Source organism: Delphinus delphis, chromosome 19, assembly GCF_949987515.2.
Source record: "Delphinus delphis chromosome 19, mDelDel1.2, whole genome shotgun sequence".
Classification (NCBI taxonomy): Eukaryota; Metazoa; Chordata; class Mammalia; order Artiodactyla; family Delphinidae; genus Delphinus; species Delphinus delphis.
Genome location: NC_082701.1, coordinates 42,036,936 through 42,325,293, shown reverse-complemented (window position 1 = coordinate 42,325,293; position 288,358 = coordinate 42,036,936). Strand labels below are relative to the sequence as shown.

General features: G+C 41.6%; 8 protein-coding genes, 1 long non-coding RNA gene and 1 other non-coding gene across 14 annotated transcripts; 5 read left to right on the top strand and 5 right to left on the bottom strand.

Annotated features, from left to right (window-relative positions):
- Positions 1 to 55,434: 55,434 nt before the first annotated feature.
- COPRS (coordinator of PRMT5 and differentiation stimulator) lies at positions 55,435 to 59,371 on the bottom strand. Its single transcript, XM_059998359.1, has 4 exons — positions 59,217 to 59,371; positions 57,036 to 57,102; positions 56,420 to 56,641; positions 55,435 to 55,858 (listed from the first exon to the last, which is right to left on the bottom strand). The coding sequence occupies exons 1-4, from the start codon at positions 59,313 to 59,315 to the stop codon at positions 55,689 to 55,691; spliced, it is 558 nt and encodes a 185-aa protein (XP_059854342.1). The 5' UTR covers positions 59,316 to 59,371; the 3' UTR covers positions 55,435 to 55,688.
- Positions 59,372 to 62,828: 3,457 nt separating this feature from the next.
- UTP6 (UTP6 small subunit processome component) lies at positions 62,829 to 87,918 on the bottom strand. 3 transcript variants are annotated; one of them, XM_059998142.1, is made up of 19 exons: positions 87,727 to 87,918; positions 86,070 to 86,154; positions 81,739 to 81,780; positions 81,408 to 81,500; positions 80,660 to 80,707; positions 80,156 to 80,219; positions 78,357 to 78,475; positions 75,647 to 75,724; positions 74,655 to 74,736; positions 74,126 to 74,207; positions 72,709 to 72,893; positions 72,083 to 72,162; positions 71,636 to 71,713; positions 69,455 to 69,634; positions 68,555 to 68,635; positions 68,240 to 68,349; positions 67,395 to 67,461; positions 64,732 to 64,804; positions 62,829 to 63,692 (listed from the first exon to the last, which is right to left on the bottom strand). In XM_059998142.1, the coding sequence occupies exons 1-19, from the start codon at positions 87,816 to 87,818 to the stop codon at positions 63,511 to 63,513; spliced, it is 1,821 nt and encodes a 606-aa protein (XP_059854125.1). In that variant the 5' UTR covers positions 87,819 to 87,918; the 3' UTR covers positions 62,829 to 63,510. The 3 variants fall into 3 exon arrangements, 2 of the variants coding, with proteins under 2 accessions (XP_059854125.1, XP_059854126.1); XM_059998143.1 differs by having other exon boundaries at positions 62,829 to 63,668; XR_009517080.1 differs by lacking the exon at positions 62,829 to 63,692 and adding an exon at positions 67,145 to 67,254 and having other exon boundaries at positions 64,733 to 64,804.
- LOC132415634 (small nucleolar RNA SNORA54) lies at positions 75,446 to 75,568 on the bottom strand. The gene has a single exon (XR_009517354.1). It is a non-coding gene; the product is annotated as a small nucleolar RNA SNORA54 (small nucleolar RNA).
- A 25,994-nt stretch (positions 87,919 to 113,912) lies between the features above and the next one.
- SUZ12 (SUZ12 polycomb repressive complex 2 subunit) lies at positions 113,913 to 155,229 on the top strand. Its single transcript, XM_059997095.1, has 16 exons — positions 113,913 to 114,390; positions 116,713 to 116,759; positions 116,844 to 116,908; positions 121,457 to 121,525; positions 130,475 to 130,524; positions 134,184 to 134,269; positions 136,039 to 136,270; positions 137,414 to 137,507; positions 141,717 to 141,822; positions 145,224 to 145,401; positions 146,884 to 146,975; positions 147,199 to 147,342; positions 147,828 to 147,985; positions 148,368 to 148,566; positions 149,053 to 149,132; positions 150,770 to 155,229. The coding sequence occupies exons 1-16, from the start codon at positions 114,117 to 114,119 to the stop codon at positions 151,113 to 151,115; spliced, it is 2,220 nt and encodes a 739-aa protein (XP_059853078.1). The 5' UTR covers positions 113,913 to 114,116; the 3' UTR covers positions 151,116 to 155,229.
- Positions 155,230 to 159,673: 4,444 nt separating this feature from the next.
- Positions 159,674 to 196,048, bottom strand: CRLF3 (cytokine receptor like factor 3). The gene is made up of 8 exons (XM_059997096.1): positions 195,854 to 196,048; positions 183,273 to 183,480; positions 179,771 to 179,858; positions 178,684 to 178,861; positions 177,333 to 177,555; positions 176,511 to 176,643; positions 161,637 to 161,749; positions 159,674 to 160,765 (listed from the first exon to the last, which is right to left on the bottom strand). Exons 1-8 carry the CDS (start codon positions 195,968 to 195,970, stop codon positions 160,509 to 160,511), a joined length of 1,317 nt encoding a protein of 438 aa, XP_059853079.1. The 5' UTR covers positions 195,971 to 196,048; the 3' UTR covers positions 159,674 to 160,508.
- LOC132415144 (small ribosomal subunit protein eS27-like) lies at positions 174,713 to 175,078 on the top strand. Its single transcript, XM_059998299.1, has one exon. The coding sequence runs from the start codon at positions 174,755 to 174,757 to the stop codon at positions 175,007 to 175,009; it is 255 nt and encodes an 84-aa protein (XP_059854282.1). The 5' UTR covers positions 174,713 to 174,754; the 3' UTR covers positions 175,010 to 175,078.
- Positions 196,049 to 203,679: 7,631 nt separating the features above from the next.
- ATAD5 (ATPase family AAA domain containing 5) lies at positions 203,680 to 239,672 on the top strand. Its single transcript, XM_059998097.1, has 23 exons — positions 203,680 to 204,094; positions 206,333 to 208,254; positions 208,968 to 209,076; positions 213,824 to 213,979; positions 215,906 to 216,029; positions 216,573 to 216,654; positions 219,868 to 220,052; positions 222,117 to 222,274; positions 222,990 to 223,149; positions 223,597 to 223,923; positions 226,542 to 226,638; positions 227,847 to 227,926; positions 228,154 to 228,296; positions 228,384 to 228,534; positions 230,737 to 230,913; positions 231,145 to 231,278; positions 231,769 to 231,862; positions 232,541 to 232,605; positions 235,149 to 235,329; positions 237,268 to 237,449; positions 237,956 to 238,806; positions 239,258 to 239,416; positions 239,523 to 239,672. Exons 1-23 carry the CDS (start codon positions 204,029 to 204,031, stop codon positions 239,599 to 239,601), a joined length of 5,682 nt encoding a protein of 1,893 aa, XP_059854080.1. The 5' UTR covers positions 203,680 to 204,028; the 3' UTR covers positions 239,602 to 239,672.
- Positions 239,673 to 242,742: 3,070 nt separating this feature from the next.
- Positions 242,743 to 247,562, bottom strand: TEFM (transcription elongation factor, mitochondrial). 2 transcript variants are annotated; one of them, XM_059998099.1, is made up of 4 exons: positions 247,503 to 247,562; positions 245,805 to 246,268; positions 244,526 to 244,675; positions 242,743 to 243,702 (listed from the first exon to the last, which is right to left on the bottom strand). In XM_059998099.1, the coding sequence occupies exons 1-4, from the start codon at positions 247,531 to 247,533 to the stop codon at positions 243,265 to 243,267; spliced, it is 1,083 nt and encodes a 360-aa protein (XP_059854082.1). In that variant the 5' UTR covers positions 247,534 to 247,562; the 3' UTR covers positions 242,743 to 243,264. The 2 variants fall into 2 exon arrangements, with proteins under 2 accessions (XP_059854082.1, XP_059854081.1); XM_059998098.1 differs by having other exon boundaries at positions 247,482 to 247,559.
- Positions 247,563 to 247,572: 10 nt separating this feature from the next.
- On the top strand, positions 247,573 to 252,583 carry LOC132415031 (uncharacterized). Its single transcript, XR_009517069.1, has 3 exons — positions 247,573 to 247,820; positions 250,679 to 250,762; positions 251,391 to 252,583. It is a non-coding gene; the product is annotated as an uncharacterized lncRNA (long non-coding RNA).
- A 5,996-nt stretch (positions 252,584 to 258,579) lies between these two features.
- Positions 258,580 to 284,228, top strand: ADAP2 (ArfGAP with dual PH domains 2). 2 transcript variants are annotated; one of them, XM_059996501.1, is made up of 11 exons: positions 258,580 to 258,741; positions 259,608 to 259,702; positions 261,427 to 261,518; positions 262,647 to 262,726; positions 263,868 to 263,980; positions 270,741 to 270,887; positions 274,764 to 274,847; positions 278,123 to 278,185; positions 279,380 to 279,457; positions 280,169 to 280,397; positions 281,425 to 284,228. In XM_059996501.1, the coding sequence occupies exons 1-11, from the start codon at positions 258,648 to 258,650 to the stop codon at positions 281,457 to 281,459; spliced, it is 1,110 nt and encodes a 369-aa protein (XP_059852484.1). In that variant the 5' UTR covers positions 258,580 to 258,647; the 3' UTR covers positions 281,460 to 284,228. The 2 variants fall into 2 exon arrangements, with proteins under 2 accessions (XP_059852484.1, XP_059852483.1); XM_059996500.1 differs by having other exon boundaries at positions 259,608 to 259,738; positions 281,425 to 284,227.
- The last annotated feature ends 4,130 nt before the right edge of the window (positions 284,229 to 288,358 follow it).

Here is a 288,358-nt window from a genome sequence, read left to right as displayed (position 1 = left end):
GGGGGGCATTAACTCCACCAGCCTGCTGCCCCAACCACTTCTATTTTATTGTCTGACCCCAGCCTGCCCAGGGCCTGCACAGCTGGGAAAGACGTGTCTCAGAAAAGGAAATTAGTTTCTCAGATGTGCGATGTTTGCAAAGGAAGTGAAATGTGGTGTTTATTCCATGAGCCCTGCATCCTGCACTTAGGAGCTGCCTGTGACCCTCGGGGGGCCACAGGGACTCAAGGCCCATGGCCCTCCAGGGCTGGGACACAACGTCTTCGTGAGGGTGTGGGGGGCAGTTAGCAATCACCTTGGAAATGCTCTGCCCTCCCAGTAAGGAAGTGTTGCTGTTTTCCTTAAGATCAACAAACCCAGGCCTCCTCCCCAGCCACCCTGAGGCTCTCTCCCTGTCAACCCTCTTCCTGCCTGTGAACCCTCAGGCCCAGCTTCTCTTATTCTGGCCGCACGCCTGAAACCCTGCTAGAAGGAGAGCGATGGGGGTCTCACCAAAGCCCCAGAGGCTGAGACTGAGCACAGCCATTGGAGGAAGGCAACACAGTGTGGCTGTAAGAATCAGGGACAGGGTAGCCAAATAAAATACGCTGGTGGCACAGTGTTTAAAAATCCGCCTGTCAATGCAGGGGACACGCGTTTGAGCCCCGATGTGGGAAGATCCCACGTGATGTGGGTCCTGCAATTCTATTTGCTAAATCTGGCAACTCTAATCAGGGGGCGACACAAAAGCCATGAATCTCTGGACGCCCCTGGGCACTGGACACAGCCCCCTCCCACTGGGGCCAGCATGGAGGATCCAGGTGAAGAAGGCATCCTTTCCCCGACTCCTTCACACGTCTGTCCCACTCGCCTTTCTGCTCTGAGCCTCAAAAGGCTGCCTCTTTCAAACCAGAGGATTCAGCTGTGAGCCTGGCAGGGCCCACTTCAAGGGCATGTAGGGTCGGCAGAATAATGGCCCCAAAAGTTAACCAGGTCTTAATCCCCAGAACCTGTGAATGTTACCTTCCATGGCATAAGGGACTTTGCAGATGTGACTAATAATTTCGAGATTATCCTGGATTATCCAGCACGGACCCTAAATGCAATCTTCATACAAGAGGGCGGCGAAGATTTGACGACAGAGGAAGTAGGAGATGTGACAACAGAAGCAAGAGGTTGAAGTGATGTCAGGAAGGGGGTCCCAAGCCAAGGCACGCAGGCAGCCTTCACAAGTTGCAGGAGGCAAGGAAATCCAGCCTCCCCTAGAGCCTCAGGAGGAAGGGTGGTCCTGCCAACAACTTGATTTCAGCCAGTGAGACCCATTTCAGATTTCTGGCCTCCAGAACTGGGAGAAAATTAATTTGTTTTTTGGGGTTTTTATTTTGGCCGCTCCTCACGGCATGTAGGATCTTAGTTCCCCAGCATGGATCGAACCCGCACCCCCTGCATTGGAAGCATGGAGTCTTAACCACTGGACCGCCAGGGAAGTCCCCTACTGTATTGTTTTAAGCCACTTAGTTTGTGGTCATTTGTTACCAGTCCCACAGGGCTTGTGCTCAGAAGGGCCCCACACTTGGTTTAATGCTCTGCTGGGGGGCTTCCCTGGTGGCGCAGTGGTTAAGAATCCACCTGCCAATGCAGGAGACCCGGGTTCGAGCCCTGGCCCGGGAAGATCCCACATGCTGCGGAGCAACTAAGCCCGTGCGCCACAACTACTGAGCCTGCGCTCTACAGCCCGCGAGCCACAACTACTGAGCCCCTGTGCCACAACCACTGAGCCCACACACCTAGAGCCCGTGCTCTGCAACAAGAGAAGCCACCGCAGTGAGAAGCCCGCACATTGCAACGGGGAGTAGCCCCCGCTCACTGCAACTAGAGGGAGCCTGCGTGCAGCAACAAAGACCCAATGCAGCCAAAAATAAACAAAATAGATACAACATTAAAGAAATAAAAAATGTTTAAAAGAAAAAATGTTCTGCTGGTACAGTCTTGAAATTCTAATTTTTGAACAAGGGACCCCACATTTTCATTTTGCACCAGGCCTCGCAGTCGCTGGTCCTGGGGCCTGGTACACCTGTGGCTTCCACCCCTACCCCCTACTAAATCCAACACACCACGTGGAGCATCAGTGTGACTCCAAAACGGGGGAGAATAGGCTTATTTTCATACGAAAGCAATCATACACGTTATAGGAGAGCACACAAAATTCACATTAATTTAAAAGGTAAAACAAGAGACTTCCCATATCTTTTAACATCAGAGGGGTTACTCATGGCCAAATGCCCAGGCCCTCAAGGGCTACGCATCTCCTCTGCCATCAGGGATGGCTACCCTGGGGCAGCAGTATTTCTCTCTCAATCTAGTGATTGAGAGAGATGCCACCACCTCCAGGAAGGATTGATCACAGAGGGTTGGAGGTCCCTTTTTCAGCCTATCCTCTCATAAACTCCCTGGGCACTCCAGCCTCCCTCACTGCTCCTGTCCCTAATATGCACAATTCTGTGGGCATACGTGTGGCACAGACCCTGTCTGGGACTTATTGGTCAGCAGTTCCAGCCGGGGCTCCAGGGTCAAGATCATAGCTTGTTCAGCTGGTTTTGGAATGGGACTGCATGGGCTTTGGAGTCAGCCAGTTGAGGATGATTCTATCCCACCAAAGCACCCGCTATGTGTCAAGTACTGTTCTAGAGACTGGAGATACAATGACATGTTGGATTGTGTTTTCAACTTGGCAACATTGCCTCCCACTTCTGTAGTCTGCTCTACGAAGGGAAAGCCAAGAACCACATTTCCCAGAATCTCCTCCCCTGTACGTTTCTGGGTTCTAGGCTGTCATGGAGATGGATTCAAAATGATGGATGTGAAGTCTGCAGCAACTTCCAGGTAAGTACCTGCAAATTACTACTTGCCGGCAAGTGAGCTAGCAAGCAGAGGCTTCCTGGAAGATTTTAAGATTCGCAGCAGCTTCTGGGCAGACTCTTGAAAACGACTTTCCTTATTGCAGCAGACTGAAATCACTGACAACCAGTTCCAGCATTTCTCAAAATTCACAGTGGCCTCCCGGTGAGCTCTTGAGAACCCCTCACTTTCCCCCTCCCCACCCAAGGCTCCCCCCATCTTAATTCCTTCACACGTGGAATCCAGAGAGTAGCGTCTGTTTTCCCGACCAGACCATGGCCGAAACCAACAGCCCACAAATCTAAGAACCTGTCCGCAGGAGAGCTTGTACTTCTAGTGGGCTGAGGCAGGTCACAAACAATGAAAGGCATAAATAAGGGCTACTCTGGTTGGGGTGGTCAGAGGGGCCCTCTCGGAGGAGGTGACTTTTGAGCTGAGACCAAAATGAGCCAAAGGAAGCCGCCGTGGGAAAGTGCAGGAGAACCTTCCAGAGAGGGAACAGCAAGTCAAAAGGCACTGATGAGGGAATGAAGGCAGCATATCCAAGAAATAGCAAGAGTCCTTCACTACTAACCACTAAAGCCTAATCTCCTCTAATTGCTTGAGAACCTAATACTGTCTGCAGTGATCTTACTCAGCACTCTGTTGGCTGGACTATTGTCCATCTACCGCAACTACAATGTAAGTCCATGCAAACGGGGCCTGTCTTGTTCGATACTCTGTCCCCAGCACCTGGCACAATACCTGACCACTGGACATTTAATATGTGGTGAATGAACCAACAGATGAGTAAAGCGTGATAAAAGCCGTAATACAGATATGTTCAAGGTATAATGGAAACTCCAAGGAGGGAACATGAACGCTGCAGTGCCTGGGAGGTGGACGGGGAAGATGTTTCTTACTGACCGGATTCGTGTGCCCCTCTGATAAAAGAGGCACTAGCATCAAAGTGCCTTCGGCTTTGCACTTCCGGCTCTGTTTATCCCACTACCATGTTGGGTTTGGTTTAGTCTGATGCAAACATTCTTCTGGGCGTTAAGCGGGAAAGGAGTCTCAAGGTCTAATTATTGCTTGCCCTCACAAGACATAGTTCTCCAACAAACAGAAACCAACTAAGCTTCAAAATCAGAAATGCCTCTGGGTGTGTGGGGAGAGGAGGTTTGGTGGGGAAGACATTTGTATTGCGTTGACACAGACCTGCATGGTTGACATTTGACAACCATCGACATTTGTTAAAGCCTGAAACATTCGTCCACTTAGGTTGCCATGGTGACACCCACTATCCAGGATAGGACCAAAAAATGCAGCAACTGAAATCGACCGCAGTCAGATTACTAAGGTCTCATCCTCCCTCATGGTCCTTCCCTTCCCCTTTCTGCTCCTCCAACCGTGGTTTCCCATGATAGTTGAGGCACGGAGCAAGTGGTTGATAAAGTGACCTCTTTAAAACACAAATCTGATCGTGTCAGTCCCCTGCTCTAAACTAGTCAGGGCTCCTCTGCTTTCCAATTAAAATAAAATACAAACTCCTTCTCGTGGTCTCTTAGATCCTGCATGAGTTTCCCTGCCGACTGCGAGAGTTCACTGCCCCAAGGGTGAAGTCACCCTGGATACTCCCTCCCAGGACTCAATGTTTTCCTTTCCAGCCTGGCCTACAGTGTATAATTATACATTCATTTCTTCACCATGTGCCTCTCCCACTTAATTCTAAACTCTTTAACGGCAAAGTCTTTCTATTTGTTAACTCTTATAATCCATTGCCTAGCACAGTGCCTGGCATGTAGCAGATACTCAATAAATATTTGCTATGAAGCTAATTGGCACCCATCTCCAATCAAAGGGAAGGAAGAAGACTGAGCAGCACTGCCCGGTAGCCCGAGGGTGGAGGGAGGGAGCACCTGAAGTGGGGAAGCCAAGGACCTTCAGGGAGTCCCAGCTCAGGCCAGCTCAGCCCGTGCTGAGGACATAAAGGAAGATTCCAGGCACATGGTCCCCATCCCTGGAGAGGCTGCTGTCACACCTTGGGACACACCTCCCCAAGTTGGTCCTTCTGATGGTCTCTAGAGTTGGGGAACAGCTACCTATAGTCAGAAGCAAGGCAGAAAACTCACTCTCACGTTATATTCCCTGACGCTTGGGGAGTGCAGTCATTCCCCAGAGCTTTTTCATCTTAATTACAATAATAACTAGCATTTATCAGCACATGCAATACGCCAGAAATCCTGCTGAGAGCACTTTACAAGAATATCTCATTTAATCCTCACAACAGTCCTATGACGTTGAGGTTACAATTATCCCCATTTTTTCAGATGAGGATGCTAAGTCCCAGAAAAGTTAAGAAAATTGCCCATGACGTCCCTGGTGGCGCAGTGGTTAAGAATCCACCTGCCAATGCAGGGGACACGGGTTCGAGCCCTGGTCCAGGAAGATTACACATGCTGTGGAGCAACTAAGCCCGTGCGCTACAACTACTGAGCCTGCGCTCTAGAGCCTGCAAGCCACAACTACTGAGCCCATGTGCCACAACTACTGAAGCCCGTGTGCCTAGAGCCCGTGCTCCAACAACGACGTGGGGCTCTGCACCACGACGAAGAATAGCCCCTGCTCGCCACAACAAGAGAAAGCCTGCACACAGCAACGAAGACCCAACTCAGCCAAAAATAAATAAATTAATTTAAAAAAAAAGAAAATTGCCCAAAGTCAAAGAGCTACTAAATTTGAAAACTTTGAGCTCTTAACCATTAAGTGAGACCACCTCTCCTTAAATATAGCCTATTTCCCCTTCCAACCAGCCTCCTTCCTCCCTGTCAGGCAGAGAAAAGCCTGAAGTCCCATCAACTAGGCACAAGGGTTAGTTGGGGGCGGGGGGAAAGGCAGAGAGCACAATTGAAGAGCCTGGGGGTTTGACCTTACTGAGAGGAGGTTTTTAATTCTGTGGGAGAGTCTGGGAATGAATCAGGATGATTAAAAAGATCCTAAGCAAACTGGAGAACAATAAAAAAAAAATGGCTGAAAGTATTAGGTATTAATGGTAGCTGCCGTAACAGACCCATCTTAAAATCTCAGTGGCTTCAGACAGAAAGATCTATATCTCATCCGCATCACAGGCTGACGCTGGTCGGTGGCTCTCCTCCAGGTGGTGACTCAGGAACCCAGCCTCCTTCCCTCTTGCAACTCTACCATTTCAGTGCCCTTCACTCAGGCTGCCTGGAGTGTGAAAAAGGTCTTGGACTGCCTGGGGCTGAAAGGGCTGTATCAATCAATTCCCCTTGCATTTCCATTGGCCAGAACATAGTCACGTGGTCCCAGCTGAACACAAAGGAGGCTGGGAAATGTAATCTCCTGTGTTCTCAGGAATAGAAAACAGGGGGTGAACACATAACATTGTTTCTACTATGCTGTATAAGAAATAAGCTGTAATCATTGCACCTCTTGTGACTCAGTCATGGACGATATTTACATTGTCACAGTAAGGCAAACACCAGATATTGGTTCAACCAAAAATCACAGTATAACTATGTTAGGAGAATAAAGAGAGCAGAAGTGGTTGCAGGAGGAGTTGCCAGGTTGGGGAAAGAGAGCAAAATCTTTTTTAGTAGGAGGTCAGTAGATAATATAGAAAAAAATGTAATTGAGTATACATTTCATAATATATCTAAGTCAAACCATTATGGTGCACACCTTAAACTTACACAGTGATGTATGTCACTATCTCACAGTAAAACTGGGGGAAAAAGCAATAGCATCATAAACAGATTATTTAGAAATATGGTAGAAAATGCCGAAAGGAAGACTTAGAGTTTACAAAGGTTGACCCTAGAGAGTTGGATTCAGGCGCAGGGTGTGATCCTGCCTGCTTTAATTTTTTAACCAGCTACCCATGTTACCTTGATAAAAATAGAAAATTAATTTTTAGGAACTTCCCTGGTGGTCCAGTGGTTAAGACTCCACGCTTCCACTGTGAGGGGCACAGGTTTGATCACTGGTTGGGGATCCCACATGCTGCGCTAAGATCCTGCATGCCGCGCACTGTGGCCAAAAAATAATAATAATAATTTTGAAAAAGGAAAAAACAAAGAAAGGTAATGTTATTGCTTCCCTAGTGAGCAGAGGGCAAGGACAAACACCAGGTATGACACGGTGGAGGCGCAAAGCAGAATCCCAGAGGCACGGTGTGCCTAGCAGAAGGCACACCACGTCCGATTCTTGCCACAACTTGCAGAGGCATCCCTGGGCCAGGCACAGCCGGAACACCTTAGGTTGTCCTCCAGGGGAGGGACCCTGGATTGGTTAAGTGGGCTGGGTTAGACTATGGAAACACAACCAGAATCTCAGTGGCTTCACACAACACAAGTTTCTTTCTCACTCACGTTCCTGTCCCATGAGGACTGGGGAGTGGCAGGGCTCTGCCCCATTCAGGCACTGGGGACCAGGCGGAAGGAGGCTGCTCTCTCCTGGAGCTGCTCCACGGGTAACACGGTCTCCTCAGTTGCCATGCACCTGGATGCCTCAGCCCAGAAGGGACATGTGTCCTTTCCTCTCACAGCCCATTGGCCAGAACCATGTGGCCCCGTGCAACTGATGTATAGTCTCCTGAGTGCCCAGAGGGAAGGAAAACTGGACATTGGTGCAAGCTGAGTGTCTACACAGATCCTGATTTCCTGTCACCGGGGAAATTTTAGAGGAGTTGGGAGGAGGCAGGGACCCCCTTACTGAGTTGGAAGGCTCAAGTCTTTGCAATCAGGGTTACAGCCTTCTACCAGGGTCAAGCCGTGGCCACACTGATGGGTCGCTCTACAATACCTGAGTCTGTAATCTGCCATCTGAACCCACTATGACATGAAATGGGTTATTATTCTGAAGCATCAGGGAAATGGAGGAGAAAGGATGCAGGGCTCAAACCTCCAGTTCATTCCCCCGCCTCTCAGTAGGACCTCATCAAACCAGCCATAAAGAGCACAAAGCAATGGACAAATGAAAAGGAGACAATTTTAAACCACAAGCAGAGCTCTTTCTCAAGACCCACCAGGTCAAGTCCAACTTCCCTCTCATTTCTTTCAGAGATGACACGAGACCTATGTGACCCAGTCGTCTCATCAGCAAGCACCCTCATCTCGCCTTTGCGCTGATCCCCAAGTCAACACTGGCCTGGATAAACAGAGTCTCCACTGTCCTGTTTGGGAGTTTTATTCTAGATACTTTTCCAGTTTGGAATGTGCAAAGGCTGTTGTTACCACATTGGCCCAAGGCTTCTAAGACGAGGAAGCATTCAATCCTGGTCTCTTTCCATCAATGTAAAGATTATCCCTAGAGCCATGTAAGTGTCTTAGAGAAGTGGTAGCAATAATAATGATAAAAATAACAATAGCCGACTTATTGAGTGTGCCTAGCACACCGTGTTATACTTGTCTTAACTCCTTTGGTCCTCCTAACAGCCCCGAAAGGCAAGAATTTTTATCACCCCCATTTTACCAAGATGAAAGAGATTCAGGAATTTCCCTAGGTACACACATCTAGTAAGTGGAAGACCTGGGCTCTGAACCCGTATAGTCTGGTGCCAGAGCCCAGGGTTTGGAGTTTTACAAAATTTCAGTTTAAATTCTGGCTCTGGGCTTCCCTGGTGGCGCAGTGGTTGAGAGTACGCCTGCCGATGCAGGGGACGCGGGTTCGTGCCCCGGTCTGGGAAGATCCCACATGCCGCGGAGCGGCTGGGCCCGTGAGCCATGGCCGCTGAGCCTGCGCGTCCGGAACCTGTGCTCCGCAACGGGAGAGGCCACAACAGTGAGAGGTCCGCGTACCGCAAAAAAAAAAAAAAAAAAAAAAATGCTGGCTCTGCCACTTCACACATGTGACGTTAAGAAAATCATTTATCTTTGAGCCTCAGTGTCTCCCTAAAAAAAAAAGCCTGAGTTTCTCCAAAAATGGGGGTGTTCATGTCTACTTCTCTAGAGGTTGTTGAAGATTAAATAAAATAGCCTGTAAATTTCTCAGAACAGGCCTGGCACGTGAAGGAAAGCAGGGCAAGCCGTTTTGGAGATGTGTTCTAGCCAAAGCTGCCCTGGACAAGAAGGCTTGATCTCCTTTTGGAGAGGCCCCACCGCCACCCCCAACTATGTTTCTCATCCATAAATTAGAGCTCAGTAGCCTTGTGATTCCACACAACGAGGCACAGAGTAGGTGCTGGAATGCTCTCACCCTCCCTTTCCCCTCTGACCATTGAGCATTTGGGTCACTGCCAGTTTCTCACTGTTATAAACACTCAGCCTCACACGTTTCTGCCCGGGCCTGTGCCTGGCTCCGCCTCTGGCATTTCTCCCCACTTTCTGAGTCAGACCTTTGGAGGTGCCTAGGTGGGACTGACCAAGGAGCGTCTCCTGGCACAGCCCTCGCCCCGGGACTGGGAAGAGCAGAGAAGACACAGCTGTTGGCCACCCAGCACCCACTGGGGCCCAGTCTGCAGACCATCACTCTTCCCGGGAACCTGCCTGATAAAAATTAGTCCAGAGCTTCCCTGGTGGCTCAGTGGTTGAGAGTCCGCCTGCTGATGCAGGGGACACGGGTTCGTGCCCCGGTCCGGGAAGATCCCACATGCCGTGGAGCGGCTGGGCCCGTGAGCCATGGCCGCTGAGCCTGCGCGTCCGGAGCCTGTGCTCCGCAACGGGAGAGGCTGCAACAGTGAGAGGCCCGTGTACTGCAAAAAAAAAAAAAAAATGAGTCCAAGCAGAATTCATTTCTGTTTACCCATATCCACTTTAATATTAGTCATCACTCAGTGTTCACATCCCACGGCCATCATCCATCTCGGTGGACACCAGCCACCACCCACCCAGAACCACAGGTCAGAGAAAAAGCTCACCACCTCTGGATGCCCAAGTACATCTGTCACATCAATTTTATGGCTTTTAACTTATTTAAATACTTATGAAGGGGCTTCCCTGGTGGTGCAGTGGTTAAGGATCCGCCTGCCAATGCAGGAGACATGGGTTCGAGCCCTGGTCCAGGAAGATCCCACATGCTGCAGAGCAACTAAGCCTGTGCGCCACAACTACTGAGCCTGCGCTCTAGAGCCCGCGAGCCACAACTACTGAGCCCGCACACCACAACTACCGAAGCCCGCGTGCCTAGAGCCCATGCTCTGCAACAAAAGAAGCCACCGCGATGAGAGGCCCACGCACCGCAATGCAGAGTAGCCCCCGCTCGCCGCAACTAGAGAAAGCCCGCGCGCAGCAACAAAGACCCAACACAGCCAAAAATAAATAAATTAATAAATACTTATGAAGAACCAGAGACCCCTAGGGCCAAGGATTCAAACTAAATTTTGAACCCCAACGAGAAAGAACCAAGTCGATTCTCTGAACCCTGAAATGAAAATCCAAATACAATTTTTTTTTCCTGAACCATGAATCGAAGCCAAATTTTCCCAGGAAACATCCAATGAACTACTTTGACCTAAATTGCGGGCTGAGCCTCAGTTTCTCTATCTGTAGAATAAGGTTAAAAAGTACTCAGTCCATTCAGGCTGCTATAACAAAAATGCCATAGATTGTATGACTTAAGCAACAGAAATGTATTTCTCATAGCTCTGGAGGCTGCAAAGTCCGAGATAAAGGCACTGGCAGATTCAGTGCCAAATCCTACATGCTATTTAATGCCCAATTCAAATGCTACTTCGTCCACTAAATCTTCCGTATTCATTAGGGTAATTCTAACTCTTAACAATCCCAAACTGTCAGTGCCTTACCGTAATAGAAGTTTACTTTCCCCTCAAGTAACAGACCGAGGTAGGTATTCTTGGTTGGCAGGTGCCTTTACTCGTTGGGGTGATTTCAGGAACCCAGGCTCCTGCTGTCTGGTGGTTCTCCCTTCAGCATCCTCTTCTTCCAGCCAAGAAAGGAGCAAGTAGACAAGCCACACTCATCCTTAAAAGCTCCAGACTGGAAGCGCTTCACGTTTTATCGGCAAGAACAGTGGTGTGGCCACTTGGGATGCAAGGAGGAAATGTCATCCCCGGGCTCTACCCTGTGGGATGGGAAGCACACATTTCTCATGGACAGTCAGCCACGTCTGCCATTCGTAACCTGAACCACCACCCTGCCCAACCCCACCCTCCATCCTAGTCATTCCTCCCTTCCCTGGTCCCTATGGTGTTTCATTTGCTCTTAGCCACCTGCACACACCAAAACCAACATTGTATGATGGCTGGTCCTGTATGTGCATGTCACCTTGCCCCGAGGACAGGACCATGTCTTTCACTGGTGCATCCTCACAGCACTTATGACAGTGCCTGACACACATCAGGTGTATGATTGGCACTTGTTATGTTAAATTACTCTGTTTTTTTCTACAGTCCTGGGTTATTTCTGTCCAAATGACCAGTACTAACTACTAGTATCTCACCTCCTCCTGCCTTGGACAGGGCTGGAAGCACCAATTTGCTTGGCTGTACAGCTATAATAGGAAGTTGGATGGAACTTTCCTGTAGTCTCAATTTTTCAGTTAAAGACTAAAAGCAGAAAGTGACAGATAACATATATCCTCACATTTTAAGGAACACATTTGATGTCCAAAGAAGATCCAAAGCCCCCATCCTTTCATTTCTCTGGAACACTTGGGAAGGGCTGGAGAGAAGTTTAAGAATTGACCACCTTTGGAAGGTTAACTTCAAGGCTATGTTAATCTATTTTTTAATTCCTAGGTGGCCTCCACCTCCATCCCCTTTACCCATCCCCTTAATGCATGGTTTCCAACCTTGGCTGCATTTTGAAATCACCTGGGGAGCTTTAAAAATTACTGATGCCTGGGTCTCACCCCCAGAGGTTCTTTTTTTTTTTTTTTAACATCTTTATTGGAGTATAATTGCTCTACAATGGTGTGTCAGTTTCTGGTTTATAACAAAGTGAATCAGTTATACATACACATATGTTCCCATATCTCTTCCCTCTTGCATCTCCCTCCCTCCCACCCTCCCTATCTCACCCCTCTAGGTGGTCACAAAGCACAGAGCTGATCTCCCTGTGCTATGCAGCTGCTTCACACCAGCCATCTATTTTACGTTTGGTAGTGTATATATGTCCATGCCACTCTCTCACTTTGTCACAGTTTACCCTTCCCCCTCCCCATATCCTCAAGTCCATTCTCTAGTAGGTCTGCGTCTTTATTCCCGTCTTACCCCTAGGTTCTTCATGACCGTTTTTTTTTTCTTAGATTCCATATATATGCGTTAGCATACGGTATTTGTTTTTCTCTTTCTGACTTACTTCACTCTGTATGACAGACTCTAGGTCCATCCACCTCATTACAAATAACTCAATTTCGTTTCTTTTTATGGCTGAGTAATATTCCATTGTATATATGTGTCACATCTTCTTTATCCATTCAGCTGTCGATGGACACTTAGGTTGCTTCCATCTCCTGGCTATTGTAAATAGAGCTGCAATGAACATTGTGGTACATGACTCTTTTTGAATTTTGGTTTTCTCTGGGTATATGCCCAGTAGTGGGATTGCTGGGTTGTATCATAGTTCTATTTGTAGTTTTTTAAGGAACCTCCATACTGTTCTCCATAGTGGCTGTATCAATTTACATTCCCACCAACAGAGCCAGAGGGTTCCCTTTTCTCCACACCCTCTCCAGCATTTATTGTTTCTAGATTTTTTGATGATGGCCATTCTGACCGGTGTGAGATGATATCTCATTGTAGTTTTGATTTGCATTTCTCTAATGATTAGTGATGTTGAGCATTCTTTCATGTGTTTGTTGGCAGTCTGTATATCTTCTTTGGAGAAATGTCTGTTTAGGTCTTCTGCCCGTTTTTGGATTGGGTTGTTTGTTTTTTTCATATTGAGCTGCATGTGCTGCTTGTATATTTTGGCGATTAATCCTTTGTCAGTTGCTTCATTTGCAAATATTTTCTCCCATTCTGAGGGTTGTCTTTTGGTCTTGTTTATGGTTTCCTTTGCTGTGCAAAAGCTTTTAAGTTTCATTAGGTCCCATTTGTTTATTTTTGTTTTTATTTCCATTTCTCTAGGAGGTGGGTCAAAAAGGATCTTGCTGTGATTTATGTCATAGAGTGTTCTGTCTATGTTTTCCTCTAAGCGTTTGATAGTTTCTGGCCTTACATTTAGGTCTTTAATCCATTTTGAGCTTATTTTTGTGTATGGTGTTAGGGAGTGTTCTAATCTCATACTTTTACATGGAGCTGTCCACTTTTCCCAGCACCACTTATTGAAGAGGCTGTCTTTTCTCCACTGTATATTCTTGCCTCCTTTATCAGGTTCTTATTTGATGGTCTGGAGTGTAGCCTGGGATCCCCTGATGATTCTAATCATCTGGCCAGGTTGATGCCTGCCCTAAGGTTATGCAACCTTTTCAGCAAGACTCCTATTTATTCTTCAACACCCAGGGCAAATGTCACGTCCTCGGAGAAGGCTTCCCAGGCCAACACACACACACCCCAGAACTAATCACTCACTTCTCAGTTCTTTAGCTTTTGTACATCTCTCCAAAGAGACATTTGCCACACGTATCTCTAGCCCCCAGCACGGGGCCCAGCACACAGAAGGTGCTCGATAGAGATTCACAGAATGCACGGATGAGCAAACTCAACCAGACATTCCGCCTGAGGTCCTAAATCCCAGGCAGAGGCCGGACTTCAGCACGCAGTAGGCGACAGTCCCAGAGAAGGATGGCCCCTCTAAACCAACGGGAAGGACGCTGCACTCAGAGGCAGGTCAGCCAGACACGAAGTAATTGTTGCTCCCCCAGAAATTATGGTAACAAAGCCAAAGGGATGCATAATCATTAAAAACGAAGTTTTCTCCTCGGCACTTTTACAGTTGGGCTGACGGATCAGTTATGAAAATACTGAATAAATAATGAAATGATGGTCCAGGGGCTTCTCTGGTGGCGCAGTGGTTGAGAGTCCGCCTGCCGATGCAGGGGACGCGGGTTCGTGCCCCGGTCCGGGAGGATCCCACATGCCGCGGAGCGGCTGGGCCCGTGAGCCATGGCCGCTGAGCCTGTGCGTCTGGAGCCTGTGCTCCGCAACGGGAGAGGCCACAGCAGTGAGAGGCCTGCGTACCACAAACAAACAAACAAAAAAAGATGGTCCAGGGAGAGCCTCTGGCAAGGAGGGCTCATGCAGCCGTTTTTAAAAGCAGAAACACAGGTTTACTGAACCGGGCAGGTGCGCTAAATCCTGACTCTCAGGGCTGAGGCTGTGAAAAAGGCTGTTCTTCCACATATTGCTGGAGGTTTACAACTGCTTCAGCTCTGAATGCATCGGCACTGCTCGGCTTCCCATCCACACGTGCTCCAGAGGCCCCACCCCTGCTATTAGAAACATCTAGGAAGACTTTTTAAAATAACCAGGCCCAGCTTCTCCACTCCCCTCCTCCCCCAGTTGGCTTCTGATTTAATTGGTCTTGGTTTGGGTAACGGAAGTTTAAACACCCTCCACCCCCAGGTGACTAATGCACAGTTAGATGTGAGAAACACTGACCCGCAAGAGGTGACGTGAGGGATGCTGAGAATCCCACCTGGGCTGACATACCTAGTAGGTGCCAGAGGGCCGTAATCAGAGGTCCTCAACGCAGCTCTCCACTCAAAGTACCTACCAGAATTATCCTGAGAGCTTTTAAGAGGAACAGATAGGGGGCCCTGCCCCAGACTTTTGAAAAGCTCCCAGGTGATTCTATTAAGCAGCCAGGGTTGACCCACTGGGCTAAAGCAGTGCGTCCCCCAGTGTGTGTGAGAGTGAGACTCATCTGGGGCTTGTTAAACAAACCAGATCCTGCCCTGAAGATTCTACATGAAGTCTGGGTGGGTTCCAGGAGGAAATACTTTTAATAAACACCCAGGTCATTCTTACCTTCCTTTTAATAAGCACCGAGGTCACTCTTACTAGTAGCAGTCTCCCAAACTTGCCCGATTGTAAGGATTTCCTAGAATACTTGTGAAACAGAGATTCTGAATCCCACACCGGACCCACTGAACATGCATCTTTAGGAGAGGGACCCAAGAACTTCCTGTATAACAAGCAACCCAGGTGATTCTAGGACGAGGCATATGTAGAAAAATTGAGGCAAGGTATCGTGAACCCCGAGACCTCATCTCAAATTAACAAAGCGATAAATGAGTCAGTGTATTTCCCCACCTACAGAGAGCTCTGAGTTCATTCATTCAGTCGGTCAGACCACGAGTCCATCAACCTTTTCTACCTGTCTGCTCCACAGCAAGGATTGGGATACAAGGTGATAAGATACACACCCCCATCTTTTCTCCAACTACATGGAGTGGTCCGCCTCACCCTGCAGGCCATCTCCGGTTCCTGCCCCAAGAATCCAACCCTCTCACAACTCTCCTTGCTCTTCTGGACCTGCTCTGAGCTAAGTTCTGCTGAAGAGTAAAATTGACCTCTGCCCTTTGTTCCACCCCCATCCCTAGACGCACATCTGCCGGCCCATTTACAACAATGCTGGCCATTACTTGTCTGTACCTCTAGTCCGAGCTCTCTTGAAGGACTGAGACTGTGGCTGGTTTATTTGCAACCCCAGTAGCTTGTACCTGGTAGACACTCAATGGAGACCTATAGTTTATCAGGGCAGAAAGACACATACACATAGAGCAGGAATTGCTATCATAGAGGTAACTATTTAAAATGAAAATGCAGGCACCAGGGCCAGACAGTGTGCTTGACCCTCCAGGCGACAGAGAGAGGGCTAAAGCACAGTCCTGCCCCCAGGAGCCCCCCAGTCTAGGAAGAGAAGTGGAAAGCAAAAACCACGATATAAGGCCAAAGGGAAGGGACACTAGGTGATCAGAAACAAGGTGTCCCCCAAAAGGACATACCATTTCTGGCTACTAATCAGGAAATGCTTCAAGGAGAAGTAGTATTTGAACTTAGACCGAAAGGGAGGACTTGTATATCTGAACGAGCAGACATGGAATGGTAAGGCATTCCAGGAGGGGGGGACAGTGTGAGCAAAGGTATAAAGGCAGGAACAGGAAGGCACGTTTAGGAGGGTCTAGAGATGAGACAGCATGACACACAGCCTCAGAGCAGAGTGTCTGGGAGTTGGAAAGTCACAGACAGGAGTCTGAAGGGACGCCAGGCCTCCCTCATCTCCACGGCTCCCCAGAGTGGCCACCAAAAGAGTCTGGCCTCCCTTTGTCTGCTATTTCCACATTTTCTTGATTTATATTTCTTAATTCATTCGATTTCATCAATTCACACATTCCCCGTATCTACAACATTCCCCCTGGGCCTCAGAAATGCATCACATAAAAGCTGTTATCTGTGTTGAACAATAGTTTGGCAGAACTTCATATGCAAGGTCCGGAGGTGGCCAAACAGGGTCTAGTTGGGGAGGCGGGACCCTCCATGCTATGCCTGTGGGATGAGTTCAAAATCGGCCACAGTTCTTCCAAAGAAGGGGACTTCTTTTTTCCTGGTCTTTTCTCCTGATCCCAAGGGCTGAGGCCACCGTCATGTGCTCTGAACAAGAGCTCAATGAACACCAGGTGACCTGTGTCCAGACCTCCAGGGTCAGTCCTGGGTGAAGTCTAGTGGAGGTGGCTGGGGTTGGCGGGGGGCCGTGAGCGTGTGGGGCAGCCCTGGGTTCAGGAGAGCCTAGGGAGAAGGAATCAGAAGTCTGCTTTTGGACTTCCCTGGTGGCGCAGTGGTTAAGAATCCATCTGCCAATGCAGGGCACATGGGTTCGAGCCCTGGTCCGGGAAGATCCCACATGCCGTGGAGCAACTAAGCCCGTGAGCCACAACTACTGAGCCTGCGCTCTGGAGCCCATGAGCCACAACTGCTGAGCCCACGTGCCTACAGCCCGTGCTCCGCAACAAGAGAAGCTCCCGCTCGCCGCAACTGGAGAAAAGCCTGTGCACAGCAATGAAGACCCAACGCAGCCAAAAATAAAAATAAATAAATCATAAATAAAATTTTTTTTAAAAAGTCTGTTCTTGCCTCCTATACTGTTGGTAGGAATGTAAGTTGGTGCAGTCACTGTGGAAAACAGTACGGAGGTTCCTCAGAAAGCTAAAAATAGAACTACCATATGATCCAGCAATCCCACTCCTGGGCATATATCCAGACAAAACTATAATTCAAAAAGATACATGCACCTCCATGTTCATAGTAGCACTATTCACAATAGCCAAGACATGGAAACTACCTAAATGTCCATTGACAGATGAATGGATAAAGAAGATGTGGTACAAATATACAATGGAATACTACTCAGCCATTAAAAAGAATGAAATAATGCCATTTGCAGCAACATGGATGCAACTAGAGATTATCCTACTAAGTGAACTCAATCAGAAAGAGAAAGACAAATACCATGTGATATCACTTATGTGTGAAATCTAAACTATGACACAAATGAATCTATCTATGAAACAGAAACAGAATCACGGACATAGAGAATAGACCGGTGGTTGCCAAGGGGGAGGGGGAGGGAGAGGGATGGATGGGGAGTTTGGGATTAGCAGATGCAACCTGGTATATATAGAATGAATAAACAAGGTCCTCTTGTATAGCACAGGGAACTATATTCAATATCCTGTGATAAACCATAAGGGAAAAGAATATGAAAAAGAATGTATATATATATATATGTATAACTGAGTCACTTTGCTATACAGCAGTAATTAACACAACATTGTAAATCAACTATACTTCAACTAAAAAAAAATTTTAAAGTCTGTTCTTGAAATTCCCGAGCCAAGGGGGAGTGAGGTAAGAGTACTAACCAGCCATGGGGCAGGGGCAGAGGTCTGAAAGTAGCTAATGATCACGGCAACACAAAAGGACAAAAGTATAACAGTCAGGGCTTAGAGGTCATCTGAGGATGAGAGACAAGCTGGGCATTCACCAGGGTATTCCTGCAACAGGGGCTGGAGACTTAGATTCCCCTCAAGGGCCGGGGCCAAGTCTCCTCTTTACTCTATGCCCTAAATATGTTGTGATGGCTTATTACAACACAGGAGAGCTGGCTACTAGCTGGGTGGCAGGGCCCAGGCCCTCTTTATAGCAGCACTGTCCACTAGAAATACGAAACAAGCCACCTAAGTAATCTTTTCCTTTTTTTTTTTTTTTTTTTTTGCGGTATGCGGCCTCTCCCGTTGCGGAGCACAGGCTCCGGACGCGCAGGCCCAGCGGCCATGGCTCACGGGCCCAGCCGCTCCGCGGCATGTGGGATCTTCCCGGACCGGGGCACGAACCCGTATCCCTTGCATCGGCAGGCGGACTCTCAACCGCTGCGCCACCAGGGAAGCCCCTAAGTAATCTTAAATTTTCTAGTAACCACTTTAAAAAGAAACAGGTGAAATTAACTTTATAGATATATTTAACTCAATCTATCCAAAATATACTTCAATATTCAATCTATGTAAAAATTATTAATAAGAGTTTTTGCAATTTTTTTCAACTAGGTCTATGTATTTTTTATTTACAGCACATCTCAATTCAGACAAACCACATTTCAGGTGCCTGATAGCCACATATGGCTGGTGGCTCCCACACTGGACAGTGTAGCTTTAAAGTGTGTGATTTGGTGGCCTGCCTTGCAGACATGAAAGAGACAAATATCCCTGCCTTATCCATAGCCAGAGTGGCTGGCTAGAATGGTGTCCCCTTCTGTCCTCACTGCCCTCCCACGCCCCTCCTGAAGCAAGAAACACACTTGATGAAGATGCCCTTGCGCACAGAGAAATGGTACAGACATGGTGTTCTCCCATCTAGACTCTCCAAACCAGTCCTCATGGCCCACGTGCAGAGGAGTGTGTGCTCTGTATTAAAAGAAGAGTGGCTTCTTGCAAAGACTGCTAAGGGGGAGGGTGTATTAGTCTGCTCGGGCTGCCATAACAGAGCACCACAGACTGGGTGGCTTAAACAACAGAAATTTGTTTTCTTACAGCTGTGGAGGCTGGAAGTCCAAGATCAAGGTGTTGGCAGGGTTGCTTCCTTCTGAAGCCTCACTCCTTGGCTTGTAGATGGCGATCTCCTCCCTGTGTCTTCACAGACTCTTCCTTCTGTGTGTGTCTGTGTCCTGATCGCCTCTTCTTATCAGGACAACAATCATATGGAGGTAGGGCCCACCCATATGATCTCATTTAACTTAATCACCTCTTTAAAGACCCTGTCTCCAAATGCAGTCACATTCTGAGTTTATTTGGAGTTGGGACTTCAACATCTGAATCTTGGGAAAGACAATTCAACCTATAACAGAGGGAAAACACAGGATACTCTGAGATTAAATGCTGGCTAAAAGTCCCAAGATCCTTGAAATTTCAATAGGAAAGGCAGAAGTTGAGAGTAGGAGGGAGCCTATATTCTCAAAGCTTCAAGCAAGTCTCAATTGTACCAGAGTTGAATTCGCCTCTAGAGAAGACAGCTTTTTATTTGAGGACAAATCCACTCTGTGTCTCACAGTCGTGAAGACATAAAGCAAACACTCCCGTAGCTATGGAGATGGTGGAGACAGCCGTGATGCCAGGGAACCAAACGAATCCATGAGATGCAGGGAAAGGTAATCTGTGTAAGCAGAGTGGTACCCTGCAGACCAGGAGAGAAAAGCTTCTTGCACTAGCCATGGATGTGACCGTCCTGGGCAATGAAACCATTTTTTATCCTTAGGAAGCTGTACGGTCTTATGCAGGCAACACTCACAGAAGATGAGAAACTGAGGCCTAGTCTTCACTGAGAACTAGAGAAGAGACTGTAAAAAGAACCTGGGCTGAATTGTCAATGTCCCCCTCATGATGTCATTCAAGACCAAGGCCGCTGGGGCTGGAGCTGACTCATTGGGTTTGGAGGTATAGTCGTGTTGTGCTCTCAGTGCAGAAACACACCAAGCAAGGAGTGGAGTTGCTCCCCTACCAGGAATGGATATCCGCACCCCCATCACTCATCCCTGGAAGAAGTCATCCTGCAACATAAAATAAACACGAGGGCTGCCAGTGTCCACCTAAAAGGAGAAGAAATTTCTCCTCCTCCGTGAACCTGCAGGAGTATAGGACAAAAAAAAATCTGGGCAGAAGAATGCCAGGCTCTGTGACATGCCCTCTGACCTGTATCTTGTCCAGAATCGCCGGGGTGGCAAGTGACAACCAAGACGGAACATGGAATCACCCCCCAGAGGGTCACAGAAAATACTCAGAGAGGAGACCAGCAAGATGCAGCTAAAGGGACAATAATATGGATGCTAAATGATAAAGTGACCTCTCTCAGTAGCTACTGGCTGTGGCCTGGACCTGTTTGCTCACTTCTGCTGGGCTGCGAGTTCCTGAGAGCCAGACCTCTTACTCGTCTTTTTGTCTCCAGAATGATCCTGGCACAGAGAAGGGCCTCAGTAATCACACAGTGGAGGACCTGGGAAGCCAAGCCTAATCCTGCAGAGAGGAAAACTGAGGCACAAGGGTATCAGACCACCGAGGGGCACAGGGCAACCGTGGGGAATCTCGGATGATGTTTTTTCTCTGTACTCCCCCATAGAAAGAGGTGGTCCCTCCCATCCTCAAATATGCCTCTTGACGGAATTTGCCTTGCAGAGAAACAGTGTGGAAAACAAGCAGAAAAGTATAACAGGGAGTAGTTCGTGGTAAGCCCGTGTCCAGGTAAAACATTCTGTGGATGAAGAAGAAAAATCACCAACAGCAAACCCCCGGGCAGGGCCAGACCACCAGGGCCTCCCTTTCTCAGCAGTGACCTGAAAATGACTCCTCTCCCAGGTACTGCAGCAATCACGAGGAACTACTGCATCCCAGAGCCATCCCTGCCTGGACTGAAGTCAAAGAGAGACAACGAAAGAGCTGGGGCCCGACCAGTTCATCTGAAGGAAGTCCAAGGTCAGGCAGCTCTGCCAACAGCATCCAAAAGCAAGAAGGTTCGGGCAACCTTGGTCTCACTGTTCTCTGCAGTCCTTCTGATGAAAGGGACTGGCATGGTTCTAACTGCCCAGCTGGCTAAACAGAAAAAGAAAATTTATTCAGGAGTAGACTTGAGACAAAACATCGAGAAGTAACACCCCAAACCATGGCCCGATAAGGAAACGACCACGCATGCCAAACTCTAAGCGACAAGAACCAGCCCTGCTGCAACCACTACCGCAGCCAGCACTGTTTTCACTTCTGCATCAGGAACTTGACCTCGCTACCCCTGGGAACCACCACCACAGCAGCTGTCGCCACCAAAAGCTGGGCACCTCTGCTGCCATCCACACCAGCAAACGCGGCGGCTTCACCCAAGCCTGTTTCTTCCTGTGGCTCCCATCTGAAGCAAAAGGTCGGCATGGACGCATCTGATTTGTGGAGCCTGGTCACAGGCCTGCATCCCAGTCCCAGGGCATGTGGGAATGTGGGTTCTGACTTCCCCACTGGGAAGACAGAAGAGGAATTTCCCCAGACACACAAAGACAGTTCAAAAGACATGGGGCCCCACAAGATGAAAAGAGTTCTGTGGATGGATGGTGGTGCTGGTTGTACAACAACGTGAATGTACTCAATGCCACTGAGCTGTACACTTAAAAATGGTTAAGATGGGGACTTCCCTGGCTGTCCAGTGGTTAAGACTCCGTGCTTCCACTGCAGGGGTCACAAGTTTGATCCCTGGTCGGGAAACTAAGATCCCTGCGCAGTGCGGCCAAAAAAAAAAACAGTTAAGATGGTAAATTTTATATGTATTTTGCCACAGTTTTAAAAAAATTTTTAAGTTAACTAAAAAAAAAAAGAAGACACTGGGCAGCTGTGAATATGACCAATGGCCACCCCTGATCTCAATAAACACTTAGTGCATAAGTAAGTAAAGGTATTAGGTGGGGATGCTGGACTCCCAGACACACAGTAGTTGTCACCAGTCACTGTTTAACATTTCTCAGTTTCCTGAGCATTTTTTAGTGTACTTTGTGCTTCCTGTTATCAATGCTCATACCACACAGGATGACTGTTGTTTACATAATTATGGCTAATTTGCATAAGAATTTGCATAAGTATTTGCAACGTGCTGGGTGCTTACACACGTTATCTCAATTAATCCTCACAATAAACGGTGAGGTGGGTGACGGGTGACTGCATTGCTCAGAGAGTCATTTATACTGGAGGAGGAAGAGGGTATCAGCCAACAGAAATAGAAAGTGAACTCAGTGAAGTCAGTGCAAAGATCTAGAAGAACCTGTAGAGAAACAGAGAAAATAAGAAGAGAGAAACGTCAGCCTGTTTATGTTTGGGGGGGACCACAAAAGCGAGGGGCCTAGAAGAGTCTGGAACACAGGAGAAGTGTAACCAAATAGGATCAGGCTAAAATGGCATAGATCCAGTACCCCTGGCAACAGGCCCCCACTCTTACAGGCATGATGTTCTAATGAGAAAAGCCACGTATGAAGAAAGTAAACAGTCATCCCAGACAGGGCCACATAGAGTCCAGCTGGCTCTACCCTAAGGAAAGTTCTGGGAGGAAATTGAGAGGAGTTTGTGCCATAAGTTGAGGTCAAGAGAGATATCATCTGAATCGTGCATGATAAAGGATTAACTTGAACAACACACTCAAGGCAACATATGGGTCCAGCCCGTACCTGTTGCTTCTGCCACTGAGGTTGATCAAAGTCTGTGTGACTAATCAATTGTGTGTGTGCTCATCCCAATGGCCTCACGTGTTCCTCCCTGGCATCTCTGCCTGGAGAAAACTCCAGACGGGAAAAGGGTAGAAGCTCACTCCCCAGTTTGGGACTGGGCAGCTGCAGCAGCCCTCTACTTACACTGTTCTCCTGACCCCCTACTACCACCCAGCTGGAGTCTGCCCCAAAGAGATTTGGGGAGTAGGACAGAGAGTTCATAGGGTTATAATTCAAACTGAAGATTGGAGAGGTTAAATACCCACCCAAGACTGCCAGCTAGCAAGAGGTGGAGCGGGGATTTGAACCTAGTGTAGTTCCAAAGCCCACACCCTTAATCACCAAGAATAGATCCAGATTCCTGTAACTAGCTGTGGGACCCGAGCAAGTTTGTTTAGCTTGTTGAGTCTATTTTCCCGCAAGTAACACCCTACGGGGTAATTGAGAGGATTGGAAATGATGCATGTCAAGTCTTAGCTCAATGCCAGGGCCCCAATAAAAGAGCATCAGTGAGCAAAAGTTATACACATTTTCAGAGGGAAACTCTCAGCCTCATGGATTAGGAACACGATTAGGGTTACATGGCCATTTGCTATCAAAGACAGATCTTGATCCTGGGTTTTTTACCCCACATTCCATGCATCTGTCTGGCCCATTTGAGGGTTTGGGTGGGAACGTGGGGAGGACTCAATCTAAGTGTCTTCCATAAGAAATTCAATTTTATTTCATTGAGGACAAGGCTGTGTGCATCTGCTCCATGTGAAGAACTATGGCAGGTACTGAAGAATGGGGCAAGATGAGGGGGACCCGGCTCTGCCCTCAAGGGCAGTGATGTGGCCGGTGAATGGGCCTGGGGCAAAGTTGTAGCAAGGGTACCCTTCCTGTCTTCTTCCACCAGGGAAATGGGTTTAGCTAAGCCAGTGATTCTTAACCTTGGCCACACATTGTTATCACCTGGGGAGCTTTAAAAATGTTGCCACCTGGCCCCAGCCCCAGAGGTTCTGAGTTCAATGGTCAGGCATGCAGCCTGGGCATCAGTGCATGGGGCAGCCAGGTTGAGAACCCCCAAGCTAAGCAAAGATGCAGTTCTTGGGCGAACTGGGGTATGGGAGGAGGAGGGAGTGTGAGTGGGGTTTTTCTGTGTCACGGAAGTAAACGCACCAGTGAGGAGGAGAATGTCCAGGGCTGTGGTCCCTAAGGCCCTAGACGCAAGCCCCAGGCACTCATGACAGGAACAGGACAGAGCCCCTGCCTCTTAGCGGGCAGCTCCAGGTTTCACAGGCAAGACCTCAGACACGCAGTCAGGACAAACATGCTTCCATCAGCCTGAGACACGGTTTACTGCAAGAGCTGTTCACCAGGCACATGAGAAAGAAAGGTGTGACTCCAGCTCTGGACTGGCCTTCCTGATCATGGGAGGCAAGCTGCATGGCCACCTGGAAACGGTCTGTTGTGTTTCCAAACAGAGTCAGATAAATAAAATGCATTATTATTTTATTAGCAACTCTTAAAAGTTCCTGTAGTGGCGTGAGTTACAACAGACACAACTACTTTCATATATTTATGTGTTTAGCACTTAATTCACACTCGCTTGCATTGCAAGACACTCAGCTGTAACGCATTTTTACTGTGGTCTGTTTTTCCACATTCATCAGACTTTATTGATTACTAACCGCCAGGACTTCTAGAAAGCAGTCGTCTTGTTTCCAATCATCCCCTTCTTTTTTCAGTGTTATCTGGCCATCTTTGTTACTATAGGACGTGCTTTCCATGTTGCTTTCTCTTTCGTCTCCCGTCTTTCATTAGTCTTTCCTCTATGATTTCTCAGAGTTCTTACAGACTCTTCCACCATTTTGTGCTTCTTGAAATGTTAAGACATAAGACTTAATTGAGGAAAATACTCAGAAAACTCAATTCTTTTTTCTTTTATCTCCCCACCCCAACGTGCGTGCCCCAACCATAACTCCACACCCTTGTCTTTCAGGGTCACCTTCTCAACCTTCCACCCAAGTTCAATAGCCCTAGAATTCCTGAGGCCCTGCCCTCTAAAGACTCCGCCTCCTTATTAGACAAACTCAATCCCTGGACCCACCTCCGGCTCAGATGTTCCGCCCAAACCCCTCCTCAGGCTCCTCCTCTACCCAGGCCCCGCCCCTCCACCGTCACAGGCTCCTCCCTAAGCCCTACCCCTCTCCCGACCCGAGAAGCACCGCCCCCAGGGCCAGAGCCCTATATACCACCACCACCACCCCTAAGCCTCACCTGGCCCGCTCCCCTGCTCAGGTCCCTTCCTTGATCCGCCTCAGGTTGCATCTAAGGCTCCTGGGATCGTGGCTCCCAGGCCGCTGAGCTCGGACTCTGGGGCTCGAGGCATGTGGCGGCCATCTTGTCGTAAACTCAATTCTTATACTTTCAAATGTTGTGTCAAGTCCGAAGTTGGTGGTGTGTCGAACATTACTTGAGGTAGAAATCCTATGCTTGGCTTGTATGTAGAATGACTGAAAGCTCAGAAACATGCATAGAACTTCTCATTGTCACCACCTATGTCGATATGGGTCGTCGAGGAAGCAGATGCTGGACTTAGAGGCAGAGCTGGCGTTAGGAGTGAAAGATTTGGTGGAGGGCCATAACTATGAAAGATAAAGGCTGAGGAGGCAGGACTGGGCAGGGAAAGCCTTCAGAGGGCCATGCAGATCCTATCCTGTGAAAAGAAATGCAAGAGGAAGAAAAATAGGGCCGGGAACATCTCAGACCACAGTGCAGATCATGCAAAGTCTTGGGCAACCCAGTGGGGAGTGAAGCAAAGTTGCCCATTAGAGAGGTCTCCCAACGGGCAGAAATGGTGGGTGCCGGTGTCTCCGCCACACTCAGTCTTTGGCTTGGGAGCCGCCAGGGACGAGCGAAGCTGGCTTAAGTGCTGCAGCTGGAGGCGATCAGCTAAGCTCATTCTTCGCAGCTGAAAGAACTTCACAAGTTCTTTCTCGTAGGGAGATCCAAGCACTGCTTCTCCGCAGCTGCCACGCCCCCTCCCATCTCCTGACAATGCAAGCCTTTATAAATGAAAGGCTCAGCTTCGTTAAGGTTATTAAATGCTTGTCTTTTCTCGGCCTGGCGTGATCAAGTAAACACCGTGCCCATCTGAACTGTGGGGAAAATGCAATTAAACGTTGTACAGAGAGATACAATTGACAGTCAGTGGCAGAGCCACGGGTAACTGTTTTCTTTCTGCTTTTCTCTATGTTCCAAATTTTAGACCTTGATCGTTTATTTTTCTTTTTGATTGGAAAATATAATGAACATTTTAAAATTAGTCTCCATATCATACCTTTTTGATCCAAAATGGCATCCCCCAATTTGACAGCCCAACAAATTGCTTTCACACAGGAGAACGTGATAATAGACCACGCATAGCTTTGAGCTCAGACAGATCTGAGCTTGAACCCTGGCCCTGTGACTACTACTCTGAACTCTGGGCAGGCCCTCACCCCCTCTCAGCCTTCACCAAGAAAGGCAGACACGTGTCCTTACTTCTCAGCTTTGCTTTAATAAAGCATTTTTAAATCGATGTTTAAGCCTTCCCAAACTGCTAGAAATTTCTAAAAATCCACATTCAAAGGACAAAGAGTGGCCATAGCTGAGGAAATCCAAACTACTTTCCTGGGAAAGTCCTCAAAATGAGTTCTAAAAACCTCCTCGAGGGGCTTCCCTGGTGGTGCAGTGGTTAAGAATCCACCTGCTGAGGCAGGCGTCATGGGTTCGATCGCTGGTCCGGGAGGATCCCACACGCCATGAAGCCTAGAAAAAAGCCCGCACGACCCAATGCAAGCATAAATAAATAAATAAATTTAAAAAACTAAAAGCCTCCTTGACAGCACTTCTAGGTATACATGCCTAAGAATTCAAAGTAGAGCCTCAAACATGTATTTATACACCCATGTGTATACACTTCCACTCACATGTCAATAATACAGTAGCATTATTCACAATAGCCAAAAGGTAGAAACAACCCAAATGGCCATTAACAGATGAATGGGTAAGCAAAATGTGGTACATACATACTATGGAATATTATTCAAGCCGAAAAAAAAGGAGAATCGAGTATACACTGTAACACAGATGAACCTTGAAGACATCATGCTAAGTGAAATAAGCCAGACACAAAAGGACAAATACTATATGATTTCACTTATATGAGGTACCTAGAATAGTCAAGTTCACAGGGACCAAAAGTAGAATAGAGGTTACCAAGGGCCGGAAGGAGGAGGGAATGGGGAGTTAGCATTTAATGGGCACAGAGCTTCAGTTTGGGATGATGAAAACGTTCTGGAAATGGATGGCGGCGATGGCTGCACAACAGTGTGAATGTACTTTATGCCACTGAACTGTACACTTAAAAATGTTACAGTGGCAAATTTTACGTTCCAGAGATTTTACCACAATAACAAAGAATTTCTAAAACCTCCTTGTCAATGCAGTGTTACTACTTAAACCCAGGCAGGGAGCAAAGCTGAGCTGCCTGCAGGTGTTTCTCCCATGGAGAAGCAACATACAGCTTGTGCAATTCATTGCATTTTTCATCACTTGTAATTATAAAAATAAAACCACATCACACAAAAATTTGAAACTAAAGAAAAAACTCATAATCCCATTTCTTTTCTTCTTTACAGGATTTTATTTTTAGACCTAGTTGTAACCATAGTGTTTGGACGAGTCCCAAAAGTGACTTCCAGAAACGTCCTTCATCTGAGCCTCAATTTCCTTAGCTTTAAAATAGGAGTCATATTTCCAGAAACCTCCTTGGCAATGCCCAGAGCAAGACTGACACTGTGATTTCTCTTGGGATGCTCAGCCATGCTTCCCCCAGAGTAGGAAGCATCCGTTCTCCAGTGGATGTGAAGAGCTGGGATGGTGGCAGAGGGGAGGGAGAGTAGGAAGAGAGAAGGCTAATGGCTGTCTACGATTCCACAGGTCATTGGCACACGTGTACATGCATGCGCACATGTACACGAGCACACACAGGTTCTCCCCCTGCTGAGGGTCTATAACATCCCTGTGGCTCTGTGGCAGGTTGAAGCGCAAAAGGAAAAAGGAACTGGTTGTTGAGCTAGCCCCAGGCCCTGGTCACGAGGACAATCTGGCTGATGGCTGAGACCCTCTGCAAGGAGCCCAGGATAGGGTGCTCTGGGAAAAATAAGGTGGATCTATGGCCTCCTGTTCAGTTTGATTCCCACCAGGACAGCAGAATGCAAGTCTGGGGCTGGACACACCCATGTTCAAGTCTCAGTGCAGCCTTAAGCAAGTGACTTGCTTTCATCTGAGCCTCAATTTCCTTGTTCTTAAAATAGGAGTCATACTTCCTACCTCCTGATGGTGTTATGAGGCCTGAAAGAGAAACCATGCAAAGTGCTTGGCATGGAGCCCTCGCTAAATGGAGGCCGTATCAGACACAGCCCTCCTAAAGCCCCGGAAGCAACTTCATTGACCCAACCAACCAACCAACCAATACTGAAAACCTTTCCACTGTGGACCTGGTTGTGAACTCAAGTGAAGAACTCACCAAAATTATTTTAACATTGTAAAGAAACACTGGAAAGACTTAATAAAAGGTTCACTTAAGTAGTTTCTCAAACCACATTAGCAATCATTCCATAACAAATAAATTGACCTGGCTAGAAGAACAGATTTTGGAAATAGCTTCAGACGGTCTTGACACAAAAATTGAAGAGGAGGCACATATATCATTCTGATTAGAAATTCACTTTTAGTCTCCAATTCAATCAAGGCAGGCAGATATTAGTTAGAGGAACACTAGTTGCTATAATAGATGAACTCCAGAGTATGGTAGGAATTTATTTCTCACCTCAGTAAATCTCAGTGTTCCTGGTGGACAGGCAGCTTTTCTCCATGTGGTGACACAGGAACCCAAGCTCCTTCCATCTTGTGGCCCTACCATCCCCTGGGGCCTCTTTATGGCAAGTGGAAAGAAAACAAAAAAGTGGAAAAGCTTCATTGCTTCTTAAAAGGTGACCCACAAGCATCACACGTCACTTCCACTCACATGTCATTGATGGGAACAAGTCACATGGCTACAGTGGAAGTAAGACTGGGAGAAAATATTTGCAACAAATACATTTGATGAAGTTCTTTAAAGTTCAGTGTCTAGAATATGTTAAATATATTATGAAGAATATATTATACATAATAATATATAGAATTTAAACTCAGAATATATAAAGAACTCATAATTCAATAAGACAAACAATTGAGTTAGAAAACAGCAAAAGATTTGAATAGACACCTCATCAAAGAAGATATACAGATGGCAAATAAACACATGAAAAGATGAAAAGATGCTCAACATCATTGGTCGTCAGGGAAACTCAAACTAAAACCACAATTAGATCCCACTATACACCACTAGAATGGCTAAAATTAAGAAGACTGAGTATCCCAAATGTCGGCAAGGATGTGGAGCTACTGGAACTCACATGCAAGGCCAGTCAGAATGTAAAATGGTACAAACTCTCTAGAAAACAGTTTGGAAGTTTTCTTATCCATAAGGTGTTTAACTTTTTAAAGTTACGTATACCACTGGATCCAACTATTTTATTTTTATTATTATTCTTTTGGCTGTGTTGGGTCTTTGTTGCTGTGCGCGGGCTTTCTCTAATTGCAGCGAGCGGGGGCTACTCTTCGTTGCGGTGCGTGGGCTTCTCATTAAGGTGACTTCTCTTGTTGCGGAGCACGGGCTCTAGGTGCGCGGGCTTCAGTAGTGGCGCACCAGCTTAGTTTCTCCGCGGCATGTGGGATCTTCCTGGACCAGGGATCGAACCTGTGTCCCCTTCATTGGCAGGCAGATTCTTAACCACTGCACTACCAGGGAAGTCCCCCCAACTATTTTAGAGTATACATTTTTTCAGAAATGCATGGAACATTTAAGAAATTTAATTATATTCAGGTCTTAACAAATTTCAAAAGTTTGATATCCTGTAGACCACTTTTTCTGACAACAGTACAATTAAATTTGAACTCAATTACAAACAGAAAACTAGGGGGAATAAACGTGTTTGGAAATTAAGAGGCGTATTTTTTAAAGTCATGGGTTAAATAATAAATCAGTGGAAATTTTAAAAATACTTAGAATTCTACAATAACAACAGTACTACATGTTAAAACTTACAGAGTTTACCTAAAGCATTACTGTGCTAGTAGGAAATGTATACTTTTATGTTTCTATTACATAATGAGTTTTTAAAAATAGACAGAAAAACTAATAGTAGAACAAACCCAAAGAAAGTTGGAAGAAAGGGAATTATATAAATAAGATCAGAGAATAATGAAATATAAAATAAACATACACAGAAGGATCAACAAAACCAAAAGTATGGGTTGTTTTTTTCCTTTTTTCTTGGTCACACTGTGTGGCATATTGGATCCGGGATCTTAGTTGCGTGGCATGTGGGATCTTAGTTCCCCAGCCAGGGATTGAACCTGCTCCCCTTGCATTGGAAGCACAAAGTCTTAAGCACTGGACCACCAGGGAAGTCCCAAAATTATGTTATTTTAAAAGATTAATAACACTAACAAACCTCTGTCAAAATTGATCAAGAAAAAAATAACAGAAGGCATAATATTAGGAATGAAAAATGGTATATAACTGCAGGTGCCACATAGATTGAAAAGATGGAGAATATTATATACAATTTTATGCCAATAAGTTTGAAAACAGAAACATATGGACAAATTCCTAGAAAAATAAGCTGACACAAGAAGAAATTTAAAATCTGAATAATCCTATAACCATTAAAGAAATTGAATCAGGGACTCCCCTGGTGGCCCAGTGGTAAGATTCCGTGCTCCCAATGCAGGGGGCCTGGGTTCGATCCCTGGTCAGGGAACTAGATCCTGCATGCATGCTGCAACTAAGAAGCACGCATGCCGCAACTAAGAAGTCTGCATGCTGCAACTAAAAGATCCCGCATGCCGCAACTAAGACCCGGCACAGCTAAAATAAATAAATAATAAATATTTTTAAAAAAGAAGAAAGAAATTGAATCAGTAGTTTAAAATCTCACCACAAAGAAAACGCCAGGTTCAGACGGTTTTATTAGTAACTTCTATCATTCAAGGAACAAATAACTCCAAATTTTTTTTTTTTTTTTTTTGTGGTACGCGGGCCTCTCACTGTTGTGGCCTCTCCCGTTGCAGAGCACAGGCTCCGGACGCACGGGCTCAGCGGCCATGGCTCACAGGCCTAGCCGCTCTGCGGCATATGGGATCTTCCTGGACCGGGGCACGAACCCGTGTCCACTGCATCGGCAGGCGGACTCTCAACCACTGCGCCACCAGGGAAGCCCAATAACTCCAATATTTAACTCCAATTTTAACTCTTTAAAATTATAGTAAAGGAAGAAACACTCCCTAATTTATTTTATACTAAAATTAATACCAAAACTGATATGAACAGTGCACGAAAGAAAAATTATGAGACAATTTCACTGACGAACATAGACACAAAACTCTTCTTAAAAAATCAGCAAACAATTCCAGCAACGTATAAAACAATCTTGACCAAGTTCAGCTTATTGCAGGAATCCAAGACTGTTTTAATGTTCAAAGACCAATTCATATAATTCAAAGATTTAAGGAGAAAAATGACATGATCATCTCAGTAAATGGAAAATTTTTGATAAATTTAAATATTCATTCATGAAAAAAATAAATATAAAAAAAATCCTTAGAAATCTAGTAGAATTTCCTCAACCCCTAAAGAGTATCTACAGAAAACTGGCAACAAAAATCCTATTTAATGTGAAACATTGAATGTTTTCCCTTTGAGGCCAAAAAAAGAATGTCTGCTAACATTTTCATTCAGCACTGTATTCGACAAAGAGAACTAAAGGTATAAGGATTGGAAAACAATAAATCAAACATTCAATATTCATATATATTATCGCTACATGGAAAACATAAAAATCTATAGAGAAATTATTAGTTTTAATAAGTCCGCAAGGTGGCTGAATAAGAAATTAATACACAAAAGTCAATGACTTTCTACAATCAGTAACAAATAAAAAAGTAATTATTAAAAAGATAATCATGCAAAAATATAAACTGAAATGAATAAATCTAACAAAAACTATGTAAGTGCTTTATGGAGAAAATTATAAAACTCTTTTGAAAAACATTAAAGATCTAAATAAATGGGGAGGGAGGTTCATGGGTACTTTTTAATTTTAACATACTTTTCTTCTAAAATGCTCAAAATTAACTCTTTGGAAACATATAAAAACTATTTTAATTTTTAAATATTTTATTATATTCATTCAAACATCGCTGGCCCATCTACAGGGTATCCAGAAACAATTATGATTAAATTCGGTCATATTTACTACATTGCCAATTTCAGTAACAGGAATTACATAGCTGTACACATAGTTTTATACACATTTACACATATGTATTTTTTGATCTTGCCATTAAAAAGGTGCGTTTGTCAAGGTAGAAGGATGGAATGCATATAGCACTTTGTTGGCCTGATTCACAACTTTTAAATATTTGGACAGATGGCATGTGAGCCTCCTTTTGCCTTCTTGTCATGGGATCCTCTGACATTAGGAGCAGGCCTGATGAGAGGCACTGCGGTGGTCCTGGCTGTGGGCAAGGAACCCATTTATGGTTTCCGCAGACTGTCTCAGCGGGCGCCAGCCCAGGTGAGTCAGGATATCTGTCCTGTTTGGAAACGTCAATCAAACTCCATGAAGCTTGTTCCTGGGAGGAAGCTAGTGGACATTCAGGTCAAACCTACTCAAGCTGCAAAAGGGAAACAAGCATTCAAAGCCTCTCACTCTGGGGCTATGTTGAGTCAGGGCTGGAAGACGGGCGTTGGTTGCAGGAGGTTCTAGAGACGAGGCTGGGGATCACAGAAAGGAGACAGAAAAGCCATTTCTCCTTTCTGTCTGTTCATAGCAAAGCTGAAATTCATTCAACAAATATTTCCAGAGTGCTAATCGTGGTCATCATCATCAAAATAGCTAAGATTTATGAAGCACTTATGTCCCAGGACCTGGTGAGGTGACTTTTACATATAACCATGTACAATACATGTTATACACAACAGTCAGATGAATGGGGTACTAGTATTTTCCCAATTTTACAGATGAGGAAACGGAGGCTTGATGTTAAGTGACTTATCCAGGGTCATAAAATTTGTACATGACAGAGCTAGGATATGAATCTGGAGAAACTTGGGTGAATCTGGAGAAACTTGGGTCTACACATTGGGCCATAAGCCAGTGCCAAAGTTGTAGAAGTGAGTCATGGTCTACTGGGAAAGTCAAATATGCACATAGATGTGTCTTGATAACTCAAGTTGGATAAAACTAGATGATCAAGAAGGACATCTAAATGAAGCAAAGTTAATGACCTGGGAGTGATGGGGCATGTTGGAAGTATAGTGAGGGGCCTATCAGACTCTAGAAAAGAAACACACAGAAACAGCATGGGTGAGTAGTAACCAAGTTAGCTTAATATTGGAATGTGGAGGACTTCTAAGGCCTAGTTAAAGGAGTTTGGCCTTTCTCTTCCAGTTAATGGTAAGGTAGAGGAGTGACAAACAGCCTTAAGATTCATTTGTCTCCTCTGTGTTGGGTGAATGCAGTAGACACAACCAATGACAAGATGACCAGTGGACCAGTGAGGAAGCCCATGGCACACAATGACGTGGCCTTATGGTGGGTGTTGGCCATCAGATAGGGAGAAAGGAATGGTTACAATGAGCTTGGCAAAGAAAGGATGGATAGGGCTTGCAGACGTTTAGCCAGCCAAGGGAAACTAGTTAGGATTAAGACTAGGGTACTACCTAGGAATAATACTAGGGTATAATACTAGTATTATAATACTAGGGTACTACCAGGAATGCAACGTAGCCTCTAAAAATGATAGTTATGAACAATACATAGCAATTCAAGGAAATGCTTAAAAGGATAAGTGAAAGGACCAGAATTTTTACATTCACACGTACCTATTGATTACAAATCTCTTTTTAAAGCCCCAGAAAAAATACGCCCAAACAAATTAAGTGAATCATCCTATCCCAAAATCTTATTTCTACTCAGTTAGTGTTATGGAGTGAACTGTGTTCCCCCCGCCTAAAATTTGTATGTTGAAGCCCTGACCCCCAGTGTAACTGTATTGGAGATAGGGCCTTTAAAGAGGTAATTAAGGTTAGATGAGGCCATGAGGGTGGGGCCCTGATCCTATAGGACTGCTGACCTTATAAGAAGGGTTAGAACACCAGAGTTCTCCCTGTGCACACAAACAAAGAAAAGGCCATGAGAGCACAGAGCAGGAAGGCACCATGTACAAGCTGGGGAGAGAGGCCTCACCAGAAACTAATACCACCTACACCTTGATCTTGGACTCCCAGCCTCCAGAGCTATGAGGAGATACATTTCTGTTGTTTAAGCTACCGAGTCTGTGGTATTTTGTTACGACAGCACGAGCAGACTACTGTAATACAGTTAGCCAGCCAGTCACTAAATCCTGTCAATTCTTATCTTTGCAATTCTTGCTTTCTTCCTCACCATGTCCACTGCCAGCATAGCTCAAGATTATCTTGTGCCCAGATGGATGCAATCGACTCTCTTACCTTTGACTTTGTACTTCCTGACTCGCTTCTTTTTTTTTTTCACATTCATTCTTTGGTCCTAGTTTAATCCACTTTTTCCTCAGAAATTGACAAGCATCCCTATTGTACATCACATTTACTAAAGAACTTTTCAAACAGTTGTAATTGCTTTCTTGATCTTTTCTAAATAGCTCCAATCATATCAGTTATTTTACATGTAAAGCATTTTGAATCTCTTTAATGATCCAACCTGTTCTCCTTTTATGTGCTTTGGATTGGCAAACACCCTCTTCAATTACAGCACTTATAAATGAATATGATTCTCAGAGTATGGTTTTATCAGTATAGAGTTTGCATAAGACTTTGCTCCATCTATATTATGTTAAAAAATATGAGTACATCCTTGTTCCCAGTCCAAAACAGTTAGACTCTAATACTCTTCTGCATCCATTTTTATTTATTTTAATGGCCTTTTCCTCATCTATGGTTCTTTTTACTTTTTCTTTTTTACAGTAGGTTCTTGTTGGTTATCTACTTTAAATATAGCAGTGTGTACATGTCAATCCCAAACACCCAATAAATCCCTCCCCCGCACCCTTCCCTCCTGGTAACCGTAAGTTTGTTCTCTAAGTCTGTGAGTCTGTTTCTGCTTTGTAAATAAGTTCATTTGTATCTTTTTTTTAGATTCTGCATAAAAGCAATATCATATGATATTTGTCTTTCTCTGTCTGACTTATTTCACTTAGTATGACAATCTCCAGGGTTATCCATGTTGCTGCAAATGGCATTATTTCATTCTTTTTAACGGCTGAGTAATATTCATTGTATATATGGACCACATCTATACAATGACTTGCTTCTCATATTCCCAGCCACCAACCCCTACCTTGCCCCCTCCTGACTATCATCTCAAACATCTGAAATGTTTGAATCTGATGCCTGGTATTTTCCTCTAGTACCAACCCTTGGCTCTCTCTTTCCAGAACTCCCTGCACTCACCTCAAAGGTGCAAGTTCTCTGACCACTCCAGGTGAACTAGACTTTTGCATTGTAAGTGCCCTTCATGTACATGTGTCAGTAATATCGGTAGGATCTATTCCTAGCAGTGAAATTTTGCTAGGGCCGCTGACGTGTTTTAAAACGTACACTTTAAATTTTGATAGACACCATCAGATGGTCTTCTATAGGACTTGTACCAGATTAAACTCTACCCAATAACATATAAAAGAACCTGTTTCCCCATACCACCATCAGCACAGTCTTAACCATGTCTTTGATCTTTGACAGACTGAAAGGTAAAAATAGTATTCCACTTTTGTTTGAATATAAATCTTTCTGATGACAAGGGCTGAGTCATCCATTTCAGACAAGCACTCAAATAGCCGGCATGAAGACAGTCTCTTTCCACGTTTCCTGCCTCATCTCTGTGGGTCTTTCCTTAGCTCCACATTCCCAGACTTCTACTGCAGACAGAATTTTCCACATGGAGGGGAAGAGGACCACCACAGCCTTAAGCCTAAATCATCCCAGCTTACCAAACAAACTTCGTTCTCCCAGCACCCATAGGTCAAATTCCAGGAAGGACTGTGACTGGTCTTTCTTGGGTCAAGTGTTTGCCCATGAGTCGGTCACTCTGGCCAAGAGGAAAGGAGATTCCACTAGGCCAGGGCTAGGTCATGATACAGCAGTTTGCAATAGCAAGAGAAGCCCCTACTATCAGAAGAGGAAAGAGGTACTGAGCAGATAAAAACAAATGTCTACTCTTCCAGGTAACACCTGCGCTGATGGAACCCAGCACACAGGGCACCTTCCCCAGTGTCATATTCACTGACTTTGCCACATCCCAGCAGGAATGAATCGGATGACACCGCCCCCCAAGAAAGAGCCCGGCATCCTGTGCTGCCCTACATCTCCGGGGCCATAGGTAACCTATTCTGATTGGTAATCCAGGAGAGGAGCATTTGAGCTCTTCTTGGAACAATGGGAATGTTTTTCTACTACAGTGATCTGTACAAACTTGGCAGTGGGGTTTTACAGAGAGAGGAAAATAGACACTGACATCTCTGATGCGAAACTGTGAGTCCTCCCAGAACAAAGCTGAGCCTCAGTTGGACAGGAAGTACTGGGGTTTGTGATGCAAAGAAGGAAAGTCTGCTGGCTTTAAAGGTTAGGCTAACACTGGTTTAGAGTACAAAGTAAGTCTGCAGAAGCTGCGTCCTGGGGGATCTTTAAATACAACAAGCCAATGCTGGCAATGGAAAAGTGAATTGGGCACACGTGTACATTGTTGGTGGGACTGTAAACTAGTATAAGCCTTTCCAAGAGCAATTTGGCAATCCTGTCTCTAAAATGCCAGTACCCTTTGACCCACAAATTTCATTTTCAAGAATCCACTCCAAGTAAACAATACAAAGTGCTAAAGACGCTTTATACAAAAAAGATGTTCACTATGCTTATTATTTATAACAGTTAAAGTTTAGAAACAATATAAAGGAACAGTTAGATACATTATGGTAAATCCTCCCCATGGGATATTTCTCAGTCATTAAAAACGAAGTCTAGTCAGTTCACAGAAAACAAAATATAAGTGGCTTTGAAAGATTATTCAGGGCTTCCCTGGTGGCACAGTGGTTAAGAATCCACCTGCCAATGCAGGGGACATGGGTTCAATCCCTAGTCCAGGAGGATCGCGCATGCCATGGAGCAACTGAGCCTGTGTGCCACAACTACTAAGCCTGCATTCTAGAGCCCGCGAGCCACAACTACTGAGCCCACACGCCACAACTACTGAAGCCCACGAGCCTAGAGCCCGTGCTCCGTAACAAGAGGAGCCATGGCAATGAGAAGCCCACGCACCGCAACAAAGAGTAGCCCCTGCTGGCCGCAACTAGAGAAAGCCCAAGCACAGCAATAAAGACCCAACGCAGCCAAAAATAAAAATAAATAAAATAAATAAATTTATAAAAGAAGATTATTCAGCCTTTCTCATGAAAAAAAAAATTATGTTAAAAGTGTAATTTTTACCTTTCAGTTTGTCAACACTCTGTGCTGGTGATGGTATGGAGAAACAGGAACTTTTTTTTTTTTTAACTTATTTATTTAATTTATTTTTTTGGCTGCGTTGGGTCTTTGTTGCTCTGCATACAGGCTTTCTCTAGTTGTGGCGAGTGGGGGCTACTCTTCGTTGCGGTGCGAGGGCTTCTCATCGCGGTGGCCTCTCTTGTTGTGGAGCACAGGCTCTGGTGCACGGGCTTCAGTAGTTGTGGCACACGGGCTTCAGTAGTTGTGGCTCGTGGGCTCCAGAGCACAGGCTCAGTAGTTGTGGTTCACGGGCTTAGTTGCTCCGTGGCATGTGGGATCTTCCCAGACCAGGGCTCGAACCCGTGTTCCCTGCATTGACAGGCAGATTCTTAACCACTGCACCACCAGGGAAGCCCTTTTTTTTTTTAATTTTTATTTTTGCTGCATTGGGTGTTCATTGTTGCGCACAGGCTTTCTCTAGTTGCGGCCAGCGAGGACTACTCTTCATTGTGGTGGGTGGGCTTCTCATTACTGTGGCTTCTCTTGTTGCGGAGCATGGGCTCTAGGCACACGGGCTTTAGTAGTTATGGCACATGGGCTCAGTAGTTGTGGCTCACGGGCTCTAGAGCACAGGCTCAGTAGTTGCGGCGCACGGGCTTAGGTTGCTCTGCGGCATGTGGGATCTTCCCGGGCAAGGGCTCAAACCCATGTCCCCTGCATTGGCAGGCGGATTCTTAATCACTGTGCCACCAGGGAAGCCCGGAAACAGGAACTTTTTTTTTTTTTTTTAATTTATTTTTGGCTGTGTTGGGTCTTCCTTGCTGCATGCAGGCTTTCTCTAGTTGTGGAGAGTGGGGGCTACTCCTAGTTGCGGTGCGCGGGCCTCTCATTGCGGTGGCTTCTCTTGTTGCGGAGCACAGGCTCTAGGCGTGCACACTTCACTAGTTGTGGCACGAAGGCTCAGTAGTTGTGGCTCACAGACTCTAGCGTGCAGGCTCAGTAGTTGTGCTGCACGAGCTTAGCTGCTTCGTGGCATGTGGGATCTTCCCAGACCAGGGCTCAAACCCGTGTCCCCTGCATTGGCAGGAGGATTCTTAATCACTGCACCACCAGGGAAGCCCCGAAACGGGAACTTTTATATGTTACTGGGTAGAGTTTAATTGGGTACAAGTCCTATAGAAGGCAATCTGATGGTGTCTATCAAAATTTAACGGGTGTACATTTTAAAATGCATCAGCTGCCCTAGGAAAATTTCACTGCTACAAATTTATCCTACAGATGTTACTGACACGTGCATGAAGGGCAGCACTGTTGCCTGAAACATTGTCTATAGGAACTAAAGAAAGGAATAGGCTTCAGTAGGAGACTGGATAATATATTATGGTACTTCCATGAAATATATTTTATCAGCCATTAAAAAGACCACGTCACGATCATATGTGCTTTTGTGGGATGACTTCCAAGATACATTAAGTGAAACAGAAAGAAAGCAAGGTGCAAACTAGTATGTCTGACACTCTATTATTTGTGTAGAAAGCCCATTTATGTTTGAATATGCATAGAATTTCTCTGGATACACAAGAAAATTATGACAATGGTTCCTCTGGAGAGGATGACTGAGGTCAAGGGTGGGAAAGAGACTTTTTATTGTACACACTGCCCTATTCGAATTTTTTAAAATCATGAGTATGTATTTCCTTTTCAAAAAAAAAAAGACAATAAAAATAATACAATACATAGGCTAAAAAAGGATGTCTATATATGTTTACAGTTATATAAATAAATATCTATATTATAACAAGCAAAAAAAGAAATTAAAATTATTCATAGAGTATATTCAGTTATGTGAAAAGAGAAACATGTTTAGAAGAAAATAAGGAAATGTACTAAAATGTTACCCTTGAAACTAAGAGCGATTTATCTTTCAACTTTTTCTGTCGTGTCCAAAATGTGTTTAATAATCACCTTTTACTCTTATAACAGAAAAAAATAAACTTTAAAAAATTGTGTTAAATTAAAATATAGTATCCATCCATCTTTATAGTCTAAATGCAGAAGGTAAAATCAGGTGAGACAAGAGGTATTAACTTTTCAACTCCATGATTCTGCATTAATGAAGTTTGCTGTGGTTTATTGACTCCTTTTCACTTTTTTGGGCTTGGCCACTGCTGCTGATAAAGACAAGACCTAGTTCATAAATCAGTCTCAAGAAAACTGTATTTATAATACCCAGTACCAATGGACATGCAGTTGGATGAGCTTTTTCAGACATTACTGCATTCAAATTGATACCATCTTTCTGGAAAGCAACTTGGCTACATGAATCTGAAGCTATACAGAGTGTTTATGCCCCGTGACCCAGTAATTTGACTTCCGGAATCTTAAGGAAAAAACCTGAAATACCGGAGACGTTTACACATAAAGGTCTTAATTAAGAATGGTATGCAATCATAAAAAATTACAATTACGAATAACATGTAGCAACATGGGGAAATGTTTATGATACAGCGTTAAGTGAAGGAAAAAGAATACAGAAAAGTGTATATCCTACTATTACAACTGCTTCATAAAATACGTGTGAAAAAATCCCAGAAGAGTTTTACACCAACATGGTCACGGTGCTTATGTTCAGGTGGTGGGACCTTGGAGGAATTCTTGATATTTTTCTCCTTTTCTCTTTTCCAAAATGTTTATAATGTATTTTTAATAATATATTTTCAAATACATAAAAATTTGAAGTCTGGGCTGTTCCACAGGAAATAATGTCTCTCTATGTTATCATGTCTCTAATTCCCTTAACTGAAAATAAAACTCCTTCCTCTCATGTAATAATAATGGTCACTGATATTTATTAAGCAACTACTTTCTGCCAAGCTCTTTACACATTTTAGTTCAATGACTTCAGTGAAGTAGAAATTTTTATTATATACCATTTTGCAGATGGGGAAAACTGAGGCTCAGACTGGCTAAATGACACAAGCAAGAGGTGACAGCATCAGGATTCAAACCCACATCCTTCTAGCTTTAAACTCAGTTCTTTCCACCATTATATTGTCACAATAACTACCCAAAACAGTTCTCAGGGTCCGGGGTATGCCAGGGACAGTACTAATGCTTTACACACATTCTGTCATTTAATAACACTGTAGATGTAGTTGGTATCCTCATTTGTGGCTGAGGGAGGTTAAGTCACCAGTACAGCTGGTAAGAGGTAGAATCATTTTTTTTTAAATATATTTTTTGGCAGCGCCGCAGGGCATATGGGATCTTAGTACCCCAACCAAGGATCGAACCCACGCCCCCTGCAGTGGAAGCGCAAAGTCTTAACCACTGGACCGCCAGGGAGGTCCCAGAACCGGGATTCTAACCCAAGTTGGCCCGTGTTGGGAACCATGACACTGTCGTGCCTTCCCACAACAAGGAAAAACCCAAACCCTCCGAGCCCAGGACGCAGGGCACCAGCCCTGGTGCAGCCACTGTCGAAAAGGAAGCACCTGGCAGGAAGGTGAATGCAACAGGAGGAGGTAGGCTCCCGGGGCTCCCCCTCTGGGCAGGGCCGCCTCTGACACACACTGCACACCTGAGGACCCCGGCTGCATGAGCTGGCGCTGTGCACAGACATCCGTGTGGCCTGGCCTGCAGCCAGCACACATGTCACGTCCTCCTGCCAGCGCTGACAAGGCTGGTGCTAATCTGCCCAAGGGCCTCAAGAAAAGCCCTTGAAGCTGTCTTTAAGGTTTCCTGGTTCTGGGAGGTGTGGGGAGACAACACCACCTCCTCCACGGTGGAAAATTCCAGGGCCACCTGGCTTGGCAAGAGAAAGTGATGTCTAGCCTCCTTGACCCCCAGGAGCCAGAGGGCCCTAGGCCTGGACCCAGAGGCTGAGCCAACAATATGAGCCAGGGCTCCAACTCTCTGGGAAACAGGAAGTTCAGGTCAGCCTGGGGGTGGAGGGAGGGGGGACCAAACCAGAGGGACTCAGGCCAGAGGCCAAGTGAGACCAAGGGGCCTCTGAGATGTGGACACAGCTGAGTGGACAGACCAGCACTGAGGAGAGCTCTGAGGATACAGAGTGTTAGGAACACTGATAGACTGCTGGGAGGAGTAGTGGACCCAAGTATTTGGAAGATAGGTTGGCATTACCCAGTACACACACACTCTATGACCAGGTAGTTCTACTTGTCATAATGCATCTGGAGAATCTCTTCCACCACATGGGCCCCCAGGATGTTCATAGCAGCACTGCTCATAAGAAACAAAAGCTGCAAACAGCCCAAACACCCATGGACATGAGAATGGGTTAATATACATACATTCTCTATTCAAGAACAGACTTGTGGTTGCTAAGGGGGAGGTGGGTGGGGGAGGGATGAACTGGGAGTTGCGGTTAGTAGATGCAAACTATTACATATAAGATGGATACACAACAAGGTCCTACTGTATAGCACAGGGAACTATATTCAATATCCTGGGATAAACCGTAACGGAAAAGAACATAAAAAAGAATGTATATATGTGCATAACTGAGTCACTTTGCTGTACAGCAGAAAGTAACACTTTGTAAATCAACTAAACTTTAATTAAAAAATAAAAATAGGGCTTCCCTGGTGGCGCGGTGGTTGAGAGTCCGCCTGCCGATGCAGGGGACACGGGTTCATGCCCTGGTCCGGGAGGATCCCACATGCCGCGGAGCAGCTGGGCCTGTGAGCCATGGCTGCTGAGCCTGCGTGCCCGGAGCCTGTGCTCTGCAACGGGAGAGGCCACAGCAGTGAGGGGCCCACGTACCGCAAAAATAAATAAATAAATAAAATAAAAATTAAAAAATATATATTATTCTCTATTCATACAAGGGAATACTACATGGCCATAAAAATAAATATGCTATAACTTCATGAGTGAATCCCATAAACACAATGTTAAACAAATAAGGGAAATCACAATATAATATATACGGTGTGGTTTCATTTAATAGAAGTCCAAAAAACTCTCCAGACTAAACAATGTATTGATTGGGAAGGAGGAAAGGGGAAGGGGGGGTGTTGGCCAAGCCCTAAGCCTCTGTCTTCAGGACCTTCTTTTGGGGACCCAAGTTACCAGCACAAGGGCAGATCCTCACCCACAGACTCACCATGTCCATACTCTTGTCTCCACTACCCACCCAGCATCCGTGGCCCTTTTCCTGTGTGCGATGTCAGTCTCTTCCCTCCTCCATGCCCCTCCCCCAGTCTCTGGGGAATTGATAAATTGCCCTTCATTTCATATTTCTTACCACTGGCATTCCACATTTGTCATCTCCTCTCCCAAACCAGACCCAGGGCCTGGCAGATCATTGAGAGCACACAGAAAGGCCACCTGAACGGGGAGCTTTCTCCCCTCTCAGTCATGAGCGCCACCAAAACAGAGATGGTCTGTCAGTTAATGTGGAAGCACAGAATCTTTGAGGCCACCCGCCCCTAAGCCCTTATTTTATCAGGTGAGAAGCTGAGGCCCGGGGGTCCGTGTGATGAGACTGGTCTAAAATCACAGCTAGTTTGAAGGCAGGGCTAGGACTGGGACCAAGGATTCCTGAACCCCAGTCTTTTCTCCTACAAAAAGAGTGCTGTCTCCCTAAAGCTGACGTAGAACGGACTTCTGATTCTGGCCACAGAGCCGACTAGACACCCCAAACTACTTCCTGCTGAAACAGTCAAAAGGCTGGACAAAACATTTTCAGTGCTTTAAAGGCACCAACTGAGCTGGCATAAAGGGTTAAGAATAGTCAGAGGCCAAAGAGGAAGGGAAAGCAGGAAACCGGAGAGAATGTAGAAGCTGGCTTTCTCCCTGAGGACCTGTGTCAAACCCACGTGATCTTGAGCACTGGTTTTCAAGGCCTTATAGAGTGCGTGGAACAAGGAGACAAACCCCGGCCCGGTCAAGGTGAAGAATTAAATGGAGAGCTTCCCATAAGGCTGGGCCCCATCTTCAGTACAAGAGTGGGCGAGAAATAAACTCCTTTTCCCCCCAGAGGAGCAGGGAAAATTGCCCATGTTAAACATTGGAAGCAGGTGGGAAGGAAAACAAACAAAAAAAAACACCTTTACCGTGAGAATTCTTTAACCACAAAGCCAGCTCTTTTATTTATATATATATATATATATATATATATATTTTTTTTTTTTTTTTTAAATAACTCCTTTTTTTTTTCGGCTGCACCGCACAGCACGTGGGATCTTAGTTCCCCGACCAGGGATTGAACCCGTGCCCCCTGCACTGGAAGCGCAGAGTCTTAACCACTGGACCGCCAGGGAAGTCCCAGCTCTTATATGTAAATTCAGAGATAGTGGGCAAAAATCCTCAAGCTGATTGAGCAAGATCCTGGGGGGTGGCGGGGGTGGGGCGGTGAGGGAGGCAAGAGAGTCAGCCGTAGACTCTCTGGGACAGAGCATTCCGGGCAGGCAGAGGTGATCGCCAACTCAAAGGCCCTAAGGCAGAGTCATGCCAGGCTTGTTCCAGGAACACGAGAAGGCCCAAGGGGCTGGGGTAGAGAGAGCCAAGGAGAAGTAGAAGGAGATGAAATCACAGGAATAACAGGAGACCAGGTGGGCCAAGGCCTGGCTGGCATGCTGTTATAAGACCTTGGACTCTTCCTCCAGAGTATGGGTCCATTGAAGGAGTTTCAGCAGAGGATGAAAATGGTCAACCTCATGCACTACAGGGATCACCCTGTGGTGATGGCAGCACCACAACGTGAACGTACTTAACGCCACTGAACCATACACGTTAAAATGGTAACTTTTATGGTATGTATATTTTACCACAATTTTTTTTAAAGAGATCACCCTGGCAGTTGCTGTGCTCATACGTGGAATGGAAGCTGGAACACCACACAGGAAGACATTCCAGGAATCTAGGTGAGAAATGATGGCTCCAGCAAGGATGGCAGCAGGATAAAGGATGAGGTCATATTTTGGATGTGTTGGATGTAAGGTATCAAAAAAGGGAAGATCGTGGTGACTCCAAGGTTTCTGGCCTGAGCAACTGGAAGGACAAAGTTGCCATCGACTAAAGAGGGAGCAGGTTTATAGGAGAACGTAAGAGTTAAGTTTGGGACTTACTGGGTTTGAGATACCTATTAAACATTCGGGTGGAAATGTCACGTGTTAGTGAAGCTGTGGAGCAAGTAAAACTTTCACACGCTTGTGGGGGAGTGAAAATTGCAACAACCTTGGAAAACCCTTTGGCAGCATCTATGACCCGGTGATTCCATTCCCAGGTATATGTCCGATAGCAAATCTCTACATGTGTTCACCAAAAGACATGAACGAGAACGTTCATAACAGCATTCTTTGCAACAACCCAGAACTGGACATGACCCATCAACAATAGATTAGATAAAAGTGATATATTCACATAATGACATTTTATCGAGCAATGCGAATGAGCGAGCTACTGCTATGCAGTAATTGAAGCCGGAAGTAAAGAACAGAAGGGAAGGGAAAGCAGGAAACCGGAGAGAATGTGGATGAATCTCTCATTAGAGAATATAATCTCCACAAAGTACAAAGTCAGACAGAAAAAGAAGATGAATCTGACCCAGCAAACCCACTCCTGGGCATATATCTGGAAAAAACGAAAACTCTAATTTGAAAAGATACATGCGTCCCAATATTCATAGCAGCACTATTTACAATAGCCAAGACGTGGAAGCAACCTAAATGCCCATCGACAGACGAATGGATAAAGAAAATGTGGGGGCTTCCCTGGTGGCGCAGTGGTTGAGAGTCTGCCTGCCGATGCAGGGGACACGGGTTCGTGCCCCGGTCCGGGAAGATCCCACATGCCGCGGAGCGGCTGGGCCCATGAGCCATGGCCGCTGAGCCTGTGCGTCCGGAGCCTGTGCTCCGCAACGGGAGAGGCCACAGCAGTGAAAGGCCCGCGTACAGCAAAAAAAAAAAAAAAGAAGAAAATGGGAAATACATGTACAACGGAATACTACTCAGCCATAAAAAGAGAATGAAATAATGCCATTTGCAGCTAAGTGAAGTAAGGCAGACAGAGAAAGACAAATATCATATGATATCATTTATATGTGGAATCTAAAAAAAATGATACAAATGAACTTATTTATAAAACAGAAATAGATTCACAGGCATAGAAAACAAACAAATGGTTACCAAAGAGGAAAAGCGGGGGAAGGGACAAAGTAGGAGTTTGGGATTAACAGATACACACTACAATATAAAATAGATGAACAACAAGGACCTACTGTATAGCACAGGGAACTATATTCAGTATCCTGTAATAACCTATAATGGAAAAGAATCTGAAAAAGAATACATCCATATAACCGGATCACTTTGCTATACACCTGAAACATTGTAAGTAAACTATACTTCAATTTAAAATAATTAATTAATTTTTTAAAAAAGAATATGAATCATGTGGCCAATTTTAAAGTTTGAAAACAGAGAAAATTGGTGTTCAAACAAAAATCTGTACACGAATGTTCATAGCAGCACTACTCATGATCGCCAAAAGGTGGAAACAACCCAAATGTCCATCAACTGATGAATGGATACAGAAATGTGTTGTAGAAATACAATGGAATGTTATTCAGCCGTAAAGAAGGAATGAAGTACTGACACATGCTACAACACGGATGAACCTTGAAAACATTTTGCTAAGTGAGAGACACCAGACACAAAAGGCCATATATTGTGTGATTCCATTTATATGAAATGTCCAGAATTGGCAGGTCCATAGAGACATAAAGCAGATTCGTGGTTGCCAGGGGCTGAGGAGAAGGGGGGATGGGGAATGACTGCTAATAGGTGTGGGGTTTCCTTTTGAAGTGATGAAAATGTTCTGAAACTAGGTCCTGGGGATGGTTGCACAACACTGTGAGTGTACTAAATGCCACTGAATTGTATGCTTTGAAATGTTTAAGATGATAAATTTAAGTATTTTACTGCAATAAGATAAGAAAGATAAAACTCGGGCTTCCCTGGTGGCGCAGTGGTTCAGAGTCCGCCTGCCGATGCAGGGGACACGGGTTCGTGCCCCGGTCCGGGAAGATCCCACATGCCACGGAGCGGCTGGGCCCGTGAGCCATGGCCGCTGAGCCTGCGCGTCCGGAGCCTGTGCTCTGCAACGGGAGAGGCCACAACAGTGAGGGGCCCCCGTACCGCAAAAAAAAAAAAAAAAAAAAAAAAAAGATAAAACTCATCTCTGGTGTTATAAATCGGGATAGTTGTTATTTTGGGGTGCAGAGAGGGGTAAGTGATGGGGAGGAGGACAGGGCTTCTGAGGCACTGACAATACTCCTTTTTTTTCGAAAACCTAGATGGTAGTTACATGAGTGTGTTCATTTTGTAAAGATTCATTGAGCAAAAGAGACAAGTACAGACAATTCTTGCAAGGTGTTTTGCTGCAGAGTAGGGCTGAGAAAGTGGGCAGGAGCTAGAGAAAGAAGTGGGATTGCGGGAGGGTTGTTTTCAGATTGGAGAAATGAGAGTGGTAAGGAGGGCGAAATTGATGATGTAGGAAAGGTAGAAGAGAATTGCTTACGTGGTTCGGAGTTAGGGAGAGGAGAGAAGATCTCATGCATGCACGGGGGTTCTGCAGTGAGCCCATGATAGAAACTGGTAACAAGCAGGAAGCTGATCTCAGGGGTGTCGACGCTGGGGGTTGGGGAGAGCAGTGGTGAGTCTGTAGAAGTTCACTCCTGGCTTATTGCCAGGTTTATTGCCCCTCAATTTACCAGCGAGCACTCTGAGACTCAGGGAGAAAGGAGGATTGCTCCCCATCACACCACTGGGGCCAGGAGTGGAACCCAGGTCTCCCTGATACCGCGGGCAGGACACCGCGCTGCCCACATGCCTCCAGTTCACCTTCCCACCGTTGAAAAGAGCGCTTCCTATCATTTGCCCTGAAACAACTCCTCAGAGTTTCAGGAGTACCCCCCCAGACTTCTAAGGACTCTGGGATTTGAGGAACAAGTGTGTTCTGCCTTGTGGACATGCCTTGTCATACAAAGGACTTTAGTTCTGTCCCCTCCTCAGCCTCCATCTTTCCCGGCTGGAGAATTCTCACTGTGGAGCTTGCCCTGATGGTAAAAAGCCCTTCATCACTCCATTGTTTGGCCCCTTTCCAGTTCTATTACGTCTTTCTTGGAATGCAGAGGCCATAACAACAGAAACCACAGTGGCTTCCATTTTGAAGAGCCTTTCGCAGGGACAAGGGCCCCATTTATGCATTCAAACCGATGGTCAGGGAGCCTGTGGTCTGCCCAAGGTCACACAGAGTGTCAACAATAGAGCCCAGCAGAGGAGAATTCCAATTGCTGTGATCCCTCCCCACACCCAACTGCCTGCATGCAGGACTCCAATGGGCACATATATCCGTCAGGAGGCATTCAGCAGCAGGAGACGGGGGAAAGTCACGTCAAAGCAATAAGGAGGATTTATTGAATGACATAACTGCAAGTCCTGGAGCAGGCAGGCTTCCGGGGTTGGCCCATAGGGGCTCAATGATGTCATCATGGTCCCAATTTCATTGTCTTGCCAACCACAGAGGCTGTAGTGGGTTGAATGGCAGCCCCCCAAAAGATATGTCTCTCTCCTGATCCCTGGACCTGTGAAGGTGACCTTATTTGGAAAAATGGTGTTTGTAGATGCAATTAAGTTAAGGATCTTGTGATGAGATCATCCTGGATAACCCAGGTAGGCCCTACATCCGATGACAAGTATCCTTACAAGAGACAGAGGAGAATAGGAGAGGCTTGTGAAGGCGAGGCAGCGCCTGGGCTGAGCAGCTACAAGTCAAGGATTCCGGCAGCCACCGGAAGCTGAAGGGCTTAAGGAACAGAATCTCCCCTCGAGCCTCTGGAGGGGGCACAGCCCTGCCGATAACCTGATTTTGAACTTCTGGACTCCAGAACTGCGAGAAGATAAGTTTCTGTGGTCTTAAGCCACCGAGTCCTGGTTATTTGTTAAGCAGGCCTAGGAGACTCATACAGAAGATGAGATATACAGGTCAACTTTGACCTGACCCCCACGCCCCACCCCCACATCTGGGGGTGGGGTTAGCTTTCCCCAAGGTCCATGAGAGACACGAGAAAGGGGTGATCATCAAGAGGAGGGCAACGGGTGTCAGGGAGGCAATCGGAGTGTCCACCCCACACACCATGTGCAAGAAGGTTTCATCTCCTGAGCATCTGCTCTCCGAGCATAGGAAAGACAGAGGGTGCCCTGGACGTGTGAGCTTCACAGGTGAAGTGCAAGGTGGAGGGCTACACAGCCCTGGGGAGTCCTCCAAACCCTGAGAGCAAAGCTGAACGTCCGGAACAGGGAGCACATTCCTCTTACAATACTGGCTGTGAAAGGTCTTGAATCTAAAGATGAATCTAAAGATCATTCATTCGTAAGAGGCTGTTTCATCCACCTGGTTGCCCAAGCCAGGACAGACCTCAAGCTCCTCCCAGACTCTTTCCTGTCTCTTGCTCTACCCTTACAGCCAATCTGTCCCCACTTCTATAAAGAGTCCCAATCTGTTCGTTCCCCTCCATCTCCATAGCTGTCACCCTAGTTTAGGTCCCCATCCTCTCTTACCAGATTACAGCCCCCAGACTGACCTCCCTGGCTTGAGTCTCAGCCTCCTCCCACCGGTCTCCGCCAGGAACTGGAAAGTTCTTCCGAAAGTGAAAATCTGCCCAGGACACGTTCCTGCTAAGAACCCTGAAAGCCCCTTGGCATAGCTTCCAAGGACTCTTGCTTACCTGACCATCCCTCACCATGTCCCCAAACACACAAGACCTCTCACACCCGGGGGCCTTTGCACACACAGCTCCCTCTGCCTGGGTGATCCCCCATCCCACTTCCTGGCCAAGTCCTCCAGGACTCAGCTTCTAGGCTGTCTGCTTTGAGGGGTCCCTTCTTCTGGGTTCCCACCATACCCTGGGCTTTTGTAGCTCTCCTGTGCTAACGTAAGGGTCCATTTATGTGTCATCAACTTCCCCCTAGACTCTGAGCTCCCTGAAAGCAGGAACCAGGTCCATCCTGAGTACGTAGTATATAGCAGGTGTTCAGAAATAAACTGACGACTAAAGATCAAATCTACACAGCAAGTGTACATTAAGCACTTACTATATGCCAGACTCTGGGGTAGGTGCTGGGGGAGGGGAGAGGGGGATGATGAGGACTCTTACCCTAAATTTCACAGTAACTTTCTGAGAAAACCCATCTATAAAATCAGGAGTAAATCCTGCCATGAATTCACAGGTGAGCTTGCCAACCAGTAGGAAGCCCAATGACAGGAAGGTAACCCTGAGCAAGCTCAGCATCTCCTCCAGGGCCCCTCACTCTTCCCTCCCCGTGGGTCACGCAGGAGACAGAGCGGCGATGGGTCTTTACTGCCACCTGCTGGACGAATGGAATAACGCTACAGGCGGCAGCCAGGAGAAATTCAGGCGCCTGCCTTGAGTTGCCAAACACATGGCTCTGACTTATATCTGCCACATTTGTTCAACAGCTAATGAGAAGCTGTCAGAGGAAATGGCTTTTGAAATCAAAATCACCTCACCAGAAAACGGGGTGGGGGGGAAGAAAAAGAAAAAAAGGAAAGCCAAACTGTACCTTGCAATGGTCAGAAAATGGGAGCATGCCTCCTGCGGAAATTTCTCTCTCTGACTCAAAGGGGAGGACCAGAGAATCCTGTAAGTTGGAGAGAAATATCTCCTTCTGAAACTGTGGCTGTTTGTTTTTTTTGTTTTGGTGTGTTTTTTTTTTTTGCGGTACGTGGGCCTCTCACTGCTGTGGCCTCTCCCACTGCGGAGCACAGGCTCCGGATGCACAGGCTAAGCGGCCATGGCTCACGGGCCCAGCCACTCCGCAGCATGTGGGATCCTCCCGGACCGGGGCACGAACCCGCATCCCCTGCATCGGCAGGCGGACCCTCATCCACTGTGCCACCAGGGAAGCCCTGTGGCTGTGTTTTATTCCCCAGGCCCGCAGCAAGCACAAATCCTGGTGGAACTCTCCAAACCTTGGTGCCCTGGAGCCCAGCTGAACTCTCCTCCTGCCCATCAGCACCTGCAGGATCTAGCTCAGTCCTGGAACCAGCACGACAGAAACTGCCGGAAGCTGGGAGGCCGTTCTTTCCAAAGGCCTTGGCTTTGCAGCCAGACTCGCTAAGTCAACAAAGTGGGAGCCAGCCGTGCTGCTTGCCCTCCTGTTACACCCTCCAACTTCTCCTGGGCCTGCCACACTCACACACACACATGTGCACGCTCACACAGAATGCTCCAGATCCAGGGTTCTGCTATTTGGGTGGGGAATCTGCTCTGGGAGAACTGGGACGCAGAATCCAGATGGGCTGCAGCCAGAGTATTGAGTTGTTTTTTGTGTTTTTTGTGTTTTTTCCTCTTTCTCCATATTCCAACCATCCTGTGAAAAGCTGGGCCCAAGAATGCAAACTCCGGAAAACCAAGGGCAGTGCAGCGCCAAGATATTTACTTAGCCAGTGAGTGTGCTTCCGTCTCCCTGGAAGACAGTCTCAGATTTCCTCAGGGCACTGGAGCCTTGCAGAGTCCAGCCAGCTGCTTCTTTATATAAAGAGAATGGTCCCTGCAGCCTTCACAGTCAACCCACCCTGCCATCCAGGCATCTGAGAGAAAGCTAGGGGAAGCACCATCTACCATCCCCGCCCTGGGGTCTCAGGATGACCAAACTGTCCCCACTATAAACAGCACCAAACTAATTTAGGGGTGGGGTGAAAGGGTACATTCCCCCAGACCTTCCCAAAGGGAAGAAAGCTATAACAGACAGAAACACGCCAGAGCCATCAAAAATACACAAAACTGGGACTTCCCTGGTGGCGCAGTTGTTAAGAATCCGCCTGCCAATGCTGGGGACACGGGTTCGAGCCTTGGTCCGGGAAGGTCCCACATGCCGGGGAGCAAGTAAGCCCATGTGCCACAGCTACTGAGCCCACGTGCCACAACTACTGAAGTCCACGCGCCTAGAGCCCGTGCTCCACAACGAGAAGCCACCGCAATGAGAAGCCTGTGCACCACAACGAAGAGTAGCCCCCGCTCGCCGCAGCTAAAGCCCGTGCGCAGCAACAAAGACCCAACGCAGCCAAAAATAAAAATAAATAAAATTTAAAAAAAAAAGAGTACCCAGGAAATTTCCAATGCATTTGTAACTTAAAAAAATAATAATACACAAAACCACTTATACAAATTGTGAATGGCACAATTCTGTTTGTTCTGCCACAGTACAAAAATGGCAAGTTTTTCATCCAGATAGAAAATAAAAACGAAGAAAAAATTATCAGCACTCTGATATGAATCAACCCATGATGATACTTTCAATACGCCATTCTCTACCTACCTGATGGCCTGGTCCCCTGCCCCCAGCAGTAAGTCGTTCTCATCTAGGCTTCTGTTAACTCTGCATCTCCTGCATCTTGGGGGTTCAAGAAGCAAAACTGTTGTCTCTCTGACCATCCCAATTTCCGACCCCGAGCTTCCATCTGGGCCTTCTGGGGTTCTCACTTCCTCAAGCAGTGCATGACGTTATCCAATATCCATCTTCACGGGTCCTCCTTGTCCCACGGCCCCTCTGGGTCCATCAGGTTCTCTGCATGATCAAGGCCTGGGCACCTTTTGCCAGATGGTCCTGACCGCCTAGAAGAACCAACATCTATCAGTCTCTGGGGACCTAACTCCCCAGTGACACACCAAGAAGCAGAGCTCATCATTCCATCTGCTCTTAGCGTCTCCAGATCTCTCTCTCTCTTCTCTCCATCTTCCTTCTCATAGCCCAGGGATTTTTTTTTTTTTTTTTTTTTGGCCTGGGGAAAATTCTTTCTTCCCAAATGTCTACAAGATTCATAGTCTGTTGGCCCCAAACTCCCTTGCCTCCTTACCAAAAAAAATTTTTTTTTAATTTAAAAATCCCTTTTTGTAAAACCAAAACTAAAAAAGTTTCTTGGCTGTTTTCGACTCTGTCACATGCCTCCACTAAGGCAATGAGCCTGCTTGCATGGAGAGAGGGCAGGAGAGAAATGAGGGTATATCTGAAATGTCATCCAGCCACACGGTAAACACGTTTTTCCTCTCTTTTCCATCACCCAAGATTTTTAAAGTGGTCGGCTGTGGTTTCTTTCCTGGTAAATGATATTGTCTGAAAGAAACGCCAGAATAAGAGTTTCTCTTCTGTTCCTCCGAACAGTCCCTTTGTGCCTCTATTTCTCCAGCAGCCTCTGCCCACTTCTGTCCCTTTCCCTGGTCCCTCCTTTTCTGTCCCATGGCTGCCTCTTCCAGCCTGGCTTGTGCATTCTGAGAGAAGCTGGCCAGAAGTCACCACTGCCCCCCAGCCAATAGAAACACTAGCACCAAAGGCTCAGGTGCATCCCCCAACATGTGTTAGCCTGCAATGCCCTGTCCGCATCCCTGCACCTGCCCCAGGTCAATACATTCTCTGAGCACTTTCTGATTCCCACATCCCAAAATACCTTTTCAGCCTGCATCTTACTTTGCCTCTCTCTAGAAGAGATGGCCACTCCCTCTTCCTTAAAACTCTCTTCTCCTTAGATTTGGCTTGAGTGGTGCCTACACTCACCTGGTTTTCCTCCTCCTCTGCCACAGCCTGCCCTTGGGATCCGATTCTTCTGTTTACCCTGTAAATCGCTAACTCTCCCCAGGGCGCTGTCCTTGGCCCTCTTCTATTCCACAAGCCCTCGCTGAACAAGTTCAACCTCTCTCAACGCTGCAACACCTGCCAAAACCTCAAAAATCCCCCAAACAGTCCCCTCTCCCTTCCCCTTCCCCCTCCTTCCCCCTCCCCCCGCCCCCTGATTCCAGACACATGTTTACAACGGCCTAGAAAAGGAAAAGCCAGAGAGAGGATAAGAGTGCTCATTTCCTACACTGGAAAGAGTGTCAGGACCACAGAGCAGACCACGACCACCAAATGGGTAGACTCCAACTCCATACAAGAGAGACTCTTCCAACAAGTAGCACTAGCCAGCAATGAATGGGCTCCTTCTGAGGTAATTATTTTAATTTTTGGCCATGCCGTGCGGCACACGGGATCTTAGTTCCCCAACCAGGGATCAAAACTGTGCCCCCTGCAATGGAAGCATGGAGTCATAACCCCTGGACCTCCAGGGAAGTCCCTACCTTGTTCTTTCATCACCAGCTTGGGATGTTGTCAGTCAACCCTAAACACAGCCTGGGCAAATACTGCATCATGGCTGAAGAAGACTGACTTTGTGCCAGTATTTACTGAATGTTTTCATGCTGGGCTCCAACGAAACAGGGGTGCTGAGGAGTAAGATGTGGTCCCGCCTTCAAGGAGCACTCACCCTAAGGAGGGAGGTGGACCCGTAAGCCGGTGATTGCAGCAAAGGGAGGCAAGTGTTGGGTATTTGTCAGAGAGAATGGGGAAGACTAGGCAGAGGAGGCAACTCTGTTTTAGGATAACAGCTTGTCTTTAAATACCTCATTGCAAAATCTATATTAAAATAACAAAAATATACAAGCAAACTGCCAACACCTCCACCGTCTCATCAAATTCTTTCCATTTGTCCATATTAATCCTTATCACTTACATATGCCATTTTTTCATGTTTCCAATATTATCAGAGTGGTTTTATAGTCTATATTTTCACTTATTATATCATTAGTATTTTTCCACATCTCTACTTTCTTTTTCTTACTTGCACTTCACCCCACTTAACTCCCCAGGCTGTGAACCAGTGTTCACAGCCTGGGGAGTTACCCATCTCCATCCTTCTCTGTTTGATCCATCCTAGGAGGGGCACCAGAACGCTACCTAAATCAGAACAATTGACTAGCCCCTCCCCACTTTTCTTGTTCTCCTGACACACACAACTTTTGGCTGTGAAAGCCATTCTGATGTCTTTAACTCTAACAGAATATTGCTGCAAAGAACCGGGAGGAACTGCAAAGAGTAACTTTTGAAAAGCAGGAGAGTCTAAATTCACAACCGTTCCATGGATCCCAGCAGCGGCAGCTTGTAAATTTTCTTTGCTCAGATACTCATGCACGTGTACTTTCCTTACTCTTTCTTCCGTCCCTCCCTCTGACCTAGGTGTCATCTCCCCACCTCGTGACTTCTTTTACTCGGTTTCAGCTGCCTCACAATTGCACATGGGCCCACGTAGCCTGTCCATAACACCACCTTTCTATTTGGCAGCCCTGCCACGCTCCTCAAGCCCTCAGTGTTTCTTAGCTCAATTTCTCAAGTTCCCCTTTTCGCGTCCGACACACTCATGGTCTAATCAGCCATGGCACCGGGAGGAGTAAAGCAAGAGTGGTGTGGGGATGTGGTCTACGACTGTCTCTCCAGCAAGGACAGCAGAAGGGACCATGTTTTTCTCCCTAGGACAACCTTGGCCATGAGGGCTCCTCACGGCCAAAGCTACTGCCCTCCCTCATAAGGTGCTGCCTTATTCACACATTTTATGGGGTCTCTGAAAAATAGCTTAAACGGTTAGTTGTTCATCCAACTGCCGTGGATTTCAGGTCTGAAACTTTTTCTTGATTCAGCTTCAATACGGAGGCAGGGAGGTAAGAAGCAATCCCCAACCTGCCCAAGAGGCAACGGTGACATGGTCTGGTGTGTCACAGACCCGCCGAGGTGTGGCCCCCAGGTCCCACATCCAGGCTCACTCACACACACACACACACACACACACACACACACACACACACACACACACACACACACACACACACGGGCAACCATGGGAACAGACTTCAGAGTCATGTGAGGGTTCAGGTCACATTTCTGCTGTTTCCTGGCTGTGTGATCTGGGTGAGGTCAAAACATTTTGAGCCTTATTTTCCTCATCTCCCAAATGAGGTTAAAAAAAAAATTTAAGTGACACGTAAGTAATTGTAAGGATTAAAAGGAAAGTAGAGTGTAAAATCCTTTCATGCCAATTGAGGGCTGTACAACTGCTGGTTTAATTAATTTGCCATTTCATTTTCCAGCCTACAGAAAGTCCTTGTTAACTAAGTAAATGGTCAATTTTCCATCACCAGGAATAGCAGTCAGCCGCAAAGTCACCAGTGTCTCTTGGGTTCCAATCTCTGGTCAATAGGGCCAGATCTACAGAGGCAAAAACTAATGTATCATTTTCTTTCACAGAGTAGTTTCATCTCAGACAACATCAATCCTGAAAATGTAAGTGAGGGGCTTTAAATGAAGGAGTGAGGCTTTGCTCAGAAGTTTCTAATGAAAAAGGGGGGAAAAAAAGTAGGCAAAAGCAGGCTGGTTTTTTTTTTCTACTTTTATTTATAAAGAACACCATTCCTTCCCGACACAGACATAAACACTCACACATTCCAAGGAGGAGCTCATTAAAAACAACAACAACAACAGAACTGGGGGACAGAGGGCCTTATTTAACACCAGTCTGTGTGCCCGACTCGGGATTCACTGGGAATGTTTCCTCAGATATGACATCTCACCTCAAAGAAAGGAGACGTTGACCTGGAGGGCCCACCCACTCACCAGGCAAAAGCTATGCCCTCAGTCTTCGGCATCATCAAACTGTCCCGTTTCAAAGACCATCTTGGAATAATGGGGTATCAGTGGAGGTGGATGGTGCCAACTGGGGTCATAGATCATGTCTCCTTGCGGGGCACAGCACACCCAGGGTCTGACCTCTTGAGAAAGGCAGCCCTGGATGTCGTCAGCATCTGCAGGCAGTTTTAAAAGACAGATTAAAGGAAGGAGGGAGAGTGAAAAGAGAGAGCCAAAAATGTCTACGGGACAGACACTTGCACTGTCTTTGCTTAAACACATGCACGTACACGCACACAGACACAGACAGACAGACAGACAGACACACACACACACACACACACACACACACACAGTCCTCCTTTCGTGGAGAATCCCAAGCACCTTCATTCTGACGCCACCCACAGTCCTGCTTCTCAGACACCGGTTCCTAGCAGCGCAGAGGAAGCAACTGGTGAACAGAGCACTTCTGTCTACAGCCGCTCGATTCACACAAAGATATTTGGAGATGGTAACACTGTTTCAATGTTGCAACTGACCAATACATTATATAATAAAATGCAAAACTGGCACTTTTTCCCCCCCATATGAAAGAGGAGCTGTCACAGAAATTTCAGACCTATGAGAGCTATCAGGCTAAGCTCATGGATGTGGGTCCCTCTTCCAAACTGTTTCGGGGTTCATGTGTAGGAGGGTCTCAGAAGCCTGGCCTAGGACCCCCAAAACCCCACACCTACCATATGGATTCCCTAGATCTTCTTTCAACTCCAAGTCCCAGTCCTCGTTAAAAAGATCAGCAGCCTGTTCCCTGGGTGGACAGCCGGACACCCCTTCTGACAGCTCCCAGGTGTTCGGTTCCCCATCGGAATCCTCGTCATCCACAGCAAAGCCTTCCTCTTCACAATGGCTGCCCTCACCGTGGGCAGGACTATCATGAGGGATGCTCTGTGCTCCGCTGGCTAAGAAATCGACAAAAGGAAGGAGGTCTTAAAATAACTGGCAGACCAGAGAGGGCCAGTCGTGCACCCGGGAGATTTTTGGCAGACTTACTAAGAGGGCAGCAGTAACAAGTGTGCAGAGTTCCTCAGCCGCCGGAGCACTTATTAAAAACTGTTGTTCTGTTTCCAGTTTTAGAAGTAGGGTTGATCATTTACTTTCAATAAGATGTTTTGCCTTAAATAAGGCCATTAATTACCAGCTCTTTTCATTCACATGAGAAGGCAGGCACAGTTTATGTTTTCAGGTAGTTTAAATGCCACTGAGGCAAAGGGCCTCTGGGAGATGACAAGCTTTCACAATACAGACCTCCTTGGTCTCTCCCAACACCCACCCCAGGCTCTGCTGCCTACTCGCCTAGTCGATCCGCAGCCTTCTCGGTCTCTCTCTCCTGACCGGAGCGGCCAGCTGGGGCAAAGGCAGCCTGCGGGAAGAAGAAACAATTACCCAGGACTTGGACATCTCGGGTACGGCCAGTATTTCAGCCCTTCCATACCCTCCTTTGTGAGGCTGGGGCAGGGACTCTGCCACCCACATTTCTGCTGTGCCCTGTTCGACTGGGCCTTGCTGCTTCCTCTTCCTGTCAGCATCACCCCTGCCAGCAGGATCGCCTGTCTTCCTAGAGTGGCCACTGAATCCAGTGCACAGTTTGCCAGCACGTGCAGAGCCAGCCTCCTCTCGAGCCCTGTCTTGAGAAGTCTCAGTCTCGGGCCTCAGGACCCCTCCTCCAAGCTCGGAGACTCTAGCACTAGCCGGGACAGTGCCCCCTCCTCAGAGGTTGGAATTTCAGCTCCCTGCAAAGCCTCTCCTCTGAGCTTGTACATTTCAGTCATTCCAAACTCACCCCTTTGTTCCGCTGTTTCCCTGCAGTGGCTACCTCCCTGTTTTTAGCTTTTCAGTTACTTAACTTTTTGTCTACTTAACAGCTCCTTTATCAAATTCTCTGTCTCCTGACTGACACATGGGGACAACAGAGCTTTAGTTGTTGAAGGGAAATCGTCTTCTCCCATAGCCACCCATATGCTTCTCTGCTCCCATCACTCAAAAGTTTCTGAAATCCTATCACCTGTTAAGACCTCTTTCTAAGTGGGATGAGAAATGTTCACAGCCTGCATGAGAAGACCTGATTTCAATCCCATTCATTCAGTGTGTACCCTGGACACATCACTTCAGCCACCACACCTGGGTTTCCTTCTCTGGAAATTGGGGATGACTGTTCTGACCTTGCAGGAGGTTTATAATGAGATAATATTTATGAAAACACAGCAGAAATATAACATCTGTTGAATTGAAATCCACCTTCTTTGCCCCTACATCTAAACTGCGTTTGGCATCTGCCCCAATTAGTTCATGATCTAGTCCTACCTGGATTTAATGAGTCACTTCCATCTCCTGTAGTCAGCGACAACTCCTGGTCACTCCTGCTGACCAGTAGTGGGACCTCTCATCTCTTCCACCGCAAGAGCTCCCTAACTGACTTCCCACTCACCCATCTTGCGCAGCCTTACACGCTTAATGACTCCTCTGATGAAAAACTCAACAGGCCTCCACTGCTGGAGCACAAAATTCGCCGTGGCATCCACACCTCCACCTCACGCTCCATCAACCTGTGCAGCATAGTTCTCTCTCCCAGCTCAGGGACCCAAGCTCTCAGCCATTTGCCCCGCATTTCCTCATCTCCACACCTTTGCCAGGACCACCATCGTCTCATCTTGGAGAGAAAGTGCACAAACCTTCCTGCTCTGCTCTGACAAAATTAGTTTTATCCTACCCGCACCCCAAAGTAATTTTCCTTATAAGCTTATCACTACATTTTTCATATTATGGTTAAGATATGATATCTTTGATGCTTAGACAAGCATTCCATTCCTCCATCAAATTAATATGTGCGTCTACGGTGCCAGGCACTATGCTAGGCGCCGGGTTTACAGCAGTAAACAGAGGGTTCCTATCCTCAAGGAGCTCACCCTCTAACACGGATTGCTGACTGTAAACAAGGGCAGATGACTGTAATAACGGTCTCTGAAAAGCCAGGAGCTGTCTGGCGCGCAAATGAAAACACGTTTCTGGAACCCTGCGTCAAACGCGGCCTTTTGGTTTCAGTGAAGAGAAAAGGCGAGAGCGCATGAGACATCATCTGGTGCGCAGGCTTAGCTGAGCATCCCCACCAAGGGACACGGACCCTTCAGGGAAAGTCGCTCTCCTCGCTGCCCTCACCTGGCCCCAGCCCAGGCCCCCCAGCGTCTCCAGCTCTGGGTCAGCAGCATCACCTCCCATTTAGCAAGGACGCACAGGCGCCCTGCGGCCGACAGCCAGCCCTCCCGGCCCGGCGCGCCCACCCACGTCCTCGGGGTGCCGCGCCCCACAACCCGGCCGTTTCCAGCTCGGGCGCGCTCCCAAACGTCGGGGCTGCAGAAGGCGGGTCCGAGGCGCTTCCCCGGCTCCCCGCGGCCCCCGCCCAGCCCGCCCCGCGAGCCCCGCAACTTCCCGCCCCGGGCCGCAGGTGGTAGCCGCGCCCAGGACCCGCGCCGCGCTCACCCCCAAGCGGGGGGGCGCCTCCCGCGTGCTCAGCACCGGCAGACCCGGCGGCGGCTCCGCCGCCCCCAGCGCCGGGGCCCCGGCGATCTGAGAGTCCATGCCCAACGGCCCGCAGCTCCGCGCCCCGGACGCCGCTCGGCCACGTGACACGCCGGCCTGGCTGCCAGCCGGAGGATACGCCGCGGAGGGCCAATCAGCCGGGGGTGCTCCCGACCGGGGGGCGGGGCGCGGGGGTCACGAGGAAGCCGGGGCCGGGGCAAGGGGCGGGACGGAGCGCGGGGCGGAGCGCGCCCGACTGCGAAAGCCCCCCTCCCTACCTACCGGTCCCGGAATCTGATTTTTGTAGCTTCTGACGATGCAGATCCCAGGGCTAGACGACTAGCTGGGTCTGGAATGCCAAGTGTTATCCCTACGCCACCACACTGCGCATGCTTCCGCTTCATAAACTGTTAGAATAGTTGATTACCCGCGTCTACCTGATAGTGTATAAAACTCAGCTCTCAAAACTTTTCATGCAACTGTAGCTCTAACCCCATTTCACTCTTTAAACAGGTTTCTCTAGAACTCGGTCTGGAATTAAGACTATAACTCACCCGCAAATGGATGAGACAACTCAGGAGCCCAGGATTCCCCACCTTGAGTTAATGTCCGTTCTTAAAGTTAACCCATTAGTAACCAGGTTGGATGATCAAAACAAACTCTTCCAACGTTCCAGACACCCTATAGGCTACGACAATTGGTCATAGTAACCCTAAACATTCTGTGCTGGGCCGGTACAGTCTCACCTGGGCGCCGATACCAGCAGAGGTTAGGCAGTGCCCGGGCTGGGGATAAACCAAACTCTAAAGACAGCTTTCCCTGCCCTTCCCTGCACTGTCTGAACTCCAATAACAAATCTGCTCAAGGTGTGATAATGGTAACCTTTAAATAGCAGAAAAGCTGGAAGCTGGGAGTCCTTGCTCACCAGGCCACCTTATGACAATCTGAGACATTAGCCTATCCGTTCATCTCCCTCAAAGAGTGTGTTTATACGTACACATTTGAAAAAATTTAGCCTAACAGTTCATACATTTTTTTCTCTGTGTAGACTTTCCTACAAGGAAGAGAATGTGACCAATCAATGTGTGTTCTGTTCTGACCCATGAGTTAGTTTCCCCAAATCTAACTGGACCTAGGTCGTGTCCAACAGAACCTTATTTGATGGTGGAAATAAAAGTTCTGTTATCTGTGATGTTCAGTATGGTAACCATGCAGCTGGTTGTAAACAAGAAACTGAATTATCTAATTTCAATACATTTAAGTTCCCACACGTGGCTGGAAGCCACCCTAACAGTGCAGCTCTGGGTCAACTGGCTACATGCATTTTCATTACCTGCAGTGGTTAGAACCGGGTACAGGGCGTGATGACCCAAGGGTGACCCACCTTCATAGCCTTGCTTTAAGGCAGAGGTCCCCAACCCCCGGGCCACGGACCAGTTATCAGTCCGTGGCCTGTTAGGAACCGAGCCACACAGCAGGAGGTGAGCAGCGGGCCAGTGAGCGGAGCTTCACCTGTGTTTACAGCCGCTCCCCATCGCTCGCATTACCACCCGAGCTCCACCTCCTGTCAGAGCAGCAGCGGCATTAGATCCTCATAGGAACCTACTGTGAACTGCGCATGCGAGGGATCTAGGTTGTGCCCTCCTTACGAGAATCCAATGCCTGATGATCTGAGGTGGAGCGGCGGTGGTGATGCTAGCGCTGGGCAGCGGCTGCAAATACGATTATCATTAGCAGAGAGGTTTGACTGCACAGAGACCGTAATAAATCAGTTGCTTGCAGGCTCATATCAAAACCCCATCAGTGAGTGGCAAATGACAAGCTGCATCTCACGGAGTAGACTGCACATAAGCCACACACTTCGCGTGTCACTGTCTCCCATCACCCCCTGATGGGACCATCTAGTTGTAGGAAAACAAGCTCAGGGATCCCACTGATTCGGCATTATGGTGAGTTGCATAGTTATTTCATTATATATTACAATGTAATAATAATAAAGTGCACCATAAATGTAATGCACTTGAATCATCCCCAAACCACCCTCCCGCCCCCGTCCATGGAAGAACTGTCTTCCACAAAACCGGTCCCTGGTGCCAAAGAGGCTGGGGACTGCTGCTTTAAGGAATCACCCACCACCCTCTTTACTCTCATCTCTTATGTGCAACATGTATCTCTTTCCTAAAATAAAAAAGCCCTTTAAGGATTTAAATGTTGAACTTCCTGGGACTTAACGGAGAGGAGAAAGAGGAGATTTTTCTTATTTTAAAACAAATGACACACACACACCATTTTGGGTACAAAAGCTCCTAATAAAGATGCCCTAAAATAGACTCTAATATTCACAGGAATTTAATATATAATAAAGGTAGTATTACAAATCAGCAGAGACAAAAATGGCTACAAACGGTGTTGTGGAAAATTTAATTAACTGCATAGGGGAAAAAATACTGAGTTGTCCTCAGCAAGAGGTAGGGTTTTCAACAATAGAAATCATACATACAAAACCTCTGGACCTCAAAAAACACCACAAAAAAAAAAAGCTGGGGGCAAATTATTTGCAAAAAAGAAGAGACAAACTAAAGATTACTATTCTTAGTACATAAAAAACTCTTATAAATTAGTAAAAAAAAAAAAGGTCAAAAAATAGTCAAACATGAAAAGACATGAGAGCCAGGAAGAATGCATTAACTGCACTGATATCAAAGAAATGCACATTAAAACAAGGATATATCAGTTTTCACCTATTAAAATGGTAAAAATAACAAATATAATACCCACAGTGCTTGAAAGTATTTTCATACATTGCAAATTGGCAACACTTATCAATATTCTTTAAAACAGTTATATCCCTTAATACAGTAATTCTCCTGTCAGATGTCAGTCTCCTAAAGAAATAACCAGGGATGTTAACAAAGATTTACAAGAATCTTCACCAACAGTACTTACAAGAAAAAATTAGAAATGACAAGGTCCAACCATAGGGGATTAGTAAAATAAGTCACGCCTCATCTATACAATGGAATGTTCTGAATTCATTAAATCTTTTTAAGGCTATTTAATATAATAGTAAGTAAGAAACATAATAGTAAGTAAAACTGAACTGAATGCTTCTCCCAGTGACAGCATCATAATGTTAACTTACAGAACGTACAATTCAAACAACTGCCTCCCCTGCTCCCACAACACCCTTCTCTACTCCAAGCCATCCTCCATCCTCGCCTCTGAAGCCCTTCTCTTTCTAAGTTACTCCCTACCCCTGCCCTTCTTTTGTTGCTGGGCCTCCCCAATGTAAACATTTCTCTGCAGATCGGTCCCAGAGATAGAACACACTTTTATAATCACTTAAATCTTCTTAAAGGACAACTTTTCCCCCAATACCCAGCATCCTTCTCTGCTGCTTCAACCAACTCAGGACATCCAGCTCTGTTCCTCCAACCCTTACCTCCATCCCAAAAAGCTTCTCCTCTTTCCTGCGTATGACGGGCACTCAATGAATGAATGAATGTGTAAATGATCTAACAGTATAAATTCAATTCTAATAAAGGAAATCAAATTAGTGATTTTTAGTCCAGATGATAAAATTACAGAATGCTTTTATTTTCTTTTCCACATTATTCTATTCCGCCCATATTTTCGACAACAAGTGCATACCACATATATTTTTTTTCTTTTTTTTTTTTGCGGTACACGGGCCTCCCACTGTCGTGGCCTCTCCCGTTGCAGAGCACAGGCTCCGGACGCGCAGGCTCAGCGGCCATGGCTCACGGGCCCAGCCGCTCCGCGGCATGTGGGCTCTTCCCGGACCGGGGCACGAACCCGTGTCCCCTGCATCGGCAGGCGGACTCTCAACCACTGCGCCACCAGGGAAGCCCCCACATATACTTTTATAATAAAGAGAAAATAAACAAACAGAACTGTACTTTCCTCTCTATCTTAACTGACCCCTGGGTCTAGATTAGAGATACTCAAGTTTGACCAGTGGTAATAAAAGAAGATCAGTGATGCGATTTCCATGTATTTTGGAAAACATTTAGGACCTATGGTAGGTCTGGCCTCAACAATTGGCCTCTGGCCACTAAACAGCAGTTCTCTTTTCTGGAATTAAAGATTAGCGCATTAACAAAATTAAAGCATGTCTCAAAATCAGACACCATCTCGTCTGCCATCTAAGCAAACTGCAGATGAATGCATAATACAAAACTATGCAGAGGGCTTACAACACTATTTCACAAAGTTGGCTGTGTTCTTCCTCTTTTCACAGCTGGCCGGCCTGGTGCACAGCATGTTTAGCTACAAACAGCTCTGCTGACTCTCCCTGCAACATTTTCATGGCTCGCCAGTAGATCTGTCCGCAGTGCTCAGGTCTACCAAGGGGGTGGTTCAATTCTTCTTTGATGTAATCCATCCAAAGATCTTTAAAGGGAATCCCAAAAGTTACTGTAAACATACGATTAGGTAACTGACAAGGCTTTATTACATAAACTTAATTATTTAATATCAATTCAATGCAAGATTTCTAAGAAACTTAATAATTTCTTGCTGTTATTTTCCTAGAACCCTATGGAAAACAATACCTCTCTCAGCTTCTTTACACTATGGTATTTCAAAGCCTTTTTTTTTTTTTTTTTAAAGTAGAAATCTTCACTTGGATCGTGACAGTCTAGTGCTCTCACCTTCTGACACAGCCCACATTCTACTATAGAATGTGTATCTCTCAAGAAAACTGCTTTCACTTTAAAAAGAAAGAATCATGGCAGTCTATATATTTCATAAACTCAAAAATACTAAATATTGTAGAGGGAGGATTTTGCTGAGTCTCTTTCAAGGTGAAACAGACCTCAATGAGTTCATTAGGACCTTGTCAGTCTGCTTAATAAAACTTGCTTGGGTTAGTAAAAATGCCATATTCATTCATTTCACCAGAAGGTCTGCTGAAACCTTGAAAAAGCTAATGTATTGTTTTAAATCTGAGTTTAACAACTCTACATGTCAGTTTTTGAGTTCACAAGTAAACAGACTTTACATGACTTAACCTATACCAAGAAGTATGTTTTACAAGTCCTATAAATTAGATACAGACAGTGTGGCAACAGCCCATGACAATCTTTGTCAATTAGTATCCCACTACCCTTCTGCTGTAATTCCCACCCCATTTTGTTCTGACCTACATTATTAACCTTTTCCTTACAAATATCACATTTTTCAAGGAAACCAAACCAAACGAACCTCCTTCTAGTCCAGAGTTCTTAACAGAAGATCCATGGATACGTGGGCTTGTGAACTTGAAATTATAAGCAAAATTATGTCTGCCAGCATTTATGCACTGAATGAGGGAGGAGGCAGGGGAAGGATGACAAGTTTTATCCTCAAAGAGGCCCATGACCCCAAAGCAGTTAAGAACCACTATTCTAACCATCATAGGTTACAGACCACACATGCAAACAGACCCATGTGTCTATAACTGAAGTTTACTTACCAGAATCCACAGATCCAAATTCTCTCAAAGCTCTCTCATAATATTCTCTTAAGTTCGCCATCTTGCAGGATTCCTAACAAAAATAATCAGACAATCTTGCCTCAAAAGCCTAATTTATAACGTCACAAATTCATTTCACACGTATTGTTAAGCAGCTATCAACTATTAGGCATTTGAAGGGGAGGAGACATAGGTTTAAATGAACACAGCCTGACTCTGAACTTATCCAGAGAAAAGTCAAAGACACTACATGGCAGAGTGAAGTAAACGCCAAACAGTGATAAAAGCACTTTGTTTTGGTGGCAAGGAAAAAGCCTAATTAATTCTCACCTGGGGGAACATGGGCACCTCCACGGGAAAATATACGTGAAAGCCCTGAGGGAGGAGCAGGATTTAAATAAATAAATGGGGAAGGTTCTATTCCCTATGGTAAGGGATTTCTTCCTTTGAATATCTGGGCTCTGGCACATGTTAGCCATACCCACCTAAAACTTTTTATATCAAGGCAAAATATATATAAATACTACTTATATGAACTTCAGGAAGTTTTCTGAACCCATCAGACAGACCTTAAAGTTTCCTCACCCATAAAATGAGGACAATAATATCTTAGGACAACTACAAGGATTCAATTAAAATGCTGATGAATTATGCACCAAGCAGAGTAGACAGTGCTAACTTTACAATCAATACCTGTTAATTCTTCACCTCTACTTCCATTTAAACATATTCTCTTTGTTTCATTTTCAAAGCAGATTAATTAACATCTTCAGTTTAAAAATCTTTTTGTATAGTGAAATAACTATTTCCTCATTCCAATTTCTCTTCGCTGAGACTGTACTATTTTATAAAAAGCCAGTTTAACCTCACATCTTACACATGCATGAAAAACAGAATCACACTTTGTGAAGGACTCATAGTGTGCATGGAACTGTGCAAAGTCCTTTCCATCCAGTCTCCCATTTGGCCTTGTAACCCTCACACCCCTGGAACAGGTATTCTGACCTCCTTTACAGATAAGGATGTCGAAGCTTAGAATTAAGTGACCTGCCCAAGGCACATAACCATTGTGTTATTAATCCAAAGCCTGGCTATGAATTATTATGCTAGACTAAGTCCTATACTGTAAGACAAGAACAGATCACTGACCCACACAATGGTCAAACCTATGAAAATAAGAGTTCAACCTCATTGTTAATTTTTCAAAATTCAAATAAAAATAATAAACACCAATCTCTGGACTTCCCTGGTGGTCCAGTGGTTAAAACTCCACACTCCCCCTGCAGGGGGCATGGGTTCAATGGGCAAGGAAGTTCTGCATGCCGTGCAGTGTGGCAAATAAAAAAAGTAAAAAAGTAACACCAATCAAAATACCAAAATAAAAGAGAGAAGGCGAAACTGAACACTTGGAGGAGGTATGGAGGAAACAAGTATACTGATATATATACATGGTGATTATCACTATAAATAAGTACAACTTTTATAGAACTATCTGGCAATATGTAAAGAACGATTTAAAAAGCCAGTATAGGGACTTCCCTGGTGGTCTAGTGTTTAAGAATCTGCCTGCCAGTGCAGGGGACACAGGTTGGAGCCCTGATCCCGGAAGATCGCACATGCCGCGGAGCAACTAAGCCCGTGCGCCACAACTACTGAGCCTGCGCTCTAGAGCCCATGAGCCACAACTACTGAGCTCACGTGCCACAATTACAGAAGCCCATGAGCCTAGAGGCCGTGCTCCGCAACAAGAGAAGCCACCGCAATGAAAAGCCCGCGCACCGCAACGAAGAATAGCCCCCGCTTGCTGCAACTAGAGAAAGCCCACGCACAGCAATGAAGACCCAACGAAGCCAAAATAAATAATAAATTAATAAATAAACATTTTTAAAAAAACAAAAAAGCCAGTATCTCCAGTCCTCAAAAGAGAAGAAAAAAAAAAAACTATATAAGCAAAATGCTTGCAGCGCTGTTTTCAATATCAAAAATCTAGAAACAACCTAAACGTAATGGAATGGTTAAGAAGACTACAGGTTTAAGAATAATACAACAACCATTAAAAATGATGCCAGGTAAAAACACAAGAATGTGTTTACAAAATGATGTTAAGGAAAAAAAGTGAGAACCTCCACATGTCACGTAAGTCAGAAATAAAAACATCATAAAACTGTGCATATGTATGTAAATAAGGATTAAAGAAAACAATAAAAATAAAAATGATCGGTTGTGTTATTGCGAGGGGATTACAGATATATTTGGACTTTCATGTATAATTTTTTTTAACTGACACTTTCCTGTATTTTTTCTCATTCACAAGTTCAGTTAAAGAACACCAGAAACAGTTACGAGTGCCTACTCTCTACCTCACAACCCAAAACAAGAGACAGACAGGGCACTGGAGGCAGAAAAGCAGCACCTCACACAGCCTGGCAGGGAGGACTTCCTGTAAGAGGTGACATCTGAGTTGTCTAGTTTCCAGACATGTACCTTTTCTTCTTTGCTTGATTACCATTCCTAAAGCCACATCTATGAAAAAGGGGTTGGAGGAAGGGACCAGAAATTATACCGTATTATAAGGAGAGCTTTTTAAATAACAAAGTGCTGCCATAGATTAGTTAGCACTAATCCATATTCCCAGACAAAAAATGCATAGACAGGACACTTACTTGCTCCTTTTCAAATTGGATCATCTTCCTGAAAAAATCAACTGAAAATGGACGGCTTTCCTGTAAACTAAAAAGGAACAGGGGGAACCGTTATCTTCCACAGTGAAGAAAGCCTCTTACATCGCATAAATATAAACACCTGCGCCAGTGCCTCCGCCACACGTAGCTGGATAAAGTCCTGGCTGCAGTTCAGCATGGCGACTGGACCTGGCTACCAGTCACTCACCATTTTCAATCTCCAGTGCCTTTACTCTTCACCACCACCAAACACCTACCCAGTTCTCTTCCTGTTCTCTTCTTTCTCACTCTCAGGGTTTTAAGTTCCCTCTCCTTCATCTCAAGGTCTTTTTGAAGGAGACCAAGAACTCCATTTCTAAGAATATATTCTAAGAAAATAATTTCCAATACGGACAAATAATATTTGTGCACAAAGGTTCATCAAAGCAGTTACTGTGGCCAAATAAATCATGGCACGTCCACAGGGTGGTATATCATATAGCTGTTTTTAATAAATGTTATTTATGAAGAATTGTAACTGGTAGGAAAAAGGCCAGTCTAATGTTCATCAATAAAAGTGGTACACCACGTGCGATTATAGCATAATCTCAGACATGTGAAAAACAAATTTTAAAATGATACATTAGGACGGTTTTTCTGTTGATGATAGGATTACAATGAATTATTAGTTACCTCTCTCTCTCTTTTTTTAAAAATTTCCACAATGGGTATGAACTTAACAGCTCTTGGATTTATTCCTCCATCTATTTGTGATTCATATCATCTGGGTACGAGGGGCTAAGAAGGGGGTTGAGAGACTCATAATAGCTATGCGTGTCTGTGAGTACCTTTTAAACACAGCTCTGGCCTTTTTGTAGCCACCACTTCGATAAGCCCAATCCAGGTACTTATCCTTCAGAGTGACTGAGTCGCCACCCGTGATAGCTAAGACAGCTTTCTAAAATTTAAAAGAAAAGAGAAACAAGCTACATGAGGAAATGTCTACATATCAAAACAAATTTTCCCAAAACCATCCCAGGCCATGCAATGAATAGTGCTTTAAAGGGAGCACCTGCTTTAGAAATAACCCTTTGAAAGCTAGCCAACTGGCAGGGCTATCTGCTCATTCCCCACACACAAGACTTACAACAGGGCGCCTGTACCTTAAAGATTGCTTCAGTGTCTTCTTGGCTTTTGGCACCTTCACTCCACTCTGCCCAAGAAATCCACAATGGCAGACAAATCTGCTCACAATTTAAAAAAAAAAAAAAAAGGTTAGAAAATGACACCTTAGCGCTATGCTCTGAAAACTCGTCACTATAAAGACAGGTTCCTCCTGAGATAATCAATATGTGCAATACAGAGTCATTCCCAGTCTGCCCCACTGTACAGAACTCTCAGTGCTTGGCAGGAATGGTACACCGGAACACAGACAGCCTTCGGACCCAGTTGCCCAAAGCAATACTCTCCTGTTAATTCTACTTCCCCCTGTTGGGGAATACTGCCTAAAGTTATTAGCATCAATTACCAGTAAGTTAAGCACTTAACAACCCAAAACTAGTCACACCCAAGCTACCCAGGTCACGTCTGTGCTGTGTAGGACCACAACACAAGTGCTAACTAATCTAGGCTGAACTATCTAGCCTTTGTTCATGTCCCAGCAGCACATACAAATGAGCGGTAAAATAACTATGATTTTTTTTTCCCCCTATTTTAACTCCTGGAATATCTTTTTCCTACTAGTATAAAAGATTCACTACAAAGCTTTAAGGTTTAGTCTTTTAAACTTTGAAGTTTAGAAATAATATTCTATTAGTATTTCTCACTTATAAGATATATAAACAGGAATAGAAAAGTTTACATAATTTAGTCGACTTTCAAATAATGAATTAGAAATAGGCTGGTAAATGGAAGTAATTCTTCCACCCATGATCCCTGAACCATCATCACAAATGCACTCTGGGGCCAGCTTTCCTTAGACAAGTCTACTCCAAATGAGCTTTGGCTGCAGTCTTAAAAGGTTTCCCAAACAGAATGAAATACAAAAGACACAACTCACAGACCTGGGGTTTCAGGTGCACAAAGGCTTCTTCAAAAAGCATGGCTACGTCAGGGCTCTTTGAGGCAATCAGGACCTGCAGTTTCACCTGCCACATCATCACGGAGCCTCTGAACAATTCCATCCCGGCTCCTGCCACCTCCAGAGCTTCTGTAAGGAAGTCATGGTGCAGCAACAACTCGCTCTGGATAAGACAAAGGGTCATTGGAAAAGTATCTACTGAGAGCTACATTATCTATGGAAATGGGGACAAATAAAGACCTCATGCGAGGCAATAGATTCAACAGCCTTTCTTCTAAACCTTTCACCATGGTGGCCAAACAGGCACAAAGTAAAAAATTTGGAATTTCTCCTCCATTCCCTGCTCCTATCCCCAAGGGCTATCAAAAAAACATAAGTGAAAAAAAAAAAAAAAAACATAAGTGACAAGCAGATGGCCTAAATAATTTAGGTTGAAAGTTATATTTTTAATAAAATAGTTCACTATAATAAAACCCACATCCACCACCAGTATTTGTGGGATGGTAAAGAAACAAGTTTATTCATTCAAACAGAGTTGGGCACACTATAAACTGGTACCCATTTTTCTGAAAAGAGTCATGAGACTGTTCATGCCACAAACTTGGGAATTTTACTTTAACAAATATGACCCAACAAATAAATGAACAGGAGGAAATATCTGTTTAAAAATGCTTCTGTCCACACTACTATAACAGGGAAAGGAAAACCTAAAACCAATCCAATTCTACAAAATTGTAAAAAAGCAAGTAAATGGCAGTATATAATGCATTCATTCAGCAAGCATGTTAATTGCACGCTATAGTCTAGACTCAATAATGAGGAGGTCAGGTGCATTCCCTACTGCCCACAGCGCCTCCAATTTAGTAGCAGAGAGTCTGATATGTACCATCACAGAAAAAGAATCATATGCTACAGGAGTACAAAGCAGAAGCACCCAACAGAATCTTTGGCAGTGATGAGAAAGGACTCCCAGAAAGGAAGCCCCATCTATGCTGAGACTTAAGGAAGAACAGGCATTAGGTGAAAGCAGAGATCCCCAGGAAAAAGAGAAGACTCTCCCACCAGCATGTGCAAGAAGCTGAAGATGATAGAAAGCTTGGATCCAAAAGGAAATCCAAGTTCAGAATGCCAAAAGAAACTAATAATGGAAAGAGAATAGGACTGCCTAAGCCACGCCCAGCTGAATTCACAGGGTGGGACAGACTGTCCTGCCAGCAGCATTCAGTAGCTCCAACAGAGCAGCTGAACTCATCAGCCTGGGATTTTTCACAGATAGATTCCATAATGGAAGAAGGGTACCCAGTCGTGGTACAATACAATACGCTACTAATATATATCAATAGTTTATGTCGATCTATGTATAAAGTATAGAAAAAATGTTAACGTAAAAACAGTACAACACAGTACAAATCAGCAAGACATTAATTGCAATTACATAAAAATTGTGTAAATTATATAAATCAAAAGAGGTTAAGAGTTATACAAATAAAAGGCATTCAATAAATATAAAGATTTTTGTCCTTTTTTTTCCACTAAGAAAGTATTTAAATACATTAACACATTCACCATCTCCTGGAATGCTATCAACAACTTTGTGAGGTGGCAAAAACAAGGATCACTATCATTATTCTAAAATCAAGTAAACCAACTCAGAAAGGTTAAGTGGTTTGCCCATTACCTACCTACTAAGTCACAAAACCCAGTCTAGACCTGTGTATTCCCACACTACATTATTCTGGTCTCTATATAATAATCCTTACCCACTTCAGAGTATAAGGATGGGTTAATATGCCTCTTACTAGAATGTCAGCTTCTAAAACACTGAACACATCTAATTTGTCTTTATTGTACCAGCGGTTAATCTGAGCCAAGCGTAGGTTCAGGAAAACATGAATGGATGGACAAACAAAATACACCCAGTTGTGACTCTGTTCTGCGTGTTTTCCACTATATATTACAATATTCCTCCCTCTACTGGTACAGATTTCATTTCTGGCACACACTAAATACTGACAGCCAAATAATAAACACTCTCTACATCTACCATGCCAATCTTCCAAATGTGCTTAGTCATAAAACTATATATATTAAAACACATGACACCAGCCTGAACCAAACAGAAGTAAGTACATGTAATTGACACTGAATGTGTCCAGGTCCTTACCCACTGCTTGTACTGGAATTCTGATAGAAGTTTGAGATCATGTGCCTTCCTGAATGCAACCATGGTTCTTTCCAGCCTCTGAAATCAGAAAAAAATCTCTCAGTTCATCACAAAGCTCCCAGCAGGGGTCTTTGGCCTCTGACAGGAACGAAAGTAGTTTTACACCTTTCTGAGAATTGAAAGAAGGGACGGAGGTGGTTTCACTTATGATTAAATGATCTGGACAGTGGCACCAAGCACAGCCCAGGAAGAGAGGACCTCCTTACCTGGTGGCCAGAACTAGGGCAAAGCAGACTCAGACCTTCAGAATGACAGGTCATTCACAGGACAAAGAGTGGTTATGCAACAAGTTCTTGGAAGCTGTCTCAGACCCCAAAAGCCTGTGCCTATGTTCTTTCAGAAGACACTTTCTAGTCAGCCACTGTAACCACATAACAAAGTCAATACCTTCTCTCTGAGGTGCCGACTGCTTGTCTTCTTAGCAAACCTTTCCATGCAAAAGTTGATGTAACACTTGCACATGGCCTCTGGAAAAATCAGAGGGATTATGTTGATCAGACCAGCAATTCTTTTAGTTTAACAGTCATCGTACATCTTTTCTTTGAAGGGAAAACTCCTCTGAGGAAGAGTTTAAACTGGTTTAGTCTGGTGAAAAATATAAGTTATTCTGATTACAGCTTATCAAACATCTCAAATACTGAGGGCAAACAACTGAGTAGTGACATAAATACAAAAATTAAAAGTCTTATCCATGTCATGCACCCTTTACCTTTATTTTCCAATATTACAAAGTTATCAAGTAAATCTATAATAGAAGATAATTAAGTAATGATAATAAAACAACCTTCTGAATGATCACATCCTAAGTATCATTTATTTCCCCAAATAAATGAACAAATGCCACAGCTATCGAGGAAGGTCATAAAAGAGAAAGAACAAGTTGGAAAAGCCAGGCACACTGTAAACTACCACAGAGAGGTTCCAGAAATGGATTCTGGTCATGGGAATGGAGCTTCAGATTCATATTCAGGAACACCGTTACTCCTCAGCACACAGGGCCTGGTGAAGCTCACCTGTAGGCAGAGTCTTCACCGCCTCTTCATACACAGCACAGCACCTCTCCTCCCGGCGGCCCACCTCTGCCACTTTGGTTTGTTTCGTTGTGGGCGGCTCTTCTCCTGGCTGTGACTCGATCTCTAATTCTCGGCGGGCCACATAATCCCAAGTGAGGGGGTCGTCTGTATGCAGAGCCTGAAGGCTGAAAAATACTGACATCAACCTAGGACATAAGATTAACTCAGAACATCAAACAGAGAGACAGTCCCAATGCTCTGAAAATGTACCCAGGACACCCCTTTAAGAATTCCAGCACCAAAAGGGTCATTTCCCAACAGGCTCCCCAGATGTCTTCACCCTCACTATGTAAATGTTGTCAATGGATCAGAGCTGTCACACACTTGTTAGTTTCAGATTGTTTCAGACATCATTCACAAATGTTAACTTGTAGGTTAGCTCTCAAAGTCAAACCAGCAGGTATGTGTGACAAGATACCTGGTTCTCGAGCCCAAGAAAACCTTATCATATCTAGACTCTTGATTTTCTCTAATAGAAGGAGCCTAGTCATGTACCAAAACCCTAAAGGTATCCACAGAGCAAACTGATCCAAGTTCTCTCTTATCTCCTACGAAAGTAAGAGTCCTATTAAGGGTGAAGTACCCACAAGGTAGGCTGCAAATAATTCTTCAACCATATAACCAGACATTAAAAGAATAATGTCTGGGGTTTCCCTGGTGGCGCAGTGGTTAAGAATCCGCCTGCCAATGTAGGGGACACGTGTTCAAGCCCTGGTCCGGGAAGATCCCACATGCTGCGGAGCAACTAAGCCCACGCACCACAACTACTGAGCCTGTGCTCTAGAGCCCACAAGCCACAACTACTGAGCCCACGTGCCACAATTACTGAAGCCCGCACGCCTAGAGCCCGTGCTCTGCAACGAGAAGCCACTGCAATGAGAAGCCCGTGCACCGCAACGAAGAGTAGCCCCTGCTCGCCACAACTAGAGAAAGCCCGCACGCAGCAACGAAGACTCAATGCAGTCAAAAATAAATAAATTAAATAAATAAATTTAAAAAAAGAATAATGTCTGATTACCTGCAGCACTCAACTATAAACATTCATGAGTACAACTCTCATCTTAAGGACAAAAGACATGCCAGGAAAGCAGGAATATAGATTTTTATATAAGCTATAGGACATATTTCTTATTGAACAAAGGCAAACTATTTCCCAAGGGAAGCCAGTAAGTGAGTCAAACAACTTCTCCAAAAATACACTTTTTATGTATACATAAAATACTATACAATAGTCCTAAAACAGCTTTCTTCCAAGGATTTTGTATGGTATCTTCTTTCCCCCTTTCTAAATATCCAACTTCAAACCCTTACCACAAGATCAAAACAGACATATTCACTTTTCCACTATTTTACTTACTCATCATAAATTTCTCTTTGCAGATCTTTGGCAAAGTCGAATAGCTGTGCAATTGAAAGCAGTGACACATGAAATTCTGCACCTAAAATTTAAAAAGCGAGGGAGGGGCGTAAGACTCTAAAGGAGCACTTTCTTAAAGTACTGGAGTTAGTTTTGGTTTTTTTATAAAGTGGGAAGTAACATAAAACAAAAAAATCACCCATGGTCCCACTATACAAGCAAAGTCATTATTAATATTTGAGTATTCATTAAGGACTTTATTCTAAGCATCTTTAGGACACAAAAGAATGTACTAAATCATTTATTCTTTTCAACTCCCCACATGATTTAAGGACTCAAAAACTTATTGAAATGTTCAGTTATAATCTAAGGGGAAATAAGCCTTTTCTGAAAGAATCGGGGCACTATTCCCTACAATCAGAGTTTTATACACATTCTAACAGAAATTTTCAGAATAGGCTAAAGGTTCCTCATTATAAATTGAATGTTTCACTTTCCCACCATAAATAAATTTTCAAAAGATACCTACTTTTAATTATGTTTACAGAATTTTTGTAGATGATCCTTGCCAACTCGCCCATAAGGATTTCTTCAGCATACTCGAGATTCCCCTAAAGAGTACGATATTAAACAACTGAACGGGTAATGCCAGTAAGTAGAAATAGCGCTAGAATGAAAATTAACAATCCTAGACTACCTGTGCCACATGACCTCTGGCAAATTACGTCTCTCTCTGGGCCAGTTCCCTCACTTGTAAAATGTACAGCTTGAATAAGATCACTGATCTTCCAGTGTATTCTCAGGCTCCCAGAGTTGTAGCAAGATTACATGGCTTAAGGCCTCACTCTCTACCTAGACCAGAATAGGTCAAGTTTTACATGCCACGTTCACCCTTCTGTGTAAGATTTTATTTGGATAAAAAAGTTCAAAGCTGGTAACCACAATAACAGGTGATAGTGAAGTTCCTTTTTCAGCTCTAATATTCTCAAACTTGTTTCTTTAAACTTACTCTGTCACGTAAAAAATTACATAAAAAGGAAAAGAAAGAAGGCTAGGAATCACACGTTTCACAACCTTTCTTGAGCTCCTTCGACCCATTAACAGATCATTTAATGAGATCATAAAGAACAGTATGTAGCCATTCCATCAGTAATAATTTCAAGGACCACTCCAATTAGTCCAAATGTCTATTTTTAAAGCACAAAATTCCATTTTTATTACTAAGCCCATTTTAATTAAATCAATGCAAGACATTTAAAAGTTTCAAAATATTAAGTTGGAAAGAAAAGTACATTCTAAAGATTTTCTTTTTTATTCCCACTTTGTCTCCAAGACCTGAAACCAAGAGCCACCAGGCAGTCAGTCGCATGGTGCTGGAACTGCTGTGGCACTGGAATGGAACCCGCCAGCCACGGGCAGACCGGCAAGTCACGAACAGTGCTCCTAAAGATTTTCTGTTACTCCTAAGCAGGTTCAAAACACTATATCTTGTTAACAGGTGACAATACATTAGGATCTTACCACATCCATCTTGGCTTTTTCAAACTCTTGCTTTTCCTTCCTCAGTTTCTCAGCATGCATCAGCTCCATCCTAAAATACTAACACAGAAGGGAAATAATGAACTGAAAACCTTTGGAGATAATTTTCTAATTAGAAATATATAACATGCCTCTTTTTACTCATAAATATCAGATCTGGGGAAGTGTGGAGGGAGTGTTATAATCTATCTTGTTATGAAACTAGCTGACATTGACAAGGCTTTTTTTTTTTGGTTGCGCCACGTGTCTTGCAGGATCTTAGTTCCCCAACCAGGGATCGAACCCGGGTCCCCGCTGTAACCACCAGGGAATTCCCTCTCCCGAATGTTTCTATACAAACATATGGTTAACACATAATACAAAGTTGGATTTGTCCAGAATTTTTAATACTTTGAATTCTATGTTACAAGACATATTAAAATGACGAGTTTAAAAACAATGTTTGGGCTTCCCTGGTGGCGCGGTGATTGAGAGTCCACCTGCCAATGCAGGCGACACGGGTTCGTGCCCCGGTCCAGGAAGATCCCACATGCCGCGGAGCGGCTGGGCCCGTGAGCCATGGCCGCTGAGCCTGCGCGTCCAGAGCCTGTGCTCTGCAACGGGAGAGGCCACAACAGTGAGAGGCCCGTGTAGCGCAAAAACAAAAACAAACAAACAAAAAACAATGTTTATATTCATTAACCCAAAAATTCTGCTTCCAGAAATCGATCATAAGGAAATAATCCTAAATACCTAGAAGTTTCATACACAAGGGTATAAGAGCAAATAACGCAGACAATCTAAGTGTCTAAAAGTCGGGAAAGTAAAATATATTATAAAAGAAGCAGACTGGTGATGCGGCCATAAAACAGTTACAATAGTTTAGTAATGGTGCACCACATTTCTAGTGATATTCTACTTTGTTTTTAAAGCTGGCTATAAAATTTTGCATATAACACAATTAACATTATGTAAAAAATGTGCACAGGAAAAAAGCCTATGAAGAAATGTTAATAGTATTTGTCCTCAGTCAGTCACACTTTTTCCTTTTCTGTGCTTTTCTGGCTTTTTTCCCAAGATTTTCTACAAAGTACATATTACTTTTAGAGTGGAAAATTTTTTAAAAATCTTTATTTTTTTTAACAAATGCAACTATCAGGACAGATAATGTATATCTCAAAATGTGACTTGGAGATACCTGGAGGTTCCCAAAACCCTTTCAGGGGGTCTACAAGGTTAAAACTATATAAAATAAGGCCATTCTTCTCTTTAAACTTTGTTTCAGAAGAGTTTTTTTCATTTAAAAATAAGTAACCTATATTGACATGTAATGGGTTTATTATTTTTTAGTGCATATTTTTAGATTTCTTGGTTTTAATTTTCAATTCAATTAAATTTCAATTAAATATTTAATTTTCAAATAAAATTTAACAGATAACCCATATAACAAAAGATTCTTGGGGATTTCGGTAATTTAAGATTGTAAAGGGGTCCTAAGACCAAAAAGTGTGAATATCACTAATATAAATTAATATATACTAACATGGGACTATATTCGTGATGTATTAGGTAAAAATATAGAACACAAAAATGTGTAGTAGAATTCCACTTTTCAGAATAAAGCCTGTTTTAAATATCTGTAATATGCATAAAAGTATGGGAGGTAAAATTATGAGTACTTTTTCTGTTACTTTTTTCATAAAACTGCTTTCTCTGAACCATTTATAATAAATAAATTCTATTTACTTTTGATAAGAAGAAGCAAAAATTCTATTTCCATTTTAGAAAATACAAGTCTAGGCAATTGTGAAAGCCTCCAAAAAACATAAACAATAACACCATACAATAAGCACTCTAATAGCAGGGATGACTGATTCTTATAATAGTTTCTCAATAAAAATAATAAAGGCCACAAAGAACTGTCTAACAGAATATGAAGAGAAAGGACGCAAGACTCTAATATAAAACATTAAATTACTACAAAACCAAAATACAGTTGAGACAGCTAAAAAACCTATTAGCTTTAAGACCCATCACACATAGGGGTCTTAATGAGGGTCTCCCTCATCATATAGGGCTTAATTTTCCTTTGAAGGTTCAACAGTAGTTTCTCCCTTATTCTGACAAATACCTCAGAAAAGGGTGCAGTTTCAATAATATGTCATTTCTAGCATTTGTCGGGGTTTTTTAAAATTAAATCTGGCTATCATTCATTGTTCTCGTGCACCCCTCAAGGGGGAATAAGTCCACCAGGAGGGGAAGGAAATATCTATCTCAAGAAAACTAGATGAAGAGAATGAGAACAAAGTGGGGAAAACAGCAAGGGAAGCCAAAAGAAGCAGGAAGGGGATGGGAGGGGAGAGCAGGAGAAGGGAAGGGGAAAAAATGAATGAATGAATGAATACATACATACAAAGATATAAAGATGGCTGAACCCTGACCCTCAAGTAAAGAAAGGTAGGGTCCAGTTCCCTATCCCTCCCCACGGTAATGGACAGGTAGGAGTTCCAATCTCTCACTGAAAACCTGGAAGATGAGCAAAGTCAACACCTACTACTGGCCAAGAAATACCCTTCTGACCCCCTTTCCCCAGCAGCTCCCCTACTTATTCCTAGTCTCCATAAATCGAAGCCTTTTTAACTTAATAAAGTATATACGTCTCCAGAGGACCAAACTAAGACATGACTCTCACCTTATGTTCACACACACTCACCTCTTGATAAAGTTTCGGGCACTCTGGATGAAAGCGCAGAGCCCGAAGAAATAGTTGTCTTGCACTTTCTGAAGACAAGCGATCTTCCATTTCCCATTTGGCCGCCATAATCCACAAGGCTGTAAGTGAAAAACATCAGACTTCATTTCAATAAAGTAATCAAGTCAGGTATGAAAAGACCAATGCACCAATTTTGATACCCGAAGATCTTTTCTTTAAAATCTTATCAAAAGAGGAAGAGGATGAAGATAGGGAATTTCTAATGGTTATCTGTAAAGTATTGTTGCTTTATCTAAAATTTAGAGTGTTCTAAACCAAATCTGTAAATGTTAACATCTGTGGGTACTTATGTGCCCGTTACTCTATTCCATCAGATCCAAGGTCAACATCATCATTAACTCACATACAAATTTTTAATGTCTTAAAATGCTGGAAAAAATTGTGCATCTTGGAGTCAGTGAAATAAATTATTTTGCTCTTTTCTCTGTATTTAAAGTAGTTCATAGTTTTTTTCAAATGACTCAATTTTTAAAGTAAATTTTTTATCGTACCTACAGGGAATAAAGTCTTCAAACAAACAAACAAAAAACTTCTGTCCTTCTACATAAGAAATTAACCTTGAGGTAACATTCTAGATATCTCCCTAGAAACTTCATAAAGATCAGCAATTACCAGACACAGAGAATGGACCTGAGGACACGGGGAGGGAGAAGGGTAAGCTGGGACAAAGTGAGAGAGTGGCATGGACACATATACACTACTAAATGTAAAATAAATAGCTAGTGGGAAGCAGCCGCATAGCACAGGGAGATCAGTTCGGTGCTTTGTGTCCACCTAGAGAGGTGGGATAGGGAGGGTGGGAGGGAGACGCAAGAGGGAGGGGATATGGGGATGTAGGTATATGTATAGCTGATTCACTTTGTTATACAGCAGAAACTAACACACCATTATAAAGCAGTTATACTCCAATAAAGATATTAAAAAAAAAAAGATCAGCTATTACCAGGCAAGATTGCTTTTGGTAAAAATGACCCACAGTTTGTAACTGTGTCTGGACGAGGAGGGCTATGAATGGTAGACAGCCACTGCTCTGGGCTTTCTTGAGCATGTGACTCCTGAAACTGAGCACAGTTCACAGATATAATACCTGGAAGCTGCACCCATCCAGGGGTCCTCTACGCCAGTGGGGCCCCTCTGCCCACTCCCGTGCTCTCATGCCCTCCCACCAAAGACAAGCCTCTGAACGGCTGACAGTACTAACGCTGTCTTGTTGTATCCTTCGGAATCAACCGGTGCCAAATGTAGCCGATTTTGAGTCTCGTGCGCTGTAAACCTAATACTCCAGAACAGACACTGAAGCACCTTCACTATAAAATATCGTACTGCTTACACAGTGTTCACAAGAGAAGTCCTTCTCTTACAAAACTTGAGTACCTACTCTGTGCTAATCGCTCTTGTAAAATCTGTATTAATATTTTCCCCTTTATGTTTCTGAAATCCTCAGACTTGACTGCCTCCAGACAGAATTCCCCTCAAAGGACTGAAGTGTTTCTTTCACCATCAGCTAAAAAGAAACTCAGTCCTTCTTGCTCACAGATACGATACCTGGCACAGTAACTAGTTCACAGTAGCAGGGATGAACTAAGAGGCAGCTATTCAGGAATAAAAACTGCTGAGGCCAAGTTCATATGCTCAAGTTCTCAAAATAATTCTCTTAGGTTTATCAAGCAAAATAAATTCCAAAATGGCTTGAGTCTACAAATAAGGTAGAAAAAGAACTGACAAGGATTTCACCATACCTGGCTTGTTCGAATGAATGGCCAACATGGCAGAGAATACCTTGCTAAGTTGAACTTTGGTAGCCTGTAAAAGAAGAAAAATTCTACTTCCTGCACAGCAAAGTCATTGCTATTAAACTCTAAGTGATCTGCACTGTACCCTCACCAACTCTGAGCTCCAATGAGGCGGCGACATCTGCTATTGCTAAGGACATATAAACAAATACAGATTCATTCAGGGTTCTCTTCTACCTAAACCACTTAACATAAACATTTTAAATATCTAAAAAATGTTTTCAACTTTACTGAACATATATGCATAAAGACCCTTTTCTTTTCAGCTGATATGGAAGCCATTTATATAGTCATTCAAATACGCAACAGGCTTCTTGGGTTCTTTTCCCATTTGTTAACCTTACACACCTTTGGAGAAAACGTGGAGTTCAGTAGTCAAGGATGAGGTTTAAAATGCAGACTGACCAAAAGCAGGAAAGAAGGACCAAGACAGGGTTGCCCAATACTCACCCACTTCTTACAAAAGACTACATAAGACAGCCAAAGTTGAACATCATCCTGCAAGAAAAGCAATGGAGTAAGTTGCCTGAGTTTGAATTTTATATACAATACACCTTTGCATTAATTTTGTTTGCAACAGAGGCAGATTTCAGAAAATGTGCCACATCCCTCAGCCTATTAGGCTGCTCCTTACCCACCTTAGATCTCTTAACCATGACAACTTGTTCCATCCCCCCACTCCCACCTACTATGATCTAAGACAAAATTTGTCATCTATCCAATTTGTTCAATGCACTTTTGAAATGGTCTCAATCAGAGGCAGCAAACTAAAATTTGTCATTCCCAAGAATCCAAAGTACTTCCCATATAATACATCCCGGTCCCAGAACCAAACTTGAAGAAAACCAAGTTACTGAGGTGCTGCGCCTACTCTAACCTTATCTTCCACCTCCAAGTACCCCAGCTCGGGGTACTTTATTTAGAGACATATCCAAATCCCAGACAATTTTCTGGTCCTTAAATATGAATCAAATCCACTGTTTTCAGCATCATCCTCACAGACTAACTCTAAGGTAATGCGATCAATTTTCTTAATGGTTTCATAAGTGGTTTCAAGTCATGATATTATCATTAGAATTCTAAGTATTGAGATACCCAAGATAAGAATCCACAACCATACATCTGAATATCCATATTCATAATACGTATAATACACATCTTCACATCCCTTACAGCTAAGGGCACTCGGAACACATACTTTCCACTTGGCTGACGCACGTCGGAAGACACCTTGTACCCGGTGTACGATAGAATTTTCAATCTCATCCTTCTTAAATGAATACCCAATACGCTAAAAAGGGACATTAAAAAAAAAAAAAGCCTCAGTTTAATCCCATTTATCCAAAGCAGCATTCCCAGTTGATCTTTAAACAGTACTGGTAGAGAAAGCAAATAATTACAAGTATCATTATGAGCACACCACCACACAATTATCAATGCCAACTACTTCCCAAACCCAAGTTCTAGCTTTGCAGTCACACTATTTAATTCTATATTTTTTTCCAACTTCCAGAAAATCATCTACTTACAACTCGTCTTCGCTGGATCAGTTCCAAAAGATTGATTTCGTACTATGAAAGAAAAACATACAAAAAAAGAGAAAACAAGAAAAAGTATAACCTTTTATATAGAGGAGATGCATTTAGTCAAAATCATAAAGTAAATAAAAATCAAGAACACAAAACAGAAAATAATTTGCTATCAAGAAACCTAATTTACAGTAAATGTCTAGCATTCACTAAAAATTCACCTTACATCTGCAAAACTCAAAAATACATACATTAGCATGCATCTAAACATCTTAGATACAAAGAAAGCATGTTACTAAAACTCTAAGACTTCTAAGATTTACAATATCAATCTAACTTCCTTGTCTACAACGGTGTGTTCAGACTTTTAGGAAACTAACCATTCAAAAATTTTAGCTGACGCACAAGCAAATAAAGCAGATAAACAGGGTTGTACTAGCTGAAACAGGGCACCCAATTGGCTCTCCCTACCCTTGCCTCCAAAGGACCACTGAGAACCTCTAAGACTCTCCAAAAACCACTACTATATAATTCCTCTCTAAGCTTGAAGACTACTAGAGACAGAAGGCACAGAACCTTACGAGATCGCATGCTTCATTTTAAAACTGTCTTATGAAATATTTGAAGCATACAGAACACCCATGCAGCTACCCCACAGCTACGTCAAAGCCTACATTTTACTGTATTTGATTCAAAACGTTTTTAGAAATAAAACATTTCAAATAAAGGCAAAGCCCCCCATGTCTGATTCCACTCTTCTCCCTCTCCAGAGGAAATGATGATCTTGACTCAGGTGTTTATCGTTCACAAGCATGACTTCAAACTTCATTATAATGTTGTCTTGAATGCTTTTAAACTTTATACAACTGGTATCATACTGAATGAACCCATCACTCCATATTTTTACGGAACATTTTGACTTTAGATATATCCCTGCTGTCATGTAGAATTCAAGTCCATTCATTTTAACTGCTGTATAGCATTTCATTATATGAACGTGCAATTTACCTATCCTTCCTCCTGTGATGCGTATTTGTTTCCAATTTTTCTATTACAAAAAGCTGCAATTAATATTCTTGTACACATCTTCTTGTGGATATATCCAGGAACTTTACCACTAACATGTAAGCTCCTCAAGAACCTGATTTCTGTCTGCTTAATTTATTGTTGTACCCCATCAGTGTCATGTACATAACAGGTACTCAATATATACTGTATGACTGAATGAATGAAATTGCTGGGTCACACAGTACATGCATCTTCAACTTCATGGGATATTGCCAAATTGCTCTTGAAAGTGGTGGGACAAATTATATGCTGATACTGTCAGTCTTTAAAACGTTTATTAATATGATGGGTATAAAGTAGTACTGCACCCTGGTTTTAATCAATACTTACCTGATTACTAACGAGGCTAACATCTTTTCAAAAGTTTACCAATGACTGATGTTTCCCCTTTGTGAACTGCATGTACCTATTTCTCCAGTTGTTTTCATTTTCTTTCCACTTGTTTGTCATTTCTTCTTGATTTGTAGTTTTTTACATATTCTAGATTCTGACTATATATGTTGCAAATATTTTCTCTCATTCTGTGCCTTATCTTTTTACATTATTTATGATGTCTTTTTGCACAGAAATTTTTACCTTTAACATAGTCAAATCAATCTTCTCTTTCATGGTTTGTGCTTTCACAGTCTTCTTCATTTTAAGAAACTTTTCCCTACCAGAATGTAAACTGGTACAGCCACTATGGAAAACAGTATAGAGTTTCCTTAAAAAACTAAAAACATAGAGTTGCCATATGATCCAGCAATCCCACTCCTGGGCATACATCCAGAGAAAACTATAATTCGAAAAGATACATGCACCCCAGTGTTCCTAGCAGCACTATTTACTATTTAGCAAGACATGGAAGCAACCTAAATGTCCATCAACAGATGAATGGATAAAGAAGATATGCTATATATACGTAATGGAATACTACTCAGCCATAAAAAAGAATAAAATAATGCCATTTGCAGCAACATGGATGGACCTAGAGATTATCACAGTAAGGGAAGTAAGTCAGAAAGAGAAAGACAAATACCATATGATATCACTTATATATGGCATCTAAAATATGACACAAATGAACTTACTAACGAATCAGAAACAGACCCACAGACATAGAAAACAAACTCAGGTTACCAAAAGGGAAACAGGATGGGGGAGGGATAAGTTAGGAGTTTGGGATTAGCAGATACAAACTACTATATATAAAATAGATAAACAACAAGATCCTACTGTATAGCACAGGGAACTACATTCAGTATCCTGAAATAACCCATAATAGAAAAGAATATGAAAAATATGTATACATATGGATAGCTGAATCACTTTGCTGTCCACCAGAAACTAACACAACATTGTAATTCAACTATACTTCAATTTAGAAAAAAAAAAACTTTCCCTACCTGAAGTCATTCATGTTTTTTGTAGAAGATTTAGTTTTCCCACCACATTTAGCTATTCAATTCCATAGGAATTTATTTTTGCATGAGGAAGGGATCTAATTTTATGTTTTCAATGTGGATAATCAGAATCTCAATATAAAATGCCACTTATGTCTCATAGCAAGTATATATGGTTGTGTGCAGGCAGAGGGGGTATACATGTAAGAGAGGTGTGTATGTGAGTTTTCATATCAACTTATTTCAATTTGTGCTCTAAAACTAAACAAATCAACCTAATCCACACATAGCTCTTCAAATATATGAAGAGTGAAATTATTTGCCACTTCTTAAGTCTCCCTAAGGTTAAACATCTCCATTTCCTTCAATGATTCCTCCCAGAACAAGGTTTACATCCTGGCTGCCTTCTAACCAAAGTCTTCTTAAAATGTCAAAGTCCTTCTTAAAATGTCACCCTGAGCTGACAATGCTCCAGACATAGTCTCACAAATGCAAAATATTTTTTCAAACCAACGTCTTCTGAGTGCCTACTGTTTGCAACCTCCTCTGCTCAGCTAACTTACCCAACACTCTACTTCTGTTCATGTAATCACTTAGATTATATGTTTTGACATGACATACTTCTTCATCTATTTGGATATAGCAATCTACTGAGCTTTAGGACCTCCTTCAAATACAAGATTCTTAGCCAGGTCTCATATATTGTTCATTCAGTAGGTTTTTTTAAAAGCTAAACTTAGAACCTTTTATAATGTTTATTAGTGTTAAAGTATAAGATTTATTTGTTTTGGTTTTTAATTTTATTTATTTATTGGCTGCGTTGGGTCTTCGTTGCTGCACGCGGGCTTTCTCTAGTTGTGGAGAGCGGAGGCTACTCTTTGTTGCGGTGTGTGGGCTTCTAATTGCAGTGGCTTCTCTTCTTGCGGAGCACAGGCTCTAGGCGCGCGGGCTTTGGTAGTTGTGGCACACCGGCTCTAGAGAGCAGGCTCAGTAGTTGTGGAGCACGGGCTTAGTTGCTCCACGGCATGTGGGATCTCCCCGGAGCAGGGCTCGAACCCGTGTTCCCTGCATTGGCAAGCAGACTCTTAACCACTGTGCCACCAGGGAAGTCCCAAAGTAGAAGATTTATAACATCTTATTATTGGATTCTTTCTGAATCCTGATTTTATCATCCAACACATTATTCTCTCCCTGAAAACTGATCTAGCATGTGTGTGTGTGTATATTTTTTTTTGGGGGGGGGTGCTGCGTTGGGTCTTCGTTGCTTGTGCATGGGCTTTCTCTAGTTGCGGCATGCAAGCTCTAGAGTGCAGGCTCAGTAGTTGTGGCGCACGGGCTTAGCTGCCCCACGGCATGTGGGATCTTCCCAGACCAGGGATCGAACCTGTGTCCCCTGCACTGGTAGGCGGATTCTTAACCACTGGACCACCAGGGAAGTCCCAAGCATGTATATTTTATCTTCAATCAAATTTTCCATTCATTTACAGGACTGAACAATCTTGCAGTATACCTCACCTCTCTCTAAATCAACAGACCTCAGGCACATAAGCATTAACTTCCTAACCATGTGCTATCATCAAACTCACTTTCCTTTATTTTTCCCCACAAGACATAATTGATCAAACCTCTTGCTGAAATCCTGATACACTGGGTCTTTGGCAGACTCTGATCTACTAACCCTATAGAAGAAAAAAATGTTCAGTTTGCCAAGGACCAAAGCCTTAGTGGAGCAACACTATTACCAAATTACCTCTATTCCTGTTCAAAAATTACCTGTCTAATCATCAGTTCCAGAATTTTGTAGAAAACTGACATCAAGCTCACTATTCTATAACTGATTTTAAATTTGTGAGGGGATTAAAAATAAAATTATTCACTTACTTGAACATAATTGATAAAGTCTTCCTTAAAAAGAGTTCTTCGCTGTATTCTGTATTCTAGATCTGAAGCCTTTTTAATGATAGCCCTAAGGAGAAAGCCATTTAAAATGTAACACTTGAAACAAGTTAAATAAATAACTTTGGAATTTTTAAAGTTTATTTTTAATATATTTGAAACATCTATTTGCCAAAATATATAATTCCCAAATAATTATCCTTCATAAGCAAGTATATATTCTTTTCTTTTAATATAAATTTATTTATTTTTATTTTTGGCTGCATTGGGTCTTCGCTGCTGCCTGTGAGCTTTCTCTAGTTGTGGTGGGGTCTACTCTTCCCTGCTGTGCGGAGGCTTCTCATTGCGGTGGCTTCTCTTGTTGTGGAGCACGGGCTCTAGGCACACGGGCTTCAGTAGTTGTGGCTCACAAACTCTAGAGCGCAGGCTCAGTAGTTGTGGAGCACAGGCTTAGTTGCTCCGTGGCATGTGGGAACTTCCGGGACCAGGGCTCGAACCCATATCCCCTGCATTGGCAGGCAGATTCTTAACCACTGCACCACCAGGGAAGTGCCCATATTCTCTTACATAATTACCTCTGTGTTCTTTTTTATTATTATTATAAAGTATAGTTGATTTACAATATACTAGTTTCAGGACTTCTGTGGTCTTAAGGGCATGAAGATGTACCTTAAAACTTTCATGAAAATCACATCAATCGATTGCCAGGACCACTGACATTCCCACCAGCAAAGTAAATAATGTTAAGTAGTACTTTACATTATTTATATGTGGTATTAGTAGAGATTTCTTTTCCTCCAAATTCAAGTCACTTGGGTTTTAATAATAATCAAATTTCTTTCCTAAATTCCTCTTATTTCTGAATTTTCAACAGGTAGATTTAAAAAAAAAAAACCTAGATTGTCTCTACCTATACCACTACTGCAAAGGGCTTATGGGAGAAATCTCACTGTATTTAGCTAAGGAATGAACTAAATACAGAGTCCACTCTTATTAAAGAGTCCACAATATGTTGCGTTTCATAAACAAATGTTTACTTTAAGGTTCCCATAGCCACAGTACTACATTCGCAGTCATTGTAAAATGAAGAAATAGTCACAGTAAACTATTAAAAACTATTATACAAATTAATGAGTAATAACTATATACTAGTTGTTGGCTAAGCCCTGGGGTAAAATATAAAATCGAATTAAATGATCCCCATCTTCAAGTTTTGTTAGAATTATCTACTCCTCCTGGGCTCCCACGGCTCTCTGTTCACATCTCTAGGGCAGTACTCTACTACAATCAACTTACAGTACGCTGCACTGTGATCAAAATGTTTCACTTGTCTGTCTCCCCCACCATACTGTGTCAGGGCACCTAGCTCTTGACGGGCGGGTATGCTGGTTTTATCCCCTTTATAGCCTCAAAACCTCCTCCATGAAGAGCTGTCTGTATGTTTGAGGGGTAAATGGACGGATCACCTTGCAATGAATGAGAAATTAATTCTGGGCATCATCAGAATCTGGAAATGGGCTTCTACCACATTAGAAAATATAAACACAACCCAAGTGTCCCCTATCCCTGCCCCCCGCCACACACACGCCCCAGCCTCCCCTCTCTACCCGCCCCAGCCCTTCCTCTTCCTCCGCTCTCTCACTTAATCTCCGCACGACTGAACAGTCCAATGCGCTCCAGCTGTTGCAATTCGGGGAGTCGATCCTCTATGCGTTCCTGAATTATCTCCGCCATGAGGTCGAACTCTACAACCCGGCAGAGACCTTCTCACAGCCAACATGCACAGGAAGCGCCCCCTCTCTATTCCGGGGACCCGGCCTCGTCGCTCGCACGTGCTGACGTAACGTGCGCCCCAGGTCCCGCCTTTTCCGCTTCCGCCGCCTGGCCCTTGGACAGGGACCCCTGGCTCTTGCAGCCGCTGTCTCCCCCTGGCGACTGACTGTGGGTTTGCAACGAGCACCGCCCCCCTTCTCTGGAGGACTCAAGAGGACGGGAGTCGAGGGGTGGGGCCAGGATGGGGGTGGGGCTCCGTGCGCGGGACTGGGATCGCGAAAATCACCTCGGGTCTAGAGGGGTTACCTGAAAGGGGCGTGAAATGCATTTTCTGCAAGATATTGTCTCCTTTTATTCTGATTTCCAACACCAAGAACCAAAATACAACCAAACCGGGACTTCCCTGGTGGCACAGTGATTAAGAAGCTGCGCTCCCAATGCAGGGGACCTAGGTTCCATCCCTGGTCAGGGAACTAGATGCCACGTGCGTGCGGCAACTAAGAGTTTGCATGCCACAACTAAGGAGCCCGCAAGCCACAACAAAGACCCAGCGCAATTAAATAAATAAATAAATACTTTTTTTAAAATACAAACAAACCGAGGGGAAAGCATAGAGGATATCGTAAAATTACAGTAAACATTTCAATGAGGCGTAATGAAAATTGTAGGGGGTGCTAAAATGGATCAGGCTGTCCCAAACACTATGTCTTTGGTTTCAACTAGATTTAGTAAACCAGTGTGATACTCGTTTTCCATGTGCCAATTAGACGGCTGGTTAATTTTTAAATGGGGAGACATTTTTATTACTTAAAACATTATACTGGCTTTGTAGACTCAGTCTTTCAAAATATGGCCCTGGGTGGGTATCAGAAACCGTATTTTTTTTAGAAGAGGGAATCTTGGTATTGAAAAGTTTGGGAGTTACCCAAAGAAGAATCAATAAGATATGGACCCTCCTTAAACCTTTGCCTAAGCAACTTAGCATTTCTAAGAGAACCGTCAGACAACCGAGCTTGAAAGCGACGTTGCTGGTGTAATTACTAAACCTAAAATATTAACTACATGGCTCAGTTTTTTTTAAGTTCTGGAAGATGATTTAAAAAACCAAAGCTGGAGTTCCTGCTAGACCTGTTTACTTCAACACTGGCATTAGCACCTTGATCCTCCGTGTGATTTATTAAAGAGGAATATATGCTTAGCAAGAGTTCCACCCTTGACCCTTGTGCCTTTTCTTTCCACTGGTCTCAGAATTTAGGCTAAGGTTGGCTTGATTCTTGATCCCCTCAGCTCTAAGACATGAGGGAAGTGGATGTAAAACAAAGATGGAATTTCTTTGTAATAGGAAAGTCTTTAGGGGCCTGTGTTAACAGTAAGAGCAGGAATGCCACTAGAAAGTAAGGTCCATATGGGCAGGGGATTTTTGTTTGTTTTGTCTACTTCGATACCCGGGCACTTAGAACAACGTCTAAAATATAATAAGCACTCAATTAGTAAAATCATGACAGAATAAGAAAATGTACTAAATGTTCTTTAGGTCCAAAGGAGTCAGCAAGCTCTGAGAGATTGTAATCTTTCCTTTCAAGGCAAATTTGATGGATAACTACATCAAATCAACCCAACTATAAACACTTTCCTCCCTTATTTTCAAATTTAGCTTCTATGCTTATCTTGCTCTAGGAATTATCATAATGGTAATGGCAAAGCCTTCTTGTGTCTCTTCTGTATCTCATAATAATAGCTATCACTTATTTAGGACTTACTATGTGCCCAGCTCCTATGTGCACTGTTCTAAGTTTCTCATATATTAACTCTTCTACTCCTATCACAAACATTTAAAAATATCAACACAAGAAGGAGCTCTTGAAGAGGTAAAAAGCACCTAATAGAGAAAGACCAATACAGCAGAAGAAACTGTGTTTGCATAATGGCCACTAGGTCTCAGAATCCTTAGCTGAGCACACCTTCTAAGTAAGTAACCCAAGGGCCTGAGAAAAAGTGCTCTTGAGTCTGGAGTTCTAAGGTGTACCTCAGAAAGCTTGACATATCTTTAGTCTTTTATTCGACCTTTAAAATTCACCATAGATGTCAGATTAGTAAGCAGGTACAGACTGGTAGGGGGCACAAGGGAGCCTTCTGGGTTCTGGAAATTTCTATATCTGATCTAAGTGGCCATTATATGAATGTATACGTATATAAAAATCCATCCATTGAGGTATACACTTAAGATTCATGCACTTGGGGCTTCCCTGGTGGCGCAGCAGTTAAGAATCCGCCTGCCAATGCAGGGGATACGTGTTTGAGCCCTGGTCCGGGAAGATCCCACATGCTGCGGAGCAACTAAGCCTGTGCGTCACAACTACTGAGTCTGAGCTCTAGAGCCTGCGAGACACAACTACTGAAGCCCACGTGCCACAGCTACTGAAGCCCACGCACCTAGAGCCCGTGCTCCACATCAAGAGAAGCCACCGCAATGAGAAGCCCGCGCACCGCAACAAAGAGTAGCCCCCGCTTGCCGCAACTAAAAGAAAGCCCGTGCGCAGCAACAAGGACCCAACGCAGCCAAAAATAAAATTAATTAATTATTTTTTTAAGTTATAAAAATTATTTTTAAAAGATTCGTGCATTTTATGAAAATTATACTTTAAAAGAAAAAAGTAATGACCAGCTCTCTCTTTGAGGATATTGTTCTCTTCAAGAGCTTCAACTATTATTTTTAGGAGTGTGGCAGGGTCAAAATACTGAAACACGAAAGACCAAAGCCTTCTCCCTCTCTGAAAGAGTTCATCTGAATTTTGCATTCTAGCCCACAATAGATTACTATTTGTTCGAATACAAATTATTGTGGGTTTTTCCCCAGCTTGTCAAGTAAGATTAATCCCAGAAAGATGTACCCTGCTCACCCCACGTTAGAGAAACACTTGACCCCATTGCAATGCTCACGAGACAGTTTGGAAAATAGTTAAGAGGGGTCTCAGTTAGGGTCCCAAGACAATCTTTTAAGGAGTCTGGCAGATGAACGGTAACCAGATGTTTGCAAATCAAGTTAAAATTTCTATTATGGCCTTCAAATTATTTAAATGTTAATTTCAAAGTAAACTTGAACTCTTCCCTAGAGTATTCATTGTCACGTCTGAAGATTAAGTTCACCAACAGCTCAGTGGTTAAAAACAGCAGGAAAGGGAATTCCTTGGCAGTCCAGTGGTTAGGACTCGGCACTTTCACTGCTGGGGCCTGGGTTCAACCCCTGGTTGGGAAACTAAGATCCTAGAAGCCGCATGATGCAGCCAAAAAAAAAGCAACAACAGCAGAAAAAGAAACGTTCCTCTCTTTTTTTCATTATTATTATTGTTATTATTATTAGGTAAAGAGAAGTACGTAATTTCAGTGATAATGAGAGGAGAGACACCTGGAATCCCATCCCCCTACCTTGTTCAAAGTCCCCTGTCTGCTTCTCCACACAGAGAACCCTGGTAGACTTCAAAGTCAGAGCAGAAGTGATAGACAAGAGTCTGGTCTTTGATGCCTAAGAACATCGTATCCCTCAGTTTGATGTGAATGCAAAGCATCTGTACCTTTCAAACCTTTCATGTTACCTCACGTTGCTAACAACAAAGCTGGAAAGTTTGAGGTGACACACATTACACACATTAAAATATTTGCAACCAGGAACTTTTCATTTCTTTTTCTATCATATATAGCTTCTTTTACTTTGTGAACCACACTGGATAGTAAATTACTTCTGGCACGCAGCCTTGTCAGCTTGCCAAATTTCAACCGGAGCAAGTTTTTACAGCCGGGCTAATAAGCCCTGAAAATTAGGAGGTAAGTATAATGGAAATAATGACATGGTCTTTAACTGCAGGAGCCTAGAATGACAACGTGAGAGTCTAATAGATTCTACTTTTCCAAGTTTTTTTTTTAATTCTAGTGAAGTCCTTTTTAAAAATTTTAGGTTCTTCAAGTTCAAAACACATGTAAGTGGAGAGAGTTTCTTTTAATTGGTGAAAAGCATTTTTGTGGGTTTTTTCCCCTGTGGCGTAAGTTATTGCTTTTTGCAAACTCGAAAAAAACAAAAACAAAAAGAAAACCAAGAGTATGGTAGTTTGAGGATAACAACCTACTATTAAAACGAACTAACATCTTGAAAAAACATGTTCGGAAATGATTGGCTTCCAGGATGGGGCTTGGCGATTGTTTGTGTATGAATACATTTCATCAAAACCATAGCTGATTAGTTAACATCAACTTTTTTTCAGTTTGCCCCCAATCCAGATAGAAACCCCAGTCCCTGCTAAGTAATTTTCAGGTCTTTATGGAACAAATCTTCAAAAGATAGAAAATTAATATCACATTTAATTTTTATCGCTGGAAGAAACAGGTAGTATCTATTGTAAGGTAGTATCCATTTCTCTAAATTTAATTCTTACATCCATTCCCCTTTACAGTTTACAAATGACAAGGAAAATTCTTTTTCCCCTTCTCGCTCTGCCCTCCAATTAGACCTGGCCTGATTAGCTGCAGCATCACATGCTCAGTCCCAAACTGTTTAAGCAAAGAAGAGGTTTGGAGTTGTGCGTGTTTTTTTTTAACTATACTAAAATAATATGGCCTTGCTCCAAAACTGCAGCTCTCTTATAGTTCCGCAACTATACTGTGCTGTTTTATACTTCTATTAACACCCACTATTCCCTGTGCCTGGGATGTCTTTGTCCCCTTATCCACTTGGCAAATTTAGTTCATGAAAAAAAAAAAAGGAAGCCTGCCCTTAATGCCCCGCCATCCCATCATCACCACCAATTTGTGTACTTATGTATATACATTTATATAAAGGGCTCAGTCTTCCTGTTTCGTTTTATTTTGTTTTGTTTTGGGCTGCACCGTGAGGTTGGGGGATCTTAGCTCCTTGACCAGGGATTGAACCCAGGCTCCAGCAGTGAAAGTGCCAAGTCCTAACCACTGGACCGCAGGGAATTCTACTAAAGGGTTCAGTCTTTGAATCTCTTTTTCTCCATTCTCACTAATTATCTGGGTCCATAAAACAAGAAATTCATCCAGGTCCGTAACATCAGATGTCATCTTTCAGTGCTGTCCAATAGAACTCCAGGGATGATGGGAATGTTCCACACCTGCACTGTCCAATACAAGAGCCTCAAGCCTCACGTGGCTGTTGTGTACGTGAAATGTGGCTAGAGCAACTGAGAAACTGAATTTTTAATGTCATTTAATTTAAATTTAAATTAATTTAAATTTAATTTAATTTAAATTTAAATTGCCACATGTAGCTAGTGATTGTCACATTGGACAGCATAGATCTATGTGACTTCCATATTTCTAACACCAGTTCATAACTGTCCCCTGAACTCCAGACTCATGCCAATATACCCAACTGCCTACTCAGTATCTCCACTTGCGGATCTTACAGGCATTTCAAAATTAGTACATTCAAAAGCAAGCTACTGATGTTCTCCCCCAGTATCTGCTCTTGCTGTAATCTTCTCCATCTTAGTTAATGGCAATTCCATTCTTCTAGTTTCTCAGAACACAAACCTTGGAGTTGTCCCTGACTCCACATCTAATTTGTCAGCAATCCTCTCTGTTCTACAAAATATAGCCAGAATATGACCTCTCCCCAGCATTACTACTGCAATCATCCTAGCGTACACCGCCATTATCCCTCACCTGGATTATTGCTAAAGCCTCCGACTCTTGTCTCCCTGCTTTCTTCCTGGCCCTCTTGAGTCTGTTCTTAACAGGAGTCTATTCTTAAGAACGGCCAATGCTATTTTGTTAGAATATAAGTCGGACCACATCACTCCTCTGCTCAAAGCTCTGCAGTGGCTTCTTGACTCAGAGTAAAAACTAAAACTCTTTCACAAGCCTAGAAACTTCCTACGATCTGGTGCCCTGCCCCTCCCTTTCCTTTCTGACCTTATTTCTCACCCGCTCTAGTTTCCTCCACTGCAGATACATTAGCTTCCTTGGTATCCCTCCACAGGGCAATGCAGGGCCTTTGCACTGGCTATTCTCACTGCCTGGAATTCTCTTATGCAGATAAATTCTTGGCTCATTCTTTCACCTCCTTCAGATCTTTCTCAAATATCACTCTCTTGGGGAAACTTTTCGTATTTAAAATTGCAGCTCCTATCCTCAACAATCCTTAATTCTACCTTCTTGCTTTTTTTTCCTCCACATCACTGATCACCATCCAACATATTACAGTAGTGTTTATTATCTGTGTCTCCTCAAGCTTACACTGAAACAGAAGCTCCATGGAGCTGACATTTTTTGCTGTTCAATCTCCAGGGTTAGGCGCATAGTAAGTGCTCATTACCTATTTGTTGAATAAATGAATGAATATTTGTGTAGTTTACTACTTAGTTTGTGCTGTAACTTTTTTCTTTAATCTGTGTCTACCCTTTATAATACTGTGACTTCCATGACAAAGAGAACAAATATTTTATTTATCTTCGAAGTCCCTAAAACCTAGCATTGGAAAACATTAGGTACTCAATAAACATTCACTGAAAAGAAACAACTCTAGTAACACATACGATCTAAGAGTCACTCGCAGAGTTTAATATGCCCAAAACCCTTCCTGCAGGAAACTGATCTACCCGCAGCTACTTTTTTTCTTACCACCTGACCCTGGGCAATTTGCCACTACTGCTCAGACCACAAGTAAGCTCCTGACTCAAGAACAACCCATCCATTGGCTGGCCAAAAACCTATAATGTACCCTGGCATGAAAAGATGAACTGAACTAACTTAACTCTCCCTCTTTGCATTCTGAATTAAGAAGTAAAAAGAGAATTACATGGGGCTTCCCCGGTGGCGCAGTGGTTGAGAGTCTGCTTGCCAATGCAGGGGAAACGGGTTCGAGCCCTGGTCTGGGAGGATCCCACATGCCGCGGAGCAACTGGGCCCGTGAGCCACCAACTACTGTGCCTGCGCGTCTGGAGCCTGTGCTCCGCGACAATGAGAGGCCCGCGCACCGCGATGAAGAGTGACGCCCGCTCGCTACAACTAGAGAAAGCCCGCTCACAGAAACGAAGACCCAACACAGCCATAAATAAATAAATAAATTTTTAAAAAAATAAAAAAGAATTACGTGATGGGAACATGTGAGTTAAAACAAAAGAGAATCCAAGAATTAAAGTTGGAGCTTGAGGAGTCTGGCAAGGCAAAGTTGTAAGGAAGCAGAAACTGCATTAAGTAGAAACTATGAAATATAGAAAAGGCGGGGGCTTCCCTGGTGGCGCAGTGGTTGAGAGTCCGCCTGTCGATGCAGGGGACACGGGTTCGTGCCCCGGTCCAGGAAGATCCCACATGCCGCAGTGAGCCATGGCCGCCGAGCCTGCGCGTCCGGAGCCTGTGCTCCGCAACGGGAGAGGCCACAACAGTGAGAGGCCCGCGTACCGCAAAAAAAAAAAGAAAAAGAAAAGGAAAGGCATACAGAGTAAAAGGGGATGGGGGAAGGAACACAGTACCTAAGAGAGAGTCACTGAATCCCATTAATAAGAGCACCCTGGAATGAGGATCCACAGACCCCGGCAGTTGAAGTCTCATTTGAACTGTTTTGAATCCAGTACTCTTGAAATTCTGGGCCCCTTCTTGCTCTCTGTGTCACTGACGATAATGCCCAATTGCTTGAGGTGCCTTAAAGAGATTGTCTCTGTAATTTACAACCCTCAACCTAACTAAAATACCATTCTTGGTTCATACAGTTGCTGTCACCTGTCAAAGAGTGAGAGTATTGCGTTTTCGTATTTTCTACTAAATGATACACTTGAGATGTTCTTCAGAGCCTTTGGCCATTGACCCTTTGAGCTTTGAACCTTTATTAGGAGGCACAGGGACGAATGTTCTCTTCAGAGCTGTTTGGTTTCCCTTAAAGTCACCCTCCTGTGGCAAGCCAGGAGCCACTTACACTGTGAATGTACCTTGCTTTAAACAGATTTGAAACTCTGGATTTACAGCAATAGATTATTATGGGGTCACTTTTAACAATCTTTTATTTATTTATTTTATCAGAAAAATCACATACTGTTAGAAATTCAAAGGCCATATTCTTTTCAATAGTGAGGATTTATGAACCACAAGAGAGCCACAAACCTCAAGTTCCCCTTGCTACGTTTCAGGGACTACCATTGGCTTGGGTACACACAAAGCACCCAAGCAAAGGTGCTTTCTGCTTCAAAGACTTGGTCACAATCTTTCTCTTTTTCCTTCTCCATGAGTAGCCCTCCCCCATGGGTCCACACAGCTGCCACTACCCAAGGAAGCCAGCTATTTCAAAATGCATTCGCTACTTTGCTCAAGGGGCAGTGGGGCATCACTGTTAAGACAACCAGCTCTATTCTGAGTACGTTTTGGCAGTATCTACCAACATTTTAAACATGTATGCTTAAGGCCCAGCCGTTGATGCCACTCTGACAACTACAAATCTATCCTACAGAAACACTAACGAAAACGCACGAACATATACATATAAGCAGGGTCACTGAAGCAATGTTTGTAATAGAAAAACATTGGAAAGATCCTACATTGTCTATCAGGCAAGTGGTTAAATGAATTAGAATACGTCCATACAATGGTATACTATGCAACTATGAAAGAGAATGAGGAGTGTGTTATGTAATGAGATGGAAATAGGCCTATGACACGTTGTTAAATCTAAAAAAGGCAAGTTGCAGAACAGCAGTTATCGTATAAGCCATTTTAAATGTGTGTACGTGCATGTTAGGAGCAAAATAAAAAGTTAGGAGGATTGCCCATCAAATCATTCACACATTGGTCCTCTGAGAAGTGGAATGGGGACTTTCTACCATACTATATTGTTGAGCAATATAACAAAGGTGTATTATTTTTGTCATTTTTATTTAAATAAAACATTTCAATAGAGAGAAAAGCAAAATGAAAGAAGAGGCTTCAGAATCAAACTCTGGTTCAAATTCCAGCTGTATCATCTTTTTTGGGTTATTTGGGATATTAAAACGAAAACGTGCTTTATCTTAACTTCTGATTGACTTTACAGCAATTGCTTGAAATACCTCAACTTTTACTTTACACATTGTTGTTTTTAAACATCAGAGAAGATTCTGCCTTAAGGGACTTGGGATCCGTTCTTCATGTGAGGAATACTTTTGGTAAGGTGAGCAATTTCACTCCTTAAGTTATCTGTTTGCTAATAAGATACTCATAATAAAGAGGGCAGGGGCTTCCCTGGTGGCGCAGTCGTTGAGAGTCCGCCTGCCGATGCAGGGGACATGGGTTCGTGCCCCGGTCCGGGAAGATCCCACATGCCGCGGAGCGGCTGGGCCTGTGAGCCATGGCCGCTGAGCCTGCGCGTCTGGAGCCTGGGCCCCGCAACGGGAGAGGCCACAACAGAGAGGCCCGCGTACCGCAAAAATAATTAATTAATTAATTAAAAAAATAAATAAAGAGGGCATATTCTGTGGATTTCAAAAATCCAGCTCCCTTTTCTCCCCTTCTCACCCCAAGCCTCCACAACCTGGGAGCTGTCCAGGTACAAATTAACATGTAAAAAGACCTCTAGTTGTTCACACAAGCAGCTCTATTATTGCTCTCTCCTTTACAGCCTTGGTCTGCTCAAAAACCCACATTCAAATTGGATCACATCCACTCCAGCCCTTCCGCACACAGGTATTGTGGCAGAGAGGCTGCTTTTGGCTACAAACCCCTTTATTCATTCGAAAATAACTTCATTCATAAGGGTCATTGAACAACTAGCTTGTGCCCATCACAGAATCTGACAAAGCATTTTTGCCTACCTGTCACACTAATCCTTACTGAAACTCTGTGGGTGGGTGAAGCTTCATTTCACAGATGAGCAAACCAAGATTCCAGAAGGTGAAGTGACTTGCCCAAGTTCACACAGCTAGTAAGTGGCGGAGTCTGCTGGGAAATCTAGGCTTACTAAAGGTCACCAATGGTTCTTTATCTTTTTTTGAACTAACTAGTTTTAAAAGTCAAATAGTACTCTAAAACATGTAAAGGAAAACAGCCTTCCCCTACCCCACACGTCCCCTCTCTCCTATTCTAACGCGCCTGTGCAACCACGTGCAACTTTTTCAGCTCTGTCTACTGGTTTACCGCCAGATTTCTAAATAAACGCATGACCCGTGTGTTGCACAGATTTAACCACCGTATAACCAAAACGCCACTCTACCGTCCACTCCCTCTGTTCGCTCTTGGTTCCCGGGGTCACCCACCCCGCCCAGCTTGGAAATTCTATCAGGGCCCCTCTCTTCGCTCACTTAGTCTCCAGCACCTCCGCTGCGGTAACTAGGCTGGCCAGGGCCAAGGGACCACCATCGGGACCCGGACCGGGGTGCGGGCTGAGCTGTCAGCCTCCTCTGGCCCGGCCCAGGCTCACCCAAGACCCCTCGAGGGCTGCGGACTGGGCTCCGGGCGGCGGTCGGTGTCTGTGAGCGAGGATCGGGCGGGGGCGAGGGCTGGGGTCGCAGGAGAGGGTCAGGGTCGGAGGCCCAGTGCCTGGCCCGGGGGACGAGGATCCGGGTCAGCGGGCGAAGAAGGTCTGGGTGGGGGGACGAGGGCCGGGGTCAGGGGACAGGATCAGAGTCAGGGATGGACGGCCCGGCGGGCGCGGCGGCGGAGGCGGGCGCTGGAAGCAAGGCGGAGCGGAGCGGGCGCCTCCCCGCCCGGCCGCGGTGGCCCTCGGGGGGCTCCTGCCGGCCGTCGATAGCGCGGCCGCAGCCCGGCGGACAGAGCGCCGCCTTCCGCTCCCGTCCGGTCCCCGCGGCTACTCGGCGCCGCAGCCCGGGCCCAACTCGCCAGCCCTCCCTTGCCGCCCGCAGGCCGTTGGCCTCCCAGGCCACGGATTCCCCGCGGGAGGCGGCCCGGGTCGGAGCCGGCGCGGGGCAGGCACCGGGGCTCCGGGTTTCCCGGCCACTCGGCCCGAAGGCCGCCTCCGAGTTCGGAGTCGGGTTGCACCCCTGTCCCTTCCTCGGGGGACGAGGGGGTCCACAATCCCGCAGCCTTGCTCCAAAGAACCGCTCCAACCAAGCCCTCCAGTTTCCCTTCTGGCCCCGTTTGTATGTTCTTTCTCAGACTAAGGGGGTCCAAGACTTGAGCAGTTTCTGAGGGAAATGTCCTTTGTTTATGGAGGGGGCAGTCTGTTTCCCGTTCAATGTGGTATCCTCTTACCAGTCTCTCACCAACTCTCTCCCCTTTTCTCCACACACACTCATCCTCTCCACACCGTGGGTTAAATCAATTTTTAATTTACATTATTATGCATTGAAAATACTTCTCACAGTGGGTCTGAGTAATATACTATGATTGTATCTCCTGTCTAGTCCCTGGAGTTAATCACTGTCTCAGTTCTTTGTTAAGCATTCTACATGCCGTATCTCACTCATTTTTCCCCAAACTGTAAATCCCCATTCATTCATCAGGTAAAATACATCTATTTTGTTTTTTCTCGGGATCTTCCCCCCATTCCAATCTTAACCGTTGCTCACTAAGCCAATTGCACAGCTGTTGTTCTGGGCTTTCCCTTCATCGTCATCCTGGGAATTTTCCTTACCTTTTTGTGTGAGTCCCCTGTGTCCTGGATCCCATGTCTTGTTTTTCTCCCTCGTTTGGTGCAGCACATCTTCTGCTAGCTTCCTGAGAAGGAGTGTAAAGGAGGTAATCTTTTTTTGAGATCTTGCATGTCTGAAAATATCTTTATTTGACCTCCTCACTTGATTGAAGTGATGATTTGTCTGGGTATATAATTCTAGGTTGGAATTCATTTTTCCTTACAACTATAAACAGTCTTCTAGCTTCCAGTTATCTCAACAGTTATTGTTGAGAAGTCTAACAAAATTCTTACTTTTGTACATGACCCATAGTCCTTTGTGTATTACTGTATTTTATTTCTGGAAGCTTTGATTATCTTCTATCTTTGGTGTTCTGAAAATGCCCAATGATATATCTTGATATACATCTTTTCATTCATTGTGTTAAACACTCAAGGGCCCTTTCAATTTAGAAATTCTTGCCCTTTAGTTCTGGAAAATTTCTCACTTAACTTTTTTTTTTTCCTTGCATTACTCATTAGATCGCTCCCCTCCACACACACATACTCTGCTCCACTCCATCCACATGTCTTCTCTTTTCTTACTTTCTCAAATTTCTGTTATCTGTACATCAGAATCTCCAAATAATTCTAATTCTCTCATCTTTTCTCTTCCACTTCTCATGTCTTTTTTTTTCCCTACTGTCTGCAGATTTCTTCAACTCTATTTTCCAAACTTTTCATTACCCCTTGGTCAATTTTGCCTTCTAAACAATGGTGTGTTATTAAATGACTAACAACCAACTCTCCAAAGGCGGGGTGTGTGTGTGGGGGGGTGGAGCCTTGATTGGTAGTGCTTGCCCATTTTCAAAGTGTAAATATTTGCACAGTGGCTGATTTTAAGCTACCAACATTATACCATTGAATGCAGAATTGGGAAGAGAAGTGCAATAGTATATCATTATACTAGTATTTCTATAATATAGATACAAGAGACAATCTCAAGAGCATAGGTGATAATAAAATATCAATAATAAAATAATTTGGAAGTGATGGGTTTTGAGTATTACTTTTATTTTTAATATCTTTAATTTTAACCGTATATAACCTAATTTTAAATAACAACTGTGTTTAACAAATGGCTTACAAAATTCCTCAAGATCCACCAGCTGGCTCTTGCAAGCTGGTATGAGCCAGCTCCTGCAAATTATTGTTTCAAAATAAAGGGCTCCCCTGGTGGCGCAGTGGTTGAGAGTCCGCCTGCCGATGCAGGGGACATGGGTTCGTGCCCCGGTACGGGAAGATCCCACATGCCACGGAGCGGCTGGGCCCGTGAGCCATGGCCGCTGAGTCTGCGCGTCTGGAGCCTGTGCTCCACAACGGGAGAGGCCACAACAGTGAGAGGCCTGCGTACTGCAAAAAAATAAATAAATAAAATAAAATATAAAATAAATAAATTAATTAAATAAAATAAAAAACCATGGTCTCTAATGTAATAAAATTAAATCAGAGTAATCCTCCATATGCAGTTCTGATCACATCACTCCCCTGAGTGAAACTCTTTTTTGCTTCTCTGCCTTCTGACACCCTCAAGTCAAGGCTCAATTCACACTCTACCTTTCTTATTTGTTCATCAAACAAATATTGATCAGGTATCTGCTAAGTTCTAAATCAAAAGAGCTGAGGATCCAAGGATGAATAATATAACACTACTATATATAACATAGATAATTAATGAGAACCTACTGTATAGCACAGGGAACTCTACTCAATGTTCTGTGGTCACCTAAATGGGAAGGAAATCTGAAAAGGAGTGGATATAAGTATACGTATAACTGATTCACTTTGCTGTACAGCAGAAACTAACACAACATTGTAAAGCCAGTATACTCCAATAAAAATTAATTTTTAGGGCTTCCCTGGTGGCACAGTGGTTGAGAGTCTGCCTGCCGATGCAGGGGACGCAGGTTCGTGCCCCAGTCCAGGAGGATCCCGCATGCCGCAGAGCGGCTGGGCCCGTGAGCCATGGCCGCTGAGCCTGCGTGTCCGGAGCCTGTGCTCTGCAACGGGAGAGACCACAACAGTGAGAGGCCCGCGTACCGCAAAAAAAAAAAAAAAAAAGGTATGTACAATGTACTATAGGAATGTCTAGCAAATGACTAATTCAGCCTGGAGGATCTACCAAGAAAAAACTCAGCGTGTTTTTCCTTGTCTGCAAGTGGGTCAGGTTTTTAAATTTTATTCAGCATTATATACTTTTCTCATCACAAGCCCTAAAGGTAAAGTGGAGTTTTCATTTTGAAAAGTGCTACTGTATTTTTTTTTTTTTAGCTACAAGAGATGTCCTCAGAATAAACTGCTGGTTAATTCAGTTAAGTGCGCAAATTTTAGACTGAACTAATAGAGGATTTCTTAAAGCTATCTATGTATGGGAAAGATAGGAATATTAAAGTATACGATGCTAAGTTTCTGGACCATATTTACATGTATGAATAGAAGAAATGTCATAGAAATCATGTAAAACATAAATGGAAGTAATAGAATATAAGGCAGTGGATGAAATACACTTAAAAGTTGTAACTGAGCTATAAGAAGCTTTCCAGAAATCATACAGGTAGAATTTCATAGGACTAGCAATCTTCTTAGCAGAGGATCACAAAGATTTTTCTGACCCAAAATATTTGAGGCTATGATCTCATTCCAGACTGAGAATAACTGATCCAGCGGAATCTTCTAATTGTGTAAAGAAATAGGCCCAGAAAGTTGAAGCGACTTTTCTAAGGCTATGTAGATGTTGGTTGAGCTAGGATCAGAGAAGCTAGGTGACTTGGCTCCCACTTCAGTGTATCTTTCCCTTTAAATACTTTCAATATTTACCTAGGGGCAAGCTCTGATGTCCACCAAGCAGCACTGAAGCAACTTTATGTAGATATATTCATTTTTTGTTAATTAGTTCAACGAACATTTATTGAATGCCTTTTCAGCAATAGGCTTTAAAGATACACAGATGAATTAGATGTTAGCGAATAGTGTAGACAGCACATACACTATGGGTAATTTATTCTATCTGGCAAGATTAGGCAGTATTTTCATGTCAGAGATGACATCTAAGTGAAAATGATAAATGTGCAGAACTTTGATGAGGGAAGGGGGGAAGGCATTCCAAGCATAGTAAGAAAGTATAGAAGTGCTCATGGAATAATGCTGAAACTAGTATGACTGGAGAGCAGGCAGTATAGCCAGGAATAGAAAGAGATGAAATTCGAAAGTAGGAAGTGTTATAGACCAGGGTTCTTGGCCTACCCCAATCAACAGAAATTGACCAGAGGCCAGACAGGAAATTCAGGCAAGGCTTTATTGGGGTCTCTGCTGCACCAGGGGGGAGTGAAAACAAGTAACAGGCTAGCTTGCTTGCTGGCTCCCTGAAGGGGGGCAAACTTGTTCCTTATACAGAATGAGGGTAGGGGTGTGTCCAGGAGTCGGGCCACAGGGGTGGCTTAGGTGTTTTGCTCACCCCTTAAGTGGTGTTTTGTGCAGAGGGCATGCACAGTACCTGGCTTTTGCTCCCAAACCTGTTTTTGCTCCAGGCTCTTCAAAAGTGGTAGTTGGGTTTTTTGGTCTCTTTGTATCTTTTGGATCCAGAATTTGCCCCAGCTGTGCCTGCATGCAGTCCCATATAGTTTCTTTGTATTTTATTGCTCCAGGAGAGGTGTGTCCATGTGGAAGCACTGAAGCACTGCAGCAAAGGGTTCCAGGTCTCAGCCTGTCTCAGAAGGACTCTGATTTTGCAAGCCATTTTCCTGAGAAATTAGGGATATTTATTAACTTTGCAAAAGGCTCTATCATAGTGTTGTTTGAAGCAGGATTCAGTAGCTTAGGCACTTGAAAAAGTCTTCAAGACTCATGACCTTCCAGACTTGCTATATACCATACTCCTCGCTGAGATACTCTTGAATTCACAGTGTCAGGAAACATTTATCCCAGAATAAAATAAGTTCCCCAACTCTGTTTGGGGTTTCATGGTGAAGTTCCCTCTGTTCAAGACATATTCTGTTCTCCCTTCTTCTGCTCAGACACTTCAGTAAAATTTTAAGATTTCCAAGAAATGAAAACTAGCTTCTAATAAGAAAAAAAAGGAACTCTTGAGTATATAATTGAGTATATAAGAAACATAATTAGAATCAGAAAGATATAACTGATACTACAATTTTCCAGGAGCCCTTAACGTGAGAAACCTGAAACATGCCCCTTATGATGGGGACTCACGTTAAAGTAAAGAGAAAGCCCCCAGTCTGGAGAGTGAGCTCTGCCAGGAAAGAGGAAGGATAACTGAGAAGTAGACCTTCAACTAGTTTGCTGTCCCCACTGCCTCTTTCTCTCAGTGTTTGCTGGGAAGGGCAATGAGCCGTGCCACCCTTCCTTTTACTGGGGGATTTGGTTGTCATCTCTCTCCTCTGTAACATTTCAAGTTTCCTGGGAAAATGAAATTAGTTCTTTTTCCAGCATATGGCTGATTTGCTTTGTTGTGCAACAGAAACTAACACAGTATTGTGAAACAATTATACTCCAATACAGATTTATTTAAAAAATGAATAGCGTCCCTGGTGGCGCAGTGGTTGAGAGTCCGCCTGCCGATGCAGGGAACACGGGTTCGTGCCCCGGTCCGGGAGGATCCCACATGCTGCGGAGTGGCTGGGCCCGTGAGCCATGGCCGCTGAGCCTGTGCGTCCGGAGCCTGTGCTCCACAATGGGAGAGGCCACAGCAGTGAGAGGCCCCTGTACCGCAAAACAAACAAACAAATGAATATAATGTTATATGTCAATTATATCTCAATTAAAAAATAAATTAAAACCTGCATGTTGCAAAAGAAAAAAGGTGGTAACACCTGTTAAACACATAAGTAATTATATTAACAGCACCATCTGGGGCTTCTTGGGGTAAGTGCTCAGGAAAGGGAGAGAGATTGAAAAGAACGTGACTACTACTATTGAAAAGCAAATATTAAAATAAAAGAAATAGAGTCAGAGACATCAGTACAAACTCAAGTTTAGCTTAATGTAATAGAGATGACAGGCAGAAATAATTACAGATTTGTGTATATGCACGTGCTAGAATACATACACATATATCCTATGCACTGAGAGGGCCTAGAAGAAATGACACCTCAGAAGCTATGAGCACACCCAGCACCCACATCTTGGTTTCTCCATCATTTTATCATAATGAAAGGAATCAGAGCTGCTTGGAGAAATGGCTGCTCTAGGACTGGGGTAGAGGAATATACAAGATGAGGCTGGCACTTGTCATAGTACAAGAAAGTAAGAAATTGCTAAAAGCAAAACACAAATGATGGTGCTATGTCAAAGGGGCAGATCTCCCCAATGGCCAAAGCAGCAACGATCTGAACAACAAATTAAATGATGTAGTACTGGATATAGCCCAAAGTATCCAAGTAAATATCCATAAATAAATGATTGAATAAATACAAAAATGAGGGAGAAAAGTCTTCTATACAGAGGAATTGTAAATAACTTACAAAACTACTCTCCCATCAAGGAAGTGGAGCTTAATTCACCACCACAACCTCTATCACCACACCTGAGTGTGGGCATCACGTGGGGACTTGCTTCCAAAGAGTGGAATGGAGAAGACTGTGAAATACTTAGTTGTTCTGGTGGCTAAGGTTAACATCATCATCAATGACAATCATGTTGATAGCAGGTACCCTGGATATGAAATGAAGAAAATGGCACTTCATCTCTGGGATCTTCCTCCCCAAGACCCATAACCCCACTCTATTAGGAAAACATCAGACGAGTCCAAACTGAGGAACATTATACAAAATACAAGTACTCTTTAAAACTGTCAAGGTCATCAAAAGCAAGGGGAGTCTGAGAGCTGTCACAGGCCACAGACCAGAGGAGACTAAGGAGCATGAGGACCAAAAGTAATGTGGTATCTTGGATGATGATAGATGGATTGATAGGTAGACAGACACAGATGATTAACTTTGTGTGTGTGTGTGTGTGTGTGTGTGTGTGTGTGTGTGTGTGTTTTCTTTTTCTTTCTTTCTTTTCTTTCTCTTTTTTTTTTGCCACAAGTGGCTTCCGGGGATCTTAGTTCCCCGACCAGGGATTGAACCCAGTCCCCTGCAGTGAAAGCATTGAGTCCTAACCACTGGACAGCCAGGGAATTCCCTAGATGATTAACTTTGGACACAACAGAAAATATCCATATTATTGAAACATCCATTGAACATTACAAATAATTGACCATTTGGGGCCCTGAAAAAAAGACTGGGGACTTCCCTGGTGGCACAGTGGTTAAGAATTTGCCTGCCAGAGCTTCCCTGGTGGCGCAGTGGCTAAGAGTCCGCCTGCCGATGCAGGGGACACGGGTTCGTGCCCTGGTCCAGGAAGATCCCACATGCCGCGGAGCGGCTGGGCCCGTGAGCCATGGCCGTTGAGCCGGCACATCCAGAGCCTGTGCTCCGCAACGGGAGAGACCACAACAGTGAGAGGCCCACATACTGCCAAAAAAAAAAAAGAATTTGCCTGCCAATGCAGAGGATATGTGTTCCATCCCTGGTCCGGGAAGATCGCACATGCCATCATGGGGCAACTAAGCCCGCATGCCCTAGAGCCCACGTGCCACAACTACTGAGGTCGTGTGCTGCAACTACTGAGCCCTGCGTGCTGCAACTACCGAAGCCTCTGCACCTGGAGCCCGTGCTCTGCAACAAGAGAAGCCACTGCAATGAGAAGCCTGAGCACCGCAACGAAGAGTAGCCCCCGCTCGCCACAACTAGAGAAAGCTTGTGCGCAGCAACACAGACCTAACACAGCCAAAAAATTAATTAATTAATTAATTTAAAAATAAAAAGAGGTAAAGGTAATTAAAAACAAAAAGATTTAACAAATTCCCAAAAGCAATTTATACAGGCCTTCTTTTTCTTCTTACCATAGTGTAACACAGAATTGATAGAAGATTGGTTGAATAAATTATTGAATATTTTTTAAAATGCCTAACAACTTTTTTTTTAACATTCCTGTCTGTGGGCAATTCAGACTGCTCAGATCCTTCTGTATCCTCAGCATTTTTTCAGATATTTTTGTCTTACTCTGTGAAAGAGGATTTTTATATTCTTGCATGATAAGTACAATATAAACTTTCCTTTTTCATTTCCCATTCTAAATATTGTGCAGTTCAGCTTCTTACCGGGCACTCTTCTACATCATTTGACATGTTTTGAGCTGAATTTGTAACCTTTTTTTGCTCCATTGGAGAAAAGATAACACTATTTGCCTTTTGTTTATTCATCATTCAGGAACCAAAAATAGAACCCAAGTTTTATGATTTTTACAGAAAAGGAACATTAGGATGAATTTAACTTTTTTTTTTTGAATTTAACCTTGGTATAGCACACTAGAAGGTGATTTCTGTGATTTTCTTGGAATTAAAGAACGGGGATAACTTTAACAATAACCTATATCAGTGTTTCTTGATTTTTTTTCCTCAATATCTAATTTGATTTTTTTAAAAATTCCTATTCCCCTACCCCTGTAACCCATGTCTATCTTTCTAGGGAGATGTGCCTTAAGAACACTGATATATGGAAAACTGTCTACCTCTTCATGTACCCACTGATAAAGAACTTTATTTTCACTGATTATAGGGTAAAAACTGCAGATAGCTTTGTTTTTGCTTTCCAAAAATAAAATTATAATGTTGAACATGAGTTTCCACATTACACATGATCTACGTTCAACTTCCAGGGATTCTGTTATGGACAAAAATCACTGGTCTAAATCAATCCTTAATTTTATATTTGAGAAAAGAAAGACCAGAGAACTTAAATAACTTTCTCAAACTCACACTGTGAAATAATGACCAAGTCAAGTCTTGATTGATAAGTATAATGTTCTTTCTCCTAAGTTTATTGCAAAGTGGAACTTGAGGAAAAACATAGATTTCAAAAATAGAAATAGAGCCAGAAGCATTTCTCTCCTATTAAGAAAACTCTCTTAGAAGAATACTCTCTGAAGAAAGCCCAACGAAATTAAAATTCGCCTCTGCGTGTTAATTTTGACCCTGATACACTAAAAGTACAGAAACAATTTATCTTGATATGAAGTTGAAGTCCTACTCCCCCAATCGCTCTCTCTCGTCACTTACAATGCCTCTGTGATAGAAAATGGTTACAGAATTCTGAAATCTATTGTCAAATGCTTATGATCTCAAGGAATTTTTTCCAGGCACGGAGAGTACTATCCCAGTGGCAACATGTAAGGTCTGTGTTGTTCTATCAAAAACAGCTGCTAAAGCACTCTGTGGTCTCTTCAGTACACCTCTCTTATTCAGCTCAATCATGAGGGTGGCAACTTTCTCAAATTAGTCACGTGAATAAGTTATTGTAGGAAGCCATGAATATGAAGAAAAAAAGTAGTTCAACCAGGAATAATAGCAATGTTTCCCCAGGGTCTAGTTCCACTGAATAGCGTGCAAGCAGAAATAAAATTCTGAGTAGAGTAAGATGGATGAGGACTTTTTTTTTATGAAGTACATAAAAAACATCCTAAAGAATACTGAATGTATAAGCTAAGAGGCAGCTTTTCCACAAATATTTAGCCCTATAGATTCTCTCTCAGCATATACTTAAACTTCCTGTGTGATCTTGGCAAATTAAACTGTGGAACTCAGTTTCCTCAGGTGTATGAAAAGAGGCTTAACTTTGTGATCGCCTGGAGGGGTGGGATAGGGAGGATGGGAGGGAGGGAGACGCAAGAGGGAAGAGATATGGGAACATATGTATATGTATAAATGATTAATTTTGTTGTAAACCAGAAACTAACACACCATTGTAAAGCAATTATACTCCAATAAAGATGTTAAATAAATAAATAAATAAATAAAAAGAGGCTTAAGCTAGATACTATCTAAGTTTCCTCTAGCTATAAAATTTGTTTTCATATAATAAATTAATTTATAAACAGTAATTGCTAAATGTATCCTTCAAACAAAAACCATATCATGGAAAGAAGAACAATATTTGTAAAACAACAACTAGCTAAAAATAAAGACCTGTATCTCTTAATTTGTTCTGATTAAAAGTAGTAATCAGCAACTGTAAAGTGAAGGTTAATTTATAAACTTTAAATGGAAATCCAGACTATACCATTATTATGGAAGTGGTATAATACCTAGTTTTGTAGATATTATTTATGAAGAATGGTGACATAGTAATGCTCTTTTTCCTCAGAAAATGAAGGAAACATTTAGTTTGGAAACAATCAGTTCACACAAAGATAAGAGGTAACAACAGCAAGGCTGAATTTTTTTTTTCTGGGCAGGGCATGCATGAGATATACACAGATTTTTTTCATCTATATTTCATTACTATTAAAGTAATCTTCATTACTCTTAGCATACTCTTGTTTTTAATGGTGTCAAATTTTGAGGTGAGTATAGCCCAGAATACATTTTTAGTGTCATTTTAGCTCATTGTTTCTCATTATCAGGTTTGGGAAGGTAGCTGAGTGTAATGCGATGGTTTTCAAAAAATATTTTTTCAGCAAGTAGATCCATTATCTTCAAACAAATTATACAACACATAAAAGCAGAACAGCTCTGATTGAAGATGAACGAAAGGGGAAGCAGAGTCCACACTGTTTCCCTTGAGGTAGCTTTTTGAAACTCTGGGGCTTCCAAAATGCATCCTAGATACCTGTGTTATACTGAAAAACACATGGGGTTTTGAGTCCCCTGTAACTGGGTTCAAATCTCAGCTCACCCACTTAAAAGCTGTGAGATGGGGAGAGAGTTACTGAATCTCTCTGAGATTCAGTTACTCGTGTGTGAGAGGCTAACAATAGTAAATAACATAACTGTTTATGATTGTTGTATGGATAGAATGCTCAATAAATATCAATTCACTCCTGCCTTTGTTTAAAATTAAACATAAAACCACCTGTCCTATAGTTTTAAAAATGGGCATAGTAGCTATCTCCAGATGTAGGCCTCCCAAAATTCAGGTTTAGATATTTCCAATTTGTCTCAGGTGGTTTTTCCTCCCTCAAGTTATTAGTGTCAAGTTTCTTTTTGTTTCAGGGGTTCTAACTATGCCTTCCTAGCACCCTTATATCTGGTTAAACCTAGATAAACACACACACAAAAATCAGGGGTTTATTATGAAAACTCCATAATACACAGTGAACGTTCCATGGTTCTCATGTTTTTCTTTTCTAGACAAAGGAAACAAAAACGTGCAAGCTTTTGATTTTAAATTTCAAATAGAACTCTTAAAATTGTTCTTTCACACTAACTTTTATTAGTAGGTTATTAGTATTTTTACTTTGGAGGCTGTTCCTTTTGAAAAATCATATTTGATTATATCTCTCCAATAATTTATCAGCAAATATAACTTCAGTTCCCTCAAAGCAAGACTTAAACATATATTTTTTTCTGATATAGCTTTTGTTGGCTTAGAGTCAGTGCTTAATCTTAAGGTGATGGGAGTGGATGGAGGATAGAAAGACACTATACAAGTAAAAAGGAAAACTGATACCTAGGTTATTTTTCAGCAAATGCATTCAATACTGATGATCATTCATTCCAGTGCATCAGAGGCAATATTTACTAATCTTTCTTGACCTAGAAATGACACGTGCAATATTTTATATCTCTAAAGCTCTCCAGTTTCATGGCATGATGGTCAAGAGTGAGGGTTCTGGAAGCAGATTGTTTGGGTTAGAATACCAGCTCCATTACTTATCTTGTGCAAGTTATTTAACAAGGCTTGCCTTTGTTTCTTCATCTATAAAATGGGAAAAATAATAGTTACCAACATCAGAGGGTCGGTGGGAGGTCTGAATGAGTTGGAATTGTTAAGAGCTTAAAATACTGCCTGGCACATAGTAAGTACTTAATTATTATTATCAGTATTTATATTTATGCACTGGTGTCCATTCCTATTTATCAAAACTCATTGGATGAGCCCCTATTCTATGCCAGGCACAGTGACAGACACCTCAGTTGCTAAAACAAATCACCCATCATCCCTGCCCCCAAGAGCTTACAGCCAAGTAGAAAGAAAAAGACTTGATGCTGTGACACCAAGTTGTAAATCTGTATCAAATTCAGGGAGTCTCCGAATTCAGAGGAGAAAATAAATTACCTCTTTATGTACATTAACCTCTTACTGAAATTTAGCATTTCCTTCAACTACTAATATAGGTAACAAATCACAGTAGTGTTATCAATGCCTGCGGCTTTGTTTCCAAGAGAAGTTACAGATATTTTCATATCACATTACACTTCTTGCAGTTACCTCAAAATATTATTTGCCCTCATCACTGCTTTGAAATTATGATAGTCATAAGACTGACCTGCTGCTAGATCTTATTTAGTAAATTTAAAAAGAAGCACCTATATTAACACATCACAACTTTTTTGGTTTCCCTTATAATCCAATACATTTTATATTTGTGCATTTACAAAACAAACATTTCATAGGCTTCATCAGACTGCCAAAGGGGTCCATGGCACAAGAAAGGTTAAAAATCCCAGCACAGAATTCTGTGTAAGGCCAAGTGGGGACATTGATGAAAAAGGGCACAATAGGAAGGAGTAAAAAATGATTTTTTTTTAGTAAGAGAAGCTAAGTAGTCCTCAGTTTTTAAAACATACTTAACAGTCAACTTGAGGTATAAAGATAACTTTATTCTGATTGCAAAAGTGCATAGAAATTGAATTTTAAAAACCTGGGTCCAGAGACTTCCCTGGTGGTCCAGGGAAGTGGTTAAGACTCCGTGCTCCCAATGCAGGGGGCACGGATTCGATCCCTGGTCAGGGAACTAAGATCCCGTATGCTGCATGGTGCAGCCAAAACCAAAACCAAAAAACAAAAACCTGGGTCCAACTCACAGCTCTGCCGCTAAATGAGCAAATCACTTAACCGCGCTGAGACTATGTTCTCTTCTGTAAAATGAAAATAGTGCCAATTTCATAGGATCATTATGACAAAGTGAGGTAATATACATAAAAGCATACTCACAACTATAAAGGTCAAAACGATTGCTCTTCTTCTTTCCTTGCACATATATTTAGTCCTGTGCTAGGAAATATAAAAGAAATGAACAGTGGTCTTTGCTTTTTAGGAGTTTACCAATTCCAAATATGCATGAAGGCAGAAACAAACAAAACCCTGGAAAGCAATTCAAATTCAGTGTGAGTTAGGGGACTAAACATACACCTGTCTTTGACAGTGAATTGGCATTGAAAGTCTCAAAAACTGTTACCACACCAAACTTAAAAATAACAACACGAAATAAATAAGCTGGCCACAGAAGTGACCAATACTGAGGTGATATATAGACATTTTACCTATAGGACAGAGTCTGATTAAGAATACTGTAATGTAACCAAGAAAACCCCTCAATTAATTCTAATTTGTCCTAGGGTATAAGGATTTTTTTTAGTGTTCTACATACATTCTCCACAAAGGAGAATACAAAAAGGGAGAATTTGTTACTATGCCCCTCCCATAGAATGGATGGGTTTGATTCTCATGACCAGTACTGGTGAGCGACTGTACGTTAAAACCATGTCCATGCTGAAGCCTAGAACGCTACCATGGCATTCCTAAAGGAAATACCCTTTAAGAACATCCCAACTCCTTTGGCTCCATTTTTCTGTTCATCAAAGATTTATGATAACCTGTGACTCGGTCTTTTTCTTTGACTGTACCTGTATCTCCACCCTCCCTTCACCCCAAAGAAGAACCCTGTATAAACGACGAAGACTGGTAATTCTGCCAGTTACATTTACTGTTAATTAATAAATTAGCATTCTGGTTTATGATTTGATATCTTGTGATTTGCTTAGTGTGCTTTAGCTCTCCAGACCTTGACTGAATTGATGAAACTTCATTTTCTAACCCTGTAAAGCTAAAGATGAGCAGTTTATCAAGATCTAACACCCCACAAGCCTCTAGGGGTGGCACTAATCAGAGAAGGCTTATTTGACAAATCTAAAGAACAAAACAAAACCTCTTTTTTTTTCTTGGTAGGGGGGAATTTTTTTTTAAATATTGAGGACGGAACAGTATAACAAACAAGAGAGCATTCTGAACTTTTTGTCTGACTAAAACTATAGACTGTACTTAAAAATCAGCAACAGGTATACTTAATTTCAGATGTGTTCCTGAAATGCCAAATTTTATACTACAAGGCATCATTTGTAGAGCTCACTTTCTTATGTAGCAAATGCATTGTAAAATCAGCACTTTGGTTATTTAAATAACCATTCCAAAGATGCTTGCTTTGTAAACAGCGTTTTGAAGTGAACTATAAAGGGCTCAAAGCAGGCATTTAAAAAATATTATTGAAAGTATGAAACGGCTCTGTGTTTACAGGTTAGAATTTTTGAAGATAATGTTTCATTTTAATGTAACACAAGATGACAGGATTTGATTTGGAAGAACATCCTTAGAGATCATCTTGTCCGACCTGAAATTCAAATCTTGAAGAGTATTAGCTCAACTCCAAACCCGTCCGGGCCTATGCATCTCTCTTTTTAAGCGAGACCGGCTAAAACACCGGATCCCCTCTCCAGTTTTTGAGCGCAAAATGGGCAGGTTCTCAAGATGGGTGTAGGTACTTCTAAGAAATCATCCAGTTTGTCCCTCTGGCCACTCCTGTGGTGTCCGGGAATCAAAAACCTAAGTTTTGCTTCCAACACGTTGAGAAGCCACAACCGCTCTCAGTAACGATCCTGATGCCTCACCGCACCTACAGAAAATCCTTTTCATTTGATAGGACATTCCTGCTCCCTAGAAATCGCTCCCTTTAGTGGAGCCCAGCGGCGTCCGAGAGCAGCAGCCGCAACCCGTTGGCTGCCCCCAGTCCTCTCTAGGGCTCGCTGGGTGGGATTCGGCCAAGGGTGGCTTGAGGCACGTGGTGGCGAGGGGACCGGGGAACAGATCCTCGCCCTGAGAGCCCCTCAGACCAGAAGCGACCCGACCAACCCCCAGGCAGGCCCCTTTCTGTGAAGTTAGAGACTCGATGATCCGGCATGGATCTCAGTTCATTTAACAAGCCCCTCGACCCCCCAGCACCCGCCTCCCCGTTCCTCAGCGACCCGCCTCTCCTCAGGGGTCCTGTATCCCCCGGGGGCGGCGACTGACGACGCTCATAAGGCGAGAAACGGCTCCCTAAGCCGCTCGCTGGGTCCCTCTCTCCCCACAATGCACCGGGGCCAGCAGGAAGGCCGCTCCGACCCCTAATTTTCCCGCGAATTCAGTTCAAAGAGGCGGCCGGGCCCGCGATCGGCAGCGCGCACGGGCCAACCAAGCCGCGCCTCCGCGAGAAGCGCCTCCGCGTGACTGACGGGGGAATCCGCGGGCCAACAGGCTGGGCGGCCGGGCGGCGCGCGCTCCCGCCGGCCAATCAGAGCTCCGGGCGGGGGAAGTGGGCGGAGCGAGGCCAGGCTAGGGTGAGCGGTCTCCCGAGCGGAGCGGGGCTCTCAGGAGGAGACACTTTTTTTTCCTCCCTCCTTCCCTCCTCTCCTCCTCCCTTCCCTTCCCCTCTCCTCCCCTCTCTCCTCCTTCCCCCCTCGGTCCGCCGGAGCCTGCTGGGGCGAGCGGTTGGTATTGCCGGCGCTTACTCTCCGGGGCCGCCCGGCGGGTAGCTGGCGGGGGGAGGAGGCAGGAACCGCGATGGCGCCTCAGAAGCACGGCGGTGGGGGAGGGGGCGGCTCGGGGCCCAGCGCGGGGTCCGGGGGAGGCGGCTTCGGGGGTTCGGCGGCGGTGGCGGCGGCGACGGCGTCGGGCGGCAAATCCAGCGGCGGGGGCTGTGGAGGCGGCGGCAGTTACTCGGCCTCCTCCTCCTCCTCCGTGGCGGCAGCGGCGGGGGCCGCGGTGTTACCGGTGAAGAAGCCGAAAATGGAGCACGTCCAGGCTGACCACGAGCTTTTCCTCCAGGCCTTTGAGAGTGAGTGTGATGAAGGCTTTGAGGGCAGGAATCCCCACTCTTGCAGCGTTAGGGGGCCGGGACACTCGTGCTGGGACCCCCTTCCTCACCGGTAGTCGGTTTGATTCGGGAGTGGAGGGCGAAATTGAGGGGGCCGTTCCGCCTTCCGGGGTTACGGCTCGAGGGGGCCCGAAGTCTAGGGCCTTTGGGGGAGGTGGACTAGGGGGTCCAGGTGAGGTTCGTGCCTCCCCGAAGATTTACACGCGAGCTGAGGCATGGGGCCCCGCGTGGAGAGCAGGCTGCTTTTTAGGTGGGGAGGTCACAGTTGGACTGTACAGTTGGATCTACCGTCAGATCTCAGGACTAGTTCTTGCTTTCTTTCATGCCTTCCGTACTATAGAAGTACAAGGCTGTCGGTTGTAGGTTTAGAGGAGCAAAATTAAGCCTGTGAAGAGAGGAGTGCAGTAAAATCGACCAAATTGTCATTAGTCTGAAATGCCTTCGCACTAACTTGGTGCATTAACATGGCACCTTTTGATGCTCTACACCTTTCACATCTTTCCACCCGTTTCATGGGTACGTAAACTGAGACAGGCAGTGTTTAAGCATCTTATTTCTCTCTAGACGATTTCGGAATTCTGCCCGTTTGTAGTTGTCTTAATTTCGGGCCATTTTCTGTTGTCAGTTTCTGTTTTTAAGGTCTGTTTGGAGGGCAAAGCTACGACTTAATTTGGGAAGGGGGGCAAGGTGTCTGGAAAGAAACAATAGAATATATAAGAAATGTCATGACTATGAGTAATCTGAACTGTTCTTTAATGAATATTACATCCTGATTGTTTTCCTCTTTGCTTTTGTACGGATGTTGTAATTTGGATGACCTTTAATAGCTAGATATCTTACAGAGACTTGAATAAACTCAGCTCTACCACTCAATGTCTTTATTTACAATTTTTTTGTGGCATATGTTAAGGGTATGGTATCAGCTGTTCTTGGAAAGATGTATTACGTTGTTTAATACCCTTCTTTCATTCTCTCTCATTAGTGCTTCATGAAATTCTAATTGGAATTTAATACAAGGAATTTCGGGTTTTATTGAAATTAGTATTGAACCTGCTTGAGAAAGATTCACATTATTCTAGCGTTTGCTCAATATACTTTCAGAAATCTGGAGAGGCTTTCAGTTGGAAATAATGGTGGAGAACTAAAGCACAGTGATGACAGTAAACATGCATGTTTGCAGCCTTTCTAAAACATCTCATCTCCTTTTAGTTTATTTGAAACTAAACTAACTGAAGATTAAGTGGAAATTTAAAAAATTCTTTCTAAATGTTGTGAGAAGACAAATCCTGCAAGAAAGTTTTAGCTGTTTTGCTTTTTCGATGAGTCTACTTTAGAGAGATGAACTGTCATTAAGAGTTAGATATGGTCACAAAACAACTTGATTCTTCTCTAATATTGATCTTAGTTTCTGAGAAGTTTATATGCTTTGATGTATTTACTAATATAGTTAGTCATATTAGGTCATTTTTATACTGCTTTATTTAAAGAAACATAATACTAACAGGTCATTAATGTACCTGCTATTATGGTACTTCTATATAAAATACTTTCTATCTGTAACCTAAGTCCTTTATAACAATATTTTAACTAAACAGCATTAAAAACACTTTGGGAATCTGTTACTTTAAAAATATGTGTTGAGGTAGTATTTACATACTGAGGTAATATTTACACTGAGCAAAATAGAAACTTGAACTATAACTAGCAATATTCATCGAAAATTTTAGCTAACTTACGTCTTGGATTTCACTTTGATTATATCTGTATTAGGACATCTATCAAGGTAACGGTTTTATTCCATTTCGGCTGACTACTGTACGGACTTTTGAAAAGACCAGTTAAAAAGTGAACATTTTATTTTGTTATTTGGCTTCAATAAAGAGTTCTTTTACTGAATCCAACTACCTCATTTTAGCTACTTTTTAGAAGTAGATAGGGTATAAATAGTTTAAATTAACTAAGTTAAATGAATGTAACTGCTTCTTTTCAGTTCTGCATACAGACTGGTTTAAAAATAGCTGCCTTAGAAATGCAAGGTTTAAGAACTAGATTGTAGAGAAACTTTAAAGTAAATGTAGATGCATTTTGTGAATGTATGCTATATATTGAATGTCTTTTGATCTAATTGTGCATACTTATTTTCTTGATGTAAATATTCACTACATAGTTTCACTAATAGGTTATTGGTTTATATTGGTTATAACATGGGCTGGGTTGGTATTTTCTTAACAACTTAAGTATGAGTAAATTTAGATAACTTTGGATTTTGTTTCTGTTACCTAGAACCAACGCAGATCTATAGGTTTCTTCGAACGCGAAATCTTATAGCGGTAAGTAATCAACAAAATTTACTGGTATTATTTTTTTCCTAGAATTTCACCTATTTAATTTTAATATTTTAACTTTTTTTATAGCCAATATTTTTGCATAGAACTCTTACTTACATGTCTCATCGAAACTCCAGAACAAACATCAAAAGGTACATTTTATGAATCTTATTTCAAGTTGTTCAAACCATGTTAAAATTTTGTTTTAAAGTATGATTTCTACTGAAAGATTAAATATGAAAACTGAGGTGAAAGAGTGAATTGGTTGCAAAGTGATTTTTAATAGTATCATTTTTGTAAATCCCAGTTGATTGCCAGTTTTTTCTTAACAAATGATTTGGTAGTGGAGTAAATGAAGTGATTTTACTGACTAATTTTTTTACTCTGTGCTAATAGTTATTTTCAAGTTTGGTAGAAGTTGAGGATTTAAATATTTACTAAAGGGCTCATGGGAATTATCTTTGATACATAAATTTAACAGTTAATGTCTGAATATTTCTTATATGTTCTTAACAATAAAGAATTCACTTCTATGATGATAGGTTCAGAAAGTCTCATTTTATATCTTTGGTGGTTGTCTTATTAAAAGGGAAATACTTTTGAAGTCAGTAGGAGGAATGTCTTTAAAAATTTCTTAATCTTAATCACCTAGTCTTAAAGTGGAATCTGAAGGTGTCAGAGAGCTTGTTTTTGCTTTGTAACATTTAACCATATATAATTATAGAATGGTAGTTTCTTGTTCTGCACCCATGATTATTTACTGAGCATATCAAGTGAAGAACTTTAAATTTAAAGGAGAGAACCTCTACTAAGCATTTGGTATTGTTATAGTCTTGACTTTGTAAAACCATTAAGCTTTTCAGTAAACTTTGAAACTAAACTCCTTTGGAGACTCCTACTGGTTATTAAATAAGCACCGCGTTTTTTACAGCGAGACATAGTTTAGCTTTGTAGATACATCTAGATGTATTTTTGAAGGATTGAAATGTTACAACTATTTGTCATCTGGTAATCTTTCTGAATAGAGAGAGAGAGAGAGAGCGCGCGCGCGCGTTGCATTTAACGGGTGAAACCTGCCAGGTGCCTAAATAACTAGGAAGAAGGTGATGGATTAGGCAGCAGAATTATGTCAGCTCTTTACCTGTCTGCTGTATGCCAGGATTCAGGAAACTTTTTCTCTAAAGGACCAGATAGTAAATACTTTAGGCTTTGTGGTCCAGGAAACGGAATTGAGGATATTACGTAGTATGTAGGTACTTACACAAAAAGAGAAAATGAATATCAACAAATTTTTTTATTGATGAAATTCAAAACATAATAATTGAGTGCAGTGTTTTCTTTTTTTTTCTTTTCTTTTTTTTTTTTTTTTTTTTTTTTGGTGGTGGTGGGGGGTGGTTGCTGTGCAGCTTTTGGGATCTTAGTTCCCTGACCAGGGATTGAACCTCGGCCCTGGCAGTGAGGGCGCCAAGTCCTAACCACTGGAGCCAGGGAGTACAGTGTTTTGTAATATGTGCCTACTAGTGAGAAATGTGGGATTCTTTTATTTTTTCGGGGTGGGGTGGGAGGGATAACATTTAGCTTAATTGGGATTTAGAGTTAGTATTCTCTGTTATCAAATCACTTGCAAATGTTTTATCTGTAAAAACCATTCTTAGCTCATGGGCTGTGCAGAAACAGACAGCAGCCTGGATTTGGCCGATGGTCCATAATTTGCAGACCCTTGATTTACTCTATAAAACTAGGAGAATTTGATTAAGTAGTAAACTTTTTCTTTTAGGTTTTTTTTTTTTTTTTTTTTGCTGTACGCGGGCCTCTCACTGTTGTGGCCTCTCCCGTCGCGGAGCACAGGCTCCACTGCAGGGGGCGCAGGTTCAATCCCTGGTCAGGGAACTCAGATCCTACATGTTGAGGTGCGGCCAAAAAAAAATTTTTTTAAGTACTTCAGTTATCATCTAGAATGCTGCCCGGTTTTTGTTTTTGTTTTTCTGCGGTACGCGGACCTCTCACTGTTGTGGCCTCTCCCGTCGCGGAGCACAGGCTCCGGACGTGCAGGCTCAGCGGCCATGGCTCACTGGCCCAGCCGCTCCGCGGCATGTGGGATCTTCCCAGACCGGGGCACGAACCTGTGTCCCCTGCATCGGCAGGCGGACTCTCAACCACTGCGCCACCAGGGAAGCCCCTGATTTTAATTTTAAAGTGTTTTCAGAATAAATTTGAGTTTAATCCATAAGTGGATTAAAAAATATACATCATATTTGTTTATTAGACTATTTGACTGCCTCATTGTGGGATACATTTCTGTTGTCTGCTAATGAGTGGAGGCAATTTTAAAAGCATGGCAGTAGAAATGAACTTTCTTAATTTAGTACCCCTTAGGTAAAAAATTGTCCTTTGGGACAGTTTCGAAGCAGTTTGCCAGCCAAGAAACATATACATTCCATTTAGTTTACTTCCGTGTAAAAATGCGTTAGGAATCACTTAATTCTTTTGTTGTATGCCTGGCGTATATAAGACAATAAGACTGATTTTTAACAAATTATGCTACAACTTAATATCTTCAAATGAGCGCTGTCCTTTTCAAAGTACTTGGTGAATTTGGAAGGTGATGAATTCAGCCCAGTGATAGTAGTCTTTGGTCCAAATGTTTTTGGAACTGCTTTTACAGAATTGCTTTTAGTACAATACCTTTGCTCAGAATGTTTTTGGAACTCCTTTTGTACTGTTACACAATAACATAATATTCATTGTTGGAGTACACTTATCACTCCTTTTGAAGTTATATAAGCAGGTGTAACATTAAATCTGATATATTTGTTAAACTTGCCTTTTACTTTAGTTGCACTTCATAGAGGTATTCACATTCTGTAGGCTGACACTACACTGGCACAGTGGAAATACTGGTGAGGACAATGGCATCTTTTATTGAATCCATTTTAGTAGGTTTTATGTAAGCTGTTTCTGAATCCTCCCCAAAAAATTTTCTTGAATTTTAAGAATATTCTCCTTTATGATGACCTTTTGATAACTATTTCCCTTGTTAAATCTGAGCTACAGTAGCAGTACCTTTCTAAAGAAACAAATACTTGGTGTTGGGAGGTGGGGCTGCTTTTATGTAGTTGCCTATACAGTTTGTTTTTCCTAAGGAATGCTGGGTTACCTGTATGATCTATTCAAATGGTTGTTAATATTCAGTTTTCCTATGTACAACTCCATAAAGTTGGAAGAGGTGAACCTTGTGACCTACAGTCTTAACTTTTCTTCCTACAGACAGGGTTTCTTCTTAATCATTACACAAAGATAAACATATTATTCTAAAAAGTTTTCAGTAACTTTACAACCCTCCTCAGTAGTACATTTCAGTATTTATACTGAAAAGTTCTTTGTAACTAGCCTAAAAGAATCCTACATTTTTCTTCTTTCTTCTCTCTTATCTATGGAGATTGAAAATGTATTGCCTGCCATCCTTCATAAAGAACTCCTTACTATGCTTTATTGGGTGAGACTTTGATATTGAGGTTTTCAGTAACTCTAAAGGTAAAGAGAGAAGCTTTTTTATAAAAAAGATCTTTTGTTAACGGAGGCTATTTATTCACCTGAAATATAGATCGTATCAATTCTGCTCTTCCTATCAGTGTTTTACTACAATATATTTACATTAACATTTCTCTACTGATAATTTTTATTATAGTAGTTGAGTACAATAGCTGTTTTTGAGGAATGAGCATATTAGTAATTTCTAATATCTGAATTCAAAATTTACAAGAATACATGAATCTTTCCAAGTTCTAAATTTGAAGAAAATATATGAGTATAAATAGAAATATTTGTTTCCAGTTAACATATATGGGTCTAGTCTTTCAGCTTCTAGAAAATGTATATAGTAGAGCACCTTAAGAACTAAGATGAGGCTTGTTTTAGAATCCATTCATTCTTAAATTGCTTGCTAGGTGTGTGATTATTCTTAATATAAGCTTCTATTTTATTGGAAATTACTTTTTTCTCTTAAAGTTGTTAAGTTAAAAGCTGATAATTTTGTTATGATTTGATGGGTATGTCCTTTAAACTTCAAATTTTTTTCATGATGGTGACAACCATCTCTTTAAAATGACATACTTAACTTTAGCCATTGCTGCTAATCTTTGAGTGTGTTTTACTAACTTCATATTTGTTCTACGGAATATCCATATTTGTCAGGTTACTTAATGGAAATATGAGTGTTTCAAAATATACATAATTTGCATTTGTTTGGCTCAGTCCAACAAATGCTTGAACACCTACCAAGTATAAGGCAATATGCCAAGCACTATGTGGCTTTCCTTGAAGAAAACAAATCTCTGCCCTTCAGGAGCTAGTAATCTAGTAGAAATAAAATATTTATGCAAGTTTCACATTTAGGAGACTAAATGTCAAAATAAATGTAAACCAAGTGCCATAGGTAGGGAAAAATCACTCTGGTTTGGGAATAATTACAAAAGGTTTCGTGGAAAAGTTAGCATTTGAGATGGGACTTGAAGACTTGTTTGCTGTATTACAACATACACTGTCTCGATAGTATTCATTGTTACGGCTAACCATCCCATAATTTATCTTATTATAAATAAAATCAGATCTCCAACTTGCCTATTATAGTGACAATAAAGTGTAATCTGTTTGTTTTTCCCAGTTGAGAAGTGATTATTTTGTTTATCTGTTTCTTCCAGGAAAACATTTAAAGTTGATGATATGTTATCAAAAGTAGAGAAAATGAAAGGAGAGCAAGAATCTCATAGGTAAGATAACCTATAAGTTTACATTAAGTGACATACTTGAGGAAAGAGGAAAAAGTACAGAGATCATTTTCCTAGTGATCACCTCAATATTGTAAGGAGTTAGAATGAACCTTAGATGTCAGTTGGTCCAAACTCATACACAAATCAGGGATTACTTCTTCTGTAGCATCCCTGGCAGAGAATCAGTTCTTAAGCTTCATCTTGAATATCTCTAATGCTGGGAACTCACTGTTTTCTAAGGCAGTTCTGTTCATTATTGTTTTTCTCTACTACCAATTTCTTGCATTCTGAATCAAAGTTTCTGTAACTTCTGTAGTTAGTATTAATCCTACTACCTCATCTAAAGAATGATGGAGACTCATTTTTTATGGAATACTCAATGTATACGCTAGGTGCTGTGCCAGGTGCTTCACAACATCACATCTCTTCTAAGTGATCATCTACAATTCTGAGAGAGGCTCTCTCTCTTTTTTTCCCATCTTGTCCTTGCTCTTATTTACATCTTTCAGGCAAAATATTCTTAACTTTAGTTTATATTTGAAATATGTTTATCACATGATAGTTTCAGAAACCTGGCCCTTTGGATGGAATCTTATTGTCTGTTTTCACATGTGTTACCCAGAACTAATCCCTAAATGTTCTGACTAGTCTAATATCTGCCTAGGCTACACAGTATGCTTCCATTCCTCGACAGTATGCTTCTATTTATTGTTTCATATGTAAACTAAAGAAAGTTGAATATTATTCTAAAGAGAAACAGGGACTTGGGTGGTATTTGTTTATTCATTGACTACTTTTAGGAAGAATGCAGAACTAAAAATACTAGATTAAAAAAATGGAATTGGGAAAATTGCCACATGGATTTTTCTTTTTCTCTTGAAGTTTTAAATCATATCTTACCAATTTAGATAGGATGTACACTGACTTAATGATGCTTCATTTATACTTTCTCATTTTTGTGACTAGTATAAGATATCATTTTTCAATTGCTTTTATTTTAAGTTCACCTTTTCAATTAGGTTATTTTGTTACTGGAATTTTTTTATTGCATTTAAAAATTTTTATATCAGTATTCGCAGTCTTGTAGAACTGAAGTGTAATTTATATTTCCATATCTAGGCAATCTTGATTTGTAAATAAACTGATAGTCCATTCCCAAATCTTTACCTAATCTATTATTGCCCAAGGAATACCTTACAATACAGGTTTAAAAAGACTGAGAATATTCCCAGCGCATGCCCTCTCTATTCTTTGCTTGAATTTCTATTCCAGATCGTTGGCTGTTCACCTACCCTGGACAGAGCTTTTGGGATCCTCAGGGCCTTTTTAACTTAAAGTATAAAGCTGTAGTCAGAGCCTGACCTGACATCCTCACTTCTTTTCTCATAAACACCTTAATAGTTTGCCCTCCAGGTCTTTCAGGGCTCATGTGAGAAGGAAGAATGAACCAAGAAGAAGAAAACTTGACCCTTTTCTTCATCTTCCCCATCAGGGTTCCACCTTCATCACTGCTAAACCTTACTACTATCTCATTGTGACACTGGCTTTGATAAATATTACAGAACTTCCTTTATAGTGTGTGTTGTGAGGAAGATAGATTATACTGGTCAGTTCTCTCTGAATAATCACTCACCCAATAATTATATTTCTTTTGACCCATTGGGTTCAATAGCTAGGCCAGTACTATAACAGGGGTATTGTTAACCAACTCACAGAAACATCAGAGGGTTGCATAGAATTCCTGCTTGTAATTTTGAAAAACAACTTTTTCATTCTCTAGGATCTAGCTGGGACCAGTGAGTTGGTCATTTCAACACCCAAGATCTTTTTTTTTTTTTTTTTTTGAAACAGACCTAACTCTTTTGGAGCTGACCATGCTTATTTAATACCCAGTGAGGCACTTCAGGCCCAGGAGGTACTGAGTTACTGTACTAGGTGCTTCAACCACCCCCTCGGGCCCCCATCTTTATGAATGTCTCATTGTTGCTCCCAGTCACTAAAGTTAATTGAGAAATTGCTTCATTTTAAGTTTACCCCCAAGGCCCTATATTATTAAATTTCTTCAGTGTATTTCTCATCTCAGATTAGGCATAATTGGTTTAGTAGACCAATAGGTCTACTAAACTTATCACATAGGATTGTAAGAAGTTCTCTGGACACCAGTATATAATGCCAGCATTTTAAAACTTTACTTGTAAAATCTATGGGCAAATTCTCTGAGAGAACAAAATAAACCTTCGTTGTTCCATGTCGTTAATTAGTAGACATTAAAATCTTTAATCATATACAAAAAGGTATTTCCATCTATATTTTTATTCTTTACCATCTCAAACATAGAGATCTTGTTCAGTTTAATTGGATCCTGGGTCTGTTCAGTAGCTACTATCTGGATATCTTCCACTGGAACTCATGTTCTTTTAGTACTTCCACAGTTTTAATGTCTCCACTCTCAAACCCAATGTATTTCATTCTCAGAGTTCCAGGAGAATATCAAGATACCCCAAATTTCTGTAGTACTACAGCCCAAAGCTTAGAACAGTCAAATGCCTGACCTGTTTATGACAGCTGTAGTGACTAATAAACAAAACCAAATTCCTGGCATTGTCTGTGCAAAATAAAGTTGGTGTCCCAGGATCTTTTTTGTGTTTTATACTCTAGATCTATATTTGTCTTACTTGTCGCAGATAATGGCAGAAATTTATTAGGGGAAGGAGCTGATAGAAAAAAGAAACATGGGACATTTCATGGTTTTCACTTCTTTAAGGTATCCATTTGTGACAGTAGACCAGAATTGCATTTGTAACCTTAAAACTCAACCATAACACCCACCAACTATGAAGATTGTTTCTTTTCTTGAACAGTGGCTTCTGAAAACTCCACAGCAATTAGCAAATTTTAGAAATTCGTAGTGTTCACACTATTTGACCAGGTTTTTCACATAGTCTAGTGACCAGACCTCTAGTCTCCAGGTTTTTCCTAATCTTTCTCCTTGCTCTTTTGGTGTGGTTATGTATATTTAAAATATCTTTATTTTCTTTTTAGAATTTCTGATATAATGCCTTATATTCTATCTTCTCCGTCTCTTGTTTCTGGCATGCCAATACATTGTGGGTTTTGAATTTATTTGGAGTTTTGACCAAGCACCATGGTTTATTGGTATAAATCTCTGATCTTTCTGTAGTTCTCTTTTCTAGCAGGATCCCAGGGTGTCTCGTGGGCTATTTATCCTACCAATTTTGGAATTCTCTAGTCATATCTCTTCTAAGTGCATCTCCACTGACTGAAAGGTATCATGAAAAGATTCCCAAATTGGAATTGCTTCCAAAAGTATTTCCTGTGGTCAAATTAGAAGCATTTCCACTTAATCATTTTCTGTTCCTGGTCCACTGTTAGTAGCTGGAGAAATCCCCTCCAAAGGTAACTGAACTAGAACATCTACTAGATATATTTTCAAACCTATGTTTTTAGTAGGTTGATAAGGTAAAGTACCTTTCATCACTTTTTGTTGTTGTTATTACAACCTAAACTTGTGAATTAGTAATCTTCCTTTTATCATCTTTTTGTACTGTAACAAAGTCTGGGATTTTTTTCTGGGATTCCCATTTCCTTAGTGTACCATGTTCCAGACACTATACTAAGTCCTAGGGGATATAATGATGAGCAAAACAGATGAAGACCTTGCCTGTATGGAACTTAACGGCATTTAGGAGAAAAAGACATAATTGTATAATAAATATAATTATAAAATAAGTGCTGGGAAAGAAAAGTACACATAGGGAAACTATGGGTGTATAAAGCAGGAGAATCAGCTCTTGTTTGAGAGTTGGATTTGGAAATAGTGATGTTCAGTGAGGGCTTCCCTGAAGAAATGAGCTTAAATTTGAAACATGAATATAGGAGTAAAATGGGGATAGAGGGTGAGCAAATAGGTGATTCTCGATAAAGGGAATATTATACATAACCTCATTTGAGGCCAGAGTCGCTGACTAGAGAGAGTAGGGAGAGTGACATTTGATGAGGCTAGAGCAGATGGCCATGACCAGATAATGCAGAGCCTCGTAGGCTATTTAAGGATGTTGGTCTTTATCCTAAGAAAGCCATAAATTATTTTAAATAGATATATTGCATTAATGGTGTTTCCCTAGCCACCTCTTTTGTAGATTTAGCTGCATTTTTAAAACTTCAAGCTACTTCGTAAGTTAGTTGTCTTTTCCACCATAATAAGATCTGATGTCTTCCTCCCTCCCCTTTCTCTTTTTTTTTTTAACAGTTCCGTCTTGATTGTAAGTTTTGAAGTTGTTTTCAAATCAGCATCTTTTCAAACTTAAGTTTTGTTCGTTTTTCAGAATCTGGGCCATAGATTTCTTTGTACATACCTACTCCTGAAGATGCCTTATCATTCACCACTGAACGCATAGGATTCTTAAAATCTAAGTATTTAAGAACAAATTTTTTTTCCCCAAAACAATCATGTCTCTATTGACTTTCTTTTTTACTGAATGCAGTGGCTGTTTTTGTCACTCTTAAAGAAAATAAACATCTTTTAGAAACAGCTCGATACATACAGTCTTCAGTGTGAAGCAATATACTAATAAGAACACTAGTTATCTTAACATTTACAGTTTTCATATATATTATGTATATGTATACATATATACACTATATAATGAGGCCAGATAGGAACAAATTTTTAAAATGTTCCTTCTTGTATAATCTTTGGCTTTACAATAATCCCTTTATGTTCTGTCTACGATACTTCTGGGAGGTGATTCATTTTTATGTAATGGACTCCCACCCCTCATTCAACTTTATCTTCTCACTGCAAAGTGTTCTCATCCTTAGGTCTGAACCTGGAAAGAGACATTGGATTCCAGAATAATGGGCTTGATGCAGTCACCAATTCCTCAGCTTTATAATACATCATAGCATGAAATGTAATAGTGTAGATGCCAAATAGCTTATCATCACACTTGGGCTATTTTGAGGTGATATCGCCATGACCCTAGAAATGAAGCCTTACACCTGCCACTATCAGATTAATGTGTACAAATTCAAGGCACTAATCTTGGTTTCTTTCCTGCATAAAAATGTTTGTCCTTCTGTGGGATCTGGCTGTTCTTAAAATTTGAGTTTCCTCTCATCTCAAAATGTTAGTCCCTTATGAATTTAAATTTACTTAACCTTATTCTGCAGACTTCTTTAGAATTGTCAGGTACTTGTGTTTAGAATCTTATCCCCAAATTTCACATTCCCCCTCTAGTTTCCTATTGCCATATTGCTTGCTTCCTAAGATACAAATAGGGAACACATCACAAAGATGAACCAAATCCTTATCTGATATCTTATCTTGATCATCTAAGCTAGATCCTTTGCTGCCTAAAACTAAATAGGCCTGACCATGTTTCTTTCTTCTCTTCTTCTGATCCAGTTTAACCAGTTAAAATGTAGACACGGTAGCCACAAGAGAGGGAAGAGGGTAAATCAAAGGGAAAGAAAACTGCCCTTTTTCCTTGGACTCAGCCATCAATTAGGCCTCATTGTTACATTTTATTCTAGGTACATATCAAGAGTGTTTACTTTTAGGAAGGGAAGGAGGAGGGGAAATTATGCATAGCAAATCACATTCCCGTTTGTTTTTTAAGTTGGTTAATTGAAATTTGGAATTCCTTTTCTCAAAGAAACGTTATAATGGTGGCTGAATGTGCTTGCCATCTTATTTAACTTATAATGTAGCAATTAAAACTGTCTCAGACCATCCTTTGGTGACCTTTTTGTTTGTTTTTAATTTCCAGTCTTTTGTAGATGGATACTTTTGTAAATGTACTGATCACATACTTGGATGTTACGGCAATGTTAAATTTTTATGAAAGTGGTTAAAGTCTTATTCTCAACTTCTTGCCTTGTTGTGGAATGGTAACAGTTTCCCGAATGACCTCAGTTTGCAGACCACGTTTTGAATAACACTAATTTAAAATATTTTCTGGGGTAGATCAATGCAAGGTATTTCTGTCATTTCACAGCTGGAATCACATTCCCTATAAAAACTATGTAAATAATATTATAAGTACTACAGTATAATGGGTCCTGATCCCTGAACTTAAAAATCTTATTACTCTAGGGAGGACATCATTATCCTTTTGAAAATCATTTGTTGAGTGCCTTTCTGTAAGACACTGCTAGGTGCTAAGGACACTGATATGTCAAAAGAGAACGTATGTGAAAAAATTGTGACAAAAAAGTGGTAAATACAAGTGTTTGTAAAGGAAATAAACTCTGGGATGTTTGGGGATGGGTCTTTGTAGAAGAGGGAGAGGGTTTTTGTGTGTGTGTGTGTGTGTGTGTGTGTGTGTGTGTGTGTGTGTGTGGTACGTGGGCCTCTCACTGTTGTGGCCTTTCCCGTTGCGGAGCGCAGGCTCAGCAGCCATGGCTCACGGGCCCAGCCGCTCCGCGGCATGTGGGATCCTCCTGGACCGGGGCATGAACCCGTGTCCCCTGCCTCGGCAGGCGGACTCTCAACCACTGCGCCACCAGGGAAGCCCAAGGGAAAGGGTATTTTGATGGATTGTTTAGTATTTTATCCAAGCCTCACAATCTTGAGAGAGGTTATCTCCTCATTTTATAGATATCAGGTCACAGCTAATACCTGGAGCCAGAATTCAAGCTTGGATTTTGTCATCCTATTCTACTTTCCTATATATGGCTTTAGTAGAGGTAAAAAGGAATGGGAACCGTATTACAGACAGCAGTTAGACAAAAGATTTCGCAGTTTGGGACCCATTAGAAAATTGTAGAAAGGAATGATTCATTCAAAATCATTTCAAGAAAATTTACCTGGCCTTAGTATGTAGGTTTAACTGAAGCAATTAAGAATAGGATAGACTGGTTGTGACTAATGGATTATCTTCTAACATGGAAAATGTAGAATATTTCTTTCAGTTTTGTTTTGGAGTTTCACCAATTCTGCATTGTAGGTTACATTTATGGAACAGTTTTGATAGGAAAATGCTAATTATCTTTTAGTAAAATGGCACGTAGATTTCATAGATGGTAGATATACTTTTTAAAAATCAACTTTGGGTATAATTAACATTCAATAAAATACACTCACCGTAAGTATATAGTTTGAGTTTTGACAAATGTATGCATTCGCACAAGCATAACCACAATTAAGATATAGAACATTTTCATTACCTTGAAAAAGCCCTTTGAGCTCCTTTACAGTTGATCCCCTTAATGTACTTTTTTTTTTTTTTTTGCGGTACGCGGGCCTCTCACTGTTGTGGCCTCTCCCGTTGCGGAGCACAGGCTCTGGACGCGCAGGCTCAGCGGCCATGGCTCACGGGCCCAACCGCTCCGCGGCATGTGGGATCTTCCCAGACCGGGGCACGAACCCGTGTCCCCTGCATCGGCAGGCAGACTGTCAACCACTGCGCCACCAGGGAAGCCCTGTACTTTTTTTTTTGAAGTATAAATTTATATGCATTCCAATTCACTCTTTGGTGTATAGTTCTGATGCATTCAATCAGGTAACAACCACTACAATTAAGATAAACCCTACAGATTCTCTCATGCCCCATTTATAGTCAACTCCCCACTCCCGCTGTGTTTTTGAAATGTATCTGATATGTGTCAGAAAGTAATATACATGAATTACCTGTTTTCAAGAATCCCATTTTATTTTTCTTGATACTTAAGTTATAGTTGCTATTCTTAGTTTTTCCTTTCTGTGTTTATGCTTTCTAACTCTGCTTGGACCCTTACACTTCTACTCCACCATAGTCATTTTGTTCTCTACTGATACCCTAGCATACTTTTCTTAGTACTGTTCTAGAAATGCCCTTCAGGACCTCCACTCTGTAGTTTTTTTAGCATACACTTTCATAGATTACCTCACTAAGAAAATAGAGGCATCCTCACATCTTCTGTTGAAATATCTCACTTACCTCCTGTTTCTCTAAGAAGAAGAAGAGTCCTGGGCAAAGTTACAAAGCTAACCTCTATTATAATATGTCCTCATTTCCAGTCATTACTTGTTCCTTAATGCTCTCTTGCCTCAAAGTCTTTATATAACTCTTCCCCTCTGATTATAAGAATGCGTAGATTGTCACCATCATTTTAAAAAAAACAAAAACATACCCTTTATTGATCCCTATTGCCCTTTTACTGCTATTTACTTTGATTCTTTAGTCAATTTCTTGAGTAAAAGTACTGCTTCCCTTTTCCCAACATCTGTTCTGGAAAGTTATGAATGGCTCCTGATCACGAGATAGATTTCTCTTTTTCCAGTTTAAAGGTACTACAAAAGCCTGTTGATGTTTTTGTTTATTCTAGCCCAACTTAATAGTTTTTCCATTGGTAGTAAATATTTTTCAAAACAAAAGGATCATTATAGTTTATGCTTCCTTTTCATTGCTTCTAAAACTAAAAGTGAAAATGACAAGTTGAAACAGTAAATTACAAATCTATAGCAGATTTGTGATTGTATATTTCATCCCTAATTGAAGTAGAAAGTGATGGTTCTGCATCATTTGTTAGGAGGTTGAATTTCCCTAGCTTGAAAATACTCAAACACTTTTGCCTGGATTCAGCTACCATTTTGACGGGTGGGAAGGGAAAACCTGTCCCCATTTTATAGGTAGAACACTAAAGCACAGTAAATTGTCTTGCCTGTTATTTGGTGGTCTGTTTTTTTCTGCCTTGCTTCTTTGGTGTTTTTGTTTTTATTTGTGTGTGTGTGTACGTGTGTTTTTAATGTGTATAAACACACTGTTTTGGATGTCATACTTAACAGGGAGAGCATGGGGTCATGGGCTTGAACAGAGTTAAGAATTAGACAGTCAAATATTTATAAATTAGCTGAAGTAGCTTTGCTTTCAGTGTTATATTTTACAGTTTAGGTTATTTTTATTATAGAATATTAAAGTGATAAAATTTTTTTGTTCTGTTTAGCTTGTCAGCTCATCTGCAGCTTACATTTACTGGTTTCTTCCACAAAAATGGTATGTACTTAAACATATTGGCATTCTTACAACAAAACACCTTTGTGACTGAATTGCGTGTAAATTCATAAAATTATATTTAATGGAAAAGATGGTGATGTTGATAATTTAATTTCTCTTTAGTGGATTTCTCCAGCAGTTTCAATTATTGCTTTATTTGGTCAATGGTGGGATATGGAGGAGGTAACTTGCAACTCATTAAACTTTAAAAGTAGTAGTTCTTAAATTTTAGTGTGTGTAGAAACATTTTGACAGTTTGTTTGAAATACGTATACCTGGACCCTACAGGGACTCAGATCTAGCAGGGTTTTGGTGGAGCTTAGGAGTCTGCATTTTAATAAAGCACCAAGGTAATTCAGAAGTACGTTGTCTGAGGAACAAGTTTTAAGAAACTCTGGCTTTAAAAAAAGAATGTAAAAAAAAAAAAGAATGTGTCAATATATATGTGTGTAACTGAGTCACTTAGCTGTACAGCAGAGGTTGGCACAATATTGTAAATCAATTACACTTAAATAAAAAAAATAAATAAGAAACTCTGCCTTAAAAGTTTTTAAAAATTGTAAGTAGACTTTATACATAAGGTTGTGTTCATCGCCTGGTTTTCTTATTGCTGTCTTGCTGTCTATTTAAGTTTTAAGTAGATTTTTAAATTATTAAAATAATCAGTGCTGTGTGGGATCATTCTTGCGAAGGTAAACGTTAGCTTCATCTGGCTCATATCTAAATAGATGAAATTCCAGCTCTTACCACTCAACCGTACCTTTTAGGGCTCTAAGTATTGCAGTTTTAAAAATGGTGTGTAACATTATCTTACCCAACTCAGAGCCATCATCTTTCCAAAGATCGTAAGTAGAAAATAATGGGAAGGACTTGTAATGAAATTAAATTTCTTAGATTTTTTATTTCCAACATGTTTTGAACTTTAAATTATAAAGACTTATGATGAGAATTGTAGTTAATTGCCTTAGAACCTGGAATAGGTGAAGAGTCTCCTGAGTAGAACCCTTTTCTGCATAAACATTTTGAGGTTTTTTTTGTTTGTTTTTTGTTTTTTTTGCGGTACGCAGGCCTCTCACTGCTGTGGCCTCTCCCGTTGCGGAGCACAGGCTCCGGATGCACAGGCTCCGGATGCACAGGCTCCGGATGCGCAGGCTCAGCAGCCATGGCTCGCGGGCCCAGCCACTCCGCAGCATGCGGGATCCTCCCGGACTGGGGCACAAACCCGCGTCCCCTGCATCGGCAGGCGGACTCCCAACCACTGCGCCACCAGGGAAGCCCTTGAGTATTTTTTTAATACAATAATAAAACAACTGAAACAACCACTGCTACCAATGGGATATATCAATGTGTTAAATATTATATAAAGAAAATTATATAGTCTTAAATGTTACTTCATTAAAAGAGGTGAAAACGTACTGGGTAAAGTTTCAGTTGGTTTCAGAGTGGATAAAATGCCTCTAGGCTTGTCCATGTTAAATTTGTGTGTGTATCCTTTAATAATCATGTAGTGGAATAAAACCTTTATAAGAAACAGGTCAGGTTGGTCATCCTTGGTATTGTTTAGTAAGAAACAAAGTTTAATAATAAGCAGAATGGTTATATTAGAACAGTTTGATAACTAATCAGGTTTTTCATGTAAGAAATTTGAAGTCTGGTCATATCTGTATTAGCAGTTAATGTAACTTTACTTCTAGTTTTGCCTTATATCTGTTCTATTTTTTTATATAGAAGTAACCTCAGTAGCATTTTCATGTTTTTTTCCCTCCTAAATCATTTATAATCATCTTGTAGAGTTCATATTTCTAATCATTCATCATACTTGGTCTTCTGTGATACTTAAAAAGTACATGAACTCTAATACTTTAGAAGCTTATAATTTGAATTTTATAGGTTTGTTAGCCCTTTGTTCTCAGGGGCTTCTATAAAACATATAAAGTATTCATCACTGAAATCATTATGGATATTAATCGAATAATATTTACTAATTAATATTATTTGATTAATTAATAGTAATTAAATTTACTTGAATTAATTAGTTGAAATTAACTGGAACATGGTACGATAAACTTTTTTCCCATCTACATGACAAAAAAGTTCAAAAATTGCACAAATTCACTTGAACTTTATTTTCTTGATATTACTGAAGTAAATGAGAAAGTAAACTCTGTTGATACTTCTATTTCCAGAAAATAATTTCCCATTATAACTTTGAAATTAGTGGAAGTTGGAAAGAAGCAGATATATTGCCTCCCTTGTCTATTCAAGGTATATTCGTAGTTTTTTATTTTAAGAAATCAGGATAGAAAAGCAACATCACAATCCCTAAAATATGATTATTTTTTCTTTTGTTTTTAAATGAAGACTTTTGTTTAGCAATTACTACTTGAGACTGCTTAGATTGAATACACAAAGATTATTAGGGTACTATTTTCATGGTGAGTATTGTTCAGAGAGTATTTTTGTTACTGCATTTTAGATATTTGGTTATTTTATGGTATATTAATTTATTTTTATTCTGGATGCAACTTTCAAGAGACTGATTGAAATGTATTTTATGTATACACCCTGAGTAAGAAGAGTGTTTTCAAGTAGAAAGAAGTATTGTCCAAAATCTCAGAACAAAAATTATTTTATTTCTGTATATGTTTATGGATTACCTATAATATATAGAGAACTATGTAGAAGTACATAGTAGTTTGATATATTAGGAACTTGATGAATGAATGATTAAATATTTAAGTTTTTTGGACTATTAATGCCTTTGGGATTAAAGACAAGCTGTAGGGAAGTATTCTGGAACCTTAATTTGCAGAAGCCTTTGTTAGTTCATTGATATAGAGAATATAGACTATTACTTTAAAATTAAATTTCCTAAACATTATAAACCAAGAGATTTCCCTAGGTAGTAAATAATATCTTGATTTTTGCTATCCCATTTAGGCATGTAAGTTTTATGTTTAATATTTTTTGAAAACTTTTTAAAATCCCTTTGGTTATAAGTTTTGATCAAATCAAAGAGTCTTTTAGTGGGCTTCCCTGGTGGCACAGTGGTAGAGAGTCCGCCTGCCGATGCAGGGGACACGGGTTCGTGCCCTGGTCCAGGAAGATCCCACATGCTGCGGAGTGGCTGGGCCCGTGAGCCATGGCCGCTGAGCCTGCGCGTCCGGAGCCTGTGCTCCGCAACAGGAGAGGCCACAACAGTGAGAGGCCCACGTACCGCAAAAACAAAAAGAACAAAACAACAACAACAAAAAGAGCCTTTTAGTTTAAATATCTGAGCATTCAAAATGAAATGAAATATGTAAAATAGTAACCAGTTCAATTTAAATGTATCTTAAACTAAATAATTTTTCTAATAGATTTTAGAAGAAGGAAAAAAAATTTTAATGTTTATTTTGTGTGTTAACCTCTCCTGAACTATTTCATTTGTGCTTTCTACTAAGAAGCCTTAACTGTATTTGTCAAATTTGAAACTGATTTTGGGAAAAAGGAATGAGTAAACTTCTGAGAAGACTTCATTATAGGAAGTCTTTTTTGTAAATTGTCAGACTTCTTAGGAAAATGAATACTATTTTTTAAAAATAGATTTTAATCACTTCTCAGCCTTTTGGCTAAGATCAGGTGTAAAATAGATTTTAAAGTATTGATTTTCTATTTAGATAAGCCATCACAAAATTCAGAAAATGAACAAAATTCTGTTACCCTGGAAGTCCTGCTTGTGAAAGTCTGCCACAAAAAAAGAAAGGTAATGTATAGGATGATACTGGTAGATGAAATGGAATAATTTTTTTCATTGAATATGTTTATGCATATATATTGTTTATGCATATAAACCTTAAAAGCTTTTAAATATGTTGATGGCTGAATTGTAAAACTGATAACCTCTTTGGCCAACCTCCCATATCTTCATTTTTTTTCTAATCTGCCTATAGGTATCTGCATAAAACTTTCTGTTACAGGAGTATGACAGTGAAGGGAAGAAGCTATCTTTTAGCATCTTAGGACATAAATTCAGTTGCTTCCTGCCACTCTAGTCTCTTAGCTTATTTGTTTTAGCTATTTGTACACATTAATGTTTTAAATAAGGGCTAAGAGAGAGTTTTTCCCAAAAGGATTATCTTGTAACACTACTCTCAGGCAAAGAAATTTCTGTTTCTAGCATTATCAGCCATTAACTTATAAATATATTGCTTCAAATTTTTATTTATAAGAGGAAATCATTTCACCATGGAAACAAGTATTATGGTGGTTAAATTTCCTGGGCAACCCACCAAAGCCAACAGATATACTTTTAGTAGCCTTAAGTCCTTGGGTATTTTAAGAATGGGCGGGAATTCCCTGGCGGTCCAGTGGTTAGGATTGCATGCTCCCACTGCAGGGGGCCTGGGCTCGATCCCTGGTCGGGGAAGTAAAATTCCGCAAGCCATGTGGTGAGACCAAAAAAAAAAATGGAATGACCTGTATAGAGGTTCTGATTGCTCATGCTTTTCCAAAATCAATCACAGTAAGGTGATATGGTGAAAACTGTGCTAGAGCGTTGGTATGGAATAGACCAAGGTGATGGGAGACAGCAGTGTAAGTATTAAAAACTCTATAAAGTTAGTTAGTAATACTCCACGCTCCCACCCAACCCCCATACACAACAAGTAGTGATGTGAAAATTCAAGATAATACTACTATTTAGGCAAAAAAATGTGCCTATAACTATAGTATGGTCCTTTTTGTGTTAAAAAAAATAATAGGCGTAAATGTTTTCTTCAAAGGATATATACAACCAATTGCTAATATTAGTCTTCTCTGGAGTATAAGACCTGGGGGATGGAGGAGACTTTTATTTTTCTCATTTTATATTCTTGTAGAGCAGAATTTTAAGACCATAGCATGTATTCTGTTTGTTTTTAAAAAGAAGTTACCCAAAATAATGTACTGTATTTTCTTGTTAAAAAGGTCTTCTGCATCTTGCAATTTTTCAGCTTTGCTCTTTCAGCATAACTCTAGTTATAGAATTACAGAATATTACTCATAAGATGATTAATGTTACTTCTTATAAACTATACTTAAATATATGGATTTACTATTTCTCAGTGTTGTTGATAATGGGGTTATTGTAATAATCTTTTTTCATTTCTAACAGTCCTATGAGTCATTTTGTTAAAATAGAATGTTTAAGGGGAAAAGATTAATTTACATGAGTTGTAATATTTTAAGCATGGTTTTTGTTCTATATTTCTAACTTAAAACTTTCAGATGACCATCAGCTAAATATTAGATATACTATTATATCATTATTTTCATTATATTGAGGATATCCTCAATTGTGCTATTATTTGAAAGATAGTTGATCCAAATTTTCTTTTTGCTTCATCACAATTTTCAGACATATGGTTAGAATTTTGGCATGCCATTTGGAAATCATGGCCTATACCATATTTCCTATAGCTGTGATTAGAGGTTTTATTGTAATTCTTACAATTGCATATGCATAAATAAATATAATAATCTTTGCCTTTGCAGGATGTAAGTTGTCCAATAAGGCAAGTTCCTACAGGTAAAAAGCAGGTGCCTTTGAATCCTGACCTCAATCAAACAAAACCTGGAAATTTCCCGTCCCTTGCAGTTTCCAGTAATGAATTTGAACCTAGTAACAGCCATATGGTGAAGTCTTACTCATTGCTATTTAGAGTGACTCGTCCAGGAAGAAGAGAGTTTAATGGAATGATTAATGGAGAAACCAATGAAAATATTGGTAATTTTTATTTTAATAATTTTACTAGATTTTGTTGTTGGAGATTATTAAGGTGATCAGTGAAAATGATTGAACTAATACATCTTCGTAGTATTCATAATTGTGTACAGAATATTTTTTTTAGTTATTTTCATAATTATTTAGAGGGAAAAATGGTGCAGAACTAGAAATAAATGCATGTGTTCTAATAGCATGGCCTTTATTTGCAAATCTCTTATAGTCTAATGAGATAATTAATTTTATGGTAGATTGGCCTTGCTCTTAGACTTTTGGCTATTGTGTTGTACTAGGTATTTAATCTGTAAAATTCTCATTGTTGTATGATGAAACATTTCATGCAGCAAAAAAAAAAATACATATATATATATATATATATATATATATATATATATATATATATATATATATATAACACTGGATGGAAAAGACTGGTATTTAAATTAGTCTCTCAGCAAACAATGAATTCATTCCCCCCTCAACATTTTATTGTGAAAAATTTCATACATACAGAACAGACAAAAGAATTTGGTAGTGAACACCTATCTACCCACCACTTAGAGTCTACAGTTAACATTTTATTATACTTACCATACATCTATCCTTGTATCCTCCCAACAGTTCTGAATCCACCTTTGAGGTGATCATTCAAACAACATATAGGTGCTGGGGACACAAAGATGATTAAGAAATCCAGTCCCATCTTCCAAAGGCTCATAACCTAGAGTATGGAGATAAACATAAAATATAATTGCAGCTAAATGATATGTGGTATAATAGAGGTATTTGTGAAGTTCAGGGGAGAAGCACCCAGGAAGAAATAATCATTGAGTTTTGAAGTTCCTGGAAAGTAACCATGAATGAGGAGGGTTTTTTTCTCCTTGCCTAGCAATAAAGATCATTCTGAACAGAAAATAATATTTGCAAAAATGTGGGATTAATAATGTCAATGAATATCAAAAAGTAAGGACATACACATAAGGTTGAGACGTAAAGTTGAAGAGTGTTTGGATATTATTATATTGTAACTTAAGTTTATTTGTACCTCATTTGGGATAAATGTAGTATGTTATGTGAAGGGACTATATATCATAAGTATGTTTTTGCTTGAATATTTGATTCATGAGAAATGTTTGTCAAATTCAGATGTCAGTGAAGAACTTCCAGCTAGAAGAAAACGAAATCGTGAAGATGGGGAAAAAACATTTGTTGCACAAATGACAGTATTTGATAAAAACAGGTAATGTTGATGGACAAGCAAGGCTCCCATGTTTTAGAAATGTTTTTATTTTGAAGCAGAATATAGTGGTGATACTGTTTCTTTGCCTTTGTTTCTCTTTATTCTTATGGATGAAAAAAGAAATTTGCAAATACTGAACTTTATCACGTAGAAAGCAATAAACACATATGAGGAACTATTTGAACGGCTCAGTTAAGATTGTTTATTCAGCTAGTATTTTCTGAGTGTCTCCTCTTTGTCAGACATTGTTTTAGGCGGTGAGAAGGCAACAAAACCCCTGCCCTCATGGAGCTTAACTTCTAGTGGAGGAAACAGACACCACCCCCCAAAATTGTATCAACTAATGTCACTTAGTGGGAATGCTGTGAAGAAGAATAAAGAGAATAAATGGTGGTTTTTGTAGAGAAAGCCTCTGAGAAAAGGTCATATTTGAGCAGAGACCTGAATAAAGTGGGCCCCGTGCAAATCTTGAGATTATGTATTTACTAGAGTTAAGGAAGAAAAGTGTGTGTAATCATCATTGTGTGGCTCTGTGTGCATTTGGCACAAGGTAGCAAGGAACACTTGGATGTATAATCATCTCTACGGTTTTCGTTTGGGAATGAAGCATCTTAGTGCCAGTAAAAGAACCTCTGGGAAGCAAATACAGCATTCTTTTTTGATAGGGTTGGAGGATGAAACCTATAATACGTCATGATTTCTTGTCCTAGGCTGCTCACTGGTAGTTAACACAGTTCACTGTTAGGTATAGGAGAAAGAGCCAAGAAAAGCAATTAGTGTGTTTCTCCTGCTCTTTAAAAAGTAAATTGTTGTTTTAATGTAATCCACTTATTAGCCGCTAGGGTAAAGAAAGGTTATAGGGCTTTTAATGGGAAAGCAAAGGTGATTAGGAATAATGCCATGGATTTTGCTACCATATTGTCATAGAATATATCACTTAGTGTCACTTAATGTTACCGGCAGAAACCAATATAGTGTTTTTTTTAAAGTCAGAAATTTGAATGTGGATCAGAAATTTAAATGGAGAACAACAGAAACATATATGCTAGGAGATAGGGGTTGTGTCTGTGGGAGAAGCAATTAGGCTGTTGTTGCACACTGGGCTTCATCAGTGTTGGTAAATGTTCTATATATTTTAGGCAGCATGAGGGAAGGGGTACATTATATTCTTTTAAGAATTCTTTCTACCTTATATTAACATATTCCTTGTACGTTAAAACAAAAAAACTGCTTTTTTTAAAAAGTACCAAGAGGAAATCATGGGAGAATTTTCTCCCAACTTCTTTTGAAAATTTCCAAACCTATAAAAAAGTTGAAAGAACAATACAGGTAGTAATTAATACCCATGTACCCTTCACCTAGATTCATCAGTTGTTAACATTTTACCACATTTGCTTTATTTGTGAGTGTATTTTGTGACAAACCATTTGAGGGTTAGATCATGACGCTGGATTTCATTCCTTATTCATAAACACTTCATTCAGCGTATATCTCCTAAGAGCAAGGACATTTCCCTCCATAACCACAGTACGCCTATCATATTCAGGAAATTTAACATGATACAAAAAATACAATACTCTCTCCCCAGTTTCCTCGATAATGTCCTTTTCTGTTCCCCACTCACCCCAGTCAAGGATTGCGCTGTGTGTCAGTTGCCATATCTATTCAGTCTCCTTCAATTTGGAACAGTTTTCCAGCCTTTTTTTTTTTTTTTTTTTTTTTGCCTTTTATAACAACACTTTAAATACAGGCCTGTAGTTTTGCAGAATGTCTTTCAATTTGAACTTTTGTGATTGTTTCTTTATATTTAGATTCGGGTTAAACATTTTGGGCAGGAACACTAATTGGTGATGTGTTCTTTGTGCACGTCACAGACACAGCTGATATTAGGTTTGATCACTTGGCTAAAGTGGTATTTACCATATTTCTCCATTTTAATGGTCCCTTTTCACTTTAATTAATTAATATGCAACCTGTAATAATTAATACATGAAACTGGATAAATGTCCTTTTGCTCCCAAGTCTTTTTTTTTTAACGCAATAGTTTAGCATCCATTGATGATTCTTACTTGAGTAAATTATTCTGTGGCTGTGGCCACATGGTAACTTTCTATCAGTTCTTTCATGTTTGGTTTGTTGGCATTTTTCTGTGAAGAAGAGCGTTCCTTCTCTCAACCTTTTTTTTTTAATCAGTATGGATTAACAAATTCCAGTTTTATTCAGTCTGTTTTAATCTATTGATGTTGCTATTTTAGTGCTCAAATTGTCCCAAATTTTGTCAGGAGGAGCCCTTCCAAGCAGGCTCCTAAGTCTGTTTGACTTGTTTTTATTTATTTATTTCCTTGTTTTGTGGAATATTCTAGATATTCCAGGCTTTACATTCTCCTTTTCCTACCTCTGCTCTGGAATTGGCTATTTCTTCAAAGGGTCGTAGTTCTTTCAGTAGAGGAGAAGTATTTGCCAACCAAGATCTGAGGAGTTAGATGTTATAAAAATTCTTTTTATAATCTCTGAGAAGCTAAAGTCTCCTTAAAGAATAACCAAAATTAAAAAGCCATATTGAAAGAGTATGAAATATGGAGTGAAATTAAAAAACTTCTTCTGAAAACAAAAACGCCATCATAAGCCAAGGCAAAATAAAGATGACAAGTCAGGAGAAAATTAATTTCAACTCATAATGTATAGATAGATGCCTCATTCCTTTAATATAAAAAGATTATACTAAGTAAAAAGAAAATCACAGGCCAATAGAAGAATGAGGAAGGGATATCATGAAAATGTTTACAAGAAAAGAAAATATATATGGTTTTTAAACAACTAAAAGGTAAAACATCTGAATATAAAAGTACACTGAGATGTCATTTTTTCACTTACCAGTTTGACAGATATCAAAAAACTTGATAAAGCACTGTTGATGAGGCTGTGGGGGAAAAGGGCCTCTTCATACACTACAGGTAGGAGAGTACATTGGATTGTAGCTGTCACGTGTTCAGCCATAAAATAGAATATTATGTAGTCATGTAAACATGCAGGAGGAAAAGTCCTTTCCATTTTAGAAGTATACTAATGTATTACCTATTCAAATTAGTAAATAAAATAAAATTATTTTTAGAATTAATATTCTAAAAATATTAAGTTGAACAGCCTTGTTGATATATTATGAAGTAGAATAAATTCAGTAGCACAGCATAAAGACAAAAATTCTTAAGGCTCAAAATCATTCGGTGTTAAGAGTCAGACTTTGGAGACAGATTACCTAGATTCTGTTGCTAGCTCTGGCTACTCACTGTGTCATCTTAAGGCAAGTTATTTAACCCTCTCTATGCCTCAGTTTCTTCTGCACAATGGAGTAATAGCATCTACTTCATAGAGGTGTTGGGAAGATTAAATGAACTCTGTAAAGTCTAAAATAGTGCCTGGCACATAGTAAGCACTCAATAAATGTCAGCTAATACCACCTAACAGAATTTCTCTAAGACTGATGAAGAGATGCCAGATTCTTGATATACAATTAATTATTGAGTATGGTTGAAGAATGGTATTTAGGTTAGTAGTGTTTAATTGTATGGAAAAAATAACATAAACTATGTATACACACACAGATATGTACACACACATTAAAACTATACTGTGAGTATGGGTAGAATTTAATCGATTCTTTGATTCAACCAGTATTCCATTTATTCATTCACCTATGAAATGTTTATTGAGCACCTATATGTGCCAGGTGCCCCCCAGGATCTTACAGTTAATTAGTTTACTGTTCAAGTATAAAAGTCAAGAATTCTAGTTCAAGTACTTACAGTAGTTAAAGGTAACAGAGACATAATTCTTAGCGGTTCCCTAAGGCAAGTATTGTAACACCGTTGTTACCTTGTTTTTAAAAGTATAAAGCCTGCACACATGCTTTATACTTAACGTTTAAAACTTAGCAAGTTTTAAGACCTTAGGCATATTATACTTTAAGTGTTTAAAGTTACATCTGAGTAGCTACAGTAATGAAATAATCCTCTAGTAATAATTATCAGTACAAATCATTAAAATTTCTTTTGTCAGGAATGGAGTGTAGGTATATTTTTAAGTCTTGTTGGGTATGTAAGCTAGTTTATAAATTTAATAAATGCTTTTTAGTATAAATCTAAAGATGTAGAATTTGTGTACTTACAATAATACTCAGGTTACTTTAAAGTGTATGTGTTTGTCTAACAGGCGCTTACAGCTTTTAGATGGGGAATATGAAGTAGCCATGCAGGAAATGGAAGAATGTCCAATAAGCAAGAAAAGAGCAACATGGGAGACTATTCTTGATGGGAAGGTATGGACTACTTAGAAGACTGAGCACGTTATAGTTATGAACTCCCATTTTTGATTGATGTTTTCTTCCCCAAATGCAAATTCACATTGGAAGGAATTCATGTTGGAAGGAAGAGTCCTTTTTTTTATACTTTGAAAAACACAAGTCAGAATTATCTAGTCAGAGTATTTAATGGAAGGCATCATCCTTGGAACCAGACTGCCAGCTTCAAATCTCCACTCCTAGCTATGTGGCATCTGGCAAATTACTTAATCCCCTGTGTGTCTCGGTTTTCTCATTTGTGAAACGAGGCATAGAATTGATGGGTTAAATGAAATGATTAAAGATGCTTAGCACCGTGCCTGGCATAAAATAAGTGCTCAATAAATGTTAACTGATATTTTAAATTCCATTCATAGTAACAGCAGGTAACATATGACTAATAAATTTATCAAGAAATCTTCAAATCTTAGATGAAGCAGGCTTAAAATAACTCTTCTAAGAGACTTAAAAAAATAAATAGGCATACATACATTTCTTGGATAGGCAGACTCAGCAGAATACTAATGTCATTTATTTCTAAATATATTAGATCAGTGTACCAGCACAAGCAAAATCCTGATTTTTTTTTTAAGCCTTAAAAAAATTAGTCTCAAGTTAACCTAGAACAATATGTAATAATACTAAGGAAAATTATGGAAAAGTTTTCTGAGAACCTTTACTTACCAGATAATAGAACATAGTATAAAGTTAAAAGAACTTAAATTTATGGTAAAATCTTAGCAATAGATAAGCACATCACTGAAGCGTAGTCTTGAAATAGTTTCCTGTATATTTTAAATTTAATCTATGATAAAATTGGTGTTAGATCTGTGTGGGAAAGATAAACTGTTCATTATCCATGTGACAGAATTGGTCTCTAGCCTTCTGGAAATAAACTTAGACCTAATAAATTCCAGAAGGCTCATAAATGTAAATGTGAAAATTAACACTGTATAACTTCAGAAAAAAATATAGGTGAATATTAATCTTGCTATGAGGAAAAGCCCTTCTAGGTATGCTACAAAAGCTAGAAAGCATAAAATAAAAATGACTAAAGTGAATCATATACTGCACAAATCTAAAGTTAAAAGCAAATGATGGACTGGGGCTAATATTTGTAACATAACAAAAGGCTAATATGAATATGCAGTTAATAAAAACATAAGCAATCTAATTAGAAAAAATGGATAAAGAACAGTCTGACAGTTCTTAAAGCAACAAATATAGATGACCAGTAAGCATTTAAAAAGATATTCAGCCTTACTAGTATTCAAAGATGCAAACAAAATCAGAGATACTACTTTTGACTACTAGTTTGACAACAGTTAAAAAGGGTTGACAGTTTCTAGTTGGAGACATGAGGACACATGCTCTCAAATAATGCTTTAATGTAAGAATAAGTTGGTATAACCTTATTGGAGGGCAGACTGGCGATACGAATAATAATTTTAATTGTGTATATAATTATTAAGTTTTATGTAACAGTTAATTTTCATTCTACAGTTTTGTCACAAGGTAGTAACTGTTTAACTGAAAAGATGTAGATTACAAGTCTTGCCTGAAAATTTTAAATAGTGAAAAATTGGAAACACCTTAACTCTAAAAAGATAGCCATTGAAAGAACAATACTTTGACAAGAAGATCCCCATGATATTTAATTTTTATGTAATAATACATCCACCTTTTATAAAATTAATCATAATAGTGGTTACCTCTAGGTGATGGGATTTTAAATAATTTTTATTTCTTTATATGTATCTACAGTGGTTGAATTTTCTGCAGGTATTTATTATCTTTGTTTTAAATTTCTTTTTAAAAGTTTGTTACGTTTATCCATGGGAAAATAAGGATTATTATATGAGTTGTTGGGTTTTCCCAAGAAATTGAGGCAATATGAAATGGGTATCCTTTTAAGTCAGGTCATATAGATTTGCTTCTTTTTAACAGCTCTGTGTTATTCTTTTAAATAATGTCCCATAATTTACTAAACTAGTGTCACTTCAATGGATAATTTGATTATTTTAATTTTTTTTACATTTTCAAAAATGTTGTAGTGAGTATACTTGTATTGGGTTGACCAAAAAGTTCGTTCAGGTCTTTCTGTAAGATCTTAATGGAAAACCCGAACGAACTTTTTGGCCAACCCATACATGTATCTTTTTGCATTGCAAGTATTTTTATAAGATAAATTCCTAGATATGGACTCACTGGGTCAAAATTGGTTTATATGATTACACTTTCACTTCATTCCATCTAAAATTATAGTTTTAAGAGGATTATTTGTAATAAAGATGTAGAGGGAGATTAGACTTGTGTGGCAGTAAAAATAAATAGGAGCCCATTGAAGGTTTCTGTAAAAGGGAATAGCATGAAAGCAGTCTTTCAGAAGATTATTTGGATATGGATTGGGAAGTAAAAATTAGAAGCTGGGAGAGCAGCTAAGATACTGTACTAATAAGATAGTAAGGATCTATACTTGATGATTATGTAAGAAAAGCAGAAGCAAGAATAGGGGTCAAGTGTAATTCTGAAATTTTTAGTTTAGGGTCACTAGTAGACTGATAATGCTTGGAACAAAAATAATTGTGCCTGAGAAGGAAAGAAAAGATAATACGTTCACGTCTAAAAACATATTTTAGTTCAGGGTGACCTTGATATCCAAGTGGCAGTGTTTAGAGCTCAAGTATAAAGAATGGAGAACCAATTTGGGATCATCTGTCTAATGGGTAAATCCTTGAGGATGGGTGAAAGACTCAGGCATATGGCTAAATGTTAGCTAGGAATTAAGGAGGCCAAGAGAAGAGTGGTTTTATAAGTGACTAGAGGTGGAGGAGGAAATCCAAGATAGTTCAGTGTCCTAAAATCCGAAGAAGAGAAGTAAGGGCAGTCAGTGAAGCTGAGAGAAGTCAAGGAAAATTACTAATTGTTTTAATAATCATTCAGTTTACACAAAAAAAGTAATTGGTCATCTAAGAGAGGTTGCAGACCAGCAGGCTTTGGGTATCATAGTTTTTAGTTTTTTGTTTTAATTTTTAAATTACCAACAAATAAAAATTGGAATATTTCTCTTGGAAACTTGGAAAAAGATCTGAAAATCTGGCTGTGTTGGGCTATTGTTTGTATGGGGCAACAATTCAGCAATTGCCAATAAGTAGTCACTCTTGTAGACAGTCTGAGCCCTCCAGTACTACAGGCTCTACTGCACTGTACATTATTTTATTTGCCTGGCCATCCATGTAGGCATTTGGGGTTTTTAAGGAAAAATCTCTTAAGTCAAATTCACATTAACATGTCATAATAAATATTTTCTTTTTACTCCTACAATTTCTTTCAGTTCATTATTTGGAATCTTCACTGTTTTCATGTTTTTTCTTTTTAAGAGACTGCCTCCATTTGAAACATTTTCTCAGGGACCTACGTTGCAGTTCACTCTTCGTTGGACAGGAGAGACCAATGATAAATCTACAGCTCCTATCGCCAAACCTCTTGCCACTAGAAATTCAGAGAGTCTCCATCAAGAAAACAAGCCTGGTTCAGTTAAACCTACTCAAACTATTGGTATGAAAACTTTGCTGTCAAAATAATGCTTTGCAGAGTTAGGACTTAGGCTTTAGATTAGTTTTTGTTTTGCTCCAGTAATCTTTGGGAAATATTATTTGACTTATTAGGTATATTGTGAGTAAATTAGGGTTCTCCTATTATTAGTCCTTTGTTCAAAACCTTTGTGCCAGATGTATGTGGGAATTTTGGGGTTTTTTTGGTTTCTTTAATTTTATAAGTGTGGTATAGTATATAGGATATATGTCGTATACTATATAACACCTCCAAATGAGGTTTATAGATAGCCTTATGTCAGTTTAGGGTTTTTCCATTAAATAAATTTGTCTCCATTAAATAAATTAAATAAATTTGTCTCCATTAAATAAATTAAATAAATAAACTCATGAGAAAATGATTGTTTTTCAGAGCTTTTTAGATGTTGGAATTGCAGCTTTAAAGGGCTTTGGAACTGTATGCTTTTAAAAATTCATATAAAAATTTGTTTATGTTATGGAAGTGACTTCATTATTTCAGAGTGTTTGTACATAGGGCTGGAAAAGGATCATCATAACCTGAATTTTACCAGGTTAAATTTTGCAGTAAATTTTTAAGAGGAAAAACATTTACAAATTGTAGCAGTTAGTTCTGCTAAGGCCCAGGTTGCAGTATTCTTTCATTTTGTTTATCTGTCTGATAAGAACACTGTCCTTGACCTGAGAGCATCCGTATGTTTTTATCTAAGACTGTTTAAGAAGGCAGAAGGCTTAAGACAGCTGTCTTTGATATATACCACTCATGTCCATTAATTGTGTGCAGGTCACTGTAAGTCAGATTCAAGAGATAAAAGAAATGACCCATGTCAGAGGAAAGATTTCCCAAGTAAATTGTGGTCTGGGCACTTCTCAAAGAATTCTGTGGCCAAGTAGATAAAAGAGTTTCAAAGAAACTGAGAAGAAGAGTTTTATACAAAATTGTACATATGAAATGATTACTTATGTCAGAGGAAATAAAAATTTTTAAGTCAGTGAAGTAATACACTGGAATTATTAACAAATGATTATCTTTTGGATTTGGAATGATATTAGTGCAATCACTTTAATTTCTGTTAAACAACATTTAGTGGATATCTGCTCACTGCTGTGCACTGGGAATACAAAGTCCAATCAAAACCATACTCTGACCTCAAAGTGCTGAAAGCATTACAGTGACTACATATAATAATTACTTGGGGTTACTTTTAGAATGTTTTAGGACATTATAGGTGGTTTTTAAAGGAAAAAAAAAATGGCTCCTGCCAATAAAGACCTTACTATCTGATTAGGGTTGCTGATTAAGGGGATTGTTCCCCTGAACATCAGTTGAGGGTGAGAACAAACATTGTATTAAATACCACAAGAAGAATTTTGTGAAACCTTTATTGTTTAATTATTTTCACAAGATGTATTACTTCACTTTTAAGAAGCAACTATTTTCATTAAATATAAAAGTATATGTTTTCAGCTGTTAAAGAATCGTTGACTACAGATCTGCAAACAAGAAAAGAAAAAGATACTTCAAATGAAAACCGACAAAAATTAAGAATATTTTATCAGGTAAACATAGCTGACCCTTCTTTTTTAAGTAATCACGAGATGCCTTGGTTTTGCATGTTATATCTGAAATATTTTGGCATATTTAAATAAAAAGAATGCCTCTGACTTGATTTCCCTTTTAAATTGTTTTAACTATTTTTAAAGGTAATATTGAAACAAAATAACTTGAGATATGTAAGTGGAGATTTGCTGTTCTTCTTTTTGTCTTCTGTTATTTTTAAAGTTCCTTTATAACAACAATACAAGACAGCAAACTGAAGCAAGAGATGACCTGCATTGCCCTTGGTGCACTCTGAACTGCCGCAAACTTTACAGCTTGCTCAAACATCTTAAACTCTGCCATAGCAGGTTTATCTTCAACTATGTGGTGAGTGACTTTCATCTTTTCTTACTCATAATATATTATACATTATAATACAATTTGACTTTCAGAAATTGTACTTTGTGCAAAATACCAAAATCTCTACACTGATGGATTGCTTATGCATGAATTAACAGTGAATGAATGATTCAGAGTTTATGTATATTTGCACAGTACACCTATAATGACTCACATAATCCTCACACCAGCTCTGAATTAAGTGGTAATTTCCTTATCCTTGCTCAGTCAAGAAATCATTTGTACGAAGTTACCAAGCCAGTAAATGGCACAGCCAGGATTATAACACAGATCTTTTTGACTCCAGGTCTTCTGACTTCCTGTTCACCATGCTGGTATGCCTAGCGTATTTTAGTTTTTGAAACATTAAGAACCCACAAGTACTTTTTAGTTAATTAAGTTGGAAGGATAGGTATTTAAGTTAGGATAATTAATATTTTCTTTTCCTAAACACCTTGCCATTTTTGTTACAGTATCATCCAAAAGGTGCTAGGATAGATGTTTCTATCAACGAGTGTTATGATGGCTCCTATGCAGGAAATCCTCAGGATATTCATCGCCAACCTGGATTTGCTTTTAGTCGCAATGGACCAGTAAAGAGAACACCTATCACACACATTCTTGTGTGCAGGTAGGTAAAAAAGTCATACGACAAAAATTTATTCTGACTTCTATTGATGATGTTGGAGGAATAAAGGGAAGCCAGACAAAGCTACATTTAGGTGGGAATCCTTATTTCAGTATTAGCTAAGTCTCTGGGGTGGTATACTGCTGTGTAACCCTCCCTCGGCTCCTGTTTCTACAGAGGTTTTCTCACTTGCTCCTTACAGCTTTTTCCTGTGTTGTTAATGTTGCTACTGCTCTAGTGGTTATAGGGGGATTCAAGTGTCTCCCAGTGGAAGTTTGTGTGTGCATACCTAGGTAGAAACCTGTAGGAATGGAATGTACTCTATTTGGGGGGTGTGAGCCTTCTCTGTGTTACTTAACATTACATCAACATTGCTTTTCATTAGGCCAAAACGAACAAAAGCAAGCATGTCTGAATTTCTTGAATCTGAAGATGGAGAAGTGGAACAGCAACGAACATACAGTAGTGGACACAATCGCCTGTATTTCCATAGTGATACTTGTTTACCTCTCCGTCCACAAGAAATGGAAGTAGATAGTGAAGATGAAAAAGATCCTGAATGGCTAAGAGAAAAAACCATTACTGTAATTATTATTATTATTATTGTTGCTGTTATCATCATCATCATCGTTGACAATGACTTTAGAATTTTATGATTAAATGATTTTTGTTTGAAAACTAATAATTGTTTAATATGAATTACATTTTGATTTAGTGTAAAGGAGCTTTTTCTAAATTAAGGAATTCAGGAATCTACAATTTTTATAATTGTGTCATTTTAACAGTAACCAACTAAAGGAAATACAGATTTTCTTCTTGTGATTCTGTATTGTGTTTTTTCATTTTATTTAAAGGTAACTATTGTCATAACATAGAATTTCCCTTTTAAAGTTACTACCTAAACAGATGATTTTAAGAAACATTGCCACTTTGCTATATAAATAAGTTGTGGTATTTTTAGTTGCAAAAAATTGTTTTTGACATTCTCACAATTTTTTCTTAGAAATACCAATTATACTTACTCTGTATCTAACAGATATTTTTTCTTTTTCCCTTTTTTCTTTTTAAAGCAAATTGAGGAATTTTCTGATGTTAATGAAGGAGAGAAAGAAGTGATGAAACTCTGGAATCTCCATGTCATGAAGCATGGGTAGGGTATTTCTAAATTCAGATATTCCACTTCCTTTACGTTCTTTTTGTTGCTTCACATTCTATAAATCTGTTAGAATCTTACTTAAAATTCTGTTTAGATATAATTTGTCCTAAATATCCTAATTCAAGTATTATAAAGAAAAAATGGTTATCCTCAAAGAATGTTTAAGGAAGGTGCTAGCTCCATCTAACAGCAGGTTTTTATTTAATGTCCTTTTTTAAAAAAAAAATAATCCAATGTTTATTCCTTTTATTGCTAGGGGATACATAAATAATATGCCATGTGCTACACACCTGGAATTCCTGGAAACTATCACACTTATTGCCACAATTTTTAAAAATTGCTTATTCAGAATAAAATATAAGCAGCTTTTCTGATTTCTTATTACCATTTCATAAAGCTCAAGGTAGAACGATCCTTATTTCTTGTGCCTTTGTGGCTGAAGCATTGTTTTTCCTGCAGATCTGCTTCCTTCCCTATGTGAACTTTTACCTGTCAGTACATATATTTTTCTTCTCTACCTTCATTAGTATTAGATCCTCATATAAGGCTTTCTTGTATAGCACAAGCAATGTAAGGTTTTTTCATTTATAGTTAAATGAAATAAGTGGGAGAGGGCACTTTTGTTTCCTTACTCTTGGGGAGTGAAGAGGAGTTGGTACATAACTTCTAGTCCAGATGTCTGGGTGCATGGCCTATAGCCTTTTTTTTTGTAAACTGCTTTGAGCTAAGAGTAGTCTTCACATTTTTAGTGGGTTGTAAAAAATTAAAAAGAGGAAGACAACAGAGATCATATATGGCTTGCAAAGCCTAAAATATTTACTATCTAGCCTTTTACAGAAAATATTTGCCTGATCCCTGGTCTAGTCACTAAAACTCAGTTATGAGTAAAGTATGTATATGGAAGCTTGCCTGAAATCTGTTTTTCCTTTTGTCCTGATATGCCAGTTTCAAGATAGAATTTTAGTCAGATTACTTAATTGAGTTCTGTTTTAATTCCTGATCGAAATCTGTTAGCGTAACAACTACTGGGTTCATGATACACTGGCATTACAGACTGGCAGGTATTTGGTAAACTATTTGGATTTTATCAGATCTGCAGGCAGGCTTTTACAGGCTCTGTTAGAGTCTCAAGTTTCAGTGGGTAACTGAGCAGCCTTCTCCAATTTTAATTTGCTTCTCTCAAATTTTATTCATTGCTTTCCACCAAAACAATCACACTGTACCACATTTGTTGTGACATCTTCATCTTTTCCGAGGTTTACCATGAACTGAATGTAGAGGAAACACTGCTTCTGATATAGGAAACTGAGAGAATAGTATTATATAGTTAATAAAAGTGGTGCTGGCAAGAGAATATATTTTATACTTTTAACTGCTGAGTTCCTAATTTCGTTAGGAAAACCAGAAATGACATCTATTTAAGTTCTGGTTAAATTAAATGTTTAAATTTCTAAGACTGTAAGCTCATTCAGGTGATTGAATCTCAGACTCACTATAGTTTTACTACTTGTTAAGTCATCACTTAACTGGATTTGGATATAGTCTTAATGTTCTATAATGGTTATCACTGTGGCATTTGACAGAAATGCTTTGTATTGCTATTGATGTTTTGTGTTGTTTTTATTAAATAGGTTTATTGCTGACAATCAAATGAATCATGCCTGTATGCTGTTTGTAGAAAACTATGGACAGAAAATAATTAAGAAGAATTTATGTCGAAACTTCATGCTTCATCTAGTCAGCATGCATGACTTTAACCTTATTAGCATAATGTCAATAGATAAAGCTGTTACCAAGCTCCGTGAAATGCAACAAAAATTAGAAAAAGGAGAATCTGCTTCCCCTGCAAATGAAGAAATCACTGAAGAACAAAATGGGACAGCAAATGGCTTTAGTGAAATTAACTCAAAAGAGAAAGCTTTGGAAACAGATGGTGTCTCAGGGGTTTCAAAACAGAGCAAAAAACAAAAACTCTGAAAAGGCCTAACCCCATGTTATGGACAAACACTGAAATTTCATTCTAGGGAGTTCAGCCTCTAGGAAAGAGTCTTGTTTTTGTTTTTAATCATAAGTTCCAAACAGGCACTGTCAGATGAAGTAAATGATTTCAACAAGGATATTTTTATCAGGGTTCTATTTCTCTTCATTATGCAGCATTACATGTATATCAGTTTTATTGATGTCATTAAAACATTCTCAAGTTTGAGCATGAAAAGCAATACTTCAAAGAAAGTATTTTTAACTTCAACAGTTGTCTTACGAAATATATTGACTTGATAATCGAGAAATTATTTCATATATTTAAATTACAATGTTTTTTTGCAGTTGTGACTGGCTGTTTTTCTACTTTGTAATTGTGAGACATTTTCTTGGGGAGGGAAAATTGGAAAATTTAGAAATTGAAGATTTTTGTGAAATTATGTTGCATTACTATTTGCAGTCAAACCTTGATCCTTGATTTTGAAATCATTTATCAATTTGGAATGAAAAATTGTGACATAAGATATTTTACATGATGTAAGTTCATTTTACAATTTAAAAATAGCACTTCTTCATCTTACGCCTGTTTGGGAGCATGTTAATTTTTCACATTGTCAATGGTGAAATGTCATGTTGGCTTATAAGGTTACTGACCATCCATTTGTTTTTATGTGGATAATTTTGGTGCATTGCTCACCCAGTATATTTTTTTAAACTTGAACATTTTGCTGGGTTTTTTTGTTTCTTGTTTTTCTTTCCCAATTAGGTAATCACATGGAAAATTCAGCTGTCCATATCTCTTCATTAGGATTGTAAACCAAGGGAAGAATGAGTTCGAGGTTTTTAAGATGCCACTTTTGAGGGAGGAAATGTTCTTATAAAAATGAACCAGAAAATGCTATAACTTTTTTTTTTTCTTCACAAGGATGTCTTCGTAATGTATTTCACGATTAGAATATCCAATACAGATAAGCTGACTTGAATCGTTTTGAGCAATTTTGCCCTGTGTTATATGTGTCTTATGCACATATTTGCAGTTGGATTTTCTCCAACAGAAAGTGGTTTCACTACTGGCACATTAACAAGCACCAATAGAGTTTTTGGTCCAACTCCAAGCACTGTGGTTGAGTAACATCACCTCAATTTTTTATTATCCTTAAAGATAAATGCATTTTCATATTCTTTATTTATAAAGGATCAATGCTGCTGTAAATACAGGTATTTTTAATTTTTTTATTTCATTCCACCACCATCAGATGCAGTTCCCTATTTTGTTTAATGAAGGGATATATAAGCTTTCTAATGGTGTCTTCAGAAATTTATAAAATGTAAATACTGATTTGATTGGTCTTTGAGATGTGTTTAACTGTGAGGCTATTTAACTAATAGTGTGGATGTGATTTGTCATCCAGTATTAAGTTCTTAGTCATTGATTTTTGTGTTAAAAAAAAAAAAAATAGGAAAGAGGGAAACTGCAGCTTTCATTACAGACTCCTTAATTGGTAAGCTCTCCAAATGCTGAGTTACAGTAAACTCTGATTATGCCTCTGGATAGTGGATTTCGAGCATTTTTCTCGGGCTTTAATTTGCTAATAAAGCTGTGCACATATGTAAAAAGAAAAAAAATAGATTATTTTAGGGGAGATGTAGGTGTAGAATTATTGCTTATGTCATTTCTTAAGCAGTTATGCTCTTAAATGCTTAAAAGAAGGCTAGCATTGTTTGCACAAAAAGTTGGTGATTCCCTCCCCCAAATAGTAATGAAATTACTTCTGTTGAGTAAACTTTTTATGTCATCTTATAATAAAAGCTGAAAAAATCCCTTTGTTTCTATTTATAAAAAAAAAAAAATTCTTTTCTATATGTACCCTTGTTAAGAGATTTTGAAGAAATCATGTAAGATGATAAAGCATTTGAATGGTACAGTAGATGTAAAAAAAAAAATTCAGTTTAAAAGAACGTTTGTTTTTACATTAAATGTTTATTTGAAATCAAATGATTTTGTACATAAAGTTCAATAATATAAAAGCTGTATTCTGTTTTGTTTTTGTTTTTTATTATTATGCATTGTCAATACATGCACAAAAATTTGGGCTCGGCTAAGATAGTAAGGATCCAAAAAAATTACACCCGTCAGAGCTAATAAGAAATTAAGAGAAAAATTAATGTGAAATCCTGCTTTCAGTTCTAGTAACATCAGTTGCAACTAGTATGTTATTTATGGTATTACATAAATATTTTAAAATTTATATTCCAGAGTAATGTCAATATTAGTTAACCTAATGTTAATCCATCTTTGGTTTTTTCATTTTCTTTTGAATGAAAAAGAATTTATCGTGGCCTTCAAAAAGCCCATAGATTAAGAGTGGGATACAAATGATAACGTAAAACAATATATTATATAATAAAATTGTATGCTACATTCTGTGAGGTCAATAGTTTGTTGAAATAATTAACTTAGAAGAGTTGAGGGAAACTTTACAGAAGTGTTGACAATTCCACTGTGCTTGCTTTATTTACAAGTAATAGCTTGCCTGTATACATGTTGCTTTGTATTCTTTGAGCTGAGCACCCCTCTGCTTCCAAAGCTCACTGTGTGTGTTTCGTTTAAGCACCTGTTTCCTTTTCATTAGACTGCTAAGTCAGTCTCACTGGCCTTAGTACTGTGTCATGGTCTTAGTTGGTGTTCAGACATTTGCCACATGAACTGAAGGCTTTACATGCCATGCTAAGCGACTGGATTTCAGGCAGTAGGAAGTATTTGGAGATTTACTGCACAGACATGACACAAACCCATTTGTGTTATAGGTGAGCCATGGTTACAAGAATTTGGGAGGGGAGAAGCTCTACAGAGGGAGTATCACTAGAATGCTGTTGTAGTCCTCCAGGTAAAATATCCAACTATTAGAACACTGCCCGTCGTGAAGTAAGTGCCCAAGAAGTAATCACTGAGTGGTGTTTGTTTCAGTGTGAAGGAATGAAAATGAACTAATACGCAGTGACAAAGCCGAAGGAGGAGAGTTTCAAAAAGGAAACAGTAGTGCTGTAACAAAATGAGTACGATATCACCTTCAAGGGAGTTTAGTGATAGAAAACAGGTTTAATGAGCCTAGTAAATGGAAAATGAGTTGGAGAAGTTCAACATGAAGATGTGAAAAATGGGGCCATAGGAAGAGGGAAACAGGCAAAGGAAGAGACCGGGGAGAGTGGATGGGAAGGTTGAGTATGTATACTGAGGAAGACACAGAGAGGACCAAAGATGCAAGTTACCAGAAAAAGGAAGGAATGAGATCAAGAACACAGATGGATTTAGCCTGCTAATAATACTGTTGGTAAAAAATGGGGAAGTGGGTACTCAGGACATTTCTGGTGGGAAAATAAATTAGTACAATCTCTGGAGACAGCAATTTGGTACTTCCCATGAAAATCACAATGCATTTAACCTTTGCCCCAACAATTTCATCTTCAGGAATTTAATCCTACAGATAAACTGGAACACATGTACACCGACAAACTGTGACCACTGTTGAAAAGAGCAGATTAGACACAAGTCATCAGTAGGAGACTGGTTAAGTAAGTTATAATCCATATAAGTGGAATATACAGCCATATAAAGGGGATCGGGAAGGTTTGTTTTTAACCAATGCGGAACAAATGCCAAGATATAAGTTCCATTTTTTAAAAATTTGAAAAGTTAATATATGCCCATATTTGCTTGGGTTACAGAATATGACTAAAAGGATACACAAAAGCAACTGCTTTCAGAGAAGATGGCTGGATGAAAGGACAGATAGGAAGGTGGCTTTTCACTGTGCCACTTCTGAAATCTAAATGTACTGCCTATTTTCTGTAGTTCTTATATTTTAAAAATCTAAAAAAATAGATAAGGGAGTTCAAGAAGAGGGATGATTTCTCACTGGGAACCAGGTATAATGGATAAGTGGTTAGCACAGAATTGGAACATAGTAAATTTGTATTAAGTAAGATGGGAAGTTCACTGTGAAAAAATAGTTTCTAAACATTCAATTTATATTTTCTGTTTGTTAATCTAAATAGTATGCTGATCTTAGAAAAGGGGAAATACATGAGGTTTTATTAACTATACCAAGTACCATATTAAAACGGATCATTGACGGTTCCCAGTTGTTGACAGTGTAAAAATCGTATTCTTCCTCCCTGATCTGAATTCACTATGTTTTCAGTCTTATCTCTCACGTATGCAGTCTCCCCTCCAACCAGGTGAGATACCAGAGTACAGCATGGTACACACCATGCATTCTGGTGTTCTCTGTACACAGTCTACAATCCAGTTTCTGGAGCATATTCTATTCCTATGTACTACTTGTACAAGTGTAAGGTTGATTTTTATACAGAGGTAAAAATTCACTCAAGTACATTCTTAGGCAAACAAGATTGCTACTGAAGTGTCACATGGATGAATCACGTTATAACGTTGGTTCTAGAGAACAGGGTGGCTATCTCCTGGACTACTATATTTCATCTGTTCTCTTTTCCCATTTCTGACTACCATCCTATCCACATGGCAAAGCTTCAACCAGGGGCTACCTGCAAGTGCACCATCTCCTGGAATCATATTTCTGTCCATGCTACCCCATTCTTTTTCAGAACCCAAATAGCTTCCACCTGCTCTTGTAGCATGCTACCACTAGCAGCCGTTCTGTCAATCATCTGTGAATGTGTGCCAGCACTTGTCCCAAGCGCTGGGAATGAGAAGTTGAATAAGACTCAGATCCTGTTTCAAGGATTCTCCCAGTCCCCATGGATCAAAACTACAGTCGCTTCTTTCTCCTCCTGTCCCTAAACAATCATATACCTCTTTGCTAGATTTATTGCTCATTACTCCAGAGAAGGGGTGAAGTTATACAGATATCAGAATAAAACCTTTTTATATTTTGAGACAAATTTATGAATCACCTAATACAAGTACCTAGAACGTAACAGGGGTCCAATAAATCTTAGCTTCTTCACTAATTCAACTAAGATTTTCTTCTGAATGGATCCTGTCTATCCCTATTTCTCATCTGGGGGGCTGGTTCTTCTGTGCACCCCTGTAGGGAAAGGACCAAGGTTGCCATGTGGGTAATTAGCCTTAAGGAGCCTTACTTATTCGTTAAATACTTCCTGGGCGCCTACTATGGCCTTTGCCTTAAGCTAAGCATGAGGATAAAAAGATGAATAAGCCAGACATTGTTCCTGTCCTCATGAATCTTAAATTCCAGAGAGGGAAACATTCCCTCATGTTTTAGTAAGCCGTATTTCCAAGTGTCTAATCTCCAATTGGTGCCCTGAGACATCGGGTAGTGTGGACAGAGGGTATTCTGGTAGAAGAACTGATAGTCGATAGTCTTGGATTTGAATGCCAACTTTGGTGCCTTTGCAGCTTCAAAACTCATAGTTACTTACCGACACTGAGTTTGTTTCTTCAACTGTAAAATGGGCTTAAAATGCCCCCTTCAACAAGGGATCTAGCACAGTAACCTGCTCTTGGTTAGCATGACTGTTTCCTTTCCCGATGGCCACACGGTTTTGCCAACTTCAATCCTCAGCTCTCACTGCTAAAGAAAAACCATACGCTTGCTCCCTCTTCCACAAGCTGTTTTAAGAACATGGAGAAGTCTCCTGAGATTACATTAACAAAGTCTAATTCTCTACAAAACTGCAAGTTTTCTAACATTGCCTTATGTAAGACTAATGAATAGAAGTGACACAGAAAGGTCACTTTTCATTTAATCAACATGAAATTCCATGAGAGATAGGCTTTTGTGAGAGATTAGTTTTATTTTGCTGAATATGGTTTTTGTTTTTTAAAAAGAAAAGTACTGGTCTTAGTTCAAAAGTATTTATCATATATATGGGAAATATATTTCCCATATATCAGGAATTGTAGAGTAGTAAGTAGATCCCAGCCTTTCGGATTTCAGAGACCAGTAATATACGTTCAAAAATTTTTTGACTTTTTGTCAGATAAGATTTATGAACAAAACAAGCAAACCTGACATCTACTGTCACTTTCATGTTATAGAAGGACACAGTACAAAAAGCAAGAAGGATAATTTCAGAATAAAAGATAGTCTTTCAAAGAAAATTTAGATTTACAAAATAAATTACTACGGAGACTGGACTTTTGGTTACTTTGGAGGAGTTACTCCCAAATCTGCCTTCATAACAGAATAATTTCATTTCTTTAAAAAAAAAAAAGTGAGCGCCACTAGTACCAATTAAATCAGAATTTTTGCTGTTTTTAAAAGCTCTCCAGGAAATTCTAACGTGCAAGCAGGATTGAGAATAATTGCTACAGAAGATACAAAAGCTCAAGGAATTTATAATCTAGTGGGTTTAAAGTAAGTGTCAGAAATTCATCTACCCATAGGGTCAGCAGTTAAATGAGCTATGTAGCTGAGTGTTATACCAACCTAGGAAGACAGAATAAAAAGATACCACAGTCTTCCAAAGAGAAAAAACATACAACCTACAAACAAATGGGCACCAGAACGGCATCAACTTTTGGTTGTATCCTAGGTGACAACAGAGCAATGCATTCAAATTCTGAGGGGAAATGATCTCCAACCTAGAATTCTTAATGAGTCACAGTCAAATGTAGGATGAAGAGATTTTCAGACCTCTACCTTTCAAAATATTTACCTCTTGGGCACCCTTTCTCAGGAAATGGAGGAAGTGCTCCACTAAAATAAAGGAATAATCCAAGAAGGAGGAAGACATGGGACACAGGAAACAAGTAATGCAGCAGTAGATCTGAGCTGAGCAAACTATCCATTCTGACACTGGTTGATTTACATACGTATGGCAAGTTCTGTACCAGTTTAGGAGATACCTAAATGAGTGTGTGACCGTCAATCACAGTTGTCTCAATAGTTTGTTCTCAATAATTGAATAAATCTCACTTCTTGAACTAAATCCTTCACATTTAACACAGGAGCTAGATGCTTACTTTGCTCCCTCTGCAGGAAAACCCCTCATAAGAGACGTATTTACCTTTCATCTCTACTTCTGTTTTTGTTTTGATATTAAAATCTATTATATAGCTTCAGAATTTATGCTTCTGAGAAGATGGAATAGCATAATTTCCCTATTCCTCCTGCTAAGTACAACCAAAAACCCTGGAAAAAATATAAAACAAACATAAGAAGATTCTGACAGATGGCCGAGGAACCTCAAAACTCAAGGAACTCAGTACTGTGCGTTCCTAGGGTTCTCTTGTCTTACGTATCTCAGACTTGGGGCTGAAGAAGCCAGCAACATGGAAATACCAACAGACACAGACAAAACCCCAACAAAAGCCTGCTCTCTGTAGCCAAAGGACCAGGAAGGTGGCAGCCTAGCAAGACAGAAACTTACAGCCAACCACCACTCCACTCCAGCCAAACACCATCGTCAGGGTTGAATGGCGCTGGCCCACAAAAAGACATGTCCACACCAGAACCTGTGATAGTGATTTTATTTGGAAAAAGGGTCTTTGAAGATATAAATATATATCTTCTTTGAAGATATAAATTGAGGACCTTGAGATCATCCTGGATTATCTGACTGGGTCCTAAATCCAAGAGAAATGTCCTTTTAAGAGACCAAAGGAGGGAATACCCTGGTGGTCCGGGGGTTAGTTAGGACTGCCGCAGCCCAGCTAAAAACAAAGCCCAAAGGCCATGGGAAGACAGAGACTGGAGTTATGCAGCAACAAGTCAAGGAATGCCTGCGGCCACTAGAAGCTTCCAGAGACAAGGATTCTCCCCTAGACCCTTTGGAGGGAGTACAGTCTTGCCAATATATATGTTATATATGTATATATAACTTATTCATTTTATATACATATGGATCCTCCCACTTAAAAGTGAAGATGACTTTTCTCCCTCTACTTAAAAAAGTAAACCTGAATTAATTAAATCTCATGAAAGAAAAAAATACACACATATACCTTTTAGTTTTTTATTTTGTTTCAGACAGTTGGACGAGGCATCTACATTCTAGCACATCTTCTTAACAGTCACTAAGCAAGTGAAAAACAGCTTACTTATAATATAAAAAGGCAAGGGGAAAAGGTCATGATTGTCTAATAGGGAACTGGAATCCCCAAATAAATTATCTCACAAAAATATCAAACTTGCTTTTCCACTTTTCTGTTAAAAATGAAAAAAAAATTCACATTAAAGAAAAAAGATCTTAAGCTGTTATATAGCAAGATAATCATTTTTACATCCTAAGTCCTTCAAATAAATATTTTAAACAAATTTAAGTTTTCCAAAAAATAGGTCAAGTATTTACCCTACATTTGTTTGGTCCACTAAAAGACCATTTATGAAACTGACATGAAACTGGACTGCAGCTCAGACCCTAGGAAGAACAACATGCACGTCACTGAGGCTGGATATGCACCTGTGCATATTTCAAACATGGGACATGGCTAACACTGCTGTGCATACTACTTCCATAAGTAGTTTTACCCTGTAAAAACCCTCTAGCCTATTGTGAATTGAACTGCAAGGAAAGAACAAAAGAAAACACGTTGCCTGTTGTAGACATTTGCTCAGTAATTTTTTTTTTTTTTTTTTTTTTTTGCGGTACGCGGGCCTCTCACTGCTGTGGCCTCTCCCGTCGCGGAGCACAGGCTCCGGACGCGCAGGCTCAGCGGCCATGGCTCATGGGCCCAGCCGTTCCGCAGCATATGGGATCTTCCCGGACCGGGGCACGAACCCGTGTCCCCTGCATCGGCAGGCGGACTCTCAACCACTGCGCCACCAGGGAAGCCCAGTAATTTTTTAAAATACAAAAATTATCATGCTTTTGGGACTTAAAGATTCCTGAACATGAGATAAAATTCAATACTGCTTACAAATCCCTGAATATGAAGAGCATATTCAACACTCCTGTGGAGAACACACAAGAGAGTGTACATTACAGCGTACATGGTGGCACGTTCTACCTGGTCTCTTCTTGCCTATTCATTCTAGAGTCTTGGATGGCCTTGGATCTTTAAAAGATAAAGATTTAATAAAAAAAAAAAAGTTACGTTACATTTTTGTGTTCTTACAGCCAACTTTAAAAAGAAGTACAGTGGAAAGGTACATAGGGCTGTCTATATCGCCTCACACTTTTAAAAGCCAATTTGATTTTTATTGTGATGTGATATTCCAATTAACACTATGCTAAAAATAAAATGGATTGCATTACTGTTTTGTCCACAATATTCACGCCTCTTATTGCTAAGATATTGGAAAATAAATCCAGTAAATAATTTCTGTTTCCAATGACTTAACTGAGAGATGAATCTAACCATTTTTAAGCCAATGACAACTGAACTGGGCTGAGGAAAGCTATGTGAAACCCCTGCAAACCCAAAGCCAATCATCTGAAAATCTAGAATACCAGCACTTTCCACCCAGGATAGAAAAACGAGCATCCAAAGTAAAGAGAACCACAAGACTGATCGAGCAACCAATCAAACACCACTTCTCTGTTATTTGAGCTAATAGTTACTCGAAGCTTGATGTTTCCGCCTTCGTTATTATTGCTGGATCCTAGAGTCACAGCTTCAATGTCAAATGTGACAGTGGACCCAGAAGTAACTGCGGGCAACTGATTAGTCATTTCTTTTCCATTTACAAAAACTGCACCTAAAATGTTAAGGTAAAGAGTCATTCATATGTGAGCAATAACTAAGAATGGAAACAAGATTCTAGATTATTGGTGATACAGCTAATTTCCTAATTCAGATAAAGAAAACATTTTGGAATGCCAACTGGTCAAAGATAAATGCAGTTAAATATGTTCATTAATCCCCATCCCCAAGGCAGAAGAAGAAGTTAAAGCTTTAATAACTTTTTAGAGTTCTGGTCCAGGGTTCCACTCTTGAAATACAGACCATGAGTTTCCCATATGGATGGCATCAAAAGAAACTTGACTCCTTTATAAAATTACATCCTGTGGAACAAGATTGTTTCACATGGAATAAACAAGAATCTTGTGCTACCTACTGTTTGACCCACACAGCAAAATATTAATACATCTTGGCAGTGATTTTTAAAAGTGTGATTACTGCAAAGTAAGGGACCAAAGAACACTACAGATGTAAACTCTCTCCCCGTTTCCCTAATCTACGCCGAATTTATGTTGTCTAATCTATGTTGAATTCAGATCACCCAGGCACACCGAATCCAGGGGTAAACCGCCTGGTGAAAATCCCAGCTCAATCACCTCCAAGCTATGTGAGTTTAAGCCAGCTACTTCACCTCTCTGTGGCTGTTTTTATCAACTACAAAATGGATATAATACTACTCCTCACTTCAAAAAGCTGTTAAAAGGATTAAATAATGTGTTATTTTTAAAGGGTATAGAATAAGGCCTGGTACATAGCAGCCACATAGATATGCCATTAAGACCTAAACTTTTTCATCTTCTGCTATAATGTGTGATATCGAAACTGATTCAAATCTTACTACAGTGAATCATAGATTTCAAAGAGAACGGCAGTAATTTCCCTCTTACCATTTGTACTAATGCAAACTGCTTGATCCCGCTGCAGGGAGTCGTATCCGTTCTGTTTTTCTGCACACACTCCTATACTGTCTCTTCTGTCTGGCTGTCCCACAGTTTCAACTCTGTCAATGAGGTAGAAAGGTCATTTAATCTTTTTTACTTAATGTGATATCTGATGCTTAAAAAGAGCCATCTCATCACAATTACTCTTAAGAACAGCTAACGATGATTCAGGCAGGACTTCCTGAATTCCAGGCACTGTTCTAAAAACTCTGTGTCTATTTGTCTATCTATAAATCATCTCATTCAGTTCACATAACAACCCATGATGTAGGTACTATTAGTATCATACCCAGTTTATACATGAGGAGACTGAGGCACACACAAAAAAATAAGGTTAAATAAACTGATGCTGATCACCTAGCTGAGTGGTGGAACTAGGACATGAACTCGAGCATTCTGACTGCAGAGTCGACGTTAACTATTTGTAACTATGACAGCACATTTCTATTCTATATTCTGGCTCTAGACGTGTAGAAAATGTGTCATATTTGCCATTATAATGAATGTGACCACTACTGCCATCACCTAAACCTTCAGTATGAGAGTCTATGCAATGATTAGATTACTGTTTATCAAGAATTTAAAAACAAACATTATCATCTTTTTCAAAAGAGGATAATACAGTTATGGACATATTTTGGTTGCAGAACTTCATACATAGAAAGTTTAAGCATTTCCTTTTGTGTTTTAGTCTCAAATAATACATCATCATGTACTCTAGAAATGGGAAACTTAGATATAGAGGTCAATCTACATCCCTATTACCAGGGTCATCTTTCCCTGCATTCCAGAAAGCCAGACTTTGCAAGGACAGGAAAAGAAAAATTAGCAAGGAGCAGAATGTAGATTTATCAAGGGAAGATGAGATTATTTATACTCAACGTGGCCTCAAAATGTTTTTCTTTGTAAAGTGGCAAACATACAGGTTCATAGTAAACATGTGGGTGCGTTTCTTAAGTCATTTCACTTCTAAACCAGCAGCATAAAGAAGTACGGGGAGGAGGAAAACGATGTCAGCAAATACAGCAGAATTGTACGTCCCAGGACTCATTCTACCACAGAAACACCACTTTCAAAACGATATACAGACCAAAATACCTTTATGAGATTTCCAGAATCCAGTTAAAAAGTCCCAAAGGAGCACAAAGCTGAAAACAGCTGTACTGAAATGGATAAGAAGAGCAATTTCACTGGCCCCACGTCAACCCCTCTTCCAGGCTACCACAGTTTGGCACCAGGCAAGAACAGCCCAACTCCTGACTTTTCCTTGAGAAAGGAATCACAGGAGTGGAGTATGCCTCCAGCATTCTAGCTCTTTGGAAGGTGGCCTGAAGGACGGGTTTCTGACATGACTCATTTGGAGCACTGACAGAACTGGCATAGCACAGATGCCTGAATGCTGCAAAGGCCAAAGAAAAGTGAGGGGTGGCATCCTGCAGGCAGTGCAATTTGGCATGGGAGGGAAGGAAAAGAGGAAAACTTGCTTCTGGTGTGCTAACTTTTCACAGAGCTGCTCAAAGGAATCGTATCTGTCTCACCTCATGGGGAGCCAGCATACCCTGGAGGCCTGAGAGAGAGCGAAGGCACCCTGCTGCTGTAGCACCAGAGAACTTGCAGTGCCACAAACAGGCACCAGAGGGAGCAAAAGATTATGAGCTCCTAAAAAACCATCAAGCTTCTCTAACTGAGAAATTGCACACATAAGCCCAGAGAAGTCAGATCCCACCAGAAAAGGTTTCAGAGGCCCCCCGGATCTTTAGCTGGGCTCATGTGTGAGGGTCTTCTCCTGTATGAAGCAAGGCCATAAAGATTTGGAAAGGTGGCTGTTTTTCCATACGTGCAGATCCCAACACAAAATTATGAAACATGAAGAAACAGGGAAACCTGGCTCAGACAGGAAAAAAAAAAAAAAAGAGATCTTCAGAAAATTATCCTAATGAAATAGAGGTATATGAATTATCTGACAAACAATTCAAAATATCCATCATAAAGATGCTCTACAGGCTCAAGAAAATGAGGCATGAACAAAATTAGAAAACCTACAGAGACAGAAAATTTTAAAAATAACTGAACACATTTTGGAACTGAAGAATACAATAACTGAAAAGTTCATGAGAGGAATTCAATATCACACTTAAGCGGAAGAAAAAAACATCAAACTTGAAGGCAGGTCGTTTGAAATACCCCAACCAGAAGAACAAAAGGAAAAAAGAATGAGAGTGAAGAAATTTTAAGAGACTTATGAGAGAAGAGAGAGGAAAAGGGGCAGAATGTTTAAAGAAATAATGGCCAAAAATTCCCCAAATTTGGGGAAGGAAATGGACTTTCAGATTCAAGAAGCCTAAAGAACTCCAAAGAGGATGAACCCAAGGAATCACACTGAAACTCACTACAATCAAATTGTCAGAAGTCAAAGACTGAGAATTTCGAAAACAGCAAGAGAAAAGTGACTTGTCATGTACAATGGAACTCACATAAGACTAACAGTGTATTTCTAATGAGAAATCTTACAGGTCAGAAAGGAGTGAGATGATATATTCAAAGTGATTAAAGAAAAAAACCTACCAACCAAAAATACAATACTCAGCAAAATTGTCCTTTAAACATGAGAAAAAAATAAAGACATTCCTACATAAACAATAGCTGAGGGAGTTCATCACCACTAAACCTGCCTTATAAGAAATGCTAGGAGGAGTTCTTCAAGTTAGAACAAGACGACACTAAACACAACATGAAAGTATGTGAAAATATAAAGCTCACTGGTAAAAGTATATAGGCAAATAAATACTGTAATACTTTAACAGTGGTGCATAAATCACTTTTAATTTTGGTGTAGAAATTAAAAGACAAAAGTGTAAAAAATATAACTATAAAAATATGTCAGGGCTTCCCTGGTGGCGCAGTGGTCGAGAGTCCTCCTGCTGATGCAGGGGACACAGGTTCGTGCCCCAGTCCGGGAAGATCCCACATGCCGCGGAGCGGCTGGGTCCGTGAGCCATGGCCGCTGAGCCTGCGCATCTGGAGCCTGTGCTCCGTGACGCAAGAGGCCACAGCAGTGAGAGGTCCATGTACCGCAAAAAAAATATATATATATATGTCAATGAATAAGCAATATAAAAACTATGTAATTTGTGACATCAATAATAAGTGTGGAGGAGGAAGAAGTAAAAGTGTAGAGTATATGTATTCAATTGATGCTAAGTTGCTGTCAGCTTAAAATAGATTGTTATAACTACAAGATGTTTTATGTAAGCCCTAGGATAACTACAAAGAAAATACTCATAGAAGATACACTAAAGAAAACGAGAAAGGAATCAAAGCACATCATTACAAAAAAATCAGTGAAACGTGGGCTTCCCTGGTGGTGCAGTGGTTAAGAATCTGCCTGCCAATGCAGGGGACACGGGTTCGAGCCCTGGTCCGGGAAGATCCCACATGCCATGGAGCAACTAAGACCATGCACCATAACTACTGAGCCTGCGCTCTAGAGCCCACGAGCCACAACTACCGAGCCCACGCGCCACAACTACTGAAGCCTGCATGCCTAGAGCCTGTGCTCTGCAACAAGAGAAGCCACTGCAATGAGAAGCCTGGGCACCGCAATGAAGAGTAGCCCCCACTTGCCACAACTAGAGAAAGCCCTCGCACAGCAATGAAGACCCAACGCAGCCAAAAATAAATAATAAATAAATTTATTTTAAAAAAAGAAAAAAGAAAAAATAACCAAACTACGTTGGTTTTTTGAAATGAGCATCAAAATTGACAGACTTAGCTAGATTAACTAAGAAAAAGAAAGATAACATACAAATAAAGTCAGAAATGAAAGAGGAGACATTATAACCAATTCCAGAGAAATAAAAAGGATTATAAGAGACTCTTATGAATAATATATACTAGGAAATTGGATAATCTAGAAGAAATGGATAAACTTCTACGAATATACAACCTACCAAGACTGAATCATAAAGAAACAGCAAATCTGAACAGACTTACAGCTAGAAAGTAGATTGGATCAGTAATCAACCACATCCCAAGACCATCAGTAAACAACAGCCCAGGACCAAGTGGCCTCACTGGTGAATTCTACCAAATAATTAAAGAAGAATAAATAACAAACCTTCTCAAACTCTTCAAAAAAAACTAAGGAGGAGGGAATACTTCCAATCTTATTTTATGAGGCTAACGTTATCCTGAAACCGAAGTCAGAGAAAGACACTACAAGAAAACAAAACTACAGGCCAACAACTCTGCTGACAATAGATGTAAAAATAAAAATCCTAAACGAAGTACCAGCACTCTCGGTGAGAATGTAAATTTTTTCAACCACTATGTAAAACGGTATGGAGGTTCTTCACAAAATTAAAAATAGAACCACCACATGATCCAGCAATCCCACTTCTGGGTATATATACAAAAGAATTCAAGGCACTGAGAAGAACACAATATTACTTCTATAATATTTCTGCTGAAGATGCATAACCTGAATCTAACCACCAGGAAACAGAAAAACCCAAACTGAGGGATATTCTATAAAATACCAGACGTATACTCTTAAAAAATGCCAATATCTGGGCTTCCCTGGTGGCCCAGTGGTTGAGGGTCTGCCTGCCGATGCAGGGGACATGGGTTCGTGCCCCGGTCCGGGAGGATCCCACATGCTGCAGAGCGGCTGGGCCCATGAGCCATGGCCGCTGAGCCTGCGCATCCGGAGCCTGTGCTCCGCAACGGGAGGGACCACAACAGTGAGAGGCCCGCGTACCGCAAAAAAAAAAAAAAAAAAAAAAGCCAATATCATAAAATTTAAGAGAGACAGAGAAACTGTTCCAGATTAAAAGAGACATAACAAATGAATATAACACATGATCCAAGATCTTTTTTTTCTGTAAAGGACATTAATTGGGACAACTAAATCTGGTAAGGTCTGTAGGTTAGATAATAGTATATCAATGTTAATTTTCTGATTTTGATAATCTCTTTTTACAAAATACTCACAGAAAATGATTTGGGAAGAAAAAGTAGAGGACTTCCCTGGCAGTCCAGTGGCTAAGAATCCATGCTTCCACTGCAGGGGGCATGGGTTCAATCCCTGGTTGGGGAAGATCCCGCATGCCACGTGGTGCAGTCAAAAAAAAAAATAAAAAAACGTAGAGAGAAAAATGATGAAGCAAATATTGAGGCATCTGGGTGAAAGGTATTTGGGAATTCTCTGTACTATTCTTGCCATTCTTCTGTAAGTCTGAAATCATGTTTATAAAGATTTTAAAAATACACAAAATACTACTGGATAAATATATACATAGAGAGAGAGAGATGTGGGAAACACAAGATACCTGAATTTTATCCCTAACATCCCTAATGTTGTTTCCTAAAAAATAAAAACCTGCTAGTATTATTAATTATAGATGGAAGACAGCAGTTACTTGTGTTTAGTATTGTGTGATGAAATATTTGGCTTGATCCTGGCAGGTAACCTTTAAACCACTGCAATTTCCCAAGTGATAGGAGTGTCTTTGTTATTATTGGGTCCCTCAGACCACATTTGATAGTTTATACTAATGAGGTGCTCAAGGTGGGCCCCTAGATAGTTTATGCTAACAAAATGACTCAGGATGGGAACAGGTCACTCCAGAAAGACCAATCATATGATTACAGGGTTGAGGCTCTGAGCTACATGATGTCAGCCTATTCTCCTAGGAGGGCATGGGAGGTGGATATTGAGTTAGGTGGGGAATGATTTAATCAACCATGCCTCCACAATAAAATCCCAATAAAAACTCTGGACACCAAAGCTTGAGTGAGCTTTCCTGGTTCGTAGTACTCTGAGTACTGTCATGCCAAAAGGCCTTGCATCCCTGAGATGTATGCTTTGTCTTTGGAATCCTCCCAGATCTCACACTATGAGTTCCTCCCTTTGGCAGGTTCTGATTTATATATCCTTCTGCTATAATAAAACTGTAATCATAAGTGAAGTGCTTTCTTTCTTTCTTTCTTTTTTTTTTTTTTTTGCCGTACTCGGGCCTCTTACTGTTGCGGCCACTCCCGTTGCAGAGCACAGGCTCCGGACGCGCAGGCTCAGTGGCCATGGCTCACAGGCCCAGCCGCTCCGCGGCATGTGGGATCCTCCCGGACCGGGGCACGAACCCATGTCCCCCGCATCAGCAGGCGGACTCTCAACCACTGTGCCACCAGGGAAGCCCCTCTTTCTTTCTTTTTAATATTTATTTATTTAGCTGAGCCAGGTCTTAGTCGGAACAGGCGGGCTCTTTTAGTTGCAGCATGCGGGCTCTTAGTTCCCTGACCAGGGATCAAACCCGAGTCTCCTGCATTGGAGAGCGGAGTCTTAACCACCCGACCACCAGGGAAGTCCAGTGAAGTGCTTTCTTAAGCTGTGTGAGTCATCCTAGCAAATTATAAAACCTGAGCATTGGCCCTGGGGACCCCTGAACTTGCAGCTGGTATCTGAAGTGAGGGCAATCTTTTAGAGGACTGTGCTCTCAACCTTGAGTTTGGCTAGCTCATTGCAAGTGTACATTTTTTTCTGTGATTAAACTTTTTAAATAAATAATTAACACAAGTAAAATTTCTTGAAATTAACTAAAATCCTGGGAAGAAGGAAAAAAAACTCCTTATTTGAATAAATCACAAAATTGTTCCTAAAAGCATCTTACTTAGCAGCATTTGATAAATAAGACAAGCCTGGCATTAAAAGCTTATAAAAGTTTCTCTGAATATAAAATGAACCACGAAAGTAAAGAGCTAATTTGCCTTAACAAAGAATTATTTTCACAGCTCACTAAGAAATAGAATGGAAGTTTAAAATCTTTGAATTTTTCCCCCCTTTGGCCACACCGCACGGCTTGTGGGATCTTAGTTCCCCGATCAGGGATTGAACCTGGGGACCCGGCAGCAAAAGCTTCAAGTCCTAACCACTGGACTTCCTGCCAGGGAAGTCCCTAAAATCTTTGAATTTTTAAATTGCAAGACAAGTAGTGAGGACATTATTTCCTAAAAAACTACCCAAGTGGTTCTCTCACATAAACAAGTCCTATAAGAAACTCTGCCATAGGGGCTTCCCTGGTGGCGCAGTGGTTGCGAGTCCGCCTGCCGATGCAGGGGACACGGCTTCGTGCCCCGGTCCGGGAAGATCCCACGTGCTGCGGAGCGTCTGGGCCCGTGAGCCATGGCCGCTGAGCCTGCGCGTCCTGAGCCTGTGCTCCGCAACAGGAGAGGCCACAACAGTGAGAGGCCCGCGTACCGCAAAAGAAAAAAAAAAAAAAAAAGAAACTCTGCCATAAATCATCCAAATATAAAAAGTATATAAAAAAAGAAAAATGGTATACAAAATAACTCATAGTAGGGTACAGTGACCTCGGAGATACAATTAATAAAAAAAATCAATTTATGCACAAGTTGGTAGGAATGCATCCATTACATAGAGTCATGTAGAAAGTTCTAGGTGATAATTTTTCTCAAAGGTAAAGTATTCTGAGAAAGAACATGGTTCAGAACAAAAAGGAAAAATTTCGATGGCAGCAAGAAAGTTAATCTATTCCTACTACTCTGGCACTTTGGCTAACTGACTGGATTTAAGTGGCAAATTCTCATATAATCTCAAACTTCCTTCTTCTCACAATGAACACCTGGAGCAAAGATCCAAAAATTCAGTTGCTTGGCTAATATATCATAATATATTATGAAAAATATCCAAGTTTATGATAAATGTAAGAAAGAAAATGAAAATATTATTATGTCCTACAGCTACAAATTAGGTAAAAACAGTAATACTGAATACTGACAAGGATGCAGTGACATCAGTCAGGACCCTCACACACTGCTGGGAAGACTGCAAGTGCTTCCAGGAACACAGCTAGTTGGCCTGTGTCACTAACAGGAAACTAGCCCAAGGAATAAAGAATAAGCCATATGTCAAAAAAGAGGGTCATAGCACAGCTTGACCTGTCAGGAAAAAGAAAGAGAAGGAAGGGATGTCTTATCAAGTCATAGTAAACAAGGATTTTTGATATAGAAATATACTCCTTACTATACAAATCCTAAAATAGCTTTTATCCTCTCTTAAAATGAAACTGATAGTCTTATATCTATTATAGAAATTGAAAATCTTCCAACAAAAAAAAATTCCAGGATAGCGAATTCACTGGTGAACTCTACCAAACATTTAAGAAATAATACCAATTCTCACAAACAGTTCTAAGAAATAAAAGAGGAAGAAATACTTCCCACCTCACTTTATGAGGCTAGCAATTACCCTGATACCAAAGACATCATAAGAAAAAACAGACAGATATCTCTCTTCTGAAGAGACATAAAAATCCTCAAAAAAATATAAAAGTTAAATTTAGCAACATATATAAAGAATAATACATGGTCAAATGGGGTTTCTCATGGAAATGCAAAGCTGATCCAATGTTAAAAAAATCTATCGTAACCATATCAACAGAAGAAAAACCATATGATTATCTTAATAGATATATAAAAATAATTTGACAAAATTAAACATCCATTTATAGATAAAACTCTCAGCAAACTAAGAATAGAAGGGGACTTCCTTAACCTTATAGAGGGTGTCTACAAAAGAACCCTACAGCTAGCATCATACTTAATGTGAAAGACTGAATATATTCCTGCTAAGATCTGGAATAAGACAAGGATGTCTGCTTTCAACACTGCTACTCAAAATTATACTTCCTAGCCAGTGTAACAAGACAAGAAAAAAATTGCAAAACACTGGTGGAAGCCATTTTTTAAAAAACTAAATGAAGATGGCAATTCCCTGGAAGTCCAATGGTTAGGACTCAGTGCTTTCACTGCTGCGGGCCTGGGTTTGATCCCTGGTTGCGGAACCAAGATCCCACATGCCACTCAGTGTGGCCAGAAAAAAAAAAAAAAAAAACTAAGTGAAGGGTGACTTTCAGATTTACAGCTCTACAGCCTGTCCTCCATTGCTATAGGAAGGTCCTGCCTTATAATGTGGCTCTTCTGTGAAGCCACATCTCCTTTGACACTCAAAAACGTAATCTGGTTCAAAAGAGTTTCTATTGCCAGACCTCAGTTCTCTTCAAAGGCTGCTTATAAACTACTCTCCACTGTCACCAAGGGACACAGTCCTTGCTTCCTAAGATGATGCACTGTGACTCCCCTGGACATTTTTCCCACCTTTTCTCTCTGCTTCCTCAAGAACACGCAAGCACTGTTCAGTCTTGGCCCCGTTTATAGTCTTAGGGTGGAGTCTTCTCCTTGTGGGACTGAATATTTGGAGATTTCTGAGACTGGACAGCAAACTCATGATTTCCAGGCTAGTTGTGTCTTAGGGGGCCTTTACAGCTAATTTGGAATTTGAGTTTTCTGTATTTCTTAGTTCTGTTGAAAAAGTACTTATGGGTCCCTACCCCCCACCTCTTTATTTCTCCAAAAAGTTTCCAGTAGTGGAAAAATTCAGAACTATGGTGCTACTATGCATCTATTGGTCCCCAAAGATCCAATCTCTCTTTTGAACCCACTCTAATCAAGCTTCCCTCCACCACAGCTCCCCTGAAACTGTTCATGTCAGGGTCACCAATCCACGTCCACGCTGCAAACCCAAAGGCCAATTCTCAGTCCTTTTCTAATCTGTTGGGTCAGCAACATTTGACATAATTGACCGCTACTTCCTCTTGGAAACACTTCCTTTGCTTGGCTTCAGGACACCACGTTCTCCCACTTTTCCCGTCTACCTCACTTGCTGCTACTCCTCAGAATCCTTTGCTGGTTCTTTCCTCCCCAAAAGCTAAATGTTAAGAGTTCCCCAGTGTCCTCTCCCTATACTCATTCCCTGGCTAATCTCATGCAGTCTCACGGCTCTAAACACACATCTATATGTTAAAAACTCTCAAATTAATATCTCCAGTCTGGTCTTTTCCACTGAACTCCCGATTTGTATATCTGACTGTCTCTACCCCCCATTTTCACTTATATGTCTAATAAGGAACTCAAATTAATTTGTGAAAGAACTGATATTCACCCATAAATAGGCTCCTTATAAGGCCTTACCTACCTCAGTAAATGACAATTCTACCCTAAGTTACTTAGTCCAAAAACCCTGAGGTTACACTTGACTCCTTTCTCATACCTCACAACCAACCTGTCAATAAATCTCATCAGTTCTTCCTTCAAAATAAATCCAGATTCTGACCACTTATCATTACCTCAACTGCTCCATCCTGGTCCAAGCCACCATTAGCCATCACCAAGATTAATACTGGAATGCTGAATACAGCCTTCCCTTCATTTCTGGTAATATTTTTGCTCCTCCTCTCCAGCCTCCTAAATGGTCTCCTTCCAGCCTGTACCGCTGTACAGACTATTTTCCACCCAGCAGCCAAAATGACTTATAAAACATAAGTCATATCACATCATTCATTTGCTCAATGTCCTCCAATGGCCTTCCAACTCACTCTAAGTCCAAGCAGAGTCCTACAGGGCTAGACTGCTAGGATTTGCATCTCAGCATTACTATGAAGAATCTGTACAACCTCAGGCAGGTGGTTTAATCTTTTTACATCTCAGTTTCCTCATCTATAAAATGTGTCTACCTCCTGAGCATGTAATGAGGATTTACAGACATTAACTCAATACTTAAGAAGTAACACACAGTAGGGTTTGACAAAGGTGAGCTGGCTGTTATTATTTTGTAGCCTAGCTCAACTCGTGAATTCATGAAAAGTCAAATGCAGAGCATGACTCCCAAGACAATGAAATGTGAACCTGACTTGGTTTTACTTGGTGAAGACTTTTGTTGGAAAAAGGAAAAAAGAAAAAGACCTCTGTATGTGGTATCAAATGCCCTCCTTATAAATGGGCACAAGTGAGCTCCCAAGGGGCAAGTCTTTGAGAAATTGAAAAAGAAATAAATATACATAGCCTGTCCACAAGAATGTCGTACTTTTCTGGGGTTCTGACTATACTCCCATCTCTATAAAACCAATTCACACTCATTACTTCCCGTTCTTTATATTTTTTTCTCCTCCGTATCTTTGGTTCTTGCTTTGTTTCTCTACCTGAACTTTCCTTTTCAGCCCTACCTGAGATAAAGCCTTCACCAACCCCTCATCTAGAAGTAACTCTTCCTTCTTCTATATTCCACAGCAGTCAGGATCTTTCTTATACTTTATAATTTATAAACTGCCTATTCTGTGGTTAGATAAGATTCTAGTTTTTTCTTTTTCTTAAACTTTGCATTCCCAACAATACCAAGTACTATAAGTACCATCTGAATGGAATAGGGTTGTATGAAACAATCAGCATCATTCACAAAGACCACAGGCGAGCAGAACTGTCCTTACATTTTAGAAGAGCAGTTTAAGACAGAAGGATATGGACAGGGAAAAAAAGTCTAAGGAATATTCCTTAGGTTATCTGGGAGGAATAGCTATTATATGTGAACATCCCAAAGCAGACATGTCTCCCTGACTTCATGTAATCCTCCCTCTACAAACAAACTAAAAGCTAGGGTTTAATATGATATCACTTACATGTGGAATCTAAAATACGGTACAAATGAGCCTATCTACAAAACAGAAACAGACTCATAGACAGAGAGAAAAATATGGTTTAAAAAACAGTAAGAATGGGAAATCTTAGAAGCAAGGGAAAGCAGGAATGTTCAAGACAGGAAATCAGAGAGAGGCCTGGAAGGAGGGGGTTGCTAGCAGACCCGGGCACCACATGAGACTGGGCTCTAGAGACTGTTAAAAGCCGGCCAGTAACAGGTTCCTTTGGTGTCAGCAGTTCTAAGGATTCCAGAAACTTCAGCAGGGATCGACTGGGCTGAGCAACAGGGCAGGGCTGCAGGAGTATAATCTCCCTTCTGACTATGAGGCCCTCAAAAAGCTGAATAAAGTTTACCTTGATTCAAGCAGGCCTATCTGCCCCCAACCCCATGCGTGAAGGTGCCCCATACAAACACTCTATTCACATCCTCTGCCTTAACTGCCAATGCCTGAAATTCCTTTAAACAAGGAGAGAAAACATTTTCAATCCACATTCAAAGGAAAAATGACAACAATGCAACAGTCTGGCTAAGATAATACTGAGCTTAAATAAGTTTCAGTTAATCACCCTACCAAGGGGGACCCCTTTGGAGGAGGAGGGAGGAACTAATGGTTTACTGAGGCCGACTAAGTGTTGTACTGTCCACAGACAGTACGTGGGTTTAAATCAATGTGTGTAATTTCCAATGTTGTAATCTATATACATTTATTGAATGACTTAAGAAACAAACCTAAGTAGATCATCTATCGGACCTTCCCCTGTGTTCACAGAGGGAGAAGCTAAAAGTAAAAAGAGCATCAGATCACCATCACCCAGGGATAAAAATCATAGAAGAGAGAAAAGGAAAAGAGCTGAGGACACAGTAGCGGAGAAACTATACATTTCCACACTAACTCAAATCATGTTTACTCTCCCATGAAAAAAGAAAAATGAGAAGCAATACAGACCAGTGGTTAAAATTACTGGAGCCAGACTGGGTTTAAATCCTAGCTTTGCCACTTACCAGTTATGTGACACTGGGTAAATGACTTCACTTCTCTGTGCCTCAGTATCTTCATCCCTAAAATGGGTAACTACACCTATTTCATTGGGTTATTGTGAGAATCAAATGAGTTAATATAAGTAAAGTGCTTAGAACAGTACCATAGTAAATGCAATTTAAATATTAACTGCAATTTGTAATACTATGAGTATTATTCTTACTATGATCTGAGGTATCTGGCCTGAATCTGTTAACTCAGGAAGTCCTATCATTATACAGAAGTACCCTGTTCTCAGCAGCCTCACTAATGGGAGTATTTCTATAAACAAGGGACATCAGCAGAGAAGAGGTTTGTTAGTACAGAAAACTCCTGATTACCTGGGGAATAATTAAATAGATGTTAGGTACCAGACTCCTCATTCCTCTGCTAGTTTTTTCTGGTTAATAAGTTATTCTTTTTTCATAACGTGAGGGGTGAGAGGAGGTGTCAAAAGTGAGACAAGGTTTCTGATGGTGACGACCTCCTCACGAGAACATGCCTCTCGCAAAGGTTCTCCTTCATCCCTCTCCAGAAGAGGAGAAGAGGAAACACAAGAAGAAGCGCCTGGTGCAGAGCCCCAATTCCTATTTCATGGATGTGAGATGCCCAGGATACTATAAAATCACCACCGTCTTTAGCCATGCACAAACAGTAGTTTTGTGTGTTGGCTGCTCTACCGTCCTCTGCCAGCCTACAGGAGGAAAAGCAAGGCTTACAGAAGGGTGCTCCTTCAGATGGAAGCAGCACTAAAAGCCCCGGGAATCAAGATGAATGGGAAAACATCCCAATAAACACATTTTGGATACGTCCAAAAAAAAAGAGACAAATGGGATTTCCCTGGTGGCACAGTGGTTAAGAATCCGCCTGCCAACGCAGAGGACATGGGTTCAATCCCTGGTCCAGGAAGATCCCACATGCAGCAGAGCAACTAAGTCCGTGCACCACAACTACTGAGCCTGCACTCTAGAGCACACGAGCCACAACTACCGAGCCCACGTGCTGCAACTACTGAAGCCTGCGCACCTAGAGTCCATACTCCTCAACAAGAGAAGCCACGGCAATGAGAAGCGCACGCACCACAACGAAGAGTAGCCCCTGCAGGCCACAACTAGAGAAAGCCCATGCACAGCAATGAAGACCCAACACAGCCAAAATTAAAATAAATAAATTTATTTTTTAAAAAAATGAGGGCTTTCCTGGTGGCGCAGTGGTTGAGAGTCCTCCTGCCGATGCAGGGGACACGGGTTCGTGCCCCGGTCCGGGAAGATCCCACATGCCGCGGAGCGGCTGGGCCCATAAGCCATGGCCGCTGAGCCTGTGTGTCCAGAGCCTGTGCTCCGCAACGGGAGAGGCCACAACAGTGAGAGGCCTGCGTACCGCCAAAAAAAAAAAAAAAAAAAAAAAAAAAGAGAGACAAAGCATAAACTAGTGCATTCTGATCATGCTGCCAGTTCAAATGACTTGGCTGGTGGAGAACATGGCAACACTAGCTTAGATAAAACTTTCAGATACACTCCATGCCTTATACAACAAGGAACTGACCCAAGAGGAACTTGGAACAAGCATTCACAATAAAATCCTATGATCTCACAACTTAAAACTTAGAGGAGAGTTTGCTACACTGAGGTGTGTATGGTGAACATCAGACAAGCTTCACTTTCCTAAATCAAAGTTTGGGCTTTGGTTTTTAGGAAAAGCTATTTAGAAATAGGACCACAGAGAATATATCTCAGACAACATGAAAACAAGAAAAAGGAAATTTTTCTAATACAGGAAGAAATGGATGAAGAAATAGAAAATTAATTGGCGGCAGGAGAGGCACGCTTTCAATTTTATTTTATAGAGACTATATATATAGTGTGTTTACTCTGATAGGTTGTCTCTCACAGATACTTGCTCTTATTGATTCACAAAGAAAAAAAAATTGGGGACCTCTGAACGCTTAAGACTGATTTTTGAGAGGTATTCTATTTACCAAGAAGAAAGAAGACGTAAACACAGTGAACACACACTATTTATCAGGCAGAAGCAAGGCATTTTATACCCATTATCTCAGTTCATGCTCATAATAACCCTGTGAATACATACGAGAAAAGCGAAGCAAAGAGAAACAAGTAAATTGCTCCAAAGTAACACTACCTAGAAATGACGGAATAAACTCAGGACTGTTTTGATCCGAAGCTCACGGATGCTCTGTGTACTTCACTTACTGCCTAAGGCATGACAGACAGATCTTTTAATATCCACTTGCCTGAATGTTAATGTCTGCCCACAGAAGTAAGTGGGAGCGCTGGAGTAGAGAACACCGGACGATTCAGCATCATTCCGAAGCGCTATGTTTCTTCGACTGCTCAGACTGTACCCCTCAAAGCCAGCTGTCCACTCTTTTTAAAAAGCAAAGATATTGTAAATTGTTAGAATCTTTTGGGGAATATCTTCAACACGGCACATTGAATAAAACTTGGAAGTGGAAGACGCTACTTAGGGTTCATGGGCAAGTTCAATGAAAGGAAAAATTCAGTGACAGGGTGTCATGGTCAATCCTACAAATCACAAGAAAGATTTTAGTCTCTTCCTACACATTTTTGGCAAGGAAGATCAAATAAGTGTTATCTCTTACCTAATAAAATCATGTTTGAGCTTATTCCAACCTGATTAAGAAGTAATTAACCAAGTCTAAATCTTTTTTTTTTTCTAAATCCTTAAAAAAAGTTATATAGGAGAGGTCAATTTTGGATTGTAAGACTTCTAAGAAAAAGCCTCTATCAAGATATACGTTGAAGGTTTGGGTCGAATGTTGCAGTCTTCTAATGCAATATTTAAACTCTTTGGTTTTAGGATGCTTATAATCCTGCCTGGCACTATTCGGGGACTCTGAAGATAAGAACGAATGAAAAGTTCTCAAAATTCACATGAAGCAATTTGAGCAGGAAGTAAAAGACATATTCCATGTTATTCTCCATCAATTCAGGGTTTATCCTTAGGAAAAAGGGCTGTCAGTGTGCTGCCTTTAGCACAGGATACGTGTACTCATACACAGTTAAGCTTCAGGAGTGAGAAGGCAACAGCATACCATGAGGCACCAGCGTGGAATGACCTATCTGGGGAACACTCCAAGGACTCCACTCCTGTCGGCCATCTCCTCGGGCGCAGACTCTGAACTGATAATCAACATTGGGGTCTATGTGCAATACTATGAATTCAGTTTCAGAGCCTACATACACGTCCTCAAAATGACTGGAAGTACATTTACGGAACTGGAGCCTGTAATCTTGGGCGGTAAAGTCGTCATCCACCTGAGGAGAAAGGCTTTACGTTAGGTAAACGTCAGAGAATAACTTCTCTCAGCATCACTACTTAGGAACTTTGAATGGGGGCATTTGGGGCCAAGCATACAGGTCCACATGCTGAATACGGGTTCTTCTCAGGAAGGTCAGAGGAAACGTGCCATTATTATTTCCCTTGTTTTCCTTATTGAACCATGTGTTTTATAACCCCAGTCTGATATGAAAAAAATGTGCTTCCTCTGAAGCAATGGCATGACTTCTAAACAATTAATGCCAAAGATAAGACATTCAAAATTCAAAGACAAGTATCCCAAAACTACATTATTCATATAACCAAGAGAGAGCTAATATCTGAAATATATAAAGGACTCCTTAAAATTAATAGAAGACAGGGCTTCCCTGGTGGCACAGTGGTTAAGAATCCACATGCCGATGCAGGGGACATGGGTTCGTGCCCCGGTCCGGGAAGATCCCACATGCCACAGAGCGGCTAGGCCCGTGAGCCATGGCCGCTGAGCCTGTGCTCCGCAATGGGAGAGGCCACAACAGTGAGAGGCCCACATACCGCAAAAAAACAAAAAACAAAAAAAAAAGAAAATAGTTTCCAGAAGCTGACCACCCACCTCTGAATGATGTTATCTGTCAACAGCCAAGACATCATGACTCATCTGGACATGGTTTTTATCTAAAATATGGTAATTCACACGCATAATATGATTGAATATACAAAATTCTTGGCAATGCTAAGAGTGTGAAAAAACCATACTTTAAAACTTTATTTCAGAGGTATTAGTTCAGTGTTGAACAGAAAAATATCCAACACCCAATGTTCACTATCACCTTCTGACTTTTCTAATTCTGAACGATCCTCAAGTCACCAAGAGTTAAGTTTGGGAAATATGTGATGGGAAACATTTCGATACAGAGATTTTATAAAGTACCTTCGAAAGTGTTTATCCCAACTGGAAGAGCTACCTCAGTTCAGGTTCCCTGTGACCTTAGTTGTAAAGCAAAGGGCACTTTTGTTCATGCAGAGAAGAAGACATTCAAAGGCAACTAATAAAAAAAAAATCGTAAAGGCCCCCAACTCTCAAATCCATAATGCTGAAGCCATTTCTACAATCCTGAATTACGTACCTTACACCATCGTACGATGATGCCTCCGGGTTTCTCTATCAATTCTTCTATCTGTACTGGTGGGCGAGACGCTACCGTTCCATGCTTGAAAATATGGTCTTTCACTATGTTAAGAATTGAGTCATCCAACTGAGCAGATAAGCAAGGCACATCAACCAGTAAAGGCACCTCTGGTAAGCTGAGGAAACAAAGCTCATGTGTTTATAAGGCTTTTAACTGAGAGTTAAAAATACAAGGGAGTATAGCCTTGAAAAACTGCAAATCACTATGCTGTACACCTGAAACGTATACAACACTGTAAATCAACTATATCTCAATTTTTTAAAAAATAACAAGGAATATTTTATTTACTTATTTTTGGCCGTGCTGCACAGCTTGTGGGATCTTAGTTCTCAGACCAGCGATCAAACCCAGGCCCTCAGCAGTGAAGGCATGGAGTCCTAACCGCTGGACCGCCACGCAATTCCCCAACAAAAAATACTGTAGATCAGTCACATACTGTAACGGTGCAGAAGCCCCCAGTAAATAATGCTAATGGCAGTGGGGGTTTTGCAAGACATTACATTAAAATTCTCTTCCCAAATAAATGAAAGGAACGAGAGAAAATGGGTAGGATCACAATTGTTAAGTTTATAGCAAAAGATCTGGTTTACTGAGCTATGACGCAGGTTTGTTTGTTTTAATTGAAGTGTAGTTGATTTACACTGTTGTGTTCGTTCCTGCTGTACAGCAAAGTGATTCAGTTATACATATATACATTCTTTTTTATATTCTTTTCCCTTATGGTTTATCACAGGATATTGAATATAGTTCCCTGTGCTATACAGTAGGACTTCGTTGTTTGAGCTATGACTTTGTTCAGATTTTTTTAAATTAACAGTTCTCTTACACATTAGGATTGTAGAAAATCGGTAGTAATTCTATACCAGAGATTACAATCACAACTATTTCATACTAGTAATACTGGTAATGGGCAGTGAAAACTTGAGAAACACATTTTCTATATCCCTGAATCCGAATTTTTAACAGGCGAAAAGAAAAAAAGAAAAGCGGACAGCTTAAGCCCAAGAGACACTAACACTTTTACCTGTCCAACTGGATGTGTGAGGCCTTTTTGGTAAAGCTCCACAGTTTTTCATTCTGTTCTCCTACACCACCCAGAATGGCGATCTCACCTACAATCAGGAATAAGAGAACTAGTACAGGGAAAAATGGTCACGTTATAAACTAATCAACACAACCCGTGTCTAAGTGGGTCTCTGGTTCTCTTGAAAACAATTCTTAAGTGATGTCACAAATTCCCCAAAAGTAAACGTAGAAACTATTTTAGGGACTTCCCTGGTGGCGCAGTGGTTAAGAATCCACCTGCCAATGCAGGGGACACGGGTTCAAGCCCCTGCCTGGGAAGATCCCACATGCCGTGGAGCAACTAAGCCTGTGCGCCACAACTACTGAGCCTGCGTGCCACAACTACTGTGCCCGCACACCTAGAGCCCGTGCTCCACAACAAAGAGAAGCCACTGCAATGAGGCCCACGCACCACAACGAAGAGTAGCCCTTGCTCGTCGCAACTAGAGAAAGCCCGCGTGCAGCAATGAAGACCCAATGCAGCCAAAAATAAACAAACAAATAAATAAATAAGAAACTATTTTAGAAACGACTTTAAGGTTAAACGCAAGAGGAAGGGGGTACACAATGACAACATTCTGCCAGAGATGAAAGATTCTGCTCTACAAATGGAAACTTGGTTTGTCAACCAATTTTATGCAAGGCATAAGTCCCAGGGACCTCTTCCCATCTCCCCTACAGAATCTTTATCAACTCCAATAGGAGTCAGTGCAAATATTATCCTGACACAAGCAATAGGGTGAAGGGTCATATAAAGGAAATATTATATAAAGTCATAAGAAAATGATCAACATCTCTGTCCTTCCACAGCCCTAAAGAACACTACTAGAACTGTTTCCCATCTCAGTATACCCTAGAGTTAAAGTGTTTTGAGACCATATGACATGACCTTCCCCCCTTACCAAAAGGAAAACAGACACACTGAACACTGCCTCAAAATCCTAAAAATTTCATAAATAAGTTTTTAATCCCTCGGGAAGGGAGGGGAGGAAAAAGTTTGAAATTTAAAACATTTCTGAAGTATTAAAAAAAAAAATCAGATGCTGCAACAAGCATGTATGTGCCTCAAAGGATTTATTTTCTAAAATAAAAACATTGGTCAAGCCTCGTGGTGATTGGTATACACTCCTGACCTGTGCTGAACTGCTGCTGAGTTTGTTTCCAAATGCTAAGCGCCCAGGGAAAGACATTCTGAAGTCCTGCTAAAAATAATTTTCTCAAAGGCACTGTTATTGTCAGTGGCAAATAAACACTTCTCCTTGAAGATAAGACAAAAATGTAATTAGTGTGTAAAGATAACATTAGTACTATATTCTAAGTGGGACCAAAACGGGGACTAACTTCCAGCTGAAGTGACAGAGCTGGGAGCCAGCCACGCACTTTTCATCCTATGCCACTCACAGCACTCATCAAAGAACCGATGGTATTCAGTCTCCTTCCCTGGATCCTTTTTCCTCAACGCCCTTTTAAATACTGACGTCCCTCAGAGTCCCACCTTCTGTAGCCTTCTCTTCTCATATTGTACACTATCTCTTGATGATTTTACTTATTCCCATGGATTCAGAGGTAACATACACACCATTCACTGCCATATTGACATCTCAAGGTATGATCTCTCTCCTAAGCATCACACCCACATTCCCAACTCCTGGCATCTCCGGCACCTTGAACTAACATACCCCAAACCAACTGTCTAACTACCCACCCTCCCCCTTCATGTTCTGTGTCAGTCAACGGCACAATTCACCGGTCGTCTAAAATCACGCTGGGTTGGGTCATCCTAAATTCTTCTCTTTCTCCCCCATCCTATAACCAGGCAATCACCAATAATCAACACTTATGGCTCAGTAAGATCACCATCAATTCTATCTCCAAAATATCTTTTTTTAATTTTATATTTATTTATTCATTCAGTCATTCATTCATTCATTTTTGGCTTTGTTGCTGCGCATGGGCTTTCTCTAGTTGAGGTGAATGAGGGGCTACTCTTCATTGCAGTGCACAGGCTTCTCACTGCGGTGGCTTCTCTTGTTGCAGAGCATGGGTTCTAGGTGCATGGGCTTCAGAAGCTGTGGTGTGTGGGCTCTGTAGTTGTGGCTCATGGGCTCTAGAGCGCAGGCTCAGTAGTTGTGGCGCACGGGCTTCATTGCTCTGCGGCATGTGGGATCTTCCCAGACCAGGGATGGAACCCATGTCCCCTGCAGTGGCAGGCAGATTCTTAACCACTGCGCCACCAGGGAAGTCCCTCCGAAAAATCTTAAAACCAGCTCTGCTTCATCTTCACCTGTCACCGTCTCCCATTGCTGCCTATCTGACTGCTGCCACAACTTCCTCATCGGCCACTTTTACTTCCTTACAACCTCTAACACAGTCTCCAAACTGTGGGCAGTGTCGTTTTTAAAAAATGCAAATCTGACTGTGTAACTCTGCTGCCTAAAATACTGCATTCAATATCTCCCAGATATGCCATTCACTTTACTCTTGACGTTACTTCTGCTTCCAATCGTGCTGTGACCTCCTTTTCTTCCTTTGTCTGCTTGATGAATTTCTTCAAGCCTCGGTGGAACTCCTCCTATAGAAAGCCATCCTACACTCTTCCAGAGGTAAGCGTTTCCCCTTCTGTGCTCCCGTGAGGTCTTAGATCTCTCTCATCGTGTGTGCTTCTCTCACTGGGCTGTGAACCCCAAAGGGCAGAACTTATTACCTTTTTATTTAATGTACCTGACAAAGACCTACAGGAGGGAAGGAGGGGAGGTAGGTAGATGTGGAGACAGGAAGGCAGCAAGGCAAGAACCGAGCATGATTTAACCAAAATAACTGACTAAAGTTAGGGATATAACCAGTGCAATTTCAGGAGTAAACACCAATCCTACTCGTTAATCTCTAAAAAGAATGATGGCATTAAATCCTATAGACCATTGACACTCCGAAAAATATGTGAACAGACTCAAAATGACCGTAAAATCACTGTGTTAACAGAACCATGAAAAAAATCCTTATTTTGTAAATGATTATAATTTACTCCGTATTTTGTAAATGATTATAATTAGTACATTAATTGCATTTACCCTAGGATACCTCACTGTACACCTGTCATCCTGTATCACAAACTGTCCCAAGGTACGCATAGCCTGAGCACCCCACAGATGGCAGGAAGCCTGCTGGAACCCTGAGATACCAGCAGCGTCAATCTGAATGTGCTGCGTTTAACAGGCTCCCTGGACTCCCCACCTTCTTTTCTTTTTTTTTTTTTTTTTTTTTTTGCGGTACGCGGGCCTCTCACTGTTGTGGTCTCTCCCGTTGCGGAGCACAGGCTCCGGACGCGCAGGCTCAGCGGCCACGGCTCACGCGCCCAGCCGCTCCACGGCATGTGGGATCCTCCCGGACCGGGGCACAAACCCGTGTCCCCTGCATCGGCAGGCGGACTCTCAACCACTGCGCCACCAGGAAGCCCTCCCCACCTTCTTGGACTAAGTCCGCTGCAGTGTTAACTCCGTGCTCTATCAGCTTCTGGCAGTCATCTAGTGGTTTAATGGTCTCCTGTTCAATGGTGTCCACCTCTTGCAAAAGGGTCACCAATCGCTCATCCAGGAGCTTCCCAAGGGTTCCTTTCAAATCGTTAAAATGCTGTTTGAGGACATCTCTCGTCTGGGATGCACTCTCTTTGATCTGAAAAGAAATAACATAAAAACTCAGAATCAGAATCTCTAGAAGGGGCTAATCCACAGGCATCACCCCTAATAATCTCAAGGCACTACACAACCATCACCTTCCATTCAATGATAAACCAAATGTGATTCATTTGTGCAAACTTGCAGACTTCCATAGAGTTGGCCTTCAGGTGAGAAAGCATGGTCCCATCATTCACAACTATGTCAATCTGGCTAAGTTAATTAAACACATCATGCCTCAATTCCCTTATTTGTCAAATGAGTATAACAATGCTCGCTTCATGGAGTTGCCGCAAGGATTAAATAAAAATAGTCTATGTACCGCACTTGGTAGAATAACGGGCACACTTGTTCTCAATAAATAAATGTTAGAAATAAATATTATCTGCACAAAGTAGTTCTCAGAAATAATACGTTTCAGTACCAAAAAAAATTAAATTAAGAAATTAAAATTCATTTTACTGAAAAGCAATAAAGAAACGGTAGATTAAAAAACCACAATACAGGAACTTCCCTGGTGGCACAGGGGTTAGGAATCCGCCTGCCAAAGTAGGGGATACAGGTTCGAGCCCTGGTCCGGGAAGATCCCACATGCTGTGGAGCAACTAAGCCCGTGCACCACAACTAGTGAGCCTGCGCCCTAGAGCCCACGAGCCACAACTTCTGAGCCCACATACCACAGCTACTTAAGCCCGCGCGCCTAGAGCCCGTGCTCTGCAACTAGAGAAGCCACCACGATAAGAAGCCTGCGCACCGCAAGGAAGACAGAACACAGCCAAATAAATAAATAAATTTATATTAAAAAAAGGAAGAATAGCTATAAAAAAAACACAATACAAAAAAAATCACTTCATGGACAACATGCCCTCATTATGGTAAAAGAAAACTAAGAATTTATTCACAATCCAAAAGGTTCAGAGGAGGCAGAAGACAGATGTTCAGGAAAAACACACCTGGGACAATGACTTCATCCTTTTTCAGTCATGGTCCTCTTTGCGAATCTTAATGAGAGGTTTATGAACCTTCTTCCCAGAAAAATGAATAAACCCTACCCAAAAGACATTTATTGAATTTCAGAGATTGCAAATTCCCTCAGATCCCAACCATGGCTCGCTCAGAGCAGTAATTCTGAAACTTGCTTTGCAGAAGAATCACGTATCATACAATTGCATCTTGTTATAGTTTAGATGGCAGGGCTCCATCCCAGAACCAGCTTGGAGAAGGGGCTGGCGGAGCGTATGGGCAGAGTTCTTTTTCACAAGCACACCTGTGACTCTGCAGCCCACACTCTGAGAGACACTACCCTAGGTCCACAGAGCCCACATTAAGAACAGCTGTTCTAGAAGATATAACAGGAAAATCTTTACATCTCACAGATATTCTGAAAACAAGTCAGTTGTCTATATAGACACCGGATTTTTTTTTTAAGAATACAGATAAGATACAATTCACTTTTTCTCACTTAACAGGAAAATTCTAACTATAAGCCAAACATTCAGTTGAATTAAAGCAAACTCATACTTTACTTTGCAGATATTATATTAGTTTCCTAAGACATGTTATGTTTACTACCCTAACCCTTTGCTAACTTGATCTTAGCAAGAGCATTTGACATCCCAGAAAAATACACCAAGAAAAGAACATATCAAAATATGGATAAAGTACAATATTTCAACAGTTAATAGAGAAATTTAGAAAACTTTCTATTCTCTAACACTAAAATTAAAAACAATACAAAACTGTTGTCCAGAAATGTTCACAACCATGTAAAAACAAAAGATGCCCACGTCTAAGGACTACAAAGAAACACAGGAAAAAAAAAATGGTTTGATTGGCTGGGGAGATCACAGAAACAATTTTTTTCCCCTTTTCACATTAATATAAGTTATGATGGTATATGTGCGGTAAGTGAAAGAATTTCTTAAATCATAAAGAAAAAGAGAAATCCTAATTTAAGTTTAATTGTTAACTAATCTCTGTAAAGTTACTAGAGAACTTCTAAACCCAAGACGAAGTTTAAAAAAAATCAGGGGGCGGATATATTCAAAATCTCCTTGATCTGGTGCACCACCAACTGTGGGATCCTTGAGAATCAGGCCCTAACGTACGTAGCACCTAGCAAATAAATGTTCGATGAAATTAAGTTAATCGTGTATGTTTTTAAGACCTTTTAAAAAGAACCAGGAAAAGAATGCCTTATGATTTTTATATATCTCACCTGGAATATTGTTAGAAATGCAAAATCTCAGGCCCCACCCAGAATTACTGGATCAGAAGCTGCATTGGTAACAAGATCCCCAGGTGATTCATACCGGCCTTACAGATACCACAGTAAATGAAGACAATGTGTTGGCGCACCCTCACCACCGGGAGGAAATTCTGCAGTCGAGCGCTGTACCAGTGAGGTCCTATCTCCCTCTTCAGCGGACACCGCACACACAGGAAGTGCATTAGTTAGGTAAAGTCAATTTCCTCTTTAGGAAGAATTCAAAAGCTCCTTCAACTGCTGCAGAGCTCCACTACATTTTGTTTTTGTTTCAGAACCTCAGAAAAAAAGGAAGTGTGTGAGCACAAAGCAGTGAGAGGGCCAGCGAAGGGAGAATCCATTTCCAAATCCACCTCCCGCAATTTCATTATAAATTTGACTCCTTTTTGTTCATAGATTCCCGACCACTGCTGTTCCAAACTTGACACTACCTTGGCATCATTTTCTTCTCCCTGAAACAGTTCATAATTCAAAGCCACAGCCACCTTTAATTGAATCATGTAACTAATCAAGTTCATTCGCTTGGCTTTTAATAAAACTAATTTTAAAATGCAAACTTTGCTGCTGAGTGAATTTCTTCATATTTGAGGTGGTACCATGGTCCATTGAGTGTTATAGCTCACTCAATCTTCCCAACAACACTGAGAGTTAGGTCTGTATTGTCTACGTTGAAGAAAGTAAAGCTCAAGGAAGTCAAATAACTTCCCCACGGCTTCCCAGTGCCAGAAACAGTGCGACTCCAAGGACCATGGTCTGTCCACTACACCAAGCTGGTTAGTGCTTACAGACCCCATTTTAAAGCATTCCCATAAACCGCTAAATTATGTATTGGATGAAGACATTTCCTGCTGCAATGTGTATTTCTTGTCCTTGCATAAAGAATCATGTGGTAGATTCCATATATGTGTCAGCATATGGTATCTGTCTTTCTCTTTCTGACTTACTTCACTCTGTATGACAGACTCTAGGACCATCCACCTCACTACAAATAACTCAATTTCATTTCTTTTCATGGCTAAGTAATATTCCATTGGATATATGTGCCACATCTTCTTTATCCATTCATCTGTCGATGGACACTTAGGTTGCTTCCATGTCCTGGCTATTGTAAATAGTGCTGCAGTGAACACTGGGGTGCATGTCTTTCTGAATTACGAATTTTCTCAGGGTATATGCCCAGTAGTGGGACTGCTGGGTCATATGGTAGTTCTATTTTTATTTTTTTAAGGAACCTCCATACTGCTCTCCATAGTGGCTGTATCAATTTACATTCCCACCAACAGTACAAGGGAGGGAGATGCAAGAGGGAGGGGATATGGGGATATATGTATACATATAGCTGATACACTTTGTTATACAGCAGAAACTAACACAACATTGTAAAGCAATTATACTCCAATAAAGATGTTAAAAAAATGTGGTAGACAACCACTCAGGGCAAAACAACTGTGATGGTTTGTAACAAAGCAAATTTAAGAAAAATACAAATGATATACAACTCAAGGTCTCAGAAGGGAAACTGTAATATACATTGTTTATGTTGATTAGCAATATTCAGAATGAATTTTCTACTAAAACCTCTCCTGTAACAGACCATTAAATCTTATTTACAAAGTTTCCACTGCAGTTGACTCTAATTCCAAAGCAACTGTATTTTTAAAGTTTTAACATGAGGATAAGTTCTCAAAATGCCAAAAAGTCATCAAGATTATACATCAATACTAAGCCATGCAAAAGCCTAGAAAATATATACTTCACAGTCCTCCAAGACAACAGTGACTGACATTTTCTAGAGTTTAGCTACTAAAATGTCATAAAACCTACCTAGAATCTGATTTAAGACACCTCTGGTCTTAAGTGGCAATATACAGTTGCCCTATCTATAACACAACATAACATGTGTGTGTTTCAGGAAATTAAGTAACTGGAATCTCCTCTACCTCCTCTGAAACATGCATTTTCATGACTTTATAGAAGAAAAGAATTTTTATCCTCCAAGGGTAATCTAAGAATTTATTTTCCCAATTGTTTTGCTTACAGGAAGCTAACTAAAACTATTTTAAAATTAGAGACTGTCTTTACACACTATTAGCTAACAAGAACACAGGGATCAAAAATAAAAGACAAAGATAAAAAATAGTCAACTGAAATTGAAGAAGCTAACCGAAATGTTTCTTCTCAGTTCATATGAAATGTACTGCATTAGCTATTTGTCTTCACACTGACACCAAGATATTAGTCATTAAAAATACAATGGCAATAATAACAATACAACAGCAGCTCCCACCTACTGAACACCTACTGTGTACCAGAAACTTATACCCATGGTCTCATTTAAATTCTACCACAACCCGGTGAAAAGCTAGTCAAGTGGCAGGAAATCTCAACTGTCTGCTTCATGTATGGACTCATATGTGCTGCTACATTTCCTTCTTGTCTCTTACAGTTAGGCTTTGTTTTTTAAAAAAATATTCATTTATTTATTTGGCTGCACTGGGTCTTAGTTCCGGTATGCAGGATCTAGTTCCCTGACCAGGGATCAATCCCGGGCCCCTGCATTGGCAGCGTGGAGTCTTAACCACTGGACTACCAAGAAAGTCCCTACAGTTATGTTTCTTTAAAACATGCTTATTAAAACTTCCAAAAAGAAAATCTTGATTATATTACTTGGTAGTCTGTTACATTAATGGCCCCAATGAACCAGGAACCATGCCCTGTGGTACTCATATCCTCATGCAGACCTCTCCCCTGGACAGGAGGCTGGGCTGGTGGCCAGCAATGCAGTCACATGTGCATCGTTATAGAGTGGAACTGAGCTGTGCCAGCTCCAGGCCTCAGCCTTAAGACTACCTGGCAACTTCTACTTCTGCACTGCAAGAATTCCTGAGCCACTGTGTAAGAAGCACGGCTATCGGGGCTTCCCTGGTGGCGCAGTGGTTAAGAATCTGCCTGCCAATGCAGGGGACATGGGTTCAAGCCCTGGTCCAGGAAGATCCCACATGCTGTGGAGCAACAAAGCCCGTGCACCACAAGTACTGAGCCTGTGCTCCAGAGCCCTCGAGCCACAACTCCTGAAGCCCGTGTGCCTAGAGCCCATGCTCCACAATGACAGAAGCCACCGCAACGAGAAGCCCGCGCACCGCAATGAAGAGTAGCTCCCACTCAACACAACTAGAGAAAGCGCGCGTGCAGCAACAAAGACCCAACGCAGCCAAAAATAAATTAATTAATCTAAAAAAAAAAGAAGCATGGCTATCTTTCCTGAGAGAACAAGTGGAAGGGGGAAAAGAGTGAGAGGGGTGGGAGGAAGAGTGTGGGAGGGAGAGAGCTTGGCACCCAGGCTCAGCCATGCCAGCATTCCAACTGAGTCCTGCTACTACTTAAGGCTCCACACAGGTAAGTAAATGTTCTATCTTGAACATTCCAGCCTCAGCTGCCATCTGACTGCAATTACATGAGAGCTGCCAGCAAAATCAGAACTGCCCAACTGAGCCCTGGTTAATCCCCCGAACACTAAGCAAATTGTTGCCTTTGTGCTTTGGCATAGTTTATTATGTAGTGACAAATAACCAAATCATGATAAAACAAATGTTTAATTCTTGCTTATCTGCATTAGTGAATAGGGTGCCTATAATTAAGACTACGAACAATCTAAAAAGAATGTCTGCAAAATCACACCCACAACATTCATAAAGGCATTCATTCTATATTTATTGAGGTCTAGTGCCAGGAACTGGGGTTATAAAGATGAATAAGGCATGATCCTGACCTCAAAAAACTATCATTCTAGTAAAGGAGACAGTTGCATGCACATGTAACTATAGTAAAAAGTATTAAGTCCTTATGTAAGTGAGACAGCCACAAACCCATCAGAGCTCAAAAAAGTCATTCTGCTGGGAAAGAGAGGAGGAGACATTTAAAGAATAAGTTACCAGTTGGAGAAGTAGGGGAGGTCACCTTGAATAATAATAATATTTGGTGGCATTATTTCTATGGCTAGTATTTATTAAGCAGTTCATATGTCCCAGGCATCGTGCTAAACGTTTTACATACATTTCTCATTTTAATTCCCACACTGGCCAAGTAAAGTAGGTACTATCCTTATCTACATTGTACAGATAGGGAAGTGAGGCGTCAGGAAAGTTAAGTTTCTCAAGGTCTCACACCTAATAGGGGCAAATGCAAAAAAAGTAAAATAACTGCAAATATAAATGATTCATGGATACCCCTCAAAAATAAAAGCCTGTCCCAGGAATTCCCTGGTGGTCCAGTGGTTAGGACTCGGCGCTTTCACTGCCAGGGCCCAGGGGCCCGGGTTCAATCCCTGGTTGGGGAACTAAGATCCCACAAGTCATGCAGTGTGGCCAAAAAATTTTTAAATAAAAATTTTAAAAAGTCTGCCCTACATTTGTTTGGCTTTAGATCACAAATTAGCCATATTATTTACCAGGTTTCTAGTAATAAGAACAGTTCTTCTCTATCAAATTTAAATTTACATTACACTCTATATTGAAAAAAAATTCTACACAGAGAGAAACTGGGTTCCTCTGTGACACTCACACACTTTTTGAGGTTAACATTATAGATTCTGAATGCTTGTTTAAATTCTCATTTATATCCTACATTTCAAGAGAGGTTTGGACTCAACAAGCAGCTTTCAGAGTGTCGTGTTTAAAGACAATTTGTGAAAAGACTTAAAAAAGGATGACTGAAAAGCCAATGTAAATATGTGGTTTTTGCACACAAATATATGTGCAGCTTTTTCCCTTGGTAGTTGATTATTTAGTGTTGCTTCTAGAGCTTTGCTTCCAGTATTTTGGCATATTTGAGTCAATACATTTTCAGCCTACCACCAACAAATGCTCCGTAAGTACCTATGTAACAGACTATTCACCTCTGCATTAAAAATTAGACTGTACGTGGGAAATTTTTCATAATGCTTATGATATAATGCTAACCAAAAGAAAACAACAAGTATAAAGTTGCATATACAGCAGTCTTTCAATTTGGCAAAATAATATGTCTAGAAGGGTACACCAAAATGCTAACAGTGGTTGTCTGTAAGGAGTAGAATTATGGGTGATTTTCAGATTATTTCATCTGTTCTTGGTTTTCCCCAGCTCCAGATTTAACCTTTTCTTAGGACACTATAATAGGGGCATTTTAAGTACTACTGCAGTAACAGATTATTTTCAAACAGATTTTTTGGACTGTTTTGAAAACGGGTAACAGAAGGGGAAGTGGAGATAAAAGAAGCAATAACAGCTTTCTTTTCTTTGCTGAGCTACTAAGACTTCCTGCCCTGGTTCTCTGAAATAATTTTTTCCCCCCACTGAGTTCTCTATCTGTTCCAGCCTTTAACTAGTATGCTACGTGTTTTCAAATCCTGTGAGAATAATGATCTATGGAGAACCTGGTATTGTACATTAGGAATATCAAAGTTCCTAATAAGATCTTCAAAAAATTATCTGAAATCAACTATTAAAAAATTGAAAACAAAATACTATGAGAGGGCTTCCCTGGTGACGCAGTGGTTGAGAATCCACCTGCCAAGGCAGGGGACACAGGTTCAAGCCCTGGTCTGAGAAGATCCCACATGCTGCGGAGCAACTAAGCCCATGTGCCACAACTGCCGAGCCTGCGCTCTAGAGCCTGCGAGCCACAACTACTGAGGCCTGTGTGCCTAGAGCCCGTGCTCCGCAATAAGAGAAGCACTGCAATGAGAAGCCCGGGCACCGCAATGAAGGGTAGCCCCCGCTCGCTCCAACTAGAAAAAGCCCAGGTGCAGCAACGAAGACTCAACGCAGCCAAAAATAAAAATAAATAAAATAAATAAATTTTAAAAAAATACTATGAGAGACAAACTGTCACAATACAGATGTTAAGACACGCTAGGGCAAGTGCTGGCTTGAGATCGTCAATTATTCACTTGTCTGTCACTGCACAATTATCTAAACCCATGCTATTTCAAACAGTGTTTTAATCTTGAGGATAAACCACAGCAGTTTACAACAACACACCTACGGTTCAGGATAAACTACAGAAATCGGTAGAGAGCTGATGAAGAGTTAATGGTATCCTCTAAGGCACTGTGCCTCTATTTTTAATGTGCATACACATCACACCTGATGATGAGTCACCAGGTCTGGGGGGGCCTGATTCCTGCATTCTTCACAAGCTCTCAGGTCAGGATGACCCTGCTGCGGTCGTGGACCACACTTGTAGTAGCAACGATCAAAGGGACACCACTGCCCAGAGCTGGGCAGGGTCCTCACCAGTGTCTTAATTAGGCACCAGGATCTGGCCCTTTACTCTGAAAGTAAGAGTCAGACTTTACTCTGACTCTTGTCAATGCCCCTACAGACACTGAATCACACTAATTAAAGGCACATGAAGGCCAACAGTTCATTTTAGAGTAAATTATAACTGTACACAGACTAGAATATTGGTATTTCTCACTGTTGGCACCTCCAGTACCTCAAACTAATCCTCCTTTGATAATGTACAAACATGGAGTTTCTGGACCTGCAAGGCTTAAAGACTAGGTCCTGGACAGTGGCAATGTCATCAAACTAGTGTCACTCTTTGAGGCATATCTGACTGGCCAGCTGACACACTACGTGACATCCTGATCAGCAATCTCTACTTACAACAAGCAGGAAAGTCAACCTGTAGAAGTCAACAAGGGATGAACAACACAATGGAACTGAAATCTAAAAATGAATACACAAGAATTTAGATTTCTCCTATTTGTTGTCTTTAGGTTTTAGAGTCTGATGACTAGCCACCAAAGGAAAGAGTAAATCTGTGAGAGCAATGCTCTGTTTCCCTACCCACAGTATTTCTAGGACCTAGAAGTATCTCTGACCCACAGAACGCACCCAGTGCATATTTATTGAGTAAATGAACAAATGAGTATTTAAGGAGGGTTGAAGTTAATTTCTTTGGTATTTACATCTTAATACCAAGGATTCCAGGGAGCTATACAGAACTATTCCTAATGATTTCAACATCAGTTACTCCAGGCTGACTGTAAAGATTATCTGATTTCCTGAAGACAACGAACATCTCTCTAGTCTTTAACGTATTCAAACAGTAAGAGTTACAGACTACCCTTCATTCCTACACAGAACTTCCTTTTCTCTGAAGACAGAGGGTAGGGCTTAAACTTAACCACAAGAAGAGAAACTGCTACATGCTGCCAGTTGTTTTTCACACTAAAAGATTGACAGTAAAAAACTCTTGTTCCTTCTAAATTTTCGTAGCCATGATTTCCTAACAGGAGGCAAATTTCATGAGAGATGTTTAAAGGGTAAGAAACAAAAGCAAAGATAAAGAGTATGCCAAGAGTTCTTGAAAAGGTTAAACAAAGAGTTACCACACGACCCAGCAATTCCTAAGTACTAAAAGAACTGAAAACATGTCTACACGAAAACTTGTACATGAATGTTCACACCAAGATTATTCATAAGAGCCAAAAACTGAAAATAACCCAAATATCTATCAGTTGATGAATGGATAAATAAAATGTGGTATATCCACACAACAAATATTATAAAGCCACAAAAAGGACTAAAGTACAGCTACATGCTACCTCATGGATGAACCTTGAAAACATTATGCCTAAGTCAAAGAAGCCAGCCACAAGGGGCCACAGACAGTATGGTTCCATTTATATGACATGTCCAAAACTGGCAAATCCAAACAGAGACAGAGAGTAGTTTAGTGGTTATCAGGGGCTGGAAGAGTGACAGCTAACAGGTACGGGATTTCTTTTTGGGGTGATGAAAATGTTCTGGAATTAGTGGTGACGGCTGCACAACTTTGCAAATACACTAAAACTGCTGAATTGTACATTTTAAGGTATGAATTTATGGTATGTAAATTACGTATCAATTTTTTTAACAATCCTATGCCAAAAGGAAACAAAATCGGCAAGTAAAAAATATACACAAGGGAAGCATCTTTCCTCTCTCATCCTTCCCTGATACAAAATCTTTGACTGAAAAGCCATATATTTTATGTAGTTATTCTGAAAATGACTGGAACCCTAAAAATATCCTAACCACTAAACAAAAGCAGCTGCTTATTTTGATAACATTTTTGTAACACTGACCTTCCTTAAAATGCAAGCTGACAGAGGACTTATTCTACAAACCCAAACGTGTACAACCCACTGGAATTAGCTTTGAGGAAGAATTAAAGCTTTTAGAACTAGAAGCTGTTGTAACTGGCACTGGCACAAAACACACTTCAGTTCACAACAGTATGACATTACTCAGTCTAGTCCGAAGGCAATGTCATTAAGAACCTAAGCTAATGGATGTTCTCTTAGTGTCTTCTGTTTCAAGCACAAGACAATGGTCCTCAAAAACAAAACAAAACCCCATACCAAACTCCACTAAGTTATAGGAAAGTATGTTCTATCTTTAAATTTTTGGACATAGAATTTAAAAGAATGTAGGTTTGGAAACAATACTAAACCATTCAGGATGAGATCATACTAAATTGTTTTAATGTGTTCAATATCACACGAGAAAGTAATAAGCACTTCTCCCAGGTGCTAAGCTCATTCACTTAGTATCACCTGTTTCTTAATCCTTGATGCAGTTAAACAATAGTCTCATTCATATATGACATCTTAATTGGCTGCAACATTAATCATATAATAAGAGATACTTTAATCTCTTTTTAAATATGCCCTAGATTTAGAACCTCTATTTCAAAACAGCAGAAGGAATAACGCAGGTGTTTTCAAGTGGAAATCAAAATGAATATATTGGAAGGCCTTAAAAAGCATTCGTCAAATCAGGGTCACCATATCTAGATCTTGCTCCCAGATTTGCTACTAAACTACAAAAGATGCCTGGCCTACATTTAAAATCTACAAGAAAAAAAATAAAATAAAAAAAATAAAAAAATAAATAAAATCTACAAGGATTTTTAAATGTATAAAACCTAAAGCATGTTGAGTATCCTTAATGATGAGAATATCCAAGGGCACTATTCTACCAGTTGTAATTTTCAGATTCTGTGCAGCATGGGAGTTACTAGGATGACAATATATATTAATAACAAAAGTGATGTTGAAAAATCCCACTCACTCAAATGATTCCACTCAAACGGAATCCCACTGACTCAAAAAGCACTTATTAAGCACCTGAATTAATAGTAGCTTGAGGATTATCTGTCCTGCACATTGGCAGTGGGTTATATCTTTTTCTGTATATGTTCCAGGGTGTAGAGAAACCATGTGGTGTTCCTTTATCTTTGATAACCAGGTCCCCATGGAGCAGATAACTGCCATCACTTAAAAGTATATTTAGCTTCTCCTTTCAACACTTCTCTCTTTAAATCTGTTTTTCCATTTCCCTACGCTTTTGTATCCCATCCCCCAGAGGCTTCATTTTCCTTCTTTTGCCCTTCCAACATAGCTTCACCTTAAAATCCAAACTCTCTAGAATGGGATCCCGCTACATGATTTTTTAATGCGTTCAAGATCATATGAGATACTAAGTACTACTTTGACATCACTTCCATTCATTTAGTGTTAACGTTACTACTCCTCCACTCCTCTGTCTCTCCTTAGTACATCCCTTCCACGGTCCATTCCGCCTCCACTTTGAGCTCTCCCCAAGTCACTGCTACACCTTTTCCTCACGCTCTCTAAAATCGCTCTCCATCCACAAGGTAGGTTTTCCAAAGAATCTCCACCTCCCCCAACTCTCTCAATCTTCACTACCCTCTGTGACGCCCTCGGTTTTTGCTCTGGTCCCTCACTCCCCCCAACCTCGGACCCCATCGCATCCCCGACACCGCCCCACACAGCTTAGGGTACGCCCCTCACACTCTCCCTCGATCCCCCAAATTTGCCCCTTCCTAAGACCCCCCCCGTCCCCCTCCCCCACCCCCCACCCCCCCGCAGAACCCACCTCCCCATTCCCAGACCCTGCCAGGTCTCCCGAACCTTCAGAGACGCTTCCCTCCTCCCTTCAGAGTTTCCGGACACTCCCGCCCCTCGCAGCCCTCCGTGCCCTCGCCCATCGCCTGGCACCCCGCGCCCTCCCCGGGGCCCACAGCGCCCCTGCGGGCGCGGCCCTCCGACCTGCCTCCGCGCCTCCCGCAGCCCCTGCAGCCTCTGGCCTAGCTCCCGCCGGTAGCTCTGCGCCGCCTCCACGCTCTCGCGGGCCTCCTGCAGCAGCAGCTCGGGCTCCAGCTCCATCGTCCCCTCGTCCGGCCGCGCGGCCGGCGGCTGCGGGCGCGGCTCCCGACTGTCCCGGGCGCCGCCGAGCGGCCCCGAGCGGCCACGCGCAGGCGGAAACACCGCCCCGCCCCGCCCCACGGCGGCCTTGATTGACAGCAGCGCTCAACGTGCGTCCGGGACAGGGAGCCTCTCGCGCTGCAGGCCCAGCTGGTCTCAGCTCAGCTCCCAAGCAGCACCTGCCAGTGATGCTTCCTCGGGGCACGCACGGAGCTAGGGAAAGATTAATGACTACACCTCACGAAGTGCTTCCCGCACCTTATCTTATTCTGGCCTCACTACGAGGCCTCCTTGCACCTCTATCCCACAGAGGAGAAAACTGTGGGACAGAGAGGAGAATCAACTTTCTCAAGCCGTCGGGATTTCAAGCCGTTGGGATTTCAACCCGGATGGGTCTTGAATCATCATTGTCCTACCTGCCTAGTAAACGAGCATCCCTGCAGTGGCTAGTGTTTTAGGAGGTTACTGTGAATCAGGCACCACGCTCACAGGAATCAAAGGCCCCATCACCCAGAAGCTTGTAGTCTAATGAGGGAGCCAAGACAGAGGCCTAAGCGTGGGCCAGTGGTAGGTACCTCAGTCCTGGCAGAGCTGCAAGGCGGATGTTATCAAACTTTCCTGTGTGGGCCAGGTAATTGAAAATGTGAAGCTCGGTGGGCCATAAGGCCTCTGTTGCAATATAGTGAATAAATGGGCGTGACCGTGTGCTAATAAAACTTACGGACACAAATTTGAATGTCACATAATTGTCACACGTCACAAAATATTCTTTGCATCTTTTTCTGTTTTGTTTTTGGTACGCGGGCCTCTCAGTGTTGTGGCCTTTCCCGTCGCGGAGCACAGGGTCCGGACGCGCAGGCTCAGCGACCATGGCTCACGGGACCACCCCGCTCCGCGGCATGTGGGATCTTCCTGGACCAGGGCACGAACCCATGTCCCCTGTATCGGCAGGCGGACTCTCAACCACTGCGCCCCCAGGGAAGCCCTCTTTGCATCTTTTTTCAACTACTTAAAAAGGTGAAAACCATTCTTCGTTCAGGGGCCATACAAAAACAGGTGGTGGGTCAGATATGGCCTTGGCCATAGTTTTTTGTTTTTTGTTTTTTTAAAGTTTTTACTGGAGTATAGTTGATTTACAATGTTGTGTTAGTTTCAGGTGTACAGCAAAGTGAATCAGTTATACATATACCTATATCCACTCTTTTTTAGATTCTTTTCCATATAGGCCATTACAGTGTATTGAGTAGAGTTCCCTGTGCTATCCAGTAGGTCCTTACTAGTTATCTGTTTTATATATCCTAGTGTGTATATGTCAATCCCAATCTCCCAGTATATCCCTCCCCGCTTCTCCCCTCTGGCCATAGTTTGCTGACCCCTGGCCAAGGATGGTAGAGTTGCCTCCCCAGGAAACAAAAACAGAACAGTGATTGTCTCAAGGTTACACAATTAATCTGTGCTAGAGGCTAGATTGCAGTTTTCCTGGGCCAGACTAAAGCCCTTTCTACCGCATTGTTTGGTGCTAAGTAAATGACACTTGAAATTAGAGAAGTTTAGAAAATGAAGGCTCTTCTGGAGAAAATGGGAGATTATCTTTATCCTGAAGTAGCAAGCCACTCAGTAGATTCTCAACAAATACCTGTGGAATGAATCAAGGCATTAACTAAACAAAAAGGAGTAAGTAAAGGCACCCCAGGTAAGATAAAACTAAGGAAAGGGTATAAGGACTTGCAGACAGGAATATAAATGGATTGTGTAAGGAAGGAGGAGCAGACCACTTTGCCTGGAGAGGAAGGAGGGAATAATATATTGGGAGATGAAGTTAAGAGAAAAGTAAGGGCCCTGGAGCTCAGGTTAAGAAGCTTTGACTTTAATGAATAGACATTAAAGATTTTTGCATGTGCAGTGACATTTGCAAAACAATGTTTTAGGAAGATAAATGATAGAGAGGTGGGACTTCGGTTTGTGTTAAGGTAAGGCAGGGGTTGGCATACTGTAAATTCTCAATAAATATTTGTTCAGTGAAATGAATATTCATGAGATAACTAGAGGGGAGTAAATAGGCAGAACTAAATGGCGTTAGTCTAGTTATGATATGATGGAGACTTGAATTAGGATGTTGGCTTTTACAGAGTTTTGTGGGGGTTTGTTTGTTTGTTTGTTTTTAATTTATTTATTTTTGGCTGTGTTGAGTCTTCGTTGCTGCGTGCAGGCTTTCTCTAGTTGCGGCAAGTGGGGACTACTCTTCGTTGCGGCGGACGGGCTTCTCATTGCGGTGGCTTCTCTTGTTGCGGAGCACGGGCTGTAGGCACCCGGGCTTCAGTAGTTGCAGCACGTGGGCTCAGTAGTTGTGGCTTGCGGGCTCTAGAGTGCAGGCTCAGTAGTTGTGGCGCATGGGCTTAGTTGCTCCGCGACATGAGGGATCTTCCCAGACCAGGGCTCGAACCCGTGTCCCCTGCATTGGAAGGCGGATTCTTAACCACTGTGCCACCAGGGAAGCCTTCGTATGGAGTTTTGACAGTGAAAGCAGGGGGAAAGATACGCAAATGGTTCAAGGGAACAGGAGAGTTTGGACACACATTGAGTCAGTAAAAAACAGGATTTATTAATTGTTCTTGAACATGATATGTTCTGTGTGCTCTCTAAAGCTAATTGAACAGAATTGGCTCCCACTCCAGAAAGCTTTACTAAGTGAAATTTAAAAAAAAAAAATTAAAAGGAAAACTTCCATAAAGACAAGCTACCAATCTTAGTCTCATTCAACTTTATTTCCTTGACCTACTAACTGATGGGAGGCAGGAAATGTGTATCTAATATATCCACACTACCCACAAAAATAACACGAAGAAAACTGAAGAAAAGCTGTAAAACTGTGCCCGCAGGCTCGAAATATTTTTATTTTTTATTTTTTTTTAACTTTTTAACTTTAGAGCACAAGTTTCTGAAGAATAAATGCCCTGGTCAATAACAGAGAGGAAGATTGATCTAGAGGTGGTGATGACAGAAGCCAGCAGGCCATCAGACAGGGCTTTACAGAGTTTTTAATCTCCGTGTCACCACATTAGTCTAGCACTGACTTGAATTTCAAGAGTACCCAGAGGTGAGCAGATTCAGAGGCACAGACTCCTCATGCTACAAGAAACAAAGGACTTGGGCTTCCCTGGTGGCGCAGTGGTTGAGAGTCCGCCTGCTGATGCAGGGGACACGGGTTCGTGCCCCAGTCCGGGAAGATCCCACATGCCACGGAGCGGCTGGGCCCGTGAGCTATGGCCGCTGAGCCTGCGCGTCCGGAGCCTGTGCTCTGCGACGGGAGAGGCCACAACAGTGAGAGGCCCGCGTACCGCAAAAAAAAAAAGAAACAAAGGACTTGCTAATTGATTTATTTACGATAAGAATATAATTGCCAGGTTTCCCTGGTGGTACAGTGGTTGGGAATCCGCCTGCTAATGCAGGGGACACAGGTTCGAGCCCTGGGCCGGGAAGATCCCACATGCCGCGGAGCAACTAAGCCTGTGCACCACAACTACCGAGCCTGCACTCTAGAGCCCGTGAGCCACAACTACTGAGCCCACATGCCACAACTACTGAAGCCTGCGCACCTAGAGCCCATGCTCCACAGCAAGAGAAGCCACCGTAATGAGAAGCCTGTGCACCACAACGAAGAGTAGTCCCCACTCGCCACAACTAAAGAAAGACTGAACGCAGCAACAAAGACCCAACAGAGCCAAAAATTAATTAATTAATTAATTAATTTTTTTAAAAAGCACTGAAGTTTAAGTTAGGAGACTTGGCTAAACATTGTAACTTTGGAAACATGTGAGCTACATTTCTCTAAATCGACAATAATGTAAATGTCTTCCTCACAGGACTCATGCAAAGGCTGAATAGTATGGCCAGGTAAAAGCACACATTTATTTACAAAATATCTAAAGAGTACAAGGTATGTGTCTGGCTCTGTGCTTAGGTGCTGGGAATCAAATCGGGAATGAGACCTAGGACTTGCCTTCATAGTCCAGTAGGGGGATCACTCACGCATAAGCAGGAATTTATATTCTAATATATTGAGTGCAATGAGTAGAAGCACAGAGACAGCCACCTAATCCAGCCTAAAGTATAGTGGAAGGAAGGAGGTATCAGGAAAAGTGTCTTGAACAAGGTAAACCGTAAACTGAGTCTTAAGGCTTTTCTTGGCTTGGCCACAGGTGCTTCTCTCCTTTCCCTTCCAAAACCCCATCAAAATAACAATTAAGGGATTTAAAACTGGATTAGGAAAACAAATGGATTAGGGACAAATGGAACAGTAGAGAACACAAAAGAGCACTAGAGAGTTCCATAAATTTTTGGAAGATGGAAAGTGGAGTAGTAGTAATTGCCCAAGAAAACTGCCGGAAGTTACAACCTAAACTGCAGAGGATGAACCTTTCAGAATTGGGCTAACTCTCCCCAAAGACTCCTGAGAAACTCATGCTATATATCCTTTTAAAATTTTTAGTCACTTAAAAAAACTCACAACCCCTATTCTGACATTCCTTTCCTTATCCTACTTCCTGCATTATTTTCTCCTCAGCATTTAACCCTGTCTTACCATATACTTTACTTATGGATCATTTTTATTACATGTCTCTTCCAACCAGAATACAAATTCTAAAAGGATAGGCATTTTTGTCTGTTTTGTTCACAGCTGCTTTGTTCATAGCTGGCACTCATTTGTATTTATGGAATGGATGGAAGGATGAATAACACAGCACATGAGAATGAGGTATGGAACTGAAAAGGGGAGACATCAGTTAATATTAGAGTTAGATATTTTAGGTCCATTGCCCTATTCCATGCATTTAGGTGATGCCTCCCTATTGCTTCCACAAAACTGCATGAGATATAAACACCTCTGCCCCCAAACAGATTGGAGGAGAAACCAAGTGGTCCAGAGAAAAGACCTCCACCTATTAACATTAGGAAGTCCCCCAATGAAAATCTCCTGATCATCCTACAGTAGAACCCACTAGTGAGTCCCACTTATGCTAAAAACCTTCAATCAGCTTGAACCATTTTTTAAACAGCTTTATTGAATATAACTGATTTGCAATAAACTGCATATATTTAGAGTATATGATGTGATGAACTTTTTCATCAGTATATACCTGTGGAACCATCACCATAACCAATATAATGAACATTTCCATCACTCCCCAAAGTTTCCATGTAACCTATTCCTTTGTAATCTATCCCTCCTTCAACCCCTGAACACAGGCAATGATGATCTGCTTTCTGTAATTAGAGATTAATTTGCATTTTTCTCAAATTTTAAATAAATGGAATCATGCAATATAGACTCTTTTTTCATCCATGTTGTTTCATGTATTGATAGTTCATTTCTTTTTGTTGCTGAGTAGTATTTCATGGTATGGATATGTTTCTTAATGTACCTGTTGATAGGTTGTTCCAAGTTTTTTACTATTACAAATAAAGCTGCTATCAACATTTGTGTACAAGTGTACAAGTCTTTATAATATAACTATATTGGGAATGTGGGAGGAGAGAAAGTATGGAGGGTGGTGTTACAAGAGAATTAACCACCATAACAGGACTTTAATGCATACTGTTTAAAATTGTTAGATCAGGGCTTCCCTGGTGGTGCAGTGGTTGAGAATCCGCCTGCCAATGCAGGGGACACGGGTTCAAGCCCTGGTCCGGGAAGATCCCACATGCCATGGAGCAACAAAGCCCGTGCACGACAACTACTGAGCCTGTGCTCTAGAGCCCAGGAGCCACAACTACTGAGCCTGCGTGCTGCAACTACCGAAGCCCACGTGCCTAGAGCTAGTGCTCCGCAATAAGAGAAGCCACCATAATGAGAAGCCCACGCACCGTAACTAAGAGTAGCCCCCGCTCGCCGCAAGTAGAGAAAGCCGGTGCGCAGCAAGGAAGACCCAACACAACCAAAAATAAATAAATAAAATAAATAAATTTATTTAAAAACATAGTTGTGTAAAGATATTGAAATATCTAAAGATAAGCAGATATTTATAGTGCTAGAAGACCAGGGGTCGAACCCGTGTCCCTTGCATTGGCAGGCGGATTCTCAACCACTGCACCACCAGGGAAGCCCTCAACACATTTTAAATGCTTAGCTTTTTAGAAGAATAAAAAGCGCTAGAGACATACCCTACAACCTAGCAATTCCACGTTTAGGTGTGTATCCTGGAAAAGCACCATTTGTGTTCAAGGATACAAGAATGTTCGCTGATTCATTGACTAACAGAAAATTGAAGACAATTTAAATGATCATCACTAAGGAAATGGATAAATAAAATGTTGTGCATAATTGGGTGGAATGCTCAGGAATGAAAGGGACCAAATCAGATTGACCTGTATAGCTCTTGAAGACAATGATGAAAGAAACAAATTGCTGAGTGATATTTACATTGTTACCTTTTATGTAAAGAAAAACAAAACTAAAGATTTTTTTACGGATACGTATATGTATGTAAAAGTATTAAGAAAGGCTGCAACGCTATCCACCAAATAGGTGATACCGGCTGCCATTGGGGCTAAGAGGAAGAGACCGAGTTAGGGGGTGAAAGTCAAAGAGACTTTCAGTTTTTTCTGTAGTTTTCTAATTGATTGCTCCTCCTCCACGCTCTTGCTCTTCCATCTTCTCCTCCTCTTCGCCGTCATTCTCTTTGCGTCGCGTTCTTACACTACGTGAGTTATAAGTAAACGAAACCAAAACAACAAAACTGTTTATATTTAGAAGTGCAGTCTCCCTTCCTGAAAAACCTTATCCGGGGTTAATAATTTTCAAGGAGAAAGTAATTACCACTAATTTCATTGGAGAAATTTGTACCCTTTATGTTGTCCAGGCAATAGCAAATACCATAAAGATAGACACAATTACGTCAACAGTTAACATCAGTTTGCATAACCCGACCGAACAAGGTGGCTTCCCGTTACTATTTGATAGGTGTATTTACATGACTTGTTTCAGCTCTTACATACCGTGTAGTTAAAACTAGCACTCAGACAAAATAAACACACTCTCTATATTGCAAGTGCAATGAAAAAAAAAAAGTAAAGCTAAACATGTCTGTGAAAACAATGCAAATGATGTATGAGATTATCTTCACTACAAACTAGCAAACTACTGGTACCCAGCAACAACTCGAACACACGCCAGCCAACTGAGGCGACGACCTTGGGCTCCTAGCTGCTCGCGAGGACGAAATCCACGGGAAGAAATGCCTCCTGACCTCAATTAGGGGTAAAAAGTCGAAATCTCGGACCCCAAGTGGGCGTATCTCTAGGTAGGACGCTTGCCAAAATAACATTTTATTCCGTGTGGGAGTGTAATCAATTGTTATTCCCTTTTCTGTATTTTTCGAATTTCCACTTTTAAATAGGGGCTAGTCTGGGGCGTCAAAAGTATGGGGTTCTAATTCTGCCACCAACGGACTTAGTCAAATCATATCCTCATCAGTGAAACTGGGCGTAAGAAGTTTGAATCTCCGAAGTCCCCGCTACTTTTAGATTCACGGTAAAGCAATCCCACCTCCTGCAGTCTTGCCGAAGAAGCATTTTGGCCCTCTCGGCTCACTGTCCGCGCAGCCTCCGGAAGCAATCTAAACTCCGCCTCCTGCACTCTGGACGGCGCGAAAACCCAATTGACAAGAACTCCCTCCGAATCCCGCGGGTAGGATCTGTGTTCGGCCTGCTTTCCCCGCGGGATCCCCAGTCCCTATCACTCAGAACTGGAGCGGCGGCCTCCAGGGCACCCCGCGCTCACCGACCGCGCCCGAGGGTCTTCGCTGCCCGCGCTTTCTCACCGCCTCTTCCCGCGTTCTACTTGGTTGAGCTGGGCCCAGCCTCTGCGACCACCCCGGGCAGTGGGCGCGGGGGAGTCCGAGGCGGACCCCGCGGCCCAGCTCCTCGCTCCTGCTGGAGCCGGCCGCCTCCATGGCCTCCCGACAGGCCGGGCCGGGCCGCGGAAGATCCTAGGAACCGGGATTCCGGGAAGCAAGGAGCATGGTGGGGGTCTTGGCCATGGCGGCGGCAGCTGCTCCCCCTCCGGTGAAAGACTACGGGAATGAGGTGAGTTTGAATATCTCCGAATGTTAGGTGTGGGGGAAAGGTAATCCCGACTTAGGATCTATGAGGGGGAAGGAGGGATCTGGTGACGCCCCAGAGTCTGACATTCTGTGGAACAATTGCTGGGGTGTGTCGTTTCTTAAAGACGTGATAGGTCCCTAGAAACATTGGGATTGTGAGATGTTTGCGGGGACCTTAAGATGCCTAGTAAAGGACTAGTTACCAGATCCTGAAATGTTTCTGGAACTTGATGTTTTGGACTTGTGAAATGTTACGGAGGATCCCAGGGTCAAGTCTAGGGTTCATGATAAGGAATCATAGAACTTTAGCGTTGAAAAGAATCTTTAAGTTCTACCTGTCCACCCAATCACCTGCTCTAGGAATACCGCTTAGATTGTCACTACAGGAATCAAAAAAGGTACGTCATTTAAAAATCACTATCTCATTGTTCTAGGTAGGGCTTAAGATACTGCAGTTAGAAGTCCCAGCTTGGCATGCTGTTATTCTCCTGTGTTCATCAAATTTCAGTGAAATGTACTAAGCAGTTGTTGTTAAGAGATTCTAATGCCATGAAGTAGTGGAGTAGCATCTAAAAGTAGACGGTTGCTATATTTTTACACCTTTCAAGCTCGCATTCTAACTGAAGTATGCAAACAGATGTCTTCGAAGTGAGTCAAGATGTATATTCACTTATTTCGCTGAGACTCTTACTTTTCAGAATTGAGTACTTTTGTCTGCTTGCTAATAGATGTTATGCTGATACTTCTTTGCTGAAAAGGCAGTTGCTCTGCTTGTCTCAGGTGTGAAGAAGGACTTTTGATACTTGAATTACACAGTTCTTGCTTTTTGTTTGCTCAGTTTTCCAGTCTTTTCATTACACGCTCTGCTTTTGGTGCCCTGCTTAGAGGGCTATTTCACAGTAATGATACTTACTGTTTAGTATTTTAAGGGTAAGGACCTTATACACATTATTTTACTTAATATCAGCCCTGTGATGAGGTGTTTTTATCTGTATTCTACAGATGAGAGAAGGTTAAGAAGTAATTAAAAGTAAGTTAGGTTAGAAAAAGTAAGTTAGAAAATTAACAGTAATTTGCTTAAGGTCCCACACTAGTAGATGTCAGAGCCAGCACTTGAGCTTAGATCTGCCTGACTCCAGAGCCTATGGTATTGTGCCTCTGATACGAGCTCACGATAATAATAATACTAACAACTCATTAGCATTTTCTTCTAGTACATTTATCATTTCATTTTAAGATGTAAAATTTTAATCTGTCTGTAATTTATTTTGTCTCATATTTATCCAGAGGGTTAAAATTTGTCCCCGTACTATTTATTAACTACTTCTTTGCCCACTAACTTGAGTGCTACTATTATAATATACCAAATTCTTAAATACACACTTATGTCTCTTTCTGGTTTTCTAATCAGTTCTATTAAGTTGCCTGCCTATTCATGCATCAGTGCTATGCTTTTAATCATGATAGCCTTATAATCCATTTTAATTTTCTAGACTTATAATTCCTTTGTTACTTATCTTCAAAAAAAAACAAAAAGGTTTTCTTGTTGTTCTGGCAAGTTTTTTCTAACAAGTGAACTGAGGGAAGTTAAAAATAAAGTTGCTGGAGCTTTTTTTTAAGGGTACTAAATAGTATAAGAGGCAGGCGGTAACTCTTAATAGCATACTAAAACACTGAAAAGTCTTGTTTTATTTGTAGTAAATGTCCACTATAATTTTCACTTAATTAGTAAATTTTGAGATCCTAGACTTGTTCACCATGTACCTGTTTCTTGGAAATAGTTAGAATAATTTGTTTATTTTTAACTAAAACAGTATAAAGGGAATGGAAATAATATTTATAGAGTTCCTAGCATGCATCAGACTTCACATGTTTGTATGTAATATGTTCATTACAAATTCTGTGGGGTGGGTGGTACTATTCAAAGGTTATAGAGTAAACAGAGGCCAACAGTAATTAACACATTTGTACACAAGCATAGGGGGCCTTGAAACTTTTTATTGACATATAATGTATAAAGTACACAAATTATAATTGTATAACTTGATGTGACATTGAGATTTGAATGTAGGTTTAACTTTAAAGCTCTTTTTCTTCCTAATATGTAATGTTTATCAACTAAGGGAGCCTTCCTTTTTTTATTGCATTACATAAAATAATAGATCCATGTTTAAAATTTATGTTGCTTGAAATAAGTGTTTTTCTTCTTTTAAATTGATAGGCAAGCAAGAAGCGAAGGAAAGATGATGACAGAACTTGCAAAACAATCACTAAATATTTATCACCAATGGGGAAGACTGCAGACAGGGTTTTCTCTCCACCAAAATCCAGTAATATTCTGGATTATTTTAGAAAGACTTTACCCACAAATGAGAAAACTCAGACAGCAAAAAAGTACAAGATAAAATCATCCACACCATTGCCTGCTGACGGTGACAAAGACTGTAAAACACCTTTGGAAATGTCCTCAAATACAGAGAATAAGAAGAGAGGAAAGAGACTTAATTTATCTCATCAACTAAGTCATATTAAAACTGAAAATGAATCTGCAATTGAAATTAACAGTGATGATAGCAAGGAAGACTCCAGTTTAAGTAACAATTTTGTGGGAAGTAGTACTTCTGCTTTACTCTACAAGAAACATGTCAAGGTACTTGCAGAAAGTATTCAAGATACCAAAAAACAATCAAGCACTATGACCTCCAAAAAAAGTTCTAAGAAAATAAGTCCTAAACAAGGCCCCTCAAAAAATGATCGCAGAAAATTGAGGAAAAGGAAGCACAGAGAGGTAATAGATCTATGTGAAAGTTTACCCTTAGCAGAGGAACTAAATCTCCTTAAAAGACATGGTAATGATAGTAAACAGATAATGCCTTCCCTAACTAATGAAATGGAAAATACTGCAAATGATGCAGAATCTAGAGATAATATAACTAAAACAGCCCAGTTAAATGATAGTACAATAACTGTCTCATATGAGGAATTTTTAAAAAGTCACAACGAAAGTAAAGTGGAACAGGCACCAGACTCTACAGTGTCTGTTTGTATTCCTTCTGAAACTGTTGACGATGCAGTCAAAAGTGGTTGTATGACTGACCCAGAAACCTATGAAATTTCCCAACAGGTCCGCTTTAAGACAGTCACTGTTCTTGCACAAGTTCACCCCATCCCCCCAAAAAAGACAGGGAAAATACCCTCAATTTTCTTGAAACAAAAGCAGGTGGAAATGGAAAATAGTCTGTCTGATCCTGAGAATGAACAGACGAGTCAGAAAAGAAAATCTAATGTCGTTATACATGAGGAAGAACTAGAATTGGCAGTGTTGGAAGCTGGAAGTTCTGAAGCTGTGAAACCAAAATGCACTCTAGAAGAAAGACAGCAGTTTATGAAAGCATTTAGGCAGCCAACATCAGATGCACTTAAAAATGGAGTCAAAAAGTCTTCTGATAAGCAGAAAGAGCTCAATGAAAAATCTTTAAATGAGGAAGGAAGAGACAATAATTCTAAAAAAATCATGGAAATTCCTAATATCCAAATGATTTCAAATAATGGCAATTCACAGACACATGCTGATAAAGGAGGTTTTCCTAAGGAGAAAAGTAAAAAACTGAAGAAAAAGAATAAAAAAATCTTAGATACTGGTGCTATTCCAGGTGAAAATAGAGAGAGAAATCCTCAAGAGAAAGAATCAACTTTTTCCTTTAAAGAGAAACAAAATCAAAACAGGCTTAGAATGAGTTTAAGACAAAAGAAAACAGAAGTTTTCAAAAACAGCACATTACTTAACAGCAAAAACCTTGTTTGTGAAGGTGCAGCAGATGATGACCCTCTAAAAATTTCCTCTCCGTGTAACAATAAGTCTTCAAGAAAAACCGGCATACCAGTTAAGGATAAGGTTATACACTCTAAAGCTGAGACTGAAGACAGCTTGGTATTTGTTTCTACACTGAAACCAAGCAGAAGATCTGTAAGAAGTAGCAGCACACCTGCTACAGTAATCATTAGAGCTACTGATTCTGAAGACGCACAAGACGATAGTCCAGTAAAAGCTTCCACTCCAAAAGCAGCGAACTTATCAGGGAAGCGTAGCTTATATACAGCGGAATTAATAACAGTATCCTCTGATTCAGAGAGTCCTATCAGGTAAAGTTTTGTTTTGTTCTCAAGTTCTAAATATTCTGCATGTATTATTAGATGTGAAGGAAAGTATGTCAAGCACTGAAGAATTGTTTTTTTTTCTAGAACACAGCTGATTTATAAGAAAAAGAAAACAGGGTTTCAAAAATGTTGCTTATTTTCCATATTTAATTTAAACTCAGGCATGATTTCAGAAGAATTCTAGCCATATTTTAGATGAGTTTTAAACTCTTATTTATCATAGTTGTTAATTCCTGGAGAAATATCCTCCAAATATGAATTCTGTGCATTTAACAAACATAAGATTAAAAATAAATCATAGAACATTTTTAGGTAAGCTGAGCCATATACTGTGAGGTATTGTGTTGGCCAGAAAGTTTGCTCAGGTTTTTCCATAAGATGCCTCGGGAAATCCGAATGAACTTTTTGGCCAACTCAACATATACTTGCATGTTGGTTCTGGCTAATCCTAGGGGCTAATTTTCTGGAAAGCTTATGATTTATAAAATGAAACTTTATATTTTCTAAAAGTATAACATTGAGTTTGGCTTACTTTTGAATCAGTAGTTTGAAACTGATGGGGGGTGTCTTTTTTCATTTTCTGATTCAGAACTGTCCAGAAATTAGAGCCCTAGTTGGTTCCTTTCTATATTTAATTGAAATTCTTACACATTATAATCACATAAATGTTTGTGAATATCTTTTTGGGTTTTTTTCAGAATGAAATTCACCAGAATTAGTACTCCCAAAAAATCTAAGAAAAAATCTAAGAAAAGGTCTAAGAAATCTGAAGCAGCTGATGAAGATTTTGAGTCTCAGACTAGAAAGGTAATTGAAATATTAGGGTGTCCTGTAAGTGGTATTCTGTTTTGTAAAACAATAACTATTACTATTGGAAGTGATACGCCAAAAGAAGATTCACATATTTCATAGATTGGTTATGTTAACTATAACCCTATATTATTTTTTGCTGTTATTTTATTCCTCTAGTTAGCTTATTAAGAGATCAACATATCTTATTGTGAGATGAAAGCAATTGATAAAGACAGTATCGTTTACTTAGAAAAAGTTTTCTTAGTGACAGTTATATTCCAATCTTTTTCCCTAAGGCTGCTTATGGAAATAAGCATGATTGAATTTTTGGTTTATTTTTATAGATTAGAGGCTAACAAGTGGGGTCTCTCAACCCTGCTACTGTTGACATTGTGCGCTGGATAATTCTTTGTTGTGGGGAACTGTCTTGTACGTTATAGGATGTTTCGCAGTAATCCTGGCCTCTACCCGTGAGATGCCAATAGCACCCCAGCTGCCCTAGCTATGATAACCAAAATATCTCCAGTCATTGCTAAATATCCCCTGGAGGGAAAAATCACCCCCAGTTGAAAACCATTTTCCTAAAGGGAGAGGTTGTATGTATAAGAATAGTTTAGCTGCTTTTGTAAAGTAAACTGCTTATCCCTTATGATGAGAGAATTGGATTCTCTCCTGGGTGAGTAGGTACAAATGTGTGTGTGTGTGTGTGTTGAAAAAGCCACCAGGGTGGTTCTGATATAATCCTTGGGTGAAAGCCACTGCCACAGAAAGTTGGTATCTCTTTTGTTTTTATTTAACAACTCTCTTCCCCCCCCACCGCATCGGGGTGGGGGTGGGGCTTCTTATCTCACTCTAGGTACTATGCTTGGTACTCTTATCATTAATCTTATAAAGTAAATATTTAACCCTGTTTTGAAGGACAGTGGCGCCAAAGGAGGTGAAAATATTTTTGAGAGTTGACATGATATATGATGGAATTTAAGCTGGGGACAGGGAAAAGGGGTACCAGGGGCTGATAAATAAGGAGAAAGTAGAGAGCTGTCAGGACGGAAGTTCCTGTTTTAGTCAGGAGTAACCAAGTGTGAGCTGGGAGGACAGGCAGCTAGGTCAGAAAGGAGGGTGTTGGAAATGACTGGTTTTTGAGATGATAGGACTATGGTTGATTTTGATTTTCTCCATTTTTCTGTTTTTTGTTTTTCTATAAACATGAACTTTTAAAAACTTTTATCAGAAAAATAACTATTAGGGAAAAAGAAACAGATTTCAGGTAATAGCAGAACTACATGCCAAAATGCATGTGGATTTTTTTTTTCACACATTCACTAAAACATGTCTTTTTTTTTTTTTCGGTACACGGTCCTCTCACTGTTGTGGCCTCTCCCGTTGCGGAGCGCAGGCTCAGCGGCCACGGCTCACGGGCCCAGCCGCTCCGCGGCATGTGGGACCTTCCCGGACCGGGGCACGAACCCATGTCCCCTGCATCGGCAGGAGGACTCTCAACCACTGCGCCACCAGGGAAGCCCTGTTTTTCTTAACTGTTTCAATGATTGAGTCGTTAATTTAAATTTAGCTGGATTATTTTGAATGCTAACTTATCCTAAGTTTCATCAGCCTGTCAAAAATTTTGCTAGGGACTTCCCTGGTGGCGCAGTGGTTAAGAATCCACCTGCCAATGCAGGGGACACGGGTTCGAGCCCTGGTCCGGGAAGATTCCTCATGCCGTGGAGCAGCTAAGCCCGTGCGCCACAACTACAGAGCCTGTGCTCTAGAGCCCGCGAGCCACAACTACTGAGCCCACACACCTAGAGCCTGTGCTGTGCAACAAGAGAAGCCACCACAATGAGAAGCCCGTGCACCGCAACGAAGATCCAACCCAGCCAAAAATCAATCAATCAAATAAACTTATGAAAAAGAAAAAAAAAATTTTGCTAGCAGAACAACAAAAATCTGTCACTCTACTACTATAAAGCAGATCCTTAACATTCCTAACCTCCTTATGTATGTTCTGAATATCCATATCTATTCTTTTTTTATATTTTAGTTTTAATTTAAAAAATATTTTTTTCCGTGCCTATTCTTTTTAATGTTTTTAAAAAACATTTTAAAAGTTTTTGGAATTCCCTGGGGATCCAGTGGTTAGGACTCCGCGCTTCCACTGCAGAGGGCACAGGTTCGATCCCTGGTGTGGGAACTAAGATCCTGCATGTCACAAGGCACAGTCAAAAAAAATTTTTTTTAACTTTTTAAAAATGGCAAACATTTGTTTAAAAGACACAGTAGTATATAAATTTAAAAGTGAAAACTTAAAATTTTCTCTCTCCTACTGTTTAGGGGGAACCCACTTTTTTTTTCTTAATTGCTATCTCTCTTACTTTTTAGAAAGATTCTACTGAACTTTTAAACGCTGCTTATATTATTTATTTATTTGGATTTTATTTAATTAATTTATTTATTTGACTGCCTTGGGTCTTCGTTGCTGTGCGTGGGCTTTCTCTAGTTGTGGCGAGCAGGGTCTACTCTTCATTGCAGTGTGCGGGCTTCTCATTGCGATGGCTTCTCTTGTTGCAGAGCATGGGCTCTAGGTGTTCCGGCTTTAGTGATTGTGGCACGCAGGCTCTAGAGCGCAGGCTCAGTAGTTGTGGCGCATGGGCATAGTTGCTCCACGGCATGTGGGATCTTCCCGGACCAGGGATTGAACCCGTGTCCCCTGCATTAGCAGGCGGATTCTTAAGCACTGTGCCACCAGGGAGGTCCCCAGGGGGAACCCACTTTTAATAGTTACAAGTTCATCTGTCCAGACTTTTTCCTATCCTTAAATATTTATATGTCATTTTTAAAAGGGATCATATAATGTGAGCTATTTTGCAGCTTGCTTGCTATGTGTTTTCTTTTGGGGTTTTTTTTGCATCTTGGTGATCACATTTATTGGAAGGGTTGGAGAAAAATAAAAATGCCGTTTAGCTTAAGAATTTGTGAGTTATCTACAAATCAACTTATTTCAGAAGTTGAAGAATTCTTGGTTATTTCCTAAAATCAAAACATACGCCGGTTTCTCTTTTGAATATCTTCTACATTTAAAGAGGCAATCATACAAAATCTCCTATTTTCCACACAGGATAAATTCTTTGTTTCAACCAACTCTCAATGGTGGGGCAACTAGCACAACACTGTCTCCCCGGACAAAGAGCATCGGGATATTCCGTTTGGTTGATTTATATATCTCTTCATATGTTTCTTCATCAATTTCTATAGTTGTCACAGTTTCTTCCACATCTCCCAATATCATATTTAAATGCTGATCATAAGCATGTAACCTGCCTCGAAGCTCTCTGTCGTTTCTCATTTTCACATAGATTCGTTCATCCAGACTGAGCCTGAAGAGATCCAGAGGCTCTTCTACAGTGTTGGTAGTTTGTTGCTGGTCCACGTCGTCCGCCATCTTCCAAACCCTGCGCTCTTTGCTTGCTATGTGTTTTTAATTCAAATGTAAAAACCTGTAGAACTGAGAATATGGAAAATACATTATCTGGAAGATAATATTTAAATGCACAAGATCGCTTAGTACATCAGTGGCAGAGCCAGGCCTGAAGGCCAGACTTTATTCTTATCAGTGCTCTTTTCCATACCTACTACCTTTTCAACCTCTCTTCAAAGGACTCAGCCTACAAGTGACTAAAATCAAAGAATAGGTGCCATGAAGATAATGGGGAAATAACCAGTAATTCTTATCTGTACAGACATCTATTTGTTTGTTTTGGCTGCACCACGCAGCATGTGGAATTTCCCTGACTAGGGATTGAACCCATGGCCCCTGCACTGGAAGCACAGAGTCTTAACCACTGGACCACCGGGGAAGTCCACAGACATCTTTTTATTTTTTTTTTCCCGCGGTACGCGGGCCTCTCACCGCTGCGGCCTCTCCCTTTGCGGAGTGCAGGCTCCGGACGCGCAGGCTCAGCGGCCACGGCTCACGGGCCCAGCCGCTCCGCGGCACACGGGATCCTCCCTGACCGGGGCACAAACCCGTGCCCCCTGCATCGGCAGGCGGACTCCCAACCACTGCGCCACCAGGGAAGCCCGCCAGACATCTGTTTTTAAAAAATGTTTTATATACAGACATTTAATATGGATATCTTTTTGGGTATTTTTCACAAATGTAATTATATTTATCTGAATAGATTTCAAGCAAGCAATAAAGGCAAACCAAGTATAATTAGACACATTTTAATTTCATTTCCTTGGTAAGATTTGAATAACCATTTTTTTGGTCTTTTATTTAGTGTGATCTGTGATTATATTTTTCTATTATATATGTACTTAGTGGACTTCATTTTTTTAGAGCAGTTTTAGGTTCACAGCAAAATTGAGCAAAAAGTATAGATTTCCCATATACCCGGTGCTGTCACACATGCATAGCCTCCCCATAATCAATATCAAAATAGTACATTTGTTACAATTGATGAACTTACATTGACACATCATTATCACCCAGTGTCTGTAGTTTAAATTAAGGTTCACTCTTGGTATTGTACATTCTGTGGGTTTAGACAAATGTAAAATGACATGTATCCACCATTATAGTACCATACAGAGTAGTTTCACTGCCTTAAAAATCCTCTGTGCTCTGCCTATTCGTCCCTTTTTCCCTGGCAACTACTGATCTTTTTACTGTCTTTAAAGGTTTGCCTTTTCTATTTTTTTCTATTATTAAATATAAAATATTTGCCAGTAACCTAAATTATTATTTCACATTTGTGTTTAGGTAAGCAGTGCTTCAAAAAATGTATCCAAAGCAAAACAATTGATTGAAAAAGCAAAAGCTTTACACATTAGTAGGTCAAAAGCTACTGAAGAAATAGTGACACCTTTAAGGCGTTCGTCCAGACATCAGACGCTCCCTGAAAAGTCAGAAACAGAAGTAAGTATTACAAATATTTATTGATATAAATTCTGTTCTGTTCTTCTGTTTGAAATGGGAGAAGGAAACTGTTATAAAATTATAAGGTAGAATTGTAGGAAGCCCTGAGGTTGTAGAAAAAATATCATTTTCCATTCTCTTTTCGAAGGCTTTGGCTCTCTTTTGCCTACAGAATACACTCTGAATCCTTATCAAGTCATTCAGGATCCTTCTTAGGCTGAACTAGCTCCTCCTTTTCCTCAAAACAACCCCCCTTCCTAAAACACACTCTTTTTGCTCCGTCATACTAAATTATTCATTTTGCCCCAAAGGCTGCAATTTTTACTTTTTTCAGTTTGTAGTTTCAGCGTAAAATGTATATTAGGTACTCTCTTCCACCTGAGGAATTCCTACTCAGAGTTTAAGATCCTGCTAAATTATGCCACCATCTCTCTCTCTTTTTTAAAAAAATATAATAACATGATTTATTTAAAGTGTGCAATTCAGTCACTTTTAAAGAGTGTGTATTCATTCACAGAGTTGTGCATTCATCACCACAGTCAATTTTAGAATATTTCATTACCCCCAAAAGAACCCTCATTCTCCTTAGCTGTCACCTTCCTATCTCCCCTCCCCCAGCCCTAGCCAAACACTAATCTACTTTCTGTCTCTATAGATTTGCCTATTCTGGACATTTAATATAAATGGTATCCTACCATATGTGTCCTTTGTATCTGGCTTCTGTCATTTATTATAATGTTTTAAAGGTTCTTCCATGTTGTAGAATCAGTATTTTGTTTCTTTTTATTACCAAATAACACCCCATTATATGGAAATACCACATTTCATTTACCCATTCATCAATTGATGGACATTTGGGTTGCTTCCACTTTTCGGCTATGAAAAATGCTGTGAATAATCGACTACCTACTCTTGAAAGCTTTGCTGATGCCTTCAAGACAAATAGTTTCCTTCCCTATATGTACTTTAATTTACTTTCATGGGGTTTTTTTTTTGTATTTAGTCAGTATTACTTTCACTATACTGTATTATAACTAGTTAAACTATGTTTTAAAATAAATTTATTTATTCATTTATCTTTGGTTGTTTTGGGTCTTCGATGCTGCGCACGGGCTTTCTTTAGTTGTGGTGAGTGGGGGCTACTCTTCGTTGCGGTGCGCGGGTTTCTCATTGCGGTGACTTCTCTTGTTGCGGAGCAGAGGCTCTAGGCATGCGGGCTTCAGTAGTTGTGGCATGTGGGCTCAGCAGTTGCAGCTCGTGGGCTCTAGAGCACAGGCTCAGTAGTTGTGGTGCATGGGCTTAGCTGCTCTGCGGCCATGTGGGATCTTACTGGACCAGGGATTGAACCTGTGTCCCCTTCATTGGCAGGCAGATTCTTAACCACTGCACCACCAGGGAAGCTCACTAGTTAAATGATTTACTCATAGATTAGCTCTCCCTCTGTCCCCTAAACCCTGGTGGAAACTTGACACCAACTCTAGAGTTTCATTTTTGTGTGCGTTCCCAGTGCCTGCTGTATTGCCTAACACATAGTAGATGCTCAATAGATGTATGCTGACCACATGAGAACTTACCAGACTACATCTAATACATATCTAGGATGTATAGTTCTGAAAGGGAATAGCCATAATTTTTATAGCTTGGTTGTATTGATTCTTTTATCTGCAATATAATCTGTTCGTTGCTTCTTTAAAAAAGAAAACCCATGGTCATAATCAATCCACTCTTTGATCACGTGAACTTGTATGATATAAGCACAGACTATTGCCATTCATATCCTGTGTTTTCTGTGTTAGTTTCTGACAGGGAGATGTATGGAGTTGCTAATGTGATTATCTTGTCATGGCTTCTAGCACTGTAATCCTTTTGAAATTTTAATAACATTAATTGTATGTTATTAAAATTTTTTTTCTTATTCTGTTTTAGGACTCTGTAATAACAGGTTCAAGTCCTACTCCTTTAAAGCATCCTGAGAAAAATCAGAAGAAACTTCAGTGTCTGAATGATGTGTTAGGAAAAAAACTTAACAAGACTCCTAAAAATGTCCCTGGTAATCAGATTTGATAACTTGATGATGAACATTAGAATGTTTTGGGGGGATTATATTGTTCTGAATTTTAACTTTGTCTCATTTTGATTTAATCTCTTGTCTTATAAAATATAACCTTTTAATTATATTAGATATTTCTATTTTAATAAGTGAGTAAAGTTATAATGTAGTGAAGAGTTTTACAAAAGGTAACTGAGTGTATTTTAAGTGATTGCATTTCTTTTTATCTATTTAGCCTCAGTTAACTTAGTGGTTCCCAAAGCTGACTGATTATCAAAATCATCTGGTAAATTAAAAAAATTTTTAAATCCTTAGGTCCTTGCCTAGACATACTGACTGAGAATCTCCAGAGGTGGGTTGTGGGAATCTGTAGTTTAAAAAGAAGCTCCCCAAGAGATTCTGATATTGATTTTGCCAAGTTGAGAGATCAGCTCATTATAGAAAATTTTTTAATTAAAAAAATTTTTTTTAAGTTTTAAAAGTAGCTAGAGGTAAGTGGAGATGATGAACCTTGATACTAACCTAAGCATTTATTTTTCTAAGGAAAAGTGAAAGTCGCGCCTTTATTTCTTACTAGAAAGGCTCAGAAAACAGCTGATCCTGTCCTTGGTTTTGATGAAAGCAGGTCAGTCTGATACAAATTTTAAAATGTCAAAATATTTCATGGAATGTATTTTGCATTCATTTACTTTGATGAGAAAGCATTTAAGTTATCATTTGAAGCTTTGATAAATCCATTTTTACAGATGACAATATTGACAATGCTACAACTGCAATTTGAATATCTTGGTCTTTTGCAAACATTTTGTGTCCATCTCTAGACAAAACAGTGGGAAAATAAACAAGCAAACCAAAAAGCTGATTTATGAACTTGTTCAGTAAATATTTAAATACCTACTATGTAGCAGGTGCTGTTTTTGGTACTAGGAATATCATGGGGAATAAGACACATTCCCTGTCCTCAGGAGGCTTATACCCTAGAGGAAAGACAATCTCTGATTAAACATTAATTGGGCCAACAAATGAAAAATTGCAGTGTGCTAAGAAGGAGAGGTACAAAGGTCTATTAAAAGTTTGTTGAGGGCTTCCCTGGTGGCACAGTGGTTGCGAATCCGCCTGCCGATGCAGGGGACACGGGTTCGTGCCCCGGTCCGGGAAGATCCCACATGCCGCGGAGCGACTAGGCCCGTGAGCCATGGCCGCTGAGCGGGCACGTCCGGAGCCTGTGCTCCGCAACGGGAGAGGCCACAACAGTGAGAGGCCCGCGTACCGCAAAAAAAAAAAAGAAAAGTTTGTTTAGTTGATTTGGTCTGGTCAAGCAAGGATTTTCTTTTTTTTTTTTTGCAGTATGCGGGGCCTCTCACTGTTGTGGCTTCTCCCGTTGTGGAGCACAGGCTCCGGACGCGCAGGCTCAGCGGCCATGGCTCACGGGCCCAGCCGCTCCGCGGCATGTGGGATCTTCCCGGACCGGGGCACGAACCCGTGTCCCCTGCATCGGCAGACGGCTTCGCAACCACTGTGCCACCAGGGAAACCTGCAATCAGAGGGTTTTAAACAGAAGTATGGACATAAACATTTGGATTTTGAAAGTTTAATTTGACTGCTGGATTAATTTGGCTCTTGTACAGAGAGTGGGATGGAAGAGGGATTAGAGTGGATGCAAGAGTTTGGGTGTGAGATGATGGAGGTGTGGACTCAGGTGCTGGAGACGATGTATGAAAAGATTTTAGGAGATAAATTTAAGAACCCTTGATGATTAATTAGACATGGGGGCTGGGGGTGGGAGAGATGAAGGTAGAAGGATGACACTTAAGTTCTGGTCTGTGCCAGTAGATGGCATGATGGAAGAAGACCAGGTTTAGGGACATGAGTTCAGGTTATTTGGTTTTTTTCCTGTTTCAGTTTTATTGAGGAATAACTACATATTGTTAAATGCACAAATCTTAAGTATACAGTTTTGATAAGTACACTTATCAAAGTGTATCAAGATGTCAAGATATAATATCTTTCTTTTACTCCCTAACGGTTACTTACTCTTTTCCTGTATCACCACCATCACCACCACAACAAAAGGTTACCACTCTTCTGATTTCTATTACCATCAGTTAGTTTGACTTCGGTTGCCATGGGTTAGTCTTGTCTGTTTTAGAACTTCATGTAAACTTTGTATATATTGTTTTGTGCCTAACTGCTCTTGTTCAGTACACATATATTTTTTAAAACCAACTTTATTCAGGTATAATGTACATACAATCATATGCACCCATATTAAGTAAACAGTTTGAGGTTTAACAAATGTACACACCTGTGTGATCGCCACCACAATAGAGAACATTTCATCACTCTCAAAAATTCCCTTTTGCCTCTTTGCAGTTCATCCCTGCTTCCACTCCCAATGCCATGCAACCTGTGATCTGCTTTCTGTTGGTATAGATTAGTTTGCCTTTTCTAGAATTTCATAGAAATGAAATCATACAGGAGGTACACTTTTGTCTCTGGCTTCTTTCAGTCAAAGAATATCAGTAGTCTATTCTTTTTTATTGCCGAATAGTATTCCTTATACGAATATATTTACCACAATTTATTCTTTTATTGGTGGCCATTTGGGTTGTTTCCAGTATTTACCCATTTACTCATGGATTCCTGTTTTATTCTCTGGGTTTTAATCCATTAATAATTTTAATGCTCAAATTGATTCTAATTTGGCCATTGGAAGCCCTTCAGCTTGGTTTCTATGCCCCTTTGACACATACTCATCATTTATAGAGCATTTCTTACTTTTTTGAACACAAAGATATTCCAGGCTCATCTTTTATTTGCCCTGCCCCAGCTCTTTAATTAGCCTCTTCTGCAAGGAGCCCTGGTTCCTTTTAGTGGAGGTGCTTATTTTGCTCCTGAGGTATCAGTGCTTCTAGGCTTTCTCAGCAGATAAAGCTAGGAAATACACACACACACACACACATCAAAACTATTTCTAACTGTATATAATATATGTGTGTATATTTTTTATTAGTACCTTGTACCCCCTCCTTAAAGTTTACCTTCTGCTACAGGCACATACTAATATAGCTACTTCACCCATCTTTTCATCCTCCCCTCCAATTAATAGTCAAAAAGGTACACCTCCTCTTTTCTGAGATTAATCTCTTCAGTCTGGCTTTAGATCTCATCTTTTCTTCATTTCTCTCAAATGGGAAAGGAATAGAAATTTTTGAAGCCTCTTCTTAATTACCAACCCAAATTTCAGTTTGCAGAGAATATTACAGTCCTCACTCTATATATGGCAGGCTAGGAAGGGTGTATAAGCCGTGACACACCAGCACCATGCTCTCTCTCCCCTCCGCCACTCCATCATCCCATCCTCCTCTACCCTTTCACCAACTTCCCGCTAAAGTCAAGATTCTTATGATTAGCAATACAAGATAAGCCAGGTGAAACTGAGACATCAATAGTAAGGGCCTTAAGGTTCCTGCTATTGTATTGGAAACAATATTACCTTAGAAGTTCTTGTATTAACTTTTAGAAATGTGGCACTGATTTTGTTTTCTGATTATAATATAAATGTATGTTTAAATTAAAAAAAAAGGAAGACAGACATTTTGGTGGATGTCCTTCAAGACATTATTTTCTGTATATACTTATTTTTATTTAAATTTTTTTTAACACTGAAAGACTTTCGTTTTTACGATAAGCAGAAAAAGAATTTGACCAGCTAACATCTCAGGTAGCTGATTAAATTTTTTCAAATAAAATTAAGAAGTATTTATTGTATAGTTAGTTTATTTTTTTAAGTGTTTATAACCTTAGCTCTCCTTTTCTTACATCATTTTCTTAAAAGTCAAGATGCAACTGAGAAGCCTCAGGCTGGTGATGTGCAGTTTAAAGCAAAGCGTGACTTTCTAATGAGTGGTTTGCCAGATTTGTTGAAACGACAAATTGCAAAGAAAGCTGCTGCGTTAGATGTGTACAATGCAGTGAGTACCAGTTTCCAGAGCGTCGTTCATGTTCAGCAAAAAGATGATGGTGAGTTTATTACTATGAAATATTTTTAAATGTTAGTAGTAATATGAAACTATGTAAGTTGGTTTAAGGTGAGACAAAGGTTTAGGTATAATTCTTATGGGGAATTTAGTGTTTTATCCTCTCTTCTTCAGCCTTGGACTGAGGAAGGGGGTGGGGCAAGAAAGCCAAAGGCATCCTCAGCCCTTACCCCTGATGCCAGGGGAGGGCAGGCACGTGTGTGGGCCCTTAAGTGAATGCTGTCCAGATGGGCGCTGTGTTCTAAAAGGAAGGCAGTTCCCTTCTGAAATCATAGCCTGTGTGTGAATAGATCATCTTTAAGAATTTCTCAGAGGAGCTCCAGCCCTGTCTTTGTCCAGTCTGCTGTTCACTGTTCAAGGGAAATCTGTTTGCCTCCTTTCCAGAACAGCTTGTGCTGTTTAGTACCACAAAAGTATCTTGTGGGCTATATCCTGGAATTGGTAACAGGGAGCTCCATTGGACCAACGATGGAGCAACAGTGCTCCATTGCTCTAGTTTGCTCTTTTCTCACATGCACCGTGCATGAGAGCGAGCTGTTTGCCCAAGCCTTGTGAGGTGGTGCTAGCTTGATCCTGAGCTAATTCTCTTTGGATCCAAGTGCTATGGCAACCACAGTCCTACTTTACTTATGTAGTTTTTAATTACTGATAATGTACAAAGCGTTCTATCTTTACTTTGTTGTTGTTCCTACCTAGAGTTTTTTTGTCAGCACAAAAACAGTTATATTCTTCTCAGCTGGCTTTGTGGTTTGGTTTGGTCTATTCCCTCTACTCATGAAATGTTCACTATGTTCTGTTCTCTTTTCTTTTCCTTTTATGTTTCTGACCTTGATCGTTTTTTTTTTTAAACCCACATTTATTTATTTATTTATTTTTGGCTGTGTTGGGTCTTCGTTTCTGTGAGAGGGCTTTCTCTAGTTGTGGCAAGCGGGGGGCCAGTCTTCATCGCGGTGCGCGGGCCTCTCACTATTGCGGCCTCTCTTGTTTGCGGTGCACAGGCTCTAGACGTGCAGGCTCAGTAGTTGTGGCTCACGGTCCTAGTTGCTCCGTGGCATGTGGGATCTTCCCAGACCAGAGCTCAAACCTGTGTCCCTTGCATTAGCAGGCAGATTCTCAACCACTGCGCCACTAGGAGAGCCCATGATCTTGGTAGTTTTTGAGTTTTGTTTAGCCTCTCTTTTATGGGGAACTTCCCAGTCAGTCTTTCTAGTAATATTCCACTTTTCTTTTTTTCCCAGTTCTTTCACTGGCCATTCTGTTGATGAAGGCTTTCTCGTTACTTTTACTAGTTTATTTTTGTTTTTACATATTTATTTATTTAATTTTCTTTTTTGCTGAGTCGGGTCTTAGTTGCAGCACGCAGGATCTTCGTTGTGGCGCGTGGGCTTCCCTCTAGTTGTGGCGCGCGGGCTCCAGAGCACATGGGCTCTGTAGTTGTGGTGCAGTGGGCTCCCGAGTGTGTGGGCTCTGTAGTTTGCGCATGCAGACTCTCTAGTTGAGGCGTGCGAGCTCAGTAGTTGTGGTACGTGGGCTTACTTGCCCCGCAGCATGTGGGATCTTAGTTCCCTGACCAGGGATCGAACCTGCATCTCCTGCATTGGAAGGTAGATTCTTAACCACTGGACCACCAGGGAAGTCCCTAGTTCAGTTTTATAAAGCATTTTCTAATAGTATGTTCAATTATAGAAGTTAGTTATGCTTTTCCTTAGGATCATGCCCACACTCACCTAGTAACAGAATCTGGATTTCAGGATGCTAACTGCCCCTGAAATTTTTAACCTGATTAGCAAAGTTGATTTAAAAAGGAAAGAAAATATGCTAATATTTGCTTATTTTTAACAATTGGGAGGGAAGACTGGGTAATTTTTATGAATTGTATTTGTTGGAGGTGAGGGTATTGTTTCCTGTATACTCATTTGAGTTTTGGTACATTTGTGTTAACTATGTAGTTGTTGTCAAATCTTCTCATGTTTATTTAGTTGGTATTTGATAAGTGGATAAGGATATGAATGAAGGTAATTAACATAATTTTTCTGTTTTTCTTTAGGGTGCCATTTGTGGCATTTGAAACCACCCACTTGTCCTCTCTTAACTAAACTTAAAGAACTGAATACTAAAGTAATAGATCTCTCAAAATGTGTCATGGCTCTTGGTGAATTTTCAACATTGAATTCAAATTCAAAAAGTAATAATTCTGCTGTTGTGGTAAGTATGAGAGTGGTCATCCATTGTAGGCAGTTTCCTTCATATCTTTCAGAGGGAAAAAATTTTGGATATTTACTGCTGTGGCCTAAAATTCATCTCTTCCTAGAGTCCAATTTTAAAAAATAAATCCCAATTGAAGTACATATCTGTTTTAAATAGTCCTAGAGCTTTAAAAACATACTAAGAATTAATGATAGCCAGTTTTAAAAGAATATTAGATTACATAGCACATTTAGATACTTTATCAGTCAGAATTATAATCTCATAAATGAGTAAAATACAATTAGTTGAAAAGAAAGAACAATAAAAATATGAACTAAGGAACTTCCCTGGTGGCACAGTGGATAAGACTCCGTGCTTCCAATGCAGGGGGCCTGGGTTCGATCCCTGGTCAGGAAACTGGATCCCACATGCATGCTGCAGCTAAGAGTTCACATGCCACAACTAAGGAGCCCTCGAGCCGCAACTAAGGAGCCCTCCTGCAGCAACTAAGACCTGGTGCAACCAAATAAATAAACAAATAAATATTTTAAAAAAAACATGAACCAAGTCCTTCTAAAGCTGTGCAAATGCAGCTTTGCCATCGAGATTGTATTTAGTGACTAAAGCTAATCCTACAATGACATAGACTTATAGACAGAAAGTAGTTGGTAGTATTCTGATTAATATTAATGGACAATGTGGGTTTAATTGAGCATTTTATTCTTTATTGCAGTTTGTTGGGAGAAGGAAGGATTTGACTGAAGAAGTACGAAATCTTTTGCTGGAGGAAATTAGGTGGTCAAATCCCGAGTTTTCTTTGAGGAAATACTTCCCTTTGCTTCTAAAAAAGCGAACTGAGCACCAGGTACTTTCCAAGTGTCATCGTAAACAAGGTTAGTGATAATTATTATTTCTGTTAACATTTCAGTTTTGAAAACACTAAGCTTAGCCATTGACTCTTGGAAGTGGTCACCACCGAGAGACTATTACTTATGGTTGATAGGGAGAACGGTTCAATTAAAGTAAAGCAACTTGTGTGATACAGTGTTAGCCCCTGACAGCTTCCAGAGTTGGCAACACAAAGACAGCTTTAATTATGTTAAAATACTAATAATTTATTTAAGGAAAGCCTTAGATGAGGTAGTTTATATAGCCCGTACAAAAGGCAATCTAAATAACAAGTTATCCAGCTTGCTTTCAGTATGCCACATTTGATTCTTGCGTTTTCACTTTATAGATAAGGCTATTGGATATTTTGAAGTGGTATTAAGATTATTGGGTATTAAAATTTGTTTTTTGTTGATTAATAAGCACATGCATTTCAATAATTCCCCAAATAGAAAGTCCAAAACTAGAGCCCGACGTCAGTCGAAAAGAAACCAAAAGGAAACGAGTGGAAATGGAAAATCATAAATCCAAAAGAAAGAAACCAAATGAGTATTCAGAAAGTCCAAAAAAGATAAGTGGGAAACTAGAAGAACTTGACAAAAGAAACAACTCCAGTGGGATAAAGCTAGATTCTTCCAAAGGTTTATTTCCTAAAACATCCAGGAAGAAACGAACAGCTTTGAGTACAAGGTGTAAAGTGGAAACAGAAGCCGTAGAAGATTCTGATATTCTGATAATAGATGGTGACACGTCTACGTCAGAAGTATCTTCTATTCCGGGTAAATTAGACTTTCTCCCTCTGGTCCTAGAGGTTTTTTTGTTTGTTTTTAACTTCTCATTTTTCCCCTGTCTCTTAATATATGCTCACTGTAACATTCAAACAAAATAAGAAGTGGAAGCCTCACTGATTAGAGTCTTCCAGATAACCACGTTTAACAGATTGCTGTTTGGTCTTTGATTTTTCTGTGCTTCCCTAAATATATATGCTTTTTTAAAAACCTGGAGACTTCCCTGGTGGTCCAGTGGTTAAGACTCCACGCTCGCAATGCAGGGGGCCCGGGTTCAGTCTCTGGTCAGGGAACTAGATCCTGCCTTCTTCAACTAAAGATCCCGCATGCCCCAACTAAAGATCCTGCATGCTGCAACTACAAAAAAGATCTCACATGCCGCAATGAAGATCTCGCACACGGCAACGAAGATCCTGAGTGCTGCAACTAAGACCTGGTGCAGCCAAATAAATTAAAAAAACAAACAAACAAACAAAAAAAACAGGGGGCTTCCCTGGTGGCACAGTGGTTGAGAGTCTACCTGCCGATGCAGGGGATGCGGGTTCGTGCCCCGGTCCGGCAGGATCCCACATGCTGCGGAGCGGCTGGGCCTGTGAGCCATGGCCGCTGAGCCTGCGTGTCCAGAGCCTGTGCTCCACAACGGGAGAGGCCACAGCAGTGAGAGGCCCGCGTACCACAAAAAAAAAAAACCAACAACAACCTGGAATCACACTCTACCTATTATTTTACACCTGTTTCACATATTTTTGACATATTCCCATTTGGTTACGTAGCTTTTCTGAAACATTCTATTGAATTAATGCATCCATTTAGATTATGTTTTGATAATTTGTACAGCAAGTCTCTGTATTTTTTAAAAATTATTTATTTATTTATTTATTTATTTTTGGCTGCGTTGGGTCTTCGTTGCTGTGCGTGGGCTTTCTCTAGTTGGGGCGAGCGGGGACTACCCTTCATTGTGGTGCGCAGGCTTCTTATTGCGGTGGCTTCTCTTGTTGTGGAGCATGGGCTCTAGGCGCACAGGCTTCAGTAGTTGTGGCACAGGCTCAGTAGTTGTGGCTCACGGGCTCTAGAGCGCAGGCTCAGTAGTTGTGGCACACAGGCTTATTTGCTCCGCAGCATGTGGGATCTTCCCAGACCAGGGCTCGAACCCGTGTCTCCTGCATTGGCAGGTGGATTCTTAACCACTGCGCCACCAGGGAAGCCCCTCTATATTAAAAAAAATTTTTTTTAATTTTTTAAAATTAATTAATTTATTTGTTTTTATTTTTGGCTGTGTTGGGTCTTCGTTGCTGTGCGTGGGCTTTCTCTAGTTGGGGCGAGCGGGGACTACCCTTCATTGTGGTGCTCAGGCTTCTTATTGCGGTGGCTTCTCTTGTTGCGGAGCATGGGCTCTAGGCGCACGGGCTTCAGTAGTTGTGGCTCTAGAGCGCAGACTCAGTAGTTGGGTGGCCAGGCTTAGTTGCTCCGCGGCATATGGGATCTTCCCGGGCCAGGGATCAAACCCCTGTCCCCTGCATTGGCAGGCAGATTCGTAACCACTACACCACCAGGGAAGCCCTTTTTAAAATTTTTCTTGGAGCATGGTTGATTTACAATGTTGTGTTAGTTTCAGGTGTACAGCAAAGTGAATCAGTTATACATATACCTATATCCACTCTTTTTTTAGATTCTTTTCCCAGATAGGCCATTACACAGTATTGAGTAGAGTTCCCTGTGCTATACAGTAGGTTCTTATTAGTTATCTATTTTATATGTGGTAGTGTGTATATGTCAATCCCAATCTCCCAATTTATCCCTCCCTGTCCTTACCCCTGGTAACCATAAGTTTGTTTTCTACATCTGTGACTCTACCTCTGTTTTGTAAATAAGTTCATTTGTACCCTTTATTTTAGATTCTACATATAAGCAATATCATATGATATTTATCTTTCTGTGTCTGACTTACTTCCCTCAGTATGACAATCTCTAGATCCATCCATCTGTCATTTTTTAAAACTATTTTCATGCATTGACTCCACTAAATAAACTATAGATTCCCTTACCCTACAAATTCCACTGGGGTTTTGATTTTGCATTAGAATGTAGATTAATGCCACGTGGTGCGGCCAAAAAAAAAAAAGAGAGGGAGATGCATACCACAACGTAGATTAATTTGGAGGGGACTGGCATCTTCCTAACTCTTCTCAATTGGGAGTGTAGCATCTCTCCGTTTACTCAGGCTGACCTCCTAGAATGTTTTAATGTATCTTTTTAGTTGCCAAGAAGAGGCTCCATGAAAATTATGCTGCATTTGTTCTTTAGATTATTTCTTACAGTACAAATTATTTTTCATATTTTGTGTTTCTTGAGTGATTATTAAAATTTTTAATGTATACTTTTAAATCTTATTGTCATAAGACTTTATGGTGCTTAGCTTTTAAGAGGGAAGGGTTTTGATGTGAAAAATTTTTAATGTAATGTTAAGTTTTGAAATTGCCTTTTTGGCAATTTGTAAATAAAAATATTTGTACAAATACTTATTGTTACATGAAACAATAATGTAAATGCCTAAGAATATATGTTTATGCCAAGAAACAAAATACTTTAATATATATTTTTTGCTTTAGATTCTGGAACTGAAGACATGCTTTGGACAGAAAAGTATCAACCTCAGAACTCTGGTGAACTCATAGGCAATGAGCTAGCTATTAGAAAGTTACATAGGTTGGTAAAATTTGTAAAGGAATCGAGAAATAGTTTTTGAATCTAGTTTTAGTATTTATTTTATTTGTGCTAAAATCTAGAAATTATAAAGTAATACATCACAAGGTAAAATCTTAAAAAAAAAGAAAAAGGAAGAAGAATTTTCAGTGAAAAGTAAATGTACCTCTTTTCTCCTGTTTCTACTCCCTAGAGGTAAATGACTATTAAAATTGTCTTGTAAAACCTTCCAGAAAACTTTTAATGCATATATTTGCTCCTTTCTTCCTAACAAATAGGATCATATTACTACTAATTCAGGTAATAATCCTTTGTCTATAATTCCCACCTCCAAAGAGTTCTGGAAATTTAAAGTTTATTAACTTTATTATATACATAAAGTTTATTATAGTCTTTATCAGCCCCACTTAGTAGGAGTTCATATTTTTTTAACTAGAAATATTCAGTGATTATGGATGTACTGCCACAGACCCACTAGGGGTATTATGTTTTATGTAGTATATGTACCAAATTACATTTCTAATCTCTGAAAAATCCTGAATTCTAAAACTCAACTGGCCCAAAGGATTTCATACAAGGAATTGGGACTCATAATAATAAAACCTTTGAGATTGGCAGTGTTCTAAGCACTTGATCATGCTTAGCTCATTTGCTCCTTAGAACAATCCTATGAGGGTAAATACTGTTCCTCATGAGGAATGTGGCCCAGAGAGGTTGAGTTATTTGTCCAAGGTCACACAGCTAGAAAGTGGTGGAGCTGGAATTTAAACTCAGTCTAGCTCCAGACTAGAACTTAATCTTTCTGCTCATACTTAGGATTGTATCAATATATTAGACATCTTTCATGTCACCATACAGTCAGTTCTTCATAGTTTCTCTGTACTGATTTCTTATGTGAGCATACATACCATAAGGTATCTTTTCCGTTACTGATGTATTTTTAGGTTTTTCCTTTTGGAGGCTAATATAAACAGTGTTGCAGTGAATATCCTTGCACATATTGTCTTGAGTATTTAGGCAAAAATTACTTCATTTTAAAATATTCATGTCCATGTAAAATTATTCTACTATATAGTTGATTCAAAAATGTTATGGAGTTCTTAAAAACTAACAATATACCATCACTTCCCCCGACAATCATTTTAACGTATCATCTAAGAGATATCTATATTCTGTGAATTTTTTTATTAACATACATTTTCTTATGGTAGTTGGTTGAAAGACTGGAAAAGAAGAGCTGAATTGGAAGAAGGACAGAATTTGAAGGGAAAAAGAGATGAGAAACAGGAAGGTATTTTGAGTCATTTTTTTCCATTTCACTGAACATTTTTAGAATTAGATTAGCTGAAAATTTTTATAAAGCTGCTTGTTTGATATTTTATATTTGTTTTTTTAGTTTTTGTACATTGAATTTCCAACATTTATTGGCAGGAAGTTTGTGGGATTTGGTCATTGGGTTTGGTGAGACAGAATTGATGCCTAAGAAATTGTTTTATGTGCATTTGAATGATTTTTCAGATCCATTGGACAGCATAGACTTTAAAGGCAGTTCAGATGATGAAGAAGAGAATCGTCTTTGCAATACTGTTCTTATAACAGGGCCAACAGGAGTGGGGAAAACTGCTGCGGTATATGCTTGTGCTCAGGAGCTTGGATTTAAGGTTAGTGAACAAATGTTAATGTAATAATTACCCTTGAAACAAAAGGAAACATCAACCATTCTGCCATTTTTTCATATATTCTTTTAGATATTTGAAGTGAATGCCTCTTCTCAGCGCAGTGGTAGACAAATTTTGTCTCAGCTGAAGGAAGCTACTCAGTCCCATCAAGTAGACAAGCAAGGTGTAAACTCACAAAAACCCTGTTTTTTTAATAGCTACAACATAAGCAAGTCACCAAGTAAGTAAATTATTTTCCTGAAGTTGTAATGTTTAAAAACTTAAAATCTAAGAAAAGAATTTTAATAATTAGCATTTTTAAAAAATAAATTTATTTATTTTATTTATTTATTTTTGGCTGCATTGGGTCTTCGTTGCTGCATGCAGGCTTTCTCTAGTTGCGGTGCATAGGGGCTACTCTTCATCATGGTGTGCGGGCTTCTCATTGTGGTGGCTTCTCTTGTTGTGGAGCACGGGCTCTAGGCCCATGGGCTTCAGTAGTTGTGGCTCACAGGCTCTAGAGCAAAGGCTCAGTAGTTGTGGCGAACGGGCTTAGTTGCTCCGTGGCATGTGGGATCTTCCCCGACCAGGGCTCAAACCCATGTCCCCTGCATTAGCAGGCTGATTCTTAACCACTGCGCCACCAGTGAAGTCCCAATAATTAGAATTTTGCCATTCATTTTTAATCTTTTCCTATATATATACATGCCTTTTTCATTTTTCTTGGACTTTATGTTTTAAAACAAATCTCAGGACCATCAGATAATTTTACTCATGTATATATATTTCAATATGTAGCTCTAACTGATAAGGACTTTTTTAAAAGCATAACCACTATATCATAATCAGACCTAACAAAATTAACTATATACCTTAATTTGATGTAATATGTAGTTTAATTTCAGTTTTCTGTTTCAAATGGTTTGTTCAAATCAGGATCCAAACAAGGTTCACAGTTTACATTTGATTAATGTCACTTAAGTTTCTTTTAATCTAACAACTCCCTCACCCTTTCTTTTCATGTCATTTATTTGTTGAAGAACATGGGTCATTTGTCATAAAATTTCTCACATTCTAGAGTTGGCTGATTATATCTTCATGGTATCAGTTAACACATTCCTCTTCCTTGTATTTCTTACAAACTGGCAGTTAGATCTGTGGGGTTGATTAGATTCATTTCCATTTTGGTGCTGGCATACATGCCAAGAGATACGTAATGACTGGTTATCCCACTTTTAGTGATATTTAAATTTTTTTTTTTTTTTTTTTTTTTTTTTTTTTTTGCGGTACGTGGACCTCTCACTGTTGTGGCCTCTCCCGTTGCGGAGCACAGGCTCTGGACGCGCAGGCTCCGCGGCATATGGGATCTTCCCGGACCGGGGCACGAACCCGTGTCCCCTGCATCGGCAGGCGGACTCTCAACCACTGCGCCACTAGGGAAGCCCTAAATATTTTTAAGATTACACCTCTTTCCTTGTGGTGTTAAAATGCCCTATTTAAAAAAAAAAAAAAATTATTTATTTGTTTGCGTTGGGTCTTAGTTGTGGCTTGCAGGCTCCTTAGTTGTGGCATGTGAACTCTTAGTTGTGGCATGCATGTGGGATCTAGTTCCCAGACCAGGGATTGAACCCTGGCCCCCTGCGTTGGGAGCGTGGAGTCTTAGCCACTGCACCACCAGGGAAGTCCCTAAAATGCCCTATTTTTATGACATGATTGTGATATCTATGATAAATATTTTCAAGCTCAAAATTTTCACTAAGTTTTCTGAACACCTATGATATGCAAGGTCTATGAGGGTACTAAAAAAGAATAGGACACAGTCATGGAATGGTGCACATATGCTGGTACATAAAGAAGATCCTGCTCTGAGTCCATATGATAATAACTAGCACTTGTAAAGGCTGAATGAGGGTACTTTGAGAGGAGCAAAGGACACGCTCTGGAATAAATGCCAGGCCACTGTTGGACTTCTGAAGGGTAGACATCAGCCATTTGTTTTTTAACTTTGTATCCATCTTTCATAGCATATCTAGAAAAACATATCGTTTGCTTGCAATATCAGTTTACTGTGAGTTAAATTGAAGTTGCACAGGAAAGTCTGTAATGTGCTTAGTATGTACCGATATCACTTTTTCTCCAGCCTCTTCTGACCTCAAGCAGATGTAGACAGAGTGAATTAAGGGATTACGAAGATTTTTGCTTCAAGAATATATGTTTCTTGGAAAAGAGTATCTTTTCCAAATGATTGGTTTTGCCTTCTCTACTGGTTGAATAACTAACAATACAGTAATATTTGACTGGAAAGAGAATGTAAGAAAGAAAAAGAATTTTTATACCTTTGCTTTTTAACTGGTAAGGGTAGAAATATACTGTGGATAACTCAATCTTGCCATCTGTTTAATTTTTAGAATATTTGTCTTTAAGTGAAATTTGTTTTTGGCAGAAAAATTAAGCTCCCCCAAGAAGGTTGTTACATCACCAAGAAAACTTCCTCCACCATCACCACAAAGTAGTGGACCAAAGCGAGTACTTCCACCTAAAACTTTGGCAAATTATTTTAAAGTGTCTTCTAAGCCAAAAAATAATGAACAAATAGGAGCACTTCTGGAAAATAATAAAGGTAAGATACTAAATTGACAGAGGCCCTGATAACATAAAAATATGATCACAGTTCATGAGTTCCTATTGCTATTTATTAAACCTCAGTTACACTGAAGGTCATATATATAGGAGTGTTGATACCTTGTTTCAGTTTTGATAATGGATTTCAGTTTGAGTTTATTCTGTGGAAATATCCAGTGTTCTGTTAAAAGTTGATTTTATCTAAAATATTAATGTTTTATTTATGCAGGAATCAAAAATTCTTTTGAACAGAAACCAATTATTCAGACTAAATCTACAAACACAACTAACAAAAATGTCAAAGAGTTTGGGGCTGAGGAGCCCAACAGGAAAAATGCAACATCTCTCATTCTGTTTGAGGAGGTAGGCTTACAGAGGTATACATTTGTGATACCTCCTGATAAAAACTTATTCTAAAGATTACTGTATGTTTTACTATAAAGGACTGTAAAATAGCCAAGAAGGTCAGGAATAATTGTATCTATTTGAAATTAAAGTGAATGAAACTGTCAGCCATAGAAGAATTTTTTAGGAACATGATTAATGCAATTCAGTTACTGTTTAGTGTTTGTAGAAATTATTCTGACCCATACTTATCCAATTATAGGTGACTGCATTTTTTTGTTTTTAACGTTTGATAATTTTTTTACCCTTTTAATAATATAAGACGTTGTAAGCTTTTGGCATGGTGTGAAGTCACACTGTTCACAAATTCATAAATTCTGTCTCTAATAGACATATAGTGTATCTACTATGATAACTGATATGATAACATAACAGTTATGATAACATAACTGACATCCAATAAGTGTATTGTTACTACATTAATATTTTAATAACCACTTGTTCTTAGGTTGATGTCATTTTCGAAGAAGATGCTGGCTTTTTGAATGCAATCAAAACATTCATGGCAACCACGAAAAGGCCTGTAATCCTTACAACAAGTGGTAAGTAACCAGTGATTTTACAATTACTTACTATTGATTAAAATATTTGGGGAAAGCTTCTAATTTTAGTTAGATATGTTCCTTTAGAAGTCTGCTGGTAAATTAAGTCTGTTTTTTTCCCTAAAACGAGGAGGCTTCTAAATCTTTTTTTTTTTTTTTAATTAATTATTTTTGGCTGCATGGGGTCTTTGTTGCTGCACGCGGGATCTTCATTGCCAAGTGTGGGATCTTTAGTTGCGGCATGCGGGATCTAGTTCCCTGACCAGGGATCAAACCTGGGCATTGGGAGCGTGGAGTCTTAACCACTGGACCACCAGGGAATTCCCTATATATTGTTTTATAACATTCTTTTCTAATATTTGTCATTACAAATATTCAGTAGAATATCTCTGCTATGGATTTCTGTTGGAAAATGTTTGTGTTAGACTCTACTTAGAAATTAATAGCCCGTTTGATAGTTAATGATTATACTCTAAAAATATCGATAAAAATCATATTAATCCCAAGTGAGATGGTAGTTTAATTAAAAAGTCAAGATGTAAGTTCAATTCCTTAATGACATAATTTGCATATTTTATTTTCATTACTGATGAAATATAGAATACTTTCATAGAAAAGTATGACTAGAGAAAGTACCTTAGTGGTCTTAATGTTTAAAAATATGTTTTTTCTGCATAGATCCAACATTTAGTTTAATGTTTGATGGCTTCTTTGAAGAAATTAATTTTAACACTCCTTCACTGGTAAGTTTTGAATTTTGATCAGCATAAATTATATATCACAATTATATAGAAGGTGGTTTATTATAAAATTTAGTTATAATTTTTAAATGTGGTTACTAAGGGGTATGTTAAAATTTCTGCATTTTAGGAGACTTCTGATTATCTTTTTTTTTACTTTAAAAAAATATCTTTTTCAAAATTCATGTATTCAAATTTTCACTAGACTCCAGTGTTCATTAGGTCTTTTTCATAGTAACCAGTGCTTTACTGAGGTGAAATTTGCATATAGTTAAAAATGCACTTAAGGGGCTTCCCTGGTGGCGCAGTGGTTGAGAATACGCCTGCCGATGCAGGGGACACGGGTTCGTGCCCTGGTCCGGGAAGATCCCACATGCTGCGGAGCGGCTAGGCCCGTGAGCCATGGCCGCTGAGCCTGCACGTCCGGAGCCTGTGCTCCGCAACGGGAGAGGCCACAACAGTGAGAGGCCCGCGTACCGCAAAAAAAAAAAAAAAAAAAAGTGCACTTAAGTACACAAATTGAAAAATGTGAACAGAGATAAACATCCATGTAACCATCACCCAGATCAAAATATAGAACATTTCCATCACCTCCAAAGGTTCCCTTGGGTCCTTTTTAGGCAGCACTCCCCTCTCCACCGGAGATAACCACTATTCTTTATTTTATTTTATTTATTTATTTATTTATTTATTTATTTTTGGCTGTGTTGGGTCTTCGTTTCTGTGCAGGGGCTTTCTCTAGTTGCGGCGAGCAGGGACCACTCTTCATCGCTGTGCGCAGGCCTCTCACTATCGTGGCCTCTCTTGTTGTGGAGCACAGGCTCCAGACGCGCAGGTTCAGTAGTTGTGGCTCACGGGCCCAGTTGCTCCGCAGCATGTGGGATCTTCCCAGACCAGGGCTCGAACCCATGTCCCCTGCATTGGCAGGCAGATTCTCAACCACTGCGCCACCAGGGAAGCCAGATAACCACTATTCTAATGTGTATTAACTCAGATTAGTTTTGTCTATTCTGAAATTTCAAATAATAGGAAACATTATGTATCCTTTTACATCTGGTTTCTTTCATTTAACATTATGTTTTTTAGATTTATCCATGCTGTTCTGTCAGTGGAATTGTTGAATCATATGCATTATGTTATTTTTATTTGTTTAGCTTTTTAAGACTCTGCCAGATAGGTTTCCAGTGCATGAGAATTCTGGCAACTGTTGTCAGTCTTTTTAACTTTGGCCATGGTAGTGGTATCCATCTGTGTGTGTGCATGTTTGCTTTCTGTTAATTAACTTTGAAGTATAGTTTATTTACAGTAAAATACACCCACTTCAAGTGTATGGTTCAATGAATTTTGACAAATGTAGTTACAGCACATGTCCATCAAGATAGAGAACATCTTTATTACTACCAAAAGTTCCCTTGTGTACCGTTGTGTTCTGTCCTTTGTCCTAACCCCTCGGCCCTGCCTACTACCAGTCTGTTTTCTGTCACTGTAATTTTGCCAATTGTAGAATTTCATGTCAATAGAATCTTATAATATGTAGTATTTTTTATTTAGTTTCTTTCACACACCATAATGCTTTTTCAGATTTGCTCATATTACCTGTGCCAGTAGTTTCTTTCCTTTTTCTAAAATAAGTTTATTTATACATTTATATATATTTTTTTCTTTTTTCTTTTTTTTTTTTTTTGCGGTACGCAGGCCTCTCACTGTTGTGGCCTCTCCCGTTGCGGAGCACAGGCTCCGGACGCTCAGGCTCAGCGGCCATGGCTCACGGGCCCAGCCGCTCCGCAGCATGTGGGATCTTCCCGGACCAGGGCACGAATCCGTGTCCCCTGCATAGGCAGGCGGACTCTCAACCACTGCGCCACCAGGGAAGCCCCATTTATATATTTTTTATTTTTGGCTGCGTTGGGTTTTCGTTGCTGCAAAGGGGCTTTCTCTAGTTGCGGTGAGCGGGGGCTACTCTGTTGTGATGCGTGGGCTTCTCAATGTGGTGGCTTCTCTTGTTGCGGAGCACGGACTCTAGTCGCGGGCTTCAGTAGTTGTGGCATGCAAGCTCAGTAGTTGTGTCTCGCGGACTCTAGAGCACAGGCTCAGTAGTTGTGGCTCACGGGCCTAGTTGCTCCGCGACATGCGGGGTCTTCCCAGACCAGGGATCGAACCCGTGTCCCCTGCATTGGCAGGCAGATTCTCAATCACTGCGCCACCAGGGAAGCCCCCTAAGGGATTTTCTTAAGGTTTAATAAAATTGCCTTCAGGATTCAGGTTGGAGAATCTCCCATAAAATTTTCCTTGCTGTCTCAGACTGTATACAGTTAATAAAAGAAGTTTATGTAAATGCTTTTAATTTGGTACCGTATTCCTTTATATTTTTCTAGATCATTCTCAATAAGAGCTTAAAATATTGTGAATCTTAGCAAAATTTGGCTTGCTTTTTGATGTTATTGATGTATTTCTGTTAACTCTGCAGTTGACCATGTTTCTTTCCTGTGTCTCTCTCCCTCCTACCCCCACCTCTCCCCTCCTGTCTCTCTCTCACTCTCTCTCAGCTAAATGTTGCCAGCTACCTACAGATGATCTGCTTGACTGAGAATTTTAGAACCGATGTAAAAGATTTTGTAACATTGCTAACAGCAAATACTTGTGACATCAGAAAAAGTATCCTTTACTTACAATTCTGGATTAGAAGTGGAGGTGGATTTTTAGAAGAAAGGCCATTATCTTTTTGTCGTAAGTTGATTTGTTGTAAAAGAAATTTCTGTAATGGGATCCTATATTAAAATATATGCTGTACCAAAACATTTGAAAGATTATAAAAATTTTGAGCATTGAGGTATCATGTTAATATTAAAAGAAACATACATACATCAACTTAGTTGATGAAAAGTTCTGTAAGCATTAAATGTGGGTAAATACAATTAAACTGAACCTGGAACAAATGGTTACTTGTACATTTATAAACATAGCTGCTTATAAACAAATAGAATTATATTATTTAGCAACTTCCTTTTTTCACTTATTAAAAAAATAAGTATTGGTAATTTTTCCATATGTAAATTATTTTTAGATGATTGTATTGTAAGTTCCTTTTCAGCTTCCTTAATAGCCTATAATTCTCTCTTTCCTAAGAACTCTTTTATTTCAGAAATGCTTTATTTTATTTCTTACCAATCTTCAGTCACTGTTACCTAATTCAAGTCACAGACATTTACTGAGGACTTTCTCCATGCCAGGTCCTGTGTTTATATGAATAAGACATGGTTCCTTCCCTGAAGAAGTTCATAGTTTGTGGTTTCCATGCTCCATAGTCACAGTTCTGTAGTTACAGATCCTGCTCTGGGAAATATACAAATATTTAATTTTTAAAAAGGTGAAGTTCTGTAATATTAATCCCTTATTGGTTTTCTGATTAGTTCAAAATTTAATATCTTATTTTTTTAATTAATTAATTTATTTATTTGGCTGCGTTGGGTCTTCATTTCTGTGCGAGGGCTTTCCTCTAGTTGCGGCGAGTGGGGGCCACTCTTCATCGCTGTGCGCAGGCCTCTCACTATTGCGGCCTCTCTTGCTGCGGAGCACGGGCTCCAGACGCACAGGTTCAGTAGTTGTGGCTCACGGGCCCAGTTGCTCCGCGGCATGTGGGATCTTTCCAGACCAGGGCTCGAACCCGTGTCCCCTGCATTGGCAGGCAGATTCTCAACCACTGCGCCACCAGGGATGCCCTAATATCTTATTCTTTTTCAAAGTATTTAATTCAATTTAAGCTGGCAGTTTTAACTATTTCTTAGAAGTAAATATGATAAATAAGACATGGAAAATATCCTATTTTTCTTACCTCACAATTTATTGTCAGTACGTATAGTTCTAGCCCTCTCTTTTTCACAGCTGCATGCTATTCCATAATATAAAGTGGATATAACGTAATTTAACTAACCTTTACCTACTAGGTGACATTTAAGTCATCTTCAGTTTGTTGTTAAAGTATGCAGTGAATATCTTTTTTAATTTTGCTAATTTAGAAGGTGAAAAATGAATGGTATCTTATTTTAATTTCCATGATCACTGGTAAAATTGTACATCTTTTTATGAGTTTATTCGATATTTGTGTTTCTTCTGTGACTTGCCTGTCCAGTCCTTGCTCTTTTTTCTGTTGGATTGTTTTGTAAGCCCACCCCACACCCCAGCCCCACTTAACCTATGTAGAAATCATGTTTGTATTGTACGCTTTATGAATTAGATACATATGGGGAGAATAACAAAATGAGGATTAGGTCCAAAAAATGCCAAAGGGGACTTCCCTGGTGGCACAGTGGTTAAGAATCCTCCTGCCAATGCAGGGGATGTAGGTTCAGTCCCTGGCCCTGGAAGATCCCTCATGCTGCACAGGCACTAAGCCTGTGCCTGTGCTCTGGAGCCCGTGCTCTGCAACAGGAGAGGGCACGACGGAGAGAGGCCTGCGCATTGCAACTAAGAGTGGCCCCCGCTGGCTGCAACTAGAGAGGGCCTGCCTGCAGCAAAGACCCAACACAGTCAAAAATAGATAAATAAATAAATTTATTTTTTTTAAATGCCAAAGGATCTTGGATTTTAAATAATTGTTTAAATAATTGCTTGCTACAATTTGATAAAAATATGGATAGCTAAGGTTTTCTTTTACTAATTTTGCAGGAGGAAATAGCAGAAATGTACAACTTGTTTGCTCTGAAGATGACCCTGATTCCAAAAATAATGCTAAAAATAGTAAAAGGAATCCAACAGACCTTCCCAAATGTGACATTGGCTGTGCTGAGACCTTGTTTGGCCTTAAGAACATTTTTTCCCCATCTGAAGACTTATTTTCATTTTTGAAGGTATTTTCAATGTCTAGTAAATTTATGTTCTTTTTCATCTTCCCAACACTCACTTCTGTCTTTTGAATCTTAAGGTTAACTTAAATTTACCAGTAATTTTTACAGGCTTCAGATTTCTGATTTTAACACATTGTACCACTTTGACAAATGGTGCATAGGCCTTGCTCTAAATGTATATTATTGAATTTAGAATAGAACTTAGAAATATTTCAGATAAAAAAAGACAATTTCAGAACAGTAGTTTTTAAGCAAATGAGCTTCTAATTATTGAATTAGGGTATATACTGACTATTAGAGAATTTAATTTTTTAAATTAACAGTCTAAATTAATCTTTTAGACTCATGATACTATTTGATGTATTAGGGAAGTGTAGGTTAATAAAATTATGAGGGTTAGCGACTCATTACTTTGAAAATAGATAGGAATGACACTATATTCATATGGGTAGAAAAATGTTCAGACTATGTACTGTTATGACATTTCTTTACTCAATATTGTTTTTCAGCACAAAATCAGAACAAAGGAAGAATGGCATAAGCTCATCCAGCTTCTTACAGAATTCCAAATGAGGAATGTAGATTTCTTATATAGTAATCTTGAGTTCATTCTACCATTACCTGTTAATATCATTCCAGAAACAGAAAACTTTTCTGTGGACACCAATGCAGCAACAAAAAATATGAAATGTCTTGCTAGGAAACTTTCTGAAGGAGAGAAGCCATTGAAAAAGTCACAAAAAAAGAAACATAAGAAAAAGATGGTAATTTTAGATGATAGTGACTTATTTGACACCGAATTGGACTTTTCTGATGAATTTATTAGGCTTTCCTCTGCATCTTCTCCAAATTCAGAAGAAAGCAAAGCTAGAGATAAAGAAAGCAATCCAGAGACAAAGAAACTAAACACATGTCTAGAGTCAAACGTTGAATCTATTCCTCGTTCTCCTAAAACACCAGCAGAAAAGAAATATTCTGTCCTTGTTTCTCACTGTTTAAATTCTCTCACCGAGTTCATGGACAACATGTCCTTCTTAGATGCCCTTTTAACTGATGTAAGGGAACATAGGGAATTTGGTAAAAATGATTTTGGCTGGACAAATGGAAAGGTTAAAAGTGGACTTTGTGATGAGTTTAGTCTCGAGAGTAGTGATGGATGGACCTCTCAAAGCTCTGGAGAATTAAAGGCAGCTGTAGAAGCTCTCAGCTTTACTAAATGTTCTTCTACTATTTCAAAAGCATTGGAAACCTCCCTGAATTCTTGCAAGAAAGTAGGAAGAGATCCAACAAAAGAACTTACTTTTTATGTTTCGCAAAAGCGCAACAATGTACACTTCAGTCAGTCAGCAGCTAATTTAGAGTAAGTCTTGACTTCTGTTTACTTTTCAATAATAAATGATAAAGCGGAAATTATTAGTTTCTTTCTCTTACTAATTTTGAAATGCTGGCTTTATTGATCATGGTAAGCCCTTCATATTAATAATGTAGCTTCTAATGAGACAGTTAAGGAGACCAGCCTGATTGCTGGGAAGAAAAAGTGAGAGATTGGGGTGCGGGTTAGGTTTGGGAGACTCTTGGATAACAGGGAAGGGGTCTGGATTTGCTGTGCAGACAGCAGGTAGCCATTAAAGTCTTTTCAGTATGGGAGTGATTGATGTGTTGAAAATGATATAGAAAGTGAATCTGGAATACAGTTAATCTAGTCTAGACCAGAAGCAGGGAGAAGCAGAGACCAGCAGCTGGTTTTGGGATTGTTGCATTTTTATTGGGCATTAAAAATCAAAAAATAATGCATTACTTTTAATTTACAGCAGTGCTTGGAAGAGGATAGCAGTCATCAAAAGTGTGTTTTCTAGCCGATCTCTTCCGAACCTGGGTAATAGACAAGCTAGTATAATAGAATACTTGCCAACTCTGCGAAACATTTGTAAGACTGAGAAGCTAAAAGAACAAGGAAAAAGTAAAAGAAGGTAGTTTCTATAAAAACATTTTACATAACTATTTCAAGACTGATAAATATTCTCATCTGATGGAACTATTAATATTAAAGTATGTTTTTCCTTGTAATTTTGACAGATTCCTGCACTATCTTGAAGGAATTCATCTTAACATTTCAAAAGAGACTATGAACACTTTGGCAGCTGGCTTCCCTTAATATCCTACATTTACAGTGCCTTGTACAGATTCTTACATGGTCCTTAAGAGACATTTTTTTTTTTTTTGCAGTACGCGGGCCTCTCACTGTTGTGGCCTCTCCCGTTGCGGAGCACAGGCTCCGGACACGCAGGCTCAGCGGCCATGGCTCACGGGCCCAGCCACTCCGCAGCATGTGGGATCTTCCCGGACCAGGGCATGAACCTGTGTCCCCTGAATCGGCAGGCGGACTCTCAACCACTGCGCCACCAGGGAAGCCCAAGAGACATTTTTATAGTGATTTTCATGGAAGAGTTTATTTCTCTTAATGTACATTTAAAACATACTATTTGTATATTTCTTATTAGTGTGTAAATATTTAAAGTGAAAATTACAAATTGTATTTATAATTGTGGTAGTGGTGGGGTTTTTTGAATTTTTTTGTATTACCTGATTTAGCGTTGTTGGAGTATTTTTGTGTGTGTGTGAGCTGTTTCTAGAAGGTAGAGTTCACTGAATATTTCTAAAGGTGCTTCAGTGCTAAACTAATCCATAATTTTTCCCCTTCTGGTGACCCTTAATCCACGCTGTGAATGTGAATCACCTAGGTGATAATGTTTTTTAAAAATAAGTTTACACAGGGCTTCCCTGGTGGCACAGTGGTTGAGAGTCTGCCTCCCAGTGCAGGGTACACAGGTTCAAGCCCTGGTCTGGGAAGATCCCACATGCCGCGGAGCAGCTGGGCCCGTGAGCCACAGCTACTGAGCCTGCGTGTCTGGAGCCTGTGCTCCGCAACAAGAGAGGCCGCGACAGTGAGAGGCCCATGCACCGCGATGAAGAGTGGCCCCTGCTCGCCGCAACTAGAGAAAGCCCTCGCACAGAAATGAAGACCCAACACAGCCAAAATAAATAAATAAATAAAATAAGTTTATACAATCCAAAATACAAAATAGCATGTATAATACATAAGCAAACTTCCTAGGAAAGAAATTTCAAAAAGGAAGATCTTCCTGATAAAATTATTTTTAGCGTACTCATCCAGTATATTTTTACCATGTGAATCACTGAACGCTGACAAGGTGAAATCAAGATTATGAATTGTAGTTTTCGTAAATCTTTCTTAGCAACCATACAAATGTGATATCTTGTATATTTTGACAATTCAAATCATTTGTACATTTTTCTTGTATTTTTATATCATTGGTGTTTTATTTCATAAAGATATTAATGATAATATAAATATTTTGGACAAACTGCTATTCACTGAAACTGTAACAAAGGATTCTACCCTAGGATTTCTACATGATAGCCATTTCGACTTAAGGTTATATTTTTGGAGAAAGTATATATTTTTAATTACAAGATTTTAAAATACCACATTTCACTTAAAATCATTTTTGCAATCAGATGTATCTGAAAATAGTTTCCTATTTCAAGTGTTTATATTACATATTAGCTTAATATTCAGTTACATTATCTGGTGAATTAATTTTCACTTCAAAAGATAAGGATCCTAATTTTGTACAGTTGAAAAATAGATGTATACCTGTGTACAAAATGTTTTTACCTCTTATTTGTTCAACCTACCTTTTCTTGTATTGATAGTACACTGATTTAATTAAAGGCTAAAGCTGAAAGACTGCAATGTTTAGAGAGTTCCAGATGTAATCATCTGGGTAAATATGGATATTGTATAGGCTTGGATATAGTCTATATCTTATAGGTTTTGTCCCTGTACAAAAGAGAATAACATCTAAGGCATTTTTTTAAGTATATGGATTTATTATTTTCTACTGAATGCAGAAGTCCACTACCTGTAGAGCATTTACCAGTTAATTTGGTCTTTAATTATTAGAAAATTCGGATAATCCTCATCAATTGAGGAACCAAAGTAAAATAACTCCATAGAATTGTATTTAAATGATCAAGAACCAAGAAATAATGGGGGTATTTTCCTCCCTAATAGGGACACATTTAATATCTTTTTTTTTAAGGTTAAGCATAATTTTGGGAAATATTTTCTCAATTCTTAAAGGTTCCTGTAAGACTTAAGATTTACTTTTGTGATAAAAGTAACCAAATTTTGATGACTCTTCAGTACTTAGCATCTTATCCTATAAATGTCTAATTTGGACACATTTCACTACAGCTATTTCTAGAAATGTTGAGAAGTAGAATGCCACACATCTGGCATGAACAATTGAATGGTTGGTGAAACTGTTTACTAAAGTATAAAACAATGGCAAATGACGTGGTCTGGAGGAAAGAGAATGATTTCAGATGTGTACTTGGAGGTATCTACAACAGTTACAAGGTGGAGATGCTCACGTATACAGTCACATATGTAGAGATTTACATGTGCACGGCCACAGTCTAGAGTGTACATCAGACTGCCTAGGGAGTTGGAGGTGCTGGAAGGGAGGACTTCCATGTATTTTATAGATTTCTGATTATTTGAATTTTTTTTTTCCCAACAAGTATACTTCACTTTTAGATTAAAGGAAAGAAAAGACTTAATGCTTTGACATCAGAGAGACTTGGGTTCGGTATAGGTGAGATATAATGAGGGCCTGAACTAAGGCAAATCTAATGGAAATGGAGAGATGTGGGGGAAAAAGTGCTACTTTTCTCAAAAGATGGTCTGTTAAGTAAAATATTTCAAAGTTTAGGGCTTCCCTGGTGGCGCAGTGGTTAAGAATCCTCCTGCCAATGCAGGGGACACGGGTTCGAGCCCTGGTCCGGGAAGATCCCACATGCCACGGAGCAGCTAAGCCCGTACGCCACAGCTACAGAACCTGCTCTCTAGAGCCCACGAGCCACAACTACTGAGCCCGTGTGCCACAACTACTGAAGGCCGCACACCTAGAGCCCGTGCTCCGCAACAAGAGAAGCCACTGCAATGAGAAGCCCACGCACCACAACGAAGAGTAGCCCCTGTTCGCTGCAACTAGAGAAAGGCCTGCGCACAGTAACGAATACTCAATGCAGACCAAAAAAAAAAAATTTCAAAGTTTAAAAATGAGCCTGTTGGGCTTCCCTGGCATTCCAGTGGTTAAGACTCCACGCTTCCACTGTAGGGGGTACAGGTTCAATCCCTGGTTGGGGAACTAAGATCCTGCATGCTGCATGGTGCAGCCAAAAAAAAAAAAAAAAAAAGCCTATTAAACAAAGCTTATTTGTTTTGGGCTTAATAGATTGAGCTGATGAAAACTCCCTTCTGGAGGCAGTGCATCAAACCACATTGTACTTTCAGAGTAAGAAGAGGATTCTACAAGCTGTGTTATCAGTTATATTTAGCTTTATTCCCATGATGAGCACCATCCAGAAAAATCATTATTCCCTATTTTAACAGTATGAAAATAATGCAAATCCTTTAGTAGAGATGGCATTTGCCTTTCAAGGAAGATAACTTTGTTTCTTGTTTTGGATGTTCAGGGAACATCTTATTTTTTAACGCTTAAACCCAAAAGGCACAGAATCTCATATTTATTGATTTAGCCTTGGTTTATTATTGCGTAAACCACTCAGTAGCCAAAAGTCTGACTTGAAACATCTAAATACACTCAAACTTATGTTTTCTTCTCCATTAACACGGATGTTCGAAACAGTTGGTTTTAAAACTTCAGACGTAATAAATATAAATTAATATGACATTAAGAACATGTAACATACTAACCTCAGAATTTTAAGATTCAGTATTAAAAACTGCCAATTCATAAAAGGCAATAGCTTGTAATAATGAATCATATAACTCTTCTACCCTGTATTGTTCAGTAGATGAAAACATCTGTCTGTAGTGGACTATCTTATCTAGTGGGAAGAATACCCGAGGCTCTTCTTTCAGTACAGACTCTGAGAGGAGCTGCTTCACTACCTCTTTTCCACTAGTCCGTGTGTCACCAATCATCAGTTCAAAGTGCTTCCCCACTGCATTTCGATTCATGCTCAGCACCTGATGATGGCCATCCTGGGTAAAAGTTGTATTCAGCAAGGCATACAGCATGGCTTCCATGATATGAAAATGTAATAGTATAGGAAACAGAGATGAGTTCTGAAATGAAGGTCCTGTTTTCTCCAGGACATAGAAGTCGGCTTTAGGCATCTTTGAAATAACTGAAGAAATCTTTTTTTTTTGGGGGGGGGGGAAGGAGGGAAGATAAAATAAGTGAACAGAAATAATTCATTAAGTTTTATTGTTTGGGCCCCCTCTCTGTCCCACTTCTACTTTTTAAATATACAACTTACATAATATTGCTATTGACAATTTTGAAGTAATTGAAAAAGCATTTTATGAAGGGGTCAGGACAGCCAAGTTCTTTCTAGTAGGAACAAGCTGAGCTAAAACAAGTCAGTTAATCCTCCTAATTACTAGTTTCTTCATCTGTACAATGGGCTTAATAATTCCTAAAAACTATATTGGCTTTAAGATTAGACACAATTGTATTATTTAGCTTTTAAAAAATTCTAGGGTAGAGTATAGGGTTGGAATAACTAGCCTAGAATAAATCACCTCTGCAACTGACTAATCACATCATATACTTGATCGAACCAGTTTTCATAGATATAATCATGATGATCATTACTTACTGCCCATCTCACCAGGTTTTGAAGACTAAATGAGACAATAAGTAATAGTGTTTGAAGAATAAGCTTTATAAAAATAAAAATAAGAAAAAAGAATAAGCTTTATAAATATGGTAATGAAGTTTCTTAACATTTAGACTTTACCACTGATTTTCTCAGGATCTGCCTTTGATTCATAAGGCATTTCTTAAAATAAATGATTCAATTTTTAAAAAATCATAAGTGATGGAAAACACAGGAATGGGTGAATAATAAGTACCCAAAGAAAATCCATCCTTACTATCTTATTTCATTCCTTTTAGGACTAAAAGACTACACAAGGAGCTCTAGCAGGTAGGGATTTGGAGGTGTAACTGCCTTACCTCTTCTAAATAGACCGACGATAGGTATGTTCCTTTCATCAATCGGCAGTATTCAGTTTGCTGCCAGTCCAGCACTGCCAGTTTACGATCAAGGTGAGCCCAGGCAATTCTTCGAGTACCGGAAACAATGGATACAATACTATTAATTGCCTAGAACAAAAAAGGCTGGTTTAATTACAAGTGTAAACATTTTAACAGATGTAAACTTTAAGATACAAACTCAGAAATCCGAATTAGTTTATTAATAGAAATATATTTACAGTTTATGAACTAAGAATTGTTAAAGAGTAATTATTATTAAAAGGTAACCAGTAGCAGTCTTTTACTTGTTAAACAGAACTTTTACTTGTTCTCAGCAACTAGCTCAAAGTAGGCATTCAAATATTCAGATGTTGCTGGGGAATGTGCTAGATACTGGGAAACAAGGGACATAACCATATATTATAAGAAATGCCACCATACAAGTTACACTGTAGAGAGGAGGAATGGTCAGGAAGACTTATTGGAGGACTAGGAGAATGAGTAAAATGGTAAACGGGGAGTTATTTCACCCAGATGTCTGCAAATACAGGCTGACACCTCTCACTCAGGCAGTGGAAGAAAGAGTGCAAGTGGGAAAAGGGCAGAGGGGTAGGCAAATTTCTGCAAAAAGTAACTTCCTTTATCCTGAGAGCTACAGGGAGCCACCAAAGCATACAACATTCAGGTGTAACACGAGATACACATTTCAGAAAGAACATGGACAGCTGTGTGGAAGATGGACGGGAGGCGTCTAGACTAGAGGTGGGGATTTGTGTTAGGTACCTGTTGCACGACAAAGTACTAAGAATCTAGGTCACAGTGAAGCACAAGAAACAGATCAGAAGTAATAGGAGTAGAATTAATATGTGAGATGAAGGAGGAGCCTAGGAAAACAGCCATATATCTTCTCAACATTCCTCCTAAGTAAGTCTTGCCCAGACCTACTTCTCTACATCCACTGTCCTTTCTTCCTAGAATGCCTTCCTCTTCCTGCTAGCCTAGTTAGCTCTCCATGATCCAGGCTGAGTTCTTCTAGTAAAGATTCCCCAACCCACAGTTCTCTCCTCTAAATTACCAATTTAGTACATCTCATTCTTTGAGAATAACCATATAATAGATTATCTATTTATATGTGTATCTCTGGGCCCACCAACTAAACTATAATCTGCCTGAAGAACCCCGTCTTGGTGCCCAGAATAGTGCTTTGGTTCTCAAATATTTAGGCAGTATAAGACGCATTAAGAAAAAAAGAGTATACCTTAAGTCTCTCTCTTCCTACTTCCGGTTTGATGAGCTTTCTCAAGAGCCGATTTTCCTGTAACTTCCTTTTTTTCCCTCCAGTCTCTGGATTAAGAATGGAGTTACAAACTTGAATGGTGGTTTTATACTGGAACAAGGGCACATTCATTAAACTCTCCAAATTCTGAAATGGCCCAAACTTTTCTCTGTGCTCTACAATACTGAGGGACTTTTTTCCACGAAGCAATGTGAAAGCTTCAAGTTCTTTATTAGACGCTGTATTCAACACATGCAAGATGGAAGCCTGCTGTTCTGAAGAGAAGAGCTTGTCAAGTGCCTTTCCAGACTCCTTTGCGTTTTCATCAGAAAAATCAACATGGGGAATAATTTTCTTTGGTGCAGTGGATTTTTTCCGACAGCAGGAATTATGTAGGCCCTGGAATAAGGAGAACCCTAATGGAACTGGAAAACATCTCCACCTCCCTGAAAGGAAATTTTAGCAAAATGTAAGTTGAGACGTCTTAGTTCCTTTTAGCGTTAGTTGTGGCCTAACCAGAGCCTTTGCAAAGTGACATTGACTTTTCTATAATTTAACAACTAGTGGGGCTTCCCTGGTGGCGCAGTGGTTAAGAATCCGCCTGCCAATGCAGGGAACACGGGTTCGAGCCCTGGTCCGGGAAGATCCCACATGCCGCGGAGCAACTAAGCCCGTGCGCCACAGCTACTGAGCCTGCGCTCTACAGCCCGCGAGCCACAACTACTGAAAACCGCGTGCCTAGAGCCCGTGCTCCACAACGAGAGAAGCCACCGCAATGAGAAGCCCGCCCACCACAACAAAGAGTGCCCCCCGCTCACCACAACTAGAGAAAGCCCGTGCGCAGCAACGAAGACCCAACGCAGCCAAATAGAAAGAAAGAACTAGTGGATCATATCCATAAGAGATATCTTCTGATTTCTATGGATAACGCCTAGGTTTTACTACCTAGAAATCTTATTTTATGTCCAAGAAGCATGTATTTAAAAAATGATTTCAACTGCTTAACGTTTTTGAAATTTTTAACCTTAATCTTTTTCCAATTAATAGATCTTTTTAACAATATTTATCTTCAATAGTTTCTTTCTCATCTAGTGGAACCAAATAAAACTAAATTTTAGGGAATTCTCTGGCGGTCCAGTGGTTTAGGACTTGGTGCTTTCACTGCCAGGGCCAGGGTTCAATCCCTGGTGGGGGAACTAAGATCCCGCAAGCCACATGGCGCAGCCAAAAATAAAGAGAAAAACCAAATTTTATACGTTTATAATAAATGTTTTAGCTGAGTGGTAGGTTTAAGGGCGGTTTTTATTTTCTTTTGTACACTTTTCAAGATTTCTACCATGACTATATTTCTACAAAGAAGAAAAACCATATAAAGAGCAACTTTGTAAAACCAATGGAAACTTTGACATTGCGGCCACAGAACAATAACGCATCCAGAAGCAAGCAAGCAGCCGTTGGACTCTGAACCCTCCGCCCTAGGCGCAGTCCGAGGAGTCGCTCGTGGACCCCTAACCCAGGGAAGAAAGCACAATCGCTCCTAGGATCGGCGACCAGAACCGCCCCGTCAACTCAGCGGGGACTCCAAGAAGGAGACCTGGACACGGGACCCAAGGGGGAAATACTCCAGGACCAGGGGCTAATGTCAGACGGGAGATTCACCGAGTATTGCAGGCACCCTACCTCCCGCCAAGAGGAGACTAGGGACGTTCATCTTCCACGTTAAGGCAGTAGGGTCCCGCGCCCGTCTTCCTCCACTAACTTCCGGTTCCTGCGTGCTTCGCCCAAAACCGCCCGGCCTTTCAGTAGAAAGGTTCCAGCGGAAGCAGCATGCCGGCCGGCCCGAGGTTGTTTCCCGCTGGGCTGTTGGCAGCCGCTCCGCTGCGCCTCTGGGCAGACGCCGGCCGGGACTGTGCCGGGATCCGGAGACCCCGGGTGCGCCGCAGGCTCCTTCCACTGCATCCGGGAAACGGCCTCGCCCTCTCCGGCCCGTGACTGCCGGTGAGCAGAATGTCTGGGAAGAGAACGCCTGGGCGGGTTTTAGCCTGTAGTTGGCAAGATCCCTCCTTTGGAGAGACTCTCTGGGTTTATTATCTAGGCATACAGATTGATGAGCTCCTATTGGGGCCCCGCCTAGAGTCTGGTGGGGGAGCGTGGGCAGGAACATACATAACCAAATCACCAGGCAAAATGGAGTAACTGGGACAGGTGCGAGGTGGTGTTTCAGGAGCTCAAGGGGGGAACTGTGTGAAGGCAGCCTTCAAGGAAGGGAGAGGTAGGAAGAGGTGGCTTTGACACTGGGCCTCGGAAGTATCCTATTTGGAAGAGATGGAGGGAGCCGAGGCTGGCTCCAAATTTGGCTGGCCCTCGAATGCAAAATGGATCAGCTGAATAGTTCCACGAGGTAACTCGAAACCACTGGGGCTTTTGTAGAGTCAGATTTGAGGTGTGTTTCTAAAAATTTGGGCATATGTCGAAGTGTGAGGCTGGATTGGAGGTAAAGAGCCTAGTAGCAAAGTGTATTTGGAAGCTAGTGTATCTTCTCAAGGGACAGGCAACCATAAGGAATTGAACCTGGGAGGTTGTGTGATCAGGCCACTCAGGATGGCTGTTCTCTTGCTCTCTGTACATACCCTGCTGGAACAGTCCCTGCTTCTCCTACACCCTACTCAGGTGGCTGACCTTCGCTCCTAATCATGGAGCCTAATCAGTAAATGCCTTTGTACTTGCCCCCGGCCCCTGCTAGTGATTTTTCTAATCTATAGCCCAACACATCTCCACTGGGATAGTTTATCAAAGGAGCAGTGAGGGGCTGTGCTCCTCTGCTGGTTTCCCTGGTAACCAATGTACCCACCTGACGTCATTTCCCTCTATAACTGGTAACCTCTCCCCCCCCCCCCCCGCCCGCACCCAATGAAGACTGCTACCATGTCCTGCCCTCCACCATGTGGGGCTGCTCCAGAACCCTTTTGCTTCATATGTGTAAGATCCCTTATCCATTAAACCATTGATGTCTCTGTTGCTAACTCTGGGTTCTTTCAGGAAAGATGGGACGACTTTAGCTAATTTTGTGAAAAACAGGGAAGTCAGGAGGGCGGTGGCTTTGGGAGGGAAAGATGGTGTGTTTGCGTTTTTATGAGGCAGCAGTGTCTGCGTAGCTACTGTCCAGGAGGTGGTGGAGATGTGGCCAGTTATAAGTACTCATGAGAATTCTAGGATTCTTGCCAATTTCTGCGGAACTTAGGAATCCAACACAAAATAAAGCCAACTTTTTGTGCAAAATTTTCCAAATCAATGGGAAATAATTTCCTTTTAACTCCAAGGCTTATTCCACTTAATGAGGTGTTAATGAGTTGAAATGTATCCCTCGGAAAAGATTGTGGCCTTATTTGGAAAGAGGGTCATTGCAAACAATCAGTTAAGATTAAAATGCCGTCACACTCCAGGGGGTGGGGGGCAGCTAATCTGATATGACTGGTGTCCTTATAAGAAGAGGACCCTGTGAATGCAGGTGAAAATGGGGGCGGAGCTTAGAATGATGCATCTACAAGCCAAGGCCAAGGGTCATCAGCAGGTCACACATACCACAAGCTGGGAGGCAGGCATGGTGCAGATTTGCCTGCAGAAGGAACCAACCCTGCTTGCATCTTGATTTCAGGCTTCTGGGCTCCAGAACCGTGAAAGAATACATTTCTGTTGTTTTCAGCCACCCAGTTTATGGCGATTTGTTACAGCAGCCCTAGAAAACCAATACACGAGGCCATACGGAACACTGGTGATTGATGCTTTCTGAGAGGCTGTGGTTCACTGGCAAGATACAACAAATGACTTGCTGTCTGCACAACTTAGTTTCTCATCCCCTCTGAACCTCAGCTTCCTCATTTGTGAAATGGAGGTAAGGGTACCTGCCTCACACCGCCAGGAAATCCTGCTGAGAGGATTTCTCGTTAGAGACTGGATGCAGAGAGCCTGGCATAGAATAAGTGTTCAGTAAATGTTACTTCCCCTATTAAACTTTCATCTCTCCTTTGGAGCTGATTATTAATGACCTTGAGGGGAAACTCCCTCATTCCTCAGAGCATTCATTCAGAATTACTTTGACAAGAGCCTGGAAGTAGTAAGAGGCCACCACTATGCATGACTTACTGTAAATCAGAATCAGTGGGTTCAAAATGAAAGTCATCATCTTCCCCAGAAACTAGCCCCTCACTTCCCTGTTTTTGTTGCCCAGATACAGATAGCCCTGGCCCTTCCCATGCCTGTGTCTAGCCCGTTATCTAGTTCCTGTGTTTTCAAAACTGTTTTGAACGTGACCCAGGACACATTGCTGATGTACGTGTGAAACAAAAGCTTTATTTAAAAATACTTGTACCAACAAGGACCTATACTAAGTATTAGTATACTAGTATATACTAGTATAATGGAACTATACTAAGTATTTTGTAATAACCTATAATGGAAAAGAATCTGACAAAGAACATATACATATATATATATATATATATATATATATTTAACTGAATCACTTTGTTGTATGCCTGAAACTAACACAGCATGGTAAATCAACTATACGTCAATTTAAAAAAAGAAAGAGGGGCTTCCCTGGTGGCGCAGTGGTTGAGAGTCCGCCTGCCGATGCAGGGGACATGGGTTCGTGCCCCGGTCCGGGAAGAGCCCACATGCCGCGGAGCGGCTGGGCCCGTGAGCCATGGCCGCTGAGCCTGCGTGTCCGGAGCCTGTGCTCCGCAATGGGAGAGGCCACAGCAGTGAGAGGCCCGCGTACCGAAAAAAAAGAAAAGAGCGGGTGTGTGGGAATTCCCTGGCGGTCTGGTGGTTAGGACTCGACGCTTCCACTGCAGGGGGAACAGGTTCGATCCCTGGTCGGGAAACTAAGATCCTGCAAGCCGAGCACTGCCAAAAAAGAAAAAGAAAAGAAAAAAAAGGTAGGTGAGGTTCTGTTTGGGACCTAAGTGGGAAAGATTTTATACCCTGATAAAGAGTGGGAGGGGGTGTGGGAGGGGAAGCGGCCACCTCTCTTTTCTTCTTGGAGCTCTGGTGGTGGGAGGATGAAATCAGAGGAGCAGCCATCTCTCCGTGGACAGGCAATGCTGACGAGGGCTAGAAGAACAGGGCTTGATAACATTGTTTAGCTGCGGGACAAACCCTGGAAACCACCTACCTGCAGACTTATGGTTCAGTGAGGGAATAACTGACCTTGTTTAAGGCACTTTCGATCAGTATTCTGTTACTTGGAGCTGATCACTTCCTGATTAAGATACCCACTCAGGAGGTGTTCTGGGCCCCTCTCCTCTGCGCCTTTGTGCCTGCTGGTCCCTTTCCCTAGGATGCTGTCTCCCTAAAATGATCTGAATTCTGCTCACCTTTTCAGGGCCAACAAGGGTACACTGAGAAGCCTTCCATTATCCTGAGCCAAAAGCATCCTCTCCCTTCTCTCAAGCATGTGACTCATATCTCCCTCATAGTACAAACATGAACCATAAGCTTTTTGGGGGGTTTTCGGCTTTTGACCGTGTGTTTTTGTCTCCTTATTTGACTCTACATTTTCCCAAGGTGACCTGGAAACTACCAACTAGAATATATCGAAAATCCATTCCTGGTGGCTCAACAGTCCTGGAGACAGAGGAGCTCATGGTATGCTCAGACCCTGGAATCAGTCAGTCCCGTGTTTTAACCCAGCAAAGCAGCGGTGTGAACTGGGGCAAGTGACATCACCTCTCCGAGCCGCTTTAGATCCGTCTAGAGTGCAAGAGGGATACGAGCCATAATTATATCCCTTATAATACCCAGCACATTGCCTGGCACACATGGGGATTCATTAAGTGATTGTTAAAAAAATTAATGAATGATCACATATAATATATTCCAAAGGTTAATTTTCTTTAGGAAAAGTATTAAAAATTCATGCTCCATAACTTCATGATCTTAACATAGGCAAATATTTCTAAAATAAGAAATGAAAAGCATTAACCGTAAAGGAAAAAAATGAATAAATTGGATCTCATTTAAGTTAAGAACATCTACTCACTAAAAGACACCAGTGGGGGACTTCCTTGGTGGCGCAGTGGTTAAGAACCTGCCCGCCAATGCAGGAGACACGGGTTTGATCCCTGGTCTGGGAAGATCCCACATGCCACGGAGCAACTAAGCCCGTGCGCCACAACTACTGAGCCTGTACTCTAGAGCCCGTGAGTCACAACTACTGAGCCCACATGCCGTAACTACTGAAGCCTGCACACCTAGAGCCTGTGCTCTGCAACAAGAGAAGCCACCGCACTGAGAAGCCTGCTCACCTCAATGAAGAGTAGCCCCCACTTGACCCAACTAGAGAAAGCCCGCATGCAGCAACAAAGACCCAAAGGGGCCAAAAATAAATTAAAAAATAATAAAACTTTTAAATAAATAAATAGACAAATAGGTGAATTCCATCAGATTCTTCTGCATGACTATTTGAGCTTCCCCTGTTACACATGCCTGCCCGTTATTTCTTTCCTTCAGAAAGGAAAACACCTCCAACAAGGACCTACTGCATAGCACAGGAACTATATTCAATATTTTGTAATAACCTATAAGGGAAAAGAATCTGAAAAAGAACATATATATATTTACTTACATATATGTATAAATGAATTGCTGTGCTGTATACCTGAAACTAACACGATATTGTAAACCAACTGTACTTCAATTTTTTAAAATTTTGTTAAAAAGAGCAACCTAGGGCTTCCCTGGTGGCGCAGTGGTTGAGAATCTGCCTGGTAATGCAGGGGACACGGGTTCAAGCCCTAGTCTGGGAGGATCCCACATGCCGCGGAGCAACTAGGCCCGTGAGCCACAACTACTGAGCCTGTGCTCCGCAACAAGAGAGGCCACGATAGTGAGAGGCCCGTGCACTGTGATGAAGAGTGGCCCCTGCTTGCCACAACTAGAGAAAGCCCTCACACAGAAACAAAGACCCAACACAGCAAAAATAAATAAATAAAATAATAATTACATCTGCAAACATCCTTTAAAAAAAAAAAGAGCAACCTAAATGTCCATCAGCAGAGGAATGGATAAAGAAGATGTGGTACATATATACAGTGGAATATTACTCAGACATAAAAAAGAACAAAATAATGCCATTTGCAGGAACATGGATGGGCTTAGAGATTGTCATACTGAGTGAAGTAAGACATAGACACTGAAAGACAAATATCATATGATATCGCTTATATGTAGAATCTAAAAAAATCATATAAATGAACTTTTTTTTTTCTTTTTTTTTTGCGGTACGCGGGCCTCTCACTGTTGTGTCCTCTCCCGTTGCGGAGCACAGGCTCCGGATGCGCAGGCGCAGCGGCCATGGCTCACGGGCCCAGCCGCTCCGCGGCATGTGGGATTTTCCTAGACCAGGGCACGAACCCGTGTCCCCTGCATCGGCAGGCGGACTCTCAACCACTGTGCCACCAGGGAAGCCCTAAATGAACTTATTTACAAAACAGAAGTAGAGTCACAGATGTAGAAGACAGACTTATGGTTACCAGGGGATGGGGGGGGGGATAAACTGGAGATTGGGATTGATGTACACACTACATATATAAAATAGATAACTAATAAGAACCTACTGTATAGCACAGGGAACTCAATACTCTGTAATGGCCTATATGAGAAAAGAATCTAAAAAATGAGTGGATATATGTATACATATAACTGATTCACTTTGCTGTACAACTGAAACTAACATATAACTGTAAATCAGCTATACTCCAATAAAAATTTAGAAAAAAATTTTAAAAGAAAGGAAAACACTTTTGTGACCTCAAATCCTCTCACTTTATTGTTTATTATTTTTTACCCCCACTCATTTCTTCATTTATTTCACAAATATTTATCAAATCCCTGTGTTGCTGCAGACAGTTGCCGGGGATAAAATGGAGGGCACACTGACCTGGCCCTGTCTTCACGAAGCTTAGATGAGTGAGGGAGACCAACTACAGTAGATTGTGGTGCTTGAAAATACAGTGTTAAAGAGGGAAAATACAGCGTTAAAGAGGGAAAAGGCTTTGGGCACAAAGTTACTCACTACGGTGTTATGTATAACAGCGAAAAATCAGTCACCATCTATGTATCCAACAACAAAGAAATACATATACCCTATGGACGACTACGTAGCTATTAAAATGATGTCATGCATAGAGAATGGACTTGAGGACATGGGGAAGGGGAAGGGTAAGCTGGGATGAAGTGAGAGAGTAGCATTGACATATATACACTACCAAATGTAAAATAGATAGCTAGTGGGAAGCAGCTATGTAGCACAGGGAGATCAGCTCGGTGCTTGTGACCACCCAGAGGGGTGGGATAGGGAGGGTGGGAGGGAGATGCAAGAGGGAGGGGATATGAGGATATAGGTATACATATAGCTGATTCACTTTGCTACATAGCAGAAACTAGCACAACATTGTAAAGCAATTATACTCCAATAAAGATGTTAAAAAAAATGATGTCATGAAGCATCTATAGTAATATGATAAGAGATATAATGTAAAGAAATTTTTAAAAGGATATAAGATTGTATGAAAAATATGGTCCCAATGATCAAAAGATGTATAAAAGACCAGAAGGAAATTTATGAAATATTAATCAATATTAGTGGTAGGACCATTAAAAAAACACCATTAGGTTGAACTGCATGACACTACTACTTTTGTAAGTCAACTTTGTACATTTCAACATAATATTTTGTTGAAAAGGGCTCAAGATGAACTTGGATTTGAATCCCAGCTCCAGTACTCTGTATCATCCAGTATGTATCATCTCAGTTGTGTAACTGTGGACAAATTCACTTAGATTCTCTCTCGGGGCCTCAGTTGCCTCATCTATAAAATGGGCATAAAAATAATCTACACCTCAGGGTTTTATTGAAGAGCAAATGGAATAATGCCCGTAAGGGGCCTGACATACAGCAATCCCTGAATAAATGGTAGCCATAACAGTGGGTGGCGTTTTCTTTCTTCTTTATTGTATTTTCCAAATTTCCTATAATTATAGTTTTTAAAATTCTGTAACTAATAAAAATAATTATTTAAAATTTCCAAGGGGTTGTGGTCTAATCTGTGGGGATCTTGAGCCCAGTCCAGAGCTGGGAATGTGGTTGAAGGTTTTCTTCTAGTCCTGCTGTGGCTGGGCTCAGCTCGACAGAGACAGTGACCCCGGGAGCAGGGCTGATGTTTGTGCTCTGAGGGATCCTGGGAGCTTTATTTACAGAGGACACTCTGTCCCAGGGCCCGACTGCCCCCTCACCCAGCAGCTGCCGTACGGACTGAGCCCTCGAGGGAGGCTGCCCCTGCCCGATCCCAGTACTCGGTGTCCGCTGGGTCAAGACATCCTTTGGCACAGAGTTCTTCCCTTAGAAGCAGCTCCTGGTTCCCGAATACAGAGCTGAGCTAGACTTTGATCATGTCCAGTCCCCACGAGGGGGCTACAGAGTCTCTCTTTGTGGCAATGAAAAAGGTTTGGAAATAAATAGTGGTGATGGTTGCACAGCATTGTGAATGTAATGAATGCCACTGAATTGTACACTTTAAAATGGTTAGAATGGCCAATTTTATTTATTTAAAAAATGTATTTATTTATTGGCTGCATAGGGTCTTCGTTGCTGTGCGCGGGCTTCTCATTGCAGTGGCTTCTCTTGTTGCAGAGCACGGGCTCTAGGCACGCGAGCTTCAGTAGTTGTGGCTCAAGGGCTCTAGAGCGCAGGCTCAGTAGTTGTGGCGCACGGGCTTAGCTGCTCCGCAGCATGTGGGATCTTCCCGGACCAGGGCTTGAACCCATGACCCCTGTATTGGCAGGTGGATTCTTAACCACTGAGCTCCCAGGGAAGTCCCTAAATGGCCAATTTTATGTTATAGAGATTTTGCCACAATATTTTTACAAGTGAAAAAAAATCCAGTTATGGGAAGAGGACTAAAGGGAGAGCAGCCTTGTCCTGTGGGGTTTGCCAGACACCACAATAGAAGACCTGGATGTAAGCCCCTGTTCCCACCTTTGCTTGGCTATGATTAGGGTACCTTAACCTCTCATCCTCCATAAGGATAACAGGCTGCTCTCAGAGGGCTGTCATGGAACTCAAGTGTGATCAAATGGTGTGAAAGTCTCTGTAAAAACACTCAATATTTGTTAATTAGCATTATCCCTCTCCCTCTCCCCTCTCCCCAAAGAAAGAAAGAAGGAAAGAAAGAAACCCATCACCATGGGGACTTCCCTGGTAACTCAGTGGTTAAGAATCCCCCTGCCAATGCAGGAGTCACGGGTTCGAGCCCTGGTCCGGGAAGTTCCCACATGCCGCGGAGCAACTAAGCCCGTGCGCCACAACTACTGAGCCTGAGCTCTAGAGCCCACGAGCCACAACTACTGAGCCCGTGTGCCGCAACTACTGAAGCCCGCGCGCCTACAGCCCATGCTCCGCAACAAGAGAAGCCACCGCAATGAGAAGCCCGCGCACCGCAACGAAGAGGTGCCCCCGCTCGCGGCAACTGGAGAAAGCCTGCGTGCAGCAACGAAGACCCAACGCAGCCAAAAATAAAGTAATAAATTAAAAAAAAAAAAGAAACCCATCACCAACAAAGTTTAACAGTACCGCTTTTTGTTTGTTTTTGTTTCTTTTGTTTGTTTTTGGCAAACCTTGAGGCTTGAGGTTCTGGTGTTTTTTGTTTGTTTGTTTGTTTTGTTTGTTTTGTCTTTAGTTTTAGTTATTTTTTTGGCCACACCGCGGCATGTTGGATCATAGTTCTCCAACCAGGGATCGAACCCGCGCCCCCCGCAGTGGAAGTGCAGAGTTTTAACCACCGGACCGCCAGGGAAGTCCCTTGAAATTCTGTTAAATAGAAACTTCCAGAAATAAGGACGGGAAGAGAAGAAACTGAAGGAACCTCTCAATCTCTTGCTTCTCACCGTGAAGGAGATGATATATTTTCCCTTGGGTTGGCTTTTTTGGGACCTCCAGGGAGGGGACGCTGAATCTCAAGGTGTAAAGAGAGCAGCTCAGCGGGACAAAGGCACCCAAGAAGCTCCCCAACATCACTGTTCTGCCCTGGCAGCGGAGAAATGATGTCCTTTGCCTGTCCCCTCTTCGTTCCCCACTTCCCCCCTCGCCTTGCCTTCATACCTTAGGTTGCCTTTCCCAGATTTCTCCTGGGAGATTTATTTCTGTCCCTTTTTTCATCTAAAGCAGCGGAAATGAATCATCTTTCGGCCTGTTTGGTAAACAACCCCATGCCCTCTGACCCCTCTCTGGGCTCTCTCCCTGGTCCCTCTGGAGAGGTTCCTAGGCTAGTCCTCACCCCCACAGTCAAGACCCTCCTGGATGCTTACTCTTGGTAATGTCCCCTTCCCCCAGGGCCTGGAGGCTTGACCTCCTCCACCCTGGGGAAGATGGGAAATGACACAGAGCATTCCAACGGATGATCCCATGAGCTGACCAGAGGGGCAGGGGAAGCAAGGGAGCCACTGTGTTTTGAGGGCTTTGTGTGCCACGTACTGGCTCATCTCAATCACCTATTAGGTGATCTCTCGACCCTCGTTTTACAGATGAGGTGTCCAAGCCTCAGAGAAGTGAAGGAACTTGCCCAAGGCCACACAGCTGGTCAGTGATGAAGCCAAGATTCAAAGTCTGGATTCCTGAATTCATTCCATTATACCATGCTGCCCTATGTGTTCGCATGTGTATATGCATGTGTGTTGAATTGGGGATGCTGGCAGATCAGGTGCAACCCACCAGAATGGAAACCTAAGATGGTGTGCATTAAGCCTTATGCATATGACAGATATTTGCCTACAGAGGGGATGGCAAGTGTGCACAGTGTGTGCCTTACCAGAAGTCTGTGGATCACTGAGGATGGTGTCAAAGAGGGACAGAGATGGGGGAGGGGGATTCACGAAATGCCCAGATTCAAGACCACCTAAGCCCTGCCCACACCTCATGGTGATGGAACTCCACAGATAGAAATGCCCAGCAGTGTCCCTATTGGTGAAGCCACACTTCCTGGGGGACACAGTCATGCGACTATTTATTAGACTTCTAAAAATGTGCAGGTGCTTTTTCTAGGACCTGTGTGGGATACAGAAGTAAATCTTCTGACATCCGAGTATCTAGTGTGCGCATGTGTGTGTGTTGGGAGGGGAGGAGGGATTAACATAAATATATAAATAACTGTAATGCAAGATCGGTAGAAAATGCTCAGGGCCAAAGGGCGAAATGGATCCAATAACGGTTGGTATTCTAGCAAGACCAGAAGCTGGAGAGATTACTCCAGGCTAGGGATCAAGGAGGGCTTCCTGAGGAGGTGGCATATGAATGTCTCAAAGTCTCTGAGTAGATGTAGGATCTATAATACCTCAGGAGAACGCTTTAACAGAAGTTAGATCCTTTTTAATCTGCCAAGGACATATGCCCTTATTCCTCTTTTACAGAGGTGTAAACTGAGGCCCAGAGAGGTTGACCAGGTTGTCTACAGTCACAACGCTAGCCAGTGGCGGTCCAGGATTTGACCTCGGTCCAGGGTGACCAACTCCAAGCCCTGCTCTGGGTCCCTGCCGGGCGGGCGTGCGCCTTAGAGAGGAACGCAGCCCGCAAACAGGACGCGCCGGGGGCGGGACAGAAAGTCCAGGAGGGGCGGGGCTTAAAGTCCTGGGGGGCGGGACAGGCGGCGCGGGCGGGCTAGAGGCGCCGGGTTTGCGTCCCGCTCCACCTGCGGGCGAAGGCGCTGACCATGGGCGGCCGCAGGCCGGGGGGCGGCCGGACTGAGCCCTGCTGAGCCCACGGGGCCGGCCATGGGCGACCGCGAGCGCAACAAGAAGCGGCTGCTGGAGCTGCTGCGGGCGGCAGGCACTGGCAACGCGCACTGCGCCGACTGCGGGGCGGCAGGTAAGGGCGCGGCGGCGCGTGCAATCCGGAACGTGGGACCGGCCCCTGGCCCGCCGGCCCCCTCCTCTCCCTTCAGGCCCGTGCCGGTCCAGGACTCCCGCTGGATCCGCGCGTGACCCTTATATCACCTTCGGACCCGGGCCCCCGGCAGCCCTCTCCTCGGCCAGTACCGCTCCCACTCGAACCCGGCCGGGCCGCCTGTTCTCCCCACTCTGGACCTCGACACTAGATCCCGGCCCCGGGTGCCCTGACCATTCTACTCACCTGCCCTGCCAGACACCCTACCCACCCGGACCACGGTCCTTGACGTCTTCCTTCCGGACCCAGCCACTTCCCACACGCTCGGATCCAAACATCCTACACACCAGGGATCCCAGACCCCGGACCCAGTTCTGCCCTGATGGTCCAGTGCCCCTTCCCCACCCGCCCCGGACGTCCCCAGGGTCCTCCCACGTTCCTGCTCCACAGCACTCCGACCCTGTGGACCCCGAGCGTCCCTGACTCCGACTTCCCCACCCGCAGCTCCCCAGCCAGGCGCCTCGGTGCCGGTCCCTTCCTCCGCGCTCTCCTCTAGGTTCCTCGGAGTCCTGACACTTCCACATCGCGCCCGCCTCAGCCTCTCGCCCCCATCCTCCTCGGGACTCCTTCCCAGATCTTCATCCTGGCCACCGCCGCGCCAGGGCCAGTGGGCTGACCAGAGGGTTTCATGCTGATCTTAGTTCATCCAAGGCGGGGAGGCTAAGAGAGGAGTCATGGGCTGAGCTGGACACCTCCCCAGGCTAACTGCCAAGCCCTGCCTCTCCCGGCGCCCCCTGCCCAACCCTGGTTTCTTCACCCAGCTCCCCTCCTGTCCTCTTGTCCCGCAGATCCCGACTGGGCCTCTTACAAGCTGGGCATCTTCATCTGTCTGAACTGCTCCGGAGTCCACCGCAACTTCCCAGACATCAGCAAAGTGAAATCTGTGAGACTTGACTTCTGGGACGACAGTATTGTGGAGGTAGCAAGGGGCGCAGGTGGAGAGCATTGGAACAGCAGAACTGGGGTGGAGGCAGTGGGCAGGGCGCTCCCATTCTACAGGGAAGGAAACTGAGGCCAAGAGAGGGGCGATAAGGAGCCAATTAGACTTGCCTTAGACGAGGCCCTGAGTTCAAATCCTAGCTCCATCACTTGCTTACTTACTAGCTATGAGGCCCTGCGCCTCCTATTTAACGCTGGTTGTGAACCCTTTCCACATCTGTGTTATAAAGATACCCCTTCATAGGGCTGCTGTAAGGATTAAATGCAGGCTCAAGGCAGGTACAAAGTACGTAGTCAATTAACAGCTGCTGTTCTCATTCGCTGAAATCCTGGACTATAACAGAAGTATCCTGATTCATGGTACATAGTCCTCCTCCAGTCCCCCTAGCCAGGGAGGGGACCACTTTTTTCTCCTGACCTACAAAGATGGAGGACACCTGCAGCCCAGATAACACCATTCTGGCCAGGAAACCTTCAGCGAGCAGGCGGTACTAAACTGGGCTGGCTAGCTGAGGATTTCCGGGACTATTGGGGAAGCAGACCCATATTTGCTGAGTACCCATCTGTGCCATGCACTGTGCTAGACCACTGGGCTAGACACTTTACTCATTCATTCCACACGTTACTGTAAGCCTACATATGCTGGGTATAGGAGAGAGCAGTGAATGAGATAAAGTCTCTGCTCACATGGAGCTTACATTCTAGTGCAGGAGAAAGTTCTACTGGAAACCAGCACCTAAACCTGAGGGTCGTTTCTTTGTACCTTATCACTCCCCTGTTATATGTTCTTCATCTTCATGGGTGAGATCCCTGAAGCTCAGGGGCTTAAGTATTGCCCAGGCATCACTCAGTGAATAAATGGCGCAGCTGGGATGCAGACCCTGCTCTTTTGAGATCCAAAGCCCATGCACATCCCACGACACAGCCAAGTGGCCACTGGGGAAGGGGAGAATAGGGTTCCCACTGCCCAAGGGACATGGATTAAAACCCTGATGTTTTTTCCACACGTGCCCTCACCCCAGATATGCCACTGCTGTTACTGAGTGCTGTTGGCCAGGGCCACTCCTGGCACATCTGCCTCTGGGTCTCTTGGGTGCCAAAGGCCCCCAGTGATCTTCCTGACCTACATACTCTATGGGGCGAGCACTGAACTTCTTCCATCCTCCAGCTCCATCTATCTCCTGCGGACTTGCAGGGGCTGCTGCTGGTGGTCCTGGCCATCTGTGGAGGGGGTGGGAGAAAGAACATGAGCTTTGGAGTTAGACAGGTCTGGGTTCAAATCCCAGCTCTCCACTGACTAGCTGTGTCACCTTGGGTAAGTCACCTAACCTCTCTGAGCCTCAGTGTCCTCACCTCTAAAACGGGGGTGGTAATATTACAATGGTTGAGCGGATCGAATGAACTAATGCAGGAGAGCTGTAAAGTGCTCTGCCTGTATGAAGCATGGTTGTCACAGCACCTCATTGCTCCAAGTTGGGGCTTCCCAGCAGCACAGATGACCAAGCTGGGTGGGGTGGCGGGGAGGAGGGGAAATGTGTCAAACTCCGGGAGGAGTGTCTCCTGACTCAGCCCAGGAGCCAGTGAGAACAGTGGCCTTCAGAGTAGACCGTGGTTTCATTTCACGTTTTTTCAAGTTCTAACATTACCCCAAGTTGCTTTGTCTTGCAGTTTATGACCCACAATGGGAACCTCCGAGTGAAGGCCAAGTATGAAGCCAGAGTCCCTGCTTTCTACTATATCCCCCAGGCCAACGACTGCATGTGAGTGCGTGATTTCCTGGTTCCCCCTCACCCCCGCTCCCACCACTACCCCATCTCCTGTGTGGTGGTCTCTTCTACAGACACGCTCAGCAGGTGGAGCAGGAAAACGTTTGGTACATCATGGAGAGCACACAGACCTGATGAAAGCCCCTCTCCACCTTCACAGCTTGGGTTGTCACTTGCCCCCTCTGGGACTCAGTGTCCACAGCTGTGAAATGGGGCATTTTCTTTAGGATCTGTCCCTTTGACTTGATGTTCTCATAGCCTGCAGTGATAACTAACTTGATTAAGAAGCCACCGGTATTTTAGCAGAACAAATGTGTTTCAGCTATTATACTTTCTACGGAGTCCCACCTGAGCTGTCCCGCCTGAGCTCAATGTTGCTCCAAAGCAGCTGCTTAGGCCCCACCTAAGCACTTACCATGTGCTCTGCACAGTACAAGCCACTTTGTATGCATTTAAACCTCTCAACAACCCTCACGGGTAGGTAGGTATAATATTATTGGCATACTCCCCAAGTTCAGAGGAGTTAAGTAACTTGCCCTTGGTCACACAGTGGATAAATGGTAGAGTGGGACCAGGTCCCCGGTGGCCAGACCCTAAGACCGCTGCTCTGTCCAGTGTAGCATGCTCAGATCTCATGCGTGGGCCACAGGAAGAGGCTCTTGGACTGTCCTGGCTTAAGCTCATGAACACACAGTGGGATGTGGCAGAGTAGATGGTCCAGGGGAGCTGTTATCTGTCTCATTGACCTAGAGGGCTGAGGCTGAGGTTGGAATAGTATAGTGGTGTGCATATAGCCCACTGGGGGAGATATTTCCCCCTGGGGAGACACTGGCAATGTCTGAAGACATTTTGGGGTTTCACAACTGGGGAGGGGGTGCCACTGGCATCGAGGGGGTGGAGGATGAGCAGAGATACTGCTAAACATCCTACAAAGCACGAGACGTCCCCCCACCACTAAGAATTACCTGGTCCCAAATGTTAATAGTACCCAGGCAGAGAATCCCTGGCTAGCCTGAGCAGGCAGCTGCTGTGATGCTCCCATCCTCAGCTGCGCGGTCTCAGAAAGTTGCCATGGGAAGAGGATGCATCAGACACAGCTGCCTAAAGAGTCTCTCTTTTTAGGGTCTTAAAGGAGCAATGGATTCGAGCGAAGTATGAGAGACAGGAGTTTATGGCTGAGGGGAAAACCATCTCACCCCCAGGTAAAGTTATTTTCATCATCTTTTGAGGGCTAGTTCTGATGAGTTCTAGAAAACAAAGTGCCTGAGTATTAGGAACAAGGTCAGCAGAGATATACCTGCCACCCTTGCTCTGGCCACAGAGGCCAAGTTGTGGGTTCCTCTGTCTCTGAAATAGCAACACATTGGCTGGTGGGGTTTTATGGTCTGACTGGCCGAGAAACACATTCGTCTCAGGTCCTTGCAGGGCCACAGGGTGTATAGAGTCTTCAGTATAAATTGCAAAAAGACTCACCCACCGGGCAGACCAGGAAGAAATAAGACACCCTGCTTCTGGCTAACGTAACCCCTGGTGTGGCACAAGCCTCGGGAAGGCGCATGGACTGGATTTCACCTCCCTTCCCGCCTTTGTGCAGGGCACAACCTCATCGGTGGCCCTGAACCTGTGGCAGTTTCTGCCCTGCTACTCTGAGTCCAAGTTGACACTGACCCAGAGAGCAAAGTATACAAAACTGCTCTTTGAGGACCAGAGGCAGCCAGTGCTCAGCTCTCCTAGTGGCCAGGAGCACAGAGGGCATTCATTATTCCCACACTCTGGAGAGTTTCATTAGGCTGATGTCAACGTGAAGTTGGGCCTCCTTCAGAATCAATCCAGTTTCTTAGGATTTAGCCTACTTATTTTATTTTTATTTTTTTGTGTGTGATACGCGGGCCTCTCACTGTTGTGGCCTCTCCTGTTGCGGAGCACAGGCTCCGGACGCGCAGGCCCAGCGGCCATGGCTCACGGGCCCAGCCGCTCCGTGGCATGTGGGATCTTCCCGGACCGGGGCACAAACCCGTGTCCCCTGCATCGGCAGGCGGACTCTCAACCACTGCGCCACCAGGGAAGCCCAGGATTTAGCCTACTTAGAGTTTACTGTGTCTTCTTAGGAAACAGCCAAGGAAGAAAGTTGAGGGTAGCCCAACTGAAATCATACAACATTGCAAATTTGGCCCCAGACAGGACCCCCATGTCCTGCAGCTGAAATAGCTAAATTAGATCCTAGACATTTTAGCAGCAGGTGAGAGGTTCATTCCACCCCTGAGACCATACTGTACGGGGTTCATGAGTTGCTTGTTTGTCTTGAAGCCGTGAGTGTTCACTCTTTCTCATCCTTGGTGGAAGGTAACCGAGAAGGGTTCCTATGGAAGCGGGGAAGGGACAACGCACAGTTCCTGAAAAGGAGGTTTGTGCTCCTGGCAAGAGAAGGCCTCCTGAAGTACTACACTAAAGAAGAGGTAAGTCTTCTCTTACTCCTCCCGGAGCGCTGGCTCTCACCCCACTCAGGTCTACATTTTTATTTATTTATTTTATTTTTGGCTGCTTTGGGTCTTCGTTGCTGCACGCGGGCTTTCTCTAGTTGCGGTGAAGGGAGGCTACACTTTGTTGTGGTGCGCGGGCTTCTCATTGCAGTGGGTTCTCTTGCTGCGGAGCACGGGCTCTAGATGCGTGGGCTTCAGTAGTTGTGGCACATGGGCTTCAGTAGTTGTGGCATGTGGGCTTCAGTAGTTGTGGCTTGTGGGCTGTAGAGTACAGGCTCAGTAGTTGCTGTGCACGGGCTTAGTTGCTCTGCGGCATGTGTGGTCTTCCCAGACCAGGGCTCGAACCCATGTCCCCTGCACCGGCAGGCGGATTCTTATCCATTGTGCCACCAGGGAAGTCCCAGGTCTACATTTTGATCAATAGTGCCTGGTCTTGTGTATGAGCTCAGCCACTGAGACTTAGGTACCACACACTGCTACTTTTCCTTGTTATACAATCCATCCAGTCCACTAAAAAGCACACCTTCTCTTCACCTAGAATGGGCTTAGACTGGTCCATGATTAAGCCTTTGATGATCACTTGATTTTTACTTCATTTGTTTATGTACTTAAGAAATATTTATTGAGCACCTACTATGCTAGACCTTATTCCAGGAACTGGGGATACAGCGATAAACTAAGCGAAGTTCCTGTTCTCCTGGGGCTTCCATTCTAGTGGATGGAGACAGGTGTAACCAAAACATACATCAATACATAATCTATCCAGTGGCAATAAGTTATATGAAGTAAAATAAAAGAGGGTGAAGAGTTAGAGCGTGGGGTAGAGGGAGGTGCTACCACAGGTGGTCAGGGGAGGCCTCTCTGATGACATTTGAGCAGAGAACTGAATAAATGTGAGTTATGTGGATTTGTGGGCGAAGGGTAGAAGAAGTAGAGGGAACAGTATGTACAGAAGCCCTGAGCATGGTCATGTGTGCTGATTAGAAAAGATGAGCCCTCTGAGAGGGTGCAGCCCTGGTCCCTGTCTAGGCAAGCAGAAGCCTGCATGGCGGTTCTCACTTGTACCTTCAGCCAGGGGCTTTTTGTTCAGTGCACAAACTGCCCAACCATGAGCCGTAGCCCTGGCTTGAGCTGGGAATGTATTTGGTGAGTCTAGAGGACATGAAGGAGGCCAGAGTGCCTGGTGCAGCGTGAGCAAGGAAAAAATGGGGCGAGATGAGCTCACATAGTGGAAGACTTCAGAGGCCATAGGAAGACTTAGGATTTTTCTTTGGAAACAGCTTTATTGAAATATAAATTCACACACCATTGGATTCACCCATTTAAAGTGTATAATTAATAGCTTTCAGTATATTCATGGAGTTCTGCAACTATCACCACAATCAATTTTAGAACATTTTCATTACCCTAAAAATAGAAACCCCACATGTGTTAGCTCTAGTTCTCCACTCCACTCCCCTCCCCCAGCCCTAGGCAACCACTGATCTACTTTCTAACTCTATAGATTTGCATATTCTGGACATTTCATACAAATGGAATCATACAATATGTGGTCTTTTTTAAAAAAAATTTTTGTTTATTTATTTATTTTTGGCTGTGTTGGGTCTTCGTTGCTGCACACGGGCTTTCTGTAGTTGCGGCGAGCAGGGGCTACTCTTCGTTGCGGTACACGGGCTTCTCATTGCGGTGACTTCTCTTGTTGTGGAGCACGGGCTCTAGGCACATGGGCTTCCGTAATTGCGGCTCATGGGCGCATGGGCTTAATTGCTCCACGGCATGTGGGATCTTCCCTGACCAAGGCTCGAACCCGTGTCCCCTGAATTGGCAGGCAGGTTCTTAACCACTGCACCACCAGGGGAGCCCGTAATAGTTCTTTATATATTCTATACACAAGACCCTTATGGGATATATGATTTACAAAACATTTACATTCTTTTTTTAATATTCTTTTCTACTATGGTTTATCACAGAATATTTTTACAAAACATTTAGGCGTTTGGATTTTATTCTGCTGTTGGGAAGCCACAGGAGGGTTTTGAGTACGGAAGTGATCTGCTTTGACTAAAACTTTTGGAAAGGGGCACTCTGGCTGCTACCGGGGCAAGAATGGAGTTGGGGGTGGAGGCGAGAATGGAGCAGTGGGGAGGTGAGGGTGGAAGCAGAGAAGCCAATTAGGAAGCTGTTGCAATAATCCAAGCGAGGAATAATGGATTAGATCAGGATAATCGTGACGGAACTGGTTAGAGTGGTCAGATTCTACGTGTATTTTGGAAATAGAGCCAATGGCATCTACTGAAGGATTGGACACGGAGTGTGAAAGTCAGCAGAATCAGGAATGATTCCCAGATTTTTGCCTTATGCAACTAGAAGTCTAGATTTGTCATTTGCTGAGATGGCAAAGACTTAGCTCCTTACGGGGATGATCAAGAGTTCCTTTCCCGTTTGAGATGCTTATTAGTCATACACATAGAGACTGAGAAAGAAGTTCTCAGAAGTTCTGAGTCTAGAGATTTGGGGAGAGTTTGGAGCTGGAGTCATCAGCATGTAAACTGGTTTAGCAACCGGACTGGCTGGAGTCACCTAAGCAGGGGGTGGGGGTGGATGAGAAAAGATGTCGGAGGACTGAGTATTTTAGTTATTTGTTGCTGAGTGACAGACACACCACCCTAAAACTTAGTCGCTCAAAACATCAGTCTATCGTGTCTCACAATCCTGTGGGTCAGGAATCTGAGCAGGCAGTGGCTGCCCCACTGTACTCAGTGTGGCATCCGTGGGGTGGTTGGGCTGCGCCAGGAGACCCGGGAAGCCTTCACTCACACGTCAGGCGCTTTGGGATCCTCCTTGTGCCTTCTCTGTGATCATTCCTCATTCAGGAGTCCAGCTCAAGCTTTGTTGCAGCATGGCAGCCGGCTTTCCCCGAGCAAATGAGAATGCTGCCAGGCCTCTCAAAGGTTAGGCCAGGAACTGCCTTCTGTTGGTCAAAGCAAGTCATGCGACCAGCTCCAATTCAAGAGGAGGGGATATAGATTCCACCTCTTTATGGGTAGAGTGGCATGTGCAAACTAGGAGGGAAGGAATTGGAGAAGCCCATCTTTGGAGATTATCTATCACACTGAGCCCTGGGATATTCCAATATTTAGAGGAAAGATAAGAAGTTTCCAGCAAAGAGAATGTGAAGGAATGGCCAAGAAAGTAAGAGAAGGACAAGCTCTGAGCACTTTAGCCTTCATCTTACTCCATTTCCTACATGCAGAAATTACTATTTATGTCCCCTGTTGCTTTCCTGGATGGACCAGAGCAATGCCAGAAGATCTGCCCAGTGTGGCCTCAGTCTGGGGCCAGATGAAAAATGATGGGGAATGAAGAGTATTAACCCTCCAAGAGAGAGTAGGGATTTCTTCTCAGTCTTCAGTTTAAATCACTGAAAAATATTGCAAGTACTAAAGGCAGAAGAAAAAGTGCTGCTACAGAGTCAGGAGCAGGCATCGAACCCCAGTAGCTGTTGTGAGTTAGGATGTGAGTCTCATCCTTGGTTGGAAAAAGTTGATCTGTTTCTCAGTCCTAAGGCTGTTCGGTCTAAAGCAGTCTAAAAATAGAACAAGTTGCCTTTGTTCTTTTTTTATTTCTTTACCCAAATGGAAAAGTTTTAAATTATAAAGGTAACTCATTTTTATGTGAAAATTTTGGATAATACAAAAAAGTGAAGTTTAAAGAAAGCAAAACTCAGAAGATATTTCAACATAGCAAAATATTAATACCCAGATCACATTTTTTTAAAACCCTAAAAATCAGGAAGAAAAAAACAATCCATTGGCAGAAGAGGCAAAGGAAATGGTTTGGTAGTTCACAGAAAAGGAAACCAAAATGCCTGATAAATACAGGAAAAGAAGCCCAATCTCTCTGGCAGTCAAGGAAATGAAAATTAAAATCACAATGAGATATACTATGTATCCACCATAATGGCTAAAATTAAAAAGGTTGACAACACCAAGTGTTAACAAGGATATGGAGAAACTGGAACTCTTATTGCTGGTGGGACATAAAATGATACAACCTCTTTGGAAAACAATTTGGCAATTTCTAATAGAATTAAGTGTACACTTAACCATATAACCCAGCTTTTCCACTCCTAGGTATTTACAAAAACATATGTCCACAACAAAATTTGTCCACAAATCTTGTTCACATGTTATAAAGCAGAAACTAACACACCATTGTAAAGCAATTATACCCCAATAAAGATGTTAAAAAAAAAAAAATCTTGTTCACAGAAGTTTTATTTGTAATAGCCAAAACCTGGAAGGTATCCAAATGTTCATCCACAAATAAATGAATTAAAAAATTGTAGTATATCCATAGAATGGAATATACCCAGCAATAAAAAGGGACAAGCTACTACTAAATGCAATAATGTGGATCAATCTAAAAAATATTGTTCTGAGCCAAAGAAGACTTATACGGGAGTATGTACTATATAATTCCATTTATATGCAATTTCAGAACAGACAGAACTATACCAATAGAAAGCAGATAAGTGATTGGGATTGGGGTGGGGTGGGGATTGATGCAAAGGAGCAAAAGGAACTCTTTTAGGGTAACAGTGATGTTCTAGATCTTGATTGTGGTGGTGGTTACATGGGTATATATGCTTGTCAAAAAACTGCACTCTTAAAGTGAGTTCCATTTATTGCTTATAAATTATACCTCAATTAAGTTGAATAAGAGAAATTAACAATGAGATTCCATTTCAAACCCTTCATATTGGCAAAAATGTTAAAAAAAAACTGGCAGCATTGAGTGTTGGTGAGGATATGGGGAGAGGGGAAATCTTCTTTGTTATTGATGGAAATTTACTTCCCGTATGTACATTGGTGCAACCACTGTGGAGAGCCATTAGCAAAATAATTTGGCAGTTTTCAGTAAGTCAAAGATGTACACACTTGTGAGCTAGCAATTCCATTCCTAATCGTGACCTAGAGACACTCTCACAGGGGTATACCAGGGATACAAGCTGACAGCAGCAAAAAATCAGAAACAATCTCAGTATCTGTCAACAGGAACATAGATTGATAACTTTTGGTGTAGTCATTTACAAGAGCCAAGTAGATTGGTATATCTCAACATGGACAGAGATAAAACGTTGAGTGACAAAAGCAAGTTGTAGAATGATCCATATAATGTGATACCATTTATGTAAATTAAAGCCACATAAAACAACTATGTATTGTTCATGGGTATGTGTATGTGTGTATAAAAGTGTAAAAAGTGAACTAGAAAGATGAACATCAAACTCATGACAGTGATTGACTGTGGGGAGTGGAGGAGGGGAAAGGGACAGGGTAAGTAGTAATTAAAGGGATTTTGGCTTTATTAGTAATGTTGTATTTTTTAAACAAATTTCCTTTTGGGGAATGATATTGACAAAATTAAATACACTTTTTTTGTATTTTTAGTATTTTTCATAGTAAATATTTTAAAAGGACAGTCGTACATTAATCTTTCAAGAAAACCATTGTGAAGAGCGTTGGTGTAAATCTGTCCATACTTCTTATGTACGTGCAAATAAACATATAGTATATACATATAGTTTATGTACATTATATATATACTATATGCATATAGTATATGCATATATATGTGTATATAATTTTTGCATTAATAGGTTCCTACTATACATCCCGTTCTGGGACTTGGTATTTCTCACACATGGATATCATGGACATTGTTTCATATTAGTAATATTGATTTAAATTTTCCTTTAAAAAATTCTGTGATATTTTATTGTGTGGATATGCCATGATTTATTTATTTAACCCATTATCATTGATGGACATTTCAATAATTTCTTCTTCTTTTTTATTTTTTTACTGTTATAAGCAACATGGCAGTAAACATCTTTTGATATATGTGTTTGCATAGTAATGCAATTACTTCCTCAGATAAATTCTTAGATGTGAAATTGTGGGTCAAAGCAAAACACTCAACATTTTAGTAAATATGACCAAATTTCCCACTAGAACTTTCTTCAGTGACGGAAATTTTCTCTGTTTGCACCTGTCCAGTACCCTAGCCACTAGCCACAGCTGGTCGCTAAGCACTTGAAATGGGACTACGTGTGACTAAGGAACTAAAGTCTTAATTTTATTTAGTTTTAATTGTAATAGCTGCATGTGGGTAACAGCTATTATGGGACTAGAGCGTTGGTATCATTTTTCTCTCTTATCAGTTATGAAAGGAAGCACTTGTTTCCCCTTTGCCTTCTTAGCATCAGTGAGTGCTCGAATTGTGTTCAGACCCTGAGAACAGAGTGGAGGGTGGGAGGGCATGCCCTGAGGCCCCCACAGCTGCTTTTATCTGTTTGTTTAATCTATTTTATTTGTTCGCCTTCCATGGATATTTGTTTCAAATTCTTTTTTTTTTGGCTACACGGCCTGCGGGATCTTAGTTCCCCAACCAGGGATCAGACCTGTGCCCCTTGCAGTGGAAGCACCAAGTCTTAACCGCTGGACCTCCAGGGAATTCCTGATGATTCATTTCAGAAAAAATTCTATGGCTAAACATTTTGAAAAGCTCTAAGTTAAGGTCTTTCCAAGCCCCTTTCAGCTCAGAGAGGCCAATCTGATTAAGCAGAGTTCCACACGGGTCATCTGTTTGCAGTTAAGTCTCCCTGGCGAACGTGATGAGAAGTCACCCTGCTGACTGTCAGCATCTTAAGTATCTGCTTCCTCTCTTTTAGGGTAAAGAGCCCAAAGCTGTCATCAGCATCAAGGACTTGAATGCCACCTTCCAGACAGAGAAGATAGGGAACCCCCATGGGCTGCAGATCACCTACCGAAGAGAGGGCCACGTCAGGAACCTGTTTGTGTATCACGAGAGTGGGAAGGTGAGAGCCTCCAGCTTGCTGACCCCCTTGCGCAGCAGCCTCCTGAGATCTGCTGCTGCTGTTCACCTTAACCTATTGTCACTTTTTTTTTTTTGGGGCCACACCACGTGGCTTGTGGGATCTTCGTTCCCCAACCAGGGCCCACGGCAGTGAAAGCACCGAGTCCTAACCACTGGAATGCCAGGGAATTCCCTATTGTCGCTCTCTAGTTGGAGACAGAGGTACAAGTAAAGCAGAGCGAGATCAGGGAGAGCAACCTGGTGGGTACCAGGGGTGCGTCTGGATGGTGCACAACCGTCAAGGGGCATCCACTTAGCAGAAGGGACTATGCCCAGGGCTGGCAAGTCAGGTGGGGCCAGAGATTCCAAATATGGGAGGAGGAATGGATCAAAGCCTGGGCAGCGTGCACTCCACGGCCTTGCTTCTCAGAGTTTGGCCCAGCACCAACAGCATTAGCCATGACCTGCGAGCTTCTTAGAACTAGAGTCTCGGGCCCACCCGGACCTACCGAATTAGAAGCTGCATTTTAACAGGATCCCCAGGTGATCCTTGTGCGCACTGAAGTTTGGGGAAAACACCACTTAAAGGTCCAGGAAATGGACTCCATCAGAGAAAAGCAGGCCAATAGTACAGGTTCAAGAGAATAAGCTGGGTCCAAATGAGCAGGGTCATGTGACCGGGCAAGGGTCAGAGATGCTAAGTCGAGGTGAGGAGGGGCAAAGGTGGAGGCTGACATTTTGTGAGTTTCTTTTTAATTCTGTGCCAGGTGCTCTTCTTGGCAGTCACGATACATCATTTCTTAATCTTCAGAGCAACCCTGGAAATGTTTTATCCCCGTGTTACAGAGGCATGGGCATGTTAAATAATTTGCTCAAAGTCACGTAGCCAATGGTTCCTGAGCCCTGCACCCATTTCACCTCCCCAAGTGCCTCTGCTGGAGGAAGGACCCTTGGCAGCAGGAGCCAGGAACCAGATACAGGGACTCGATCTTCCCATAAGGCCCTAGCGCTGGGATGGTGACCATGGATCACCCTCCCAGCAGGCTTCACGCTCCCTCCACATTCTGGGCTGACTTCCTGGTGTGGTCTGAAGAGCTGGGTTTGGAGTCAGAAGCTGGGGCTCTGGTTCTGCCACTCCCAGCTGTGTTATTAGGGCAGGTTCCTTCCCTCCCTAAGTCTGCTTGTTTATGGTTGATAACGTCCACCTCCCAGAGGGGTTTTGAGAGTTGAGTGACCATGAACCACGAACGTGAAAGCATCTCATTACGGTGAAGTGCACTGTAAACATTAGTTGCTACTGTAACTTGTTCATGATTGTGGAAGCTGCAGAAGAAGACAAACTCTTGTGAGTCGTTTCACATCTGTGTCATTTACGCATTCACGAATTCACTCTTTCGGTAAATCCTTATCGCACTCCTCCCCGCAATGTGCACAGCACTGGGGTGTGTAGTGAGTGGGGCAGAGCCATGAGTGGGGTTCTGGGATCTCAGAGTCTCTGGTGGCAGATGGGGAAATAAGGCACTGATGATGCTGTGTTGAGGATGGGCTGGAGGCCGTGCTAGGGACACACAGGAGACATATAAGTAGCCTAGTCTTGGGGGTGGGTGGGCTGGAAGGGGGCAGTCAAAAAAGGCTTTCCAGAGGAAGGAGCATCTATTTAAGAATTGTGTGAATATGCTGAAAAGGAGAACACTCAAACCAGCTTAAACAGGACATGAATAGGAAAGATATAGGAGTGTTTATTTATTTCAAGGGCCAGTAGTATGGCTTGGCCTCCTGAGAGATTAGAATCAGGAGCTGTGGTGTGTATGTGTGTTTAAGAGAGAGAGAGAGAGAGAGAGAGAGAATACACTCTAACAGCAACACATTGTTCTGTAAAACCAGGAGTGCGAGTAATGTCTCTCTTGTTTGTTTCTCTAAATTCAACGATCTCATTCCCCAAATTGCCAAGAAATCTATTATCAGTCATCTTTCTCGGCTCCCTCCCTTGGCTTTACTAGAATCTTGGGACTTATGCAGTGTGGGAGACATGGAGGAGATGCCTGGTTTTCAGTCCACGTTGGGCTCACTGCTGTAGTCCCATGTCCAGACTGGCTGGATACCAGTGGCTACCCCTCCACCCGCGCGAAAGCTACGAGGACTTTTGCTGCAGTGCCCAAGGTCTCGGACAATTACGGTACCTGGCTCCCTACCACTGACCCAGTTGTAGCGCTCCCGGGAACCTGGTTCTGGCCGGTTTCCTCTTTCCCTGGATGCCTCAGCTTCTCCCTTAGATGGGCATAAATGGGAGTGGAGGGGGGGATGCTCAAACTCATGCCCACAGGAGCCAGGTGAGCAATTGAAAAGTAAAGTGGACAGCCTTAAGGCTGTGGCAAACAGGAACACCTGTATAGAGGACTGAAACAGACAAAACTTCAGGAGCCAAACAAACCTGTATGCAGGTTGGATTTTGCCCCGGAGCCGCCAGTTTGTGACCAAAGAGCCCTTCCAAAGTGGAGGCCTAGGTGGGTCTTTCATGGGATGGTCCCATTCCCTTAGTGCCTGAGCCTCTAGAAGTTTCTTAACACCCAGGACAGGAGAGCTCCGAACTCAGGAATACGGGGCCGGCAAGTTTGACCTGCAAGAGAGAAAGGGTAATGATGTTTCATACCTTTGAAACCAAATTCAAATGAATTTCTCAATCACCGTATTACATCTAAGTGCAGCACAGCAGCTATTTGAACAAGCCTTTCAGCTAGCTCCCCCAATTCCAAATTCCTGGGAGAAAGAATCTGATAAGCCCTGTCCAGCCTCTGCATTTGTCCAGTTGCTGTGGTCAAGAGTGGGTAGAATCATAGCAGCAAGCGTGGCTGCGACTGTGGGTGAGTGGTGTGTGCCTGAGAATGGGCGGGGCAGTTCTCATAGAATCAGGGCTTGCGTGGAGCAGAAATCTATTGCAATATCTAAACTCACCCTCAGGATGAGTAGAATGTTCTAGGTAAAAGGTGTGTCGGGGGTGAGGGCAGAGAGTTGGGTGAGGCTGAGTGTTTCAGGAAAAGGTAATAGCATGTGTTGGGATGGGGTGCGGGGGGAGGCGGGGCAGGGATTGCAATGGTTTTGTATGGAAGGAGCTCAGAGGGCAAAGAACTTAGACTCTCTTCCTGAGGGTAGTGGAGAGGACTCTAAGCTAGACTCCATTAGATTTGCAATTCGAAGATCACTCTGGCTGCCATAAGGAGGCCTGAAAGGAGCCTGGCAGAGCAGAGGCAGAGCCAGCTGGATAAAGTGAGAGACGATCGTGGGCACTGCCGAGGGAGGTGTTCTCCCAGAGGGACACAGAAGGTCCAAGCCAGCTTTAGCCCAAGTTGCACTCCAGGTGATGGGCATCCGCATCGGAGGAGCATCCCCAGGTGCACCTGCCCCCACCTGAAAGCCAGTCTTTGGCCTCTGAGGACCCTTGCTTCTCAAAGTGTGTCCCAATGACCAGCGTCATATCACCTGAGAGCTCGTTAGGAATGCAGAATCTCAGGCCCCACCCCAAACCCACTGAATACAAATCTGCGTTTTAATGAGATCCTCAGGTGATTCACACACACATTAGAAAGAGCCAAGCACTGTCCTAGGCCATTGCATAACTCCTATGTGGTCCGCCTTGGTCCTTTCCCATGGCTCTGGGGATCTCCCTGTCAGTGGCTTCCCACTTGCTCGGGTGATGCCCCTGGGCTCGGGCACTGTCCTCCCAGATGCCTGTGAACAGCCCACAGGCCCCTGAGTGGGACTGGGGGTGCGTGCATGTGCCCAGACCTGAAGGTCCAGCTGGCTTCTTGCCTCCAGCCTCAGCTCCCCCACTACTCTGTCTCATTGGCTGTCCATCTGTCCTTTGTATTTTTCTCTGCAGGAGATAGTGGACTGGTTCAATGCCCTCCGTGCAGCCCGTCTCCAATACCTAAAAATGGCCTTTCCTGAGCTCCCGGAGCCTGAGGTGAGCTAAATGTGGACCCCAACTTCCACATCTCCTCTCTGCCATCTCCTTTGCTTCTTGTCTGCTGACCTCGAAGACACTCAGAGGCCAGCCTCATTTTGTTTGCAGGAAATACCTTGAGATTTGGGGTTGGGGACCTCAGTGGGAAACCAAAAGCTTTCTCCTGGGGAGTCTGGGGGTTATGGCCTCACCCCTGGCAAGGCAGCCTCCAAATAGTGGGTCAGGCTGTCCCGTTCGGGATGCATGGCTACCACCCACAGTGTCAAGGGGCTCAGGAGTTGAGCATCTCTCTCTCACCCCTTCTCCCACTAAAATGCACGAATGGTCCCTCACATACTGCTTATGCAGTGCTTTCGAGCCCCTTGTATCTTGTAATCCCTTTTATCTAGTAATCCCTTGCAGCCAGCAGTTAGGTGAGTGTGATTATTCCCATTTCACTGATGAGAAACTGAGTCCCAGGAAGGTCAAGCGCATAACCAAAGGTGTTCTTCACATTCGAACATTCCCCCCTTTACCCTTTCATATTCTGGTATAAGGAAGGTAGTGGGATCGTACCCATTATCATTCTAACAGGAACAGTCTGCCTTTCATGGCCTAGGTAGTGGGGAGCCTGAGAACTTCATCTGATTGCCCTCAGATGTCTGGAGCATCCATCTACATCTCTCAGGCTTGGCTGGGGAAGCTGTATAGTGGGCTGGAGGATGCTGCCCTGAGCCAGGAGGCCTAGGCTCTTGTGGACGTTCTGCTGCTAACTTGCTGTGTGACCACTGCAGGTTGAGTCACCTCTCTGTGCATCTGTTCCCACATCTGTAAGATGGTGCTTGGTCTGGGTCATCTTCAGGGTCCCTTCCAACCCTGAGGTGCTGTACTCTGGTCCCTGTCTTAGGCCTGCTCTAGGAGGATTTTGTAAGAGATAGGGGTGGAGAGACCATGTTAGTCCTGGGACTTCTTTTTCCTTTTAATATTTATTTATTTAATTAATTTATTTATTTTCTTTCTTTCTTTCTTTTTTTTTTGCTGCGTCGGGTCTTCGCTGCAGCACTCGGGATCTTCGCTGAGGCATGAGGGATCTTTTCGGTGCGGTGCGCGGGCTCTTTTTTGTGGCGCACGGGCTTCTTTCTAGTTGTGGCGTGCGGGTTTTCTCTCTCTAGTTGTGGCGCATGGGTTCCAGGGCGCATGGGCTCTGTAGTTTGCAGCACATGGGCTCTCTCGTTGAGGCGCACGAGCTCAGTAGTTGTGGCCTGCGGGCTTAGCTGCCTTGCGGCATGTGGGATCTTAGTTCCCCCACCAGGGATCGAACCCAGGTCCCCTGCGTTGGCAGGCAAATTCTCTACCACTGGACCACCGGGGAAGTCCCAGTCTTGGAACTTTCTTAATCCCAACTGTTAGACCTCCTTGGAAGCCTAAGTGTTCCTTAATGCCCAAGTTTGCAGGGAGCAAAGTGTCTGGAACAGGGGTCCATTCCAGATGCACTGAGGTGGCAATTCTCCAGGAGCAGTTCCAGCTAGACCCGGCTCAGGGCCCTCCCGGTCTGCAGAGTCAGCACTGGAGCTGGTGACTGCCTGCTTCCGTGGGCGGGGCGCTGGGGGTGCTGACTGCTGGCTGGAGAGGATGGAGGACAAAGTGCAGATGCCCAGCCTCATTTGTCTGGGCTGGCTCTCCAACTCTGCTGACCCCTGCGGAGGAAACTGGTCTTTGGCCAACATCCTCAATGCCGTCTTGCCTCCCTCATCCACCATTGTTACCCCTTATCCACTCCCAGTTTCCTCCCCGCCCACCTCTCTCCCCATCTTTCTTCCCCCCATGTCTATGTATGACGTGAGGTCCTGGGCAACCACCCAGGCCTGGCTCGAGCTCAGGGATCCAGATGCTGGAAACCTGGGGAGCCCAAGCGGGGTTGTGGTCCTGTGATAAGAAAACGCATGAACCCAAAGTCAGAGAAGCTGACGTGTTACGTAGGACAAGTCCCCTCACCTCTCTGAGCCCCAGTTTACTCATCTGTCACCATGAGGACAGTCCCTGCCTCCAGGGCTGCCGTCAGTCCAGTGAGCAGGGTGTCTAAGGTACAGTGAACAGAACCCCATCCACGTGCTTTTTCTTCTTCTTCCATTGGCTTCCCGAGGCCTAGACTCCCCCTGCTGTGGCTCCAGATCAGACGACTGAGCTGTCAGGACTTCTCTTCTCTCCAAATGAAGGAATTAAAGCCTACAGAATGCATTTTAGGGAAAGGGGAGTGTTGTCCTTTATATATTCGTTTTGAGCTCACGATTTTCTCCCTTTCAGACTTTCCACTCCTATTCCCAGATGTCATGTCTGCTTCGTCCCTGCCCTGGGCTCAGGCTCTGGAGAACCCCTGTGTTTTCAGAAACCTGGGCTGTCACTTGAAACTCTAGACTTGCCAGTTGACACCCTGGAGCATAGGAGACCAGCATCAATCCCTGGAAGCTTCTCTGAGCATAGGATGGCAAGTTGGAAGGGATCCTGCAGATCACCTAGGCCAGTATCCTTATTACGTAGTGGGAAATAGGCCCAGAGAGGCATAAGGTCTTACCAAGGTAACACAGCTGGTTGAGGTCAGACCTGGAGCTAGAACTCAGGTCTCTTGACTCCTAGTCCAGAGCTTTCTCTACTTGCCCACCCTGCCATCACCTCCTATGGCCCTGGGTCAGAATCCCCACCAATGACCAGGTCTTGGCCAAGGGCCTGATCAGAGGGTTCTGCCGTGTTTATGCTTTAGCATCATAGAGTAGCGGTAGGGGTACCACTAGTGTCTGTGTGGTGTCCATCGCCTCTAGATGTGAAAGCTCTTCATCCTACCAATGACGTGTCTTTGAGAAAATCCACAACCACTTCTCTGAGGCCTGGTTTGCTCATATATACAACGAAGATGATAATATCCACCCCACAGTGTGGTTGAGAATTACGCGCAGAGCCTGACACACAGTAGATCCTCAGAATACGCCCACCTGACACCAGGAGGGTCTCCTCAGAGCCTTGCCTGTGTCCTTCTCCTGGAGTTGCTGAAGGAATCCCTAAACTAAGCCTTGAAACTAAGACTTGGCTGTGCTGGTAAGCTCTGCAGACATCTGGGGTGCTGTTGTCTGGCTCTGTTGAAATGTTAATGTTGCGTCCATACCAAATATAACCCCCTGAACCACACGTACACATCCTTCCCCATTCCAAACTTCCCCTTTTTTGGGGAGCCAAGTTCGGTGGGGACCCTCGGGCTCCTGGGTGTGAGGCAGGGGTGTCAGTGTGTGTCTTTCTTCCCCCAGCTTGTGCCCCTCATCACCAGGAACTACCTCAAGCAAGGCTTCATGGAAAAGACTGGTCCAAAGGTATATCTTCCACTCCCGGGGGAGACTTTCGTGGCCCCTGTCCCAGTGGGCAGTAGGGCAGAATTTGGGAGGTGGGAAAATGGGGAAGCAGGGGCAGAGAGGAGGGAGGAAGGGGAAGTAAATGGATGTTTGTGAGTTCCGGGGCTGGAGGATCAAGTGGAGACCAGGTGGCTGGAGTGTGGTCCAGCATGGCTGAGGTGCTTCTCCCTGTAATTGGGCATCCTCCCGCTTTATCAACATCACCATTAGCTTCTGTCTTCTTAACACCATCTAACTGATCTTACTCTTGGGAAAGCATAGCTGAAAAGGGACTCCTTGGGGGACAGCTTTTGACTTTCCAGAACCCTTGTGTGTTCTGTGCTGGGGCCCTACCAGGACCGTTCAAGTGACGCAGGGACTAGTGATCAGTCTGAGAGAACACACCTATATATACCCGTGCTTGGGTGCCCAGCTGCATGCTGGTGGGGCGAAGCTCAAAGTCAGAAGATGGAGATGGTAGGGGGTTGTGACGGGCGGAAGCAGGGAAGGGAGGAGGGAAAGGGAGAAGGAAGGGAAAAGTAGAGGAGCTCCCTAAAAAAGAACCCCAAAGCGACAGCATTCCAGTGCGTTGTGTTTTTTGTTTGTTTGTTTGTTTGTTTTTAAGATGTAATATGCTGACAGGATGCTTGTTAAAGATGCTTGTTAAAGATGCCAGTGAAAGGTGTTAGGCAATCAGGGTAAAGAGAGCCTCAGGCAGCTGGAAAACTTGTAAAATGGTTAAAGGTTCTCTTCCTTCACCAGCTGGTAGCACCGCCCTCCCCGTGGCTCTGGCCAGGGGCTTTCCTTCCCCTGACCTAGGATAGAATTCGGCCAAGGCCAGCACTTTCAGAAGCGCTGAGCGTAGCCACTTCTGATTTCCCAGCTTCCTTTTTCTGAGACTTCTTGTCCACAGCCTGAGAAAGGGGTAAAATGCTTCTTCCAACCACGTAGGCAGCACCTGGAGGCAGCAGGGCGAAGCTGGGGCTGGGAGAGGGGGTGGGATGGGTGGGGGAGAGATGGGGCGGAGCCTGCAGAGCTCTAGGCCTGGGGAGGGGCGCTGGGGTGTGCGACTGCGGGGCTGGGACCCGCCGGCTCCCTCGGCCTGGCCTAGGATGGCCCTCTGACCTCTGTCCCCACCGCCTGGCCGAGCCTGGTACGAGGTTTCCTTTTTTGCAGCAGCGAGAGCCTTTCAAGAAAAGGTGGTTTGCCCTGGATCCCCAGGAGCGGAGGCTGCTCTATTACAAGAACCCGCTGGTAAGAGCCACTGCCAGCCCCACTGCTGGGCACCTGCAGGCGGAGGTGGGGTCAGTGCTGGTCGGGAACCATGGGGAAGCGACAGGGCTGGAGAAACCCAGCCAGAGGCACACCTCCATCGTCACCTGTCTCTAAGTCAGTCTGTGCATGGAGCTGTGCTCTCCCTCACCTTCAGGAAGTCCTTTATGTGTGTCCAAATTGCTGCCAATGTATCAGTAGCTAAGACAGATGTTTCCCGGCAGGACTCTCTTCCAACCGGAGACTGTGGAGTGTAGCAGTTGGGAGTGAGGGCGCTAGAACTCGGCTGTCTGGGCTCCAGTTCCAGCCCTGCCACCTTTAGGGGTGCGCTCTGGGCAGAGCACTCAGCACTCTGTGCCTCAGTTTCCTCCCCCAGAAAATAGGCTTTATAACACTGCCCTCCTCAGGTTGCCGTGAGGATGGTCACATGAGTTACTACGTGTAAAGTCCTTGAATTCATGGTGCAGAGTTAACTCTCTGTAAATATTAAGTACCATTTAAACAGATGCCGTGTGTGATGTCTTTTATGGTTTGAGCCTTTTAAATTCTGGGTCCCATCTAGCCGAAATCCCCAGCAGAAGCCCCACCCAACACACACACCTCTTACTAAAATGGACCTGGGGGGCTGTCAGGCCTGCAGGTGGCCCTCAGCCCCAGCTGTGGCCTCTGACGACCTGTGTCTTCTGTTTTCAGGACGCCTTTGAGCAGGGCCAGGTATTTCTGGGGAGCGATGAGCAGGGGTACCAGGTGTATGAGGACCTGCCTAAGGGCATCCGAGGGAATCGCTGGAAAGCCGGCATCACCGTCGTCACCCCGCAGCGGAGATTCATCTTCACCTGCCCCAGCGAGAAGGAGCAGCGTGAATGGACGGAGAGCCTTCGGGATGTCCTCTCCCGCCCCCTGACGCCCCTCAACCTCCTCAGTAAGATGCAGGGCTTGTTCCTTTGGCTGAGGGCAGCAGGCAAAAAGGGGCTTCTTCACTTGGGTTCAGCTGTGAGCCCTGGAACTGGGGTTACGGCTCCCGACTGCCCTCTTTCCATTTTCTTCTCTTGCTGCCAAAGAAAAGTTCAGACAGTGCACAGTATTGCCAGGGAACCCTCTCTGTGCACGCTTAGTTCCTCTATCAGGAGCCTTTCTCTAGCCATGTCCGGAGGAGTTTCGCTCTAGCAGAGCTGTCACTTAGATCCGCTTTTCTGCCCTGCTCAGTCCAAGAGCCTAGCAGCCTCTCTGTCCCTCCACCCTCTGCCCCTGAGTCCCTTTTCTCATGAGAAAACTCTGGCCTGTTGTTAAGGTCACAGCGCTGGGCAGCTCCTGGGATTTTGGACTACTCCCCGCTCATAGAGGGAGGGCTATTTTTAGGACTCTTCTTTTCTCTGGGTCCTTTCATGTGTCTGCCCCTCTCCTGTTCTTCCCCTTCACCCCAGATGTGTCACAAGCAGGCTTCCCCATCTGCAGACAGCTCCGTGAAAGGAGGGGAGACATTCTGAGCCAGAGCAGGAAACTTCTGGCCCAGGGCCTGGCTTCTGGGACACCAAGGAGAAGTTCTTTGTTTGGAAAAGTACAGTCTGAGCAAGTGACCCCACACAGCCCCTTTGGAGAAACCCTTGTACCCTTTGAGTCTGACCAGGATAAACACAAACTTGCTTCACTTTCCGAAATCCCAAGGCCAAAGAGCCTCAGAAATGGGCTCGGAAGTTGTTAGTGAGGCAGCTGGTGCTTTTTTCCTCTGGGGCCCTGTGTGTCTGAGTCTCTGTTTTTCTCTGTTTCTGACTCTCTGCTTTTCTCTCCTTCTCTGGCGTGTGTGTCCCCTCTGTCTGTCACCTTTTCAGTCTGTTTTTTATTCCGGTTCCCTCTATCATCGTCCCCCTGTCCCCCTGCTGTCCCTGCCCTCCAGTGGGACTGCATTGGCATGGCCACGCCCCCCAGCCCTCTTCTTGTTCCCCTTGCAGCTGCATCAACAGAGAGTGGCTACAGCAGCAGGTGACCCACTGGCCAGCCAGCGCACCTGGTGGGAAGGAGAAGTTTTCACCTTGGCCTTGGGGGCCCCGCAGGAGTGCCCCACAGTCGGCAGCTATCAAGGGCTGTGAACTCTGCCGCAAAGACCGAAGCTTTGGCCTTTATCTGCCGGCTCTCTGGGCTTCCCCGCTACCCAGCTCTGGGGGTCTGAGGATCTGGTAAATGTCCTCAGGGCCCAGGACATCTGAAATGAAGGCATTGCAATGGAAAGGCACCCACAGCATCGCACAAGTGGCATGCTTGCTGAAAACAAGAACAGCAACAACAAAAAGTTAAATCTGAACCTAACCATGAGGAAACAATCAGATGAGTCCACATGAGAGAAATTCTGCAAAATAACTGGCTGGGCTCTTTGAGAATGTCAGTATCATGAAAGATCAAGTAGTCTGGATCTAGGTTAGAGAAGACTAAAGAGACATAGCAACAAAATGCAGTTCATGATTCTTGATTGGATCCTGGATTTAAAAAAAACAGTTATAAAGGAAATCATTGAGATAACTGGGGATATTTGAATATGGATGTATATTAGCTAGTAATACTGTAACATGGTGATGATTTTCTGTATTTGTGTAGGAGGATACTCCTGATCTCAGGGAGTATGTGCTGAGGTGTTCAGGGGTAAAATGTAATCACGTCTACAACTGACTTAAACGGTTCGGCAAAAAATGTGTATGTGTACATGTGTACATATAGAGTATATACATAGATATAGTGTGTGTGCATTTATGTATGAAAGATAGGAAGTGCGGGTGTATACACACACATGTATACACGGGGAGAGAGAGAAAGCGGGCCACTGTGCAAAATGTTAGCAACTGATGAATCTAGATGAAGTATAGCTGGATGTTCATTGTCTAATTCATGTAAATTTTCTATAGGTTTGAAAGTTTTCAAATTTAAAAGTTGGGAAAAATTTTTTTTTTAATTCACTTTTCACTCTTCGAAAGTAGTGGGTTTTCTGCATGAATCAAAAATGTTCCTGGGGGAGTTCTACCTTTGTGCACATTTTAGAAGAAATAAAAGCCCAGATAAGGGCTTCCCTGTGGTTGAGGGAGTGGTTGAGAATCCTCCTGCCAATGCAGGGGACATGGGTTCGAGCCCTGGTCTGGGAAGATCCCACATGCCGTGGAGCAACTCAGCCCATGCGCCACAACTACTGAGCCTACACTCTAGAGCCCACGAGCCACAACTGCTGAGCCTGCGTGCCTAGAGGCTCTGCTCTGTAACAAGAGAAGCCACTGCAATGAGAAGCCCACGCACCACAACAAAGAGTAGCCCCCGCTCGCCACAACTAGAGAAAGCCCGTGGGCAGCAACGAAGACCCAGTGCAGCCAAAAATAAATACATTAAAAAAAAAAAAGCCCAGATAATACAAACTAAAAAACCAATGTCCCCATTGACCATCTGTGCACTCTGGAAGGAAAGAAGGAAGCTGAGAAGGCAACTCAGCTGGACCCCAGGACAGAGAGCTCTCCAGCCCGAATGCCGGGTCTGGCCCTGCCACTAATGAGACTGCTGGAAAACTCACTTCCCCACCTCTGTGCCTTGGTTTTTCTCTTTCAAATGAGGAAGTTGTACTAACTACTGAAATTCAATGGAAGCAACAAGTATTTTTGAGCACCTCCCAGGTGCCAGGCTGTGTGCCGAGCCCTGGGAACAGGCAGGAACCAGATGACGTGGTCCCCGCTGTCAGAGATTTCAGCCTGCTGGAAGGCAGCCGGTACATGGGGCAGGACAATGAGACCAGTGTTCCGAAAGGGGAAGTGGGGCTGCTGTGAGACGTGTGGCAATAGGGTTCACCCTAACTGACGGGAAGAGGGGAGACTCCTTCCTCTCCAGAAAATGACATTGAAGTTGAAACCTTAACTTGTTTAGAGGTTAGTCAAAGGGAAGATGGCCAGGAAAACACTCTAGGTTGAGGGAAGAAAATGTTCAGAGGCTCTCAGATGGGAAAGAGGAACTGAAAGAAATCTCAAGTGGCTGAAATGTTAGAGAAATAGATCACCCAGGTCTCTGCTCTGTGATTCTTTGTCCCTTCGAGTGACGTGGAGAAAGACATTGAGTGTTTTCATTTCAGTGGAGACCCAGAGGGTTGGGAGGGTCTTTAAGACAGTCTCTGCTCTTTATGGGATTTTCCTTTGATCCCCCAATCAGAGGACAAGCAACGTCATCGGGGTGTCTTTCCTGAGGCTTCCTGACTGCCCAGATGAAGACGTGGTTGCTTTCTCTTCTGGCTCCTAAAGCACCTTGAAAATGTTTTTCAGCACCTGCTGGGTTGTATATTAAGGGTCGATCTACTTGTCTGCCTTTTTTTTTTTTTTTAACAAGACCCATGAGCTCTGTTGACTGTACTCTGTTAAGTTCTGAGAATGACAAAATCAGTAAAGGCATAGTTCCACCTTCAAGGAACTTATAGTCCAGAGAGGAAGAAAGAGAAGTAAACAGGCAATAACAAAACAACTTGAAGAGGCAAACTGGCATTCTTAGGAGTCCCTCAGCGGGGCAGAGCACAGACACAAGAGATGGAGACAAAGTCCCAGTGAAATGGAATGTCTGGTTTTGGTTGGTTTCTGAGGCCTAGCTGAATCTGTCTTTGGGTTGCCCAAGGATACTTCTGTACTCTTACATTAAATCCTCTTCTCCCTTTTGACTTATTAGTACAAGGAGATTTCTGTTACTTGAATCGGTCCTGACTAATGAAGTTCTCCAAAAGAGGTAATATCTATGCTGAGTCCTGTAGAAGGTACTTGGGTTGGGGTGGGGTGGGGGGGAGACAGAGTGTGTACAAAGGCCCAGAGACAAGAGAGAACATGGCCTGTTCTGGAAATTACAAATAATTGAATATGGCTAGAGCACAGATTGTTGGGGGCAGGAGGGGGGTCAGCTTCCAGTAATGATGGAGGAGCTCATATCAGAACAACCATTCCACAGATAACAATTAGAAACTCTGTACAGATTATAACAAAAGTTATCTGGAGGCCTTGGAAAATAACCTAAAGCATGCAGAGAGGAGTTGGCACTAGGAAGCAAGGAATGGCAGGGGTGAGTTTCTCATTTTTTCGCTTTTCACCTGATGGCAGGCCCCAGTCAGTGCCTCAGGGGGCACTAAAATTCTGATGGAAACCTGCAGTCTTACTGGTTGAAAAATAGAGGACAGAGTTTAGGGCAACTTTAGCAGCAGGGAAGTCTTGGAGAAGAGGGCTACAGAAGGGGAGCCCTGAATTCTACTATCTGCCTGCTCTCTGGAGGAACATAACAGAATCCAGATGTTTGACATTCATAATATCAGGATGCAACCCTAAATTAGTAGACATATGAAGAAACAAGAAAATATCAATTGTACTCAAGAGAAAAAAAATCAATCAGTGGAAACTGATTCCAAGATGCCCCAGATATTGGAATTAGGCAAGAATTTTAAAGCAGCCATTATACCTATGCTCAACAAGTAAAGGAAAATATGATCATAATGAATATATGGATATGACATTTCAATGGAGACATAGAAACTATAAAAAAGAACCAAATGGAAATTCTAGAACTAAAAAATACAATATGTGAAAGAAAAATTCAGCTCGACAGTAAATTGGAAATGACTGAGAGTCAGTGAACTTGAAAATATATCTATGGTAATTATCCATTCTGAAAAACAGGGGGAAGTAAAGGATTGAAGAAGTAAAAAGAGAGGACTTCCCTGGCAGTGCAGTGGTTGGGACTCTGAGCTTCCACTGTAGGAGATGTGGGTTTGATCCCTTGTCAGGGAACTAAGATCCCACATGCCATGTGGCATGGCCGAAATTTTAAAAAAGAAGAAGAAGTAAAAAGAAAACCTCAAAAACTCTAATTTACATGTTATTGGGGTCCCAGAAAGAGAGAAGAGAGAGGTATTGGGGCAGAAGAAAATATTCGAAAATATATTGATTGAAATCTTATTAACTTTGGTGAAAAACATGTAGAGACTCAAGAAGCTTGGCAAACTTCAAGTGTTTAGAATAAATACAAAGAAAACTACATTCAGGTACATTACTGCCAACCTGCTGAAAACCAAAGATAAAGAACAGATTTTGAAAGCAGCCAGAGAAAAATGATACGTTACATACAAGGAAATGTTGTTTCTTATCAGAAACAAAGAAAAAAAAAAATGAATGGACTTCCCTGGTGGTTCAGTGGTCAAGACTCTGAGCTTCCACTGCAGGGGGCGCAGGTTTGATCCCTGGTCGGGAAACTAAGATCTGCGTGCTGGGTGGGGCAGCCAAAAATAAAACCCCAAAGCAAAAACAAAACAGAAACAAAGGAGGCCAGAAGGTGGAAAGACCTCTTTAAAGCGCTAAAAGAAAAAAAAAATCAGAACTCTAGAGAAAATATCTTTCAAGAATAAAGGATATGTAGATCTACATCTATCTGTAGAGAGAGCAAACAAAAAAAAACTTCAGAAAAAGAATAAAGGCAAAATATCACTGAATTGTACACTTAAAAATGATTAAAATGGTAAACTTTATATTTTACCCCCCCCAAAAAAGTGCAAAAGGCAGATTTTATTCTTAAAAAGGCAAACAAAAAAAGATATTTCTGGATAAAGATAATTGTACGTTTCTGACAAAACTTCAGTATAAGAAATACTAAAGAAAGTTCTTTGGGGTAAAAGAAAATGATACCAAACAGAAACTCTGATCTTTAGGAAGCAATAAAGTGTAATGGAAATGGTAAAGATATAAGTAAATGTAAGACTGCCTATTTAAAGCAAGAATTACATGTGTTATGGTTTATACCATCAATAGAGATAATGTATATGACAACTACAGCATGAAGGCCTGGAGTAAATGGAACTCTACACTTTCAAGCTTCTTATATTTTACATGAAGTGGTACAAAATTAGGTCTACATAGATTGTGAAAATTCAAGGATGTATACTGTAATCCTTAAAACAACCACTAAACATATAATGCAAAGAGGTATAGCTAAAAAGCTAACAAGGAAATTAAAACAGAATTTTAAAAAGCATTTGATTAACCCAGAAGAAGGCAAGAAAGGAGGACAAAATGAATATGAAATAGATGAGACAAACTGAAAATAAAGAACAAAAGGGAGACCTTACCGTATCAATAATTACATTAAATATTAGTGGATTAAACAGTTAAATTAAAATGCAAGATTGTCAGAGTGGATAAGGAAGCATGACCCAATTGCATGATGTTAAAAAGACATTTTAAATCTAAAGACATAGGTAGATTGAAGTTGTAAGTGTGGAAAAACATATACCATGCAGACAGTAACAATAAGAAGGCTGGAGAGGCTATATGGAGATCAGATAAAGTATTTTTTCAAGACAAGGAGTAATATCAGAGATAAAGAGTGATGTTTCATAACAATAAAAGGTGTAATTCATCAAAAGACACAACAATCATAGATGTGTATGTGCCTAATACTACATCTCCAAGGTATGTGAAGCCGAAATGGACAAAATTTAAGGGAGAAATAGACAACCATGAATCAAAAAAGAAATCACATGGAAAATTAGAAAGATTTATAACTGAATGATAATAAAAATAAATGTCAAAATTGAAATGATGCAGCTAAAGCACTAATTAAAGGGAAAGGCATAAGAATCAATGACCTACGGCTGTACTGTCTAATATGGTAACAGTAGCCACACGTTGCCACTGAGGATTGAAATGTGATTAATACAACCAAGGAAATGAATTTTTAATTTTACTTCATTTCATCTAATTTAAAATAATTTAAATTTAAAATAAAAAACTGGGGGAGTTCCCTGGTGTCTAGTGGTTAGGATTCTGCACTTTCACTGCCATGGCCCGGGTTCAATCCCTGGTCAGGGAACTGACATCCTTCAAGCTGTGCTGTGCGGCCAAAATTTAAAAAAAAAAAAAAGTAAAAAATAAAATTAAAAACTGGAGCAGTGTAAGATATTTTTTCTTCAAGCACAACTTAGTTGTTTTGGTAAGACATATTTTAATTTAACCATTGCAGTGCATAAGATATTTATTATTTCAGTTGTGGAAAAAAATTTAATGATGAGGAAAAGACTAAAAACTAAATTTTGTAAAAATTGAAGTATCTTCAGTTAAACTGCCAAACAATTACCTGTAGAATACGATGTTTTTTCCTAATAATGTCAAAGATCAGCTGATTCAAAATTTGAAAACAGGCACTTTTCTTTAGTTTTAGGTGAGTTGTGTAATACAAGACTAACAATGAATAATTTGGGTAAGTTTTGTTTCAAAGGACTTTTAAATTTATGAGGAAATATCAATCCACTGCCTAAAAATCAAACTGATGGTGTAGATATTTTTGAATCTTTTACATCTGTAAGAGAAGAATTTCAGGTAGATATGGAAAACCTAATTTTTATTGTGACAGATGGTTCTTTAGCTATGTTCGGTCAAAAATTCAAATACTGAAATTTTAAAATAAGAGGCTGATGATTCTCTTATGATTTTGTTCCATTGTATGACACAAAGTAAAAATATTTATGTTCAGTTTTCTGAAACAGACTATGAAAACTGTCATGGATACAGTTGTTAAAATTGTTCAGCATGTACATGAAAATGCCAGTCTATAGAACTGTTGAAAGAAATGGAAGACAATTCAGTGATCTCATATTCTTTGCCAATGCTTTTGGTTGAGTTCTGGACAAGTTTTACAATTATTTAGTGTACTCTTAATTTCAACTCAAGATTTTCTTGAAACCAAAGGAATGATTGCAAAATAGTCGATAATCAAAGACCTAAGGCAGTGTGATTATGTTTTCTCACTGATATCCCACTGCATATGAATGAGCTAATTTTGAAACTCTAAGGAAAGGTTAATTTGTGACTTAGCTAAGCAGTTACAAGAATTTATGTTGCGATG

Bases quoted from the DNA above. Each gene is read 5' to 3' on its own strand.
- COPRS (XM_059998359.1), bottom strand. From the start codon at position 59,315: ATGGACTCTCAGATCGCCGGGGCCCCGGCGCTGGGGGCGGCGGAGCCG. The intron at 56,642-57,035 runs GCGAGTAGGCAG...TCGATTTCTTAG, and splicing joins GAAGGCTGCGGATCGACTAG to CCAGCGGAGCACAGAGCATC. The intron at 55,859-56,419 runs GTAGGTGTGGGG...AACTGCCTGCAG, and splicing joins AGATCTAGGGAATCCATATG to ATGCTGACGACATCCAGGGC.
- UTP6 (XM_059998142.1), bottom strand. From the start codon at position 87,818: ATGGCGGAGATAATTCAGGAACGCATAGAGGATCGACTCCCCGAATTG. The intron at 71,714-72,082 runs GTATTGACTTTG...TTCTGATTTCAG, and splicing joins GTCGGCACCTCAGAGAGAAG to AGGCTGGAAAGAACCATGGT. The intron at 64,805-67,394 runs GTAAGTGTCCTG...TATTTTTGTTAG, and splicing joins TCCAATTTGAAAAGGAGCAA to GAATCCTGCAAGATGGCGAA.
- SUZ12 (XM_059997095.1), top strand. From the start codon at position 114,117: ATGGCGCCTCAGAAGCACGGCGGTGGGGGAGGGGGCGGCTCGGGGCCC. The intron at 116,760-116,843 runs GTAAGTAATCAA...CTTTTTTTATAG, and splicing joins GAACGCGAAATCTTATAGCG to CCAATATTTTTGCATAGAAC. The intron at 148,567-149,052 runs GTAATTATTATT...TTCTTTTTAAAG, and splicing joins TAAGAGAAAAAACCATTACT to CAAATTGAGGAATTTTCTGA.
- LOC132415144 (XM_059998299.1), top strand. From the start codon at position 174,755: ATGCCTCTCGCAAAGGTTCTCCTTCATCCCTCTCCAGAAGAGGAGAAG.
- CRLF3 (XM_059997096.1), bottom strand. From the start codon at position 195,970: ATGGAGCTGGAGCCCGAGCTGCTGCTGCAGGAGGCCCGCGAGAGCGTG. The intron at 179,859-183,272 runs GTGGGGAGGGCT...TCCTGATTGTAG, and splicing joins AGCGGACTTAGTCCAAGAAG to GTGAGATCGCCATTCTGGGT. The intron at 161,750-176,510 runs GCAAGTGGATAT...CCTCATTGACAG, and splicing joins GGGCAGACATTAACATTCAG to AGTTGAAACTGTGGGACAGC.
- ATAD5 (XM_059998097.1), top strand. From the start codon at position 204,029: ATGGTGGGGGTCTTGGCCATGGCGGCGGCAGCTGCTCCCCCTCCGGTG. The intron at 223,924-226,541 runs GTAAATTAGACT...TTTTTGCTTTAG, and splicing joins AGAAGTATCTTCTATTCCGG to ATTCTGGAACTGAAGACATG. The intron at 230,914-231,144 runs GTAAGATACTAA...TTATTTATGCAG, and splicing joins ACTTCTGGAAAATAATAAAG to GAATCAAAAATTCTTTTGAA.
- TEFM (XM_059998098.1), bottom strand. From the start codon at position 247,533: ATGAACGTCCCTAGTCTCCTCTTGGCGGGAGGTAGGGTGCCTGCAATA. The intron at 244,676-245,804 runs GTATACTCTTTT...TTTTTGTTCTAG, and splicing joins TAGGAAGAGAGAGACTTAAG to GCAATTAATAGTATTGTATC. The intron at 243,703-244,525 runs GTAAGGCAGTTA...CAAAAAAAAAAG, and splicing joins CGTCGGTCTATTTAGAAGAG to ATTTCTTCAGTTATTTCAAA.
- ADAP2 (XM_059996500.1), top strand. From the start codon at position 258,648: ATGGGCGACCGCGAGCGCAACAAGAAGCGGCTGCTGGAGCTGCTGCGG. The intron at 259,739-261,426 runs GTAGCAAGGGGC...TTTGTCTTGCAG, and splicing joins GGGACGACAGTATTGTGGAG to TTTATGACCCACAATGGGAA. The intron at 270,888-274,763 runs GTGAGAGCCTCC...TTTTCTCTGCAG, and splicing joins TGTATCACGAGAGTGGGAAG to GAGATAGTGGACTGGTTCAA.